This window comes from Mustela lutreola, chromosome 11, assembly GCF_030435805.1.
Source record: "Mustela lutreola isolate mMusLut2 chromosome 11, mMusLut2.pri, whole genome shotgun sequence".
Lineage (NCBI taxonomy): Eukaryota > Metazoa > Chordata > Mammalia > Carnivora > Mustelidae > Mustela > Mustela lutreola.
This window is the reverse complement of record NC_081300.1, coordinates 30,635,588-30,842,347: the sequence shown is the minus strand read 5'-3', so window position 1 is coordinate 30,842,347 and position 206,760 is coordinate 30,635,588. Positions and strand designations below refer to the sequence as shown.

The 206,760-nt window shown below is 40.6% G+C and overlaps 1 long non-coding RNA gene across 1 annotated transcript; it reads left to right on the top strand.

Annotated features, from left to right (window-relative positions):
- Window positions 1-13,622: 13,622 nt before the first annotated feature.
- Window positions 13,623-188,022, top strand: LOC131811593 (uncharacterized). The gene is made up of 3 exons (XR_009346008.1): window positions 13,623-13,863; window positions 38,493-38,628; window positions 187,927-188,022. It is a non-coding gene; the product is annotated as an uncharacterized LOC131811593 (long non-coding RNA).
- The last annotated feature ends 18,738 nt before the right edge of the window (window positions 188,023-206,760 follow it).

Genomic DNA, 206,760 nt, shown 5'->3' with positions numbered 1-206,760 from the left:
GAGGTGTTTAGGAGACTGAAAATGTGGTAGGCATGGGTGAGCAAGTAAGATAGAAAGTAGGTGGTGATAGTCACTGAGTGGGACAGCTGAAGCTGAGATTTTGTAGATAATGGAATTTCTGATGTTGACGTAGTCTATGCTAAACAGGGCAGTGCGAGTGTATAGCTAAGAAAGGGATGAGGAAAAAAAAGGTAAAATGTAGGAGCACCTGGGTGGCTCAGTGGGTTAAGCCTCTGCCTCCGGCTTAGGTCATGATCTCATGGTCCCTGGAATAGAGCCCCGCATAGGGCTCACTGCTCAGCAGGGAACCTCCTTCCCCACCCTGCTGTCTGCCTCTAGCCTACTTGTGATCTGTCAAATAAATAAATAAATAAATAAACAAAATGTTTTTAAAAAAGTTAAAATATTCAGTTGAGAGGCCTGGGCATTGGATGGACTGTCTGTGTGCATATAGAAGAGAGTGAAAATGATGGTCCCCTAAACTACTCATGGTAGTAGTAGTTGGTTTTGCTTTCAAAATCTACTTTATAATGACACCTCAGTGTGACTTGAATAGAGAACACCTTGCAACATCTATCTACAGAGAATCACTGTCACTCACTTACACATGGGAAATCACTTTCGGTGGTCATATCTAAGTGTGTACCAAGGATCCTTATACACTCTCATTTAAAACTTAGAAAAATCTTAAAAGGTTTTCTTTGTGGGACAATTTTATTACTCCATATCCGAAAGGACATTCTATTGCTCTGTGGGCCTCTCTAGTTCTATATTTTTCTAATTTGTCTATTTATTCATTAGACAAATTCTTAGTCCTTGGATGCTCTGTAGCAGGAATGTGCGGGGACTGCAAGTTCTGGGGCACAAGCTCTAGAGCTGACCCCCCTCCCTAGAGCTCCTGGTGTGACAGACGGTAGAGTAGTGTACACAATATGGTCACTTCTTATATATCTGGGTAATTCTCTCGTGCTGGTGAAGTTTGTAATGTGTACATTAATAAATGCTTTATGATCCACCATTAGGAACTGAAGGTCCTAATGGTCACATGTTTTTGTCTTGCTGACATCACTAGACCTGCCCAGATTCATTTACAGATACTACTTTTGAAGTTCTTTTCTTTTCTTTTTTTAAGATTTTTAAAATTTATTTATTTGACAGAGAACACAAGTAGGCACAGGGGCAGGCGGGGAGCGGGGGGAGGTAAGCTCCCTGCTGAGCAGAGAGCCCAATGCCAGGGCTCAATCCCAGGACCCTGAGATCATGACCAGAGCCATCCAGGTGCCCCTGAAGTTATTTTCTTAGCATTGTCTCGTTTGATTTGTTTGATACCTTTGTCTTCTAAACTTTAACATTTTAAGACAAGGAACCTAGAATGTCTTGGAGTGAAAACATTTGGTAGTCTTGTGTTAGGATATGTGTCACTGAAGTCTTCAGGATTGAAGGATTTCTGAAATCTGGTGTCAAGAACTTATTTCTGGAAGCTACTTTCCCTGATTCCAAATCACAGCCATTGAACAAATTCCCAAACTCTCCTCCTGGGGATATGCAGGTTGCTGAGGAAAGGAGATTCGGGTTCTTTCCTCTTGGTATGGGGGATGGTCTGAAAGCTGCCTCTCATGATCAAACATTCCTTCTTCTTTTTCAAATATCTTTTTAAATTTTACTTCAGCCCTCCTGTCATTTAAATGTTCAGCCAGGGTAGCTGGCCCTCCTCAGCATTTCAGTCAGTCAGAAAGCAAGCAGTTCTGCTCACGGGCCCAGGCAGGGCATTTTCTTGGCACTGGAAGAATTGAGCTTAGCCAAGGAAATGGCGACCGGTAATCTTCTCAACTTTTCTAATGACCTCATTTTGCAACCCCATTCCTAGCCATTCTCGTAAAAAGGAAAGGAGTTGTAACTATGGTTTGCAAACATGGTGCTCCGGTTCCTACATCTTAATTTCCCTTTGGACTTCAAAATAAAAGTTCATTTTGTGCTTTGTGGGAATCTTACGATATAAAAGACATCCCACTCACCCTCCCCATCCTCAGTCTTCCTCAAGTTAACCGACGTGGAATTCCCACTTCCACGTGTTTCTGCTTAGTTGAGAATACGTAGTGCGGAACTAAAAATGAATGTTGCTATCGAAACGTATCATGTTATGAAAGCATTCCCATACAGATTTTTATATATAGCATTTGTGAGATTTTACATTTTTAAAATTCACAAGTACCTTGGATCTGGAGAATAAGGCAAATACCAGGGCAAACAGTTTTGCTCATGTTGCTTGTAACTGAATCTTCAGCTTCTTTACACGTGACTGGAGGTTTCCACCATTTTTCATGGAATGCAGGGTAGAGTGTTCATCATTATGAGAAATATCTAAAAAGCCCTGTTTTCAAGATTTTATAGGATGGCAGTGGTTTGAAGCCGTAAAAAATGAATCTTTCTAACTCACAATTACAATGCCTAAAATCACAAGATGCTTAGAAATCACAGAGTTTAAACTCTTCATTTCATGGAAGAAACTGAGGCCCAGAAAGGGCAAGTGAGTGTTCTGAGTCACAGCTGAATGCGTGTGAGGCTAAGGTTGTGGGTTGATTTCCCAGTTCCCACACTAGCTCCTCCTCCGTGTGGTGAGGCACCTGCATGACTTTCCCAATGCCGCGTGGTTCACTGAAGTGCCATGAGATCCCGGTTTCTTATCTGTCTAATAAAGGAGTTGAATTAAAACTTCAGAGTTCTGCCTGGTAGAAAACCAGATGATCGTAATCTCTGAATTTAGATAAAAAGGAATGTGAGGGGTGCCTGGGTGGCTCAGTGGGTTAAAGCCTCTGCCTTTGGCCCGGGTCATGATCCCAGGGTCCCGTCTGGTCTGCTCGGCGGGGAGCCTGCTTCCCTCTCACTCTCTGCCTGCTTCTCTGTCTACTCGTGATCTCTGTCAAATAAGTAAATACAATATTAAAAAAAAAAAAAAAAAGGAATGCGAGTGATCAGAAAAGAATGTGCTCAGTGGGACTTTTGACACCATTGCAAATTTCAGTTATGTTTTTCTCTTCAAAATAATAATACAGAAATTCTTTACATTTCTGTATCATTCTGTGTACTTCTAGGGGACCTTCCGCTTAATGGTTCATAGCATCCCCAGCAACAGAGGTGGCTGTGCGATTCATGCCTGCCCTAATCAGAGGACCCATGTATTGTGTTATATACAAGTGGAAGCTTATGGGCTGTCACTGAGACAGGCAATGAAGAAGTCTTTGCCGTGGGGTTAGCAGCTGGGATGATAGAATCCTGGAGCTCTCCGTGGGTCTGTAGTCCCAACCTTCCAACTCTGACCCTAGCTCCCAAACTCCTGCTGTAAAGGAAATATGACAAGCGAGAGAAGGGGCGAGTGAGTGCGGGGAAGGGGCAGAGGCAAGGGCGTTCATTTGAGTCCCGGCCTTATCTACGCCCGAAGTGTCTTCCTGCTCTTCCCAATTATGTGAAGCAGGGAATTACTCCTTTTTTGCTTAAGCTAATTTGAATTGGTTTTTTATCACCTTTATCTGAAAGACTCCTGACAAATGCTATTATGTATGCCCAATAGGGGAATTGAAACTGGGTCAGGAAAAAGCTTCAGAATAAATCCCAAGGGTAGTGGGTAAGACTGCCCACAATCCTTAGTTATTTTTATTTACTCATTCATTTATTGAGCACTTTGCATATGCAAAGCACCCTAACTTAGGGGGAGGGAAACTGAGGACAGGGCAAAAAATGAAGCTTGGGAGCAGGTCAGAACATGAGAAGGTCAACGTACCAACCTTATGAACCATGGTTTGTGGAAACGGGGAGTCAAGATCAGCTGAAGAATCTGGGGAAGGCCCCCAAGATAGGGTGAGGACCCCCTGGGATACCGAGGTTCCAGATGATTTGGTCTGAAAAGAACGTCGTTAGAACTAAAGATTTGGTGGGGGAAAAAAAAAGAATATCTCGTTAGCAAGGATTTACTAGTGTTCGTAACTGTGATGTACCATGGAGTATTTTAGTAACTTTTTAAGCATTTCCTTTCGGCTTGGAATTTGTATGGCTTTTCTCTTTATTTTTGCTTCTAAATAAGTCTGTCTTTCTTAGTGCTATTTGTAATAGAGAAATCTGGTATACTAATTGCACAACCACTGATGGGTTTGGGGAATAAAGTAGGTTAGGAAAACATAATAGATGGCATATTCCTACTTTTGAATAAAATAACGCATGTGCCTACTGAAAGATTTATAAAGGGGATATATTCCAGTGTATTATCAGCAGGTGACTCTGGGTACTCAAGTGTCATGAATAGATTCTTTGTATCATTTTGCTTGTCTATATTTCACAGTATTTTTGTAGTAAGTGTGCGTAATTTTTATTAGAAGAAAATAATAAGAGAAACTTAAGCATTAAGAATAGAAAAATATAAGAAACCTGAACATAACCAACATGTGGTAAGTTGGAAGGGCTGGGTAAATGGAAGATAAATGGACATCCTGATAGGAAGTGGAAGTGGCAGAAGCAGAGATCTGGGGGTGGGGGGGGCGGCCTCTTCTACTGGGGGTTGAGGAGAGAGGGAATAGAACGAGGAGGGCTCTCTGTTGTGCCTGCTTCATGTCATCAGTATTTTATTTTTTAAAAAAATTTTAAAGATTATTTATTTGAGAGAGAGAGAGGGACTCTGAACAGGGGGAAAGAGCATAGGGAGAGGGAGAAGTGGGCTCCCCATGGAGCAGGGATCCTAACGTGGGGTCTCGATCCTAGGACCCGGGAATCATGACTTGAGCTGAAGGCAGACCCTTAACCGACTGAACCACCCAGGTGCCCTGTGTCATCAGTATTTTAAATGGCAAGGTGGATTTTGTTTTGAAAGGAAATTTTAAGCAAGGAGATGTCAGTAAAAAGACCTCGCCATGGGCTTAGAAAGGTAAAATATCAAAAAGCCAAATTAAAAAAAATATATGTATATATATATATTATAAATATCAGATATATATCATAAATATGTATAACTTTTAAAGTCCATTTCAACACGTATGGCGGTTTTGGACCTGAGTGGATTGACAATAGGTGAGCACGCGGGTGTCAGGGAAGATTCCATGACTTCATCAAGTTGGCCAGAAGAGGTCGTAAGCTGAGGTGGAGGTATCCTCTCAGAGGGAGGTCACTGACTTTGTCCCTTTGCTGTTGACTTTGAGAGAAATGCAAAACAGAGCCCAGGTGAAACAAATCATTGAGCGTGAGAGCAAGTGAAACCCAGAAGCAGCAACGAAACAGGAGGAGGAAGAGCTGCCAGGGGCTTCATTAGGACAACAGATACCCATCGTCCTGTCTCCAGCAAGTTGAAAAATTGGTTGGGTTACTGGAGAAGAAGCATTTCTCTTTGAATATGACTGATGGAAAGAATCAAAAAGCAAGAGTTAGCAGAGGTTTGTGAATCTAAATAAGCTGCTTAATGTTGCTGAATACAGAAAAAAACCCCGTAGAGAGATATTTTGAGCTTGCTTCTTAGAATGTTCAAATACACAAAAAAGACAAATTAGCAGTGACAACTTTCTACAGACTGAATCAGAACAAGCTAACAGTGACGGGGAGAACGGAAGTCTTGGCATTAAAGCGCTCTATGGAAGATTAAAAAAAAAAAAAAAAAAAACCCAAGAAAACACAAAGCTTGAAACATGGGAACAGCCTTTGGATGAATTTCCTTTAGAACTGGTGATTATGTGAGCCTTGTTCTAAAATCTGCAAATTATTCCATTGGCAAAGTTTCAGAGAGGTTTTCCTCTGGGGTCATGTCTCCAATCCTGGGTTAGGGGTAACCTAGGAATGCTTAGTTGAAGAGAAGGCATAATTTGAGATTCAGTCATTTTTAATGAAGGGTCTATGACATCTGACGACTACATGAGAAAAGTAATATTTCTTTGTAGTAACCTGGTTATGACAGAGCAACGTCAGTGAGTTCACAAGGTTGGAGTCTATGAAACTCTCTGACGGGACCCTGGACCCCCCTTCCTCTGGTGGCTTCGCCACCCCTTCATTTTCCAGGATTCCAATTTGAGTCCAGGCCCTCATCTTTGTTCCTCTGGTTTGTGTTTGCTTTACTCATTTGCCCTCTTCAGACATTGTGATCAGGGCTCTTGTTTGCCTCAGGGGACACCTGTGGCCAGGTCCCCCTCAGTGCAGCCCAGCGAGCAGATCTGGTTCTAGGCTGGCTGCCAGCTGCCAGGGGACTTTGGTCCTCACTCTTACTCTCTGACAAAAGACCTGCCTGCTGCTGACAAGAATGTTCCTGCTGCCACCTCCGTTGTCGGGCTCTGAGGACTTGTCCGGATCAAATAGCTGTTGTCTGCTGGCTGGCAGGGGCTGACAGGGCTCAGGTAGCAGGGGTATGTGTTTCTCTTTTCTCTAAAGTAGATCAGGAGTTCCTCCTGTGGTATTGTAGATCACTTCACTGAGTCCTTGCCAGGGTGCAAAAAGCACTTGTTCCTTTCTCCAGCTCCCCTCTGCCTGTCATGACTCAGAGAAAAAATGAAGTTGCAGTGCACGATTCACACTTCACACCTGCTTCTTCTAAGGTGTGTAACCGGTCTGTATCCCCCCTGGGCAGGAAGGCCCTATTGTGGTGCTCCAGGAGGATTTTGCATAGAACCTTCTGTCTGGTGGTGAGGTGTGACCCATACAGCTGCCCCCCTGTGCAGTAATACCTAGAGAAATTCTCCAGTGCAGCCAGGAGATGTGTTGGGAATAACTTAACCGGTGCTCTGGATTGCAGTCTGTCTACACCTTCCTGTGTGTGCATCACTGATATAAAAGAATTTATAAGGAGAGCTTCCTGGAAGGAGTGAAAACCTGTAACAGGTGTGACTGAAGGGGCAGCTTTGTTGTGTCTAGAAGATTTCCCTTTGCAGCCCATGATGCTTTTATTGTATTACCTGCTGCTTAGGGACTTGTACCGCTGCTAACATCAGCCCTTAAGCAGTGATTCTCTCCGTTCATTTCTGGGAAGGTTTTGTTCCTTCCACTGTGCTTTGCAGAGGGCTGGCTGTGGCGGTGTGGTATATATAGCATATTGCTTTTTTCCCCTTCTCCCCTTCCTCCCCCCATCCCTCGAGATGTCTGTCTCCCCAATGCAGATATGTCCTGGAGTTGTGTTAGCTGGACTGTGAGAGTCATTCTCTGGTAGTCTGATGTAGGCAAGACCCCCATAGCTGGTGAAGGGGTAGGCAGCGGGAACATCACCCATCTTCTCTCCACACCTCTGCTCTCCCGTCTCGCTCAGGTGGGTTTCTGACTCTGAAGGTAGGGAGAGGGGAGGAGGTGAGCAGGGGGTCTGGAAAGTCATCACTCGAATGGTGCTGCCCTGAGCTAGCTTTGCAACGTTCTGGACCAGTTGCTGTTGACAGCTGTCTCTTTCTCAGGTGCTGGTGTTAGTGGGCTTCTCGGAGGCTTCTTGAGGGACCACACTGCCAGTGACTTCCTCCAGCTGGCTGCTTTGCTCTCAACCCTTCTTTTTTGGCAGTTTGCTTCAAAGACACTCTGTTTGCTGGAACCCATCATCCTTTTTTGTGTGTGTGTGGGATTGATCGTGGCTTCTGGCCAGTTCTCTGTTTGGACCACATCTGGTCCAGGAGAAACTCTTGCGCAATTTTGGCCCAACAACACAGTGACTCTCTTTCATGTTCCCTCCCAAGCTGTGCACCAGCCATCCTCCTGTCCTGTCGCGTTTCTTCTACTGGAGTCGGGGACCAGTCCACTGAGCACTTCCTTACTGCAGGGGTCCCACAGAGTTTTCACTTGTGGTCTCCTCCTTAACACTTCGTTATAGGGCCGGACCACAGGAGAAGCTGGACCATGGAGACGCTGAGTGGAAAATACGGCTAGGCTTTGAATCTCTTCTTCCTTTCAGTCCTGAGCAAATGTCCTTGAACCGAAAGTTTCTTCTCTTGTCTTTTCCTTAGATTGCAGTTCCCTCTGAGAGCAGGGCCACTCCAGAGACCCTCCAGACTGGAAAATGAGGATAATAATAGTTCCTACATCAGAGGGTGTGTGAAGGTTAAATGAGTTAATGTGTATAAGGCACTTACACCAGATCCTGGCACATAGTAATTGCCATGTAAGTATCAGCTATTATCATAATTACAATGCCATGTGGATGAACCGTCTAGTTCCCCCCGACTTGCGGCAGAGGGTGTAGGCAGAGGTGGGGGAAGCGAGAGGATTAGTCTTCACGGGAGACGTGGGACTAGGAGTGGGGGGACCTATGTCCACGCAGTTTATTCTCTGGATAGGAAGTAGCTAATTAGATACAGTATTATTGAAATTCTTTGAGCTTGGCTTCAGGCAGTGAAATATTAGAATTTTGCATTTGTCTGGCTTGGAAGAAACAATTGATGGGACATATTGCCTTGTTAAATGTATATGATAAGTAATGTGTGACTGACTCAGTGAACCAGGTAAACGTTAAAACCTCAGTTTACTCCTCAAACAGTGTCTGAATGATTTGGCTAAGGTTTCAGACAGCCTCAAAGCCCAATAAGAATTAAGATGTCAACTCCTTCGCCCATGGCGGTCACTATCTTCCTGTCAGCAGCTGAGTTCTTGTCCGGTTTAGACATTGGGTTGGTTCCGTGTCTTCTCTGTTCTTGGGTTCCTGAAAGGCGCGAAGCATGCATCCTGAACACAGGGAATGCCTCGCAGAGAGAGCTCATTCACTGGCCTACCCAGGGACCTTCATTCATTCAACGTGCTCTGCCTTGTTTTGGGGGTCCTTTAGGGGTTTTCCAAATTTTATAAAATTAACACGTTCTTTATAGTCAGATAACAGATCCCTCCCACCTGAACTAATTAGCACTGTGATCAGTGTCCCCTGCTCTGGGTGTTCTTTCTGTGTATCTCCATGCTTTGGTTCTCATTACCTCCTGCTGGCCTCCCCATCCGCCGGTTTCAGGAGCCTTGGTGACCAGTGCAGCCTTCGCATGTCCCCTCCGCTCCGGCTGCCTGTGTCTCCTCTCTCCCAAACACTGCATGTAAAACACAGGATGTTCTGCATGTTTTAATTTAGCCACATTGATTTCATCGATGTCTTGTCAGAGACCCAGGAGCCTGTGGCCTTGTCAGCCGCACGAGACAGATCAGAGATGGGCCCTCTGGTCTTTTGACCCTGATTATTCTTTCTTCTTGTTCTGATTCCCTCTTAGTGTTACAGAATTATGTGGACAAGGGGAGCCAGGGGGAGGGGGGCGGACGGAATCAAGGAGGAGGGAGTAGGAGGTCAGTGCTCACAGAAACACAAGAACAAAAGAACTACCAATTGGGACCTCTCTTCACAGGCGCCTGCCTTAGGAAAGTCAGTGAGGAACCATCCATCATCTTCCAGGACTCCTGGCTCAGGGCCGGCTTGGACCAAGTGAGAGCTGTTTAGGCAGTCACCTGTCATACCCTAGGGCCACCTCTGTGTGGTCACCCTGCCTTTCCCATGAGGGCCCTCCTGCTACCTTCGGCGGCTTCACATCCCAGTTACTTATTCAGGAGACAAAAAGGAATGGTTGCTGGAGCCCATGGTTGGAGAGCAGCACATGGCTTCTGGCTGTAAGGATGGGCTTCTCAAATGTTCAACCAGCTTTATTCTGTTCGGATGTTTTTTTGTTGTTATTGAACTCATCCAGAGAGGAGAGGTGCCCTAATTGTATTTCTAGATCATTTCTTGACAATTCTGATAACGTGTGGTTTTTAAAATTCAAGTCTTGGCATCGGAGGTTCCTCCAACGTTCGAATCTGGGTTGTATGTGAAGGTGGGTTCGGATTGGGAAGTTTATGAATAATATATGCAATTTGTAACCATCTGTGGAGCTGAACGTAAAACAGACTGTGTGTGCGTCTGTATAAAATCTCTGTATTTCCATCCTGTGTTTGGAATTTAAAGTTTTAAGGGAAGGTTGGTGCCTTTATCTGACCTGTCAACATTATAGATGATACTGTATATTTATAAAGATATTTGCATATCTTTTATCAGATGGATGCTCTTAGTTGATTTAGTGTTCCAGTTTCTGTTTGGAAAATGAATTAATATTTGAAATGAAGATGAAAAGCTCAGAGGATCTGACTCACTGTCAGTCTTAAGTGCTTTGTGCCCTTGGGATGTTTGACCTTTGGGGGTTAATGCTGGGTGTAAGGCAAATTAGTGAATTAGGACCTCTCCCACCGCCCGGCCTCTGTTACCACCCACCTACAGTGTGTCTTTCTCCTGAAGGGTTTCTTTGGAGTCCTGATGTTCACTAGTTATCATTTAAAATGCACTTTCCTTCTATTGAGTTTTCAGTGGGCATTCTTGAAGACCTGCGATATCTAAGATTAAAAACACGGAATGCTTTAAGAATTTCAACAGTGAAAGCAAACCTAGTTGAAAGATTGTTTTTGCATATATCTTATTCTAGGTTTTCGTTCTAAATTACAGAAGCCCTATTCAATAGAAAGGACAGATTTTATTATGTATATTCCACAGATGCTAAAACTGGTATTTAGAGACGTAAAAGATTTAAAGCCACAGTAAGCCTCAGCCCAAAGATAGGAGGATTCACTGCATCTCACAAGTACTTTTTCCTTCCATGACACGCACTACCTGTCTTTTCTCTCTCTCTCTTTTTAAAGATTTTTAAATTTATTTGTCAGAGAGAGAGAGAAACAACAAGCAGGGTGATTAGCAGAGGGAGAGGGGGAAGCAGGCTCCCCACCGAGCAGGGAGCCCAATGCAAGACTCATCCCAGGTCCCTGGGATCATGACCTGAGCCAAAGGCAGACACTTAACCGACTGAGCCACCCAGCTGCCTGACTTCTCTAGTAATGGAGTTTCAGGTGGTAGGATAGAAGAGGAAGTGAGATTTTTTTGGCTAGAGAAGCTTACTCATCCCTTTGAGGATGACCCTCTGTTCTTCCTCATCCCAACAAATAATATGGTAGAGCAAAACCCATGTGTAATCAGACAGAATTCAGTTATTAATCCAGCTAATTTATTATTGTTTATAAACATATATTTTTAGCCCCAGAGGTACAGGTCTGTGAATCACCAGGTTTACACACTTCACAGCACTCACCAAAGCACATACCCTCCCCAGTGTCCATAATCCCACCCCCTTGATATTTCAGATTCTTAATACCTCACACTGACCTTCTTCTTTTTGGAGAATGAGGAAGACGCAAATGAAGATAGTTCAAGGTACACATAGAAGTGTTTATACACGCAGAAAATAGGTTTAATTTAGATAAGGAATGACTTATCTAAATGAAATGGCTAGTTGATTCAGTCATGTTTGGGTTTTCCAAACTGGTTTTTAAGTGGAGATGGAGTCTCATTTTATTGAGTTCTCACAGTTGCCTGCCTAAGATGCCCATTTGGAGGACTCATTTTGGGGACTAGAAAACGAACTTAAAGCCCTGATGTCAACACTCTGAAGGGTCTGATTTTTTTTTTTTTTAAGATTTTATTTATTTATTTGACAGAGAGAGACCCAGCAAGAGAGGGAACACAAGCAGGGGGAGTGGGAGTGGGAGAGGGAGAAGCAGGCTTCCCACGGAGCAGGGACCCTGATGCGCAGGAAGCCCGATGAGGGGCTCAACCCCAGCACTCCAGGATCATGTCCCGAGCCAAAGGCAGACACTTAACGACTAGCCACCCAGGCACCTCAGGGTCTGATGATTTTACCCAACACTGCATGCTAACCAGTTGGCCAGTCTCCTGGGCACTGGTGGAAGGCATACATCTCCCAAGTCAAAAAGAAAGGACTTCATTGCTCATGGCACAGCAAACAGCGTGAGCTGTAGCCTCATATCAGTTCCCTTTGGCCCTCAAGTTTGAAAAGACATGGGCAGCCCAAGTAGATGCTGCGTACATAGTAGCTTGTATCATACCTGAGAACTCCCCAATTTAGGAAACCCTCACATTTTATAATAGACTCTCCAATATGTGCCTAAGAAGTCATCTTTATTCTACTGTACAGGAAATAGACCTGCTGTCGGCTCTGGAGAGAGATCTTCTAAGAGTATTCGCTTCACAAACATCCTTATAAAGATCAGAATAGAGTCGGTGCCTCTGCTTTACGGGGCACAACAAAGACCCACAGAGGATTGTCTCCCCATAAGTGGCATGCCCATTCATCGTTGATGATTTCTCTAAGAACCTACTCTGTCTTAGGCACTGGGGTCAGTGACAAAAGTCAGTGAATCGCGTGGAGTCCAAGATTCCTCCCTAGTGACCTCCACAGTTTCTCTCCTGCGAGAGCACTGATAGGTCTTCGGGACTGAACTCATTCTCCCTTACCAGGAAACCGGCCACACTTTTTATTTTAAAAATGCTTCCGTCCCCAGCTAGTTAAAATATTGGTCCATGAGCACTTACTGTGTGCTAGGCAGTGCTGATGCTTTTCTGGAGTCCGCTCCTGCTCTTTTTGTGTCACAGGTGAAGGTAAGGGAGCGGCAGCTTCACTCGGGTCACAGAGGTGATTAGTAGCAGGGATTGTACTTAAAGAGCTTCTGGCTCTTTACCATCTCACTGAAGAAAAAAAAGAGAGAGAGAGAGAGAAAGGCATAGCATATTTTTGACGCAGATTTTCCTCCTTGAAATCTAAGAGGGGAGAGGGGAAGGTTGGGTGTAGACCCAAGAGGCCTCTAAGAAGCAGGGGCAGAAAAACTGGGGGAAAATTCACTTCACATTTTGTGGTCAGCACTGAAGTCACTAACTGTACAAAGGGTGCTTGGGGAACGCTGTGAACTAATTAATAACGCATGGGAGGAACATTTATATTTCAATTGTCTACATTTAAAAAACACTTTGCATACCCGTTCAAGGCTTCCACCCATGGTCTTGAATATAAATGAGAGAGGAGGCGACCAAGGAGGCGCAGAGGCCAGAAAAGCCAATTAGAGGGCTCAGGCCTGAGCCCCTCAGTGCCATAGGATCCCAGGCAGGACACTGTGGCCAACCCGGGTGGAAGTCGGCATCTGGTTTTGTCTGCTTTCTCAGGGAGCGTCAAGTCCCCTCACACCCTCCTGTGAGATTTACCAGGATTGCTTCAGAACCGGGCCTGTAATTTCCCCCACATAATTGGCTTGTGTGGACCACATGCGATGTAAAGGTTATTGGGCTCTACACAGTCACTTCATTAATTTTCAGATGCACTAATTGGGTTGATGTGTGCCGCAGTCCCGAAAGGAGGGAAAACACATGGTTTTCAGCCACACTTCCCCAAATTCACAAGACCTTGAGGGGTTCTACTGTCTGTTAGAGCAAAAATTAACTTTCATCTTTGAAGTGAAGCTATGAACTTAGGACAGAGACCCCAAGGCTTTGCATTACTTTGTACTATCATCCCCATAGCTGAGAAGGTTGACAGAGCAGCCACTGCCATTTCCAGTCTTATGCAGGGGACAGCTGAGGCAGATGAAGGACTTCTGAAGCCATCCACCCCTCTTGCTGGTAAAACTGGGACTAGATACAAAGTCTTGCCACTAGATGGCGCTGCCCACCAGACGGTTGGTACGGTACTGCCTGCAGTCCAGGGACCTTGTTTTTCAGGAAACAAGGCCAAAAGAGCTTTTTCTCCTTACATAACTAAAAGAAGAAAGCCTCTCTGTATGTTCTAGGGTCTTTCTTTATTTTTATTTTTTTAAGAAGTTTTTAATTATTTATTTATTTGACACACAGAGAGAGAGAGAAAACGAGCCTAGTGCACACGCAGGGGGAGAGGCAGGCAGAGGGAGAGAGAAAAACAGGCTCTCCATTGAGTAGGGAACCCGATGCGGGGCTCCATCCCAGGACCCTTGGATGATGACCTGAGCCGAAGGTAGAGGGTTCACTGGCTGAGCCACCCAGGCGCCCTTTCTAAGGTCTTTCTTTCTTTTTTTTAATTTAAATTTAAATTTTTATTTTTTTTTTTAAGTTTATTTATTTATTTGACAGAGAGAGAGATCACAAGTAGTCTATTTGCTATGTGCTATTTTCTTTGGTGAGTTGTCTATACAGGTTGTTTGCCCATTTCTTAAATTGGATTGCTTTCTTACTGTTGAGTTTTAAGAGGTCTTTGTATATTTTGGATATATGTTCTTTATCAAATATGTCTTTATGCAAATATTCCCTCCCTCCCTCCAGTCTGTTGTTTGTCTTAAATTCTCTTTAAAGGACTTGCTGTTTTGGACCCATTTTAAAACTATCTTGTACTGACATAAAAGCTTATTTCTCCTCTTCCTTCTTAGGGCATCTGCATGTAAAAGAAGTGTATGGATTTCAAGGAAGTTTCTGCTTCTGATAGGAAAGACTGTTTCATTTCTAAGCATCAATTTTCTCAGATGTAAAATACAAAGTAGTAAAAGTGAATTGTCTCTAAGTTTGCACAGAGCTTGAATGTTCTGTGAGTCTCTTTGATGACTGCAGATTGATTGCACGCAGGCAGGGAGTTTTCTGAAGTTTACTTTCTCTACGTGGATGTTATTCCTGAGGACTTTGATGAGTCTTCACATATGCTGACGTCAGACATGGAGAACTCATTCTTCTTTGGGGTGGGTGGTACTCACAGGAACACATGCCATAAAGGGAGAATCCAAGCCATAGAAAGGATGACCCACCAGTGTAGACAGGGTATTTGATCTCAGTTGGCACTGAGTGTGCCCCCAAATTAAATTTAACTTATCTTTTTTTTTTTTTTAAGATTTTATTTATTTATTTGACAGAGAGAGATCCCAAGTAGACGGAGAGGCAGGCAGAGAGAGAGGGGGGGGGGGGAAGCAGGCTCCCCGCTGAGCAGAGAGCCCGATGCGGGACTCGATCCCAGGACCCTGACATCATGACCCGAGCCGAAGGCAGCGGCTTAACCCACCGAGCCACCCAGGCGCCCCTAGACTTAACTTATCTTCTGAGCTTGTTTGCTTTTCTTTCTTCTGCCTGGGTGGCACCCACCTCCAACCCCTGTATCATCACCAGGTCCTCCTCCACCAAAACTACTGCTTCCATCTCAGGGAAGAAAAAAAAAAAAGTTTTAATTTCCCTGAGATCCTAAATGCACTTTATATCTCTCTTCCTTTTTTGACATATTTTGCTGGGCTTTCCCGCCAGGGACTAGGCACTTGTCCCAGAAATAATCAAGCTCATTCTTGTCTTCAGGCTTTCACTATAGCTTTTAACTCAGCCTATGAGGTTTGTTCTCTCCTGGCTTTTTGCAGGCCCGGAGACTTGTCATTCACCTCTCAACCAAGTGTCACTTCCTGGAGAGACGCTTTCTCTGACCGCCCCTCAATCCAAAGTAGACAGCATTATCCTTTCTTTATTTCCTCCTCTCCTCATTTCTAATTTCTGTTACAATGACCGAGATTTTATTTTATTTTAATTTTTTATTTTTTATAAACATATATTTTTATCCTCAGGGGTACAGGACTGTGAATCACCAGGTTTACACACTTCACAGCACTCACCATAGCGCATACCCTCCCCAAGGTCCATTATACAATGACCGAGATTTTTAAGTTTCTCTTTTTACATCTACTGCTTTGTAAGTTATCCATATAATTTGTTTTCTTCTCGTAGTTGCTCTTACATTTTAAACATGTACACTTACTCTGAAAAGGTTAAAATTAGTGTCTTTTCTTCTCTGAAACATCCTCTGAAGTTTCATTCTTATTTTTGCCCCTTTTTTTTAATGCTCAACACAGGTTTCTTCTTCCCAGTGGTTGCCATCTTCTTTCTTGCTCCTTGCACTCTGCTTCTGCTCTTTGGTTTAGTTTTCCTCTTGGGCAAGTATGTTGCTCACATAGTTACTTGCTTCAGGATTTGGAAACAGTGAGCACTTGCAGTGTTTGTATTTATGAAAACATTTTTTTATTGCGCGTTTTGTTCCTGCATGATTTTTTAGTTCCCTGTCAAAATCTAGGCTGACATTAATTTCCACACTACTTTGAAGATATCAATCTTTGGTTTTATGGCATCTGTTATTGCTTATGAAAATCTATATTATTAGTCTGTCATTCCTGTTTAGAGAAGCAGTCACTTCTTTCTGGTAGCCGTTGGGATATCTCTTTCTCGGTTACATTCTGTCGGTTCACTGGGAGACGGCTACTGTGGATTTATTGTTTTGTTTTGTTTTGTCCTGCTTGGGACCCATTGCACTTCTCAAATATCAGAATTCTTTCCTTGATTTTCATTCCCATGTTTAATATTTCCCTTCTTTTGCTGACATTGTGTTTTACTTATTCTTATTTTTATAGTGTTTTAAGATGGTCATTAATTTGAGGCCTTATTTGTTTTTTTCCCTGTCTTTACCATGATTATTGTACATTCTTATGTACTGATCTAGCTATCTCATACAGAATTTGATATGTTACTTTTTCATTTTCATTCAGTTCAAAATATTTTCTAATTTCTTCTTTGATCTCCTTTAATTCATGGGTTATGCAGAAGTATACTACTTCTTTCATAAATATTGGAGGAGTAGATATCCTTCTTTTACTTGTAATTTATATTTCACTAAGGTCAGAGGAAGTATTTTTTTCTTTTTATCACTGCTTTTGTGAAAATTGGTTATGAGTTACCCTGGTTTAATTTTATGCTCTTGTGCTTAGGATTTGTTCACATTTGTGGATCTGTTATAGTTGTTATCAAGTTTTGGACAGTTTTGGTTATTTTATTTATTTATTTATTTATTAACTGCTCTCCCTAAGGACTCCAATTACACATTATTAGAGTGCTTGTTCCACAGCTCACAGCCCTTTTTAATTTTTAATTTTTTTCTTAAATTTTTAGGTTTTTAATTTTTTTTTTCTTGCTGTATTCCGTTTTGAGTAGTTTTAATTTCTGTGTCTTGAAGTTCACTAATCTCCTATCTGCCATGGCTAATCTAACACTAGATATGTACTACGTATTTTTTTTTTCTCCTCAAACTTTGTAATTTTCAACTGTAGATGTTTATTGGATCTGTATTCATATCATCCGTAGTGCTACTTTTTTTCCTTTTTTGAACATCTGGAATACATTTTTAAAATGTTAGTTCCTGTGTCTGCTGTATTATTATATCTTTTCTATTTGTTCATTCTTTTTCTTATTCCTCTGTTTACCTTTTCTGACTCTCTGGTAACTTATTTGAACATTTTTAGAATTCCATTTCCACTTCCCTCTAGTGTTGTTAAACACAACAGTGCATAGTTTCTTACATATACACAGGTAACATAGCATAGTCTACTTGTATCAACATTTTATTACTTTGAGTTAAATGTAAAAACCTTACTTCCATTTAGGTCCTTTCTGTTTCCCTGTTTTAAGACATAAACGTTGCTGAGAAATGTTGCTGAGTATCTCCTCTGTGTACACTGAGTACCACAGCAGAGGATGTTATATTTTTGCTTCCTCCATCACATATAATACAAAAAACTCATAAAGAAAGGAGGGTCTATTCTATTTATGCCTATTTTACCCCTTCTTTTGTTCCTTCTTATTGTTCATGTCTCCTTCTCTTATCACTTCTCTTCTGTTTGGAGAAGTCCTGTTGATCACTCTTTAAGAGTACGTTTGTTGGCAAAAATGTCTTAGTTTTATTTATCCTGAGAAATACTTTATTTTTTCCTTTATTGCTGAAGGATATTTTCACTGGATACAGAATTTGGTGTTGACAGTTCCTTTCTTGCAGAGTTTGGAAAATGTGCCTCTTTCATGCCATCTCCCTGGCTTCTAGGGTTTCACTGAGAAATCTGCTGTCATTTGAAAAGTTTTTGTCCCCTAAAGAAAAGACTAACTTCTTCAAGGGTTTTTCTTTGTCTTTGGTAATAAGAAGTTTGATTAAGGGGTGTCTGAGTGGCTCAGTGGGTTAAAGCCTCTACCTTCGGCTCAGGTCATGATCTCAGGGTCCTGAGATCGAGCCCCGTGTTGGGCTCTCTTCTCGGCGGGGAGCCTGCTTCCCTTCCTCTCTTTCTGCCTGCCTCCCTGCCTACTTGTGGTCTCTGTCTGTCAAATAAATAAATAAAATCTTTTTTAAAAAAGAAGTTTGATTATGATATGTTTTGTTGTGAATTTCTTTGGCTTCATTCTATTTAGGGCTACTTATCTTCGTGAATTATTGGGTTATGCCTTTCACTAAACTTGGAAATTTTCCACCCATTGTATCTGTTATTATTATTTTTTTCAATCTCCAAGTCTTTCCTCTCTCTTTGTATAGACAGTGATGTAGATGCTAGATCTTTTATTAATGTCCCAGATGTTCCTGAGGCTTTCTTCTTCTTCTTCTTCTTCTTCTTTTTTTTAATCTCCTTTCTCTCTGTTGTTCCTGTTGGGGAATTTCTATTAATCTGTCTGCAATTTCATTCATTCTTTTCTCTGTTGTCTCCAGTCTACTTTTGAGCCTGTTTGGTTTTTTATTTTGCTTATTGTATTTTTCATCTCTACATTTTTTTCTTTTTTCTTTTTTTAATATATCTTCTATTTCTTTGCTGAGATTTTTCCATTTTTCATCTGTTGTAAGACTGTTTATCATTGCTAATTGATGAATTTTTGATGATAGCATTAAGAGTCTTGTCAGATGATTCCAACATCTGAGTCTTCTCAGTGTTGGTATCTATGGATTGTCTTTTCTCAGTCTGTTTGTGATTGTCCTAGGTCTTGGCATGAGGAGGGGTTTCTGTTGTATCCTAGCATTTTTGGTATTGTATTATGAAACTTTGGATCCTTTTTAACCTCTTCTTCTTGTTTGATTTAACTGGCACTCATTCTATTTAGGTACAAAGGATAGGTCCAGGTTGGGGAGTGAATGTTCAGTTTCCTGCTGGGTCTTGGTGACACTACCCTGACAAAAGAGAAGTACTGATTTAACACTGCCTTATTGCACAGGAGTGTGGTGTGTGTTAAGCTTCTGGTTGGGCCCTGATGATGTCTCTTTGGAGAAAGTGAAGCATGAACTTCTACTTCCTTGTTGCTGATGAATGGGTATGGAAACCCAACTCCCCAGTTGGTTGTGCCATCAGCACTCTGATGGGGGAATTGGAGTGCCACTGACTTCTGTGGGTGGGGGCTGGATGATTAACCACCTGATTGGCCCCGCAGATACCACAGTGCATTTTCCCGTTGTTTTCTATCAGTGTTTGGAGTAGGGTGAGTATTGTAAAAAATATTTTTTGTTTTGTGAGGCTGCTCTTTTCCCATTCTTTTAGCTAGAGAGAGTAAACTTTTCTTGGAGCTTTGTGCCTCTTTGGAGTTCAAGGTTTCAGGCTTCCCCAGCACCCTCTCTTGGATATATGGAAGACAAAACGGAAACCCAGGGAACTCATTGCCATGTTATCTCAAGTACTTGTATTCTTGCTACCTTTCAGATTCTTCCTATATTGGGATTTTCTACTTGTTATAATAGCTATATATTCTTTTAAGATTTATGTATTTATTTGAGAGAGAGAGAGCAGAAGCAGGAGGGTAGAGGGAAAGGGAGAGAAAAATCACAGGCAGACTCTGCACTGAGCATACCCAAACATGGAACTTGATCTCATGGACCCTGAGATCATGAACTTACCTGAAATCAAGAGCTGGTCACTTAATGGACTGTGCCACCTCAGTGTCCGTATAATAATTATTTTATATTCTTGTTTGCTAATTATAACATTTGTGCTAGTTTTAGGTTAGTTTAGTTGCTTGATTTTTTTCCTTATTAGGGGTTGTATTCTCTGGCTTTAACAATTAGATGCCAAACATGGTGAATTTTATTTTGGGGGGTGGTAGATATTTGTGCATTCTTATAAATATTTTAAAATGCTGTTGTAGTTAATGGTTAAATTGCCTGGAAATAGTTTGATCCTTTTGGGAATAATTTTTAAAAGTTTTTTAGGTGGGACCAGAATAGCATTTTGTCTAGATGCACTCTTGCAGCAATCTGACACAGTCAAATGTTTTCTGTCTCTTGGGTATCGTATCACTCTCTTTCATTGCTTGATGTGTAATCTCTTAAAAATTGTTTATACGTTACCTTTTTAAATTTGGTTCCAGGGGAAGCAATCTGGTTCTTGCTGCTCTGTCTTGGCCAGAAGCAGAAGTCCTATGAACATCCTTAAAAGGGGGAAAAATCACAAAAAAATAAGAAAATGAATAGAATATAGATGTCAGGAAATGAGAAAAGCCTAGGTTCAGATAAAGTTAGAGGTATTCATAATAATCTCAAGAAATACTTATTACCAAGGAACCAAAAACATATATTTCTTTTACATCTAGTTTTGTCTTATAATTAATACTTAATGCCAACAGTTGCTAAAAGATGTAGCTACAATAACGAACTGTCCAATGTCTAGTCTTAGCTTTCTCCCAGGACCATGAAAATGATCCAACTCTTTTCTCTCATTTCCACTAAATCCCACCTCTTTTCTAAGGACAAATTCAGTTGCTCCTGGAATTTCTCTGAAGCTCAGCTAACTTCCTCCTCATGTAGCCAATGCTCAGAGTGATTAATTTTACTTTCACAGATGTAGAGACTATTATAATTGGAAGGATGTTTAGGGATTAAAAAAATCTCTCAGAAAAGTGAGGTACAGAGAACTGCTCAGTGGAATGTTAGTATTAAATAAAATATAGTGAAATAAACAAGAAAGGAATTACTTTTCATATATCACAGATTGGGAAAGCCAGGTTTATAAAGACCAGATGACTTATCAGTGTTTTATAAGGTGATCGAGCTGGGTCGTTTGGACGTCAAGGGTGTCTGCGTGTGTTTTCATACTTCTAGTCCTTCCTTAAAAATGAGCTGCTATTTTCTGATCCTCAAATGAGGACTCCTTTTGCAGTAGCCCTGAAATAACTTGTAAGAAGTCAAAGAACTTTCTGATTCATATAATTCACATTATGATGCAGAAGCCAGATGTGGACATCTCCCTCCTATCTCTGAAATATAAATTATGAACAAGGCTTATACAATAAGAGGAAACCTCTTCTCCACTGCAACATTTCACATGCCCTTCCAGTTTTAACCCCTCAGTATACTGCAACCACCTGTCCTATGTAATCTTAACTCAGATAGTTGCATTGGGTGGTTCCTTATAGACACAACTGTGGAGTGGGGCCTTTCTAGACTTTTTTGTACAAGTATATGCAGTTGGCACCTCCTTCTCATGTGCAACATCTATAGACTTGGCTGCTATTAAAAGACACGATACCTGATAATTTATATCAACTGTATGAGAGGGCCAAAGATGAAAGTAAAACATCCCAAAAGAAAAGAATTACAGGTTATAATTAGATGTCTCTGTTTAATAGATTAAAAAAAAAAAAAAAAAAACTTTGGCAGGACATGAGGAAAACTACTAATTAAACCCGCTTTGCTTCCAGATCCCTGGTGTTTGAGAAGTTTCCTAATGTCCACAGCAGCCGCCACACTTGACATTCTGTCCTGGCCGGGTGTAATGCCGCCAGAGCAAATGGTTTGGAAAAGAGGGAACAGCAAAGAAAAATTCTAAATAATGAAATGATCTTAGGATCAATTTATGGTTCTTTGGGCTCAAGGATTCAAAAGTTTGATATTTCCTTTGGTAATATTCCAGAGAAGAACATTCTTGAGATTGCTTCTTCGAGTTCTTTTACTAGATTTATATTGGCCATGAGATTTAATCATTGACTCCCTGTATGCCTGATTCGGTGTTACTGACATGCTGGAGGCTCAGGCTGTGTTTGTGGTTGATACACATGTCACTGAGTCGAGGTTCTTACTGTCAAAATTGGGGGCAATGAAAATGTTTTGGAAGAAGACAGAGGTTGTGATTATACAGCATTGTGAATATGCTAGATACCACTGAATTGTTCACTTTAAGTGGTAAATTTTACATTATGTAAATTTCACAAAGTTAATTTGGACAAGGAAGGTAGCAAGAGGAGTGATTTGTCTCTAAGAATGTGCCTGTGGGAAGGATTATTACTTTCTAGATTGGGGATTCAGAAAATATGCAAATACATTTGTGAGAATTCTGTATAAAATAAAGTGAGCAGTGTGTGTGTGTGTGTGTGTGTGTAGATATAGATATATAGATAGACAGCTATATATGTATGACAGTATTTTGACTTTCTAGAAAACTGCTTTGTTTACTTAAGACTTTTATGTAATGCTCTATGTAATGAGCCCTGGGTATGAACATGCAACTGATGAATCACAGAATTCTACCCCCGAAACTAATAATGCACCCCATGTTAACTAAATTGAATTGAAAAAGGAGAAATATATAATGATATAAAGTTGTGGATATAAGAATATTCTACAAAGATGAGTTCTGGCCAGGAGCCTACATTTTGTGATGATAATTTTAAAATTTGTGATCAAATGAGATAGAACATCTGAGGGAAAGAATGACATTTAAAAATACGAAGTACAAGATAACAACCAGGAATTTCTACATCTAAGATCGCATTTGCCAAATGATTTTTCGAGAAAAACAAAAATAAAAACAAACGAACAAAATACCCCTCCCCCAAAACCCCAAACCAAAAATACACCTGGCGTTAACAACAAAATAAAGGGATTGGAACAAATGACAAGGTGAATAAGGACCTCATCTTGGAGGCCCTTCCCCTGGCTGGCACGGTGGCGGCCGTCTGCCTCAGTGGGCGCATTTATGGGCAGGAGTGAGTGTTGCTCTTCTAGAAACATGGAATGAGTGAGCGCTTGCCAAGAAGCCCAGCCCAGCCAGCAGCAGAGCCGTTATTAAGCTGTAGCCCGAAAGCCTCCCAGTTTTATTTTATTGTTTCTGGGATGAGAGCGCTATGCAGCTTTTAGGCAACTTTCTTTCCAAGCAATTAAGTACCCCCGTCTCCCCATCTCAGAAGCCGCAAAAAGGAAGTAAATAAGGGGGAGTCAGCGGCTTGGTGGGGGCTTCCGGGTTATTTATTACTTTAATAAATCTGGGTTCCTCCCAGCCCGCCTCAGACTCCTGTTTCTGTCAGGCTTGTGAGGACTGACGATCACTTAATTGTGGGGTTTGTGGGCCGAGGTGGGTGCCAAGCACAGTTTATTGTCCAGGAAAGGCTGTTAAGTAAGACGATGTGATAGCGCCCCAGCCAATATGTCATTGAACAGAAATTAAAAGCAGAAAACTTCCAAGTAGCCAGTCTCTAACTTGTATTAACCACTTAAAGGCAGGGTCGGTTGTGTCTGGAGCCCAGGGTAAAGTCAGAGAAGCAGGAGCACAGAGGTGGCTGTGGAATCATCGTGTGTGTCCTGTCCCCTGAAAGCATGGTCCCTGGCCCACTCTGTCCAGACAGGGGCCGTCATGCCTGGGGACTGGAGCCCCTACTCCCACCCCCCCGCCGCCAGCCACGTGTTCTCTTCTGTTGTTTCACTCGAACTTGATTATGTCCTTGCAATATACAGCCCCTGTTCCTATTGCCACATGAGAAGATGGCCAGGGCCTCGGGTCTTGCTTAGGTCACAGAGTCAGGTGACAGCCCTGCGGGACCATGGACATGGGTCGCTTCCTCTCAGCTGCTCAGTTTCACTGGGAGCAGAAACCTTTTACTTCCGGGAATCAGTCTCGGACTCCAGCTTGAGTTCATCCAGGCACTGTGATGTTCTCCTGTGCAATAGAGTGCAGTTTCCCCACTCGGGGGTTAAGGCAAAGAGTGACTAAAGGACCTTGAGTAATGGTCAGTCAAGGGATCCCTGCTTCTGACCTCAGAGGGCAAGTGGAAATTTCAACTTGCCTTTGTTTACGGTTCTCCCGAACCGCCCTCTCTTTGCTTGCCCCTTCTCACTTTGCTCTTTTAACTTCACCTCTTTTTAAATGTCTTCTTCTCCATCTGTTCCTCCTTATTTGTGACTTTTCCGGATTCTCCCTCTCTCCACTGTTAGCGTCCTTTATTCCAACCAGCCTCCTTCCTTGTCTGTTCTATTCCCGTCAGACAGTTGGCTCATGGGTCTCTTTTCTGCTTTTCCTTTTCTCTGCCTTTTCCTATCTATCCCCCCGCTTTCTTCCCATCCACTTTGCATAAACATGACATTGAAGGACGATATGTATTTTCAGCACACATTGTTTATATTGAGTGTATTAGTATTAGCTCTTAATTAACAAGAGCAAGTGTTGGGGCACCTGGGTGGTTCAGTTGGTTAAGTGTCCGAATCTTGATTTTGGCTCAGGTTGTGATCTCAGGGTCATCAAATTGATGCTCCATGTTCAACATGGAGTCTGCTTGAGTTTCTCTCCCTCTGCCCCTCCCCCTACTCTCTCTCAAATAAATAAATAAAATCTTGAAAAAATAGCAGGTGTTGAGTATTTCATATTTCTCTAAGGGAAACAGCACCAAGTCAAAATCCTTTTTGTATGTAGCTCTTGGTTTGTTTGGTTTTTTTTTTCCCCTAGGAGGTCAGTAATTCTCAGAAGAGAGAATTAGAATTAGAATTAGAATTACTAATTATTAGTAATTCTAATTAGTCTGTTTGTAACCTACCCACAAGGATTTTTAGAAAATGGGAAAAAAAAAGGATTCTCAACATTTTTCTAATCCTGTAAAGATTATCTGCTCAATCTTATATTTCTCAGAATTCTGTTTGCTCTTATTCAGTCCATAGCTGAGAGTGATGTTTTTCTTGTAACAATGCACTTGAGTGGAGAGTTGAATAATGACCCTGTCATCCCAATTCTTCCTTTAGTTTTAAAGATGTTCCTTTCCACTGTTGCTCTCTACTTATATTCTGTCTTTGTTAAGGAGGATTATCCAGCACTTGGAAATCAGGCAGACGGTATCTGGCATGCATTTCAGTGTCATCCTCAAGCATTTTGTAACAAATTCACCCAAGGGTCATCTCACATACTGGAGGAAAGTGACTTTGTTTGGTTTATTATTTATTATTTGATTAAGGCTTAGATTCTCTAAAACTGGATTCTAAATTGTGGAAGATTTATGTGTTGCAAATGATTTTTACTAGGTGGAAAATATCCCTCCCGAGGCTATGGTTTTATTGTCCTGTAGGACATTAACCGGTTTTCAATCGAAGTTTGCAATCTTCTTTTTTCCACTGACATATATCAGTTTCTCACCTCCTTCCAATTGGCTTTGCCATCCTGCTGGTCCTTTTATTAAAGAGTTAAATACATCTTTGACTCATCTCTCTACTCATATGACAGTTACCTTATTGAAAAATGTTCTGATATCTTCAAGTTTAGCTCAGGCGACACTTCATACAGGAACCTTCGCTTACTCTTTCCGCAGCATCCATCTTGCCTTTCGCAGAGTTTTTGTAATCGATTCAAGTGAGTTAAAATCTCTTTATTTACAAAAAGTGTACTATTTTAGAGGAAGAACCTGTGTTGTATACTTCTTCTATATCCAATTCTTATCCGTCAATGAAAATAGAGACAGTCTCCTGAAATGTTTATTGGATTGGATAGAATTGAACTGAATCTGTCTCAATTGTCTTCAGCCTTAGGCTACTAACGATAGCTTGCATGGAAAGAGAGCTGTAGTGTTCACAGAATATTAGATTCTGGAGATCTCCATTATTGTCTCTTGGGAATATTTACACTGGCTAGTGTTGGCTGTCATAGCTGTCCATCTCTGGTCCAATTTTGGAGCCTTTCCAGGAATCTCTCGGTAAGCTGCAGAGCATTTTTGAGTCATTTTGCTTAATGCCAGTAAAATGTCACCTGGGTCCCACCTCGGGGTGTTGGGCTAGAACTGACAGCGACATCCCTTCCTCATCTATGAGATGTATCCACACTGGCGAGGTGCTGCCTGGGAATTACAGAAAATGTAACATTTGTGCCCTTCTTTTTTTTTTTGTTTTCATATGTTGAAATTAATGTGTCATTGTGAAGATTCTAAACAGATGGGAAAAGGTCAGGGTTTCTTTGTTGCTAAGTATGTTTCCATGGCTACGGCAATATATGTGCATTATCAGAAAGCATCATTTGTTTGGCTGTGGTGGCTCATTAGCGGAGGGAGGGGGCCCCCCTTTGATGGTTCTGGCTTGGTTTATTTCTGCTTTACTTTTCATCGTGTTCGGAGAACTGTAATGAACGGTTGGAACACACATAAACCTGGGAGCTGTAGGTGAAGAATCCCTACCACAGCTCAACACTTCCATGTAAATAACCTACGCAGTTTAATTGGGTCAGCTGAGCCTGGATTAAGAATGAAGCCGTGTCCAAACAGCCATATATCTGGGTTTCACTAGTCTCAGGGAGGGTCAATGCGTTTCTTTTTTTCTACTTCTTGGTACTTTGCTGACAGTATTTAGGGAAAGCCCCGTTTTAATTCTGGGTTTTCTGGGAAATGCTGTCTTCCCTACCTGTTGCTTTTGTCCTGCCCCATAGGGTTCTGCTCTGACATGTATCTGGGTTTGCAGTAGGGAGCATGTGAAGGGAGTAACTTTGGGTACCTTGGGTCAGGCAATATGAGGACTGACCAAACTGGCCACGTTGACCCCAAAGGAGGCATCTTTAGTGAAAAATGTTTGGATACACATGCATGGCAAATTGAGATTTAATTCCCATACAAGCCAAGAGATTGCAGTACAGGTGAAATAGCAGGGGGTGTCTTTGTGCAGTAGGAATGCTCAAGTCAGACCCATGGCAGGGTGCCCATTTGCTTGCAGGGCAGATCCCGGTCAGGAGCTAAAGATTCCGGGGGCATAGCCTCGGTTCCAGTGAGGGGGATTGGTAAGGCAGGCTTGAGGGGGTATCATCCAAGGGAGACTGAGATTCAGATCTATGTGTCAGCCCTAGTGAATGCATTGATCGTTCCGGACCCAACCGTACAGAAGGAATTCCAGATCCCATTGGCTGTTGGAGTCAGCAAAGTGCTGCTCATCTTCGTAAGGACTCCTTGTAGACACTCACAGGCCTCGGATTGTGTTTGTCTTTGTATTTCCACTCTCAGGCATCAGGGCTGCTTCTCAGAATTTACTATTCCATGGTAAACGTGTGATCTGCGACTGCAGGGCCTGAAGGGTGGGAAGTTCCCGCCTCTCACTTGGAATAACCGGGAGAATCCAGAGCCGAGAGCATCTTCCACCCTCCTCCACCTCTGCAACCCTCCCTCTGTACATTGGTCTCTCGAGAAAATGATGGATCTTTCCTAGAGAGAAATGTGAGTATGACAAGAGGTACGCTGGAGTTGCAGAAATGGAGCTGTTCCCCTTTACTGGTCCCCAAGACTGGCTGATTTAAGACAGTCCTCTCTGTTTTCTGGCCTCAGGCTCCTCATTGGTCCAGTTCAGGGCTGGGCTTGCAGTGTTAATGGTTCTGCTGTTGATCTTTTTAAATATATGCTGAGGAATAACCAGTAGAAAATATCCTGGCATCAGAATTTTAAAATGAAAGAAATCCACGTTAATATCGTCAACGGATACTATGAAAGAACTCTACCTCCACCTGACAGATGAGAAAAATATGTCCAAACTCTTCATTTCCCCTGCCACTATTTTGGGTCTGGGCTATCACCAGGCCTGGTTTATTTTTTCAGCCTTTACTTTGCAACCAGTCTTCTCTGGCTCTAGTTCTCCACCTTAATATGTCCAGGTCACTGCTGCTGGAAATATTCCCCCTGATACTATCATCTGTCTGCTCAGAAGACTGTTGTGTGCCCCACCACTGACAGGATCAAGACTCATTAGCTGTCTCCTGAAAGCTGTGTGCAAGCCATGTTTATGTTCTGTCATCACAAACACAGACCAGATAGGTTGGCTTCTTTGTTCTCCCCCAAACTGGCCATCTTCCTTCCCTGCATGCTACACACTTTCATATGTCCTCGTGTGCTCATACAGGCTGGTTTCCTGTTCTGAGAGGTGATCTACTTCTCTGGGTCATCTGGCTGCATTTTTATGCATTGATTGACTCACCTGTGACATCCCGGGCATGCCTCTCGCATGGGATGTACCCTGACCTTGTTTTTCTAGGGGGGAGAACCTATGGCACATTCATCTTGGTTTCCCAGTGTGAAGCTTGTATATTTGATTCAGCTGAACTAACCACAGATTTCCGCTCATGTTATTCTTCTTTGGGAATCATCTCCTAAGTCTTGCCTCCAGCCATGTTTCCCCCAACCCTACTGCCGGCTTGAAATAGTGAGCTACTTTTTATCTCTCAAGAACCTGCTATCCACAACTGTTGGTGAAACCTCACCTAGCTCTCGCCTCCCGTTGACCTTCTTGTAGGCAGTTGGAGAAAAGCAGCCAGGTTACTGGCATTTATGTCCGAAGACTCCAGCCCAGGTCCTCGATGCTGGTTTGGGGGAAAGAATATTATTAATTTGAATTCTAAGACACAACACAGTTTATAAAATTCTCTTATCAGAACCATCTCTTTTAACAAAAGCAAGGAGGCTATATGGGTGAGGCAGGCAACATTAACTTTTTTTTTTTTTTTTAAATACATGAAAGGATGAGATTCGCATGGGATGGAATCTGGCCAAGATCTGAGTTAGAAAGCACAAGATGTAGGATTCAAATCATTATTGATGACTTCAGTGGAATGATTTTTCGCTGTGTCCATAGTGAGATGATTGCCAGAGTCCCCTCTCCTTGGATTCTAGAAATCCTGGCCATCTACCCGGATTGTCCCAAGCCTTCAGTATAATGGCTCCACCTCACCGCCCTCCCCCAGCCCCCATTGACCTCTGGCTTCTCTGTTAGTTGGCAGAGCACCTGTTTGACACATGGAATGAGAAAGGAGCTGACATTTGTGGAGTTCCCAGGTGCGAGAGATGTCGCAGTTGTTAGGCAAGTCTTACAAAAACTCTTTGATCTACCTATTTATTTTCTTATATTATATAATACCCCATATTTTGTAGATTTCTCAGTGGGAAGAATAAAGGCGGTTAGTCGTTATTTGTATCAACCTACTCATAAGAGAAGCCAGACTCAAATTCTTATCTTCCGTCTCTGATTCCATGGTATTTCCATCAGACCACACTGCCCAATTAAAGAACAGAGACAGTCAGGAGCTCTTGGACATGAGTGTGTCACATTCTTAATAACACACATTTGAAAAATTTCTTTTATTCTCCAGTTCTTAGAAATTCCCTTCTTTGGGGAACTAACAAGCAATTGACCAAACACCAGATTGGAGAATCATCTTTGGCCCAATTTGTTCTTCGTAAAACAAGAAAAGCACAGTTTCTTTATCAGAAAGTAAAATTTTTTTTTTCATCCTGTTGCACAGCTCTGTTTCAAAAGTACCTTTCCTGTTGCTGCAAGCACTGTGTTCTTAGGTAACCCAGCTCTGTTGGGTCAAAATGACAAGGGAAGAAAGGCATTCTCCTGGAAATACTGGTTGATACTGTTGTTTTTGAATTTACCTTCTGCCATGGGCAGTATTTCTTTTTTCTGTAATGCTGAGGTGTTGGGAGAATGTGAATTTTCTCTAATAATAATAATAATAATAATAATAAAAGATCATGAAATTTGAGGGGAAAAAAGAGCATTTCAAAGCTACTCAACATCAGGAAACTCATGAAAGTCAGTAGATAGGGCATGTTAGAAATAATATTGTGTGCTCTGGCCAAAATCACTCCCTATGTGGATATTTTTTGGATCTAGAAGGTCACTTTGACTGTCCACATGATTATAAAGGGCCCAGCTTTAAACACAAATTAAATAAATAGTCACTTGCTTGGAGAAGCTTAAAGAGATGAGAGATGAGTGATGGAATCATTGATTTAAAAGGCTGTAAGAAATCTTAGAGACTGTCCTCTAGAATGATGTTTTGCAAACCACTGGTCATAACCCTTTAGTCAGGCATGAAATCAATTTAATGACAGCGTTTTTAAAAATTAGAACATAGCAGTACAGCAAAGTGTACTGCATATAATAAGATTAGTAGAATTTTCATGGAATTTTTATTTTTATGCACACATACAGGTATATGATTTAAAATATATTTGTATATTTCTTACAGTGGGTCATATCAAAATGCTTAAAAGCCATTACCCATGAGAACAGGGAACTGAAAGTCCTATAGCTAGCACACAAACAAGTATCAAAAAATATTCGCTGACTGATCTAGTTCACTGCTTTTATCTTACATTCTACTGTGTACTGAAGACTGTTGCTTCAATGTGGCCCAGAATGGGGAAATGCCATCTCTAAAGTCACAAAACTGAATAGTGACAGAATCAGGAGTTCTTGGTACTAAGTCATAACATACAGTGCTTCTACTCTGTCCTTTAAGAAAAAAAAAACTTTTGGTACAATTGTTATTGCATTGGCAACTGAAACCATTTTCCCTTAACACATCAATCCCCTGGGGTGCCTGGGTGGCTCAGTCAGTTAGGTGTCTGCCTTGGGCTCAGATCGTGATCCCAGGGTCCTGGTATAGAGTCCCGCATTGCGCTCCTTGCTCAGCAGGGAGCCTGCTTCTCCCTCTGCCTACTGTACTGCTCCCCTTGCTTGTGCTCTTTCTCTGACAAATAAATAAAATCTTTAAAAATAATAAAGCCAAAAAGAAATATATCATATTAAAAACAACAACAACAACATAACAGAACATGAATCCCTTTTCCAGGGATATGATATGTTCCTGATCTCCCCAGGCCTTGTGGGTCTTCCCCCTATATCCATTCACCTTTGCCCTGGACTTGGTACCTGTCCTCAGACTATTGACTATTATCTCATTCTTCAGCTTGCCTAGACTTTTGGTTACTGTCTCCTTTACTTTGGCCCCTGCCATGTTGTGTTAGATCCCAAACCCCATCATCCAGACGTGGTCATCATTAACTCATGCTTTTTTTTTTTTTTTTTTTAAGTTCATTTTGCTTAGTTGCAGCGACAACTGCAAATTTGCATTCTTCCTTCTACTAACATTTTAAATAATAATGTGTTTATAATAATGAAGTTGAAATGCCTATAGCTAGAGGACTCAAATAGGGTGGCTTTTCAGAAGACAAAACCCTGAGTCATGTTACATGTTAATTGTTTTTTTTTTTTTTTAAGATTTTATTTGTTTATTTGACAGAGAGAAATCACAAGTAGATGGAGAGGCAGGCAGAGAGAGAGAGAGAGAGAGAAGCAGGCTCCCTGCTGAGCAGAGAGCCTAATGCGGGACTCGATCCCAGGACCCTGAGATCATGACCCGAGCCGAAGGCAGTGGCTTAACCCACTGAGCCACCCAGGCGCCCCAGGGTTTTGAGTGGTAGGAATCATTATTTCCCAAGAGTGAAGGGGATGCATCTTTACGTCAGGCTATAGGACAAATGACCGTTGTGTGTGAGTACAGCCACTGTGAAAACCAACAATCTTCTCCTGTTCCGTGCTTCTCTCTGTGATGGTGTGGCTCCTCCTAGAATTCCTATTCTCTCCTCCAGTGTTGGGTATTTGAGGGCTGTGAAGGGGAGGATGGCGCTGTGAGAGAGGGACTTGTGATGGTGGAGTAATGCACTCTTTATTTTGTAGTTGAGTCTTGTTTCAGAGAAGGGTAACTTCTTCCTGTTTTGATACTTAAATAAATAACTCTAAGCACTAGGAGAGACAGAGTAACATAGACTTCTTAAAGAACAAAGGTAAGATGACATACCATGTTTTTAAAAAAATCAGATTACAAATAAGGCAATTTGTGTTTAACTCCTGGCTCTGTCTCCAAGAACTTGTGCATTTGGAACCAATCACTTTCTCTGTTTGAACCTCAGTTTTCACATCCTCAGAATGAGGGTTTGATAAGACCAGTAGTTCTGAACCTTAGGTAGACATCAGAATCACTTGAGTTAAGGGAAATTGGAAGGGGAGGTGAACCATGAGAGACTACGGACTCTGAAAAACAATCTGAGGGGCGCCTGGGTGGCTCAGTGGGTTAAGCCTCTGCCTTCGGCTCCGGTCATGGTCTCGGGATCCTGGGATGGAGCCCCATATTGAGCTCTCTGCTCAGAGGGGAGCCTGCTTCCCCCTCTCTCTGCCTGCCTCTGCCTACTCCTGATCTCCATCTGTCAAATAAATAAATAAATAATCTTTAAAAACAAAACAAAATTCCATAGATTATTATAATGTATAGTAAGGACTAGATGACTCGGGCCTTTCAAGATCTGATCTATGATGATAACGACAGGGAGAACATGCCAGTATTAGGCAAATAACTATTACTACTACAGCAGAAATACAACTCAAACTAGAATGGGAAAAAAATGAAAAGAAGATATTTAATGACTCTGGGCTTCTCAATTTGAATTCGTTTTCATCTGTGATTTGGTCTTATTTTCTCCGGTCTGCAATTTAGCTTCCAGTATTTGCCAAGAAAAGTTGGTGGCCCCGTGGATTCCTCAGTGGGAACAGGAGTTGCTTCCTTCTAATATCTGTGTATCAGCTCCAGAGATGGACTCTAAGGGGTCTTACTTGGCTGCTCTGTCCCTCTCTCGCTGTGTTGGGTGGTATGATTGACAGCCCACCAGATGGAGATGCTCTAGATGGATCTCCCATCTAGAGCACCTGCTGCAGGGAGCATAGCTGACTGAGTGCCTGCATCTGCTGCTTCTTCGGATTTGCTGCCTCATTCAGGCCAGGCCACATTTTCACTGGGCTGCTCCCAGCCAATGACCGAGCCCAGTGAGGGGGGACGGATTGATTCCTCTAATGGGCTCTGTGAGTTCTGGGCACTCCCCCACCCCCACCATTGGTCTAACTGAGACTCTCAGAACTGCCCTGTAGACTGAGGCCCTTTCCACCCAATTATTCCTTCCCTTTCTCTTTCTCTCTTATAGATGTCAAACCTCCATCGGGGTCTAAAATGAAGATTCTCACTATGTATTTCTTCTCTCTCAATCCTTCACTGGAGTCTCCTCCTAAAAGTCCCCTGCTTACTCATCCAGACCTGGTGTCTACTTCTTGGAGGACCTGACTGATGCAGACTAGAACCATATGGGATGGAGAGGAAGTGGTTCACGGAGGGAAGGATGTCCGGTGTTTGAAAGAAACACATGCCTGCTACAGACTGTCTTTGGGTCTCTCTCCAGTATGGGTCACTCTATAGAGAGGATACAGAACAAGTGCTCGTAGGGAGCAGGTAGGCAGGTTTCAGACCCTCAGGTGTCTTCTAGAGGATACTGATATTCCCAATGGCTAGTGAAACCCCTAGTGACCTCAGATCTTAATGTGTTGAAGAGCGAAGAATTTGTTAAAACGAGCTGAATCAAGGTGCACAACCAGAGTTGGGCGCGTGTCACTCTGAGCCCTCAGCAGACATCAGACAGCAAACCACTTGACTTACTAACATTGCACTATCCATCTGATGTTTCCAGAGCCAATTCAATGTCTGTTTTTTTTTTTAATTAAAAAAAAGAGAAATATAATCTCTACATGCCTGCATTTTAAACTGATGAAAGCTTTTATTTTGTCAAATAGGCTTCATATTTGTTTTTTGGCTTTTGTTTAATGATTCTATTTTTTTTTAGGAGAACTCTATCAGGACCTGAAATGCAAGCTTTTTAGAGGAGAGTAAGCAGAATCCTCCCCTTACTCCTCAAGCCTTAGCCTCAAGATGTCAGCCCTGTGATGCCGCTAATTTTCCTGGAGATAATCCATTTGATATTCATGAATTCTTTCTCTTGGGAAAAATTATTCAAAAGCTTATTATTATACTAGTGATCCTGAGAAGAGTTACTTTTACATTTGGTCATCTTTTAGAAGCTTTTCAGTGTGAGCTACTCATTAGCTCTGATTTCTAGCTGGCAGCTTGCTGAGAGCAGGACAAGGAAGGAGCAGTGCAGTTTCAGTGAATTTGGGAACAGAAATATCTGCAGCACAGAATGCTGGCTCCCCAGGCCCCTAGAGCCGGGGGCGTGAGCTATTAGGGTCCACTGGGCACCTCTAGGGGACTGTGAAGTGAGGAAACAAGGATGTTGAAGAAGAAATGGGGGAGGATGACGGCAGGAGATTCCTGCTTTGTGATTTTTGCCTAGGACCTGGCCTGGACTCCTTTTGCCTTTGCAGCAAGATGTGCAAGAGGTACAGTGTCATCCTGAGCAGAACAGGTGGTCACAACCTCCCTTGCTTCTCTCCGGCCAGAAGGAGGCTAATGTCCAGCCCCTGGCGAGGCACACTTGATTCACCAGCAGAGCACAATGATACGGGGGTACGTGCCAACTCCCCTGCCTCGCCAGGCTGTGAGACCAACTGTTCCTTATTTTCCAGGCATTGAGCTGCTTATGGAATTTGCTCCTTTGGATAGGAGTTGCATCCAAATTCCTCTCCTCTGGATTTGCTTGATCTCCAAGCCTGAAGTCAAGCCAGCTTTGGTTATTACATCTTCTCATTTAGCAACCATAATAACCACACCACACATTTATGGCTTCATTTCTTTTTTTCAAGGGACTTCTGCATATTCTACCTGATTCAGTACTAGAAACTAGTCTCTACATTGGGTTGGGAAAATGTGATCACTGGTTTGGGAGGTGTAAGCCTGAGGTCCAGAGAAGCTAATACAGAGCTAGTGTCAGAGCTGGGAGCCCATCTATGGTCCAAGAATACAAGTCTGTTACCTCTTGGGAAGAAAATGTACATTTTCATTTCCTGTTGGATGATATTTTCACTCTTACATGTCTTCTATCTCCACTTTTGTTGTTGTTGTTGTTCTCAAGGAACCAAATAAAGGAAAAGAAGGACTTTAACATGGTGAGGCCCAAGGCCATCCACTTGATAGGCCAAGAGTAAAACTTGTTGGAACACATGGTCATGTCTGTGTGTTAGAGGAGGAGCCTAAAAGCAAGAATAAGAAAAGCTGAATTTAAATTCTGATCTTTCAGTGAATTATCTCTGTGATACTCATTAAACTCACTTGACCTCTCTAAGTTTTGTTCTCTTCTTAAGCAGGAACAATGCTAACCTGCCATTTATATCCCCAAAAGATTGTTAAGATAATCAGGTGAAACTACAAAACAAGACTTCATTTAAAATTACAAAGCATCATTCAGATAGAAAGGTATTTTTCAACATTGATTTAATTACTTTTACTTGGAAGGGACTAAATAGTTATCTGCTGGAAGAATGAATGAAGAGACGAATGAGTGATTTGGGTCTTTTAAACACTCCACATCTGCTGGAGCTCTTGCAACCTGTTTAATTCTTCAAACCCTCCTTTTTCCCATTTCCTCATTGGTGGAGGTTACGTTGTCTTTCCCCTTTGCCTTTTATTGGATGTCAGTCTTCCAGGCACATCTTTGACCCCAGAAGTGTGTGGATAGTCACTGAGCTCTATTCATGAACCCTAAGATTGTCAGTGACAGCCCCTCCCCATGCCTGAGAGCAGGAGAAAATACTGTCTGAGCCAAATGGCCTCACTTCCACTTTGTTCTCCTTTCTACTCCAGCAGTTTCTTAGAAGTGGCTGTCACCAAGTTTGGCTCATAGTGAAACTCTTGGATACGACAGGGGAACAGACAGATTCAAAGAAATTTAGAACTAACGGGGCGTGAGACGCCATCTTAACCATCCCATTGTCTTAACGGATGCAACTGCTGATGTTCAAAAAGATCAAAAGGGCTGCGCTGGGCTCATTCAACTAGTTAATGCCAGAATCACTAAATCCAAGAGTCTGGACTTACCAGTGTAAATGTCTTTCCAGTTCCTAATTCTGGGAGGAGGCTGCAGAACGAGAAAGCCAAAGGAACCCCCAAGACGGTCTGTCCTTGGGGCTTTCCTTTGATACAAGAGTGAATTTCAGAAGGTCTTTGTTTGTTGCCCTTAGCTCTTCATTTTGAAGACCTCCCTTTAAAAATGTCATCATCCTATGCAGTTCCTTCCCACTCTGTATCCCACTGAAGCTAACTCTTCTAGGCAGTATTGTTTTTCTGATTTATGCTTTAGGGGACTCAAGATTTAGTGCCCACCTTCTTGTTTGTACAATTTCTATTTTTTATTTCATGAGAGAGTGAATTCAGTGGGTGACTCGCATGGAGAGCTGATTGAGGAAAACCCTAGAGTGTTGATCCCACCTCTGTTCAATAATTTGGTAATTAAGGAGGGCTTATCGGGTTTGAACAAGTTGGAGTAGACTGGGAAGAATATCAGTGGTCAGATTTCTTTTCTGTTTTTTGGGAGGGGGGCGGGGATGGTCATTGCTTTACATTTTTTTCCCCCCTTGGGGCATAATTGGCTACAATGTTGTCTTAGTTTCGGAAGCACAGCATAATGATTTGATGTTTGTATAATTTGTGGAATCATCACCACAGATCTAGTCAGCACCCATCACCACACACGGCCACAGTATTCTTTCATATTTATGATCCTTTTAAAGCTTTCTTTCTGTTGATTTATTCAACAAATATTTCTTGAACTCCTATTATGTTCCTCGCACTATAGGTAAAGATCGCTTTACACAGTTTACAGATCGGCTGAAGGTTAGTGACTCAGCTAAGCCCGGAGGAAACAAAGCTTAGACGGGCGCCTTCTGGTTGTAGGTTCACTGATCTTTCTGCTTTATCATGTGCCGGGTCTCCTGACTTCTGCTGTTGGCTCGGTTCCTCCAGAATTACACTGTGTACTCATAGCATGAAGCCGTCCTATAGATATAAAAGGTCAAAGCTTGGATTTGAATAATGTGGAGTAAGCCTGCAGTTGGTGGCTGACTTTTTCACAGTTTAACTGTATGTGCCCCTTCTGACTATCCCACAGCCATGCCAGGCTGGTTGGGAAGTATTGGAATATTGTCTGGTTATCACCCCATCACATTTCGGATTGTGATATCTTTGTTTGTTGCTTTAATTTAAAAACACTCTTTAATCGTGGTTAAGTACACCTAAGGTTAAATTTGTAGGCGCTCAGTTCAATTGTGGCCTTAAGTACAAGCATGTTTTGTGCAACCCATCTTTGGAACTCTCTTCGTCATGTAAAAGGGAAGCTTGGTACCCGTGAAACAGAGGTTCTCCATTCCCCATTCCCTCCTGTCCCTGGCAAAGCACCCTTGGTTTTCTGTGCCTGCTTTGTTCTGGCAGACAAAGAGTTAGCAGTGCCGCCACTGTCTTCTGCTCCTCCTGATCTCCCAATACAGTCACGCACGTGCTTCGTGTCATTTACCTCTGAGCCAAGGATTATACACAAATTATGTTTTCTTTCTCATATATGTTTTTGTTTTGTCCAGATTTATAACTGCCTCATTTTAAAATGTAGTCATTTTTTTTTCCTTATGTCTGTTGCTAATTTTTCCCCTAAATCCAGTGACTTTTTTCAAAGGCTTTTATAGAGTTAAACATATCAGACATTTCATGATCTGTGTTTTCTTGGAGATGCGCCTCCCAGAGCCCTCTGTTCTCAGACTGTTCCTAACTAGATGGGTTGTTTTCTAATGGGCTACATTGCTTTTGGACTGAAATAGCGGCTCAGCTTTGGAAACAGTGTTGGCCAGGACTACTCCAGCTCCTCACTGGCTCTGGTGTGGTTTATTCATTTACTGATCTGTTTTTTCCATTGTGCTCTGGGGCCAACCCTGTGCCAGGCCATGGAGTGGGTCAGGGGATGGTGTGGAGAGAGCACAGCACAAACTTCAGTTTCCTGCTCTAAAATTGGAACAATAGTGTTTATTCCACGGAGTTCTTCTGAGAATCAATTGCTATAAGGTCTGTGGAAGCACTTAATAAATAGTAGCCCATGAGAGAAATCAGGGTGGTGTTACTTTCATGCAGAAAAGAGTGAAATAGTTACTGCATAGAGCATCCCCCAACCTTGTAGACAGGTGCATTCATCTGGGAGCTGCTCTCACGTGGGAATTGGGTGCTATTCACTGTGGTCGTTTTGGTTCCCTGCACCGTGTCTGACGGCTGATGTATGTTGGAAGAAATAAGGAAGTTGATGCCAGAGGAAAAGTACAGAACATAAGTTCTACAGAAGTTCATAGGAGCAAGGAAATTTGGTTCTACGGAAAGGTGTTATGACAGCTTTCACGGAGGCTTAATAAGGAAGAGCTTTCTAAAAATAGAACTACTAACCAAGGAATGAATTCTCAGTAGTGGAATTACTGTACCATATTGTAATTGTTGTTTTTTTTTTTTTTTTTTTTTTTTGAGGGGGAAGTGGAGAGAGGCAGAGGGAAAGGGAGAGAGAGAATTTTTGTAGATTTGTTGTAGATTTATTTATTTGAGAGAGAGAGAAAGAGAGAGAGGAGAGGGAGTGAGCGAGGGAGTGGGGGAGGGGCTGAGGAAAGATGCTCAAGCAGACTCCCCGCTGAGTTAGAGCCTTTCCCGAAGCTCCCAAGCTCCGGTTTCAAGACTGATGAGATCAGGACGTAAGCTGAAGCCAAGAGTTCCACGCTTAACTGAATGTGCCACTCAGGAGTCCCTAGAGAGAGAATCCTAAGCAGGCTCCATACCTAGCTCAGAGCCCTGCGTGGGGCTCAGTCTCACAACCCTGACATCATGACTTGAGCCCAAACCAGGAGTCAGATACTTAACTGACTGAGCCACCCAGGAGCTCCTCTATTTTTAATTTTTTGAGGAACCTCCATTACTGTTGTCCACAGTGGCTGCACCAGTTTGCATTCCAGGCAACATTGCCTGAGGGTTCCTTTTTCTCCACAGCATTGTCAACACTTAGTATTTCTTGTGTTTTTTGATTTTAGCCCCTTTGAGTTCACGCGTATGGAATTTAAGAAGTAAGACAAATGAGCAACAATGGAAAAAGGAGACAAAAAATAAACAAAAAACCAGAATTCTAATACAGAGAAGAAGCTGGCGGATGCCAGAGGCAAGTGACGGGTGAGTGAATGGGTGAAACTGACAAAGGGAATTAAGAGACACTTATCTTGATGAGCACTGAGACCTGTATAGCATTGTCAACCTGAAATTAATAGAACACTGCATGTTAATTATACCTGAATTAAAACAAAAGACAAAACAACTTGAAAAAAAAAAACTCTGTGCTGCATGTAGTAAAAATATAATAATCTGGTATGTGTATATGCCTACACATTTTCAAAGTAATTTTACATTAATCCTTTCATTTGATTCTTACTGTGATTATCATACTGTGAAAGTGATAATAATACAGGCTAAGCACTGTTCTACATATATTATTAATATATTAATTATTACATTATATCAATTATTAATACAGTACATGTAAATTCATTCAGGCCTCACCAAAGCTTGGGAGGCAGGTCATCATCTCTATAAGACAGACAGTGAAACTAAGGCAGCCAGAAGTCCAGCAACTTCCCTAAAGTCACACAGCTTAAAAGTGGCAGAGCCGGGACTTGAGTACTTGCCTCCCAAAGCCAGCATGGGTGTGCTCTTAACCATCACCCCACGTGGTGGAGAAGCAGACCTAATGCCCTCTGGCCCCGGTGTGGGCTGTGCCCCAGTGATGCAGGCACCAGAGAGGGGCTGCTGCTCTGCAGAACTGACCCTCAGTTCTGAATGGTTTTGGCCGTGCTGGAATGCATGTCCTGTTTGCCGTTTCTGAATGGTATGTGGCATCGTCCAGTTTTTAAGTGTGTCAGTTAAGCAAATATATACTTATGAAAGACCCGCGGATCCCCTTACCCAAGAATCCAACACTGCCACTGGATGCAAACAGCAAGAGGTTTATTGTCGCGCAGGTACCGGCGGGTGGTCGGCAGCTCCAGCTAACCGAGCACACCGACCGGAGTGAAGCAGGGTCTTTTATAGGAAAGTACAAACGAGTTTTGGGTGGGGCGCAATTGATTGGTGGACAGTTTGAACTTTTGAAAAAGGCAAACTTGGAGTTTGCGGGTTGGCTCCAGGAACCCGCGCGCGCGAAGAGAGCGGCGGGGAGGGGGGAGTGAGCCGCGCGAAAGGAGAGGTGGGGAATGGGAGCAAGAAGGGGGAAGGGAGGAGTGCCATCATGGCGTCTCTATTATTTCTATGAGCCACGCGGCTAGAGAAAGGTAAGAGAACAATTCACACAATTGATAACCTAACCTAATTTCATACCTAAAAGCCAGCGGTTTACAGAAAAGCAAACAAGCAGTTAGTTATCCTATCTATCTACTAGGGGAGGGGTCTATCTGGGAGAGGGGTCTTTCACTTTAATATAAATGTGTGTAAATGTCTGTTAAAGCAGTGGTTATACCAAACAAACTGGGAGGCGAGGTTCGGCTCGCAGGCTCTGCAAACATGTGGCTTCTAACCTCACCGAAACCTGGGGAAACAGCACCTTTTCTGATGTGCAGGAAGAGCTTGCATAATTTTTGCTTAAGGTGAGAACAGTTAGTTGACTCTGGGTCTAAGGAAGACCCAGCTTTTCTCTTGCTGTCATATCTATGCTGTGCCCCGTTTCTATAAAGAGGAGGTGAAGAAAGAAGTAACTGAAGAGGGAGTTACCCTCCCTTCTAGTGGAACACATCTCATCATCCCTTTGGGGATTTAAAATGGCGGAGGGTCGCCTGGGTAGCACTGTTGGTCAAGCATTGGGCGCAGGTGGTGATCTCAGGGTCTTGAGATCAAGCCCTGCATCTGGCTCTGAACTCAGCACAGAGTCTACTTGAGGCTCTCTCTACCCCTCTCCACTGAACTCTTTCTTTCAAAGTAAATATATCTTTAAAAAAATGGCCACAGATTGTTATTCTTCTCATTGAGAGATGGACTCTGATCTTGCTCTTCTAGTATTTGCTTGACCAAAAGAATGTGGCAGAAGCAATGTTCTGAGACTCCTGAGATCAGTCATAAAAACCCTTGTAGCATCTGCCTGAGCCCTTGGATACCTTTGCTCTGGGGATGCTTTCTGGGGAGCCTGGCCACCTGCTGTGAGAAACTGAGCAATGGAGAGACGACAGGGCTCCCAGTCGTCAGCCAGAATCAGCTGGCAGGCACGCGGCCAGCCTTCAGTGTCGTGAGGGCAGATGCCCCGTGGGATGTGACTCATCCTTCCTCAGCTGCCCCAGCTGTTGCTGCATGGTTCAGATTTCCACTCCTCATTCAAGCCTTTTCTAAATTTTTGACCCACAAAAATGTGAGGCAAATAAAATAATTGGGATTTTTTTTTGAGGTTCTGACAATTTATTAGGCATGAATACCCTTATCTTTCTGGATTTGAACAATTAAATCCAACCAAGAGAGAGTGATACTTGCTTTTATATAGGTCTACCTCTTCCTAATATTATCCAGTCATGTACTTAAATTTCACACAAAAATACATGTATATATTTCCAAACCACTACCTTTTGGGGTAGTTTGTGGCACGGCAATGGGTCACTAGAACAACACCTTTAAGTAGTTCCCTGGGAAATATACTCCGGAGCTGCAGCCTCCTCTCCGCCCACTTTCTCTTCAGGTTCTCCCACAGAAATTTCATTTCCTGCTGAGACCTCACACAAGCCTGATTGTGAGAGAAGTCGTTTTTGTAAAAGAGGGCTTGGGCGGTTCCGTTTTCATATTGAATGCGTTTGTCATTTGGACACAGCCGACCGGCAGAAACCCTCTGACAAGGGGGTGAATGACGGGGGAGTACATGAGCCTGGCCGTGGGATTTATCGCCCCATCACAGTGGGCCTTTAGAAGACAAGTCGAGTTGGAAGGATGGAAGAGGTCTCTGTAATGACCGCAGGCCCTCTTAGGATTCCACCTGCAGTCGCAGCGCTGATCAGAAGGGACTCTTGCAGGAAGAGAGAGTGAAGCGGGGCCCAGGGTTGCTGTGTCGGGCAGCCTGACATTTTGGGGGTGCGTCCGACAGCACGTGTCCTGCTTCCCCTAGCGCCCCTTCATCTCCATCTTGCCGTAAGTGCTGTGCTACGGGCTAGGGCCCTACGAATGAACAAATGTGCCCTTTTCTACGAAAAGCTACAGACTAAAAGGATGTCTCTGTGCATATATACTTATTTATATACATTTCGTTTACAGACACATACACATTTGTCCCTACATACATGCACGTGCACACGTATATATGTAAGAAATAAAATGGATTTATTACTTGGGCTGAACTTTGGAGAGTATAAACAGGAATGGCTTATATCCTTCAGCATGCTTTATCTCACTTCCCTTTCTTGCCTCTTTTTTTTTTTTTTTAAGATTTTATTTATATATTTGACAGAGAGAGATCACAAGTAGGCGGAGAGGCAGGCAGAGAGAAAGGAAGGGAAGCAGGCTCCCTGCTGAGCAGAGAGCCAGATGCAGGGCTCGATCCCAGGACCCTGGATCATGACCTGAGCCCAAGGCAGAGGCTTTAACCCACTGAGCCCCCCAGGCGCCCTCTTCCTTGCCTCTTGATGGCATCACGGGCGGTTCCAAAGCAATGCCATTCCTTTCCCTTATTGTTGACAATGTAGAGTCCCTTTCAGGTATTTGGAAGCCGAATTTTATTGTTTTTAAAACTTCAAGACCTTGTCTAATTTAAAGCTTCTTTTCTCTCAGAACAGGTTGACCTGGTGGCTTAGGGACGGTTGTGGGGGAGGAGAGCAGGGGACCAGTGTGATCTGTTTCTTCATTCTGTTTCCATGTTTCCTCTTCCTGCTTCATTTTCCTTCAGGGCTTGGGGGTGGTGTAGGAGAGCTGAGGTCAGGCATCAGATGTTGCAAGGGTAGGGGAGGCAGTGATTCACAGGATTAATGGATTGTAGGATAGGACCCACGCCTTCCCTGTAGCAGGTGTCCAGCTGCTGCCCAGCACCACCACCCACCTCCATCATGAGGATTTCTGCAGTGTGTTTTCCTGATGTGGGGGCCACATCCTCTGAATGACTCCTAACAACCCCTTTCCAGCTCCCATTCTCTGAGGTCAGTCCAGAGGCATCCAGCCCTCTTGGGCAGGATCTCATCACATTGCCTCCACCTCGGCTGTGAATCTTCTGTGCCATATACTTGGTCCATAGGAAACTTACAGGCACAGGTCAAGTCCAACACTGCTCCACTGCATCCTGCTGGCCTCCCCCTGCCATCCTGGGCTCCCCTGGCCAGCCCTACACTTCCAGGATCCTCCATGTGGGAAGCAGTTTTCAGCCTCCCTGTCTACATGGGTTCCTTAACTCAAGCTCTCCCAAGAATACTCTGTGCTTCACTTGGATCCCTGATTGTGAAGCCAGCTGCGAAGCCTGTAACTCGGTGGCCCAGTGAGTGTCCTGCTGGGGGTGGGACTTCAGCCTCCTCTCGTAGCTACCCCAGGATCTGAAAATAATGCTCTTCAAGTCCTTCCTCCAGCCCCTTGGTTGAGAAAAACCAAGACCTTTCTATTCCTTCACTGAACCCCATTTTCACAATTCCTGCTTCACACAGCCTGGATGGTGACGTGTTCTTCAGCTTCTCACTAGAATGTGTAGGTACATATCTCTTGTCCTCAGTTTTAGCCCAGATTCTAAGACAATGGGAGATGTCTCGTTAAATACAAACTATTCCTAACCGCACTGTTAACTGTTAACAGGAGCCGGGCACCAAACAAGTCCAATGGGAGGGAGAAGCAGGAGTGCCTTAGGCGTCAAGCATGGAGAAAGAGAGAGATCTAGAAGGCCCAGTGGGGTCTTGTCAGGAAGGGCAGCAAGGAGGCAATTCTAGGCGGAGACCAGAGACTTGAGAACAAGCTTGATGACAGAGGGTGGTGAACTCCCATGCCGGCACAGCAAGTCTGCAGGTAGGGTCTGTGAGGAAGGAGTGGCCGTCAGGACTGCAGAGGCCAATCACACTGGGGTGGGCGGTGGGTGGAGGGCTTCCCACAAGCTGTAGGTATGTGGCACTACCATATCATTTGCCCGTCAGAAGGGGCTTTGGAAAGGAACTAGAGAAAGTGGTTAGGAGACTTATGCCATGTATAGATGAAGGATAATGAAGGTCGGCTGTAGGCAGGATAGACAGGGAGAAGAGGGCTGGTTGGAGAAAGATCTTCAGATGGGGCCTAGTGGCTGACTAGCTGTGTGGAACTCGGGGCTATGGGTAGGGGGTAAAATCTTGTCCAGGTCCCCCAGTAATAGCAGGTACCTTCAAAATTTTACTTTCTTACATCTTCCTGAGATACCCAGTTGTCTTGTGTTTTCTTGAGTCTCTTCACCTTCTGTGTTCTTCTCCAGGGGCGTGACAAATACGGGTGAGTGGATGGCAGAGTATTTATTTGGTGGTGGTGGAGCAGATTCATATGGTGATAGCCCATTTGTAGGTAGCTCAGTAAGACTGAGTGAAGTAGGTGTACGGAAATGTTCTATAAACTCGAACCTGAGAACATGTAAGGAGCTCTTACATGTAAGCAGATCCTATTTGTGCAACTCGTTTGGCAATCAATCATGTGACATTTCTTCTCGTTATATGGAATTGGTATTTAAGTCTATAAATCCACTCATCCTATCCCTCGGGTTTCTGCTTCTCGGTTTCCACGGTGACAGCTAGCTAGCAGGTAGACTAACCCATGCTGAGTTGTTAGTTGATACCATAGGAGGGAACTCTGAATGATGCCGAGCCTTTTAAACCTAGTAACATACAGTTTTCATTTAGAAGAAAAAAAGTGTTTCAGACCCAAAGTAATAACCTAGATAATTTTGAGTTATAACATCAATTCAGTAGGTATGCAGAACATTTGCGTGTACTGGCTATGTTATATTACTTTATGTATTTTCATTCAGACTGAATAAGACTCTGAGCTCTTAATATCAGGCCAGCAAGATATTGAATCTTGGTCTTATTACTGTTCTCTGTGTCTCAGCTAACATTTACTAAAGGTTGTGCAAAGTTCTTAGGAGAGCCTTAGGCAGTGACAAAGCCTGTAAGCCATTAGTTGTACTACTCATCAATGAGGTGGTCTTGTCCAAGCTCTCAAGGCAACTTCCAGTCTATTGCTGTGCCCCCTCTAGACCATGTTTGGGGTCCAGGAATCCCCAGGATCCAACTCTCCAAGAGGCATGAAGCAGCCATTCATCCCATCTTCTACTCCTATGCTACTCCTGTTGGGGAGTAGACACGGATTTCTACTACTTGAGGGAACTTCAGGGCTTTTTCCCCCCCTCCACAGCTGAGTAGATCTAACATTACTTTTTCTACTCCTTCCTCTCTAGCAAGGATCTTTGCCTTCTTCCATCCCCTTCTGATATTCTCAACATATTTCCTCAATAAGTGAAGTTTTTACATAGAGCCCAGCTTCAGTAGGACCCCACAAATACTCCTGACGTGAGATAATACAAAGTGCCTGATACAGACCAGAAAACACAATTTCATATCTCAGTAAATCCTTTTACCTCTTGTACAGTCATAGAAGTGGTTATAGGGTGTTTAATGCCTCTGGCTTTTTACATAGTAATAAACATAATAAAGTTATTAATTAAATAGGAGCAAATGCACAATCCAATAAAAATTATATTAACAATTTACTCATATATAATGATGGTATTTGGGGGGAAAAAAAAAACCACAGAAGGTGTCACCGTGGCTCTGGCTGCCGTGGCCTGGGCCTTTGGAGGTCAGCATGAGTGTCCTCTTATGTTTTGTGTGATGATGACCCTATTTGCCTCCAGTTTTTCTGTTTTAGCTACTGTGACCTCTTTTCACATAATCACCTGTGATGCTATTTGGACTTCACATTGTGCCAAAATCATTATTTATATAATAAACATGCTGTACTCCTTTTTCATTATTTTGTGACAATTAAAGTAGTACCAGTTGTAACCAGCTCCATTACCAACCCAAACACAAGCTTGGACACGGAAATCATGGGGTAGTGTTTGGCTATTAGATGGCCGTTAACACAAGCCCATATATACTCACCATTTCAAAAACCATTGCAGTACAAATAGAAAATTGGGAATTTTTTGGATTGAAAGCTTTGAATTCCAGATACCTATGAATCCTAGGCCTGCGAAAACCAGTTTGGAAACATTGCTGTGGTTGCCCAAGTATGCACTTGAGTCAGACACTTGAATTTGAATTCAAGTTTCCCTCAGTTTCCACCACTGTAGCACAGTCACGGTGATACCTTCTGTATTAGTTGCTAGCACTTCCATAACAAAATACTAACAGTTGGGTGACTTACAACAGTAGAAATGTATTATCTCATAGTTCTGGGGGCTAGAAGTTTGAAATCAAGGTGTTTGTAGGGCTGTCTTCCCCCTAAAGACACCAGAAAAGGATCTGCCGTATGCTTCTGTCTTAGCTTCTGGTGGCTTCACACATTTCTTGGCTTGTACATGGATCATTCCAATCTTCTATCTTCATATGACAGATTTTCCATCTTCTGTATCTTCACATCACCTTCATCTTCCCTCTGTGTCTCTTGTCCAGACTTCCCCTTTCTATAGAGACACTGGTCATGGGATTAGCACTTTGCAATCCATTGAACTCACTTTACTTTGATCACCTCTTAAAGACCCCGTTTCTAAGTGAGGTCCCATTCTGAGGTACTGGGAGTAGGACTTCAACACAATTTTGTTGGCGGGGGGGCACACAATTCAAATCAGAGCATCATCCTTTGCTGTTCTGAGGATTAGAGATAATGGATCTAAACCACCAGGCTCATTTTAAATGCTTAATGAGGAGTGGTCAGTATGCTTGTAATAGGATGGCTCATTGCCCCGCCCAGAGACACAGTTCACAGCCATATTTACACTAAGCACACTGACTGTAGTTTGGGATTTCTGACATGCCAATGTATCAGTGAAAGAAAGGCCCTTTATTATAGATCAAATTCCACTAAAATGTTTATGTACTCTCAAGGCTAAGGCTGTCACATTTCTTTATCTATTATGTTAGTTTTCAAAAATCGCTTTGGACCAGACTGTGAATCTTTTGATCTCATTCACTACCCTATCTCTCGTATCTAGTAATCTAATAGTCGCTGGGCAAATACCAGCTCCTCAATTCTACCAAATTTAGTCTGAGTTTCTTTTGCTTTATTTTATTTTATTTTTTTAAGATTATTTATTTATATATTTATTTATTTTGATAGAGAACACAAGTAGGCAGAGGCAGGTAGAGAGAGAGAGAAGAGGAAGCAGGCTCCCTGCTGAGCAGAGATCCCGATGCCGGGCTCAATCCCAGGACAATGGGATCACGACCTGAGCCGAAGGCAGAGGCTTAACCCACTGAGCCACCCAGGCGCTCTTGTGTGTGTGCGCACTTCTTTATTTTTTTTCTTCCATTTGGATTTTGGGACTAAGTCTGATTCTCCCACAAATTAAGAAAATTAATGCCAAACTAAAGGCAGTGAAATGCAGAACTCAGGAGATGTGAAGGGAAGGTACTATGGGTGATAAGCTGTTGTTGGCCTGGCCAGCTGTGTCCAAAGACTTCACAAGTTTCTGCATTTTAATACCAGGCTGTCATATTCCGTGCAGATTGGAGTCCCAGAGAGAACTCTGAACAGTGGCCTTTGCCTCGTGGGCATAAAAATTTTCCTTGTGGAGTCTCATGCCCGTTAAAGCAAGGAGTGGAGTCTGGCTCATCAGGCTGGCTGAGGGTTTTTATGTGGTGGAGGGAGAGTGGGGGACCAGCTTTACAGAGTGCCCTATCAGGTAGATACACATTTGACACAGGAACGCTGAGTTATCAAGTTTTCTCCAAGGGCAACTATATATCTTGGGAATCCAGAGCCAAATTATATTTGACATTTCATTTAAAGCCCGAGACATCTTGATGTTAAACCAGAGTCTAAGAGTGCTAAAGTACGAGGCCGTTCAATTTGACGGAGCCAAGGTTTCTATTCCTATCTCACCTGCATGGGTAATAGACAAGTCCTGATAGTTCTTCCTTATTTCATCCAGATGAAAATCACTGAGTTAGCTCTCTGCCGAAATGACACTCGCTCAAAGTTATTTTCTCTCTGGCGCTGTGCAGAGAGCACATCTGGAGCGCTTTGGAAGCTTCTCGGGGCTGGTATTATGTAGTGGGTAACAAAGCTATATTTACTTGGCTTACATTCCAGATTGAAGAGGTAGGGTGTGTGTGAGTGGGAGATACGTGAGCAAGACCCATTGGGCGACATTTCCTCCAGATGAAAGGCGGAGAAGAGGTGGAGGAGGCTGGGGGCCCGCTTTTAGTTCAGGGTGGCGGTGATTCCCGTATCCCTCTTTCCTTAAATGAGAATTTTGTGCTACCTGTCCTTGTGGATTTTGGAAAAAGGGCAGAGAGGATAAAAAAGGACAAAAAAAAAAAAAAAAAAACGACAAAAGAAAGGCTATTTTAGCACAGTGTTTTTGAGAACATGTGGAAATACTTTTGCTGTACCAAAATAAGAAAATTTAGACATATTAAGTTAGCATAGTGGTATATAACATGTATTTCATAGATAAAGAAATGTCCATACTTTGAGAAACGATGCTCAGTTTTTTTTTTTTTTTTTAAGATTTTATTAATTTATTTGACAGAGAGAAAGATCACAAGTAGGCGGAGAGTCAGGCAGAGAAATTGGAGGAAGCAGGCTCCCGTTGAGCAAAGAGCCCGATGTGGGGCTCGATCCCAGGACACTGAGATCATGACCTGAGCCGAAGGCAGCGGCTTAATCCACTGAGCCACCCAGGCGCCCCGATGCTCAGTTTTTATTCGTGTACTTTTGTACTGAGGGAGTGTAACCAGCCAATGGCCTATACTGGTTGGTATGCTTTTTTTTGTCTTAGGAAGTTACAAAAACAGAGTCGGCCCCTCTGATAGTCAGTAATTATTTTAGGAGTATGTGAACAGTCCTGTGCTAAACTTTGCAATAGAAACAAAGATACACGAGTGATGGTCTCCACCCTCAAAACACCCCCATAATGGAAAAGAGGAATCTGCTGAGTCCCGGGAAAGTTGCCAAGGGCCACAAACATGCGTTCGAGTTTCCACGCCCAGTGTTTGTGGCAAAGCCGCCCAGGGGCAGGGGATCCAGAACGGCTGGCAGAGTGAAGGAGGGGGTGACGGAGTAAATAAACAAAGTCTGACAGTCCGTTCTGTCAGACTGAAGCGGAGAGAGGGCTCAAAACAGACTGGGCTGCAGGGCTCACAGAGAACTCTAGGAAGGAAAAGGAAGACTTAATGAGCTGTGACTTCTGTTTCATCTGTGAAATGCTCCAGGTGCAGCCCGTTTCTTTTCCAGGGGCCCCACATAGGGCCTACTGGAAAAAAAAAAAAAAGAAAAAGAAAAAGAAAAAGCTTTTTGAAGGATGAGAACAGACATCAGTTCCTCAAACAGCATCTATCATGGTAACTGCTGTGCTCGGATATGTCCATTTTGCCTCATTCATCATTTCTCTTTTAAAAATATTCCTATAAGGTGAAAACCCAGTGTTACAGCCCCAGTGGAGGTACATCAGTGACATTTAGAGAAAACAAACAAAAAACAACAGTCCATTCTCATCACCCAGAAGTCAGCACGGCCCGCACCTTACTGTATATCCGTCTATGCGTATTGATGCCCAAGTGAGATCATACTGTACACACTTAACTGCAACCTGCTGCCTTTTTTTTTTTTTTTTAAGACTTTATTTATTTATTTGAAAGAGAGAGACCCAGCAAAAGAGGGAACACAAGCAGAGTGAGTATGGAAAGGGAGAAGCAGGGAACCCGATGCGGGGCTCGATCCCAGGATTCTGGGATCATGACCGGAGCTGAAGGCAGATGCTTAATGACTGAGCCACCCAGGCGCCCAACCTGCTTCTTTTTGCAGTCGTGATTCTCACCTTTCCGTTTTCTTGAATTACAAACTTGTCATATGTTCTCCCAGAGGACATTCATATGACTCCTTGTAGTTAGTTGGTTTCTCCTGTATCAGTCTGGGATTGCAGTCACGAGGTGTTACGTCCCCTCCGCGGTGGTATATGAACTACAGCTGTCTTGTACTGTGCACAAGGAGTTGTGAGAGCTGCTTGATCTCACACAGGGAGCTTGAAATCATCATCATGGGGGTGTTCACGGCATCGAAATTGGTAAATAGTGCATATTGGGGCTTCCCTTCACTCTCGTTGTGAAGCATTTGCTGGCATTCCTTTGTCCCTGGTTTCATTTAATCTGGTGTAGCTTCCCCAACCCTTTCTTTCTTATGCCACTGACTTGTTCAAGTAGGACAGAATGTACTACAATCCTTGTCTGCCTGGCTTGTGTCATTTGGCACACGTCTCTTGTCCTCTGAATTTCCCATATACTGGAAGTTGGGTCAAAAAGCTTAATGCATTCCAGTTAAACATTCTGACTATTTTAGTTGATTTTAGATATATAATATTGTAGTATGCCAGAAAACATATATTTGTTGATACTAACATTGATCCTGGGTTAAAATAAGGACAATTCAGTCTCTCCATTGTAAAAATTACTTTTTTTCCCTCCTGGGACCAGGAAGAAATCTGCGTGGTATTATTTGGCACTAAATGAATTTCTTACTATAAACCATTCACCTACTGGTTTTGACCCCAGCTGATAATCCTTCCCTGAAGCAGTTAATTTGAGTTTCTAAAATGTTTTTAAAATTCTGCCACTCCTCCTTTATCTGTTGGCTAACATTTCTAGGTAAAGAACACATTTCCCTCACCAAGTGGGCTCTTTTTATTACCCTGAAACAAGTTGCCACCAGAAAGACAGATAAATGATCAATTGTTTTTCTTTATTTCCCAATTTTCAAAGAGAGGAGTTGTGTAAGTACTTACCTCAAATGGTGACAAATGTGATTTCTATGACTTTCTCTTTTATAGTATCATTATGTACTCATTGATTTTTCATTGATTCAATCTGTTTCAATCCACTAAACTCATTATTCTCTTTGAGGTCCAGATGGTCACTACTTTGACCAGGGGTAGTAGCCTTTTCACATTGGCTCCTGGATCTGTTTGGCACAGTCCCATTAATCTTCGCAGGCTCCCTTGTTTTTTGATACAATAAAAGATCCCAGGCTCATTTTGTTTCTTTTCTCCCCAGATGAATCAGCCATTTTTTCAGGAAGCCTTGGTTTCTTTCCGTGGAGAGTGGTAATAGAGGCCATAATCTGGGGGCCGGGAATGTTCATTGCTGTTGAGGTTACACTGCTTCTGGGAATTTTTCAGGGCTTTAAATATGTAATTAAAAAGTCATGAGCTCATATTCATACTTTAAATTCAACTTTTAACATTGTCGTGTTTTCACTTACCCTTTTTAATTTTATACTTGTATTCTTTTTACACTGAAACTTTTTTTTTTTTAAGATTTTATTTTTTTTTTTTTGACAGAGATCACAAGTAGATGGAGAGGCAGAGAGAGAGAGAGAGAAAAGCAGGCTCCCTGCTGAGCAGAGAGCCCCATGCGGGACTCGATCCCAGGACCCTGAGATCATGACCTGAGCTGAAGGCAGCGGCTTAACCCACTGAGCCACCCAGGTGCCCTACACTGAACCTTTTGATCCCTGAACCATTATCAACATAGTGACTTGCTTTTATATTAAATATAATTTGAAAATACCAACACCAATTTTGTAACAAACAGTATAATTACTGAGGAAGGTTTATTTTTGTGTATGTGGTTATTTTTTCCTTAGACTATCTCGTACTAAGTCTTCACAGTCAAAACACAGTGTTTTCAAATCTTTCAAATTAAATCTTTCCACTGTTACCAGTTTAATATGTAGTTTAGTTTTATTTCTTTCAATTTGAGGCTTTTTCGCCTAATTTAATTTTTTTGGAAATTTACTCTATCAACATAATTCAAAGGTCAGAGCAATACAAAATATTATACACAGAAGTCTTGCTTTCGTTTCCTCCTCACCAATTTCATGTACTCACTTAATAGTTTCCTGTTTATCATTCCAGTATTTCTTTTTTACATATCTTTTCCCCTCCATGGACTATGCACATCATTCTGTATCTCTCTTTTTGTTATTTTACTATATTTATGGGTGGTCTTTCCAGATGGCTACATGAATACTGTCATCATTTTCTTTCTTTCTTTCTTTTTTTTTTTTTTTTGAGTTGCAAATCCTTCCTTCTTAGGGGACCATCACAAGTCAGAGAGGGAGAATAAAAGCAGAAGAAGGGGAGTTTTGTCGAAGATTATTTGACCATAGAGTTGAGGGTCCATATCTGGGCTTTCTACTCTGTTCCACTGGTCTATGTGTCTGTTTTTATGCCAGTACCATGCTGTCTTGGTGATCACAGCTTTGTAGTAAAGGTTGAAATCAGGTACCGTGATGCCCCCAGTTTTATTTTTGTTTTTCAACATTTCCTTAGCAATTTGGGATCTCTTCTGATTCCATACAACGTTTAGGATTATTTGCTCCAGCTCTTTGAAAAATACCGGTGGAATTTTGATTGGAATGGCATTAAAAGTGTAGATTGCTCTAGGCAGTATAGACATTTTAACAGTGTTTATTCTTCCGATCCAAGTGCATGGAATGGTCTTCCATCTGTTTGTGTCTTCTTCAATTTCTTTCATGAGTGTTGTGTAGTTCCTCGAGTACAGATCCTTTACCTCTTTGGTTAGGTTTATTCCCAGGTATCTTGTGGTTCTTGGTGCTATAGTAAATGGAATTGATTCTCTAATTTCCCTTTCTGTATTTTCATAGAGAAAATATAAAAAAGCCAATGATTTTTGTACATTGACTTCGTATCCTGCCATGTTACTGAATTGCTGTATGAGTTCTAGTAGTTTGGGAGTGGAGTCTTTTGGGTTTTCCATATAAAGAATCATGTCATCTGCGAAGAGAGAGAAGAGAGTTTGACTTCTTCATTGCCAATTTGCATACCTTTTATTTCTCTTTGTTGTCTGATTGCTGTTGCTAGGACTTCTAATACTATGTTGAACAAGAGTGGTGAGAATGGGCATCCTTGTCGTGTTCCTGATCTCAACAGGAAGGCTGCAAGCTTTTTCCCATTGAGGATGATATTTGCTGTGGGTCTTTCATAGATAGATTTTATGAAGTTCAGGAGTGTTCCCTCTATCCCTACCTGTACTTTGAAGCATTTTAATCAGGAACGAATGCTGGATTTTGTCAGATGCTTTTTCTGCATCGATTGAGAGGACCATGTAGTTCTTCTCTCTTCTCTTATTGATTTGTTCTATCACATTGATTGATTTGCGAATGTTGAACCATCCTTATAACCCAGGGATGAATCCCACTTGGTCATGGTGGATAATCTTTTTAATGTGCTGTTGGATCCTGTTTGCTAGGATCTTGTTGAGAATCTTAGCATCCATATTCATCAGTGATATTGGTCTGAAATTCTCCTTTTTGGTAGGGTCTTTGCCTGGTTTGGGGATCAGGGTAATGCTGGCTTCATAAAAAGAGTCTGGAATTTTTCCTTCTACTTCAATTTTTTGAAACAGCTTCAGGAGAATAGGTGTTATTTCTTCTTTAAAAGTTTGGTAGAATTCCCCAGGGAATCCGTCTGGTCCTGGGCTCTTGTTTTTTGGGAGGTTTTTGATCACTGCTTCAATTTCGGGAAAAAATATACAGTGGAAAAAAGACAGTCTCTTCAATAAATGGTGCTGGGAAAACTGGAAAGCTACATGTAGAAGAATGAAACTCGACCATTCTCTTACACCATACAGAAAGATAAACTCAAAATGGAGAAAAGACCTCAACGTGAGACAGGAATCGATCAGAATCCTAGAGGAGAACGTAGGCAGTAACCTCTTCGATATCAGCCACAGCAACTTCTTTCAAGATATGTCTCCAAAGCAAAGGAAACAAAAGCGAAAATGAACTTTTGGGACTTCATCAAGATCAAAAGCTTCTGCACAGCAAAGGAAACAGTCAACAAAACAAAGAGGCAACCCACGGAGTGGGAGAAGATATTTGCAAATGACAGTACAGACAAAAGGTTGATATCCAGGATCTATAAAGAACTCCTCAAACTCAACACACACAGAATAGATAATCATATCAAAATATGAACAGAAGATATGAACAGACACTTCTCCAATGAAGACATACAAATGGCTATCAGATACATGAAAAAATGTTCATCATCACTAGCCATCAGGGAGATTCAAATTAAAACCACATTGAGATACCACCTTACACCAGTTAGAATGGCCAACATTAGCAAGACAGGAAACAACATGTGTTGGAGGGGATGTGGAGAAAGAGGAACCCTCTTCCACTGTTGGTGGGAATGCAAGTTGGTGCAGCCACTTTGGAGAACATTGTGGAGATTCCTCAAGAAATTAAAAATAGAGCTTCCCTATGGCCCTGCAATTGCACTACTGGGTATTTACCCCAAAGATACAGATGTAGTGAAAAGAAGGGCTATCTGTACCCCAATGTTTATAGCAGCAATGGCCATGGTCGTCAAACTGTGGAAAGAACCAAGATGCCCTTCAACGGATGAATGGATAAGGAAGATGTGGTCCATATACACTATGGAGTATTATGCCTCCATCAGAAAGAATGAATACCCAACTTTTGTAGCAACATGGACGGGACTCGAAGAGATAATGCTGAGTGAAATAAGTCAAGCAGAGAGAGTCAATTATCATATGGTTTCACTTATTTGTGGAGCATAACAAATAACATGGAGGACATAGGGAGATGGAGAGGAAATTGAAGTTGAGGGAAATTGGAAGGGGAGGTGAACCATGAGAGACTATGGACTCCGAAAAACAATATGAGGGTTTTGAAGGGGCAGGAGGAGGGTGGGGGAGCCAGGTGGTGGGTATTATAGAGGGTACATATTGCATGGAGCACTGGGTTTGGTGCAAAAGCAATGAATACTGTTACGCTGAAAAGAAAAAAAAATTTTTAATACAAAAAAAAAAAAAAAAAAAAAAGGAAGAAGAAGAAGAAGAAAGGGAGTTAGGAAAGCAGAAGCCAAACCCTGTTGGTTGGAGGCATCAACTTAAGGCCTAAGACAAGGCAGAGTAGGAAAGTCCAGGTTTGTGCCAGGTAGGAAGAAGGGCTTGTTTGAGGCTGGATAATGTTTTATCAGCTCATAGCAGATAGCTACCTGCCTTATTAGGGGCTAACGCTTCCTCCAACACCTGAGTCCTCCTTAGGGTACAAAGCTCTTCATGCTGTGGTAAGCCTGCAAATGAGAAGGGCCAGCATTTTTCAACCAACATCATGATCTCCAAAGGATCTGATGACCGATGAAAAGTTGATGAGTTCAGACTGTATCTCCTGTTTGAAGGAGTCTGATGGTTGGTCTCATTGAAGTTGTTATTTGTGATCAGGTCCTAAAGTTTTGTCTTAACTGATGAAAATTGGCTGATACAGAGTATAGGAATACCAAGTTCGGCCATGTTCATTTATTCATTAATTTATTCAACATGCATTTATTGACTGCCTACTATTTTCTAGCAACTTAGCTAGGGTCTGAATACATAAAACAGAATAAGATATAATTGTGTTTGAAGGATCTTCTCGTATAGAACAGTGTTCCCTTTGTGTTTTAAATCTCATACCTCAGCATTTAACACTTTTCATCATTCATCCCAATTATTCTTATTTATTCCTAACACTTTGACATTCTAATCTGAACATTATGAAACTTATACAAAAATACACCTCACAAAGGGTTTATAAAAATATAAATAGTTATACATACACATATATATATATGTATACACACACACATATATATGTACACATATACACACACACATATATGTTTTTTCTCTCAGAATGATTTTGTGAAAATTGTTTAATAAAATACCAATGTGATATGGGTTGTTGCAACTTGTTAGATATCCAGGGAGACATTAGAGAGGTTGAAACAGAATTTGTCAAGGGTCTTCTTACCTGGGTATCCAGGTATCAGAATCTTGCCTCGAATATTAACATGGAGTTTCCTAGTTCAACTAAACCAAATGGACTTTTGTCTTTTTTAAGCTAAGACTCAGGAGACAATAAAAATATTTTTGGGGGGGAGGGTAGAGGAAAATTACTAACTGTAATATTTACTACCTGTTTAAAGGCAAAAGTTTCTGAAATTGGCACCCAGTTCACCTGGCATAAGAAATTGGTAATGATCCGAACTGGCGTGTTTAAGAGGACAGTTCGGATCCACCCGTGGATACATCTTTGGATTTCTTCTTGGTGTACCATAGTATTCTTCTATCAGTTAATGACAGTGTTTCTTGCTTTTGATTCAAAAGTACTATTACGGAGGCATAGTCTGTGCTTAAACACTCAAAATAAAGCCTTTAGTTAGGTCTGGTGAAGGATTTTTTGCTTCCCCAGTGTCTCAGAATTGCTGCCTTCAGCTCTGTGATACTGCAACTTTTTGTGACTTGGGTCTTGGAGAAGTAGATTCTCTATGAACTGTGGTGCTTGGGTCTTGGGGTGGGATGGTCCACTCTATTTTGCAGAAAGACCTCCTTCCTTCTTAAAGTCTTGGTTGAAAAATGAGTTCCCTCTCTGTGCAGAAGCATGAGCACGATGACATTTCCCGCAGACATTATTAAACATTTCCATGGCAACAGTGGATTAGCACGCTGAGTTACCCACTCATGACCAATATTTTGGCAGATACAATAAGATCCAGATATTAGTGCCAAATCAGAAACGCAGACTTTTTTTTTTTTTATAAACTTCAGGCTTACTATATTACCTCTGAAGAGAAATTTAAACTAAATATTTTCAAGTGTTCCACAGGAGACTAGTTTTTAAAAGAGATAAAAGAATGGTTTTTAATTTTCACAGTTGTTTATAAGTAAATGAAGGCCACTGAAATATTTGGAAATCATTTATAGATAGATTTAAATATCTCTTACTTTAGCCCTAAGAATTTACGTTGCAATATTAATTACTCATCAAAAGTCCCAGGTGCCTGGGTGGCTCAGTGGGTTGAGCCTCTGCCTTTGGCTAAGGTCATGATCTCAGGGTCCTGGGATGGAGTCCCACATTGGGCTCTCTGCTCTCGGCGGAAAGCCTGCTTCCCCCTCTCTCTGCCTCCCTCTCTGCCTGCTTTTGATCTCTCTCTCTCTCTGTGTCAGAAAAAAAAAAAAAAAAAAGTCCCTTGACAGGCAGCTTAGAATGAGACTTTAGCCTCAGTCAGAATTATTCAGATTTTAAGTGATACAATGCAAATTACAGAAGTCTTGGTGAACTTTGAGGCTTGGTTTAGGGTTAAGCCAACAAACAGTGAGGAGCTACTCCTGGTGATGAGAGAGAAGGTTTCTAATGGAATGTCTTGGCAGGGTTTCTGTTCTCTCTTTTTGAGCTCTGCTTAGTTCTCTCTCTTGTGAGCCCCATTTGCGTTATTAATAGAACAGTATCCACATACATATACTTATAGGGTCCTTCCTTTTTCTAAGGAGGAAAGACATTAAGTTTAAGCCAAGTATTTTTATCTCCCCAACCATATTATGAACATAGCAGGTTGGAGTTGTTGGTTTTTTTTTTTTTTTGCCTCTGGGATAGAAACCATCAGTTGTCTCCAAGTCATTGAGTTATGCTGGGGATAAAGATAACTAAAATCATAGCATTATTTTAAGCTGAAGATCAAATGACATAACCTCCATAACACTCTTGGGATTAATGAAAACAAGTTTGGAAAATGAAGTTTTCTTGAGGAGCGTTCATTCTGCCTTGTGGCATTAACCAGCAGGAAGGAGGTACTTTCATGGAGATGGCCATCATGACCCCTTACTTCCAGAAGCATTTAAGCATATATATGTGTTCCATATGCATGTCCTAAGCACTGTGCTCCTAAACCTCCACTTGTGGCCCTTTCATAATTCAACTTTTATGTGTGTGCTTAGTTTACAACTGCTGTATTCTCTCTGACCGCCTGAATGCAGAGACCATTCCTGACTGATACCCGGTTTCTGCACAGGTACTAGCAAATAGTAGTGCTAAGTACATACTGGTAGAAGAAAGAAGGAAGGAAGGAAGGAAGAGACGAGAAGGAGGAAGGACTGAATACAGAAAGTACAATGCAGTTGTAGTCCTTGAGCTCTTGGTTGAGACTCTTCAAATATTTTAGAGAAGATGGGGATATTTTTTGTGACTCAGAGCCTTTAGATCATGGGACATGGGTAGTGTGACTTATAGTCCGGTTTGTCTGGCTCAGTCCTCATTTACTCTTATTGACCGGGTATAATTATTAACAGTGTCCCTTTTCGGTCTCAAATGTGCCCTGATTTGGCAGACAAATTACGGTAGTTTCTCTACCTCCCCCCCATTAACAGAATATGTTCCAAGGCCTTCTGTGGATACCTGGAACCATAGAGAGTACTGAGCCCTGTATATACCTATACATACATTCCTATGATAATGTTTAATTTGTAAAATGGGCACAGTAAGAGGTTATTAATAATGACTAATGAAATGATTATTATTAGAATATACTATAATAAAGATTAAGAATATATAAGAATATGCGGGGCACCTGGGTGGCTCAGTGAGTTAAAGCCTCTGCCTTCAGCTCGAGTCATGGTCCCGGGATCCTGGGATCGAGCCCGGCGTCGGGCTCCCTGCTCAGCGGGGAGACTGCTTCCTCCTCTCTCTCTCTCTGCCTGCCTCTCTGCCTACTTGTAATCTGTCAAACAAATAAATAAAAATAATAAAAAAAGAATATCTAAGAATATGCTATAATAAGGGTTAAGAATGAACTAATAAGAATATATGGTAATAAATGTTATAGGGAGGTGGTCTCTTGGTCTCAGAATATCTTACTGTACTGCACTCACCCTTCCTGTGAGGATGGGAGGTGATAAAACGTCTGGGTGATGAGACGATGTGGGCAGTGTGATGTAGTGTTAGGATACCACTGACCTAAGGAGAAATCAGAAGGAGGATCATCTGCTTCTAGAACTTCAAGGGTAACTGAAACTATAGAAAATGAAACCACAGGTAGGGGGTGGGGGAGGGGGAGCACTGTATATGATAATCCTAGGAAAGGGGATATGGAAAACAGGATCTGTGGCATTGAACCACACACTGGTCACTCTTACCTGACTTAATACTTTGCTGTTTTTGTGAAATATGGGCTCGCAGCTCTGTATGAGAGAGAAATAATAACCTTTCTGAGTTCTTGGCTGAAATTCCTGCGATAAAGCCCGATTAACAAGAGAAAAACAAACCAAAGTTTATTAATATGGATACCTCATGTATCCATGAGAGAGACCTAGGAAAAATGAGTAACCCAAAGAGGTGGCTTTTTGAATTTAAGATTTAGTACAATCTTAAGAGGAAAAGGAGATGGGGTGTGGCTCTCATGGGACAGTAAATGATTATTTGGAAAGATGACTGGACCCTTAGAAGAATAGATGGGAGACATGATCGTGTCTAGCAAAGTTTATCAGGGGGTGATGTTGACTTCTAGTCTTCTCTCCTCTGATAACACTCAGTCTTTCCCGGTTGGTAAAACTCCTGGGAAGGGGATTTCTGACAGGTGTGTGCCTTTCAGAGGATCTGTCCTTAGGCAGTTAAGGAGAGTTCAGAGAAGGCCTCTCCCAGCATTTGTTATAGGCATTTCAAATGCCTACAGCTGAAATAATCATTTCTTAAAGTGGCATATTTTGGAGTGACATATTCTGCTCTCCTTCGGCTTGCATTCCTTAAGTTGGCCTCATGGAAAGTGATCTACAAGGATTTTTAAATCAAAATATTTATGTCATTTGACCACTTTTTGGTTCTTCCAAAGTACATGGTCTGGTTCTAGTTTCTTGGACACCAAACAGAAATGGAGCAGCTGGAAGCAGTGGTATGTTCCTACTGTCTTAGTGATGCCCTCGGTTCTCACTTGCTTGTGACTTTCTGCATCAACTAGAGTGCTGGTTTTCACTAGAGCATAAGAGCAATAGTGAGAGAAATGAGGGCTAACAGTGTAATCCAGGTTGTTCCCGTTTGTACAATATGAGAAAATGAGGAAAAAAAGAAACTCTTCATTAAATTATCTGGATGGTTTGTGTGTCTGGCATCTGTCATTTAGATGTGGGATCAGAAATAGCCAAAACATTCTCATCTTCCAGTGTTTAATTTTTTTCCCTCACCATATATGACTAGTACTCATCTGGCTTCATGCTTCCTCTGGAGGGGCAGCAGGGCCAGACCTGCCAAGTGTTCAGCTGCAGCTCATGGTGAAGAGAATTTACTCTCGGAGTGAAAATGAAGCCATAAGCAGACTGCTCAGATAGACATTTCTGCAGATCCTGAATTGTAAATCTGAGAAAAGCTTGGGTGCTTGTCACATCCTCATTTTGGTGATGAAGAAGTTGAGGCTCAGAGAGGTTAAGTGACTGGTCGAAGGTCACACAGCTGCAGAAGACAAACTCCCGCAGTAGACTGCGGGCAAAGCATGCATCACTCTCTGATTTTTGATGCTCTTGATGGTGAGGGGAAGCCAGAGTTCTTGCTTCAAAAAAAAAATGCACTGAGGCGGGGTGACTGAAGAGCGTCAGGGATTTGCAGCTATCCTGGGATATTTGGGTGTCTGGCTGAAAGTGACCTCCGTCAATCGCTGGCTCATTTTCTGGCGGTGGTTTTTGATGGTTGCTTTCATTGTAGTTATGGGTTGATATTTGACCAAATGCATTTGCATTTGCATCTTCTTTCAAATTTTCTTTTCTGGTAAAGTCAGATTGGGCACTTGGTTTGTCCTATCCAGCCTCAGGGAAGGAACACAGCTTCTGCCTTCAAGAGGGCATGTGGTTCCCGGCCCCTGCTGTTTTATGTGTCTCAGGCCAAGTAGTCCATACATCTTAATTATGCAATTATTTGAAAAGATTCCAATGTTGTCTACTTATCAGAGGTCTCTGGAATACACACCATACCCCTCTGATTAGGGGTGATTAGGGGTGATTAGAGAAATACCTGATATCAAACTGTTTTCACATTTCCTTCTGTATCGATTGTCCAAAAGGTGATTATTGTGAGTGCTCAGCTGGCTGTTCTCATTAGGAATCCATTGATTGTGGGCTGGTTATGGTTCCACATGCCAGGCTAAATGTGCTGCTTTCGATTCATAGTGTGAGGCAGCCAGATAAGAAAAAGGAATATTAAGGCCAGCATTTTGTTGTCTAAGCTCTGGTTAAATGGCCCCACCTTCACACTACTTTCCCAGCTCCCTCCCCCAAAGAAACAACATTAATTAGTCTTTTCAGCTATGCAGTCTTTGGAAGCAATACTCTTGATCTATTGAAGGCTGCATTATTAAAATTATCTGCTGTGTCTGTCCTTAATAAGGTCAAAGAAGGAATCTATGAAAGCTGATTCATCACAAAGGCCCTGGGGATGCACATCATTGAGAAAGCCAATTTTATTTTCCTATTCCAGGAGAGAATTGGGTTGCAACCTCCCTTGCTTATCAGAAAGGCAAAGCCTAGAGAATCTGCCATTAATTTGGAGAAAGCCCTAATCAGTCCATCAGGCCTTCTTTATGGAGGGTTCCTCAAGACCAGGCTACCTGTGGGGGATGAAGTGGTGAGGGAGGATTTTAACTCTCTAAGTGAATGATAATTCCTCTCCAGAGATGCTTGTCAGAATAGATTTCCCTCTGAGCTCTCAGCTTACATTCCTTTAATAGTTATTAATGCCACTGTATTGGCAATGCTCTTCTACCATGATAAAATCTCTCCAAAGAGGATTGCTATCACATGCATTCAGCAGGATTTAGGAAGGCAAGATTCAGGGAAAGAGAATTGATTTTCCCTCTTTAAGTAGAGGGCAATGATTAGTGTGTCTTGTAGCACAAAGTCTGTAAATTACTTCAGAATTGCATAGATTGTTCTGCATAATATTCTCAAAATTTGAAGACTCCCAACTTGGTCTCTTTACCTTAATTGTGTGTTCTGAAAAAGAATTTGTTTCCTATTTTTACTAAAAAATTGAAGTTCTGGAATTTGGAGAACAACCAGTGTAGGAAAAAGAAAAAATGACTTTTGGCCCCTTACCGCACCAGATACATAGTAAGTATCCAGTGACTTTTTGCCAACTTGTGGATAGATTGCCATGATGAAACGTTAAAATTCCCCCATGAGTCATTTCAATACAGTCCCATTTACAATAAGTGATTAGAGCTTGATCTTTAACATAATCTATTTCTTAAATAAGTATAACTGTAGAACTACAGAATCCATTTCTTAACTGGGGGTTCTCTGAGCTCCCCCTCACATCAAACATGGCCATCAACTGAGAAGTCATCAACCAGCCTGCAGCTCTGGGGTCACAGTGAATTATTTCCCCCCATTTACAGACTTGCAGTGATATTTCTAGAGTATGTGGACAATTTTGACCTCACCTCTAGCCAAATAATAGGAATGTTAATGAAACGAGTAGCGGGGCGCCTGGGTGGCTCAGTGGATTAAGCCGCTGCCTTCAGCTCAGGTCATGATCTGAGTGTCCTGGGATCAAGCCCTGCATCGGGCTCTTTGCTCAGTGGGAAGCCTACTTCTCTCTCTCTCTCTGCCTACTTGTGATCTCTCTCTCTCTCTGTCAAGTAAATAAATAAAAATCTTAAAAAAAATGAGTAGCAAAGTAAGTTATTATTCAAAGCCTTAAAAGTATGAGATTCCTCTTGGCTGAGAGTGCTGTGGAAAGTCTTGGTTATTAGGTCAGATGAGGGAGCTTTTATTCAGCTTTTATCTAGTACTGTTTTTTTTTTCTCCTTCTTTTTTATATCTAGCAGGGTTCCTAGAGGGTTCCAGGCCCTTTATTTGGAGTTAGAGGCATGAAGGTACCTACACTGTGTCCTTTGTCCAATCAGTCCAACTGATTAGATTCGTAAAATTTTGGGGTCCATAAAGGAAGTAAAAGATTTTCCTAGTTGGATGTGCCACAGAATCCAAAAAGATCATAGTCTGTTTTGGAAATTTTGGTCTGCCTAAAACCAAGTGGCTGGAGAAGAGTATGAGAAATAAGGAGGGGCAGGCCATTCAGGACCCGATAGGTCAAACTGAATATTGGGGAAATTGTATGGCCGACAGAAGATTCAAACCTGGAACGACAAGATCACTTTTGCCAGTTAGGAAGTCTGTGGTTGTCCATAAACCCAAAGGAAAAAAGCAAACTCAGGTCACAATATGTCCCACATCTAAAGCATCCTAAGATCCAGCCCTGGTCATTGCATTATTCCGCTGAGGGATTTTGTATTTTTCTGAACCATTTCAATAACAAACTTGGAAGACCCATCCTAGTTGGGAGATCACTGATTTTTCTTTCCCAGTCCAATATCACAGGGAAAAATATCATTTATGCGGCTTTGGGAAAGTTGATCTTCAGATGGGATAAAATATCCTACATGTAGTCTTCCTTTGATTTCTGATTTACATAGTTACTCTGTGTTCAGCAAGGAACAGCCTATATGACTTCCTGATGCTGACCTGGATATTACTTATAGCTGCCCTAAATTGTGTTATCCTGGTATACCAGTTGTTCAGTATTCAGCTTTGCTCCTCTGTAACTTAATATTATGATTTATTTCTGACTTGGCTTTTCTTTATCAAATGCTGTCTTTTCCTAAGAGGTTCATGTGGAAATGTGCTGCATAGAAAAAAGAAAAAAAAAGAACAGAGTTTGGCCTCAGGACAAAACCATGAATACTGACCCAGGGACATGAATACAGGGCAGGAGAGCTGATGCCACAAGTATGTCAGCAACCAATACAAATTAACTCCTTCCTTTGCCTCTTGCATGCTCCTTGATGTTGTACAGGGGCTATAGATTTTAGCACAGAAGATAAAGTTAGGATGTATTTGTCTGCCAACAACCTGTTCTTTCAACCTCAAAATTAAAAATTTTGCTTGAAAATGGACATTTTCATTTTATCTTGGCCCAGTGAACCAAGTTTTAAGGTATGTGGTGGCTCTCATCCTACCTAAAATACAAATACTACCTGCGGTCTACTTCCAAATGGTTTGAAAGAGCTCAAAAATAAATGACTCAGATAGATTAAATGTCCCTTGAAATACACCCAAACTTAATAATTAGGAGAGGGTGCTTGAATAAACACACTTAGAGGGTTATTGAGCATATATAAACTTAGATGGTCCATATTTTGAAAAGGCAGTGAGTCTAGGGCACGTTCTTAGGAACTGAGTAGATTGCACAGTAAGTAAAAATGGCAGCAAAAACATTTGTTTTAGCATTCAGTTAAGCAGTAGCAATTCTTTTATACCTAGGAGAACTTAGGTGAGACTAAGGAGCAATCAGAACAACAGAAAAATAAGAAAGCATTACCATTCAAGAGTATGAAATTCCTTCTCTCAGTCTTTTGGGATTTAAGATATTTGTTGGTAAGTCAAACTAAAATTTTCCCCTAAAATAGCAGATAAGTAGGTGGTTCTTAATGCACCTCCCTGGGCATATGGCTTCCCATTATTCAACTAACTTCCCCTTATATGTTTCCAAATCACTTTTTTCAGTTTCTCCAGTGTTCAGAGACCTACTGGCTAGAGTCAGGTGTGTGGGAGTGGGTTCGAATCCTGGAGTGAGGTATGTGGGAGTGGGTTCGAATCCTGGATCTGTCATTGGGTTGCTCTCTTAATCTTGAGCAAGGTGCTTAGTATCTCTGAGGCTGTTTCTGAAGCTACAAGTGAGAAGCAGCAAAGTAAAAAGTGGGTCGCAGAAAGTAATAAGGGAAGGTGCTTGGCTGGGTAACAATCTCTGTATTCAACAGTGAACTCTCTTGGCCTGCAGACTCAGACATGGCCTTCCAGGCTCGTCTCTTACGTCTCCCTAACGCAGTTCACACAGTCTCTACTCACTGTTGTATTTTCCAGTCCAAGAATACCCTTGGCATCGTCCCATTCCTGTACTCGTTCCACATTATTTCCATCTTGGAACCTCCGATGACAGTGCCATCTTCCTAGAGAATCTCTGAAGTAGAAACATTCTTAGTCCGTGCTGGATACAAAAATAGACTCAGCAAAAAGAAAGACTGAACCTGACTGAAGATGAAATTCTGCATTTCCTTGGGACATGCAGGAATAGAAATACTTACTATTTTAAAAAATGTTGAAGTTCAGGAATGTTTCTGTCACTCTGCCGGCTGTCGAACCATACAGAGAGCCTTGGTTCCCCACAGAGGTGGAAGTTTATTTGTGATGAGTCAATGCTGCTCCTTATTGTGGTTTCCCCCGGGGGGCCCCTGTGGAATAGGCAGAGGTCTTCCCTCCCCCTGCTCCCCGCTGTGAGTCAGATGTGACATCGACAACACTCATTCTTCCCCAGAGTCCTCCTTGCTGCTGTCCCCAAGACAGCTGATCTGTGTGGCCCACAGCCTTCTCTGACTCAGCCCAGCTGCAGCTGTCCCCGGAGTACATTGGGTGCTGCTCCTCAGGGTCACTGCAAAAGAGCCTGCTGTGTGTTTCCAGAGCTGTCGTACACCCAGATGGTGCACAGTGTAATTTGTGTTTAGAGAGCCTTCAAGCCAAAATACCTTTGAAATGCAGCTGTAAATATGTCACTTCTCTGGGTGATGTCTGTCTTTTCCCTGTTCAAAAGCACGTGCTCCTGGGGAGGACGCGCGTCTAGCCATCTATTTTAAATAGCGTGAATCTCACACTGAGCTGGGCTAAGTTTGTGGTAGGCCCAAAAGGGAGAAAAAAGGTACACAGCGGTGAGGTGGTTAATATGGGAGATGTCCATGAAGGGAATGGAGAGAGGGTTTGGGACAGGTACACACACTTCGAGAGCAGAAAAGAACCAAACTGAATGGCTTCTGTCGTCTGATTTTGCCTTGAGCTAGCCCTGCTTGCCACACAGCAGCCACAGGTGTTCCTCTCCCCACCCGTCCCTCTCATTAAGGGCAGAACCCCTTCTTGTGAGTAGTATGTTCCACTGCGGCATAAAGCAAAAGCCCCCTGCTAGAGCGGGCCTCTACAGAATGCTAAGTTTTCAGAAAAGCCCAGCACCAGCATATTTCTTATCAGCTTCGAAGGTTAAAATAAATTCCTTCTTCTGTTAATTCATAAATCCTTTAACCACATGCCATTTTGGGGCCATATGCTTTCCTTCCTTCCTCTAACCCTGGGAAAGATCTTTTACGTCCCATCTCTGTAGATATCTGAATGCGAAATCGGCTATGGTTATCTTACTCCTCTAATCAGAAGGTCAGCAGTTACCTGGGGCTTTTCCATCTGTCCTCCAGCTGAACGCTGGCATTTAGTAAATCAAAAATTGGTTACAAATTAGCAAAGCCGACTGGCTCCATGAGATCCAGCCTGGAGACGTTGCTCAAAGGGTGGAGGTTTAAATATGGTTTGAAGGGAGATTCTAGGTGAACTCTATTTGTCAAAGCCATAGAGTAGCAGCGTAGAAGATGAGAGATGTTCTCCTGGGGAAAAATGTCAAATCACATGGGGAATGGAAATATTTCACAGGGTGATTATTGAATTTTGAGTATCACTCTGAGTGATTAGGTATAATTTTTTTTTTTTTTTTTTTTTTTTTAAGATACAAGGAAGTAGCTGGCAACAATTTTCTCAAAGTGTTTCAGCTTAGAAATCAGTAGGAAAGGCTCTCATGCATTTCCAGCAGTTTTCCAGGTACTAGAGGGATAGAGGGTAAGTTTCAAAGTACACAGAAACACACAAGTGAAATAATTTGCAAACAGTAACATGAAAACCCATATGGTTCCAATTGCATTAGGGCCCCAGAAAGGGAGGGAAGGACAGTGTTAGCTGAAGAAATTATAGGGAAGCTTTATAGAGAAACCAAGTCTTGTCCCATAGAAATGGGTGTGTTCGATTCCAGAGGTAACAAGAGAGGAAACAGGGAAGTAAATATGGCTGGCAGGAGCTGCAGGGAAGTGCTGGGAAGTGGTGGGGGAGGAAGATGTTGGCAGTCATCGAAAGCCTGGCCGGAGATATTTGGAGTTGATATTTCAGACCAAAGGGATCCCCCGATGTTTCTCAAAAATAATATAAAAGATAAAGGTGATGCTTTAGGATACATCTGGCTTTTGGGGTTGAGAGTGGGAAGAAAACCCCAAAAGGGTTGGCAGGATAATCCAGTGATGACTTGATGGCCTAAGAGGCCAACCTAGAGGACTGGCCTAAGAGGAGGACGTGGAGAGAAAACACGATTTTGCAGAGAAAAATGTCAGTGAAACTAATAACAGTCCATCACAAGACAGGACTGGAAATAACTGGCCAACTTCCAACCTGCAGGGACGGGAAATGCGGTACCTCTGGCTGTGGTGAGGGCTTCTCCATTGGAATATCTCCATCGCAGCCAGCTTTGTTTGCCTTTATGTAAAGCTGGGCACCCCTTCAGCAGGAGGGTGGGTGGGCTCAGGAGCCAGTGGTCATGGTGGGATCTTGATACAGCTGAGGCTGCCACTCTCCAGTTAGAGCTGGGATGGGCCTGCCAGAGGACAGGGGGGTGGTGGTGGAGGGCTCTCAGGGTTCTGGGAGCCCCTGCCTTCTCTGTTTAGGAAGGGCTCGGAGCTCCCTGGCCACTTGCACCTGGTTTGTACATGCTGAGAAGCAGGTGCAAAAAGCCTGGTCATTGTAGTTTCGCGTCCGTGTGGACCTGGATGACTACCCAGTATTTGTAACTCACCATGGCCGACTGTTTCCTTTTTCATCCTTATCCTGTGACAGGAATTTGTGTGAAAGGTCTGAAGGAGGTACAGAACATTTTCTCTTTAGAATGACTACATTTTATGGCAGACACGATATGCTAAAGTGCTATTTGCAAACCCAGGCAGTCGTCAAAATCTGTGAACATAATTAGACAATCAGAGGTGCCGTGGAATCCTGTCGGGCCTGGGCCTATTCAGTCTTGCTAAGTGTGGGGGTTTGAGAAGCTGTTGGGGGGGGAGATGGCAGAGACTGAGAGTACAGATGAGGGTCAGGGATGGAGGGCCAGGGAATGAGAAACAGCCAGGATGGCCTGGGTGCTTTAGCTGGATGCTGAGGAGAGAGGAGAGACCGTGGGTCCAGAACCACCTTTAATGAGAGCATCCCTAGTTCTCAGAGGGATCCAGCCTGGGGAAGCTGAGTGAGGGGCTGACAGTGACTCCTTTGGAGCCATGCCTGCCATCGATGATTTTTCTGAGCTGGTGAAAGAAGTATTTCTCCTTCCATGTGGCTTAGGGATTGCGAAGATGTCAGGCAGAAATGGAATTTCTGAAACACTGTCCTATTTGGTCCCCGAAGCTGGGGCTGAAGGCTCTGCAATGGGGCATGGAACTAGGGCTCCGGCTCCCCTTAGCAGTCATTTTCAGACTTGCAAAAATGATGTATTTTCCCAGGCGGGCAGGTGACTGCCTATAGCAGCCTTCAGCTAAATGAAAGCATTCTTTTGGTCTCTGGGGAGCTAGATGCTGGCAGACGGGCTTCTAGGATTTAGAATTTCCTAGGTTTGTTATTTGAGCGTAACAAAAGGGAAAAATCCATCCTGGATGCAATTAGATCATTTTTCGTTGTCTTTTTTTCCCCCCAGACAAATAGAAGAAAAAAATGTGAAGGACAGAATTTTACTGCTGTTACTGGTAATTTTAAGCCCAATATGGATGGATAATATCTGATAACAAATAAAAGGTTTAGTGTGTGCCCTTTTAGCTCTCGGAAAAAAAAAAAAAAAAAAGCTGTAATGCCTGAGTACACTCTGTGCAGGAGGGAGATTCTCAATATATTCAGATAAAGTAAGGATAATTTTATCGTGATACCATGTAGTAAGGCTTTTGTGCAGAACTAGAAGCTCCCAGAAAAAAGGAGTTTCAGAGCAACTGCCCCAGACAGGGTGGGGGCAGAGCAGAGTGGAGCACCCATTCTCAATACTTGGCATCGTAAGCAGGGTGTCGTCCCACGGGTGGGTAGTGATTCAGTTGTGACGTATGTTCTCCCAGTTTTGTTACTGCTAACGAACACTCGTGTATGTGTATGGGATGACCCCAATTTTAGAAAATGAACTTGGTTGGATTATAATTTACCTACAGTAAAATTCACTGATTTTCAAGTAGAATTTGATGATTTTTGAAAAATGTGGGGGCGCCTGGGTGGCTCAGTGGGTTAAAGCCTCTGCCTTTGGCTGGAGTCATGATTCCAGGGTCTTGGGATCGAGCCCCATGTTGGGCTCTTTGCTCAGCGGGGATCCTGCTTCCTTCTCTCCCTCTGCCTGCCTCTCTGCCTACTTGTGATCTCTGTCTGTCAAATAAATAAATAAAATCGTAAAAAAAAAAAGAAAAATGTATATAGCTTTGTATATATCATAAGATCAAGATGTCGACCAGTTCCATCACCTTAAAATGTTCCCTGCAGTCCATTCTCATCCCCCCACCGGACTCCTTGTAACCTCGGGTCTGCTCTCCATCACCGCAGTTTCTTCTGTTTCTCCTTTCCGCTATAATTCTGAAATCACAGTCTAATTACGTAGTTTCTATATCTGTGTTAATATTACGAATCTCATATTCTCCAAGTCTTTGTGACCTTAGAGCCATTGTGTCTCTTTCAGGTAGTTTTGTAGATTTTCACTTCAACCCGTAACATGTGATTTTATGTGATCCTAGTGTAACTCATCTCTCCACCCCTGCCCCTCCAGCCCAGGTTCTTGGTGAGGAGCTTCTCATTGTTATCTTGATGCCTTAAGAACTATGAAAGGAGATTATACGTGTATATATGCTGGGAGGCAGGGGGGTCAAGAGGAGGGGGTACCCAGGAAGAGGCCAAGGAGAGGAGGGTTGATTGTCACCTGGAGCAGCTCCTGGAGGAAGAAAGCAGGAATATGTGCTTGACTTTGCTGGTGGGGGGGGGGGGGTGGGCAGCAAGTTAGAATAGATATTATTAATAGGTTAACCTAGAAGTAAAGAAACGTCACTAAGGCATGAGATAAGAGTGACTAGAAAGGATATATTTGGGAATTCTAGAAGTTTAGAACCACTGAAGAAATGCAACACAGCAATGACTTAGTATAAAGAAAGAAATTGCCAAGGAGCATTGCAGGGTCATTTGTTCCTTTAGATACCATCTGGGCACCATTTTATATGGGTTCTTCTTTGATCAGACAGATCTCTAATCCTAGTCAATTAAATTTTTATTTAAAAAGCTTTCAAATCTACATAAAAGTCTCAAGAATATTACATTGTACTTCCATAAATCCTTCACCTAAATTCAACCGATGTGGTCACATTTGCTTTCTCTTATCTCTTTCTTAGATAAGATATCCAAAGTATCATTCTTATAGTAATTATAATGAATTTTAAAAGATATTTGCTTATTTATTTTAGAGGGATTGTGCATGCATGAACCAGGGGTGTGGTGGGGGGTGGGGGGCAGAGGGAGAGAATCCTCAAACAAAGAAGGCCCATGCTGGGCTCAATCCCAGGACCCTGAGATCATGACCCGGGCTGAAATCAGAGTCAGCCACTTAACCGACTGAGCCACCTAGGTGCCCCTATAGTTATTATAATAATCATATCATTTTGCTGAACCGTTTGAAGTGATTTGTAGAAGTCATGACTCTTCTTTCCTTCAGCACATGCTTCCCGAGAATACAGGCATTTTTTTTTTTTTTTAACATAATCACAGTGCAGGTCTCAAAGTCAAGAAACTTAACTTTGATGTAATTGTACCATCTAATATGTAGTTCATGCTCAGATTTCTACCAGTGCAGGGGCTTGCTTTTCAAATGACTCTGCTGAAACCAAAACAGTCTATGACTCAAAAGAATGAGAGTGTTGCAGAACTACAGGTTGTGGGGTTGCTATCTGGGAGAAGAGGGTTAACCATTGACTGGATAAATGCCTACTTTTTTGGGAAGTGTCCAAAAAATATTTGTTTAATTGACCCAAAGTATTTGAATATTTATTAACAAATCATTTGCTTGTTTTTCATATTTTTTATTCTTAGGTTTGGAGGCCCTGTTGATAATGAGTGAGCAAGTGTGGGCCATGAGCTATTTGGAATACTTCATCTCAGCTCCATTTCTCTAGCTCCTTGTATCAGGCAGGACAATACACAAGAAAACCCTTTTTACTGCCCTAATTCATATCAATCAAAGACCAGGGAAAGGATCCTAATATCTTTCTAAAATGTTTTCATTTATCTTGGCGTTTAGTTGTCATAAAAGCTGTATGTTTACAGTGTCCATTGGGTGTAAATGGTCCCATAAACTCTTGTAACCGAGTGACATGTGATAATGAAAGTACCCTCACAAAGAACAACAAAATAGATCTTTTTTTTTTTATTGTAATCATCAAATAGTGTGCCCCAAGGTATTGATTGAATTATACATAAACCTGATGTGGAGCTATAAAAAGGATGCAAGCATGTGGTTCAAGACAAACCACACACAGACAGAGTCTGAAAGAAATAACCTTAATTGTAACAGCATCCAGGTTTTACTGATGGATCACAAAACAAAAATATCCCCTGCATATATGTTATATTTTAGGGTATACTGTGAGAAATTTTATCAGTCAGAAAGTAGGAAATGTGTATTTAAACAAGGAAGAGACATATTTATTTAGGAGGCAAGAATAAACATGCAGGAGGGTGGCTAATGGTCCAAGGTATTTCCTTGAAAGTCACTAGAATGGAGGTAGTGTTCAGAGGAGAACAGAGTTGTCAAGGTCTGAAAAAATCCAGAGAAAGGTGGAGAAAGGTGCTTTGACTGAGTATTTAGTTTTGTATATATTCCACCTGAAATTTGCTTTAAGGAAAAAAGCTATTTTCTTTTAATTTTTAATTTTCAGTTGCTTAATTGAATGCGTATGGTGGGTTGGGTTGGGATATTGGGATTTGGAATTCTGTTCTTCAGTAGCTCATTTTCTCCCTGATAAGTCAACACGGTTTACTTATTTATTTATTTATTTGATTATTTATGCAGCACTTTATTTTTTATTTTTTTTAAAGATTTTATTTATTTATTTGACAGAGAGAGATCACAAGTAGGCAGAGAGGCAAGCAGAGAGAGAGAGGAGGAAGCAGGCTCCCTGCTGAGCAGAGAGCCCGATGTGGGACTCGATCCCAGGACCCTGAGATCATGACCTGAGCCGAAGGCAGCGGCTTAACCCACTGAGCCACCCAGGCACCCTATGCAGCACTTTAAACATCCTTACCTGCACAGAACATCTGGAATGAACAACATATGATACCTCACATGTTTTCTAAAGCTTAAATATCCATTCTTGTAATGTGTCTCATGCATTTTCATCTTCATGTATCTGCTTTCTAGTCCTTCTGGAATTCACTCTTCTGCAGTTCTGTGTTGTCGGAGGCAGGCCCCTGGCCAGGATGACCTCCGCCATTAAAAGATGGCGCCTGGCTAGTTGCCAGGTTAGGATTGCCTCCTGAGACTCAGCAGAACGCCCAAAGAGGAAGTAAACAGCATTGGTTGCTAGCGAAGTTGTTCTTTTAGGTGCAGAGCCTGATTCGCTCCCTCCTGTACCCTGCTCGCTGATTGGTCATGTAAACGTATATAAGTGTGTAGACTTGCGGAAATAAAGAGAGAGAAGATACATCTGAACTGGGGCTTCTTGTCATCCTTGCGGGTCGAGGGCAATACTGTATAACCAAATCCTACTAGTCTGTCAAGGTCTACCTCAAATCCTCCTTTGGTGGGAAGACTCCCCTGATTGCCTTCAGTGGGAATATGCTCTCATCTACCTTAATCTCTTTAAATACTTTTAGCTATACATCTTCTCACTTTCTACTTGATATGATAAGCATGCATAAGTACATCTCCTATTTCTTCTGGCCTGTGAATCCCTTGAAGATAGGACTTGAGCTTTTTTTTTTAAGATTTTATTTATTTATTTGACAGACAGAGACCACAAGCAGGCAGAGAGATAGAGAGGGAGAAGCAGGCTCCCTGCCAAGCGGAGAGCCCAATGGGGGGCTTGATCCCAGGACCCTGAGACCATGACCTGAGCCAAAGGCAAAGGCTTAAACCACTGAGCCACCCAGTGCCCCATACTTGAGCTTTTTGACAATTTTTTGGTGCCAAATTTGTGAAATTTTTAATGAACATTTCTGATTCAAAGCAAAAGTTATGATAGAATAGAATTAGGCCAGAAAAAAAAGGAATTTTACTTTATTATTATTATTATTTTTTTTAAGAAAGCATGTGTACAAGTGGGAAGGGACAGAGGGAGGAGAGAAAGAATCTTAGGCAGGGCCTTACCTCATGACCTGAGTGGAAATCAAGAACCAGACACTTAACTGACTGAGCCACCGAGGCAACTCCCCCAAAAATACTTTTTAAAAATTTGTTGCCCAATAAATAAATAAGTAAGTAAATAAATAAATAAATATCTGTTGGCCAACCTGATATTTTCAGTCTGTTTTTTTACACTAAAAGAATCTCAGGGACTCTTGATATTATTGCTATATTTATTAGGTGTCATTTATATAGAATTAATCAGTATGACTTGATCCGAGATGAAAAAAAACTGTAATATTCTACCTAAGTGTGTCTCAATCTTAGTACTCTTGACATTGTGGGCCAGATTGTTCTTGTTACTGAGGTCTGTCCTGTGTATCAAAAGAATATTGGGCAGTAGTCCTGACCTCTACTCACTAGATTAGCATCTAGTGAGTAACATAACCTGCTCCCTACTTTGAGTTTGTGAAAATCAAAAATGTTCCCTGACATTGCCAAATTGTCCCAAAGCAAAATTTTTTCCTGTTGAGGAATAATATTCTACGTGATGATTGATTTTGCAATTTGACAGAGAATCTTCCATGTTCTCAACTTCTTTCTCACTCTTTCTTTATGTCTTGGTTTATAGCCAGCTGCCACTGTTTAGTGAGTTTGTCATTCTGTTTACTTGGATTTCTTTCTTTCTTTCTTTCCTTCTTTTTTTTTTTTTTTTTTTTTTTTTTTTTTTTTTTTGCAGTTGTATCACCTTAAGTACTTTATACTTTTTAAAAATAAAGGGGGTGTAAAAGATAAAAAACAAAACAGAACCCTGGAGTTTCTTTTTCAAGACAGATGTATGCATATATGCTGAATTTATGTTTGACAGAGGCGCCAAAGAAATTCCATTGGAACAGTTAATCTTTTCAACAAATAGTGCTAGAATAATTGGATGGCTATATGTAAACAAGCCAAAAAAGAACCCTCACTTTTACCTAACATTGTATAGAAAAATTATCTTGAAATGGATTATATTCCTAGATACAATAACTAAAGCTATAAAACAGAGGAAAAATCTTAGTGCCTTTGAGTTTGGCTAGTAATTCTGAGATACCACGGGAAAGGCACAACCCATAAGAGCAAAAGCAATGAAGTAAAAAAAAGTTCGACTTTATCAAAATTAAGAAAAAAGTGCTTTTCAGAAGACACTTGAGAAAATAAAAAGGCAAAGTGCACTTTGGGATAAAGTATCGCAAAGCATATGTCTAATATAGGTCTTGTATCTAGAATATATATTCTTACAACTCAATAAGAGGAAAACACCCAATTTAAAAAAAAAAAAAAAAGAGGAAGAGATTCTAAAGATACTTTACCATAGAAAATGTACAAATCTACAAATGGCAAATAAGCACATGACAAGATGTTCTAAGTCATTAGTCATCAAGGAAATGCAGATTAAAACCTTAGGAAGCTACCACTACAGTCTCATTAAAATGATTAAAATAGCAAAGACTGACAGTACCAAGAATGTGGAACAACTGGGGTCCTCATATGCTCACTGCTGCTGGGAATGTAAGATGGTGTAGCTACCTTGAAAACCTGTTGGATGGTTTCTCAAAAAGTTAAAAATATACCTCCTATATGATCCAAATGTTCACTCTTTGGTATTTATCCAAGGAAACAGAAGAATGCATGCATTCACACAAAGACTTAGACACTTATTTTCACAGCCACATTATTTTCAGTAGCTCAAAACAAGAACAAGAAGAGGTACACAAATCATAGTAGATTCCTACTGAAGATCCCTATTTAGCTACAAACTAGAATAAACTATTGATACATGCCTGAATAAATCTCAAAATAATTATGCTGCTTGAAAGGAGTCAGACGAAAAAGAATATATGCTGTATAATTTGATTTATGTGAAGTTCTAGAAACTGTGAGCCAAAATATGATGAAGAAGAGTAGATCAGTGATTGCTTGGGGGAGGGGTTAGGGACAGGAGGAAGGAATTCCAAATAATCATGAGGCAAATTTGGGGATGGTGACTTGAGGGTTTTTATTTCTTAGTTGTGATGATAGTTTCGTGGGGGAATATATATGTTAAAATTGGTCGAATTCTACACTTCAATCTTATATATTTTACTGTACATCAAATTGCTCAATACAACTCTTAAGAGAAACGACTCTCCAAATGATATTCTCCCCAATACTTGCCATCTGGTTTGTAGCTTCAAAGTAATCTGCTGGTTTCTGTTTGGAGGGCAGATGTTGTCATAGAAAGAAAAGGGGCTCCTGGGTTAAGTAGATATGAATTGATACCACTGCTTTGCGCCTCCCCAGATGAGGGCCCTGTGTGAGTTCTTTTGAGTGTCAGAACTTTTTAGTTTTCTCTTTCGAAAAAAGAAAGAAGACTGATGGGAAGGTTACATGATGCAGGTGAAGCAGCCAGCACAGGGATCCCATGGGATCACTTCTCTTCTGTCTTCTCTACAAAGCCAAGCACTCGTGTCAGAAGTGCTCAATAAATCCTGTTGTTGGAATCATTCACCATTTGCTTGTTTCGGTCCAGTTAGTAAAGGAGTCTAAAACACCGAATTAAGAACTTTCCAACCCCATTTTTTAAAAGATTATGTGTTTATTTATTTGTCAGAGAGAGAGGGACAGAGAGAGCAAGAGAACAGGAGTAGAGGTAAGGGACAGAGGGAGAGGGAGATGCGGACTCCCCTCTGAGCAAGGAGCCTGATGCAGGACTCGATCCCAGGACTCTAGGATGGCCTGAGCTGGAGACAGAGGTTTAACTGACTGAGCCACTCAGGCATCCCTCCAATCCCATTTTTTAAGTCTTGGCATGAAATAAGAGCAAACTTCTAGTACATGTAACTAGAGCACATTGGAGTAATGTAACTGTTAAAATAATTATATATTCAGTACTTATAGAAGTTACTTATAGAAATGTGAACTTCCCCATACACGCAAAGCAACCAGTTAAGATTTAATCATAAAATGAGACTCTCTATTATGAATTTTTGCATGGGAAAAACATAATTATTTGGAAAGTTCAGTCATGAATTTGTCCAAATGCAGATTTCCTTAATCCGGGGAAAAAAAGGTTTAATTAATTTAATAAAGCAGATGTTCAGGTATTCAAACAGCAAATATCTCCTTTAGGCCTCAAGAAACTCTTCCATATGGAATGTGCTGTTGATGGCATTGCTTTCAAATGGTTCCTTTTGCCTCCTTAGTCTGATATGAAAGCCCAGGAAGCTACAGGGAAAAGAGTACAACTATGCTATTTTTAAATGTCTTCAGTAAGTCCATAGAAATGTTTTCTGATAGCCTCAGGCATTGCGAAGCTGTGGTTGACACTTAAAGGCTGTTTTTTTCCCAAGGGTTGATTGGATCTGATGGAAAGTCCTTTATATACTACTAGGAAAGCAGCAAGGAGATACAGCAGGCTGTAGGCTAGGCAGAGACCATTGGTTCAAAGCTGCATTCTTAGCTGAAAAAAATGTAAAGCTGAAAAAAATGTAAATTTCTGCAAGCCGTGATTTACTGACTACTTGAAATGTGGCTGTCATAATGAAAAACAAACAGCCAACACACAAATTTAAAAACCACAAATTCAGTTTTGATTTGTTTGGAATTTGTGTTCAAATCATGTTTGGACTGAAGTTTGCCATTTGTTTAGAAAATCCTCTTTCGAAATAGCTAAGCAGATTGTGCTGTGATTCTAATGGAGCTCCTTAAAATATTCAAGGATATTAACCTCTTCAAGAATCCATATATGCTTTAAAATTTCTCATTCGTTGGAGGCTGTTAGGCTTGTAATAACCATGCTATTCAATTTCATCTCTTCATTAAATGTAAATTTTTGAGATTCAAATCATTTTTAAAAGGAGACAGGCTACCATGAGTAAATCAATAAGCAGTAGGATCCTGTAGCTGATGCTGTCAGTTCCCTATGCACATGCTTGTGGCAATAATGCTTCTTCTATGTGTGTTCCAAATTTCCACCTAGCAGCACCTGTGACTCTGCCTGGGTGGTCTGTCTGGCTGTTGGCACCTGCTTTGGCTGCCCACAGAACAAGCCAGAATTGCTCAGACATTCCTCGCTCCCCTTCAGGTGGGCAGTAAATAGCCCAGCTCATTCCCCCGTAGAATAATCTGAGACCCATGTTCTAAATGATTTTCCAGTAATATGGATGAATTAAGCTGCAGTTGTCTGCTGCCATGACTTGCTTGACAAGCCTTTTATTGGGACTTTTCTTTCCTGTCACCTCTCTCCACACCCATACCAATGTTTCCTCAGATCACCTTCCAAATAAACTATTGCACTTGAATCTTGTTCTCATGATCCTTGTTTGTGGGCATGTACGCTAAGGCACACCTGTGAACTATGAGTTGAAGCGATGCTTTCTCTGGAGCCTTCGATTAGGATTCACATGTTCCTGGGAGAATCACTCCCTAAAAACTTGGCGGTGTTAGTTATCAAGGACTAAAGTGGTATGCTATCAAATAGGGCACTTCTGAAGACAGAGATGTCAAGAAGGAGGGTTATATTTGACAGCCAGCTTTCTTCTGTTCACAGCTGCTGTGAGGGGAAGGCCGACGTAGACATCAACAAATCCCACGTCATTAAATTTGGGAAGGGCTCTTGGAGGGAGAACCTCTACTTTAAGCCTCTGAGGGTTGCTTGTAGTGCATTTAATGATTCCTCAGTAGAAAATCAGCTGTGTGTGAAGCCTCAAAGCAGTTCCAAGTCCACCAGCCATTGTATAGAATGTTTTGTGCTCATTCATAAGTAAAAGTGCTGCTTCAGACTAACCAGCAATTATAGCTTCTAAATGATGACACACATATTTTTGTGTTGTGGCAGGATTTAAAGACTTGCTTACAACTCAAGACATGTAGTTGAAGGGAAAACACATGACAATATGCCTTTCTTTGTTTAGTAATTGTATTTTCAGCAGAGTTATTTACACAGGCAGAGTGGGGAAGGAGGCTGTGTGAAGATACATGTCTGTACACTGAGGGCAAGCTGAAAGGTCCGTCAGTGGCAGAACATGGTGTTGATGGGACCAGGAAGTCTGTCCCTACTTGGACGAGTGAACTTAATAGGGAAAGGAAAGAGAAGTGAAGAGAAGAACAGTTCTAAAATACTTGACAGGGGTGGTGATTCCCGCTTCTGATATTACACCCTGTACGTAATCTCTTGCTCCATCTTCCTGTGAGCCTATGAAGCTCTGCAAGAACATTTCACTTTTTAACAATGCTGTGGAGATGCTTGCCCGCTTCATCCCCAACTCTAAGGATGATCTTGAAATCTTGTAGCTGGGTGTCTTAGTTGCTGAGGCTGCCATAACAAAATACCACAGATGGGTGGCTTACACAACAGAAATTTATTTTCTCGCATTCTGGAAGCCAAACCTCCAGCATCAAGGTGCCCTCAGCGTTGGTTTTTGGTCAGAGCTCTTTTTTTTTTTTTTCAGTGATTTTAAAAAAAAAATTATTTATTTTCAGCATAACAGTATTCCTTATTTTTGTACCACACCCTGTGCTCCATGCAATCCGTGCCCTCTCTAATACCCACCACCTGGTTCCCCCAACCCCCCCACCCACTCGCCACTTCAAACCCCTCAGATTGTTTGAAATAGTCTCGCAGGGTCAGAGCTCTTTTCCAGGCTTCCAAGTGCCCTCCTTCTTGCTGTGTCCTCTAAAGACATTTCCTTTGTTTGTGCAAGAGGCCAATCTCTGGTGTCTCCTTTTAAAGATAACAATCTTAATGGATTAGGGCCCCACCCTTCTGACTATACTTAACCTTTGTTACCTCCTTAAAGGCCCTCTGTCCAGGAACCTTCGCATTGTGGATTAGGGCTTCAACATAGGAATTTCAGGCGGATAAAATTTATTTTTTTTTTTTAAGATTTATTGCTTTGAGAGAGAGAGGAAGTGTGTGTGTGTGAGCAGGGGGAGGGACAGAGGGGTAGAATTTTCAAGCAGACTCCCCGCTGAGCACAGAGCCCACATGGGGCTCCATCTGATCTCATGACCCCTGAAATCATGACCCCCGCCAAAACCATGAGTCAGATACTTGACCAGCTGAGCCATCCACATGCCCTCAGGTGGATGTAACTTAATTGAAAATAGTGGGAGTTATGGACTAGAAGGTGGCAGGTGTGAAATAACTTGTTTCTCTTCCCTGCACCTTCCATAGAGCTGGGGCTGGGCAGAAACTCGAGGCACTCCGCACTCTAGAGGCTAGAGGAGAGGGATCTCCGCTGAGTGAGTATCTGCTCTGGGATGGGCTATTTGGTTTAACGTTTTAATTCTCATACCAACCAAATCCTGTTTTACAAGTACTTTCTTTTCTATGGTAGGAATTTGAAGCTCAGAGAAGTTAGTTAGCCAGTATGTGACCCAGGATCCAAGCACAAAACTCTTTTTTTTTTTTTTTTTTTTTTTAACACTATTACTGTGATTCCTTCCACTGAGGAACGGTTTCAACTTTCTGTAGTCTTCCTTGATACTCAGCTTTTATTAGTTGTTAAAACAATGCTGAGGCTTCCAGGCAGAGACATATAGTTAGTCATAATAGTCATTAATGGCTATTTTCTCCATTGGAGATGAATTAAGTATAAATAAATTAAAGCATCTGGAAATTATATAAATCAATGAAAATAGCATTTAATTAATGAATATATAATGTATAAGGAGAATTTTTATGGAGTGAAACTTATGAAGGCAATAATGACTATAAAATAGGAATGATATATATAATATATGAATAATTATATATATATGTATATATATATATACATATAGTTATGTATATAGTTATATATATATGTATATACTTGAGAGAGAGAATCCTAAACAGACCTCCTTCCTGCTCAGTGTGGAGCCTGATACGGGTCAATCCCAGGACCCTGAGATCACGACCCAAGCCGAAACCAAGAGTTGGTTGCCCGACCGACTGTCCCACAGGCGTCCAAACATTTATATTTTTAAACATGGAAATCAGGCATACTTGTTGTCTTGCCATTTCATTCACGTATCTACTCTGTAATTATACATGATATTCTTGTTTAATACAGATTTTTGCACTAGCTCCTGAACTGGCTGTATGCAGTACAGGATGGATTTAAAGTATTTCTTACTGTGTTGAAGGCAGTAGAGACACGAATGAAATGACCGAGAAAGATCATTCAAGCTGAGGAAGAAACGGATCCAAATGGGAAAAAAAAAAATGCCCCCGTTTCTCTATTTTTTTGTGTCTGTTCCACCAGATCTCTGGCCCAACCCTTATTTACCCAGACTTCAGGCAACCTTGTTTTAACCTGGAATAACTGTGAGGATAATGTGTACCTTCTTCAGAAGGGGAAAATAATTGAAAATATCCAAATCACTGAATTACTGTGTATTGAGGCTTGAAAGCTTTGAGGTGCTGTGAGTCCATTTTTAGGCCTTTGCAGGCATTTTTCTCCGCTGCAGTAGGAATCTCAGCGTCTGTGTAAAACCTCTAAGTATAGATTAGTTACCGTCTGATGACGTTCAGCCTGGGAATTTGGACGGAGCATTAGTACACGTACAGGCAAACTCCCGCTTGCAAGTTTCCTGGGTTGGTTGTGGAGTTCTCTTTCCTCTAAAGGATGTACTATTTCATTTCACTTCTTCTTTTATATATGCTGTCTTGTTCACATGATCTTTAAGATGGTGGGCGCATGCATTTTCACAATGTATTTATAGGCCCGTTACTCTTTCCCTTTATGTTTCATAAACCACCTTCTTTACGTGTAATTAAATCTAATTTATCTGGTGGATAAGGTCTCAAGTCTTTAGTGTCTTGCTCTGACCATTCCCGCATGGACACAAACATGCACACACGAGCTCGTCCAGGAAGTCCTGCATTGGTCCGTTCCATAGTTCAGAGTTTAAGCTGGGCTGCAATCAGTAACAAGGACTTTTACTATTAGCTCACTGACTAAGAAGACATCTTTCATTCTTAGAAAGGAGGTAATGCGATCTCCCATGCCAGTCACCATCTCGTGGTTCTTCATGCCCAAAGAACAACAGATGTTCACTTCAAGATGGAAAACCTATAATTACATCTTTCTTTTTCTCTTCTCATTACCAAACGGTCCCCTGTTCCTCCAACTTGTCTGGTTTCCAAACACCTTACTATCTTGTCTGCTTTTCTGGTTTTATTGTATATTGCTGTGTCTTCTCAAAAAATGGCTTCCACATGTTAGCTCTTGGGTGAGCACTGAGGATGGTGGTAATACTGTCACCTGTGCTTAAAATATTCCACTTTTAATATTAGCTAAGATTGCACAAGCTGTAGAAAACCAGTGTCACCTACTTGGTTGATTTTGGGCTTGAGATCAACTGGGAATTTTCACTTGAATTCTGGCTCTGCCAGGTGTTGTCTGTCGTCTCAAATGTGATTAGTGTCCTTATAAAAGCAGTGAGAGCATGCTTCCTTGCCCTTTTTTCCATTTCGTGAGGGTGTGGAGAGGGTATCTGCTGGTGCCTCCGTCTTGGACTTCCCAGCTTCCGGGATGGTGAGAAATAGATGTTTTTGTCTATAAATCACCTCATTAATGACATTTTGTTATAGCAGCCCAGTGGACTAAGATAATATGATTAACAAGTGCTTTTATATGTATTAACTCATTTGAGCTGTGTAAGATCTAGGAGATAAGAGTGATAGGCATTATCCTATCCATTTTGTAAATGAGGAAATAAAGACCCAGAAAGGGTAGGTGACTCAGCCGTCATCATTATAATTTCTAAGTATTTAAACAAAATACCTTTTGATTTCATTGTCTTTGGCGTGTAATGAAATAGGCTGTATTTTACTGTTTATAGAATTTGCAGTAATGCCCAAGAGCTAATTGTCTAGTTAAATGTATTTTTATTGCACATGCATAAATAAATGGCGTTAAATGGCTTTTAAAAAGAAAGAAATTCTCTTATTTCACAGCTCCAACCGAAGGGTTGATTTCAGTTTAGCATATTTTTAGTTTTGGTTCATAAATATCCATGTTTTATGTAACTATAATTGTAGGAATGATACATTTCTGACCTGAATTTTTTAGTTAATGGTATATTAAATACATTTTCCCTTGTAGTTACTTAGAGTTCATTGTCATTTTTTAAAAATTATATTTTGTGTGTAATGGTTTATGTATTTAAGAAGTATATAGTTGAGGTGCCACAGTGATTATTGAAAAAACTATTATTAATTTCCAGAAACTTGGGTAAAAAAGGCCTATTTCTGTGTGAGAAGCTGGTGTATCCATATTGCATTCTAAAGGTGTTGTCTTCATGTGGCAAGCTTATAGTAATATAGTCATGGCCTAATTATTTTGTAATTATTTTGACTCTGATGCAAAGTTGTATCATGTGTTTATTGTCATTTTTCATGACTGGTAAAGTGAACTGTTTACCGATGTCTTTGGCATTTCTTCATAAACTTCTTTTCCCTGTTCTTTACTGCTTTACCTACCTTTGAAATTTTTTGATGTCTACCTACCAAACGTGTCTTCATCCCGATGATGGATAAAGTTTAGGTTACAGCTTGTATTCTTGGTGATGCTACAATTAGCTTTAAGACCGAGTCTGTCTAAAAGGGGATAATTCTCTATGTTCTACGTGGTTGTTTGTGTGTGGGGGTGGAGGAGGTCTCGTATGCAAAGGGCTCAGGTGAACTCCCTCACTGCCCTCATGGGCCAGTATTTGAACCTCATCTAGCTGGACTTTCCATGGAGTTTTTTTGCTCAGGGATTTGACCATCTGTTGCTTTTCCTTTTAATACGGAGATTATTAGAATGGCTTTTGCAGCTGGAGACAAGCAGGCTACCTCAGCCCCAAGCACTTTGACCTTAGATGATGGCCGTTGGCAGCTGCTTTCTTGGTGAGAAATTGGGTTGGTACATCACCTGCCTTGCTTGGAAGGACCGCGCCCCCCCCCTCCGCCCCCCACAGCACCAGCTTACTTCTTACCAGGCTGTCTAGGTAATGTTTCCAGAGTGGGGGCATCATTAATTGGAGAACATGCTTGTGTATCCACAGGACCCAAATAAAAGAAGGGACTTGCAAGCATTGTAAATGTAAGGTGCTAGACAAGATAAGATCTGGGTGACCCCAACAAGAGCATTTTGGTGCTAATGAGGCTGTGGGAAGGTGTTAAAGTCTTAATTCTAACATGCAGGTAATAGAAGGATTTTGGTTTTGCGAGAGACGAGGAGAGGAATCAGATACCTGCTAAATCCTGTAAGTAAAAAACTACAACAAATATTACTTAATATCTATTCTTAGTGTATTTGTATGTTAGAAGATTGCATAATTTTAAAGATTGAAAACTAGAGTTTTGATATAGCAATAAGCACTCTTCGACCCATTTAATAGCTTTCAGTTTCAAATATTACTCAGTACTCTGCTGTGATACTTACTCCTTTCATACTTGTATTTTCCTTATACAAACAGAGTGAAGTTAGAATCCGATCAAAACTTTAAAATTAAACTTTTTTCCTCTGAGTTCATTTAAAATTGTTTCTACGTTTTAAAAGTAAACTTTCTATTAAAGTTTAATGCAGAAAGGTACATATAAATGTACATCTCCGTTTCCCCAGTGAACAGACCTATTGTAACCAGAACCATGTGAAAGTCATAAATGTCCAGTTTCAGAAGTCTCTTGTGCCTTTTTCCATCAGTATCCACACCCTGTCCCCACAAAGGTAACAACTGTTTTATAGTACCATGGATTACTGTTTGGTTTTGAAATTTCTGTAATAATTCAGTATGTACTCTTATGTTGGGCTTCAAAAAGTATATTTTCTTTTTTTTTTATTTAAAAGCTTTTATTTATTTGATAGAGATCACAAGTAGGCAGAGAGAGAGAGAGGGGGAAGCAGGCTCCCCACGGAGCAGAGAGCTCGACGTGGGGCTCGATCCCCGGATACTGAGATCATGACCTGAGCCGAAGGCAGAGGCTTAACCCACTGAGCCACCCAGGTGCCCCCCAAAAATAAATTTTCTAAAGAAACCTGCTAATGTACCAACAAGGATCTGTATTTGGCTATTGTTCAGATTTGTTGCTATTGCTTTTTATAGTTCTATATCCTACTTGTTCAATATAGAAAATTTGAAAAGTATAGAAAAATAAGAAGCAAAGACCATTCCTACTCCTATCAAAGACAATAATTTTGGCATATTTCTAGTATTTTATCAATACATTCATTAACTAATTTTTAAATCAATTTTGGAGTACCCTCAGTGTGTAGGCAACTGTAGTAGGCACAAGAAAAACACAGGCAAGCAGCTGATTTTACATAATTAGAAAATTTTGTAAGTTTATTATCTTGCCTTTTCAATGAACATTGTAGTGCAGGCTTCCTGCAATTCCATGCTGGCTGACTAAAGCAAAGACAAGAGGGAGAAGTCACTGTTCTGGCTTCCAGTATAAGCTTGATCTGCTCCTCTGTAGGAAAGAACTGAAGTTTTCCCTATAGCTCCTGGTGGAGGGAGGGCCGGTGGAAGAGAGGGGGCCACAGAACGGTGAAGTGCTAAGTGGCTCCAATGACAGGGTGACAAGTTCTGTACCTTGATGGTGGGCATAAGGAATGTTTGAGTCTGGTGACTAGTGCATAAGGCCTTGGAGGCCTCAACACTGAGGGCATGCTAGGCTGAAGAAATCAGGAAATGAGGACAATGAATGAATGACAAGGGGGTTGCTAATAAGTGGAGAACTGTGAATCAGGGAAAACAGTGAATTAAACTTATTAGCTGATGCAAGGAAGATTGAGTATTCATAAGCTCAGAGAAAGAAAAAAACAAGACATTTAAGAAAAGCGAGCTGGTCCTGGGTCAGTGTTGGGGTAGCACTGAATATTAAGGTCAGTGGAGGGGCACCTGGATGGCTCAGTTGTTAAGTGTCTGCCTTTGGCTCAGGTCATGATCCCAGTGTCATGGGATCGAGCCCAGCACTGGGGTCCCTGCTCGGCGGGAAGCCTGCTTCTCCCTCTTTCACTTCCCCTCCGTGTATTCCCTCTCTCACTGTCTCACTGTCTCTCTCTATCAAATAAATAAAATCTTAAAAAAAAAAGTGGAGACTTCAGGATAGAAGGTGGGTCATAGGCTTCAGATGTGTCCAATCCAAACCCCTTGCGGGAGGCGTGACATGGAGTGGCGAGGCGTGGTGTGGCCGAAAGTGGAACCAGCGTGGGCTGATTCTTGTGACCATGTCCTTTCAGGGCATGAAGTAGAGGGGATCAGAAACTGAAACTCACCTGAGATTTTTAGACCTAAGTTAGAGGGTTACAGAGCCTGCTGCTTGGATAACAAAATCCTCACTTTAATTTATCCCCGTTATCTCGTGAAGATATGCCAGGTAGGAATAGAACTTTTGACATTAGTTAGAACTTCAAATAATACCTTTTAACGTTTCAGTTCAACAACCATTAATAGCTGTCCTTATATTGGTTAAAATGTATCAAGTTCTTTACAGTTTTAGATCTAATGAACTGTACCTCCCTCATCTTTCAAAGGCCTTCTAACATAGGTAGTTATACCCATCTCACAAATGAGGAAACTGAGTTTCAATATAGTTAAGTACTTTGTATAATGAGAGGCTGCTAATGTGTGGCAGAGGGAGTCCATATGCCATCTGAACTTTGGTGGGGGGCTGTGGGGTGGTGGGCAGGGGGAGAGAAGGAGTGAGTAGGGGATAAACCTCCCTGCAAGGAGCTCTCAATCCAGAAGACTGTGTCCTCAGCAATGGCCTCTGCCCACCTAGGGGAGGTGGGAATGTGAGGCAGGATCACCGGATGGTTTGGGATGGTCCAAAGACACATGTCACCAGACCCCCAGGGCTCCACAGGCAGCATCAGAACGTGTGTTCATTTGCTTTGTTACAAAAGGGGTAACCAAGTGGAGATGCTGAGGGCACACAGCTGAGTTCCAGGAGGGCAGAATTGTCAGAATCAGAATGAAAACGAATGTCTCTTCCCCAGTGCACGGTGCCAGCCGCTTGTGTGTGCATCACAAGTATCTTCAAAGAGAGGTGTTTGTCAGCCTCCCTGAAGCATTCCTTGACCTGTCAAGTTCAAAACCTGATTCCCTATTCTCAGCTTTACTTTTTGAATCTGGTGAGAATTTATCACTTTTAAGGTCTTCATGGGCATGATAAATATTTTAGAACGTTTAGAAAGTCAGGAACTTTAAAGCTCCTTTCTTCCTAAGATGATTTTGCTTCAGGTTTTTATGAGCTCGCTCCTGCTGCGTCTTCATTACCAGGTACCTTCTGGAACACTTCTTCCCCGCCTATTGCTGGGAATATTTATATGGTATTCTGGGGTATACTGAAGATGATTTGAGGGAATTGTCTACGAAATGGTAAAAACAGTCATTATCTGTTCTGCTATCCTATGAGAAAAAGAATTAAACTATAGTAAATATTACGTGTTTATAAAATTCCACATACTTTTTTCAGTTTTGTTGAGAAATCTGAGCTCACGTCAGCTTTTAATATAAAGTTTAGTGTTTGCAATGACCACAAACAATTTCTAATGAAGATTTTTTAGTGACGCCTTTTACATTGTCGATTGCCTTTGTCAACAAAGACATTTTTTTTTAATATAATTTTTTATTTTTTATAAACATATATTTTTATCCCCAGGGGTACAGGTCTGTGAATCACGAGGTTTACACACTTCACAGCACTCACCAAAACACATACCCTCCCCAATGTCCATAATACCACCCCCTTCTCCCAAACCCCCTCCCCCCAGCAACCCTCAGTTTGTTTTGTGAGATTAAGAGTCACTTATGGTTTGTCTCCCTCCCAATCCCATCTTCTTTCATTTATTCTTCTCGTACCCACTTAAGCCCCCATGTTGCGTCACCACTTCCTCATATCAGGGAGATCATATGATAGTTGTCTTTCTCTGCTTGACTTATTTCGCTAAGCATGATACGCTCTAGTTCCATCCATGTTGTCGCAAATGGCAAGATTTCATTTCTTTTGATGGCTGCATAGTATTCCATTGTGTATATATACCACATCTTCTTGATCCATTCATCTGTTGATGGACATCTAGGTTCTTTCCATAGTTTGGCTATTGTGGACATTGCTGCTATAAACATTCGAGTACACGTGCCCCTTTGGATCACTACGTTTGTATCTTTAGGGTAAATACCCAATAGTGCAATTGCTGGATCATAGGGCAGTTCTATTTTCAACATTTTGAGGAACCTCCATGCTGTTTTCCAGAGAGGTTGCACCAGCTTGCATTCCCACCAACAGTGTAGGAGGGTTCCCCTTTCTCCGCATCCTCGCCAGCATCTGTCATTTCCTGACTTGTTGATTTTAGCCATTCTGACTGGTGTGAGGTGATATCTCATTGTGGTTTTGATTTGTATTTCCCTGATGCCGAGTGATATGGAGCACTTTTTCATGTGTCTGTTGGCCATCTGGATGTCTTCTTTGCAGAAATGTCTGTTCATGTCCTCTGCCCATTTCTTGATTGGATTATTTGTTCTTTGGGTGTTGAGTTGGCTAAGTTCTTTATAGATTCTGGACACTAGTCCTTTATCTGATATGTCGTTTGCAAATATCTTCTCCCATTCTGTCAGTTGTCTTTTGATTTTGTTAACTGTTTCCTTTGCTGTGCAAAAGCTTTTGATCTTGATGAAATCCCAATAGTTCATTTTTGCCCTTGCTTCCCTTCCTTTTGCGTTGTTCCTAGGAAGATGTTGCTGCGGCTGAGGTCGAAGAGGTTGCTGCCTGTGTTCTCCTCAAGGATTTTGATGGATTCCTTTCGCACATTGAGGTCCTTCATCCATTTTGAGTCTATTTTCGTGTGTGGTGTAAGGAAATGGTCCAATTTCATTTTTCTGCATGTGGCTGTCCAATTTTCCCAGCACCATTTATTGAAGAGGCTGTCTTTTTTCCATTGGACATTCTTTCCTGCTTTGTCGAAGATTAGTTGACCATAGAGTTGAGAGTCTATTTCTGGGCTCTCTATTCTGTTCCATTGATCTATGGGTCTGTTTTTGTGCCAGTACCATGCTGTCTTGATGATGACAGCTTTGTAATAGAGCCTGAAGTCCGGGATTGTGATGCCACCAACGTTGGCTTTCTTTTTCAATATCCCTTTACCTATTCGAGGTCTTTTCTGGTTCCATATAAATTTTAGAATTATTTGTTCCATTTCTTTGAAAAAGATGGATGGTACTTTGATAGGAATTGCATTAAATGTGTAGATTGCTTTAGGTAGCATAGACATTTTCACAATATTTATTCTTCCAATCCAGGAGCATGGAACATTTTTCCATTTCTTTGTGTCTTCCTCAATTTCTTTCATGAGTACTTTATAGTTTTCTGAGTATAGATTCTGTGTCTCTTTGGTTAGGTTTATTCCTAGGTATCTTATGGTTTTGGGTGCAATTGTAAATGGGATTGACTCCTTAATTTCCCTTTCTTCTGTCTTGCTGTTGGTATAGAGAAATGCAACTGATTTCTGTGCATTGATTTTATATCCTGACACTTTACTGAATTCCTGTATAAGTTCTAGCAGTTTTGGAGTGGAGTCTTTTGGGTTTTCCACATATAGTATCATATCATCTGCGAAGAGTGATAATTTGACTTCTTCTTTGCCGATTTGGATGCCTTTAATTTCCTTTTGTTGTCTGATTGCTGAGGCTAGGACTTCTAGTACTATGTTGAATAGCAGTGGTGATAATGGACATCCCTGCCGTGTTCCTGACCTTAGCGGAAAAGCTTTCAGTTTTTCTCCATTGAGAATGATATTTGCGGTGGGTTTTTCATAGATGGCTTTGATGATATTGAGGTATGTGCCCTCTATCCCTACACTTTGAAGAGTTTTGATCAGGAAGGGATGCTGTACTTTGTCAAATGCTTTTTCAGCATCTATTGAGAGTATCATATGGTTCTTGTTCTTTCTTTTATTGATGTGTTGTATCACATTGACTGATTTGCGGATGTTGAACCAACCTTGCAGCCCTGGAATAAATCCCACTTGGTCGTGGTGAATAATCTTTTTAATGTACTGTTAAATCCTATTGGCTAGTATTTTGTTGAGTATTTTCGCATCTGTGTTCATCAAGGATATTGGTCTATAGCTCTCTTTTTTGGTGGGATCCTTGTCTGGTTTTGGGATCAAGGTGATGCTGGCCTCATAAAATGAGTTTGGAAGTTTTCCTTCCATTTCTATTTTTTGGAACAGTTTCAGGAGAATAGGAATTAGTTCTTCTTTAAATGTTTGGTAGAATTCCCCCGGGAAGCCGTCTGGCCCTGGGCTTTTGTTTGTTTGGAGATTTTTAATGACTGTTTCAATCTCCTTACTGGTTATGGGTCTGTTCAGGCTTTCTATTTCTTCCTGGTTCAGTTGTGGTAGTTTATATGTTTCTAGGAATGCATCCATTTCTTCCAGATTGTCAAATTTATTGCCGTAGAGTTGCTCATAGTATGTTCTTATAATAGTTTGTATTTCTTTGGTGTTAGTTGTGATCTCTCCTCTTTCATTCATGATTTTATTTATTTGGGTCCTTTCTCTTTTCTTTTTGATAAGTCTGGCCAGGGGTTTATCAATTTTATTAATTCTTTCAAAGAACCAGCTCCTACTTTCATTGATTTGTTCTATTGTTTTTTTGGTTTCTATTTCATTGATTTCTGCTCTGATCTTTATGATTTCTCTTCTCCTGCTAGGCTTAGGGTTTCTTTCTTGTTCTTTCTCCAGCTCCTTTAGGTGTAGGGTTAGATTGTGTACCGAGACCTTTCTTGTTTCTTGAGAAAGGCTTGTACCGCTATATATTTTCCTCTCAGGACTGCCTTTGTTGTGTCCCACAGATTTTGAACCGTTGTATTTTCATTATCATTTGTTATAAACATTTTATGCCACAAATGGTTTCAGGAAAAACTTAAAACAATTTTTGCAATTATCTTACAATTTACAACAGCTGAAATTACATGTAAGGCTCTAACAGGTCTTTTCTTTCATGGGCTCAATATTGACATTTCTTGTAATAATGTGAAAAGATGAAAATGTAGTTGAACTTTCTGACGTTAAGTATTTAGAAATAATAATGCAGTTCCAATTTGCAGAACGTGCGTGGATTGTTAGAGCTGTCACTCTGCAGATAGCATGGGTGCTAATAAAAGGGCCCAGCAGCTGCAAGTTGAGAGGCTTCTGAACATCTATGAAGGCAGGGGTTCAGGATGCTGCCTGGAGACTTGAAGAACCGGGTGCTTCCTCCTGGGCCCCCACCTCATCCTCATGTGGCTGCACTGGGCACTACAGATGGAAATGCTCTGTGTTTACCCAGAATAGGACCTTTCCCAGTTTTGTTGGCTCTTCACTTCAATAGCAGGGCCATGCTCTGCACCTGGCCTCCTGAAATACATTGCCAAATATCACAGCACCTTCCATCTACATTCAGCCTCACGGTGCACACAGCAGCACAGGACTGGCATCACTTACCTTGCCAGTGGTTGGGAGGTACCTGGTCCTTCAGACCCTGCTCTTCTCCGCTGTGCTCCAAGGAGCTTGAAAACTGGCCTGTTGGCTTTGGCTATGCGAAACCTCATCTGGCTGCCCCAGAGCTGAAAGGATCAGTAACTCCTGGTACCTGTTGATTGATTGATATATATAAAAATATATTATATATTATATATAATATATATTATATATAAATAAATATATATAAATATAAAATTTATTTTTATATATGTAATATATATAAAATTTATATACATATATAAAAATAAATTATATATTGAAAATTCTAATTTAGAGGGGTAATTATTATTCTTTCTGAATTTGTAGGAAATGGATCTTCCTTTTATGTTTCTATACTCTAGTCTACCATGATACTAGAGGTTCCTGCAAACCACCCATTTGGGAAGACAAGAGGCAGCAAAGTGTAATTTCTCAGAGGGTAGACTCTAGTGCCTGTCTGACAGGTTCCAAATCTCAGCCCATTGCTAGCTCCATAGGCGTGTTCCTCTCCTCATCTGTATAAAATAGAGCTGATGACGATAATGCTGTTTGCCTAGGGTTGAGGGGATGAACTTAGTTAATGCACATTATTTACTTGAAATAGTGCCTAGTGTAGTGTCTCCCAGTATTCATTAATGATGATAAATTGTTGTCAATAACAACAAGCTGATGTTATAGGTTTTACTAAGAAGCTGACTAGTACTCCAGTAGACTGGTGGTGTCTTTTTTTTTTTTTTTTTTTTTAAGTGAAGTTGGATTCAGGGGAATAAACAATGGCAATGAATCTGAAGGGATTTTAGCTTTAACCAATTACTAGACCATAGTCTTTGCTTTGGGTTTCTATTTTCCATTTACATTATATGCTCTGTAACCAGAATGGACATTATCCTTCCATTTTAATAACTGGCAGCAAGATGACAAGGCAGAATTAAGCTTTGGGCATATGCATGGACTAGCTACCTACCTCTGAAAAGATTGAATCCTATATTTAGTGTCATTGAGCTGCTAGAGTAACTTGAAGCTAATACAAAACCTCATGGACATAAATTTAAAAAAATGTATTCTGCTCCTTGATATCCAGAGGTATCCTAATTTTTCACATTCTTTGAACCTTGGACTTGGGCTAACCATAATAAGAGACTACTTAAAATTAGAGACTTAACTAAAGACATAAGTTGGCTTTACAATTGACATGGAAAGTCTGCAGAGGGAGCAGACTTTGTCTTTTGCCTATTACAGGTTTTGTCACAGGAAAGAGGATTAATATAGTAACACTTCATTGTAAATGGACATTAATAAATGCTAAATTACCACCAAATTCCTATGGAACTGCACACAGCTACTTTTACATTCAAAGAGTTTATGATTAATGTTATTGTAACGAATACCAAAGGAATTAATAACCATTTGTCACTTTAAAAAGTGTTGCCGATTAATTTTATGCTATTTTTCTATTCTCATTTGTCATAAGAGTGAGAACCTAGAATTTTAATGTCTGATATGTGGTGTGAATTAAACAAGTAGCCATGCCACACTGACCTTTTCAATATTCTAATCTTTGCTTCACTGACCTCTTAGACCTCTTCCTGGCAATAGTTAGGTTTTTGAGAGGAGGGAGAACTGAGCCTATTGGGTGAGTGAGCAGAATGAGGAAATAGTTTAAGACACACTTTCATAATTCACTGACTGTATTGGAAATTCAAATTTTCAGACTATTCATTATCTTGACAAACATTGTAATGTGTGCGGAATATGGCACCACATAAATCCATTCTGGTGACAAAGAGTGTAATGAGAATGGGAAATAGTAGAAACCCAAAGCAATCACTTTACAATCTGGAAACTGGATAAAATGAAGGTCCCATCAGGTTTCACGGGAGTTCTTTTTTGGCAGTCTTAACAATTGCTTTCTACAGAAAACACAGCATGGCACCATATACAAGCACTCATAATGGGAATTTGGACACATTCATTTGGAAAGTGGCCTCCATCCAAGTAGAACATCAATTTAACAAATTCATGTCCTTTACTCTGTGGGGCAATGATTTGACATCATTAATTTATACTGAATAATTCCCTTCTATTTTGGAGGGACATAAATACTTTCACATATTTGTGTACTCATTTACTTTTTCAACTATTCAACAAGTATTTAACAAGTAATGTGTGTGCATAGCATTGTGCTACCTAGTATAAGAGGGTTACAAAGTGAAGAGATTAAATATGGATAAGTGGACACTGAAAGGACAAAGAGCTGGGGATAGATCCCTTCAAAATGAGAAATAGTCTGTATTTTTCTGGAGAATATGGGAAGAATTACTCTGGTCATGAGGACCATGGGTGATTGTGTACCAATGGCAGGGTATTTGGTCCCTGGAAATGAGGATGGCCAATCTGCATGAGAAGGGTAATTAAAGGGTCTGATAAGGGTTAAAGATGAAGAAGGGCTGAAGAATTATTTTTAATAATTGTATAAATAATTGGAGATATCAGTATAAGGTTTTACAGTTGTTCACACAAAATTTTAGCTAGTCACAATTAGCACATACTTAGCACCAGCATATGTGCTTAGCACTTGGTGTGGGAAGGCCTCATTTTAGAGAGTGTTTAGGGAGGTAGGAGCCAATGGGACACTCTGTCTCACTCAGATATACTAATACTTTAATTAAGTATCTTTGGTGACTGTGCTTTCAGTCCATGTGACTGAAAGATGCAGTCAGGGTAGTTTGATAGGGTGTCTGGAAGTAGGTGGGTGGTCTGGACTGGAAGTGTATCCAGCTGCTGAATTTCAAAGCAGGTGTCATGATGATGACTGTACTAGGTAGGCAAGTATTAAAAATGATTTTTTAAACCATGGTTTAGCCAGTGTTAAAACTTCCCTGACAGACTTTTCTTTGGCCTGTCTGGTCTAGAATCAGATAAGTCCATGTGTTGTGATGAGCTGACCTGAGACTTAGGCTTCTTTTAAGCAGTTGTGTTATGTTTTGTTAGTTTTGAAAGAATATTCATTATCTCTTTAAATACTGCTTCTGCCAGATTCTCCTCTTTTCCTTGGACTCTTTTTATCTTGTCAACAGCAGCTCTATGGATATTTTTGTATCAGATAATTCATGTTTCTGGGAGTCTGTCCTGTTTATTGAAGGATGTTTAACAGGATCTTTGGTCTCTACCCACCAGATGCCAGTAGCAACCTGTAGAAGTTGTTATTGGAAAAAACAGAAACAAAAAACCAAACTTTAGGATACTACCACATATTTTCTAGGGTAGGAGGGCAAAATTGAAGTTAACCACTGGATTATATGTATATTATACCTTTAAAAATCTGTATTCCATATATCCTCTGGTTTTCTCTTCTCGTTTCAGTTTGTATGCTTGTGTTTACCCTGTAATCCCATTTTTTATTCCTTTCATCATTGTCAACTTAGTTAAACTCCTTAATTTCAATTGTTTTTCAGTTCTAGAATTTTCACTTTATTTAAAAAATAGTGGTGGACTAAAAATACCATATCTTGTTTATTTTCTTGACCATAATATTTTCACTGTTGACTTGAAAATTTGGATCATTTGTGGGTCTATTTCTACTTGTTATTTTAACTCTTGGTCCTTTTTTTTTTTTTTTTCCCCTGTGCCTAGTCATTGAAAACTAGACATTGTTTATGAAAAATGATAGAAGTTCTAGTCTCACTACAGAGAAGATAGTGGCAGAGCCCTTTAATTGTGTTAGGAATTGAGCTAGTTAGAAGTTAAGTGTATAGCTCTTTAATGTCCTAAGTAAAAGCCTGAAATCTTTACGAGGATCCTTCTATTATGTGGGCTCTGGATACCATTTCTTTTTCTTACTTACTTACTTTCTTTTTAAAGATTTTATTTATTTATTTGAGAGAGAGAGAGAGAGAGAGTGAGCATGAGAGCAGAGAAGGTCAGAGGGAGAAGCAGACTCCCTGCAGAGCTGGGAGCCTGATCTGGGACTTGACTTGGGATTCTGAGATCATGTCCTGAGCCGAAGGCAGAGGCTTTAGCCTTCTGAGCCACCCAGGCACCCCTACTCTCAAGATTTTTGAGGAAGGAAAGTCATAGCAAGAGAAGAAACACCAAGCAAGAAAAATAATCTTGGCTAAAGATTAGCTGTTTCTTGGTCTTAAACTCTATAGCACAAATCCCACCAGAGATCTGGTCCCTACTTGAAGGAGACAAGCCTTGTGTACCTATCTTGTCCCTGACCACTGTTGGGGGCAAGACTTAACCTCTTGAATGAGACTGCTCCTGGTTTGCATTTAGCCAAGGAAAATTTGGAGAAAGGGGCAGCTATGAGTGATTATCAGCCAACAGTAACAATGGGTGGGACTGTGTGTACCAGCTCAGTGAAGGGGATTTGGCTCAAGCCACTAAGGGGTTCCACTGAAGTACAGTCCTTGCACAATTACGTTCCCTTCTCATGTTCAGATGACTTGATTGAGATACAACTTTGCCAGCATTGTGGTTTGTCCCAATTTCTGGATAATCTTGTTTTAAAAATCAAGGAGAAGAGTTGGATTAAATTGGTCCTAAGTTTGAAACTGAATTGTAACTTCTCTTTCTTCCCCGTTACTCATTCTAGGTTTTCCTCCTAATTAGCTATCTCTTCTGGCGTCCATGGCTAGCTTAATAGGGTGAGACACCCAGACCCTCATTACTCCGGTGTCTTAGTCCTTTAGCATATCCTTATTAGACTACAGTCTCTGAATTTGCCCATTTAAAGTTAGTATCATGCCTCCATCAGAAAGGATGAATACCCAACTTCTGTATCAACATTGATGGGACTGGAAGAGATTATGCTGAGTGAAATAAGTCAAGCAGAGAAAGTCAATTATCACATGGTTTCACTTATTTGTGGAGCATAACAAATAACACAGAGGACATGGGGAGATGGAGAGGAGAAGGGAGTTGAGGGAAATTGGAAGGGGAGATGAACCATGAGAGGCTGTGGACTCTGAAAAACAATCTGAGGGTTTTGGAGGGGAGAGGGGTGGGAGGTTGGGGGAGCCAGCTGGTAGGTATTATGGAGGGCATGTATTGCATGGAGCACTGGGTGTGGTACATCAACAATGAATTCTGTTACACTGAACAGAAATTTAAAAAAATAATAAAGTTAGAATTGGGGGTAGGGGGTGCCTGAGTGTCTCAGTCAGTTAAACAGCTACCTTCATATCAGGTCGTGATCTCAGAGACCAGGGATCGAGCCCTACGTTGGGTTCCCTGATCAGCAGAGAGTCTGCTTCTTTCTCTCCCTCTACCTGCTGCTCTTCTTGCTTGTGCTCTCTCTCTTTGTCAAATAAATAAATAAAATCTTAAAAAAATTGTAGTTGGGTGTAGTTACCAAAATGTTCCAGTGGATTCACTGAGTCTCAAATTTCTTCCTTCCCCCATTATGTAGTATTAGTTGTACCTTTTTATAATGATTAGGGTAATTACCACTGTCAGCAAGGTGACTCCATTTTGTGCCTATGAGCTCTTTGGCTTAAAGAGCCCAAAATGATCAGACAGAACTCATCATCTTGGATTAGGGTAGACCCTAAATCCAGTAACAAGTATCCTTGTAGGAAAAGTGAAGGGAAGACTAATGAGAGGAGGCAGTGCAAGAACAGTTTGAAGTGATGTGCCTGCAGACTGAGAAATGCCAAGGATTGTCACTAGTCCCTTAAAGCTAGGAGACAGGCCTGGAAGAGATTCATTCTCAGAACATCCAGAAAGAACCCAAATTGCCAACACCTTGATTTCAATGTTCTGGCCTCTAGAACTGTGAAAGAATAGATTTTTGTTGTTTGAAGTCTCTAGTCTGTGAGAGCCCTAGGAAACTAATATGGATGGTCATACTGGCTAAGGCTTTGTGGGTTTGGCCTCTGCCTTTGGCAGAGGTCATGATCTCAGGGTCCTGGGATCGAGTCCCACATTGGGCTCTCTGCTTGGCAGGGAGCCTGCTTTCCTCCTCTCTCTCTGCCTGCCTCTCTGCCTACTTGTTATCTCTGTCAAATAAATAATTAAAATCTTAAAAAAAAAAAAGTGTTCAGTAAATTAGCTTACCACTGAGACACTGGTCTACTTGCGATTTGGTATCTTATTGGAGGCTCTAAGCATTGGCTTCTGTTGCTCAGGTATTAGACATTGAGCATTGACTATATCAGCCTTAGTGATATGAATACTATGGGCCATCCATAGCCCCTATGTCTGTTACTTGGGTTAATTCAGTCTTGATCACATCAGGCAAGGCCTTTCTGGAGGAAAGAAAGTGGTTGACACCTGATAAAGACATGTCCAGTCGGTTGCTTGGACCTATTCCACAGTTGATCATTTCTGTTGGGCATTTATGTGCAATCCAAAAATTGTCACATTTTGTGCCCACTCCTCTAAATCCAGCATTGGCCTCTTGGATATTCTTACATTCAGTTTTCTAATATTGCAACTTCAAGGCCTCTAATGAGATAGGTCATGTACCACTTCATGAAAGTGCATGTATGTCTTAATTTTGGGCCACTTTACTTTCTCCACAAAGTGAATAGCAACTGTTCCGCTTGAATCCCTGCCATTGGGAGTATCTCTCTTCACTGTCATCTTTCAAAGATCTACCTGAGTGGGCCTACATGTAGTTAGGTAGCGGTCCGTTTTGGCTTATAGTCGCAAACCAAGCTGATTTACCTATGAACCAAGTTTAGATGTCTTCCTCTTCCTCTAGTTGGTGATCGAGAATATCTCATGAGATAATACGTGTGAATGCTCTGGACTAGCCCAAACCTGATACCTGAAATTGTTTCCGCCTTATGATGAGTTATTGCCTCACTTAAAACTTTCTAGTCTTCTGTGCCACCTGATGAATGGGATTGAGCAATATTCCCAAGTGTGTTTTCCAAAACTTGGAGGCTTACCAAGAGCTGCTAATGGTAGGAGTTGCACAGTGCAGTAACTTTACTTTGAAGGAGCTATTCCAGAATGCTCTGGATCACCAGACCCCTAAAATCTTGATCGGTGTGGCAGGTCCCTAAACCTCTGAGGTGTATCTCTCACATTCTGGGATGCATTTATTTTACCAAGGCATCTGTAATTGCCAATATTACCAGGTTTGATAAATATCGAATATGTATATTGGGCAGTGTGATGTTCTGCAGAATGTCCAGATGATTCAATTCCCATTGAACTACATTTTGACAGAAAGGGGAATTAAGTTGACTCCTCAAGACCACAAATGTATATGGCTGGTCCCAAGCGAAAACAAACTGCTTCTAATTTTTCTTTCTGATGGATACTAAATGATTGCATTCGTAGAGATTCCTGGCTGGCATAAAATTATCCTGTAACCAGGGATGTGTTCATCTGTTTTACCAAAGATAACATATCTGCTATAGCAGCTGTACTTGGGACTGCTACTTGATTAGGTGTGCAGTGGTCTACTCTATTTCTGTATTTCACTGGGCTTCTTGGAGGAGCCTCGTTGGTGAATTGAATAGGGCAAGATGGCACCACCATTACTAAAAGAAGTCTCTGAAAGTGGCACTGATCACATCTCCCTCCAGGATATAATACTGTTGATTTCTGTCTTGACTGAAGAGAGAAGTTTCAGGTACTTCCATTTGATTTTTTTCTACTCTACTAGCTGTTGCTTTCTAGGAATCAGTAGGAAGTTTCTGAACTGTTATGCATATCCCTTTAATAAACATTTTGGAACTGAGAAATTATTACCAGATGTGCTCATAGGCATATTGGATACACTGAAATGGATCTGGGTCAGTTTTCTTTTACTCTGTGAGCCCCATGTACTGACTCTAACAGGAGAGCATAAGGACTCTTGGGGTCCCTGCTTCTCAGCGTCACCTCATATTCTAAGTAGGCAGCTTCTTTGGAAATCCCTGGTTATTCTTTCTCCAGTGTATGGTTATGTGAATTGGGAGCCATAGGCCCCTTTCAGATGGACTACGGAGAGTGCAAATACTATGCTTATTTTCATTCTCTAGTACTTCCAGTTTTTGCCATTGGGAACTCAGTCAGTTGATCCTATGTCCTTTTGACATACCTCCTCATTGTGTTTTGTTGCTGTTTGTTTTTCATTTTCCTACTTTATGGCACTTTGTGCTTCAGGCTTCCCTTGTCTGTTTCCTTCCCCAATCATAGAATCAGCCATTCCTCCAAGGAGACCTGTGTGCATGCATGTACTTTGGAATGGTATCAGGAACGAAGATTTAATTACTAGTTGTACTTTTTAACTGGAGTATCATTGCTTGTAGGTCCTCTCAGCTAATGAAGCAAGGAAATACATGTGTTTTTACTAGTTCCCTTATATGCACATATCTAGAAGTAATTCCCTATGTAATCATCTGTATATTAAGCTAAACATGAATTCATACTGACGTCTCTGACTCCAATCCATTGCCATGTGGGTTTTACGTGCTTCTTCCACATGCTTATTTGTGAACTTTGACTGCAATAATAGGGGACCTGGCTCCCAGAACCCATTTTCTTAATTGTTCTGATCCAGTATATACATATGTGTGTCTGTGTGTGTGTCTTCTACTGGAATTAACTCCTACTCCCATGGGAGCCACTTTTATCAATTAAAGTACAGTGCTTATGTATAATCTCTTTTGCCACTAGTTTTACAGACTTATTGCCAGAATTGCCTAGAGCAGCATGCTTTTCCAGATCCCTCTCACTGAGGTTTTATTTTACGTTTGTTACACAGATTGTTGCATCACAGTCTGTATTCCATACTGGGATTCCCCTAATACCTTCAATGACTTTGAAAATTTTACATACCTTAAGGTGTACTCTTTGTGCTGTGGAGTTTGATAGGTTTTTGACAAATGCATAATGTCATGTATCTACTATTGGTGTATCTTATGGACTAATTTCATAATTCTGAAATTCTGTGGTTCACTTACTTAACCCTCCTGCTCCTCTCCCTGAACCTATGAAAGCCACTGATCTTTTCACTGTTATACTTTAGCCTTTTCTACAATGTCAAATAACTGAAATTGGAGTATGTAGTCTTTACAGATTCTTCTCAAATTGTTTCACTTAACATTTTGCAGTTAGTATTCATCCAGGCATTTTCATGGTTTGATAGCTCATTTCTTATCACTGAATAATATTCCATTGTATGGGTCTACCACTATTTGAGCATTTAACCTATTCTGGGAAATTTGGTTGCTTCTGGTTCTTGATAATGGATAAACCTACTATAGATACTCACGTGCAGGGTTTTGTATGGTCATGTTTACCCCAAATCATTTGAATAAACACCTAGATATGAGGTTGTTGGATCATATGCTAAGCCTATGTCCGGTTTAATAAGAAACTGCCAAACTGTCTTCCAAAGTGGCTCTACCATTTTTGCATTCCCACCAGGAAATGAATGAATTCCTGTTATTTTATGCACTTGCCAGCAATTAGTATCGGTGGATTTTTGGATTTTGGCTAATCTGTGTGTCGTGGTAACTCACTGTTTTAATTCATAATTCCTTAATGACAAATGTCCATCTTTTCCATATTTTTGTCATCTATATTTCTTCAGAAAGATAGCTGGATTTTATTTTTTGGGCTGGGTTTTAGGAGTTCTTCATGTATTAGATACAAGCAATTTATCAAATGTGTGTCTTGCAAATATTTGCTCCCACTGTTTTGTGTTTTCATTTAAAGTGTCCAAGAGGGAATTTTTTAAAAAAAGATTTTAAGTAATATCTACACCCAGTATGGGGCTTGAACTCAAAACCCTGAGATCAAGAGTCACGTGTTCTACCCATTGAGCCAGCCAGGTGCCCCAAGAGAATTTAATAAAGTCCAATTTATTTTTTTCTTTCATGGATCATGCTATTGCTACTATATCTGAAAACTCATTGCCAGGCCAAGGCCATCTAGATATTCTCCTATGTTTTCATCTAAATTTTATTGTCTGACATTTTACATTTAGATCAATGGTCTTTTTTCTATCTTTGTGAGATAGGAGGTCTGTATAAATTTTCTTTCATATGTGGATGCCCACTTGTTTCAGCACCATTTGTTGAAAGGACTATCCTTTCTGTATTGGCTTGCCTTTGTTCTTTTGTCAAAGGGCAATGGACTGTATTTGGGTGGGGTCTACTTCTGAGCCACATATGCTAATGATAAATGTATCTTCTTGCCAATAGCATGCTATCTTGATTATTGCAGCTGGGTAATGATCCTTGAAATTGCGTACTGATCCTTAATTCTGACTACCTTCTTCAATTCTGTGTTGGTGATTCTAGACCTTTTCCCTTTCAGAAAACATACTTGAGAATCTGTTTGTCAATATTACCAAAGAGCTTGTTGGGATTTTATTGTTCTCTTAAGAGAGTGGGGAAGGGCCAGATGGAGCTCGAGTTGTGGAAATGACTTTCTCCCAGGTGGATAAGGTGGGAAAGTCGGATAGTCTCTCCCTCTGTGGAGTGCACCTTTGTAGTGGAGACTGCTCTGGGCACATGTCACAGTGGTTACTTTTACTCTTCTTCTGCCAGAGCCACACAAGGTCTTTGTTAGTTCCTCACTCTGAAAGCATGGTTGCGTTCCTGATAGTAAGGAATAAAGTTTCCTCTACTGATGCATCCTCAGGAGTCTGTCACTCTCAAGCTAGTTTCTAGGTTCTAGAATTCATCTAAATCACCATTTAAGTATTCCAACCAGTTAATAGCTCCAGTGGCTTCTGCTCAGGTCAACAGATATTTCTGTAGGTTTCTACATTCAACTGTCTCTCCAGATGCAGAGTAGTTATTTGCCCTTTGAAAACAGTTCTGAGTCTAGAAAAGGTGATGTTCACTTTTTAAAATCTTCTTCTTCTTTTTTTTTTTTTAATCTCCTTTTCTATAAGGATGGGAGTAATGATTTCTATGATCTTTTTCTGCAGGAGCTGAAACTAGACGTTCACATCACATAAGGTTTTTTTGTTTGTTCATTTTTGCCACTTCTTCTGGAAGTCAAATGTTTGTTGCTATTTCACGGTGAGTCACAGTTTTTCTTTAATCTTTCTATTCAGGAACGTTAATTTCTTTCTCTTGCCATCACAAATCTTCTGTGGAGGCCATCTGGTGAATTTTTCATTTTTGTACTATATTTTTAATTTAAATTTTCATTTGGATCTTTTTTGAATTTGCTCTTTAGTTAGATGCTCTACTTGAGTCTTGTCATCAGCTTTTCCTTCAGTCCTTTGAATATGACTTCCTTTAACTCTTTGGACATTAGAATGACTGCATTAAAGTTTGGGGCTGCTAACTTCTTCTTTTTTTTTTTTTTATAAGATTTTATTTATTTATTTGACAGAGAGAAATCACAAGTAGTTGGAGAGGCAGGCAGAGAGAGGGGGGGGGAGCAGGCTCCCCGCTGAGCAGAGAGCCCGATGCGGGACTCGATCCCAGGACCCCAAGATCATGACCTGAGCCGAAGGCAGTGGCTTAACCCACTGAGCCACCCAGGTGCGGGGCTGCTAACTTCTATATCTAGTTTACTCCTTCTCATGGAGTGGTTTATTTTTTTCCATAAGTGTATGGGTCACACTTGCCTGTTTTGTTTTTGTTTTTGTTTGCCTATCCTGTAATGTTTTGTTAAACTAAACAGTTCAGATCGTATATTACAGAAATTTTATATTCTAATTTTACTTTTTCTTTTTTGTCTTGTTTTCTCTAACTTACCTGGACTTAAGCTATAGAATTTATGACCCCTTCAGTGTGTAGTTGATGATGTCTCTGCTCAGATGTCTTATTTTTCCTGGCTTCCTAGAAGTCACCCAGCATCTGTATAGCTTATTGGTCAGCCAGTGGTTGAGGAATAAGTGGTGCTCAATTATGTTAAACCAGCAAATCTTCCTCCTCCTGCTCATCTTAGGGTAGGATGGGGAGCACATTCAGTGTTGTGCCAGTTCTCAAGTTGTCTTTAGCTTTACTTTTTTTTTTCTTTTAGCTTATCAGTAATTATTCAGGTATAAATAACATGGTATTATATTACTTTCAGGTATAGAGTGTAATGATTCAACAGTTCTATGTGCTTCAGGATAAGTGTACTCTTCATCCCCTTCATTTCCCCCATCCTCCTACCCAGCTCCCCTGTGGCAACCACCAGTTTGTTCTCTACATTGAAGTCTGTTTTTTTTTTCTTTTTGTCTTTTTTACTTTAATTTTTGCTTTTTAAATTCTACCTCAAAAAAAGTTAAAAATAGAATTACCATATGATACAGTAATTCCACTACTGGGTAATTAACCAAAGAAAATGAAAATACTAATTTGAGAAGAGGTGTCTTCTACGCTCAATTCAGCTCTCTTGGATATGTTTTGCACATGTGCATACGTTGCCAGTCATGGACGTGTGGGAAGTTTCTCTCCTATGGTTGTTATTTGCAAGATCTTTCCTCTACATTTCTGGTTGGTTCCCTTCTTGGTCCAACCAGGACCACATCCTTAGGCTAGTAGATCTGTCAGTTACCCATTTTTATCCTCACAATGCTGTCTGCTGTCAAATTTTTGTCTGGAATTAGGTTCACTCTTTCTGGTAGAGAGAGCTACTCATGTCTTGGCTAGTTCTGCATTGCCAACACTGCCATTATCATTGACCAAACTGAAGGTGGGCAGTCAGTTTTAGCCCCAGACAAGGAGGATGCATACTGATTTTAGTTGAAGGACTGCAAGTTTTCCATAAATTTCCACTTGTTTGCATTTGGCTAGTTTTTTTCTGAGTCCCAAATAGTTATTAAACAAATCTATCCTTTTTGGTGGGTGTAGGGAGAGGAATTGTTGGCCTCTAAAGCTATAGTTCTCCAAGGGTTGCCTGGGTGGCTCAGTTGGTTAAGCGAATGCTTTCAGCTCAGGCTATGATCCCAGGACCCTGGAATCCTGATGCATCAGGCTCCCTGCATAACAGGGGGCCTGCTTCTCCCTCTGCAGCTCCCACTGCTTGTGTTCTCTTGCTCTCTCTCTTTGTCAAATAAGTAAAATCTTAAAAACAAATAAACAAACAAAAAGTCACCACTTCTCTAAAGCTGTAAGGCTCCTTTCCTAGAATCTTTTTATTAGGAAGTTATAGACCATCTTGTTGCTGGGAATACTGCTATCGGTTTAGTTCCTTTTTTTTATGCATATAGTATATCAAGTTCACACTGACACTTCCAATTCAAATGTAGGATGATGGGGTTTTAAAAAATGTAATCTTTGATTTTAACATCTATATGTTCTCTTTTCTATGCTAAAAGTATGGTGTATGGTTCTTAATAGCACCAACATAATTCCTTTATCTCACAGTATAAATGTACCTGTCTCAGAATAATACCAACAGGGTCAAAATACAGTTACTTAAAATAGCTTTTTTTTTTTTTTTTTTTTTTTTTTTTTTTGCACTGTAGTGTATGTTTTTATAGTAAAATCCAGAGGCCGATACTTAATTTTTTTCCTGCTGTATATGTATTTGCTACATGAGTCAGGATATATTTGTGTATCCTAGGGGGGAAAAATCTGTGTATCCTATCTTGCCAAATTCTTAAGCATGCTGTTTTATATCCATGATTGATAGCAGAACACATTTCAATGAGATTTGGAGAGCTTTTCCACTGTCCAGTTTTGCTGCACACTTTTATGACACCATAATTCTCAAAACCTGATAGAGTTTATGTTCCAGCTTTATGTCAGATGTACTAATGTACTTTTAGAATACTGAATATTAGAGATTTTCAAAAGTAGTTTGTAAAATTGGGTATTTTGTGCCCCTTTATAGCTTTCCATGTATGTGAGCCGCATGGCATTGGAATATAGACCATTTAGAGTGTTGTGGATCTATCACATCTTTGCAATTCCAGGAAGGCAGGTCATGAAGGACTCTTGGTTTCTATACATGACAGTGGTAGGTGGAGGATCATAGCTACAGAATTCTACTCGAGTGAATTATACCTTGTTCCAAATTCAAAAGAATAAAAACAACCTACAAGTGACCCTGTCCAACATAAATTTTTTTTAATTAGGAAAATTTTTATTTGAACTTTCCCTAAATTTTAAATGATGCAGGAATAGAGATAGTAAAAATAAACTCCCATAGAGGGAGACAAACCATGAGTGACTCTTAATCTTACAAAACAAACTGAGGGTTGCTGGGGGGAGGGGGGTTGGGAGAAGGGGGGTGGGGTTATGGACGTTGGGGAGGGTATGTGCTTTGGTGAGTGCTGTGAAGTGTGTAAACCTGGCGATTCACAGACCTGTACCCCTGGGGATAAAAATACATGTTTATAACAAAATAAAAAATTAAAATTAAAAACCAAAAATAAAAAAATAAAAAATAAACTACGATATACTCACCGTGCACCTTCAGAAATCCTAAACTGTTGTTTAATTAAGACCTCCATCCACTGACCTTCATTCAGTTTGTTTCAATCCAACACTGGATACCAAATTTTGTAAACATTGTTCAGTATTGCCAAAGGATAATGCAGCTATGCTTCTATTTCTTCAAAATATTGTCACAGCTTAAAAAAAAAAAGTACAGTTTTCAAAAACATTAGTTTCAGGTGTACGGCATGATGATTCATTTCTGTACATTGCAAAATGGTTACCACAGTAATTCTAGGTACACTTGTCACCTTACAAAGTTAATACATTGACTCATTCAGTGTATTACATTGTAATGTAATACAACATTCCTTGTTCAGTGTATTACATTCCTGTGACTTACAATTGAAAGTTTGTACTTATTCCCTTCACCCATTTTACACTACCTCACCCCTCAGTAATTACCAATCTGTTCTCTGAATCTGAGTCAGGGTTTGTTTGTTTGTTTGTTTGTTTGTTTTTGGTTTTTAGATTCCACATAGAGAAGAAAACACATTTCTTCCTTGGTCGGCCTTCACATAGCATACTACCCTTAAGATCCATTCATAGTCTCACAAATGACAAGATTTCTTTGTATGGCTGATTAGTATTCCGTTGTGTATACATACACATCTTCATTCATCCATTGATGGGCACTTAAGTTTTTTCTCCCTATATTTTTGCTATTGTTACTAATACTTCAGTGAACATAGGGACATATCTTTGTGGAATAGTTTTTTCATTTTTGCATAGATGCCTGGTGTGGGATTCCTGGTTCATATGACAGTTCCTTTATTTTGTTGAGCTACTATGGAAAATAGTACTATTTTCTATTTTTCATAGTAGCTGTATCAGCTTACATTTCCACCAACAGTGCATAAGGGTTTCCTTTTTTTCTGTGTCCTTTCCAACAACTACTACTTGTCTTTTTGATAATAGTCTTTCTGACAGTGTAAGGTAATAGGTGGTTTTGATTTGCATTTCCCTGATTAATGGTGTCAGACATCTTTTCCTGTGTCAATTAGCTACCTGGAGGTCTTCTTTTTTTGGGTGGGTGGGGAGGGGGACAGAGAGTCCTTTCAGGTCCTCTGCCTTTTTAAAAAAATTGAGTTTTTTTTTTTTTTTCTGTTGAGTTGTTTACATTCTTTCTGTATTTTGGATATTAGCCCTTTTCTGGATATGATTTGCCTTTCATTTTGTTGATTTCCTTTGTTGTGTAGAGCTTTTTAGTGTAATGCAGTCCCAATACTTTATTCTTGCCTCTGGCTTCCAGTCAGATCCAATAGGTAGCTAAGACTGATGTCAAAGAGATTACCAACTGTGTTTTCTCATAGAGATTTTATACTTTCAGGTTTGTCTTCAAGTTTTTAATGCGTTTTGAGTTAATTTTTGTGTATGGTATGAGTGGGTCAGTTTCATTCTTTTGCATGTAGCCATCCAGTTTTCCCAGCATTTATTGGACTCTCGTTTCTCCATTGTATATTCTTGGCTTTTTTTGGTCATAAGTGAATTGACCCCATATGCATGAGTTTATTTTTGGGTTCTATATTCTAGACCTATGTGTCTGTTTTTATGCCAATATCATACTCTTGATGACTATAGCTTTATAGTATTGTTTGAAATAGCCAAACTATGGAAAGAACCTAGATGTCCATCAACAGATGAATGGATAAAGAAGATGTGGTATATATACACAATGGAATACTATGCAGCCATCAAAAGAAATGAAATCTTGCCATTTGCAATGACATGGATGGAACAGAGGGTATCATGCTTAGCGAAGTAAGTCAATCAGAGAAAGAAAACTATCATATTATCTCCCTGATATGAGGGAGTGGAGATGCAACAGGGGGGGGTTAAGGGGGTAGGAGAAGAATAAATGAAACAAGATGGGATTGGGAGGGAGACAAACCATAAGTGACTTGTAGTCTCACAAAACAAACTGAGGGTTGCTGGGGGGAGGGGGGTTGGGAGAGGGGGTGGGGTTATGGACATTGGGGAGGGTATGTGCTGGGGTGAGTGCTGTGAAGTGTGTAAACCTGGCGATTCACAGACCTGTACCTCTGGGGATAAAAATATATTATATGTTTATAAAAAATAAAAATAAATAAATTAAACATTCGGGTGCACGTGCCCCTTTGGATCACTACGTTTGTATCTTTAGGGTAAATACCCAATAGTGCAACATGGGGGCTTAAGTGGGTAGGAGAAGAATAAATGAAACAAGATGGGATTGGGAGGGAGACAAACCATAAGTGACTCTTAATCTCACAAAACAAACTGAGGGTTGCTGGGGGGAGAGGGTTTGAGAGAAGGGGGTGGGATTATGGACATTGGGGAGGGTATGTGCTTTGGTGAGTGCTGTGAAGTGTATAAACCTGGTGATTCACAGACCTGTACCCCTGGGGATAAAAATATATGTTTATAAAAAATAAAAAATTAATTAAAAAAATAAATTAATTAAAAAAAAAAAAGAAATCTGGGAATGTGAAACCTTGGATTTACTTTTTATCCTTCAACATTATTTTGGTTATTCAGGGGCTTCTGTGGTTTCCTAAAGGCTTTAGACCTGTCTGTTCTCGTTCTGTGAAAATTTTTATTGGAATTTTGTTAGGAATTGCTTTGAACCTGTAGATTATTTGGGGGTACTGTGGGCCTTTTAACAATATTAATCTTTTTGATCCATGAGTATGGAAAATCTTTCATTTGTCTTCAGTTTTTTTGATCAAGATCTGAAAGCTTTCAGCGTTTCACCTCTTTGGTTAAATTTATTCCTAGGTGTATTCTTTTTAATGCAATTGTAAACGGGTTTCTTGATGTCTCTTTCTGATAGTTCACTAGTGTGTAGAAAACACAACAGATTCTTGTATGTTGATCTTGTATCCTATAACTTAATCGATTCTAATAGTTTTGGGGGGAATTTTAAGGGTTGGTATATATGTGGTATCATCTGTAAATTATGACAGTCATACTTCTAATTGGTATGCCTTTTATTTCTTGCCTGATGGCTATGGCTAGGACTTCAATATTAAGTTGAATAAAAGTGGCAAGAGTCGGAATTCTTGTCTTGATCATGATCTTAGAGGAAAAGTTCTCAGTATTTCACCATTGAGTATGATGTTAGCTGCGGGTTTGTTATATATGGCTTTATTATGTTGAGATATGTTTCCTCTATGGCCATTTTTATCTCTTTTATCCTATATGGGCTTTGAATCTTATTAAAACTTCATCTTTTTTTAAAAGATTTTATTATTTCACAGAGAGCAAGAGGGAGCATGAGTGGGAGGAGAGGCAGAGGGAAGAACTGAGTGGGGAGCCAGATGCCATGTGGGGCTGTATCTGAGGACCCTGAGATCGTGACCTGAACCGAAGTCATACTTAACTGACTTAGCCACCCAGGCGCCCCTTCTGCATGTATTGAGTTGATAAGTTTTTTTCTTTTATTTTGTCAATGTGGTGTGTCATGTTGACTTGCAGGTAATGGGCCATGCTTGCATCCTTGAAATAAATTTCATTTGATCATGGTGTATGGTTTGTTTAATGTATGGTTGAATTTATTGAGGAATTTTGTTTCTTTGTTCATCAGGGATGATGACTTCCTGTCACTTTTTTTGGTGGGGCAATGTGGTGTGTGCATGTCTGATTTTTGGTATTGGGGTAATACTGTCCTCGTGAAATGAATTTGTAAGCTTCGTTTCCACTTAAATATTTTGGAAGATTGAGAAAGATAGGTATGAATGCTGCGCTGAAGGTTTGATGGAATTCTCCCGGAAGCCGCCTGGTTCTGGACTTCAGTTTCTTGGGAAGTTTTTGTCTAGTAATTAAATCAGTAATCACTCTTCACATTCTCATTTTGATTCAGTCTTGGAAGGTTGTAAATTTCTTTTACCTTTTTTTTTTTTTTTTTTTTTTGTAGATTGCTCAATTTGGGGTATAATTGTTCATAGTTTGATTTTTTTTTTTTTTTTTTTTTTTTTGTATTTATGTAGTGCCAGTTTTAACTTATCTGAAACTTTTTGTCTGGGGGAGGCTAGCTAAAGGTTGGCCATTTTGGTGTATCTTTTCAAAGAAGCAGCTTAGTTTCATGGATATTTTATCTTTTTAGTATATATTTCATTACTTCTGATTTTACTTTTTTTCCCCTCTACTGTCTTTGGGCCTCATCCATCTTTTTTTCTACTTCCTTTAAGTGTAAAATTAAATATTTCTTCTATTTCTTTTGTAGGCCTATATTGCTATAAACTTCTCTATTACAACTGTTTCTGTGAGTCCCATAGTTTGGTTTGTTTTTTCTGCTTTCATTTGTCTCTAGATAATTTTTTCCCTTTTGTTTCTTCTGTGATCCAGTAGTTGTTCAGTAGCCTGTTTAATCTCCACATTTGTGGTTTTTCCAGTTTTCTTATGTGTTTAGTTTGATACTATTATCATCTAGAAAGATGCTTGAGGTGATTTCTATCTTCTTGAATATGATTTCCTTATGGCCTAACATGGATCTGTCCTGCAGAATGTTCTATGTATACTTTAATTTATATTCTGCTTTTGGATGAAATATTCTATATATCCATTAATTCCATCTGGCCTCATGTGTCATTTAAGGCTGATGTTTCCCTATTGATTTTCTGTCTGGATGATGTATTTATTTTGTAAGTGGGGTGTTGAAATCCCCCAGTAGTCTTGTATTGCTACTTCTCCCATTAGTTCTGTTAGTACTTTATATATTTTGATACTCCTGTGTTGGGTACATGTTTGTTTATATATGTTCCATCTTCTTTCTGGATTGACCCTTTTTTATTATGTGGTGGCCCTTTTTGTCTATTACTGTATTTGTTTTAAATTCTATGTTGTGGGGGCGCCTGGGTGGCTCAGTGGGTTAAGCCGCTGCCTTCGGCTCAGGTCATGATCTCAGGGTCCTGGGATCGAGCCCCGCATCGGGCTCTCTGCTTAGCAGGGAGCCTGCTTCCTCCTCTCTCTCTGCCTGCCTCTCTGCCTGCTTGTCATCTCTCTCTGTCAAATCAATAAATAAAATCTTAAAAAAAAAAAAATAAAATAAAATAAATTCTATGTTGTGTGGTGAATATAGCTACCCTGGGTTTCTTTTAGTTTCCATCTGCATAAGCTCTTTTCCAATTCCTTTATTGTCAGTCTGTGTGTTCTTTTGTTCTTAAGTGATTCCCTTGTAGGTGGCATATAGATGGGTCTTGTGTGTGTTAATCCACAATCCAGGTATTGTCTTTTGATTGGAGAATTAAGTCCTTTTACATTTAATTTATTGATAGGCATGTAATTATTGCCATTTTGCTAATTGTTTTCTGTTTTTATAGTTATCCATATCTTTTTCTCTTTGCTTGTCTGCTTTGATAACTTTCTTGAGCATTATGTTTAAATTCCTGGGTTTTTTTTTTATGTATTTTCTAAGGTTTTTGTTTGGAGTACTCCGAGGTTCACATATATTGTTCTTTGTATATTAAAGTCCATTTTAAGTTGATAGCAACTTAATTTTGAACATCTTCAAAACCATGCATTTTTATTGCCCACCTTAGCCACTTTTTGCTGATGTCACTTTTTACATTTTTATCTATCCCTTCAGGTTATACTTAATTTTACAATTTTTTTCTTTAACTTTAGGAGCTTCCTAGGTTATTAATCCACTATCTTTACTCTGTATTTACCTTTCCAGTGAGATTTTTACTTTTTACATTACTAGTGCTATTTCTTCTCAGCTTAATGAAGTACCTTTAATATTTTTTAGTAAGGCAGGTTTAATAGTGATGGACTTTTATTTATTTATTTTTATTTATTATTATTATTATTATTTTTGCTTGTCTGGGAAACTCTTGATCTCTCCCTCAAATCTGAGAGATAAACTTGCTGAGTAGAATATTCTTGGTTGGAAAATGTTTCCTTTTAGCACTTTGAATATGTTCTGCCACACCTTTCTGATCTGCCAATTTTTGCCAAGAAATTTGATAGCATTATGGGATTTCTCTTGTATATAACAATTTGTTTTTCTCTCACTACTTTTAAGGTTATCTTTAACTTTTGACATTTTAATTATAATATGTCTTGATGTGGCTGTCCTTGCATTTACCTTATTTGGAACTCTCTGGTCTCTGGACCTGGATGGATGTTGCCTTCACCAGGTTAAAACTTTTCCGTTATTATTTCTTCAAGTAAGTTCTCTCCTTTATTTCTTGCTTCTCCTTCTGGGACCCCTGTAATACAAACGTTATGCTACTTAACTTAGGGGACCTCTTAAACATTATCTTCATTTTTGTAAGATTCTTTTTGTTGCTCAGAGTTCCATCGCTTTGTCTTCTAGCTTATAGAGATGAGCCATTCTTCTTTACGCAGTCTATTGAACACCTCTAGTATATTTTTCACTTTAAAATATTCTTCAGCTCTGACTTCTGTTTGGTACTTAATTGTTTTCCATTGCTTTAAGTTCTTACTGTGTTCATCCCTTCTTCTCCCTAGTTCAGTGAGCATCTTTGTGACCATTACTTCAAATTCATTATCAGGTTGATTACTTCTCTTCCTATCATCTATGTCTTTTAAATTTTGTCTTATTCTTTTGTTGCAGATGTTTTGTTTCCTTATTTTGGTTAACTCTGTGTTTCTAAGACAACTGCTTCTGTCTTGGAGTGTCTTGGTAGGAGGTGATCCTTCTTGCTCAAACTTGCCCTAGCTCTTGCTTATCTCTTGAACCTTTGTGATTGTCTAAATTGCTTGACTTATTCTTGATATGCCTCCATTTTTGAAGATAGACCACAACCTGTCCTTGATCCAAGGGGAGAGATCTCTTGTAGCACCTAGTTTCAGAGTGACAATAAGCCAGATCCTCAGGCAGCAGCTTTTAAAGTATGTAAATATTTTTTTGTGGCACAGGCAGCAATAGTAATCCCTGTGCGCTTCCAGACCAGGAGATTTGGATGTGTTCCCTGGATGACTGGCAAAAAGTGGGTCTCCAGAAACTTTTTCTAGAAAGTGTGCTCAAGCTGTAGGTGAAGCCAAGGGTGTGTACAAGGATGGTATCGCCTTGCTTAAATTCCTTGGAAGTGCCTCCTTGGTCTCAAGATACGTGGAAACCTGAATCCTCAGGTAGAAGCTCTGGGCCAGTTAAATAAGCCTTTTTCACAAGAAGACTGGGGTTGTGTTTTATTCTACTGTCCATGCAGGGCCCTGGGGTTTTGGCTTGCCAAGTACTATCTTTATGATTATTATAGTCCTTTGGAGCTCAGGCACACCAGCTGTCTTGGCCACCAAGACCAGGAGAGAAAAGGGTGTCCCCTGTATGGATTGTGTGTGTTTGCTGGCTTTAGCTGGACAGTTGGAGAGTACAGGATGTTTAACAGTCTTAATCTCTTTGGAAAGGCAGGGAGGTGGATGATTACCCTCACCCACCCTGGGCTTCAGCAGTGCAGTGACAGAGTGCCTTTTCTGTACAGGAGCCCTGGCTTAGGCTGGAGTTGGGAGAAAGCCAGAACCACTTGACTTTACCAGTGCTAGATAGGGAGCGGGGGAGTATGGTGACTTTGTGCTCTTCTGCCTTAGCAGGTGTGGGGGGCTGCTTGCCCCAGCCTACCACAGCAAGGCAACAGGAGATGCATCTGAGCTCCCCTGCCTGTGCTAGCCGACTCTGGAGAATGCAGCCATTGTGTCTGGCAGCACCTCCTTCTCCAGGGAGCGTCTTAGCTGTCTGCTGCCCCTCCAGCCCATACCACTAGATCAGCAAGCAAGACTCATTTATATATAGTAGAAGTATTTTTCAGACTGCTGTTTTTACCACTCCTTCCTCACCCATGGGTGTGTGAGCCCACACATGAACCCTCAAAGAGAGGAATGGTTCCTCTTGTACTATGGATCCGTGGACTTCAGCCCCATTGGTTTCCTAAGCCTAGTTTTCTGGGGACTCCCCTCTCTGATACAGGCAGGTCCCAGGGCCTGGAATGCTCAGTGTGGTGGGCGCCAATCCCTCACTCCTCCAAGAGAAAGTCTTTCTGGTGAGATCCTTTCCTATTGTGGGTTGCTGTGCTAAGGGTAGAGTTTTTTTGTTGTTGTGTTTTTATTTTATTTTATTTTATTTATTTATTTACTTTGTGAGATTGTTTCTGCCTCTCTATCTTGATGTGGTCCTTTTTTCCCTTTGTTGTAGAGAGAAGTTTTTGTAGTTTCAGATCTTACTCAAAAGAAAAGGATCCTTATGTAGCTATAGACTGGTGTGTCCGATGGGAGGATTGAGTTCAGGATCTTCCTATGCTGCCATTTTGGACCCCCTTTCAATAACTTATCATCAAATAAGTAGTCCTTATTCAAACTTTAAATTCCCCTATGTATCATAAGTTTTAAATAATGTGTATGAACTAGGTCTGAAATTTTAGAATTTTGCCTTGTTGATGGAACAAGGCCACTTGTCCTACAGAATTTCAGTCTGGATTTTGAGGATTGTATCCCCCATTGTTATATTTAGCATGTTCCTCTGGTGTATTTAATATGTTCCTCTGGTCTCTGTATCTTCTGCAAATTGAGAATTGAGTAATCAGATTTAGGTAAATATATTTTTTAAGGCAGTGCTACTTGATAAATGATTTTTCCCCCCCAACGTTTTGGCAGTTGCTGTCTGGATGTCTCTCTTTTATTAGCTGTTAATGGTCCATGACTTGATCCATTAATTCATTAAAAGTTACAAAATGGGGCTGTTGTAACTCACTGGGTCTAAAATTAGATGTATATATAGTTGTGTATAAAGATCTATTTCTGAAATATACCTCTAAGTGGAATTTTTAGAAACCCAGTGGTATACTTTGTATAGGAAATACAGGATGAATTCAAAATATTACACTTCATGAAAAAGCCATAAACAAAGACAGGCTCTGGAATGTCATAAGAAAATATACCCAAGGCAGTATTCCCAAATAGTTAATATTCTCAAACTTAAAGTTTGAGGTCCTTTGTACAAAAGATATAACCAGATACATTGTCAGTATAGTTTTTAAAAATACCATAATGGTCTGTCAAAAAGTTACACATGCTTATTAAAAAATAGAGACAAATAAGAAAAAGTGTCGGGGGGGAATGAGGTGATTCCATTGCCTGGAGAGAACCAATGTCCAAGTGATTTCAAGTGTGTTGATGTTATTGTTTTCTCTTCCAAAGTTTATAGAACCATAAACAGTGATACCTAAACTGAAAAATAGAAACACAAATAATGTTTAAAGTACTTTAGTGAGCTTTTGTGCATGTTTTGTGTTAAAATACAAATAACATACAATTTGCCATTGTAACTATCTCAAAGGGTACAATTCAGTAATATTCATGGTGTTGTACAACAACCATTGCTATCTAAACCCAGAATTTATGACCCCAGGCAAAGACCTTGTGACTGTCATAGCACTGACTAGACTAGAAATTATGGTACACTTTAAACTGAGTTTCTTTAAAGATTTGTTTTAGAGAGTATGAGTGAGAGAGGAAGAGAGGGGGAGAGAACCTCCAGGAGACCTCCCCACTGAACCTGGAGCCTGATAGGGGGCTCTACCTCACAACTCATGAGATCATGACCTGAGTCAAAATCACCAGTTTTGTGCTTAACTGACTGAGCCACCTGGGTGCCCCTTAAATTGAGTTTTAAATTATATCTCAGTGGTTTTTTAAAAAAGGATACAGCGGAAAATAGATGGAAAAAGCCTTGGCTTCATGGAGCTTGCATTCTAGTGACAATCTTAAAAAAAAGACCTTTAGAAATGAGGGGGGGGAAAAAAGCATATTGCCCATAGGAGGGAAAGGACATGCACCTACTGTTCCTGTGGCATCCCTTAGATTTCTTCAGTGTATTCTCAAATTTATGGTACCTGACCCTTGATTCTCATGAAGAACTAGCCATCCAAACCTGTGGTGGGGGGCAGAAGATCATGTATTTTCCTGTAGGTGAACAAGTACTTCAGTTATAAAACTGCAGGATAAATTTTAAAAATCTGCATCCTACAGAGTGATGGAATTTTAGATCTGGAAACAATCTTAGAGAAGATAAAACTCCTAGTCATTTTACAAGTAGGCCACTGATACTCATGGTAGATCAAGCATTTAGTCATAACCAACCAAGAGCTATCTGAATCTATAAAGCGGATATGCCTAAGGCAGTGCTATTGTGGTTTATTTTTGCCTCCACCCCCACCCCCCACCTCCAAAGCATTGTCTGACAGCTCACTGATTCAAATCCTTTATTTGTAAAATAAGCTTTACTTTCTCTCCTAGAAAGGTTGCCTGTTGGCTTAACATAGCATCTCAGACACTTTCAGTTGATCTTCTTGGTGTCACTTTGATAGTCAACAGCAAAACTGCGTAAGGAGAGCCTGAATAAGAAAGATGACTTAGTGAAATCTGATCTGGCTCAGGGGTGACAACCTCAGGGTGTGGATGTGTGTGGGGGGCAGTATGTAGTAGGAAAGACATATATTTTTGTCCCATTCACTCAGTAAAATCTGTAGCTATAGAGAATAGATGTCTGAGTGGGAACCTCTTGTTCTCAGAAGTCTAGTTAGTGGCAGAGTGATGTCTGAATGGGAACCTCTTGTTCTTAGAAGTCTAGTTAGTGGCAGAGTAGAGATGGTCTTCTAGAGCTCAGTGGTGTCTACCTTTGACAAAAGTCCTTTCCAATAGACTAACCCTCCCTCATGCCTCAGTCTAATCAAACACAACTAAGTGTTTCTTTGTCAGTTCAAACCCATGCCAAATGGTAGGGTCCTATTACTGAAAGTAGATTTCATTCACCTTGCAAAGTGTGGTTCGTGAACGGAGGGAAGGCAGGGTAAGAAGATGAGTCTGAATCTATCAGTACATTAACTGAATCCAATTCCAAGAAGACCACTGGGATGATTCAGGGTTAGTCCCAGAGAGGCTAAGAGCAGATTTGCCATGGATCAGTTTGGGCAGAAAAGAGTCTGCCAAAGTTTTTATCTGAGGCTAGTACTTTAGGACAGAGGAATAAAAATATAAAGTTGTCTTTGTGCCCATCACATAGGTGTTCAGCGTACTACTTAATTTGAAATCCTGGAAAGTCACAAGTGAAGAACGAGGTGGAAGGTAGAGGCGGTAAAGTGAGGAGTCCACAATTAGTGCTGCGAACAAACCCCCTTCTTCCAGTGTGTGCTGAATGTGGGGTCTGGGTGGCTGGCATAATTTGAGGAGAGCAATTTGGAGTCTTGATATTTTATCATCTAAGCATCATAACAGCTTTGAGAACTAGGTGAGACCTATGTTACTACCCTTATTTTGGATGAGGTGGTTAGCTTTTGTAGGATCATTGATACATTCACTCAGGAGGATGACTTGGTTTAAATGGAGGGAATAGTCGGATCTGTTTGTCAGCCAGTTGGCCTGCCATCGACACCACATTGTCTCCATGCCCATTATGGGGCCACCTTTCTTTCCTATCAGTAGGGCCGATCCTATAATCAAACATACTGCCATTGCCTACTCTTTGCTATATAGACCTCAGTCCTAGAATTTGCGTGAAGATATCCATCACTCTGATGGTTAGAACATAAACCTGATTTGGGGGAAAGGATTTGAGTTGCCTACAATAATTTGTGGTTAATGAATTGTCTGAAGGGTTTTATGTGTCACTCTCCCACTCACTGCTTTGCATGGTAGTGGTTCTTTTCCCATTAAAAGGCTTTTCTCATTTGAACTGTTTTATGAATAGAGGGCTCTTTCATTTTTCACAGCCGATTTCCATTTATTGTCTTTATTGCAATTTAACAGGGAGACAAATGACACAGCAAACAGAGACGAGGCAGACAGCCCTGCCTTTCCTTTATGTATTTTTATTAACCTTTGTCAGCTCCTAGCTCAGGTTGTGGGATGTAGGCCTTTAGTACAGTCATAAACGAACAGCCAGATCTGAAGCACTGTGGAAAAGCTCTCTAATGGGGAAGAATGGTCCCTGAAATAATACTTGTTTTTAAAAACTGTTTGAACTTACAATGACCATAATAGGACGAGCAATCTCGTATCAAATTTTAAAACTAAGAATAGAGGTCTGTGGACAGAAAGAAACTTCAGTGTCAGCTATGTGCTAGAGGATCTAAGTTTTCTCTTAAAGGAATGCATTACTGTGATAAACATTTTAAAAGACAGGGGTGTATATAATAAAATATGAAAATTATCTTGATTTCCCTCTTCCCTCCCTAACAACCCTCCAAACACCACTGGCCTTGTAAGAGGCTTCATAAGAACTCAATCTGTATATGTTAATATGTATTTATAGTTTCTTATTTTGACAAAAACTGGCTCAAAAGTCTAGTCCACCTATGATTCAATGACCTTCTATTTTAACATGCTTTGAAAGGTTTATTATTGCCACGTTATTGAAAACTTTTTTTTTTTTTTTTTTTTTTTTTTTAGCATTTCCCTCTTGATGTAGAGACTTAATTTTGTTATCACAGGTAAAACTGGAGTGAACATCATTAGGCATACATGTGCCCATAGGATACACTTCTCAGAGTCTAATTCCAATGTTGAAGGATCTGTGCATTTGTTTTGGTAGACACAGATTCCCTTCCGGCAGTCCTCACACTTCATCTGCCCACCATAGGGAGTGCAGCAGCGACTCCAGGCTCTTTGCATGTTACTTTTTTAGTTCTCAGAAGACTCTGAACTAAGAGTCTAATAAGAACTAATCCTTATTTTCATCAACTGAGAATTACAAGCTTCAGAGATGGAAAGTAAACTTGCCCAAAGTTACACGACTGCAAAGGATGAGCTTTGTTCATGACCCAGTCCCATGCTGTGTCCATAGTCGGGACTTTTCAGATTCAACATCCCTGTCTGGCTTTGCCCTCAGGTGGTTTTAGGTCTGGCTCAGGGGTGACCAACAACTCCTCGGCTCCATTTTCCTTTTCTGTAAAATCTTGTTGGATTGCATGATTTTAAGGACCCCTTTAGCTTTAAGTTTTTAGCTTAGTTTGGGGTAGATCTTACGGATGTCCTATACAAATAGTCTAATTCTAATAGTAGCAATAATATCACTTATAAAGAGTATTGAATGTATCATTTTGGCTAGATTTCCATCTTGTTTCTTCTACTTACACCTTCATTTTTCAAAGGGAGAAGGACTTGAACTAGGGTTGACTTAAATGATCTCAGTAATGTTAATATTGTAAGTAAACTTACTCAGCATTTGTGTGCCAAGCACTACTCACCTTTTTTTTTTTTTTAATGTTCACGGGCATTATTTTATGCTGCTGTCCCTGCATTGCAGTGATGATGGATTGTTTCTATTCTCTAGATGAGAATAGAAAGGTCTTACAGTGCATACTGAGTTTTTGAACTAAAGTTGTCATACCTGAGACCAGTCTTGGAAGAATTGCTGCTTTTCTTGGTGGGTATATCTAGGAGGAAAAGGAACAAAAGTGATTCCTCTTTCTGGCATGATGAAGAAAAAGTTAAAAACAAACAAACAAAACGATGCATTTTCTAGATAACTGAAGTTTATTCTCTTTGGGCTCAAAAGGGAAAACTTTAACAACTGAAGATAAAAATTTTTTAGAACATGTTAGACGTTTTTCTTTTCACATTCAACTTAAAACTTTCTGGGGCACCTGGGTGGCTCAGTTGGTTAAGTCTCTGCCTTTGGCTCAGGTTATGATCTCGGGGTCCTGGGATCGGGCCGCGCATTGGGCTCTCTGCTCGGCAGGGAGCCTTCTTCCCCCTCCCCACTCTCTACCTGCCTCTCTGCCTCCTTGTGATCTCTATCAAATAAATAAACAAAATCTTAAAAAAAAAAAAAAAAACAAAAGCAAAAAAAACCTTTCTTGTGACAGGATCATTTTGAAAGTATTATTTTGATTCTTGTACCTGGGAGTAATTAAACTGAATAATTTGCCCCCCACCAAATGACTTAAAATTGCCATGCATTTTGAATGTTTGAGCCTCTTTTTCATAGTAGGTTTCTCTTGCCTCAGTGTCAAGCCTCTAGGTATGGAGAAGGTATGGCCAAAAGGAGAGGGTGTGTCCCTTAGTCATAGGGGACCATAGAACTCCTCATTCAAACCAGGACACTCTAGAGTGTCCATGGGACATGACTTCTAATTAAGCAGGACAATGGAACAAAATGCAGCTGCCTCAGACTAGGGAGTATGGTCACTTGACTTTGAACCAAGTCCAAGTTCTGGCCCAGTTACTTGCTAGTTAGAGTCTTGCTCCAAGTCCTTTAGATGGTCTGAACCGCAGTTTTCTCACTTGCAAATTGGGTGACAATAATGCCAGGTTGTTCTAAGGATTAGAGTAATTGTGCGGAATTCCTGGCATACAGTAGGTAACTTCTGATAGCAGCTGCCTCACGGGCTTGTTGAGAGAATGAGAATCGATAACTTAGTAAAGTGCTTAGCACATAACCACTCACGGCCTGTTCGAGTGATGATTGTTGAGGCTCTTTACATTCTCTGCTGCTCTGACTGTGCCTACATCTGACTGCTTCTTCTTGTACCTCCCTCTTAGCTATTTCTAATCTGACGTGGGCTGGGAAATGAGATAACCAATTTATTAGTATTCTGGAAAGCTGTCACTTCTGAAGAACAGGCACATATTTTTACTGTGTGAGTTTTCATCTTCACCGGTTGAAGTATCACTTTGTGTCTGTGACCTGAACGATAAATGTCACTTGGTAATTGAGCACTCGCTAAAGCTGCTCGGTGATTCTCGGTGTTAGAAGAGTGTAGGCTGGTTCGTGGGTGGTTTTTAGGTATCAAGGTAGTCCTCCACCTTGCAAGGAGGGAGACCTGCTCTTCAAAGTATCCTCTCCAGAGTGAAAGGGGATAAAATAGAACTTCTAGAGCATTTGACAGTGATGTAAATGCTTCCAGAGTGACAAGGGCTGAACAATGTAATTTCTTGCTTCCCTGAAACACAAGATGTATTTATTGAGAGAGAAGTGAATTTAGTTTTCCTTTTCATGTAAGGGAAAAGAATTATGGTAATGTATAACATGCTTGTGCAGTACAAAGGGATATATAAGGTGAATTAAATGATGTTGTAATTTAACAATTTCTTTTTTTATTACTTATTTATTCTTATTGTGTTATGTTAGTCACCATACAGTACATCATTCGTCATTGATGTAGTGTTCTATGACTCATTGTTTGTGTATAACATCTAGTGCTCCGTGCAATCCATGCCCTCCGTTAATACCCATCACCAGGCTCACCCATCCCCCACCTCCCTCTGCTCTAAAACTGTTTCTTTCTCAGAGTCCATAGTCTCTCATGGTTCATCTCCCACTCTGATTTCTCCCCCTTCATTTTCCCCTTCTCCTAAAGTTCTCCATGATATTCCTTATGTTCCACAAATAAGTGAAACCATATAATAATTGACTTTCTCTGGTTGACTTATTTCACCAGCATAATCTCCTCCAGTCCCATCCAAGTTGATGCAAAAGTTGGGTATTTACCTTTTCTTTTTTTTTTTTTTTTTTTTTTTTTTTTAAAGATTTTGTTTATTTATTTATTTGACAGACAGAGATCACAAGTAGGCAGAGAGGGGGGCAGAGAGAGAGGAGGAAGCAAGCTCTCTGCCAAGCAGAGAGCCCGATGTGGGGCTCGATCCCAGGACTCCGGGATCATGACCTGAGCCGAAGGCAGAGGCTTTAACCCACTGAGCCACCCAGGCGCCCCGGGTATTTACCTTTTCTGATGGATAAGTAATATTCCTTTGTATATGTGGACCACATCTTCTTTATCCATTCATCTGCTGAAGGGTATCTCCGCTCCTTTCATAGTTTGGCTATTCTGGACATTGATGCTATGAACATTAGGGTACATTTTGCCCTTCTTTTCACTAAATCTGTACCTTTGGGGTAAATACACAATAGTGTAATTGCTGGGCCATAGGATAGCTCTATATTTAAATTTTTGAGGAACTTCCATACTGTTTTCCAGAGTGACTGCACCAATTTTCATTCCCACCGACAGTATAAGAGGGTTCCCCTTTCTCCACAACTTCTCCAACATTTGTTGTTTTTTGCCTTGTCAATTACAGTTAGGATTTTTGTTCTCCATCTTCTCCACTTAAAGAGAAGTAGAGATCACATCTGTCTTAATCCTCTATTCCTAACACCCCACACAGACTCTGACACGTGGATTTTCAATATATGATAATTAAAAAAAAAAACCTACTGATGGAAGGCTGGTTAACTGTTTATACTTAAGTTGTAATTATGGGTGTACCTGACAATTGTGTGAGAATGCACACAAAATTGTTTGTTTCATTCTTCTTCTTCAGATGACCTATTGAGTTATCAGTAGAGACTGATCATTTTGGGAAAACAGACATTACTTTAGTTTTCACGTATGAAGGGTAATGACATTGAAATAACAAGAAGACTCCGATAACCCAATGTTCTTACTTGTTCCTATTTCTTTTGTGCCCAATTGAGTTCAGTCACTTATTTCTTGAGTGCCTGTTATATGACAGGCACTGTGCTATGAGGCACAGATGGAGGAGAGTGAGTGGGTGAATGAGGTACTTCATAATTTTTCATGAGTATATTTCAGCTGACTAAGCCTGTGTGTGTGTGTATGTATGTGTCTATAAAACTAACTGCGTTTCTTCTGTGGAGCAAGATGATAGACATTGTCTTTGTCCCATGTTCCCCATTTCTAGTTAAATTATTGGACTTCTTTGTTCTGACCCCAGAAAAAAGTTCCCCATATCTTAGCTCTGAAAAATCTAGGGCTTTCTGGACAGTTGTGATAAATGACTAACACAAACGCTGGGACACCCTCTTCATTTTTGCCAGTTTTTGTTGTGTTTGGGTGGAAATGTTTGCAAATACACCAACTCTTAACTGTTCTCATTAATGATGGTGAACAGAATGTGGGTAGGCAAACTCAGTAGCTAAACATTTACAGTGTGCTTTTTGGCGTGGGAACATGGTCAGATAGAACCAGCCAGCCTGCCTCTCTCCCTCCTCCTCTCTCTCCCCCCGGCTCCTTCTTTCCTCCCTGCCCCAGTTTCTTTCTCTTCCTTCTCCTAAACTTTTTATGGCCTTTTTGTTGGTCATTTATTCCATGATCATTTGCTGGGCCCCAGCTCCTTTTAACCAGTGTGTTAGCTATGGCTAGCAGTGTGGTTTCTGGGCTTAGAAACCTCATAGTCCAGTAAGAAAGAAGATAAACACATAGCCATGTGAATGGGTTTTATTAAAAATTTGTAAGAAAAATTATGGAGTCCACGAAGAAGGGTTTATTGTGGCCTCTGGGGAGGAAGGAGAAACTTCATAGCTTATAGAAGTAAGACAGGGGCTGCTCATGGCTCAGTGGGGTAAGTGGCCAACTCTTGATTTTGGTTAAGGTCATGATCTGGGGGTCCTGGGTTCGAGCCCTGCATTTGGGCTCTTTGCTCAATAGGGAGTCTGCTTGAGGATTCTCTATCTCCCTCAGTTTCTGCACACCCCCCACCCCACTGCTGCTCATTCACTCTCTTGTGTGTGCATAATTTTTTCCAAATAAATCTTTAAAAAGGTTAAAATAAGACAAAACTTACTTAAAAGGTGACCAAGAGTGGACATTAGGCCCATAATTTCCTAATCAATGCGGGCCATATGTTAGGACATTGTGGTTTGCTTCCAGGTCTTCCAAAGAACTGGGTGAGTTTAGAAAAGTTTAACTTCTTACTGCTTCAGCTTTCTTATCACTAACATGTGGATAAGCATCTTCAGGGCTGTGAAGACCGAATAAAACAATGTTTGAGAAAGCTCTTTGACAAGGTTTAGGTAATTATAAATGTTATCTTCATTGTGCTGGTAGGAAGATAGTCTTGTGTCCGATGTTTCTTCTGAGCCAGCTCCTCTCCTTATCTTTTTGGGGAAATCCAGGCAAGACTAAGACTCTTCTTGGTTGAAAGACACAACGAAGTGACAATCTTGAATTCCAGTCATTTCAAAAGCTAGAAGTTTTAAAAATAGTGGCAATCCTGCTGCTCAAGGATGACTTAGAGCATTTCTAAGCACTTACACAGCCATGATCTCCCATGACACTTCAGTTAAGTGTTTTTACCACCGTTTCTTTATAGACAAGTCCACTAAGGGACAAAAACCGAGAGAGATCATTTAGTATTAAGGCCAGAACTAGAATAATTTAATGTTGGGATTCTAAATGGAGACAAACCCTAAATAAGAGTATAGATTATTTATATAAAGAGGGTCATGAAGCTAGGAGAGATCAAATAATCTGTGCAGGGTCACATATGTAATCAGAAAGTAGAAGTTGGACCTCAAACCCATGTGGCTCTCCTAATGTCTCCTGACTTTGGCAGCTGAATTATGCTGTGCTACATCTTTGTGCTGGATTTCTCTTCAGTGGTCAGGCTCTTTTAATACTTTTTAAATACTATGATGTATATCCCCTTTTCTTTCAGTGCTTTTCTATCAGTTGATTGATAATCTAAAACTAGTACTTACCTGTGTTGGAGCTCCCTGGATGACCTAATCCTACGTTCTGCAGATGAATAAACTTGATGGTTTTACCATCTATAGATCTTCTCTCATCTCTGATTTGCCTATTTTGTGGAGTTGAACATTCTGATCTGGAATTACCTGGGCATACAAGGAGTTGTTGGAGGTTTTGTGGTTTTCCTACCTGTGCTTGGGCTGCATCTTGTGCTCTCAGGTTATATGGTGGGCTGGCTGGGCATCTGTAGAGCTCCAAGTGTTAACTGCGCCTGTGTTCCCAAACCAATCTCTGCAAATTGACTTCCAGGTCCTAGGACACCACTAAACATTCCAGATGAAATTAAGTCCAGTTAGTTTCCTTCCATTCAGATTTTGGAGTTGGTGCTTAAAAGGATACCAGTATTGGTTCAAATGCCTTTTAGCACTGTAAATGAGGTTCTTCTGCAGAAGTGATAAATGGCTAGGTTTTGGGCATCCTTAGATCCTAGGGAAATAAACTATTTCCCCCCTCACTTCCATGCTTCTAGGGCAACAGGTCACAGATAATAGAAGACTTGGGTGGTTAATCTTACTGTGTCAACTGGAGTAGGTCATGGATGCCCAGATAATCTGGTTAAATAATACTTCTGGGTGTGTCTGTAAGAATGGTTTTAGAAGAGATTAGCATTTGAGTTGGTGGACTGAGTAAAGCAGATGGCCCTCCTCAGGGTTGGTGATGGTGTCCAATCTGAGCCCTCACACTGGGACGTGGACCATCTGTGCTCCTGCTTCTCAAGTTTTGAACATAGGCTAGCCATCTTCATTTGAAGATGTTTGAACATAGGCTAGCCATCATCATTCTCCTTTTTAAATACTACATGCTTTATCGGTCATTAACAATTGATGGTGTAGTTCTAGTCCATCAGACAACATGGCCCTTAGGTGGGATGGATTTAATCCTGTGAGTTGGCCATAGAGTGGATGCTTGTCTTGCTTTTCTCCAAGTCTGAACTCTTGTTGGTAAAACTGACAATAGGCAATCTTCCAGGCAGTGAAGACCTGTTTCAAGCCTAGCCCTGACAATGATCTTGTAGGTGGGTAGTTATAAAGAAGAATATAGCACCCAAGTTTCTTACAGTCTAGTTCGAAACAAAAAGCAACAAGAGGAAAGTTTCCTGGTGCAGGAAGCACTAGAAGCACTAGAAGAGAGCCCTGGGAAAGGCAGACAGAGACTTGCTTGCATTGAGGGGGAAGAACTAATTTTGTTTGAGAAAACAGAATGAGATAATCAGTGATGAAAATCAAAATGTGGGATAAGAGTTTCTGGATAACCTGTGTGCATCTTAACTTTTTGGCTTGACTGTTGGTCATTTTCTTTTTCTTGGCTAACCAAATGTTATTTTAGTCATAATGAACATGAAGAAAATCTATAGAAAAAGATAAATGACGAGGGAATATGAAAGATTTCATCTCATTGGTAACTAAAAAAGAGCATGAACAGTGGAACTTTTACTTATTAAGTTGGCAAAAACTTGAGGGTCAATAAAATGTACTGCTGATGAAGATGCAGAAACATGAACAACCCACACAGAACTGGCAGGAAATCTCCTAAGAATTAGGAAGCTGTTTGACAATAAGTGTCAAAACCTTAAACCTTTCATATTCTTCAAAATCTATAACAGAAGTAATAGTTTTATAAAAGTAAACTAAAATGGATATTCAAAGAGATTCATTGCAATGTTTTTAAATAGAGAAAATTGGAGGGAAAAATCCTTGATTTTAATGTGGTTAAATAAGCTACATAGTTAGAAAGTTTGCATAGAATAAGATTTTAACAATATGTAGTCATAGCTACCATGCATTAAGGATTTACTCTATATGAGACACCATACCAGGAACTTTGAATATGAGTCTCATTTTTAAACATGAGTACAATAGATTGGTCCCGCATTGGACCTTATTTGTGTTATAGAAAAAAAAATGTTCTATAAGTTGAATTCATGAGGATCTTTCCCAAGCTGTTCCTGACCTATCTTCCTGACTCTACTCCCCCCCCCCACCCCCAACTTACAGAATGAGGAAAATGAGGCCAAGAAAAGTGTAGTTAAGATCAAACAAAAAATCAGAGGCCAGGTCATGAATGAGCTCCCCACTTCTTGATGCCAATTCCAAGAACTTTTCATTCCACCCATTCTTCTTGAATAATCCTATCCTGCTGTACAGACATTTACTGAGCATCTGATACATGCCTGCCACTGGTCTAGGTAGGCCTAAAGAAACAAAACCTAAGCTAAAACCTTCGCTGTTGAGGAGTTTACAACCTATGGGAAGACAGACTGACTTTTAAAAAATTTAAAGTGAAACCACTGTCTACTTAAAATGGTGTCTTCTTGGATTGAAATAAGGTATCAGTTGAGGACCAACCTTCCATGTACTTGGATAGATGTAAAATGTGGCAGAGAACCATCAGCTCATCCTTACTTAAAGGCATCCCCCCAACTCCTAGCTAATACTTAATTAGAGCTCCGCAAACCCTATGCTCTCCTTTAAGTCCCTACATGGGTTAATTTATTTCATCTACACAACACTCCAAGAAGGAGGTACTATTCCCACCTTGCAGATGATGGGATGGAAGCAGTGAGACACAAGGTGTAGCTTGCCCAGCTAGTGAACTAAAATTGGAGCTCAGGTGGTCTTCCTCTGCCTGTGTCTCACTATACCCAGGAGGCTACCTTTGAATTTAGAATTGAAGGATGCAGAGGAGTTACTCCTTCTGGGTAGAACATATGGGGTAGTCAAACCTTGGAAGTTCAAGGGTACTCAGTTTTGGGGAGATTCAGGAAATTGACTGTGGGAGGGTGAGGTGGGTGTGATCTTTGCTCAGGGGAAGGGTTGGAGCAGGGGATGCTCAGCCTTGAGGCCTGAGCCATATCAGGTCACTGAGGAGTGTGGCTCTTTCCAGCTAGGCAACTGGAGGCCACTGAAAGCTTCAGCATGGAAGAATTATGATCAAGGTTGCCTTTGAGAACGATCACATATTAATCAGTTGACAAAGTGACCGAGTTGGTTTCGGTTGGCTTTTAAACCCCTGACCCCCCTGCCCATGGTTCAACCACACTTTTCTTCCAGTAAAAAGGAATTGCCCTTGGAAGGAAACCATTGCTCAATGCTACAGGGGGTTAATAAAAACTCTTGAGGCCAAGAGAGCCAAATGACAATTTAAAAACGTTCCTTCCTCGCTGGCAGCTGCTGTGAGTGACTAGTGAGTGTAGGCGTCCGGCAGCTCTGTTTGGCCGGCAGTATATTGCTTGGCCTCCCCCTCATAAACCTTTCTGTTTATTTTGTGGGAGGGTAAAGTGCCTGACAGACCTTATCCAGAAGGCAAATAAAGAAGCAGGAGGCCTTAAATCTTCAAGTTCCAGAGACCTCTAAAACAACCCAAACTCTGAGATTTGAAAATTGGGGACCTTTCCTAAGCGTCCACCTGTGGCTACCTCCCTTCGCCTTCAGTTCCCCTTTCCCTCTTCTGTGACACCCTCTCCCTCTCGCGTGTCTCAGCTCTAAATCTTAGCTCCCAGTGGATCAACATGTGCATATTACCAAAACTTCATGCTACATTTCCCTAGTGCGAGCCTGCCCTTTCCAGAACTGCCCACCTTTCGAAATTACTTTCTTATGTTTCCAGTTACAGCTATTAAACCCCTCCTGGGGCTGAGCTCAAATATGTGTTAGGAAGAACAATTTAATTAAATTGCATCCCACTAAGGCATAAATAACATCTAGCCCCCAACCCCACCCCTCCAATCCTTACAGGTACGTTAAAAAATGTAATGAAAGAAATGAGTCTCTTATTATTAAGACGATAGCAATGAAGTATTTATTAACAGGGTCTTCCAAGTGGAGGGTGTATTTCAAGATGCCTTAAAACATGCATGCTTTGCAGCCAGCCCACTTCTAGCTAAGGCTCTGTTCATTGTGTACTGTGTCTATTCGTTGTTGACGCATTTGTGCTCACTTTCTACTTACCAGAACCAATTGTTGTCCTTTTTCCTTTGCTCGGTGGCTCCCTAGCCTGATTTTCTGCAAGCCTGAGCCTGTTTGTTTTTGCTCCGAGGATTACGTGCAGTCTGAGTGAGGAAACAGAAAGGGTAGGCAGATGATTGGGAGGGAGGACAGGAGAGGGAGATGTCAATAAGAATGAATTATGTACATCCACAAGAGAAATGCAGTTTGTTTTAAACTGTTATCAGCAAGGAAGGGGAGAACTTGCAACAGGAAACAATATGACAAAATATACAGCAAGTTCATGGCTTAGGGCAAAGTCTGGACAATTACACAAAATTTGATCTTGTGTGATTTCCTTAATGTTATGGCAACTTTGTGTCCCCACCCATAAAATGAAGGGGGTTGGACAGGATAGCTTAAGTATCAACTAGATCTGAAAGGAACTGATCAAATAATAGGCCTCATGTGGAGTCCTTGGACTTGTGTGTTGTAACATTGACCTGCTTTACATGCTGTTGTGTTGACTACCGCATTTTCTGCTGTAGGGTAGAAGAAAGGGCATCCCAACAGTGAGATATGGTAGGAAAAACATCGAACTTAGAATCAAAAGACTAGGGTTCTAGCCCTACCTTCACTTAGAACATTTTTGAACTTTGATCTACTAATGTAACCAAATTATGTTTCAAGCTTTTTGTCTATCAAACTAAGGTTATAAATTCCCCCTTTACTTTATTTACAGTATGGGAAACCACTCCATTACACATGACTGACTCTCATTCCCAAAACTGGTCTGGTTCTGAAGTCCTCCATAACCAGAGCTTGTGTTATCTGATGGCTGTTGAGGAAGGTGGAGACAGATGAGGGTTGATGATAGTTTCCTAAACTTGTTGTTTTTAATAAGACTCAGTATTTCAATTTACACTTAACTGATGTCTGTCTGTATGTCTTTCTTTCTTTCTTTATTTTTTTTATAAGTCAAATGGTAATGGGAAATCATGGTACATGCCCTGGACTATCCACTGTGTCAACAGGAGGAGGATGGAGGTGAAGTTAATGGAAATTTTTCTTAGTTCTCTCTATTCAAGGCACAGATAATCTTTGATCTTTCTGAGTTTTATCCATGACTGAAAAGATTCTCTTGGACCGCATGGGTTTTGGTCTCCCCCCGATAAGAACACATGATTGACAAGCAGATATTTCCCATCTTCCACCAAGGGGCTGATGACAGGCAGGAATGGAAGGAGCCTTGATCTCGGTTACCTAGAGGGCAGAACCCCAAGAGAGGACAAGTGTGCTTTGCATGGCTGGGAATCGCTTACTCAGGCTTATGCTTCCTTCATACTAAACATTACAAAGAATTTGGACATCCTCTTGATCTCTGAGAAGCCATTCAGGTCAGGTTTCTTACCGCCCCCATTTGTACCATTTGTTCTCCCTGTTTACTCATTTTGGCAGAAAATCCTTTGTCACTTGCTATTTTCACGTGGATATGCCTGAAACACTGGGAGAAAAATCTAAGTTCGTTTGGGTCAGGGGCTCTGTTTTTAGGCCTCTTTATCCTTTGAATGTTCTTCAGTCAGAACATACACATCTTGCAAGTTTAAGTATTGTTGGTCTTGGTAACAACAGTACAATTGAGTACTGGAGAAAAAGTAGGTACTTTATGAGCTCTTATAATGGGACTTAATAAATATTTCTTTGGTTTAACTGAAGCCCTTTATTTGTAAGATCTTGGCTCATGATAATTCAGTAAATGGGGAATCTGTTTGATTTTGAGAAGTGTAGAGAGACTTGGGGATATACCAATCTTTGCCTCCCTAACATTAGGCTCCTGTTAAAATGAGGTTATATTCCTAGGGAAGGATAGAAATATACCAGGAAGAATAGAAAAAAGAACTAGCTGTAAAGTGAGCTTGGTGGTGGAGGACGCTGAAGCCAAGGTGTTTAAAGAATGACCAGTTTTGAAGAAATTGTTCTGGGAAGTAAACACATTTCTAAAAACATACAATTCTACAGCTTTATAAGAGTGATATATGTGATTGAGTGTTTGCTAAAGGACTTAAATAATAATAGAAACATAGTAATGCATCTCGGTAGCGGAGCCTGCCAATTGTCTTCCAAACATCATTTCTTCCCTTCCACATCGGAGGCTTGTTTCTGGGAAGTGCATACTCATTTAAGGATATTTTTCTAGCTTTTGGCATGTCTGTGGGACATAGGACTAGATCTGTGCTGTGGAATGTGGATAAAAGTGATGTATACTGCTTCCAGAACTAGATCCTTGCAAAGTTTTCACTCCAGCTCCCATGATCTCTTTCCTCCAGTCTCTTTGCTTCAGTCTTATTTCATCAAGTCTTATCACTAACTTCTCAATTGGCTTGACTTCTAGTTCGTGATGATCTAACCTCAGCTGAGACTTACCTATCAGATCAAATACACTGTAACACAATGTGGCCTTGTCTGTGTTTGGATAGGTCAGAGAAATAATTTTTTTTCACCTATCAGATGGGCAAAAACTCAAGTTTGATAATCCTTAGTGAAACTGTGGGAAAAAACAGGAGCTGTCATGCATCAGTGTGAAAATATAATTTTATGTCGAGCAGGAAATACTAAAACTTAGCTGTTTAAACTTTGACCTCAGAAAGCCACAGCTACAGTTTGTTTGGACGCACTGCACATGCCTGGAATAGTATCCTGTAGGAGGCATTCCAAGGATCCATTACTAGAGGGATGTGAAATGAAACATGATCTGTACAATGAGGGACTTATAGCTGAGCAAAATAATGCGGGAGGCTATTTTGGGACAGGAAGTGTTGCCAGGATATACTGGCAAGTGTAAAAAGGGCAAAATTCAGAACAGCTTGTATAGCATGCTATCCTTTGTTTTAAAAAGGAGATACAATATTTTCATATGCTTTCATTTGCATGGAGAGACCATGAGTGTGAGTGGAGTTGAGAAAAGACTGGGACAGAAGTGAGAATATTTCTTAGTCTCTACCTCATTCTGTTTTAAGTGAATGAACTGCATATCTAAATATAATTAAAGAAAGAAATTATGAAGGTCATCCCTGTTGGCTTATAACCAGAAAGGAGGAGTGGGAGTTATTGGATAATCAGTATTAAAGAGCTGTTATTAAGGACAAATCGAGCTTCACTTCAGAGCGATTGACCTAGAATTATAGCTCTGCCTCTGTAAGCCCCAGCTGGGTCAGTATGTTGCATTCCTGGCTTGTGTTTTCAACTCTAATAGTTTATTTAATTGGATGAAACTCTCCTGGTTTCTTTAGGTTAGTGACTTTTAAGAAATGATGAGTTTTATTCCCATGAGCGTGTTAATGTGAACTTCCTTACGTCTGTAAGCTCTTCTATTAAGAGTCTCCTGTGTATCAAAGGCTGTGGTGAGGGCTGGAGATAATAAGAAAAACCTTTTAGGAGATCATAACTGGGAGGAAGGGAGAAATGAATAAACACCTTCGAATGTGCTGAGTTGCCCACCCCCCAACCACCAAATTGGTATGAAGTCCTAAACTCGAGTACCTCAGAATGTGACTCTATTTGAAGGAACAATGAAGAGATACTTAAAGTTAATTGAGAATGTTGGGGTGGGTCTTCATCCGATAGGAGAGGTATTCTTAAAAGAAGATGACATTAGGACACAGACATGAATGGATGAAAAACCAGGTAAAGACAAAGGCCTGTTTCCTTGGAATGAAATCCAGTATGCCTACATCTTGATCTTGAGATAGGCTCTAGAACTATGAGGAAATAAACTTCTTGTTTAAGCCCCCTACTCTGCGGATACTTCTATAAGGTAGTCCTAGCAAACTAATACATAATAATAGTTCAATTAGACCTGTGATAGGGAAGTTAGCCTTGGGTGGTAAAGAAGCACAGAGTAGGAGCCCCAAGTTTAAGAGTTCAGACAAGACAGAGAGCTGGCCTTTGAGCCTAATCTATGAGGCAACTCTAGAGGGAGAAACCCGCAGAGAAAAGTTGTATGAATTGCCCAGGGTTACAGAACTAAGAAGTGACAGAGCCTGAGTTCAAACCTAGCAAATTTATCCTAGTCATTGCTTTTGTGACCATATACTGCCTCTGATACAATTTACTAAGGCGAAATCATATGGAAAGCAAACAAAGTACATAAAACATTCAGGGAGCCCCATGTATGTGGCTTGATCATAAAGCAAAAGGTTGGGTGGCAGCAAGTGGTTAGGGGAGCTTCTGTGGGCCTCCCAGGCCATCCCGATTTTGGATTTTATCTGGAAACCAGTGGAGCCCCATCTATCCAATTTCAAGTAGGAATTGATGCCCCAGCCATAAATGTTAAGCTCAATGAATGATCACAAGCTGATACACTTGTTACCGGCACCTAGATCAAGAAACAAAACATTACCAGACCCCCCAGAAGTTTTTTTTTTTCTGTCCTCTACATTCACTAGCTCCTCCACTGATAACTACTCCTCTGACTTCTAAGAGCATAGACTAGTTCTACCTCATTTTGATCTTGTACATAAATGGAATCATGCAGAGTGTACTTTTCTGTATCTGCCTCCTTTTGCTCTTATAAGTCTGATCTTGATGTATATGGTTGAAGTGAGTTCGTTCTCTTTGCTGTATTGTAACAAAGACTATCTGCCTCTATTCTAGTGTTGGTTGGCATATTCATGGTTTCTAGTTTGAAAAGAATACAAATGCTACAATGATAAGCCTTAGAAATATTTGACAGTGAACATATGTACCTAGGAACAGAATGGCTGTATCCTAGGGTATGTGTATGTTGCGTTCCAGCAGATACTGCCAAACAACATGTATACTTAATGGTAAAATATTAAAAGCTTTTCTCTAACACTGGGAATCACTTCTGTTCAAAATTCTGTTGGAGGTCTCAGGCATTTTTAGAGAAACAGGCATAATGAGGTATGTGTGAAATCTGAAAGAATCTTCAAACTATTAAACTTAAATGAATTTAGCAATGCTTCTTTGTATATATTGATACAAAGTATACCTGTTAAAACCAATTGTATTTCTATCAACTGGCAAAAATAGATGGAAGATAAAACCAACACCAACTTTACATAATTTTATAGAGCATCAATGACTAGATGCTTGGCATTCAGTTCTTTTCCCTGTACTGAAAATAAAAAAAAAAAAACAGATTAAAATAAATTAATAAAGAGTATACCATATTACTACTAAGTCTAGTATTGAAAGATACAGTAATGTAAAGAGGTTAATTCCCAAACTCCTTCGTGGATTCAGTGCAATCCCAAAACACAGTCTTGGCAGGTTTTTCCATAGAATTGGACAACTGGACTGTAAATACATTTGTGGGAAAATAAAGGAAAAAAACCCTCAAAATTTAGCCATTTAAAAAAAATTGATACTGATTGAGACAGTGCTGTAACAACCTTGAAAAATGCTCTTCCCTAGAATTGTTAGATGAGTAGAATATTTATACTCTAACATCATTATTGTTACAATCTTGAGGAAGACAATGGCCATGAGAGACCAGCACAGGAGAGAGGTTTAATCAGAAGAGAAAACCCCAGAAGAAGCAAGTAACTTAGAGGTATAAGTCCAAGACAAAACTAGGATAATAATGATTATTTCTTTGATCCCCCTTTTCCTAAACTCTTACTGTATAGACCTCGTATGAATTAGCACATTTGTTTTTCTTTTGTGGAACATTTAAGGATGACAGCAGCCTATCAACTTGATAGGATGGTAAACTTGACAACAAACCTAGGTCAGTCCTGTGAATGGGAGTAGATATTTTAGAGGCACTAAGGGAAGGTGTCATATTGGAGGCAGGCACACCATTTCTTGTTAAATAGAACAATACCATCTTGAGCATTGAAGCATGTCAGTTTCTTAGGTTGAGTTCTATATGAAGGGGTCACCTTGGGTTTTCGGCTGTATTATAAAAGATATTCCCTTCTCACTAGAGTTTCACCCAAGCGATAGGAGACTCAGTCATGAGAACTTAAGGTTGCTAAGACCAGACTGAGGAGCAGCAGACGATGGCTCTCACCTCAGCGCACTTGGAGGCTGGTGTCCATAGAGAGGAATGGCTGGGTAGATGGCCCACACTAGTTAAACTGCTCTCTTGTTTTTTGTTTGTTCTTTTGTTTGTAAACATACTTGGTTAAATTATAGACAGTAAATGCCTCTGTGTGAGATTGCACTGTATTTTATAAACTAGTCTTTAACTTTTTCTATTCCCAATGTGATTGCCAGCATCTCAATATTCCTGAACAATACCAGACTACAGTTTCTTTTGGTTCACTGTTGACATGGGTAAGTATCCCATTTTTGGATCCTGATTGAGTTATTTCCCTGAAATTGAAGAAAGCAAGCTGCTCACAAGAAGAGGCAAAAACAAATTGTTGCTTTTTTTCTTTTTTAATGAAAATAATAGGCTGCTTCCTTGTTAAACACTTTCAGTAACTTGTTAACAAAACTAGTGTTTTTCACCTCCTCATCCAAAAGATTTTTTACACTCTACATTGAGAAACAAAGCCTCAGTCTCATTAGCAGAAGCTCATGCAATTACTGGGCTAGCCTTAAGTGCATCTCCCATTTTAGGGTTGAGATATTTGAAAGAGGCTATCCCATGTGACATAAATCTTGTTTTTACCAATTTCACTTCTAATTCTAATTTCTCCTAAAACAGCGAGCCTTCTAGACTCCATCTTTTTGGTTGCCTGGCCTGTCCAAGCAGGAGACAAGGATTAATGAGGAAAATGCTATAGTAGTTGAGGGAAAAAAGCAAAGACAGGCACAAAAAAAAAAAAAAAAAAAAGAGAGAGAGACACCTTATGTAGGAGGAAGAGAGAGAAGCCTTGGTACAGCCATTCATCCTAGTGTGAGGAACAATTCAATAGTTGTACAACAATCCAGTAGTTGTACAATTCAACTACTGGATAAGGGCTAAAACACTTAAAGTGATAAACACTGTGCATGTTAATAAAACTAAATAAGCTTCGTAAGGCCTAAAGTTTCTGAGATATCTCAGGGCAGAGTTGTGTAACAGTTTCTCCCCTTCCTTTTTTTTTTTTTGGACACTTTGTTAATGTCTTATGTCAGCAAATGGACCTGATTCAAAGGACTGGAAATGTATAATCTCTCATTTGCTATTGCCTAATTTAAGGATGATCCGTTACTTATGAGGAACCTCTTTATGGTCTTCCCCTACTTAATGTCAAAAATTCTTTCAATTATTTGTTTTAGAGGGACATAATTCACCAGATTGGTTACTTGCTAATTTCTTCAGACTAGAAAAATATTTTCATTGAACTCAACTACTTGGCAATTAATGTCAGTGGGTATTTCATTATACCTTTCAAATGAATTGACACATTTCTTTCTTTCCTTCTTTCTTTTTAAAGATTTTATTTATTTATTTGACATACAGAGATCACAAGTAGGCAGAGAGGCAGGCAGAGAGAGAGCAGGGGAAGCAGGCTTCCAGCTGAGCAGAGAGCCCGAGTCAGGGCTCAATCCCAGGACTCTGGGATCATGACCTGCGTCGACCCACTGAGCCATCCAGGCGCCCTGAATTGACACATTTCAAAAACATCTTTTAGAATAGAGCAAAACTGCCCTGTCTTCAAAATGCTTTCACTCTGAGCAGTGAGTGTATATATCATACTGACTTGTAAAAGAGGTCTAAGAGAGTTGTAATAAATAAGATGCCTAAAGAACAAAACAAAAATTCAAGTGTTCAAAGGGACATTCAAATTATTAATGTACTTTATGGTATAAAGGGAAAGAATATAATCCAATAAAATCTTTGTCTGTTACTTTAAAGTTCATTGGGCATATTCCATTATTCAGTGATTCAGCATTTTATGAATATCTTCTAGACACCATTCACCATATTAGGCTATGATGAGTGAAAATAATACAGGGCAGGAATGTGGTTCCTTAAGGTCAGGATCAAAAATCCTAACTTGATAGGGCTGACAGGTGGGGAGATGAGAGATGTGTTTGAGAAAAAACAGGCAGGAGCCAGACAGTTATAAAATCTTGCAGGCCATTCTAAGGATTATGGTCTTTGCCTAACAACCTTGACTTTTCAAAATCCTTGCAAGATTTTATGTAGGTGGAAACATATCTTATGTAGATTTAGGAAAGCAGATAGGAGGGGCCTAAGAAGGTTTTCTTCAGAATTATTTGGTAGTTGATTGAGTGGTCCAGGTGAGAGAGAAGAGAAGGATATGTTGGGCTGGAATGGTAGCTGTGGAGATGGAGAGAGATAAGTCTAGAAGAAAAATCAAGGTTTGGTGACAGGATCTGGGGGAGGAGAAAAGTGTCAAGGCTCTAGATTTCTGTTTTAATTATTTAATACTATGGAGAAATCTTGAGTGTGTCCCTATGGGGATTCGGGGTCAGCATGACTTGGGTAAGTTTTGTAGCTCAGTGAAATATTAGTATAAATAGAGCATGATACTACCAAAACCCGAGTCATGAGTTAGAATTGACTCCACACTGTTCAGTTAACTTTATTCTCTTAAAGGACCACAAATTCTGTTCCTTGCTCCTGCTTTCTCAAGAAGCCTTTTGATCTTGGATAACCCTAGAAGGGAGCCTGGAGCTATTTCACTATAGATGTGTCTTAAAGTGTGTGTCCTGCAAATACAGATGAGTATCTCTGCACAGTGACTAACATACTGTGGTTGCTAAATTTTTATGGGGTAGACATTTGGATTATTAACTCTGTCTTTATATGTGAGGAATTTTTTTTACCTTATAGGAGGGATTAGTATGTCTTGAAAATCCCAAGAGAAGAGGGTATGAAGTGAATGCACATTAGATTTTCCCTCCGTGCTCTCTGGAATTCAATAAAATGACTCAAATGAGAGTTAATGTGGGAAACCTATCAGTAAGACAGCTGAAGGGAAGGAGGAAGAAACCTGGTTTCATGAAATGCTCATGGAGATTGGGAAAGCCGTGAATTGATTGACTATCCTCGTGGGGCCAAACCCACCAGTAAAAAGTAATCTGTTCTCTGACCCTGTGGAATACTTACTTAGAAAATGAGGGTTTTCCTAACTGGACTCTGCTCAGTAACGGGAAGAACCATCTTGGTCAACCTCAAATTTCCAAAGCCCAGTCAAGTGCCTGGCATATGGTTGATGACAAATATTTCATAAGTGAGTGAATAAAAGTGGTCTCATCGACAGTGCCTAACATGAGGTAGGGTTCAGCAGTTGGGGGTCTGACCAGTGCAGAACAACTACAAACTACATTGATAAACCATTTTTGCAACATTTGGAGTCTCTTTGAAAAATAAGTTGTGGGGCCCCTACCAACTTCAGAGTATGAAGAGGAGACTAGGCACAGAGGTAAAGAGCTAGAAGGATCTAGACTAGCCATTGTGGGTTTAGCCACTTTAGCAAGTGTCTAAATTTTAGTGGTATTGCTATTGAAGAGGAAGACATAAAGTCAAGAGTGTACCCAGTCAAATTGTTTGGAAGAGTAGAGAACTGAGCTGTGGTTTTTTGGACTTTAAGACTATGGCCCAAACACAAACATGTATTTGACATGTTGGGGCTAAAGATGAACTATAGGGACACTGGGGCTCCTGACAGGTTGGTCGAGTATGGAGGAGACAGACCTGTTGGAGCACTGATGTCTTAAAGGTGCTCTCCCAGGGGCGCCAGGGTGACTCAGTGGGTTGAGCCTTTGCCTTCAACTCAGATCATGATCTCAGGGTCCGGGATCAAGCCCTGCATAAGGCTATCTGCTCAGCAGGCAGCCTGCTTCCTCCTCTCTCTGCTTACTTGTGATCTCTCTCTGTCAAATAAATAAATAAAATTAAAAAAAAAAAAAAAGGTGCTCTCCCAGAAATACCCTACTTCCAGCAAGCCACAAGAGAGAGGGGTCCATTCTACTTGGGTTTTCAGTAGAGATTTACCTTTTTCAACCTAGGAAATGACCCTTTTATTGAAATAACTTTATAGGAAAAAAATTTACACAAGAAGACATACAAATAGCGTTTTAAAAGTTACATTATTTGCTTCCCTCTTGTTTCCTCTTAACTCTCAGGAACTGAGGGTTGCAGGAGGGGATGGTGTAATTGGGGGATGGGCTTTAAGGAGGTCCCTTGAAGTAAATTGCTCTGGGTGTTGCATGTAATTGATGAATCCTTGAACTCCACCTCTGAAACTAATAATATAGTATATGCTAATTAAACTTAAATCAAAAACTTAAAACATTATATGAAATCTACCCTTTCAGAAGCCATTATTGCATCACATCTTAGGGAACACTTTTCCAGAAATCATTCTGTAGATATACGCATACAATGATGAAGTTATGAAAGAATCCTACCATGTATGCTGTTTTGAAAGCTGCTTTTTTCAACATTAACTTGACACAACCATCAGTTTCATAAACTGCTTAGTCGCCTGGTTGACATATATATTGTTTATTTCCCTACTGCCTAATGATACATGATTTATTTCTTGTTGTTGTTATAAATAGGACAGCAGTGAACATGATCATAGTACCACATCCGCCATTTTACATTTCACAAAACTCAAAAACATGACTCAAAGATGCGACACATGTCAACTCAATTATGAGGAAAACCATCGATAGTAAACCACCAGCTGGTTCAATGGTATTTGAAGAGCACGTGTTTACGTATTTAGAAGGGAAAAGCATTTTGATGTAAGGTTACTAATTAGGAGACAATATTTCAGGACACTCTAGCTCTAAGTTTGGGCTTATCTTCTCTATCAGACAGAAATCACTTTTATCTCTAACAGACGAAAGTTGATAACATGTACCTTAAGGGCTGGAATCTAATTAGTGACAAATTCTACATCAAAACAAGCACATTATCATAGAGAATTGAATAGTTTGGGGCAAGACCCATTACTACCTAAGTATAATATTGTAGGGACTTGTAATTCTTTTTCTTATTACCAACTTTTGGATAACTTTTCTTAAAACACATGTTGCCAAAGTTGGTTTCATTTTGAAAGGTGTGGGTTTCGAAAAATGAGAAAGAGGAGGCCAGGTAAACTTCCAGGCCATGGATGAGAAAGGCTGAGGGTACCTGGACAGGTGACAGATTGTCTTAGGCAGCCGGTGGAGAGAAGTGACTTTCCTTTGTTGTGAATTTGCTAATATTTATTTCTAACTAAATCATAAGCTCCAAGGTGGGGGACTATAGCCTACATTTCTCTTATATTTTTAAGAGCACTTAGATGGGCCCATTGGAATTACCTATTTGGAAGAGAAAGGAATGCAAAACTAACCAAGAATACGCATTTTTAAAAAGATTTATTTATTTATTTGACAGACAGAGATCACAAGTAGGCAGAGAGGCAGGCAGAGAGAGGAAGGGAAGCAGGCTCTGTGCCAAGTGGAGAGCCGGTCGCGGGGCTTGATCCCAGGACCCCGAGATCATGACCCGAGATCATGACCCGAAGGCAGAGGCTTTAACCCACTGAGCCACCCAGGGTACCCCAAGAATATGCATGTTAATGTAGGGAAATATGAGGTTTCTTCTGTAAGCATGTATATGAATTGTTTTAGGGGGCACTGGGCATTACAGAAATTTTGGAAAAGGAAAAAAAAAAGGAACAATATTGTAGTTTTAAAAAAAGGATTGTTTTATAAGGAGCTAAATGCAGGACCATGAAATCCAAGGGGTAAGTCATCACTTTGATACTGGCTTTATAATCAATCTAGAACCTGGACCGCCTCCCTGGTCCTGGCCTGGACTATGGAAGTCACTTGTCTGTTTCGACCTTCTGTTTCTCCTTCAATTTTTTTTTCTTTTCTTCTATTTTTTTTTTCTTAAGGTTTTATTTATAGAGAGCCAGAGAAAAAGCACAAGCAGGATGCAGAGGGAGAGGGAGAACAGGCTTCATGAGCAGGGAGCCCTATGTGAGGCTCGATCCCAGGACCTTGGGATCATGACCTGAGCTGAAGACAGATACTTAACTGACTGAGCCACCCAGGTGCAGCTCCTTTGACTTTTCTTTCCCTTGTGTGTGGTTTCAAAAGGAGCTTCTAACAGGGCTGCTGGATGGAAGTAATGCTGTTTTGAATTGCCCTGCTCCTTTTGGCTAGAGCAGGAAGGATTTGTGTCAGACAGATGCTTTTCACATTGCATTTTGTTTGTTTGTTTTGCTTATTTTTTCAGTGTTCCAGAATTCATTGTTTATGCACCATGCCCAGTGCTCCATGCAATACGTGCCCTCCTTAATATCCACCACCAGACTCAACCAATCTCCCACCCCAACCCCTCTAAAACCCTCATTTTGTTTCTCAGTGTCCACAGTCTCTCGTGGTTCATCTCCCCCTCCAGTTTCTCCCAACTCACTTCTCCTCTCCATTTCCCCATGTCCTCCGTGTTATTCCTTACGCTCCACAAATGAGTGAAACCATATGATAATTGACTCTGCTTGATTTACGCTTTTCACATTGTTGCTTGATCTGACGGACTCTGCTCACTTGGGATGACCCGTATCTCATTCCACCTTTATCAATAGCATCCACTCTGTAATAAAAATAGGATTTTTTTCCTTCATGCTTATAATTTTTCTAATTAGGTGAATAGAAACAAAGGGAGCTCTTAGTTTTTAGGAATAGCAGGGTTGCTCCCTCAGATGTTTCGCTTTTGGCTTAAGCCATTTATAACACGCGTCAGCGAGTGCAGTAGGGGACTGAGGTAGAATGTCCCAAATCCGTTACCTGCCCCTGTCTCCTCATGAGGGCTTCAGTGGAGGGTTTATAGGAAGTTTCAATAGGTACACCAGTGTCTTCGCTTTGGAACCAGTTAGAGCATCACTGGGTTTCTTTAAACATTAAACATTTTATTGGATGATTTCTCACAAGCCTAAGGGGAAATGTGCAACTCCTTTTAAATTAAAGTCAAACCAGCTGATGAAACTGACTTGCCCCATAGAGCCTTTCTCCCTGAAACCACCTTGAGAAAGAGTAAATGTTTTAAAGTTTATTTTAGGGCTTTATTAAAAAGGAAAACATGCTTTACGGTTATGCCTTGGAGGTCAATAGAGATTCCAGCCAACTGCAATCCTGTCTCCACTTCTGGTCACAATAGAAGAAGTCTGTTCAAGGAAGGGGTTTCTTTGGGATGTTCTACCTTGAGCAAGAAAAACCCATTTCAAACTCCTCTAACCCCCCATTTTGGACTGGCCAAGGCAGGAAACTGCATAGACGTTTTAGAGCTACAAAGAAAATATCAGGGATCAACAAATTTAGGTGGCTTGGTTTTAAACTAATTTTAGAAAAATAATCTGAGACCTCCAGTGGCCTTCAAAAAAGATGAACGAGGATTGTGTGATCTTGCGGGGGAGGGTGGGGTTGGAAATGGTGTTGCCTCTGTGCTTTGGAAGTCCTGGAACACTTCTGGCTCAGAGTCCCTCTCCAGCTTGCTCTCTGGAATTGTGTTAGTTTCTGGCTTCAACCCCTATCTGTCTTGTAAAACTGAGCACCCTGTGAAAGGCATGGTATGGAATGGTTTCACTCCGGTGTGTATAGACTTGTCCCTTCATTCATGCCAAGAAAAGCCAAACTCTGTTGAACAAAAGAAAACTAAAGGTGCCCTGAGATGGAAGTGGAACATGCAATGACGGACCAGGGATGCAGAGGAGCAGAAAACTCATTCCCCCATTTTACAACCTGAGCCAGAGAACGTTTTCTCTGTCTCAAATCAGATGCATCTTGTTGGGTCTGGCTTGGAATTACTCCGTTTCCCCCTGCTTTTAGAACCTCTGGTTTTTCTCTCCCATCACTTCTGTGGAAATCTCTTAATGGTATTGTTGAACTTGGTAAAGATTTAGATTGCTGAATTTTGCTCTCGAAGGCACAGGACAAAGTAGAGCCACAGGATATTGCATTGTAAGTGAAAATGATGGGAAACAATTTGGATTGAATTTGTACTGTACTCCAGTGAGAGTCCTGGGAGCCTCCTGTTGCTTCGTGTGAAGTGGAGGAGGTTCTGTTACATCTGTCTCCATAAGGTAATATTCCCAGGTGACTTGTACAAAGCGTCTCCATTCCTATCAGATCACACAGCAGGGCCAAGACCAGCTGGAAAATATGCAGCACTTGGTCTTCTGTAATATCAGACTTCATCCCTTCAGGCACTTGAGGGGAGATGGATGTTTCCAGAGCAATTTTATTAAGAAAAAAACTTAGGATAAGGAAAACAATGGAAATAGCATTTTTTTTTTTTCTGGCAAGTATTTAATGTTTTCAGTATTAGCATCATGGCTATACTCTTATTGGAAAAACAACTGGAGAATTTGTTTAATGAAATACAGAAAAGTCAAACCACCTAGCAAGCTTATTTGTTACTCATAAAATTTTGCATATATGTGGTTTTAACTTAAGCATTACAGCAATATAAAGAACATGAGACGTGGAACTTCTATCTCAAAATTTATGTGTAAATTTTAAGACATTAGAGCTGACTTGTTTGTTTCATTTGTTTTTAACTATTCTTTACCTTGAGGGGCACTGGCTGTCTCAGAGGTACGTGCAACTCTTGATTTCTAGGTCATGAGTTTCAGCCCCCATGTTGGGTGTGGAGGTTACATAAATAAAAACTTAAAAACAAAAAACAGTTCTTTACCTTGCATTTGGAAAACATTGTTGTTTCTAAGTGTTCTGTGGTTTGAGAAAATAGAAACATTTTTTTTTTTTTTTTAAAAAGCCTTGAGAGAGAGCAGGATAGAAAATGTGCATGAGCGGGGGGAGGGGCAAACAGAGAGAGAGAAGCAGACTCTGGCTAAGTGGGGAGCCTGATGCTGGGCTGGATCGCAGGACCCCAAGTTCATGAGCTGAACCAGAGTCAGTTGCTTAACAACTGAGTCACCCAGGCACCCAAGAAAGCAGTAGCATTTGATTTCTGACACCAGTCATTTCTGTGAAGGAAGAAACAGAACTAAGGGATAAAGGAGAAAGAGAAAAACAATTTATAGTCCTCCCCTCTGACTGATAGGATAGTTTTTCAAAGACTTCTATCTCTGTATTGTTTAAAAAAACAAAAAACAAAACAAGACTTGTTAATCTTAAGAGCTTATCTGTGCAAAAATCAGTTCCAGCCGGGCAGTGCTGAACCAGAAGTGGTCAGGAGGGCTCCCCCAGCAGGAGCTTAGGGAGAGACTTTGACCGATAAGAGGTGGAAGCAAAGAAAGGAAATTGATTGGCTACATAACTTGAAGCCTAGTTGTCTGTGATCAGTCATCCTTAGCATTCTGACTTGGTAACCTTGAGGCTTTTCAGATGTACATTTTGGTTTGCTTATGACGCCTGTCAGCGCGATAGAGCCACATGAGTCTAGTGGCCTGCGTGTTTATTAATTCAGCTCAGCCATGTTACTATATCCCAGCGCCAGGGATATAGTACTCTGCACTCTGCCTGTACTCTGCACAGGACCCCACTTTCCAGAGCTGGAGTGGTCCCTCATCCGTGACCCCATGAACCTAGGCCACTGCCCTCGGAGCTTTGAAGGGTATACAAAGATTGCCTTGATTGATTGTTTGAGAGTGTATGGAGATTGCCTGAACTGATTGGTTCTCTGCTTCCTTTTGCCACTGTAGCCCCAATATCCCATTTCCTTTCTCAAAATAAGCAGTCCTCCTAAAGCTAGAGCATAAAAGGTCTTCTAAAGACACCTGAGATAGTCTAGACTTAGTTACACAAGCAGAGAAAAAACCATGCAGGAAGGTGTGACTCCTAACCCCAGACTGCATGATCTAGCATTTCTTTTGCAACTAATAATGGTAAAGAATACACTGTTGAGATTTAAGTGCCTGGAGGTATGCCAATATTTTTATACACATCTTTGTATATTCCCTATGATACATGTATTATTCCTTGAGGAAATGAGGCCCCAAATGGGGGTAGGACTAGAACTCCAATCTCTGATTCTCAAGCTGTGCCTCCTTTATTTCAAAAAACTGAAGAGATCCAAACAGTTTCCCCCAACTATCAGCTGATAAAGCTCATGCACTGAAATTTTACAGATGCTTTAGTCCCATAAAAAAAATGACATTACCAAAATATTCCCTGTGAAATCTTGACAAAGGAAGTGGTGTGGACTGGCAGTGAGGACAGCTGTGTGATAAGAAGTAAGACAAGAACACAGAACTTTTGTGCAAAATAGAACAAGGAAAGCACAGATCCCTAGGGAGAGCAGGATGAGTGGGGGCAAAGATGACATTCCTACCTTTTTTCAAGACTTCTTACATCTTGCTATGATGATATAGCAAGACTATAATTTAGTCTTCCCGGAATGAGTATAAGGAGAAATGTACAGGTCTAATTCACTTGAAGGAACCCCCCCCTCCCCAAAAAACAAACAAACAAACAAAACAGAAACCCATGAACAAAGCACTGGCAGTAATAATAAGGGAGTTTTTCTGTGAAGCTTCTGATGTATTTAAATTGTACATCTTTTAATTACTATCTCCTTCAGGTGCAAAAACCCAGATCAGTAAGACAATTTATCAGCCAATGGTTGAAAATAGTTTGAAGACAGCTCACCAATGAACAGTATGATTATTGGTTGTATTTTCCTCTTTTGGCAACTTATAAATTCTGTAATTCAGTTGGAAATTGCAGCTTTAGCAATAATGAATTTAAAGGGAAATCAGGGAAATTAATTTAAATTGTCTTCATTATTTTCATATTTTAATTAGGTTGTAAATATTTACCAGCCCTTTGGTTGATTGTGACTAATAGGTAGAAAAAAATGGGCAGGTAATGTTAATTCAGAAAAGAAGTAAGAGATCAAGGAGTTTTTGTGATATAAAGGGACATTAGTATTGTTGCATGGGGACTTAGGAGTTTGTGATAAACCTTTATTGTAGACCACCTCTGAAGGTTTTTTATTTGTTTGTTTGTTTGTTTTAAACTCTGGGTCCTGTGTAACAGAAGGGGGGTGCAGCTGAGTAGCTATTTATGGAGAAGTATATAGGGTGGGGGGAAATCTAGAAAATATAAGACTCATGAAGAGACCGGATAGCCATGATCCAACCTTCCAAGGATTATCATGTTAGTGTTGGTCATAGGTGATTTTGAAAACTACAGGTTGAAAATTACTAGAAGGTGTTCAGACTTAGGCCAGAAGACCATCTGGCAGGGAGGTCTGGATGTGCCTCTGCTACCAGTGGCAGTGTGTGGATGGGAGAAGGTTGTGTTAAATGACTTCATCGTTCCTTCTCAGTTCAAGTTCTCAGGTTTTACACTGGCAATAGCATTATTTCAAGGGTGGGGGCTAGTGCTCGCTTCGGCAGCACATATACTAAAATCAAGGGGGGGGCTAGTAGGGGCTGAATGCAGTGGACTCCTGACCGTTTCTTTTCATTACTAACATTTCTCTAGTTTCCAAAGACATTGGAAAAAAGGATAAAAACCAAAGAATTCTAGAAGTAAATATCCTTATGATAGGAAAATGATTTAGTAGAAAGAGAATATTTATAGCACCTTAATTTTTAGAGGTTTGGCACCAACACACAAAGCAGGCTAAAGTTTTTTGGATCATTCTGATGGGAGTTAATAACTTTCTAAAATTGATCTATTGTCACATTCATAGATAACTGGCCTAAAGTTTTCCTCCCATATCACCAGATCGTCCCAAGAACCAAATGACCTTTAATCCTGACTTCCTTAATCATGTTAGGCAGAATTCCAAAGATACAATTCAATATTCATATCCTCTGTTAATTAAACCCTAAGGTAAATACTTCTGTGAAGGGACTTACATATGGAATTATGAATCAGCTGACTTTAAGGTACAGAGAGCTTATCCTGAATTTTCTGGGTGAGTCTAATTAAACTGTATGAGTCTCCCAGTAGAGGCACGCACATAGGAAATTCTAGACATTTACTGAAGGAGAGTTCAGAGAGACTCAAAGCATGAGAGAGCTTCAACCCAAGGTTGCTGACTTTGAAGATGAGGAAGAGGCCTAAAAGTCAAGGGATGTGAGCAGCTTCTAGAAGTTAGGAATAACAGGACCTCATTTCTCCAATTGCATGGAATCCTGCCTACAGTCTAAATGAACATGGAAGAAGATTCATACATAAAGCTTCCACTATGGACCCCTTGATTTCAGTCTTGTGAACCCCAGAGTAATAATACTGTTGGATCTCTGAGATAACAAATGGGTGTTGAAAGTTGCCAACTTGTGGTTGGTTGTGTTACAGCAGCAATAGAAACCTAATACAGCAATAAAGTGGGGCTATGGGTGGTCCTTGCTAGACATTAGCAGAAAAGCTTAAGAAATTTGTTACTTTAATTCAAAATGAATGAATTGTATTTAACCTTTTAGGAATTTATTTTTTTTCAAAAAGAGGACTCATTAATCAAAATGATACTTATAATGATGGAGTACACAAGACCGATATTTTGAGAAGTAGGAGTTTTCTGGTAGTTTTTGCCTATCCAGGTTACTATGGACTTCAGTCCATCCCTTGGTATTCTTTGTCTTGGCAACGCAACATGAGTGTTCCCCTTTCTTCACATCCTCAACAGCACGCACTTCTCATCTTTTAGATAATGGCTATTTCAACAACTGTGAGGTGATAGCTAATTGTGGTTTCGATTTCCATTTCCCTGAAGATTAATAAGGTTGAGCATTTTTTCATGTATTTGTTGGCTTTCTGTATGTTTTCTTTGGGAAAATGTCTGTACAGATCTCTGTCCACTTATTGATCACTTTTTGCTAAGAAATCGTATGAGTTCTTGGGGCGCCTGGGTGGCTCAGTGGTTAAGCCGCTGCCTTCGGCTCGGGTCATGATCTCAGGGTCCTGGGATCGAGTCCCGCATCGGGCTCTCTGCTCGGCAGGGAGCCTGCTTCCTCCTCTCTCTCTCTGCCTGCCTCTCTACCTACTTGTGATTTCTCTCTGTCAAATAAATAAATAAAATCTTTAAAAAAAAAAATAAATAAATAAATAAATAAAAGAAATCGTATGAGTTCTTTGTATATTTTGAATACTAATGCCTTACCAGAAATATGCTTTGCAGATATTTTTTTCCCATTCAGTATGTTGCCTTTTCATTTCTTGATATTTTCTTTTGTGCAGTTTTTTAGTTTGATGTAGTCTCCTGCATCATTGCCTTTGTTGCCTTTGCTTTTTGGTGTCAGATCCAAAAACAAACCCCAACCAATACACACACACACACACACATACACACACACACAAACATTGCCAGGACTGGTACATATGGTTTCTTTTAGGAGTGTTACAGTTTTGAGTTTAACATTCAAATCTTTGATCCATTTTGAGTTAATTTTTTTTTTTTTTAATGATGTAAGTTAGTGGTCCAGGTTTCAATCTTTTGCACATGGTAGCTCAGTTTTCCCAACATTTATTGAATGGGGTGTCCTTTGCCTACTGTGTATTTGTGCTTCCTTTGTCATAAATTAATTAACCATATATGCGTGTGTGTGTGTGTGTGTGTGTGTGTGTGTGTGTTTATTTCTGGACTCTATTCTGTTCTATTGATCTTGTGTCTGTTTTTATGCTAATACCTCATTGTTTTGATTAATACAGCTTTGTTATTGGTGTGAAATCATAGTATGATGTCTCCAGTTTTGTTCTTTTTTCTCAAGATTGCTTTAGCTATTTGGAGTTTATCTTAGTTCCATACGAATGTTAAGATTGTTCCAGTTCTGTGAAAAATACCATTGGAATTTTAATAGGGATTGCATTGAATCTGTAGTTCACTTTGGGTAGTCTGAACATTTTAACAGAATTCCCTATGAGTGTGAAATATCTTTCCATTTATCGGTCTTCAGTTTTTTTGAGATTTCATTTAAATTTATTAAGTATTTTTTAATTAAACTGTAAATGGATTTAAGTTCTCTCTCTCTTTTTTTTAAAAGATTTTATTTATTTATTTGATAGAGATTACAAGTAGTCAGAGAGGCAGGTAGGGAGAGAGGAGGAAGCAGACTCCTGATCAGAGAGCCTGATGTGGGGCTCGATATCAGGACCCTGACACCATGACCTGAGCCAAAGGCAGAGGCTCTAACCCACTGAGCCACCCAGGTGCCCCTTAAGTTCTCTCTTGATATTAGCTTATTACAATATAGAAACATGAGATTTTCATAAATTAATTTTGTGCCCTGAAACTTGATGAATTCATTTATTCTAATAGTTTCTTGGTGGAGTCTTTAACATTTTCTATATAAAATATGTCACATGCAGATAGTTACAGGATTTCTTTCCAGTTTGGATGACTTTCATTTTTTTGTCCTGAGAGCTCTGGCTAGTACTCCTAATACTATGCTGAATAAAATTGGTAACAGTAGACACTCTTCTCTTATTCCTAATCTTAGAGAAAACGCTTTCAGCTTTGCACTATTTAGTCTGATATTGTGAGCTTGTCATTTATGTCCTTTATTATGTTGGGCATTACTTTATAACAACTTTGGAGTTCTTATTGTAAATGGACTGGAATTTTGTTAAACCTTTTTTTCTGTGTCTACCGAAATGGTTATGATTCTACCTTCATTTTGTTGCAGAAGTGTATCATGCTGATTTGTGGAGAAGTGTATCATGCTGATTTGTGGAGCAGAAGTGTATCATGCTGATTTGTGGAAATTGAACCATCCTTGCACCTCTGGATCACCTGTGTGATTCTTTTAATTTTGTTGAATTTGATTTGCTAGTATTTGAGGATTTTATATCTATGTTCATCAGGGATATTGACCTGTAATTTTTTTTTTTTTTCCCTGTGGCATCCTTGTGAGGTTTTGATATCAGGGTAATTCTGGCTTTGAAATGAATTTGAAAGTGTTTACTCATTTTCTCTATTTTGGAGGAGTTTGAGAAAGATTGGTATTCTAATTTGGATGTTTGGCAGAATTTAGCAAAGCTGTCTGGTTCTAGACTTTAATTGGAAGTTTTTTGATTACCCATGAAATCTCCTTACTAGTAAAATCAGTTTGTTCAGTTTACCTATTTCTTCATGCTTTGAGCTTGGTAGCTTTTATGTTTCTAGGAATTAATCTCTTAGGATGTCAAATTTGTTGGTCTAGAATTAAGTATTTTATGATCTTTAGTATTATGGTTGAAAAAATATGCTGGCTGGCTGTGATAGTAGTTTTTCTAAATTTATTAAAACTTGTTTTGTGGCCTAACATGATCTCTGCTGGACAGTATTTAACATGTGCGCTTGAGAAGAATATGTATTCTGTTTCTTTTGGATGGAATGTTATATGTATATCTTTAAGTCCTTGCAGTCTAATATGTTCAAAGCAGATGTTTTTCTATTAATTTTTTCTTACTTTTTTTTCCCCTGTCTGGATGATTTAGCCATTGATGCAAGTGGGGTACTGAAGTCCCCTATTGTGTTGGTGTCTAGTTCTCCTTTTAGGTCTGTTAATATTAGCTTTATATATTTAGGTATGCCTGTTGGCTGCATAAATACATACAAATGTTATATTCTCTCATTGGATTGACCCTTTTATCATTATATAATGCCATCCTTTGTCTCTTACTATAGTCTTGGTTTTAAAGCCTGTGTTAAGCAGAGAAAGACAACTATCATATGATCTCCCTGATATGAGGAAGTGGTGATGCAACATGGAGGCTTAAGTGGGTAGAAGAATAAATGAAACAAGATGGGATTGGGAGGGAGACAAACCATAATTGACTCTTAATCTCACAAAACAAACTGAGGGTTGCCGGGGGGAGGGGGTTGGGGAGAAGGGGGTGGGATTATGGACATTGGGGAGGGTATGTGATTTGGTGAGTGCTGTGAAGTGTGTAAACCTGGTGATTCACAGACCTGGGGATAAAAATATATGTATATAAAAAATATATGTTTATAAAAAATAAAAAATTAAAAAAAAAAAAAAAAAAAAAAGAAAAAAAAAATAAAGCCTGTGTTATCTGATTATCTATTGTTTTCACTTTTTTTTTTGTTTCCCTTCACATGGAATATCTTTTTCCACCTTTTTGAGTGTGTGTGTGTATCCTTCTACCTCAAGTGAGTCTTTTATAGGCAGTATATAGATGGGTCATGTTAATTAGAGAATTTAGTGCGTTACCATTTCAAATAATTACTGATAGTTGGGAACTTCTATTTTCCATGTTTGGGCTGTTTTTATGCAAACTCACACTTTGTGAAACCTTGTACAGACACTTGCTAAACAAATATCATTTGGAAACCTAACCCAAGATAACCTTGCATCCCCAATTTGTGAAGATAAGCCACACTGAGTTTCCATTATGTCTCTTTTTACTCTAACTTAAGTCATGTGACATTAATATAATAATTAGTCATGTGTGACATCAATAAAAATAGAGAGTTTCAACATTTCTAAAAATAGTTGATAGTAAACATACTGTCAAATTCTATGTATTAGATGATGGAGTAGAGCACTCATGGGTAGGGGTTACAATTCCTACTCCAGGTTTTTGACGCACTGTATGTACTGGGATAGATGGTTCTATTTGAAACATTTTGCATTATTAAAATGTTTATCAAATATTACATAATTTTAAAGGAAACTGCAGAGTGAAATAAAGCATTCATCTCATGGTGATCATACTTCAGCTGGTAAATGGAAATCTCTATATCCTTCGTCAAAATGAATAATGGATTCAACAACTTTGGTATTTAACAAGGTCTTTAGTAATCAACACTTTTCTTTTGAAATGACAGTGACAGTACAAGAGAGTATGAAGGGCCATGAGGTATACGGACAATATAAGCCCTGGAGAATTATTAATGGAATACATTAATGTGAGCAGAAATGAGGTATTCTAAGGGGCTTATGTCCTTAGAAAGTGTTGAACGAGTAGTGAAGAAGCCAAGTCATTCCAGCGGGATTGATAAGAGAAGTTATGTCAGGATATGTAGGTTGGGTCAGGGAGGATATTTGGGAGGTAAACCCAGCCAGAATATTTGCCAGTTTGTAGGGTTCTTTTTGTACTTAAAAAAAAGGAATTGACCATTTTCTGTGCATAGGAGGCTGTTACTGGGTGAGGTCACAATCCATCCATCTGTAGGCTTCCTTTCTCCTCCAACCCCTGCTCACCACCCTATCAACACTACTAATCCTGAGTATTTGCAATGCAGTTGAAATCTGATTAAAATGAACTTGGGCAGTCACAAAAAAGAGTTGTAGCCACAAAAGAGCTGTTCTATCAGGGGTTATGTGAAGGGGAAGAAGGTGTTCATGCTGCCCTCTGGTCAGCAGGAGTGTTTTTGATAATGAGAAAACTGTTTAAACTTTGACTCATGTACATACAGAAGCACTTCACTTACACTGTCACCTCTATGTCCTTTTTATCTGAAATGCCTGCAAACCATCCAACCATGACACTAATATCTGTGAAAAATGGTAACAATACTAGAATGATTCCTGTCTCCTACCACAGGCAACTTGACCCCAAGCAGGGGGCAAGGGTTTCTGCCCACAGAATGGGAATGGTCCGAAGAGAAGATGAAGCCATAAACATTAAACGTTTCTGTGACAGGTAACCAAGATGATCTCTTGCAGCTTCCTATTCTACCCGAGGTGCCATGGTTGGTATTAAAACAATGAGATTAAGCTCTTGTCAGGCAAACTAATGAATTTTGGATTGATTTCTGTCTTCTGCAATGCTACTGACATTTTTGACAGCTATGATTTATAGGACCTTTATTGGGTCTATTCATGAGAAGAGCTGTTTATTTTGGTTGATGGGCAAGTTTTCTAATGTTCCCAGTGGGAAATGCTGGGGGCCAACGGGATGGCTGTCTCGAAGGTGCTCTCTGGATGTCTGGGGCAGGTTTCTTATAAATTTGTAATCAAGATCTCAGAGAACTAATGAGGGCAGGATAGCCTGGAAATTGTTTTGGTGACATTTGACCAGTGGAATGCTCCTAGAAAATATATGTCTGCAGTTCAGCTACAGATCCTTAAGGTAAAAATTATACTTTGACATTTTATTTCCTTTTTTCTTTTTAATTTGAAATGGCTTAAAAGGTATGTGCAAAGTGGAGTAATAATGTTAGTTCCTCAAAACAGTGGTGGAAAAACAATGATTTAAAACTAGAGTCCTTTTTTCTTTTGATGAATCCTATAGCTTATAGAACATTTTCCTTTTTTTTTTCCATTTTATTTTATTTCTTTTCAGTGTTTCTAAATTCATTGTTTATGCACCACACCCAATGCTCCATGCAATACATGCCCTCCATAATACCCACTACCAGGCTTAACCAACCCTCCACCTGCCTCCCCCTTCCTCTCCAAAGCCTGCAGTTTGTTTCCCAGACTCTATAGTCTCTCATGGTTTGTGTCCCCCTCCGATTTCCCCTATCTCACTTCTCCTCTCCATCTCCCTATGTCCTCCATGTTATTCCTTATGCTCCATAAGTAAGTGAAACCATATGATAATTGACTCTCTCTGCTTGACTTATTTCACTCAGCGTAATCTCTTTCAGTCCCATCCATGTTGATATGAAAGTTGGGTATTCATCCTTTCTGATGGAGGCATAATACTCCATTGCATATATGGACCATATCTTCTTTATCCATTTGTCCATTGAAGGCATCTTGGTTCTTTCCACAGTTTGGTGACTATGGCCATTGCTTCTATGAACATTGGGGTACTGATGGCCCTTCTATTCACTACATCTGTATCTTTGGGGTAAACACCTAGTAGCGCAATTGCAGGGTCATAGAGTAAATCTATTTTTAATTTTTTGAAGAATCTCCACACTATTTTCCAAAGTGGCTGCACCAATTTTCATTCCCACCAAACTGGTATAAAGTGGTATTTCAGTGTGGTTTTGATTTGAATCTCCCTGATGGCTAATGATGACCATTTTTTCATGTGTCTATTAGCCATTTGTAGGTCTTGTTTGGAGAAGTGTCTGTTCAGGTCTTCTGCCCATTTTTTGACATGATTATGTGTTTTGTGTGTGTTGAGTTTGAGGAGTTCCTAACCAAAGAAGTAAAGGATCTGTACTTGAGAAACTATAGGACACTTATGAAAGAAATTGAGGAAGACACAAAGAGATGGAAGACCATTCCATGCTCATGGATAGGAAGAATAAACATTGTTAAAATGTCTATACTGCCTAGAGCAATCTATACTTTCAATGCCATCCTGATCAAAATTCCACCTGCATTTTTCAGAGAGCTGAAACAAATAGTCCTAAAATTTTTATGGAACCAGAAAAGACCCCAAATTGCTAAGGAAATGTTGAAAAAGAAAAAACTGGGGGCATCACATTGCCTGATTTCAAGCTTTACTATAAAGCTGTGATCACCAAGATAGCATGGTACTGATAAAAAAAACCAGACACATAGACCAGTGGAACAGAGTAGAGAACCCAGATATGGACCCTCAACTCTATGATCAAATAATCTTCAACAAAGCAGGAAAAATATCCAGTAGAAAAAAGTCTATTCAATAAATGTTGCTGGGAAAATTGGACAGCTATGTGTAGAAGAATGAAACTCAACCATTCTCTTACACCATACACAAAGATAAACTCAAAATGGATAAGAGACCTCAACGTGAGGCAGGAATTTATCAAAATCCTAGAGGAGAACATAGGCAGTAAACTCGACATCGGCCACAGCAACTTCTTTCAAGATAGGTCTCCAAAGGCAAAGAAATCAAGTGAAAATGAACTTTGGGACTCCATTAAGATCAAAATCTTCTTCACAGCAAAGGAAACAGTCAGCAAAACAAAGAGGCAGTCCACGGAATGGGGGAAGATATTTGCAATTGACACTACGGACAAAGGGCTGATATTTGAGATCTATAAAGAACTCCTCATAGAACATTTTTCTAACATTTTTCTAACAAAGATTTGTAAGTTTACAAATAATAGTGGGTGCTGTGGTGGGCCTCTCAGACCCCTTTTTAAAGACCAAGGCATTGACTTTGCCTAGTTCCTGGGAGTGGCTCCTGATAGCTCACAGATGGGTCCCTTTCTGAAATAGGCCTCTGCTAAGGGCAGGCCTTGCCTAAGGTTAAGTCTGCTTTCTAGGTTGTTCTTCACTCAATGATGGGTCAAGACTGGAGTAGAAAGGCCTCTTCTCTTTCTCTAATTGAGGATATCTCTATTGAGCCATCCCAACTCTACCACTTACCATGTGGTTGGCTAAAAGCCTTTGTTGTGAGCACACCATGGTTCACCTGCTCTCTCTGACTAATGCATTTCCCCCAAGAGATGTTGTTCCTGAGACCACTTCACAATCAACTTTATGAACACAAATCACAGCTTGGAGTCTGTTTCCCCGGGAACTCTACCTACAACAAGGAAGTGATGGTTGAAAGATGTGGGCATAATGGAAGAAAATGATCAGGGGTTGACTACAAATGGGATTTGAGGGACGAGAAGGGAAGGAATTTGAGGATATCTTAGAGTATCCACACCTGGGCATTTGGGAGGAGGATGTTGCTTTAGGCTAAAAGGAATCCTCCTCTTAGCACTTCTTGAGGTACATAGCTCCAGAAGACTGCATGAGGAACCAGCCCCACACCATCGTTTTCAATTGTGAAATAGCATGAAGGTCCTGGCAACTGGCATTTATAGGGAGATTCAACCTAAATTATAGAGAGGAAGGCCACTATTGATAAGCATAGTAAGAGAATAAAATTAATTTATCTCAAACTTCAGATACTTTTTTTTTTGATTTTTTTTTTAATTTTTTATTTTTTATAAACATATATTTTTATCCCCAGGGGTACAGGTCTGTGAATCACCAGGTTTACACACTTCACAGCACTCACCAAATCACATACCCTCCCCAATAAACTTCAGATACTTTTGATAATGTTTCTGAGGAGTGTTGCTGGATGGAAAGATAGGCTGTATAACCAGATGGGATTACTTAAAAATATGTGACTTTTTAAAAAATTTTGAGAGGTACAATGAGTGCACTTGCTTGGTGGGGGAGCAGGGAAGGGCAGAAGGAGAGTCTTGTGCTCAGTGTAGAATCTGATGTGGGTCTTTTGATCCCAAACATCCTGAGATCACAACCTGAGCCGAAACTAAGAATTGATACTCCACTGACTATGCCACCCTCATGCCCCCCCCCCAATATGTAACTTTTATCAGAACACACACAACAAGAAAATAGGACTTGCTGTAAAGTCAATGAAAGTTCAGCAATAAAATCAATAGGCTGGATGCATGCTGCTTGCATGTATTCAGATGGTGATCACTGGGTAGCATGAGCCATGGCAGCTCTTGTGAACCAGGCGGGAAGCAACCTTCTGGAGGTCTGCAGGACATTCTTCATGTCTCTTGTGTAAAGAATTAACAGTTGGTGTTAGGACACTTCCCCAAAGTAATTGTTAAGAATTCCACATCGATTTATTTATTTATTTTTTAAAAAGATTTTATTTATTTATTTTATTATCTATTTTATTTATTTTAAAAATCTTTTAAAAAGATTTTATTTATTTGGCTCAGTTGGTTAAGCCTCTGCCTTTGGCTTTGGTCATGATCCTGGAATCCTGGGATCAAGCCCCGCATTGGGCTCGCTGCTCAGCAGGGAGCCTGCTTCTCCCTCTCCCTCTGCCTGCAGTTGCCTATGCTTGTGTGCTCTCTTTCTCTCTCTCTGTCAAATAAATCAATAAAATTCTTAAAAGATTTTAAATCTTTTTTTTTTTTCTTTTTAAATAAGTAAATCCACTGCAGGGAGCCGATTGGGGGACTTGATCCCAGGACCCTGGGATCATGACTTGAACCAAAGGCAGATGCTCAAAGACTCAGCCATCTAGGTGCCCCTGATTTTTTTTTTTTTTTTTACTATAAATATGATAGGGCTTGATTTTGTCTTTATGAGCTCGGCATAATGTAGCTGTCTTTCTCTCTTACTATAATAGATACAATAATTCCAAGATGTTGACTGAAAGTTGAAGAACCTCAGTATTGCATAATAATCCACTGGAATGTCTTCTCCAAAGAAGAGCAACCACCAAAAATAATGACTCAAAAATATTAGCTGAAAAGTGATTTTCTTCATAACAAAGTATTGGGCTTTGATATCTGAAAGGTTAGGGAGTACATATTCCTATCTAAGCTAGACTTTATAGGCTAACTGGCATAGCCCCTATGGGGTGAGTAAAGAGGGGTTAAAGTAAAGGGGTTCTGAAGAGTCGCTACAGTTTAAGGTAGCATTAGTGTTGGTAACTTACATAAGTGAATGAGATTCTTTCTTTCCTGAGAAGTGTTTTTTTTTTTTTTTTATTTTTGTTTGTTTTTGTCTGAGAAGGCAGGAAAGAGCGGTGATCTAATTAATTTTTAAATATTAATTTTTAAATACAGAAAAGAGGATCCGAGGTAAAAATGAAAAGCTACCTGGATTGGGGTGAGTGGGGCACAGTAAAGAAAAGGCGGTAGGCCTCCAAGATCAGCTTTAGCTACCTCAAAACCTTCGTAAATTAGACCGCTGTAGTCAGATCTCCTGGACTTCAACCAAATAGCCCTGTTTGAAAAGTATTTTAACTGCTCCTTTTGTGCTCTTGAGGCTGTGCAAAACTTTCCATGCTTGGGATATTTGATGTCCCTGCTATTATTGATTTCAGCTACTACTTAAATCTTTCTGTAGGTTAGTGAAGCCGAATGTGAATCATTGGACTGGATAAAGAAAGGATGGTTTCTCTTTAGATATTGGCCCAAGTGAATGGGTTAGGTGAGCCCTCTCTGTAGTCAGTTGACTGGTGCCGTGAACATCTCTGGCTCCCACATAGCTCACTGGCCAGCTACTGTATAGACACCATCAGGGGTGAAGGCAGAAGTTCTGGGTTTCAGGGGATGGACCTACAGTGCGTTGTGACTGGATGTGACATCTTGATATTTACTTCTAGGACCATCAGTGCACCAGCTTACGAGTGATTTAGTAATGCACTGGAGAAGGCTCACAATTAAATCTTGAGAAGAGCATTACTTTACTAAAGTGGCTTAGGTCCTTGGCATGGTGCAAATGCATTGGTTCAGTTACATGAAGATGAATTGACTCGGTGCAGAAAAAACAAAACAAAACAGTGGGAAACCATTGGACTGACCCAGTGTGCTGTTTAAATGCCATGGTGTCTCCTGGGAAGAGCAGTGCTGGGTGCAGGTGTCAGCAGCCTTCAGTAGCTGGAATGACAAAGCCCAGACACCTTTCCTTTTGGTGTGTCTGGCAGGACCCATGGTGGGATGAATCTGCTCTTTTCACTAAGTGGCCCCTTGGAACACTTTGGACAGTAAGTTTTTCATTGAGGTAGTTAGGTACAACAAGGAACAGTTTTCGTGGGCAACTTGGTTAAGGCTTTTCAAGCTGTCATCATGTGTGTATGAATCTGCTGTGGGTCTTGTTAAAAACGTAGGCTCTGGTCTGGTATTCCTAGGTGGGCCTGAGAGCCTTCATTTCTCTTAAAAAAAAAAAAAAAAAAAAAAAATCCTAGGTGATACCAGTACCGCTGGACCACAAGCCACATCTTGCCAGGCCACGAGCAAAAGAAGTGAGGATTCAAAGCCTGCTTGTTCTTTTCATCAGACATCTTGGAAATCAGTGGCTCGCTCTGTCACAGTCATGTAGATTGACTAATCATTACTTAGCTGTTCTTTCTTCTAGATCTAAAGTTTCAGAAAGTAGGATCCAGATTATTGATGGGAAACACATTCCCAAGTAGATAAACAGCATCATGAGAAAAGAGCCCTGATTTAGGAGTCATAAAATCTGACGCGAGCCCCAGTTTTGCCCCTTCTGAGCTGGGGGACCCACAGCCAACACGCAAACTGAGCTTCATGGAGAGGAAAGACATTGCCAGCCCATCCTCTTTCCTGTGAGCGTGAGTGAGGTACTGGAGGGGAGAGAGCTAAACAAGTATAAAGTGGGCTCATGAATGTTCTGAGACAAGGTCTAGGTAGGCCTGTTCTAGGTGGGATAAAGAAATGAGAAGACCTAAGGAAGATGGTGGGGCTCGAGTGGCTCATTTGAAATTCCCTAATGTGTTTTTAATACATTGCTCTTCTGTGAGATGGGTGCCTAATGCAGCCAATCCATGCACTGCGGGAGGCATGATCAATGCGTGCGTTCTGGTTTCTCTACCACCCTTCAGGGAGAGGGGCAGAAAGACAAATGCGCTTTATTTTCTCCAGCTCAGCAGCTCGTTTGCATAACACTCAAGAGGGAGATGCAAAGGAAGGAGAACAGTAAGTGGGGCAGAATATGCTAAAATAGGTCAAGGGAGAAAACGAAAGAGTATTATTCTGTTCTCTTCAGAAAATGCTGTTAAGTCTACGGCCATACCACCCTGAACGCGCCCGATCTCGTCAGAAAATGCTGTTAAAATCGAGCCTGCCACAGACAACAAGATCAGTATGGTAAACTTTTCTTTTCCCAGCTCCCAAAGGTGTTAGCGTGTGGGTACTTATACAACTTTAATGATTAGGTAAGGGATTCAAGATGTGGGTTATGTAGTGGGCAAGATCTGTGTTGTGTTGGTTTTGGAGGGAGAGAGTGCTTCCATCTTGAGCCAGGCTGAGTCCTTGGTAAAATAAACACATAGGCAAACTGTGCCAGCAGCCCCGTTTTCTAGAATTTTCTTTTTCTTCATACCTTTTTGTAGGTGCCTAATTATTGTTTAAATTTATCACACTAAGATATTAATGATGACCTGTTACCTTTCCTAGCAGTGTTTGTCTTACTGTCTAAATTGCAAAGCTTTTTTTTTTTTAAACTATGATATTCATTAGTATTCTGAGGTGAGTGATACTTACCTGGAGGTACTAAGGCCAGACTGCCAGGTGCAGTGTATGATGGGTGTGTTGATTCTGCTGGCCTGAGGGTCCTTCTTTGCTGGCACTGTACAATCACCATTGTGCCCTTCAACACACTGGGTGTTCTTGCCTTCAGGCACAAAAAGAAAATCCTGTCTGCCTCCTTACTGGATCCCAAAAGCAAATGTTAGACTTCAGGACTTCATAGTCAACAGGAAGTTCTGTATCACGTCCGAATCTTCCCATTGGTTTTCCTTTCATGTGCCTGCACATCCCCCTACCCCACCCCCGCCACCACCCCAGGAAGCCTGGCAGCTAGGAGAGGTCCCAATTCAGTCTACATTTTAAATTAGAAGTTACAAGAAAGTTCAGTATAACACAATACACTAATATTATTTCTGGCCAATGAGATGTTCAGGAAGTAATATATCCAATACCATGGTTCCTTGCTGAATTTTCTTTTAGTCTTTGTTCCATTTTCCTGGAAATGAATGCAGGTGACATCACCATGATTTCCTCCTCATGCGTCTAAAGACTCAGGACTAGAGTGGAGCTGGCTGAACCTTAAATCTTCCTAATGAGGCTAGGGAGGGAAGACAGGGCCTCGAATGCGGGGTTGGAGATTGAGAACACAAACCTAAGGCCAGGTTCACAGAGCATAAACAGAAACTGAATCATTGACTTGTATAGTGCAAGTTTACTATAGAACACAATATACCTGGATGGGCTCCTGTGTTGCTCTTAGTTACAACGTAGTAACTCGGTAGCTCATCTGGAACAGTTTTAAGGGACTAGTGGTTTCCTCTAGAGGGATTTCTTCTTGCTGGTGAGGTCATGAGAAGCAGAAACATGGTCCCTGCTGGAAGATGCATCTTGTGACTTCACTTCTTAGAGGTGTGAAGATCACTCACTGGCAAGACTTAAAATCAGGTGGCTGTGGCTCTGTTGTCATTTAGAAGAGATGCATGCCATGTTGCTGTCCCAGACGGGGACCTGTAGCCCCTTCAATAATTAGACTTTAAAATTTTTCACCTCCCCCCACCCCAAGATACTTCTTTGTGTAAAAAGAGCTATGAGTCATCTTTAGAACTGGAAGAGAAAATTCACTTCTGCTGTAATTAAGCAATAATTATTCTTTCCTCTGAGGGAGAACTCAGGGAGATAAACAACTCCCAGATAAATAAGGCTCAGAGACTGGGGGCCAAGGCTTCTATTGATTCACAATATATTTCTTTTCCTCTCAAATAAAAAGATGATGGTAATTTTTTAAACGATTCTTTTTTAATCATTTAAAATTGCTATTTTCTACTCTACTCAAATACTAATGCTTTTTATGGCCATGTTGTAACTTGTGGGGAGGAGGGAGATGGAAGAAGCTTCTGGGAAAACCCACTCCGTCCTTGGGCAGCATCCTGAAGGCACAAAGCAGATTTGCAAGAGCTCATCTACCAAGACTTCTTCAGCTCTCTGTCTGGATTTTATGTGGTGATTGATGGTGGAAGACGAGGAACGTGGGTCTACTAAGTGTTAGATGGAGTCGAGGGAGGGTATTTGGATAATTGCTATTGTAAATACCTCGGAAGCCAATTCTATGACCTGACGCTGAACTTGGTGTTGTAGGAGGGGCAAGGGGGCTAGACTGGGATAAGAAAGCCTGGGTTTTGTTACCTGCTAACTGTGTGTAAATTTCAGTGATTTTTAGCGGTGTTTTTCTTAAATGATACACATTCCACATAAAAACTGATATAAAACATGTAGACTTGGGTCACTGGGGCTTGGAATTGGAAGCACTCTCTAAAATGTTGGCCCCAAATGTTTTTATACTTCCCAGTTGCTGTAACTGGGAGATAGCAAACTCACTCCAAAATGAGTTACTGAGGGAGTTTGGAATTGATACTTGAATTTGGAAAATGAGGAGGGGGGCCCTCCTGAAGTTGAAAACCACTCTGGAAGTTTGTATGTTATATGCACATGCAACTCTGCCAGCCCACATGTGTGAGGATGGGAAGGAGCTAGGTCATGACTGGTCAAAGGGGAGTCAACTGCTAAGTCCTTCTTTAGAGGGCAAGGTAGTAGGTGACCCAGAGAGTCGGTCAGTCCATGGCTTACTTGTTATTTGGGTCTAACAAATATTAGAACATCTACCTAATGGGATATGGGAATGAAATGAGATAATCCAAGAGAAGTGCTTAGCATATTGTCTAACTCATAAAATATATTTGATAAATGGCTTATGGAGATGGCTATGTTAATTTTAGAAGAAGAATTTGCTGACTTCATTGTGTAATTTCAGAGATATTGAAAAACCTGCAGATTAATACTTCTCCTTGTAATATTTCTCTGTATTTTCCCTTAGTCTTATTTAAAACTCTTATTCCCAGAGAATTACATATCATTTTTGCCTGCTGAGGTCCAGGTGCTAAGCCTCTTTTGCTTGCTAATGGACATTCACTCTTCAAACTAGACCCATATTCATGTTAAATAAATGTGGGCTTAGTAACCTGATGGAAGCTGATTCATGTGGTTGATTCTGAATGGTAGTAAAGAAGTGCCTCATTCTCAGATAACTGTGAACTAATGCAATGCCTTTGCATACATTTCTCCAATGCATGGAAAAGGATACAGAGTCTACAACGATGCTTCTTGTATTTATTTTAATTTTTAAAAGATTTTATTTACCTATTAGAGAGTGAGAGTACAAAAGCAGGGGGAACCAGCAGGGGAAGAGGGATAAGTAGGCTCCCTACTGAGCAGGGAGCCTGACAAGGGACTCCAACCCAGGGCTCCAGGGCCTTGACCTGAACCAAAGGCACTTAACCTACTGAGCCACCTAGGCATCCCTACAATAATGCTTCTTAAAATGTTGATTTTTCTTGTTTTTAGCTCCCCTCACAAAAGATAGCAACTAATTTCTTTGCTTTTCCCAAATTTCTCAAACTTCACTTCTTCTTCTTCCCTAATTGAATGTGTTTTTACGTTTTTGCTTTCCCATTTTGTACCATAAGCCCCCTGAAGAACTTATCTGACAAGGCAGAGGTCGGGGTACAGGGTGTGAGAGTGGGTAAACCACAAGTGCAAAGCCAAAACTTTCCTTGAATTGTAGTGAAAGGAAAGCTGGGAACACACCTACATACTAACTTCTGTTGGATTTGTTAAATACTTGATTGAATTAAAAACTTTTAATAAAGTTTTCTGGTTTAAAAAAAAATTCAATAATTGAAAGTGAGAGATTAGAAAGTGTTGACTGGGCATCTACAAATAAATTCTGATGAGTGATTTTCTGATAAGTTAATTTCTTCTGAAAATATTCTAGTTCAAGTTAGGAAATAATGTAGAAAGAGCTGAATCTTGATACTGCTAAGATTTTTGAGAGAACATGTTCTCGAGAGCACAAGCAGGGGGAGGGACAGAGGAGGGGGGTGGGAAGCAGGTTCCTCACTGAGCAGGGAGCCAGATATGGGGCTCGATCCCAGGACCCAGAGATCATGACCTGAGCTGAAGGCAGCTGCTTAACAGACTGAGCCACCCAGGTACCCCAAGTGCAGAAAATCATTGTCCAATAAATTCTGAAATGGAAACTAACTAAAATTGTAGATAATTGTTTAGGTGGTGAGACACATTATCTTCCAACTCTGAGCAATTCTGAATGAACAAAATAACCAGGGAGAACTTCTGGGTTTTGAATCTGCATAAACAATCATGTTTATCACTTTGAAAAACTTATTTCCCAAGTAGACGTTTACCTGTCTGCACACCCAAATCATTCCCCAGAAGTTAGAGTAATAGCTAAGATTGGGGAGTTTGCCTTGTGCACTAGTAGTATAAGGAGAGCCACTGGAATAGCGTCAGATCAAACATGAGTATACCAGAAGAGTGGCTGGTTTGGGAAAACAATTCAGTCTAAAGACTAAAGCCCATCAACACTTTTTTCCTCTCCTGTATTCTCTCTGTATACTGGCTCCATTTTTTTTTTCCCCCTAACTTGTTTTTTTTTTTTTTTTTTTTTTTTTTGATTGGAGATGGGCTTCTTCCACAGGTGGTTTGGGGCTCATGTCTTTCCAGTTGGTGACCAACAGTTCTGTGTCTGCTTGAAATCTTCCCAGTTTTAGTGCTGAAAGTCCTGCATCCTGTCAGATCCCTCAGTCTGGGCAAAACCTGGACAGTAGATCATCACAAGGGATGGGAGCTATCCGCTGAGCAGGGAGCTTGATTGGGGCTTGATCTCAGAACCTTGGGATCATGATCTGAGTTGAAGGGAGACCTACTGATCCACCCAGGCACCCCTACATTCTTTATTTTTAGCACTTTTTTTCTTTGTGGTGGCCACCAAATATTTCCCAAAATGTGTACAACGATTGCAGAAAAAAAGCCTGATAGGATCCTTGAAACAGTGCTACCGATTCTGAAGTCAAGCAGGAGGCATGATCCAAGCCAGGGGTAAAGAGCACTACTTTAGAAAGATATTTCAAGGCTACTTACAAGTACTTATGTAGGTGATAAATTTGAGGAAAGTTTCATGCTAAGTGTTTGTGGAAATGGTACCATTAAAGGAATATTTGTTGAAAAGTCATTTAGCAGAAAACCGATTTCCAAGCTGCTTTGAGTATTTTTAGTGTCCTATGAATTATTTTTAGATGACATTTTGTTTTTAAATTTAAAAAGCAACTGTTTTAAAAATAGACTTGTGATATTTAAAGATGGATTAAAAAATACAGTAAGGATTGTCAGCTACAAGTTGTTACTTTGGGACAGTGACTAAACTTCTGTGGGGCTCAACTTTATTCTCTCTACAGGGGCAGTGATGGAGTTGAGCTAAAGGATTCTAGGGTTGCATCTTCCCACCCCAGTAGTCTTTGGTTTTATTTCAGTTATATTTCTATGATTTCATTCTGTATCAGAAGTTGATCAAAATCTTTATAAGAACATTAAGCCCTGTTCATTGAAGGCAGAATGTTAAATTAAAGTCAGTTGGCATTTTAGGCCTTGGGTAAATGAAATTTATTGATTTTTATCAAATGTGAATTACAGGCAAAATTGATAGGATCAGATTCTAGGGATAAGGATAACTGGATATGTATTTAGGTTGCATGGTTAATAGTTTGGTCCATAATTAAGGATCATGGGAATAATTCCTAAAATATGAAACTGTATTCCTTTATTCTGTCAAGAGACCTACACCCATATGCAAGGTGCTAACTTTTCTCCTTAGTTTTGTTTCACTCCGGGTCTTTCTATAACTGGCGCTGGTTTAGTACGATCTATAGAATTTTACTATTCCTGGGAAGGTAGCATCTGAAGTTCCACATCTTTCAGGACTTTGAATTTTAAGCCCGGCACAGAGCCTAGTGTAGTGCTAGGAGCATGATATATACCTCATTGTGGTTGAATCCAAGTTCTTCTTTATCCCAATGTGTTAGGCCTGCCCCTGACATTTAGAGCATCAAGGTAAGATAAAAATAGAGGCTCAGAGTCCATGTGTCTGTATATTTAACAGTTGCACACAAAGCTAGTGAAATAATGCTAACACATTCTATTCTCCCTCTTTGGCTAATATATTTTCATAATTTAGAATGACTGGTTTGAGTTTAGCTCCCTGAATATACCCAGTGGACTAAGGCCACACTTTCGTTTCCTACCCACAGCTCTGTTCTACACTATGAGAGACCACACATGGACATGAATAGATGACCCAGTTCAAGCTTTACCGACAGTGTTGCCACAGCTTCCCTAGACTGTGGTTGTCCACACTTAAAGGGTGGGGTTGGGACTGGGGTTATCCACATCTACAACTTGGTTCACCCTTGAGGGGACAGGGCAAAGAAGAGGTCCTACAAGGGATTTGGGAGGGCTGGGATGCAGGTTCCAGCTGGACATATCCCCTAGGTTTCTATGGAGAGTATGGGTAAAGGAGTGTCACTGTGGCTCGAGCGGCAACTCCTGCTTGATTCAGACTTGAACCCAAAGAACTCGTTAAATTCAGGGGTGCCTGGGTGGCTCAGTTGGTTAAGTGTCTGAGTTGTGATTTCGGCTCAAGTCGTGATCTCATGGTTTGTGAGGCGGAGCCCCTGTGTAGGAAATCCCTGCTCAGCAGGGAGTCTGTCTGAGATTCTCTCTCTGCCCTTCCCACTGCTTGCGTGTTCTCTATAAAATAAGTGAATGAATCTTGGGATGGGGGGAACCAAAAGGGGAATTTAAGTTTACTGGGAAGGCCCAAGAGCGCAAATGTGCTGGGTATTGAGACCAAAGATAGGGTCTAATTTTTTCTCTTGTTACTCTGTCTGCTGCTTTAGTCTGTCTCCCCACAGATTGACTTTTTTAGCTTCTCTCATTTACAGGGTAGGAAATGTGAGCACAGACTCTTCCTAGCTGTGCATGTGTTAGTCTGGGCCACCAGATACTTCTCTTTCTCATTCTGAAGTTCTCGGGCTCATCCTGGGTCAAGTTTCTTGTCCTCAACTAATTCAACTATAGATTAAGAAATTAGGTACTGTGACCCCCAGAGAACTCCTTGGCAAGTATTGAGAAGTTTTATAAGAAAACTTCTTAAATGAAATAGAAAATTATGAAAAACATGTTTTAATTGCAACAGCAGCAAATTCTTTTTTTTTTAAATTTTTTAGTTTTTATAAACATATATTTTTATCCCCAGGGGTACAGGTCTGTGAATCGCCAGGTTTACACACTTCACAGCACTCACCAAAGCACATACCCTCCCCAATGTCCATAACCCCACCCCCCTTCTCCCAACCCCCCTCCCCCCAGCACCCCTCAGTTTGTTTTGTGAGATTAAGAGTCACTTATGGTTTGTCTCCCTCCCAATCCCATCTTGTTTCATTGATTCTTCTCGTACCCACTTAAGCCCCCATGTTGCATCACCACTTCCTCATATCAGGGAGATCATATGATAGTTGTCTTTCTCTGCTTGACTTATTTCGCTAAGCATGATACGCTCTAGTTCTATCCATGTTGTCGCAAATGGCAAGATTTCATTTCTTTTGATGGCTGCATCGTATTCCATTGTGTATATATACCACATCTTCTTGATCCATTCATCTGTTGATGGACATCTAGGTTCTTTCCATAGTTTGGCTATTGTGGACATTGAACAGCAGCAAATTCTTAAAATGAGCATCTAATGGTCTTGTAGCATAATATAGTAAGCATTGTTGGCTTTAGATTTGGTTTCTGTGTCACCATGAAGAAAGTTCTTTTTGTATAAATATTTGATAAAAACGTGTACAACTCATTATAATCCCTGGAAGATGCTGGGGATACATACTGGGCATTTGATAATAGTGTGGGACAGGGGAAATAGTGAGGAAAGCTTCCTGCTAGGGGGACACCTAAGCTGCTTTCTGAGGCTCAGTGAGTTTTTCAGACTGAAGAGGGGTTGGGGAAGTGCTGGTGGGAGGAGGGGTTCAGATCAAGCCTTGCTGTGGGCAAAGGCATAGGAGGAGGTACATGCAACTGCATGTGGAGACAGCTGCTAGTGTGTCTGTGGTGGCTGGAATCCGAGGCAAAGGCAGGATGCAGTAGGGTTTCTTTGTAATTCTGTTTCTAGGGAGAAATGAATTCCAGGTTATAAATATACACACACGATCAAACTTGTAACCCAACCACATCACGCTTGACAACCTCCTAAATGACCACTTCAATATCATATTCACCAAAAGACATCAACAATATGATTTTTTCCCTTATATATATGTTCTTTATTTTTATTTTTATTAACATATAATGTATTATTTGCTTCAGGGTACAAGTCTGTGAATCATCAGTCCTATGTAATTCACAGCATTCACCATAGCATATACCCTCCCCAATGTCGTATCTACTTCCTACCTGCTGGACCCACTGCCCAGAACACGGGCCAGGGCCTGTGTTGTGCACACCTGGGCACATGCATGGCTCCTTTTTTCCCCACCATGAGCATCTAACCAGTCACTAGGTTCTCTTGCTTCTCGCTCAGGAATATCTCTGGGACCTGCTGTCTCTTTTCAGTTCTCCTGGGCGTTCTCCCAACACTGGTTCCTCCTCGCAGTCCCACTGCCCGGATTCTTTCATGATGCTGGTCTTCCATCACTCCACGACCTGGGAACTAGTTGTTAGAAGCAAGGCATCGTTCTTTAAGTCACATCCCTGTGCAAGATACTATTTATAGCTCTTTATAGACTAAAATAGAAATTCCTTTGCTTCACTCAAGGCTTTTCTAAAATTGGTTCCATCCTTTCTTCCTTTTATCTCCCACCAATAACTAAAATGGTGGGAGATAAAAAAAAGTTCCCCTGGATGGGGAGCTCTCTTCTCTACCTCATGCCTTTGAAAACACTGTTGCTGTGCTGAAAACAAGGATTTCTTTTTTTCCTTGCTACAATGAAAGTGTAACATAATGCTGTTTCGTGAGCGTGGGCTTAGACAGGATGGTGGTATTGGGGGAAGCATTCGTGCCATCCCTTCCAAACACCACCACAAACACCCCCAAAACACACATGCATACACATACCAGACTGGCCTAGAATATGTTGACAACACCATGTGGTAATTAGGGGAAATGTCCTATGTATGTGATTTATACAGATGGACTATTAACAATCCTCGCCTTCATGAGATGATTTCTTAACTCTATTTTAACTACCTAGAAACCGTTGCCTATCAGGAAAATATTTTCTGGTTATGCCGTCTGTGAAGTTGGTCACAATATTGCGGCTGTGTTGGCCTAACCCTTTCCCCGTCTTCTTTTCCCTCTTACCTTCCTCCTTCTCGCTGCCTTCCTCCCTGTATTCCATCACGTACCAGTTTCTCCCAGAGGCACAGCATTGTTACCTGAGGTTGTGGAGACTTCTGAAAAAGATGTCCTGAATCAAAGATTGATACACTGTGCCTCAGGCACTCATATGCACAAAGATCATGAAAGAATGAAAAAAAGCTGCGATATATGTGACAGAATAAGGCTTCTGGAGGTTCAGGAGGCCATACTTCTGAGGAGGGATCATGGGCGATGTCAGTTTGAAGCAGGGGCCTAGAGAACAACTACTGTCCCGTCCGCGGAGAGGAAAGAAGAAGGGGCATTACAGGTAAAGGGGGTCAATAACTCACGGAATATTGGGGAAATCAGTGAAGTCCTATATGGACGCAGATGTAAATCTGAATCCTTTTGAAATCCTTTTGAAACAGATGAGGCGTTCTGAAAAGTAGACCCGTGGAGTTGAATTTCTCTGTACATCAACAGATCAAGAGAGATTAGTTTTCTTAAAAAAAAAAAAAAAAAAAATTGTAGCTCATTCCTTGATTCAGAAGTAATGAACACAGTTTTTTTTTTTCTTTTGTGTTAATTTGTTCATTAGGCCATCTTTTTTTTTTTTAATATTTTATTTATTTATTTGACAGAGAGAGATCACAAGTAAGCAGAGAGGCAGGCAGAGAGAGAGAGAGAGGAGGAAGCAGGCTCCCCGTTGAGCAGAGAACCTGATGTGGGGCTTGATCCCAGGACCCTGAGATCATGACCTGAGCGGAAGGCAGAGGCCTTAACCCACTGAGCCACCCAGGTGCCCTCATTAGGCCATCTTGATTGAATGCTCACATTTACCAAGTGCTGTGCCAGGTTCTGTCCATGGAATATCCTGCATCACAGTTAAATATTAATGAATTGTATGAGCGACTGTAGGTCAGATCTTGAAGCCTGTATTTTATTCTCTTAGCCTCCTCAATGGCTTTTCCAGTCCATTAGCGAGCTTACCACTAAACTGACGAAGAATAGAGAAAGGAAAAGTCAAAACTGGGTTTTACTATATTAGTCCTGCTTACTAATTTTATATGTGAACTTACCTAACATTTGTTTTAACCATTCAGGATAATAGTTGCTATAGTGTCACAACAGAGAACAAAAATGAACTGGCCTGTTGATTCTCCCCAGAGTTTTGTATGAGGCACACAGTCCTCTCCTAACTGAACTGTATTGGATCACTCCTTATACATATCCTAGCAACATTCAGAATAACTGCCCAGCTTTCCTTATCTGGGGACGGTGCAGTTTTCCATGTGTTCAGACACAATCTCAAAGTCATTGTCAAATATCCGATTGGCTATATACTGCTCAGAATGATTCAATCACATTTCTCCAATTAAAAGAAAAAGGCAAAATAATGATCTGGAAGTAATCATGTGTTCTAGCAAATAGTATGTGAGGGAGATTGCAATGGAATATTTTAATTATTATCTTGTGCTGAGGAGGTTTGATCCAAGGTTAATCATCCTCTGCTTAGCTCTGTCCTTCCATGTGACTAAGCGCTTGCCTGGTGCCTGGAGAGTCTGGGGACAGATGAGGCTAGGTGATTGACTGCAGTTTTTCTCTAGCTACTTTTTTTTCCCATTTATTTATGGAAAGGCACCTGGCACTTTAAATGGCATCTTTAATCAGTGACTCAAAGTGCTTTTCAAATAGCTGCATTATCCTTATTTTATAGAGAGAGGGAGAGAGAGAGTTCAGTGACTTGGCCAAGGTCATAGAAGTGGCAGAAGAGCTGGAAACAGTCCTGAGAACACCCTGACTCCTCACACAACCTCACATCATTTGTATCTGATGCAATGGCTGTGAGTCACAGGACTGTTTTGCTGCTGATTAGCCATATGAAGTAGAGCAGTATGCTGGTACTACGTGGCTCTGTTTTCTTATTTTGAAAACCAGCTGGGAACCAGGATTTCTCTTATATTCAAGGTAGCAGTACATTTTTCTTCTTTTAAAATACTTATTTATTTTAGCAGGGGAGCAGGGAGAGCCAGAGGGAGAGAATCTCAAGCGGACACCCTGCTGAACATGGAACCCAACTGAGCCAATCTCATGTCCCATGAGATCATGATCTTAGCTGAAACCAAGAGTTGGACACCTAACCATTTGAACCACGCAGGTGTCCTAGTAACAGTAAATGTACGTGTCATGGCCTCAGAAATGTCAAACTCCTCACTTTTGAAATAATGGTTAATTGGGGAGAACTCCACGAAACTTACCTCTATTCTGTTTCTGATAGGGTTTTAATGTAAATGGCAATTTGAATTAAAAAAAAAAAAAACTTGTGGGGCACCTGGGTGGCTCAGTGGGTTAAGCCGCTGCCTTCGGCTCAGGTCATGATCTCAGGGTCTTGGGATCGAGTCCCGCATCGGGCTCTCTGCTCAGCAGGGAGCCTGCTTCCCTCTCTCTCTCTGCCTGCCTCTCCGTCTACTTGTGATTTCTCTCTGTCAAATAAATAAATAAAATCTTTTAAAAAAAAAATTTGTTTTGAGCCTTTGATATCAACTACTTAGCTGCAAGGGAATGTGTTGAGTAAAGTGGTCTTCTAGAAGGTCTGGTTGGTGGCCAATTAACTGTACATCTGTATCCATTTGGTGCATTTTTACCAAATCTTGACTATTCAAAGGCTCTGTGCTATAAAGTTCTGTAATACGAAATGAATGAAATGGAACTCTTCCTCCTTTACAATGACAAGCAGTAGCAGAGAACTGGAAATAAACCACTCAGGAGAACCCAAAGAAGGATTAAATAATAGTGAAATAAGGTAAAACTAGAGGATTAGGCAATGCCCAGGTGAGGAGCCTGAAATTTTGGGGTTTGAAACTTGTGTTTGAACTCTGACTCTACTGTTTCTTTGTGTGATGTATAGCAGCTCATCCAGATTCCCTTAAACCCTGGTTTTGTCTTCTGTAAAATAATACCCACTTTATGCAATTAAATGAGATATCGGTGAAGAATTTTATACTAGATATATTAAAAAATGCAAGGTATTAAGTCCCAAGATTGGGGAAAAATCTAGGAAGGATGGCTTCTGAATGGAGACTTGAAATGTAAGACATGCATTAATATTTAGAAAAGAGGAAAGAAGAAAGAGCACATTACAAAAACAAAAAACAATGAGCAGAAGCCTAGAGACCTTCAGGAATCTGGAGCACGGTTGATAAACTTGCCCCTGGGAACAAATAAAGTCAGCTGAGCAGGGGTCAGTGTGGATGGCATTCACCATTGTGCTGAGGTGTTGGCGTTATCTTCTAGTTGAGGAGGCTGCATGAATTTAAAATTATTCGTAGTTCTTTTCAAATATTCTATAATTCTAATCTTTCACTAGCTCAGATTGACCTCTTCTTGACAACAACAACCCTGTGATATTATAGATGGTGTGACTATAAAGTAGCAAGATTAATCTTCCTGTGGAGCCTGGACTGCACTGACAAGTTGAGAGTTAGACTCAAAGAAATGGTTAGACCTACGTAGATATTTACTCTATATAAGGTCTCCACTTTGGTAGTTTGTCTCTTGCATTTCCCTAGGCTTGGTAAGACCAACTCACAGTGGGGAATTTGGTCCCTGTCACCCATCTTTGCCCTTTGAAAAGTGAAAAATGACATAGTATTTTTAGAGTGCTTTTGGTAAAAATACTTTTGACAGGGTAGTCAAAACACTTTTTTCATAAAAAATTCCCATTAGGTTAAAAATCCATCTAGGAACTCTAATCATGCCTGACAGGTGGACACATACAATGGTGCAGCCACTTTGGAAAACAGATCGGTAGTTTCTTAAGATGCTACGCATAGATTTATTTTATGATCCAGCAATTCCACTCCTCTATGTATCTACCCAAGAGAAATGAAAATGTGTGTCCACACAAAAGATCTGTGTATGAATGTTCATGGCAACATCACTCACTCATCATAGCCCAAAGAGGGAAACAATTTGAATGTCGGTTCACTGGCAAATGTGCACTTAAACACGGTGTATCCATACAAGGGAATATTATTCCGCAATTAAGGAGTGAGTACCAACACATGCTACAGTGTGGATGAACCTCAGGAACATTAGGCTAAGTGGGAGGAGACATGGAAGACCACATATTGTATGATCCCTTGCAAAGGAAATGTCACAGAGAAGGGGAGTTCCATGAGATGAAATTAAACATGATGTTGTCTTCATCTGGGGAGGTGAAGGTGACTGCAAATGGTTGATGAGCTTTCTTTTTGGGAGTGGTGATAATACTCTAAAACGAGGTTGTCAGATAGTTGCCCAACTCCTTAGGTTTACTAAAAACCATTGAGTAGTATACTTAAAATGGATAACTGGCATATAAATTTTATTTCAATAAAATGGATAAAAAGCTGACTGGAAAAACCTTTAAGGCATTAAAATCGAGGGCCTATGTACAGCGCAGACCATAATTTAATCCTTAAGAGAGTAGAAAAGAAAAAGATGGCACCTTTAAGTGTTGAGGGTTTTAAAGAACTCTTTGTGGAAGAAGTGGGTTTCTGAAGTGAATAGGAAAACGTTTGTGTTTGAGTTGAGTGTTGAAAGAACAATACAATTTATTCAAGATCCTTTAATAATTTGACCCAAACTAAACCTCCTAAACGCTATTTATTTCCTTCAGGGCCCTTGAGTATTGATGAGGATTCCCCAGTCTTTGTTAAACAAAATTTGACAAGCATCACCCTATCCCAGAAGATTTTCCTTTTAGAAATCCCTTCCTCTTAAGAATGGTAGCTTATTTTTTTGTATGTCTCAACACGCACTTAGCATAGCACATGGCTTAGTTAGGGCCCAATAAAAATAGCCTTTGGCTGCTTACCTGAGCAGTTGTTAGTGTGCTGGGGGGTCGACAACAAGCAAGGGCTTCATGATGGGGGTAGTGGGAGGAGCAGCCTGGTGCTTAAGAGAAGGCTGGGTAATTAATTGGGGCTCCATTAGGAGGCCCTTGCGAGCTGGGTGTGGAAGTTTGGCAGTTGCTCTGGAAGTTGGAGAGCAAAAGAGTGGCTGGTGCAGGGGGGAATTTCAAGGGTTATTTTAGTAGGGGAGAGCCTGGCATCAATCAACACAAGATCAATTTTTTCCCCTTCACTTATTTGAAGCTCAGTGCACCTTTATTGAGCATATGGTGATTGTTTGCCTTACTTTAACTTCTGCTTTCTGGAAATAATTTGATTCTTCACAGTTCTCCTTTGGCATTACCTTGAGGAGGCTGAGTTCTGTTGAACAGTTCCTCCAGAGCATACTTTGAAACAAAGCAACTGTGTGTGTGTGTGTGTGTGTGTGTGTGTGTGTGTGTGTGTGTTTTCATGTGGACTCCACTCCTATTCTGCTCTCATCGGTTTGAGAGGCAGCTATAAAAAACAAAATTCCTTTAAAAATACTGACCCAGACTAGATACTGCTTTTTATTTTTGTAGCAAGAGGCTCAAAGTTGAATACCCCTTTGTTGCTACAACACTTACTCACATGTGAGACCTTGATATGTGTGCAGTATTTTGGTTGTGGCTGGTTAAATGGACAGGTGTCTCGGCATAGCAGCACCCCACAGAACCCTGCTATTAAGAGCAGTGCTGTAACTTCGTGCTTTTCAGTCTGACCTGTAACACATCCTACATCCCCCAAATCAATGCTCTGAGCTCCCTGGAGCCCGAGGACTGGCATGGAGTGTGATCTTGATGTCAGTATCAATAATCATAGCACATAAGCTCCCATCCAGGTGCACGTTTTCCTCCATTCTCCATATGAAATGGGGAGTTCAATACTCTTCTATTTCAAAGGGAATTGAAGTTCGTGGAACAAAAGGGCTATTAATGCTACACAAATCACACTGATGTTGCAGTGGATGGCTCCCACAACTCCAGCTGCAGCTCATAAAAATTCGGACGCCTTGTGCTCCCTAAGACCAAAAGGCGGGAAGATGCACGTTGACCTTTCAAAGTAAGGGAAAAAATGCTTCACAACAAGGATGTGAAACAGCTTCCGTACACCTACTCCCCATTGTTGAGTGAAAACGGGATCTGAGATGGACTCAAATAGCCTTTTGCAGAATTGCGTTTGATTAAAATTCCCAGCAAGGACAGACCTATGTGAGCTGACTTCTGAGGAGTGAAGCCACCTGCATTGGTTCACATTGTTGCAGGTGATTAGACTGATAGATGTCCTCAGACAGGTTGACCATAGCTTTCCTAACCCAGGTAAATTGGGCAAAGCCACAGAAATCCAGGTTAGTTTATCAAGATGAAGTATCCTACAAAAGGATTCAAGTAGATCAGTTTGACACAGTTAGAATAATTCTTGAAACACTCAGGTACTACTCACCCACCCTATTGGTTTTGTCAAAGAAAAATCAAGTCGTTTAGCATCGCATCCAAAGACCAGTTGTCATTTTAAGAATGTTGTTTATGGTGCCAAACAAATACCAAATCATGGGTACATCTGTGTATCAAAAGCAGTGATTAAATGTGAATTTGGGGGGTGTAGACTTCAAGTACAAAAATATCCTCCAGGGAAATTAAGTCTATGCTACCAGATTTCATATCATATTTTAACTTCAGGGGATCTTATGTACCTAGATCTCACAGATGCCACTGGAGGACTAAACAGGGAAGGCTCACTAGGTTGAGCTCAGGAAGGGGAGAAAGCAGTACGGAGACAAATGACCTGTGAGGTTTAGTGGTCAGATTTGGGGGCAATGGGGTGGTTATAGGAAGGGCAGGTCTGCATGAGCTAAACATTAAGCAGCCGGTAAGACACACAAGAGAGTGGCCATATGGATTGATCACATACTATGGAAAATACGCAAACGGAGTTGAACATTAACCTTGACAGATAGACATTTGTCACCAATAATTTATCAATATTTCAGTTCCTCTAATACTTTGAATAATTCATCCCTTCCTTAGATTTGTCTTTTAATACTTTTATATGAATAAAAATATTTCCAGGAGTGGTATAACCAGAAAACTCCGAGGGACTGAAGATATAACCTAGTCCAGTGTTCACTTTACAGAAGAGGAAACTGAAGCCCAGAGAGGTCCACTAGCTACCTGATAGAAAGTTTGGTGTGATTGTGGTATTAGAACTCACTTTTAGGCTCTTCAGCGATCTTAAATGCATATACCTTCAGGTAGCTTGATTTCAAAGGTCTTTCCTGTGTGGGTGGGCTCTGATTATAGGATCATCTCTTGAGACCCATACAGGTTTTTGAATCATGTTTTTAATTGTTGCTGAAAACAAACAGTATAATTTGGGGGGAAAATGGAAATAAGAGTTTTGCAGAGGGTTCGCTATTGGGTTTGGTTGTAAAGCATACTTATTCTGAATGTTAGCTCCTTACTTTAGAACTTCCTTATAAAAGTTCTAAGGACTTAATGGTTGCTTTTTTCTTTTTAATTCATCATCCTTGGAAGGAAACAATATTGCTACAAAATGAGATTAAATGATGAACAGCTGATCACTCACTTAGTAATAACAATAAAACAAAGGCTAATATTGACTCCTTACCATGTGCCACACACTGTTCAAAATACCGTAGCTGAATTAATTTCTGCTATCCTTACTACAACACTACCAGAGGTTGAATAATTTTCTCAGATCTCAGGGGTCCCATCCAGAATACCATCTCCAGCATTTTGCTTTCAGAATCTGAGATAGTGCTCACTGAACAATACCAACTCTTTATAGAAGATGGCCTATTTCCCTGTACTTTCCTCTTGGGTGCTTATTATTAGAATTGCCACCTTCAATGCTGAAAAATACTTATGTGACCTGGATCTCTAAAGCTTTAGTATGAATTACTTTAATTGCTGTCCTCTGATGCAAGGAGACATTCAGGAAAAGGAGGTCCTGGGGTTGGAGGGTCGATTAAGGTAGGTGATTTAAAAAAAAAAAAGTCTAGGGCTTCTCAAGATGATCAGCATCAAAGTTTTCTTATGGCCGGTGGCATTGCCCCATTTTGTGACAAAGCAGCAGATTATAGGGGAAAATCTTGCTTGAGTGGCTGGAGACTCAGCCCTGCTGCTTATACACTGTGTTAACTTGGACAAATTACCTTCCTTCTGAGGACCTTGGGTTTATCTGTGTGATCATCTTTGTTTTCTTCTTGCTCAGTCTTGGAATTTTTTAATTTATTTTTTTAAAGATTTATTTATTCATTTTAGAGCGAGCTCCAGGGAGGGGCACAGGAAGAGGGAAGACCCGGAAGCAGACTCCATCCTGAGCAGAGGGCTCAATCCCAGGACCCTGAGATCATGACCTGAGCTGAAACCACGAGTTGGCCACTCAACCGACTGCGACATCCAGGCACCCCTGTTGTGGATTTCAAAGGTTGTTTCTCCCAACAGGACCAGTGTTCCAGGAAGGTAGAATAGTTAACCATCTGCACAGGACAATATAGGCAGGTTTGGACTCTCCCTCCCCTGCATGTTCCCAGTGAGCTCTCTTCCCGTTTTTTATGTTGAGTCATTTCTGAGTGACAAAGCAAGTGACTCTGCCCCTAAGGCAGCTCATCCAGGCAGGGAATCGTTAGAGAGCCTGGCATTAATTCTACATATTCCTGTTGGTTCCTTGCTTCAAGTCATGTGAGACTGGGTTCCTCGTTGGCCTGTTTGGGATAGAGAAGGTGTGGCAAGTGCAGAGAAGAGGCTGTAGAGAGGTAGGAAGAGCTGTTCCCAGGGCTCTGCACAGCCAGGATTGAGGACCTTGGATTCCCACTTGTGCACCTCTCCACCTCTCCTTTAAAAAAGAAAAGAAAAGAAAAAAAGAGGTGGGGTGGGGGGAAACTACCCCACAGTCAGTGAGGCTGTATGCAGAGTCCCTCCTGGGATAAAAGCATCATCAGCTTGCAAACCCTCACTCGCCCCCAGGCCTCATCACTGAAGATAAAAACAGTTCCCACTTCCCTACCTGGCATGCTGTGTAGGCACTCCCTCCCTTACTTCTCCCTATTAATCATCCTATGCATTTTTAAAAAGTTCCACTAGAATAAGCGTTAAAGCAAGAACAGCCACACTAGACAACTTGATTTGGGGCTGTCAGAGGTTGGGACTGACGAGTAGAAGGAGAATGGAGAGGTAGACTTGGTTGGGGAGTTACCTGAAGACTGGGAGAGGAGGGAAAGAAGTAGGAATCAGGAACAGAGATCATGGACCAAAACAGCCTTCCCCCTCCTTTTTTTTTTTTTTTCTTCAAAGATTTTATTTGTCGGAGAGTGAGCGTCGCGTACACACAAGCAGGGGGAGAAGCAGGCTTCCTGCTGACCTTGGGATCATGACCTGACCCCAACACAGATGCTTAACCAACTGAGCCATGCAGGGATCCCCAAAACACCCTTCTTTGAAGTGCCCCCTCTATTTTCTAAGAAGGATATAGTACAGAAGAAGCCACAAGAGTGTATTATTTTCACTGTTAAGGAAAATCACCTGGTTGTGCTAAAGGCCCCCTTTCGATGTGTTGATCTATGTGTTTCACTGGAGAGCCGTGTGGAGATCAAAAGCACAGAACCTCAGTTTTCCAGTCAATAGACCCAGAAATTCCATTTTCCTCTCCTTGGTCTCTGTCATTTGATTCTTCTGGAGTGGATACTTAAGGCAGGAAGAAGCTCAGTTGATGTTGGTTAGATGGACCTGTGTAATTCCCATCATTGAGAATTTCAAGAAAAAGGGGAACAAAACAAAGCCAAATAGAGTAATGTGCAGAGCCTCCCCTTGCCCTCTCCTCTATACACATACATAACACACTGGAAAGTCCACCAAAATTTCATGTTCTAGTTCACAGTTTGGTGAAAAGAATAGAGTGATTGGCAGTTAATTTCAGCCTGTTCATAGAATTACCAGACCTGCCGGGCCTTCCACAGGCGCTGCTTTTGGAGGTGATGGAGGTGGAAATTTCCACGCATGTGGGTGTGCTGGCCAGCAGATGGCGATGTTTCTTAGTTTTATACCAAGGTGTCAGGCCGGAGGCCATTAGAGATGCAGGGCGTGTTTATCAGATGGCTGTTAAATCAGCTCAAAATCTGTAAAGGCAGGGTAGATCAGCTCTTATTTATTTATTTTTACTTAGAGTTGATGAATTCAGTAAAATTCCATAATGGGCAAATGAACACTGTTTGTGTGTGTGCTGGGAATGGGAGCAGAGGAAGACCTGAATCTGAGATGGTTGGGTAGGTTGCTTTTATCTTCTGCAGTTGCTTTTTTAAAATGAGATTCCTCTTGTGCTGCCTTCTGGATGTAGTCAGTGTGGGACCAAAGGGCACTCGGACAGCAGCTTTGTTCATTTTCTTTTACATTTCTTTAGAAGTGGGCTCCTCCTCCAGCGTCAGCCACTTTGGCTCCCAGCTCCTGGGGCAGAGGCAGCCTGTGTGGGGCTGGGTCAGGAACCAGAGCATGGTGGGCCAGGTTGATGGATGGGACAGAGCCGGAAGGAGGGCTCCCTGGTAGCCTCTCCTGGGCTTCATGCTCTGCTAAACAGAACTGGAAACGGACCCGACCCACTGCTCCCAGATACAGACACAGCAGCTACTGCCTTGAGAGCCAGGCTCTGTCTGGAGAGTGGCAGATGCATTTTAAGCAGAGTGAGAGAAATGTGGGGAGTAAATTGATTTTAAAACAATACTGCTTGTTTTGGGTGCTGTCCCATTAAGGGAAGTGGAGCCACCTAGGAGCCCGGCATTCGGTTTTTAGGCCTGAAGGTACCACTGTTCATGTGGTAATGAACTTGTTCATCTGTAGTATGAGCTCTTGGAAGAATTACCTGTCCCCCTTCCATACTTAAATTATGTTCCTGTGAACTAGAAATCCTGGCTGTACAGGGGCATTTTTAGATGGCAAGGCATCACTCTTGTCCAATTAAATCAGTGTCAAGGGGTAGGGTCTCAGCATGTATCTTTTTACTAGTTGCCCAGGTTATTCTTATGTGCATCCAGGATTGAGAACCATTGATTTAATAGGACTCCTCAAAGGGGGTTCCTAGGACCAGCAGCAGCAGCCTTTCTTGTGAACTTGCTAGAAATGCAAATTCAATCCTCTCCGTCAGAGTCAAAGTTCCAGGGTGGGCCCAGAGATCTGAGTTTCACAAGCCGTCCCAGTGGTTGTGATATACCCACTGTTGCATTTGGGAGAATGAGGCTTCCCCACAGTTGTTGCAGGTAGGCGGAGCCAGTGACTACTGGTAAGGAGCTGAGAACACAGGTGTTATATGCCTGGCTTAAGGTTTCTTCTGCTTCTTCCCCCCCCACCCGCCCCCCACCCCCGCTTAAGCTTGTAATTAATTGCTGGCACATGACCTTTCATTTTCTCAACCACACAGACCTGTATTCTGATATAGAAATGCAATACATTGGCCCCTCTAGCTAATATCCCTGAGTTTAGTACAAGGAAGACTTGTGAATGAGAAAAACAAATTTGATAGAAATAAATAACTGAAATTTGGTGGCCGTTTCTGCCTTGGTCTTATACTTTTCTGACACATGCATAACCATTAATGGTACAGTTCCAACTGTTTGGCTGGATTAGTATTGATAAAGAAGCTAAAGGGGAAAAAACAAAACAAAACAAAACAGCCTTATATTCTGAGGTTTCCGAACATCTGTATTTGGTGTTAGATTGTCCAAATATTGGAGGCCAGGTTTGTATCCTTTAAAATTCTTAGAAAAGGTCTGGATTGCCATGGTGATACTAGGAACTTAGTGTACTTCGTTCATTGTAAGAAACCAAGTCTGGGAGGGCTTTCTCCTTACCTGAGACTATTTCCAAGCAGATTACTTCTTCATGTCAAACTGCACAAACTTGTGTTTTCAGAGACAATTGGGATTGGTCTCTGTATTAGTCTGCTTGGGCTGCCATAACAAAATACCAAAGACTGGGTAGCTTAAGCAACAGAATCTATTTCCTTCTCATTCTGGAGGCTAGAAGTCTAAGGTAAAGGTGCTTGCATGGCTGGTTTCTCCTGGGGCCTTTCTCCTCGGCTCACAGATGGCCACCATCTCAGTGTGTGTTCAAACATCTTTTCCTCTGTGTGCGTGCTCCTGGTTTCTGTTCCTCTTCATAAATGAATGCCATTCCTGTGGGATTAGGGCCCCATGCTAGGACCTCATTTTAATCTTAATTATTTCCTTGAAGGCCCTATCTTCAAACTTAGTCACATCAGGGGTTAGGGCTTCAATACATGAATTTTGGTGATATACAGTTCTGTTGGTAACAAACTTCTCAATTGCTTATTCTTTTTGCTATATCATTACCTGCTTTATAGGTCTGGTTACCTCTGATACTAGTCTCATTTTTGCTAATAGAAATTTTCCCAGGCCTCTTTCATAATTTTTGCATTGGTCTTTGATTATTCTTGTTCCTTCTTGCCAATAGATGACATTATCACTATAATTAGAATCATCACACCATCTTTAATATTATTGTAACCAATGTTTATTGAAATATCTCTGTGTTTTTAGGTTCTGAGCTCAGTTGACTATACATTCAGGCATCATACATTTGACCTTCTTCTTCTCCAATCAGCTTGCTCATCTAATCTGCCTTCTTTTACCTTTTTATACTTTTGTGACATGGACATACTATGCTGGTCAAAGAAATGTGCCTTCGATCCTCTGTATTTTGCTCATTCCTGTCTTTGTCCATTTACTGAAATTACAGTGTCCTCCTTTTGCTTAAGATACAGCCTTTAGTATCTTTGTTTATATGCAATAAATGGTCATCTTCCATTCCTCTAGGGATCTCCAGGACTAAGTCCATCATTAAACTGCGAGAGCACAACAAAAGCTGCTGTTATGTTTGTAGGATTTCTTCCCTCTAGGGTTGGTGTTGAAGATCTCCCAAGAGTTGATGTGATTGGGTCATTAAGATGAATGAAATAACCATATTGACTGTTTAGTGGCCTGGTTATTTCAGTCATCTTAATGAGAGAATTAGATAGACCCTAAGGCACTCTGAATCCTCATTTGATGATTGACCTGGAAGCAATCAATCTGACCATGTTGCTCTCTCTGAATCCTCTGCTCCGTTCAATCAGTCTCAGTCCCTACAACCCTTCTAGATGCGAGTTCTCCATCCCTCTGTCTCCTGGTCAGTAGTGGAGCAGTTGGGGGAGTGAATTCTGACCCTGCACTTCTCTAGCTACAGGATCCTTCCACTTTGCTGAGCATGAATTTCCCAATAATTATCTGTTTAAAAAAACAGACCACTTGTGATACTTGTAAGCCAGAGGACTCCTACAACTCTGAGGTTGTTTCATTCCCGCTTTGTTCAGGCTGCATCACCCATTTAAAATACCCTCCCCGACTTTCTGTGTGTCTGTATTTTCCCCTTCAACCGTGCCAGCTTCAGGTCTGGCTCCTCCGTGACCACTGTGCATTGTCTTTTCTGACTCCGTCTTCCCCTTATTGTCTCTCTGGTATGTGGATTTGGAGAATGTTAGATCTGGGAGGGACTTTGCATCAGCTTCATGTCTGTCCTTACTTCCATTTTTCAGAAGAAAACCAGTGACTTGCATGGGGACACAGCTCTGACAGCCTCAAACAGCGAGACGTTCTTTGGACCCCGGCATTTGGTACTGGCTGCCGTGTTTTCCTACATCTCACTGGGCGTGTGCAGGGAATGAGGCGACAGGACAGGTCTCCCTAAAGCAGTGAGCTCTTTAGCTCTGCTGAAGATTGTTGGCTAGTGTTTGTTTTCTGGAGGCGAGGGAGTAAATAAGAACCTTCTCTTTACTTCCACAGTTCAAGAGCTGAGTGAGAATGAGACGTGGGTGTCAGAGATGAATATTATTGGGAAAGCTCGTTTGAAGAATGCAGTACGGACTTAATGGTCAGAGCTGCCTATCTTTAACAGTGTCCCTCACGTTAAAGTCCTGGTATGACTCCTCCACCCCCGACACCCACAGTCAGTCTCTGTAAAGGGAGAGGATGGGCGTGCAAAGCAAAAACCCTTCTACAGCATCCCCGCCTTCTCCGAGTCCTGCCGGTGGGAACAGTGAGAGAAGGACCGCCCAGGCTCCTGGTAGCAGGGAGACCTGCACGATTGCCCTGTTGAGTTCACCCAGCAGAGGGCAGGAGTAAAACAGACACCAGTCCAGCATATGAGCTGGCTTGTGAGCAAGCCCAGGAGATGCGGGGCCAGCTCTGCTCCGTTCCTCCTCCTTAACCTCACTGGCCACATAAGTCACGCTTCCACCCCTTAGCAAAGGGTCACTGAGATGGGATTCTTTTTCTGGTATTTTTGGAGGTGTGGGCAGTGCTTCTTGAGAGGCCAAGAGATCTACTGTGGGGAGAGGCAATGGAGAGAGTTCTCTCTACTACACTGTGAGGAGGTTGGCCTGCTGGGCCTATTTGCTTCTCGATCTGCTTATGATTTTGCAGCCTCTCAGCCCCAGGCATCCATGCAGGCCGAAAAAAATGGTAAATCTTCTACAGATATCTGACAATACTTGGGCTGGACCCAGAATTGAAGCTTAGATGTTAGTCTGTCTCTCCATTTGATGCTGAGTACTTAACAAAAGGTTTTAGTTATTTTTCTTTTCCAGGATATTAGAAGGAAAACACTATTTTCTGGAGGACATAGTCTGATTAGTTGCCTGCTTACAACCTAATTAACTTCTGTGGAAGGACCAAGTAGAAAGGTCAGCATGGATTCTGGGCCCTAGGAACCCCGTTCTTTATCTAATCAGGTCCTAGCTCTTGGCTACCAGAGTCCTTGTTGTGTAAAATCATAGCTAATATTGCAAAACTAACATTTCCATCTGACGTTATCCTCTCTGGGGTATTTGCAGTTTGATGTGTAAATGTCACAGAATGAGAGCCACAGGAAACCCAGCTCATCTCAGCAGTTCCGTATTGGTCTAGTCACTGACAGAGGATTTGGGGTCTTTGTTACTAGAGGCTGTGAAGATATCTATGAACTCATAGCTACACTTCTTGTCCGTGTATGTTCTTTGGATACCAGGACCAACACTTTGGGGTAGCATTAGCTAGTCAGGTTAAGCCTAAGGAGACCAGGGTTTGGGCGATGTCTTGGATTAGTCTGGGCTTCTACAGTAAGAATTTCTGTCCACCCCACCCTGCCTTCTAGATGCCAATTAATTCACCTTCCCTGCATTCTCTAGGCTCATTGCAATATAAGCTAGCATGCATGGTCAGCTGGCCTAGTGATTCACAGGAGAGGAACATCTCCTACTAAAATGTGTAAACTACAGTTAGGAGACCCAAGTCCTACAGCTAACTGTGTGCTTTTATTGCTTAGGAAAGACATAAATAGCAGCAACTTTTCTATGCTCTGGTGATCTATATCTGCCTTATGCTAAATATTTCATGTCCAAAGACTGAACTGCTGAACTAGTCATGGCATTTAAATAAATCCTGTTATTGTGTTTTTAACTTTGTCAGGCACAGTGAGGTTAAGTGCTTTGTCCAATGTCAAGTTTGTAATTCATGGCAGAGTCAAGTTCTAAATCCAGTTCCTTGCCCGGCACACAAGTTCAGTCTTCGGTGCTTCCCTTTGTGGCATCATCTACATCATCCACCCACTCATCTGTCTGTCTACAGGGGAATTATATATGTCACGTTTCCTTGGACGTTTTCTGAAACATCAGTATCTGTATCATTGCCTCTCTGCCGGATGGCACTGGCTAGCATCCTGCATGTGTGCAGTCACGTACTAGTGTTCCCTAGTCCCCCTACGAGGCTACATTTTATGATTCCCCAGCAGAGCAGCTCGGATTCAAACTTCAATCTCCAAAATACAAAACCGACGCTCTGAATCTCTGTTCCACACCAACTGTCCCTTATCCTTTCTTCAGATGCTCATGAAGCACTTACGAGTATGGCCTTGTGTATCAGCTATTAAAAAAATAAATAAAAAATTCAGACCCCCTTTACAACATGACCAAGGCCTCCTTGTACAAAATCCTTTTATGGGGAATTCTGAACGAAGTTCGTTTTTGGCTGCCAGGGACCCCTCTGTGGAAGCTGCTCAAATGAGGGTGTTTTAATTACCAGGCTTAGGGAATTACATGGATATATGGAGATTTATTTGTACTAATTTTCATGGAAAGCTCTGTAATGTATATATAAAAATATGTGAGATTCAGATATTTGTCTAACAAAAATTGTTTATAAAGAGCTTAGGATTGTGTTCACATAACTACAAATCATTGGTTAACCAGAGAAATGGGAAAAGTTAAATAGGGGACATTTTGATAACCATAAAAATAGACTCATTCTACTATCTCCTAGCCCATATTTTGAAAAGCATTTTATTATTTAAAACATACACCAAAATGGAATACTACAATGAAACTTCTTGCGTGTATCCTTGTGTTCAAAGTCTGTCAACTCATGGACAGTATTGTGTCCAGACCTGCTTCTTCCAGAAACCCCATCCCTTCTGTAATACTTGATTATGCATGTTTAAAAGCCAACTTTTAAAAACCATAACCACACTGTTACCACAAGTAGAATCAGTTGAAATAGTTTCTTAAAGGCCTTCAATAGCCAGTCAGTATTGAAATTTATAATGGTTTCGTAATTACGGCTCCCCTCCCATTCATTTGAATTAGGATCCAAATAAGGTTGTCATGCATTGTTTCTGATAACTGTATTTACTTATTAAATATTTATTTGAGAGAGAGAGAGAGAGAAAGGAGAAGGATGGCCGGTGGCAGAGGCAAAAGGGGGGAGAAAGGGACAGAAGCAGACTCCCTGCTGAGCTTGGGTCATGACCTGAGTCGAAATCAAGAATCTAACATAAATCTGTCTAAGCCATTCAGGTGCCTCTACTGATAACTAGATTTAATAAGCACCTTTTTAATTGACAATTTCTCCTTCCATCCCTTTATTTCCTTTGAATATTATTTTCAAGAGAGATTGGGTCATTTGTCCTGTAGAATTTTTCACAGTCAAGATTTTTCTGATTGCAACACTGTTATGTCACTGAACACTTCATCCTCTGTTCTTTCATTTTTGGTCCATTATCTCCACCACCCCCACCCACCCCCCACCATAAACTCAAGATAGTGGTGTTTTCTTCCACCAGGAGAAATTTGCTATCTGGCTCTCTCTTTTTATGAGGTCTGCAGCCATTGATTCTTATTGACTTGATTCATTAATTCATGTGGAGTTTCACAATAGTATATCAGCTAGGGAACTTCTACAAGGAAACACTATTTGGTAACCCGGTGGTTCAGTCTGTATAGGAAAGTCAGATTCATTGACCCGTTTTCAAAAGAATGATTCAAACTGCTATCATCTTCTAATGAATTCCAATGAACTAATTTTAAAAATATTAGGAGCTCATTGACTGAAACACATGTTTTGATCCATCCCAGTACTTTCCATTACCAGTGATCAGAATGTCTTCCTGTTGACCACTCCTCAGTCATATTTTGCTCCTTATGACAAGACCCTCTTTGTCTATAGTACCAGTGCAGCAAACCAATGCATTTTTGAGTCCATCTCGCTCCAGACCTAAATTTAACATCTTCCTTAGGATATTTTGTCCCTTTAATGAAGAACAGTATTTAGAAACTATAGTTTCGGTGCTAGAGGTACTCATGGCTAGAAGGTTGGTTTTTATTTCTAGGTCTTTTCTGAGGATAGAACTGGGACTGCCTTTAAAATCTAAAATGCGGCAAATGAAATTCAGAACTATTGGGATTTTACAGCATTTCATCCGTTTTGTATCTGCAGCCTCTTCGATTCTAAGACTCCTTAGCTTCATCCCACACTAGACCAATAATAGGAGCAGCAAAACAATGTAATACCTGGAAACTGTTTAAGAGGTTTTATTTTGTATTTTGTATTGGTTTTTGTTTTCAGAATCTGAGTAGAGCCATATGGTAAAAATACTGTGTTTTAAAATCTCTTGGAATATTTTCCTATTATGATACCAACTGGATATACATTCTGGCACATTTGTTTAATTTTATTTTCAATTTTAGGGATTGCTTTTTCAAAATTTAAGTCTGTTGTATTAATATATGGAATATTTACATGGCTGCAAAGTCAAATCAACCAAACAACGTATATTGAAAGAAGACTGACACTTCCTTTGTCCCTTCTTCCTGATTCCCCACCCTCCCTTTTTTATTTTAAATAACCATTTCTTCGTACTGGGATTTTAAAATTGCAAACAGATAATATATAAACATGCATTGCATATTTATTATATATACTTATATATTTGTATTCCACTCTCTCTTAATAAATTGGAGTGTACTTTCTCTCCTATTGTTTGCTTACAGTATTACTTGGCTATTGCTGCTCGGTGGCACAGAGAGAGAGTTCTCATGTTTTGTTTTCATAGCTGTGCCGTCCTCTGTCATGTGGCCGGTGTTCTGTGGTCTTTCCAACCCGTCTTCTAGGGGTAGACATTTGCATAGTATCTAGCATCCTGTCTCTTGCTATTACAAATAGACTAGAGGTGAATACCTTACGTATGTCTTTTTGCATTTTTATTAGTGAATGTTGGGTCAGATTCCTGGCATTGAAATTGCTAGGTCTTAAAGCAAAAGCACCTTTTCCCAAATTCCATCGTGTTTGTGCCTTCCTTCCCACCAGGAATAGATGAGAGCATATGTTTCCCCGCAGCCTCACTCACAGAGTGTGCAGTCAACATCAGATTTTTGGCAACCTAATATATCAGAAGTGATACCTGATTGTGGTTTCAAGTTGCATTTCTCTTTAAGGGAACGAGGTCGAGCATCTTTTTATATGCCTAAAAGCCATTTGAATTTCTGTTTCTGTGGCTGGCTATTCATTTCTCCAGCCCATTTTTCTATAGGGTTTTTGGGTTTTAGAAGCTATTAATATTTCAGGGACATTAATCATTTCTCTGATATGTAAGTTGCAACTATATTTTCTGAATTTGTCATTTATCTTTTTGCCTTTTCACTGCCCTCATTTTATCCCATGATTTTCAGAAACCATCCCCCCTACCGTGCATGACCACAACTACCTTCTTTAATTATCAGGACTAAAACCACAAAAATCGCAACAATAAGTACAACAATAAATAATGAAAACAACAATAAATACAAATGGAACCCCTGGGTTACCAAATAGAAGTGTTTCTTTGTAGAAGTTCTCTAGCTGATATATTATTGTGAAACTCCACACGAATTAATGGATCAAGTCAATAAGAATCAATGGCTGCAGTGGATTATTACAAAAACAGACTCTCAGTTCCCCTTGGGTTCAGATTTGACAATATTACAGTCATTTTGTTTTTTTCTAACTCAACAGTTTAAAATAATCATAGCTTTGGTTAGGCTTAGTCAGAGTCGCCTCACTGGAAACTTTTTTTTCTTTTTAGTTCAACTAAAGGTACAATTTAAAGTATATTTTTATATTAGAAGTTCAGTAAGTAGATTTTTCAGTTGGGTTCCATACATTTCAAGGATGAGATGAACACATTTGTGTGGTTCTCATTGGGAAGAGCATCCAACTCTACTTTGAGATGTGTATAAACTGGGAATCCTGATGCTAAATTTACCAGCCTCAGAGGGCTTTGTGCTTACTCAGTGACACATCACTGAAAAAAAGCTTTGAAAAGCATAAAGCAGTTTAGGAATCAGACAAGTTTAGGAAAGAATGTCAATATTGACCAAATAACTTAGATGATTGGGTTTCTTTGGTTTGTCAGTAACTTTCTCAACCTGTTTTATCCATGTGATGCTCTCCTATCTCAAACTTTGATTCTGCCATGTACTTACATCATTATTTTTTCTGGGCGGGGGGGAGAAACGTGCGTCTTCATGCATGCATGTGTCTCTGGGCAGAATTAGGGAGTTTGTGAACTATTGGAAATGCTTGGAGTTTTCATTGGAATGATCCGATTTGGCTCCGAAGCTAGCCGACCGAGCTAGCTGACCAGCTGAGAATGTAACACAAGGAAGGAATAGGGAGAGTTGTCCAAAAAGATTTTCACTCACACTGTGATGAGGACAGAAATGCCATCGGCTATGAGACAAGCCTGTTGATGTCTCCATTTCAGAAGCCATACAGAATTTAAACTACTAAAATAGAGTTGTGATATTTCCTCATCATGTAGTTGTCTTGCTTATATGTGGATTTGTCCTGTTTCCTTTGCCACGTTTGAACATCCCCTACACCGAAAATGCTTTCCTTTATTCCCCACAACCTGTCATTTAGGGCTTGGGCCATGTCTTTTCTTCTTTATAAATGTGTCCTCAATTAATTCAGTTCACCTTAATGCATTTCCTTTACACAACTGAGTTCTATCACGGTTTTAATTAAACTGCCTTATGGTGTAATACCAGACAGACCTGTAAATTACGGAGGCGGCAGTGGGGGAAACCTTGGGAGGTTATCAAGTTTAAAACCTCGTTTCACTTGTGAGGAAGCTGCAGTCTAAAAGCTGGAGCCCTCAAAGTTTACACATATTTCTGGCTTGACAGAGCTAGGGAAAGAATCAGGTCCCTTGATCCCAGCCCCGGGCTCCTTCCACTTTACCACTTACTCTTAACTCTTGCTCTGACAGAAACCTGCTGTGTGGCCTCGGGCAGTTCATGTGACCTCTCTTTGCCTTGGCTTTCTGTTTTAAAAAAAAAATGGGGCTAATATAAATCTGATGCTTTCCATCTCAGATATGCTTTGTGGATCAGAGGAGACATATGAATCCACATTTATGTGACTGGACCTAAAATCATTTTGATAAAAGAAAATTCTATCTGAAGGTAATATATTGCTCTGTTGAGAGAGCCATGGACCAAGCTTATGTGAAGTCGATATTGGTTGACAATAATGACATTGATAATGTGGCAGAGGTGTCTGTGTGTATGTCATCCTGAGGCTAGTGAAGCTTGAGGAAGGAATAAAACTTTAAAATTGGAACATGAGGGCAAAGTAAAGAACAAAAGAAAACAAACAAACAAAAACTCAAAGCAAACAAACAAACAAAAAAACACCCCAATATGAACCTGAACACCCCAGAATGACTCCCTGAAGACCTGAGGAATATGTGAGTTAAGGAGATTGCATTAAGGGGAAATGCGGGGACTTGTAAAACAATAGCCAGTATGTGGCAGAATAAACATCTGCTGCAGCCATAAATTGAGTCCCACTTGGAAGCAGCCCTATCCCCTCTAGAAATAACATTGTTCATAGGAACATAATATACAGTACAACCACGGTAAAGAGAATTCACATTAACCCATTGGTTTAAAGAGGTTCAATCTCATTTTTATTTATATTTAAGCTTTTAATCCTGGAATAATTAGTCATTACTAGTATTTAATGAGTGGCTTGCTAATTGTGTATCCCAGGATGGAGCAGAGAGCAGTTAACACCCTCACAAAATGATCATTAACTATGTTAATGATCAAAGTCTCTGGGATTATGACTATTACAAGATATAATTAACAGTTGATAACCATTATTATTATTTTTTTGTTTTTGTTTTTGTTTGTTAGTTTTTGTTTTTCTTTTAGCAGAAAGAAAAAAGGAACCATTGCTTGAGCTTCAGACAGAAACAATGAATGCTGGCCTGTGCCGTGTTTCTTCTATCAGGAAGAACAGCTTCTGAGGCAAGTTTTGCTTTCTTAATCATTATTAGGGCTGAGCAGAGTAAATGCTGGTTCTGGCTGGCTGAACAGATAGGCTCTGTTTTTTCATTAGAGTGTCATGGGGGGGGGGGGGGCTTATTTCATGGACAGTACAACCTCCCAGCTGCTGGAAAGCTTTCTGTCAGTTCTTATTTGGTAAAAATAAAACAATTAAGGATGGTGCTGCTCAAGCTTGGGCAATATTTGCTCTTGGAAAAACTCCTGGGCTTCATGAAAGTTTGTAAAACTTGTCGGTGACATTTGTCCTCTTCCATGGAAACGCTTCTTCACCATGTGAAGTGCGATATGCCTCCTCATTCTCTCTCCCTTCTCTTAGAAACTGCCTTTCTAGGTTGAAGCTGTTGACCATCAGGTGTGAATGACACATCACTAAAGCTTAGTGGAGGCGTAAAGTCTTAGTGGAGGGATTGGCTCCTCACCCTTGGCCTTGGAGATGAGCACTCACCCTGCTGGGGATGTGGGCAGTGAGGGTGGGAAGGTGAGGCTTCCTTCTGGAGAATCGTCCTCAGGTTAGGACCCCACTGCTCACAGGAACCTTTCTATTAGCCCACTGGGGTTCTACCACTAGGGTTGCTTTGGGCTCTTCTTAAAACAGTTCTTGCTGGGCATCCAGTAAAAGGAGAGGAAATAAGATAGTGTTTTAAAAAGCCATGAAGTTAGCTTTAAACAGATCTTTATTTAAGCAAAGGTATTAATTCTGTGGTTTTAAATTTCCTAAAGAAATATCTTCCATGTAGAAAAACATGTGGAAATCTGATTAGAAATTCCCTAAGAGCTGAAATTAACATAGAAAATACACGTAGAAAATTAGTGCATAACTTTATATTTATGAAATATATAAAATACACAATGTAGAATGACATATGTAACACAGAAAAATGTATAATGAAGGAGACCCTTTGTTTGACATTGAGCACACACACATGGATTGCCGACTATGGCCCAGGCACTGCTCTGGGACTGTGGTTACAGTATGGACACAGCATGGGCACCTCTCTTGTGGTGCAGTGCAGGGCATCAATACCAAGCCATGATGGACAAGCAGCCCTGCGCTTTACGGAGTGCCTGTGGATGTAGGAGGGAGGGATAAACTCGTCTGGGGTACAAAGAAAGACTTCTGGGGGAAATGAGGTCCCAGCCACAAGGTGAGGCCATTTTCTCTTGTAGTAAAGACTCTTGAACCCTGAATGAAGGCAGGGTGTCTACCAAGCAGCCATTCAGTGCCACTTTTCCAAGAAACAGAGGGTCGCAGTATAGCCAGAAGCTAGAAACAAGCTTAAAAAGGACTGCAGACATTGAAGGGATGATGGGAGGGAAAAGGGAAAAGAAGATGTATTTGAGTCACAAAACTACTGTACTCATGTGACATGAAAATTTGGGCGCCATTCTGAAATATTAGACACTCAATAGGAAAAGTTTTCATGCAATGTACTTACTTACTACTGGAAAAGGGAGGTTCTTGTTTTTGGCTTCTCCTTGAAACCATCAGAGAAGGAATGACTGGTGAACGTTGCATTGCATTGTCCATGGCTGTGAGCTTAAGGTAGGGTAATGGGGGCCTGCTGAATTTCATACACTGTAAGGAACATAATGGTTGATGGAAAATGGCCATGTTCATTCTTGTGAGAATGTTACCAGAAGCCTCTCCTTTTCTGGAATTTATTTTTTTAATGGTAACTTTTGCACAAGTTTTCACCAATAGCTATGCTTTTGTTCCCAGGGCATGCTTTATACAGCTTTCTACAGGACATTTTCTTTTAAGAAAAATATGTGTGTGTGTGTGTGTGTGTGTGTGTGTATTTTGGTGAGGGGGATGGTGGGTTGCTGTTTTGGTGTTTTTCCCTCATGTGTTTGGATATCACATGCCCTGACACCTAATTATCTGACTTTTGAAAATAGCTTTTATTTACTGGGCAATGAAATACTGAAAGGCTCAGCTATGGGAGCCAATTAAGCAAATCTTTTGCTTTGGTCAGATGAAGGGAATGGAAAATTTATTTTTCTTCTATTAGAACTTCTTTTCATCAGTTTGTTGACAAGTGGTATAAGTAATCTGATGATATATATCATACATTTCTGTAGTTCCATTCCTATATATTCTGTATTTCATGGCTTCGCTTTTTACTGCCTTTGTTGTGAGTTAATTCCATACTAAGCTGATTATATAATATGCAAGATGCTGGCATAATGTAAGCAGCTCTTAACAATTGATAACAATTCATTTTAAATTAGTGAATTCATTTAAATGAATTAATTGGGCCATTATTTATATGTAGTTGATTTCAAATTTTATTGGGAATAAAGTAATGAAAGAGTTGGCCCTGATAATTTTGGCATCTCCATAACTTAGAACAAGAAATGGCCCATTTCTCTCTCCTCCTATTGTAGCCTCCTAATTTCTCTAATTACCTCTGTAGAAAAATAGATGTGGTGTTGAGTTGTTGACAAATAAATGAGGGGGCTGAATTATAGCATTGCATAGTCCAAAGAAACTGCATTTTATCATATGACAAGGGGATTTTGATTGTTGGAGTTCAGGATAATGTAAAAATACATGCCCAGTGCAGGAGAGAAGCCCACAGTTATTTAAGAAGATCTGTGCTTGACCTGACCTCGAACAGCCTCTGATCACTCGAACTTTATCCCCTTGGCTCTGTATTCATAAGGCATTTACCACGTTTTTCTTTATTTAGCTTATATGAATTGCTATCTATTTATCCCCCTGCACAAACCCTTTAAGAATAAATATTTAAAAATATTTTCTTCTCTCTCTTACAGTCAGGCTCAGCTAAAGGTAGGCAAAGTCCTGGCCAAATAATTGAATAATCAGCCTCTTGTGGCAGTTGGAACCAGCTCTGGAGGCTCCCAGCTGTGTCAGGTATTGACCCTTTAGTTGCTAGGTTGTGGCCATGTCCAGGAAGTACTTGAGTTAGGGCTGCAATAACCAAGGACAATTGCGGTTTTCCAGTCATTTTTGAAGATATTTCAGTATCTTATGTAGACTTTTGAGCCAAGAAAAGAGAAAACATTATTATTGCTAGGAGTCAGGTGTCTTAGACTAGCCTGTGACTAAAATCATATCTCCTTTTGATATCCACATCTTTATGACAGAGTCTTCCATGCCTCAAGCTTAAAGACTCAGACCTTGATCAGGTTCTTCTTTCTACATGTCTTTGAACATGTCCTGGATGGTTGATGGGTTTGGTTCCATAGATACCTCCAGGTCTTGGTTGCCTCCCATAAGCAGCCATTGGCTTCGGACTTCTGTACTATTCTTCTGTCATCATTTCTGCTGCTGGGAAACCACCTTCCCTTAGATGACTGCTACTCCTTCACCTCTTAAGGTGTAGGCCAGGACCTGCTTATAATTCCACACAGTAATGATTGAGGACAGCTTCCAGTGCTTATGAAACTATAAAAACTTAAAGGAAAAGTGGAGAAACTAAAATTTGGCAAATAAAATTCTTGCCAAAGTCCACTGGCTACAGAACTTCTCAGTGGCATCCCTGGTGAATCCCTTATCTCTGGCTTGTAGGGAACTACCACATCCAGTAGGTAACTTTTGAACAAGATTCTTCTCAAAACCTAGAACTCATTTGTCTAAAGCCCATGGGGAGGAAAACACTTTCTTCTTCTCCTCCAGGGCTAGCCTGTCTTCTTCTATTGACCTTTTCCCATGAACTCTAAGACCTTTTCCAGCTTCCTTAAATTCCGAAGTCAGGACCTCTTCCTTGTGGATTACACTACAAGCAGGTTGTGAGAAGGCCACTCCGCATTACCCTGAAAAAATGCTGTCAGCCCATTTTAAGTCTTTCCTCCAGCCTGGAAAGAAGAGAGGATCAAGACTGAATGTACCTCCTGCCTTATAATGGTCTCTCCTGGTTTCTTATTAGCAAATATTGAACAAGAGCACGTGTGTGCATGTCTTGAGAGAGAATATTAACTTTTGTTATAGATGAGTCTAAATCCTGATCTGGGTGGAAAATCTAAGCAAATAATACCACTTGCACAATTCTACAAAATTCTGCCCATTTTATGACACTCTAATAACTGGAACATGGTATGGATCTGAAGTGCCTGTAGTCACATCCCTTTATGGCCTTTAGTTATTCTCTAAAATAAGAGAAAGACTCTAATCTTAGATGGGAATAACTGAAACCACCCATCAGATTGATCCCAACTAGAAAAAATGAACTGTTAATATTCATTAAGATGGGTATCTTTCCCAGCTTCTAAACCACCCCTCTAACAAACACTAAGGGGTCACTCTTTACCAGGTATTTTGTGACATCAATGAATTTTATTTGTAATTAAAGCTAGAACTGCTAAGTAAATTATTACTTGAACTGTCTCCTTGAGTACACAGAACCTGAAGCTACGGTGTTTATTAGATAGAGATGACCCCCCGAGGGTGAACAAGTCAAAGAGCCATGAGGGCCATATAGACCCCTCACCAGAGAAGATAGATCAATTGAAAATATGCATTTAGGAAGATGCTCCTTATCATAGGTTATTAGAGAAATGCAAATTAGAATGAGATACTATTCCACACATATCAGAATGACTAAGACAACTGACAGCATCAAACGCTAGTGAAGATGTGGATCAATGGGAAGAACTGCCATTCACTGCTGGTGGGAAGGCAAAATGGTACCATCACATTAGAAGACAGTTTGGCTGTTTGTTACCACATTGACCCTCCTGTTACTTATTATTCAGTAATTGCTTTCCTTGTTGTTAACCCAGAGGAATTAAAAATAGTATGTCCATACAGAAATAGGTACATAGAAGTTTATAGTGGTTTTATTCCCTGAATGCCAAAACTTGGAAACAACCAAGATGTCCTTCAGAAGATGTATGGATAGCCCAGACAATGGAGGATTATTTGGCACTAAAAAAGGAATGAGCTATCCATTCATGAAAAGACAAGGAGGAACCATAAATTCATATTACTAAGGGAAGGAAGCCAATCTGAAAAGACTACATACTTAATGATTCCAACTCTATGACATTATGGAAAAGGGAAAATGGAGACAGCCAAAAGAAGTTGAGGAGAAGAAGAGAGGAATAGGCAGAACACAAAGTTTTAGGGCAGGGAAAACACTCTATATGATACTAATGGAAGATGCATGTCATAAGTTGGTCAAAATCTGTAGAATGTACAACACCAAGAGCGAACCCTAATACTTCCTAGGGACTTGGGATGCTAACAAGGTGTCAGCGTAGGTTCATCAGTAGTCACAAATGTCCTACTCTGGTGGTGGTGAGGGGTGTCATTAATGGGGGAAGCTGTGCATGTGTCGGAAGAGAGAGCATATGGGGGATCTGTGTTTTCTGTCCAGTGTTGCTATAATACTAAAACTTCTCTGAAAAGCAAAATTTATTTTATTTATTTTTTTAAAGATTTTCGTTGTTTATTTGACAGAGATCACAAGTAGGCAGAGAGGCAGGCAGAGAGAGAGAGAGGGAAGCAGGCTCCCTGCTGAGCAGAGAGCCTGATGTGGGGCTCCATACCAGGACCCTGGGATCTTGACCTGAGGGGAAGACAGAAGCTTTAACCCACTGAGCCACCTGGGTGCCCTGCAAAATTTATTAAAAAACCAAAACAAAACACTTTTAAATGATCCTCCATAGAAAACAAAATGGGCATATCCTCACTGATTGCTTGATCCCCCTCACACTTACCATTCATGTAACTCACAGTGCTTCCTATGTGCATTCTGTGTCTGACTTAACCTGCTAGCTGACAAAACCACAACCTGTGAGACTCCTTCTGCAGAGAAATTTCTGGCTGGAACCACATTCAGTCAGCTTCTTTTTCTTTTCTTCAGTCAAGAAGAAAACAACCTGACAAGAGGGGGAGAAAAAAAAGCACAAAGTCAAAATGACAGGCAAGGAATGAAAGAATCAGGCCAGTAGTGATGTATGAAATGTCCTACTTTTGATTTTCCATGTAGGAAACACTTAAAATTGATTTTCAATATTTTCATCAATATTCTTCGCCACTGCTGTCTATTTCCTATGACAGGATGGATGTCCCATCTCATTCTCGTCTCCCTCCTCTTTTTTTCCTCCCTCCTCTCCTGAATAGTCAACACTGGCCGTCCTTTAAGTATATTTAAATTTCCGTTTAAATGCAGTCTAAAAAGTAGTCTGTTTGCCTGATTAATCCAGCAGCTACAGAAGATATGAAAATGCCCAAGGATGTCTGAGTTTAGCACTACGTGTAACATGGGCCTTTGAATTTTGGATGTTGGTAAAATGGAAATGACATTTCACAGAAGGAGAAAGCTATTTTTACCTTAGTGTTTTAAAGATGGCCCTTCGGAAGAATTGTTGCTGTGTCCCAGGGCTTCCCAGCTGTGTCCTAGAATCCTGTCAGATTAGAGAACCACCCACTGGAAACCTTTCAGGAAGTCAGCCAGCCACTCCCTGGGGCCTTCCTAATTGCCCCCTTCCCCATCTGGGCTGGTAACTCAGTTGGATGCATTGTGTATGGCAAACTCAGTGGCGCTGATTAGACCAATGTCATGGATTTGATTTTCTTGTCTCAAAGAAAAGCGATTTGCAACTTCTTATCTACTAACTTAAAAATATATGTTAGTACATAATGGGGTTAAAGCTGTACAAACTACTAGTTGCCCCCTCTTCTCAGTAGTATATGGTGGGGTCAGGGTTGTGTTTTCCCTATTTAAACATTAGCTTCAATTTAATAGAATGGGAGATTGAAAAGGAATTTGCAACAAGATTTGGCTCACTTCATCTGTGCCATGTATCAATGGCTATGTCACCGAGCCGTCCACCATTTTATGGTCCTGATCACTAAATACAGTTGATATAGGTCAGTCAGATTTCTCATTAGACAATGTTAGCCAAAGCATGTTCTCCTTTGGGCAGCACTGATTGGGTCATCTCTTTCATCAGGATTGCAGACTATAGTGTGTGCCTTCTTTTATTTCATTAGCAGGAGGTTGTTTCCCATCAAGCAGGCTTTTCTAACTTCCAGAGCATGACCTTTGACTCTATACCAACTTTTAATCAATCCTTTAGAGATGCTCCCTTGGAAACGCTTAGGCCTTGAGAAGGCCTATAAATCTGTAAATCAGTGATTTTTCTTTTATGAATGCAATATGGTATTTCTCCATGTTTGGACATTTTTATCTGGACCATGAGTGATCTGATTCTAAACCTAGAGTAGGCACGGTCCAAACCTCCAGCCAATTTCCTCCCATCACTTCCTATGAAACTCTCATGATAGGAAGTAATGATTGCATACTAATTTGCATTGGGAAGGAGGGCTTTGCCAATTCCTTTGTGTTCCCTAATGTTACATTCCTCTCTGTGACCATGACCACTATTGTCTATGACCTGGATTTACTGCTAGAAGCATTATGGCAAACACTTGAGTCTCAGGGGTTATGTTCATTACTCTGGAAGCCAAGGTTACTTTTGAGAGTGCATCACCAATCTGTTGGCTTTATATACTAGGAAGAAAACTGTTCTGTGGTTGTAAAGCTCCTGGACATAACCGGGTTATTTAGTGATATTTATAGTTGGCCTTATGAAAATGAGTCAAGGGAGTATTACTGCCTTGTCCTGTATAAGGGTGCATTAGGTTAATGAGTCAAGGATAGAATATAGTAGTTTAGGAATGAGAGTTGAGGATTTGCTGAATCTGTCATAAATTTCTTTGTGCCTTACTTGTGTAACCTGACTGATGTCTGACTTTTTAATTATTCTATGCAAGATATTGAACTTCTCCGGTATCTTTCTCTCTCTATCTCTCTCCTTTTAGGTATCTTTTTTAAAAAGATTCAAAGCACTCTGTAAATGTGAGGTATGATTATGTTTGCATCTTGCCTTGATAGTAGATCTACCATCAAACTAATCTTACTGGCACTTTGCTTTCAGCAAGTGTTCTTTTCTAAGGGAACTACAAATGCTCCATTGCCCTGTGGGCCTTGCGAAGAGAGAGAAAACAACTGTAGGTGCTAGAAACACCAGTCCACATTTCTTCTCATATTTTCATTAAAGGGGGAGTAAGAGTTTCAAAAGAAAGATTTTATAAAGCTCTTGGGCTATTTGACTAATTTAATAATTGGTTTATAGTTTAACCTAATTTCATCTGCTTAAATAATGTTGTGGGGGTAGCAGTAAGGGATGAAGAAGTGTGAAGTTGAAGGGTGAAGGTAAAAAGAGAAAACAGGAGGTCCTAGCTTGTAGCATCATCTACAAAGCTTCTAAAATTTCTGGAAGACCTTTCACATCTCCAGAGAATCCTGAATTTAATGCTTTGATGGGCTTTTAAAAAAGTCAATATCTCTTCAGTGGGACTAGTCTCTATAGATGTGATGTCCAATCGGATAGCTTACTAACTGTATTTGGCTACTCAAATTAGAATTTAAAACTCATTTCTTCAGTTACACTAGTGATATTTCAAGTGCTTAGGAGACACTAGTGGTTAGTGACTATAGAAGTGGACAGAAAGTTTTATTTGATAGTGTTCTAGGGAAATTGAGAATCAGAGCCTTCATTCAGGTAAGAGCACATTAGATGACTGCCCAATACTTTCTCTGGAAACATTTGTTTTCCTCCCCTCCCCCCATGTAAATTAATCTGTCTGCCTATCTATCTATAAAGAGTATGTATATATTAATCTGCTTGGGTGTTTGCGATTATTGAACATGGCAAAGTAATGTTTTTTTCATCAAATTGATAATAGAAGTGAGAAAGGGAAGAGTGTTAGTATTAATGCAATGCTTTCTATATGTTAGACATTGTGTGCTAGACCTATTAAAAATCTCAAAAAGTCACCACACTTGAGACACAGCAGACCTATAAGAGATGTTTTGTAATTGTCTGTTTTTACAGATGGAGAGAAGACCAAGGTCCTACAACTAACAAGTGAAAGAAAAAACTCAAATTTAGCTTTGTTGTCTGACAAGAAAGTTAGTCCCCCCCAACCATTACACACACACACACACACACACACACAGTTATTGAGTCTTAAAATAAATATTACTTTCATTAGTGCTTGTAAGTCCCTAAGAATAAAGTATCAGATTTGCTTTTACATGACTTATGTGGACTTAAGAACTAGATTGAAAAGAACTGCTATCAAAGCCAGAATTGAACAAAATGTGCCATGATTAAAACTCATTTTTCCGTTTGGAAAATCCTCCCTTCAGGACAGGATGAGAAACATTCGGTGTAAAACGCATATAGATTAATATGGTCTCCAAAGAGACTGGAGCAAAAAGATGTAAAAGGGGGGCGGGAAAGAAGAACTCAGCCATTTGATCTAATTTCCTGGTTGTGAGGAGCTTCCCTGTACTTGTCATGCACAGCTTGAGAAATTCAATTCTCCAATAAACCAGCTGGGACACACGGGGAAGAAAGGACAGCATGTCTCATATGTGTGTACAAACTCGCTCAATTCCAAATGACTAAGTGGGGCTGAGATGCAAAGGAGAGAAGTATGTAGGTACTCAAACCCGTTCTTACAAACATGATACTGAAAGAGCTTTCGCCATAAGATGTTGGGTATAGCTCACCAAGAAGGACTTGTTTCTGCAGTGGCAGAGTTTTGAGAGAGTGGATACAGCCTGTTTGATGGCTCAGAAATCATTGGGGTGGGGGGGTAGTAGAAACCCAGTGGTTAACAACCCTGGCTCTGGAGCCATGCAGTCATATTGGGTTTGAATCCCGACACTAGTACAAGCTAATGTGCACTTGGATGAGTGATTCAGCTCTTCAAAGCTTGAGTCTTTCTCCTCCAAAGATGGAGACACTACAGTTTCCACATCACAGGGTTGGGGTAGGAACTAATTGAGATGCTACATGTAAATCATTTGGCACCCTGACTGTGGAAAATGCTCAGGGTTAGCTATTTATCATTATTACTATTATCATCATCAGCAAATCCTTTTTATTGAGGCTGAATTGCCTCCTTTAGCTAGAGATTAGCTGTTAATCTTGCTGGTCCCTCAGGATTCTTACGTAAGTAAGGACAAACTTACGCTAGGATAGTCAACATTTCAGTCGGATCTAGGTCTCTCAACTGTTCCTCAAGTGACAAGATTCTGTAATGTAATACTAGGTGGGGTAGTACTTGTATTTTTCTTGTGCGTTAATGATTGTTAATGATTAAAGTTCATTTAAATAATGTGACTCTGAAAACAGAGCCTTGCCCTTCAGACTCAGTATGACAGTGTCAGAGTACATGGGATCATTACTTCCTAGAATTCAGATTCAACATATTTGTTATAAAGCAGGTTACTTTAATTCCTTCAAAAGTCCATAGGGGGGACTTTCCCATTAGGATATATGGAACAGACCTATTTTTCTCTATATCGCCCATGAAATAGAATTAATAGTTGCGGACATTATGTGTATGGGTAGCATAAGGAGAGAAGTTAAGGCAGCTAGGAAACTGAGGACCCAAAGAAAACATGCTGAATTGCCTGGTTTTTCTTTTTGGTATTTCATTTATCTCAGATTGGGTTCTGGAGAAGCTGAAAACCCAGTTACTTAACTGGGTTTAGACACTTAAATCAAGAGTCAGGCCCTTAACTGACTGAGCTACCCAGGTACCCCGGCTACCTTCACTTTGATTTGTCAGCAGAGACTGCATGAGGATCAGTGATGACACACATTTACCCCTTCCAATTAAGAGGTGTCATGCATTAAATATAAATTATGTAAGTACATCTGTTAGAAGACATGGGCAGAGTGAATTAAGAAAACTTCACACAGCCGTATGCTGTCTTACAAGATACTCGCCTTAAACATAGGTTATAAGCATGTTGAAAGTAAAAGGATGGAAAAAATACTATGTAAATATTAAAGCAGGAATAGCTATTAGTACTTGATAAATTAGGTGGTCCACTAAGAAGATGTAGCAATCCTAAATATGATTGCACCAAACAACTAACAAAATATGTAGAACAAAAACAGAAGAGAGAAGCAAACCCACACTTAGAGGAGTGTTGAGGTATGCTACCAAATCACCAACTGATAGAACAACCAGGTAGAAAATCAGCAAGGATATGGAGGAATTCCACAGCATCATAAACCAACAAGATCTAACATGGATAGAGCACTCCACCCAACAAGAACAGATAAACATTAAGTTTCTGTAGAACATACACCCATCCATATAGATTACATCCTGGACTATAAAACAAATCTCGGTAAACTTAAAAGAATTCATATATAGTTGTTCTCTGACCACAGTGGAGTAAAAATAGATAGGAGTAACAGGAAAACCTCTGAACATTGGGGAACTAAATTCCTTGCCGAATAGTGTATGAAATAAATCTTAAGAGAAATAAATAGTATATTGAACTGAATGAAAATGAAAATATAATTTACCAGAATTTATGGGACCACAGCTAAGGCAGTATTGAGAGGAAAAGTCTTAGTCTCAATGCTTATATTAAGGAAGAGGAAAAAAAAATCCCTAAGCACTCATTTCACAAACCTTGAATAAGGAGAACAAAGTAAGTTCAAACAAGGAAGGAAATAAAGAGAATAGTAGAAATCAGTGAAATTGAAAACAGAACAATAGAGAAAGAGCTGGTTCTTGGAAAAGATATAACTGACAAATGTGTAGCAAGACTGACAGAGGGGGAAAAAATGGCCAGTATAGGAATGAAATAGGGTGTCATGATAGACCGTGAAGACCTCAGGAGGGAGGGTATGAAATTGCTACGACCAGGTCTATAGATACATATTTGACAACTTAGATGACATCTATCAGCTTCTCAATAACAAAAACTACTGACTGACCCAGTATGGGATAGATAATTTGAATAGCCTTTTGATGAATCAGGGAAATGAATTTCTAATTAAACAGTTGCCCAAAAAGAAACTCACAGGTCCATATGGTTTTAGTGGAGAATTTTATTAAATATTCAGTGAAGAAAAAGTGTGAAGTTTTTGAAATCTCTTCCATAAAATAGAAGAGGGAACATGTACTGATTTTAGGCTAGTATTACCCTGATTTAAAAAAAAAAAAAAAACACATAAAAAGCACAAAGAAGAACACTATATGAAGAGAAAGAGAAGAACATCTCTCATGAACTTAGACACAAAGATTCTCAATAAAATTTTGGCAAATGGAATCCAGTGATTTTATTAGGTGGGATTTATTTCAGGCATCATGCCAGATTCTTTCCTTCACCAATCAGATCTTGAGTGTCCTCATACTTCCCCTGTTCCCTCCATGAAAATCCATTTCTCATCAATGGATGACTGTGATCATGTGACTGGACGTTGAATTTATTCTCCCAGTTCAATTGATATTTCAGCCATATCTCTGGGAAGAAATAGCTTAGCTCTCTTGACATAGGGGACTCAGGCATAAGTGAAGCAAGAGGGAGATGACTTTTGAGCAAGGACCCAGAAACTCTGGGTTTCCCCTGAAACTCTGTAATAGGCTGGACCTCCTTGAAAGGACAGCAATATGGAGTGTCCATATTGACATCCAGAAGCTTTTGGGGGCCTGGATTTGTCCACTTCAGTTGCTGAGTCTGTGGTACTTCAAGTTGCTTTCATTCGAGTTTTTGAGGTCTACCATGATGACCTATTCTTTTTAGGCAACTTTTGGACAAGCTTATGTTGTGTAACTCTCTACTGTGGTTCATCCATGGTGGCTTATATGAAGGTCACATTTAAAGATAGAGGCTAGGGAAATTCTTCCATTCCTTCCCCTCGCTCTATTCCTTCTATAGACAACATCGCTTGAGCCTTAGGTTAGTGGCGTCTCTTACATCTAAAATCAGACAAAACTCAATAGCATCACTCTCTGGAGAGGCAGCATTCACTTGAGTGTGATGCCTTTTCTTCTGAGCATGAACTGTTAACTTCCACTGCGAAGAGGTTTCTTACCAGAAAAGAAAGTGACAGCAGCTGAGTACCTCACTGTCAGGCCTGGAGCACATGCCTGCTTATTCTCCCCAAGGACCAAACCCAGCATCTTGTCGCCACACTCTGGTGCCTCACAGGGTAAGTGGAAATCTTTCATCATGTTTTCTTCTGAGAAGGGAGACTGTCTGTGGCCAGTGACTTCTGTTCTTCCTAAAGTCTGACTTGAAAATTAACTGGGTTGTAGTAAATTTCTAATTAAATTAGAAATCCAATTAATTAGAATCCAATTATTTCTTCCAGATTCCTTTAAAAAGTATGAAAAATGTAGATAAAACCAAATTCATATGGTAGGTGTGAGATTTCTTTTGGATTTGTATGAATTTCAGGGCTTTTGGGATAAACTGAAGAATAATCAGGATTGAATCCAGATTTTTGAAGGAAAAGGATATAGTGTTCTGGGAGATTCTGTTACCCACTCCAAGCGCACAGGGGAAGGAGATCTCTCAGAGGGACTGGTGGGGCAGCCGGCACCCTGTGGGTGAGGGATAACAAAGGAAACTTGGTCACATCTCTGTTCTGTTTTTTTTTTTTTTTTTTTTAAAGATTTTTATTTATTTATTTGACAGAGAGAAATCACAAGTAGACGGAGAGGCAGGCAGAGAGATAGAGAGAGGGAAGCAGGCTCCTGCTAAGCAGAGAGCCCGACGCGGAACCCGATCCCAGGACCCTGAGATCATGACCTGAGCCGAAGGCAGCGGCTTAACCCACTGAGCCACCCAGGTGCCCCACATCTCTGTTCTGAAGGTATCTGAGATTTGGATTTCAAAGCACGAGTTAAGGTTTTTATTCTATTGTATTTTATTTTTATTATTTATTTAATTTATATAAATAATAAATATAAGTATATATTTGTATTTATTATTTATTTCATTTTTATTTTCAGTTTTGTTAATATGTACAATTCCTGCACACTCCTCTCACCCCTAAGAATATCTAGGTTCTAGAAGCATGAGGCAGAAGGAGGCTTTAGAAGGTTATTTCTGTTCTGTTTCCCTGGAGCAGGGCAGTAGATATCACCAGGAGGAGCCTGATGGCTGGGTTGATGGACAGGTTTCACTTGGCTCCATTTTCACTTTATAGGTGATCCAATAGGCAGGTCTAGTCAGGCTCTTTGGGACTCTCAAGGAGAGAAATTCTCTTGTAGAGTCTCACACATGAGTGGCTAGAAACTTCTTATCTCTTGACCTGAGAGTTGACTGCTCAGTCAACTGATAACCAGGAGTTTGGATGATCACTCCCAGCTGTCAAACCCTGACCAGGGGTCTCTCCTTCTACATCTGTCTGTGCAGCCTACTGTTCATTCTTTTTGGTGCTCAGAGTTCCTTGGCTTTGGAAGGTGGTTTATATTTGATACCACAGGTAATTTTGTTTTGGGCTCTGATCTTAGTTTAACATTCTGTCATCATTTTAGTAATTTATAGAGGTGAACTTTGAGCAGTGCACATGCATACTTACATGTAATAAATAGGTTCTATTAACACAAGCAAGCTGGCATCTGATTCTACACATGTGACTTTGTACTCAGATGATTTCTTCCACACCCTTGACCCAGAGGTGGCATCCCTAACATGTGTAATGGTTGAAAAAAATGGAATCCTGCCCATTTGTTTTTCCACAAGCCCTCTGAAACACAGCCAAAAAAGGAAGTTTGTAAAGTAATTCCTGATTGGGTGTACGACTTTGTAGCTTCTGCAGTGCCTCTGTGTACTTTATATTGACTGTTTGCCATGAAGACTCGGTGTGGGAGGCAGGATGTATTCACTCGTAACGAGTAACGGAATTGAGTTTCCGAGAAATTAAGTAGCTAGTCTGAGGTCACATTGTTGGAGGTTGCCTAGTTTAATCCACTTCTTATTTCACAGACCAGCATCTGAGTCCACTGCATTTCCACTCCCTTCATACAGATCTGTGCCGTCAACCCATGGATGAAGTCAGTGTGGGGCAGTAAAGGAAAGGGCAGGAGGGAGCCATGTGACTTCGATTTTCATCCTCATTGGAGGGTTGTTTCTATGTCTACGCCCTCTTCTATCTTCCCTGAAGGAAAACCAGAAAAGGACAGAATCTTACTCTTCTCATGCTTGAGACAGAGTAAGAACACCATTTCAGTGCATGACTGAGAGTGAATGTATGAGTTACATATTAGATTTCACAGATGAGGTGACGCAAGAGTGAAGAGACCAGGGTAACTACTAGGCCAGGAAGAAATCCATGTTGGCCCCATCTGTTATTACCCGATAACCAGTTTATTTATGCTCTGTGGGTAACATCCAGCTCAGTACAACTCTCAGTACAGAGCTCTGAAGGAGGCAAAAAAAACTATTAGAAGCTCGTGCCTATTGTTGGAGTGCATAACACAGTTGCCCCCAGAAACTCTAACATTGAGCTTTATGTGACCTGCAGATCCTGAGAAAACTAAATGGTTCGACGTGTGGATCTAAAAAATTCTTTACATATTCTAGGTGAAGTAAGTCAGACAGAGAAGGAGAAATATAATCTCATTTATAGTTCGAATCTATAAAAGCCAAGGTCCTAGAAACCATAGATGGATAGTTACCAAGGGCCTGGGGTATAGAGAAATTGGACATGTTGGTCAAAGGGCACGAACTTAGACTCATGAGATGAGCAAGCTCTGGGGATCTAAAATAGAGCATGGTGACTGTAGTTAACAATACTGTATTACATGCCTGAAATTTGCCAGAAGTATGATCTTAAAATTTCTCAACACAGATACACACACATACACACACACACAAATGCTAAGATATGATAGATGTGTTAATCAACCTTTAACCTTTATGTAATTATTTTATAATGTGTCCATATATTGTGTCATCACTTTGTAGACCTTGAATTTATACAATGTTGTCAGTTACATCTCTATAAAGTTGGGAAGGAAACTAAAAAGCCCTTTACAAGTTGTAGAACTGTGGAATATACATTGGATGTGAATCTAGAGTTTTTGGATTCTAGCTGTTTCTTTTTTACATTAAAAGGCTTAAAAATGAAGTTAATGTATAAGTGCATACTTATTAAAAGTTTTAAGGTACAGATAAGTATATAGAATTAAAAAGTTAAAGTCTTTCTTTTAAAAGAAATGTCTGTGTAACATTTCATAATAAGGATGGACCATGATCCAATCATTGAATTCGGCATGATTTTTTCCAAGTTGAAAAAGCCTATGGCAGTAGATATTTTCACACATGCCTTTGTGTACATGGACAACATGTATGTTGGATAGACTTCTAGAGGCAGAATTTCAGGATCAAAGAATAAATCCATAAGTAATTTTGATAAATATTGCTTTCTAAAAAGTTGTATCCATTTATAATATCACTCCTTTTCTCCTATGCCTGTGAATACTGGATTTTGTCAGTCTTTAGAATTTCTGCCAGGGTACTACAGTTTGTTAAAGAAACTTTTCCTGAGACCTGGAACAATGTGTTTTTTGTTTAATCCTGTCAGCAGAATGGACTCATCATTCCTACTTCAGGCAAGTTGGGAAACTCAAAGAGGGAACAAACATCGTGTAATTATTATATATTATTATGGCAATCCAGAGTAGAATCACATTCACAAACATTGTTTGACACTCCTTAGAGATGAGGTTCTTCTTCATCCAAGTCAGTTCGTGAGGTATGAATTGCAAAGCTTTCAGAAACATGGCGACCTCACATGCCCCCATCTCCACCCACATTCACTCAATGGTAGACACGGCTTCACGGAGCAGTTGCCAAGGAGGGGACTGCAGCACCTGTCTTAGGGTACTGCAGCTGCTCCGTGGCCTGTGGGTGAGCCCTCATTTTCCTTATGGAGCTTGCTGAGCACCCCGCACTCAGAATTTTGAGGAGGATATGCAGTGCTCTTTAAGAAACGCTAGAATAGGCTAAAAATGCTGACATTAGATGACCCTGCTGTTTCTCTGCAGATGGTGGTGACATCAGGTGACCATAGTCACCAGTGGGTGCATAGGTTGCTCAGCAGTTGAATGTAGAAGCCTTCCATCCTGATGTTCTGCCTCCTCCCTCACAGGGGAGGAAGCTGGATGATGGTTGCTAAGGTGCCGTCTGAGGCTGCCTGTGCCAATATTTGAGAGCTTTCATGGCAGGAACTTTCCAGCAGTGACCCTTGATACAACAGACTAGGCTGAGGCTCTTGCCCATTTCCTGCCTGGGGTGGATCCTTGGAGTGCCCTCTCTTGTTACCTGCTGAAGAGGCTACACAGGAGACAGGAAGGAGGTTTTCATGTTAGTTCATCAGCAGTTGCTCGTGCAGCATCTGATTTGGGACATTCCTGTGCTAGATGTGGGAGATGAAGGAAAAACAATTCAACACTCCCTGCCCCAGGATATGTAGTATGAAATGAATGGCAAAGAGCTTTAATGTTTTGCTAGAATTGGTCAGAGTTGTCTTAAATCCCTATCTGGTCTTCAGGTCGCTCCCACTCTGGTTGAAACACTGATTTTCTTAAGTTCCTAAACTCAGTTTGCAGTTTTCTTTTGCTCTAAAATACACATACTGCCATGGTATTATTAGTCTCTAGCTAACTTCTGCTCAGAAGCCTTCAGAGTCCACCCAGTTAGGTGTGGTTTAAAGTCCAAATTCTCAACACTTCTAATTCAAGAGTCAGCATTCTCTTTTCAGTACTCTCTAGCCTTGAACTTTTTTTTGTATTTGTACTGACATTTGTTCCTCTTTCCACGTTAGATTACTTGCAGCTTTGCCAACACCTTCCATTTCATTTTTTCCTGGAGAGTCCTCACCTCAGGGCTCATTAAAAACATTGCCACCTCCATGAAGTCCTTCCTGATTACTTTCAGTAGCAATATGACCCCCTTTCTAAATTCTTAGGAACGTTTGTTTGCAAAGCTCATGATATCTAAGATCATGTTGTCTTACCTACAAGCACTGGAAGAGGGTAAATTTCCAAAGCACAAAGATAAAGTGGTGGTCTTCCTGGTATCCTCTGCCCAGTGGTAGTGACTGGTCCATTCTAAGGGGAAATGTTAAATAAACCGTTAGTCTCTAAAATGTAGGAATTCAGAGAAGGAGGCTGTCAGTAGACCTGGAGCTGTGTAGGAAAGATGTAAACATGAGACTGGATTTTTCAGGATTCCCCAGAGGGTCAGCCACCCAGTGTTCATGTTTGTGGGGTTGTGCCTGGAGGCATTTGAAGTCTTTCCTAAGTGTGCTTTGAGACAAGTGTAGCCAAAATCCTTGTCTTGTAAACTTGGCATTTAATAGTAGAGGATATAGGATGGGGTGTGTTTGTGATTTGTTTGAGGCCACAGCACAGCTGCATAACATTTTATGGGCCCATTTTATACAGTGGGGTTTCTCATTTTCAGAGACTCATTAAAAATCTTATTAAACTATTAAGTATCCTCAAGGTGATTGTGTGGCTTAATTACAAAAGCTCTCTTCGTGGCAGACTTTTAGGCAGAGGACCCTTCCTACCTTCAGAGAGCAGGTTTTGATTTTATCTTTTCCTCTCAAATATAGCAACCTAAGTTTCAACTTTGCCTTTTTCTGAAGAAAAAAATTCTTACAGTGTTTACTGGTTGTGAAGAGGAGAATTTGTTTGTGGGATAATTGCAGCCTCCTATGTATTCCTGAAAGGTTTGTACTTCAGTGTACCAGGTGTCAGAGGTGGCCACTGTGGACTTTCCATATACTCAAGGGTAGGCATTTTCTAGAATGTTTCCAGTGCTGTCCAGCACATTGCTCAAATCTATGTTGAACCAATGGCAGCATCAAAAGGCAAGTCAGGGA